Here is a 225,477-nt window from a genome sequence, read left to right as displayed (position 1 = left end):
ATATGGAGGGACAGTAAGCTCTGCAAACAGCTCTGGCCTAACTCCGGTGGCTTAGCTAACTCACGTTTCCTGGGTTGCGACTCAAGTATCGTGAGTCACGACTCACAGCCATGAGCTGTGACCCGCGAGCGACTTAACAAAGCTTCAATGTAATTTTATGCCATAATTTGAGCGTCAGAGCGCCTTTTGACATGGTGGATTCTTTTTGTCCCATAATATTATCCTATAGCTCTCGGGAGTGTGAGTTTTGTTGATAAAATTAGTGGATATGTGGCAGGGGTGGCTTTGAGCACTGACTTCTGCTCTGCAGTGCCTGACTCACAGACTTTGGTTCGCAGCTGATGAGCTGTCACTCTGTGGGGGTTCCTTCCCCGGAGCGGAATCCACAAGTGAGGCGAGCCTGGGAAGGTTCAACTCGGAGTCATAAGATTTTCTTCAGACTTACAATCCAAATCAGGGTTGGAGTTTAATTAAATTAACGGTACAGTTTAGCTCGTTTCTGATCCAGTATTCCAGTCTACTCAGTAACTTTTTTGTCATGTATTTTTTTAGTTCATGTATTTCACACAGCTGCAGCTGCACCACTGTCCCGTTTCCGTCCAAAGGTTTCTTCCACCTACAGAGATTTTTGGTTTGAAGTGTTCACAAGAGGACTAGGGGATCCTCTACTTCGGATACTGCTCCCCTATGAGGCTGTGCTGCCTCCCTGTGAATCTGTCCAACTCCCCTGAACGTTGCCTACCCCGCTGTGATTACGAGCTAACTTTGGAAATGGTGAACTATTTGTTCTTTCATATAAAGTATGGTAGAATCATCTGATAAGGTAGGACATTTCAACAGCTATATCTATCATTTTTTTTCTACTAGCAAAACTAGGAAAATTTCACGAGGTAGAACACATTGTTAGCACACCACCTCAGGGTCACAGCTCATGGCTATGAGTTGTAACCCATGAGATTTGAGTTGCGGCTCACTAGACTTGAGTCGCGACTCTCAGCCATAGGTCTGTTTACTTGCCAGAACCTGCTGGAAATATATTGGTAGAAGAATGCTTGGTCTAGAGCTTCCAGACAACAGGTCCCCCATCTCACAAGGTTCCCGATGCGTCCTCGAAGTCGGCAATGAGCTGTTGATCAGCTGTTGGTCCACTCTCCCTGTGCTCCCATCTGACTCCCGAAGCTCTGTCCACCCTGAGCTTCCTTTTCGGCTGCGTGCCTCTTACTAAGGTGCTTGTCGGTTTGAGTCCCTGTAATTTCTCCATTTAGGTAGTGGTGAGGAGTCCTGTTCAATGATGTCCAGGTGTGTGCAATCAAGTCCGTGATCCAAACAATCACAGCATACAAGAGAAAAACAAAACACAAAATGGCACTGCACCTAGAATGAACCCACACCAAAAAGAACAAAATTTGGATCAGCAACAAAATCACAACACCTCCAGCCCACCATTGTTACACATATTTAATTTACACTTGATTATATGCAAGAAAAATACAAGGAATGTGGGAAACATCACCTGCACTGTTCAGCACCCAGGTATTTATCTTTGAGTCACACTGGTTTAATTTTTGGCTAAAAATGTTCTGGATTGATCTTAGGTCTGTCTGTCTGAAAATGTTCTGGATTGATCTTAGGTCTGTCTGTCTGTCTGTCTGTCTGTCTGTCTGTCTGTCTGTCTGTCTGTCTGTCTGTCTGTCTGTCTGTCTGTCTGTCTGGTACCAATATTGCACCATTAGACTGCATTATAGACTGAATGTTACCATATTAGAAAAAAAATAACTGGATGAATGGCTAGTTCTAACTGAGTAAAGGTAGTATTGCTTTTATTCTTAAATCTGTTCAGGTAGAAGTACTTGAAGAGATTTAAAAGTGGCTGAAGCCCTCACGTCCTCAGGCAAGCTGTTCCACAGGCGAGGTCCACAGTTTCGAAAGGAGGCGTCGCCGTGGGTTTTAGTTCTGACCTTTGGGACCACTAGCAGACCTGCACCTGTGGACCTGAGGGCTCTGGGAGGGTCATAGACTAAAAGTAAATCTGATAAAAATGAGGGTCCAGTTCCATGTAAACTTTTATAAACTAATAAAAGAACCTTAAAATCGATCCTAAAGCTGACAGGGAGCCAGTGCAAAGACTTCAAAATTGGAGTAATGTGCTCCTTCTTTCTGGTTCTGGTTAAAAGGCGTGCAGCTGAGTTTTGAACAAGCTGCAGCCGGTTTACAGTATTTCTCTTAGCACCAGAAAGAAGAGCATTACAATAGTCTATCCTAGAAGTTATAAAAGCATGGATTAATATTTCAGCACTGGCTTGTGAGAGAAAGGGTCTCACTCGGGCAATATTTCTAAGATGATAAAATGCAGTCTTTGTAACTTGGTTTGCGTGTGCTTCAAAGTTAAGATCTGCATCTAAAATCACACCAAGGTTTTTTACTTTATTGCACACATTCAGATTAAAAGTTGATAAATAGGATTGGACCCTTTCTCTCTCAGCTTCAGGACCAACAATTAAAATGTCAGTTTTGTCTTGATTGAGCTTTAAGAAGTTCTCTCCCATCCATGTTTCAATATCTAAAACACAACTTAAAAGGTCATCAATGGGTCCCATGTCATCAGGAGACACAGCCACATATAACTGGGTGTCATCAGCATAACTATGAAAGTTTATGCCATGTCTCCTGATGACATCACCTAGCGGTAGCATGTAGAGGTTAAAAAGTGTGGGGCCAAGGACCGAACCTTGTGGCACACCACATGTCAGTCCGTGCCTCCCAGATGATGCATCATTTACACTGACAATAAAATCTCTTCCTGTGAGGTAGGATTCAAACCAGCTGTGAACAGTTCCAGTGATCCCAACCATGTCATGCAGTCTGTTTAGAAGAATGGAGTGGTCAACTGTGTCGAAGGCTGCACTCAGGTCCAGCAATACTAAAACAGATGTTTTCTTTTCATCAAAATTGGACCTGAGATCATTTATAACCTTGACCAGCGCCGTCTCTGTGGAGTGATGTGATCTAAAACCAGACTGAAATTTTTCTAAAATATTATTTTTATTAATAAAATCATTTAGTTGGATACAAACTAGTTTTTCTAAAATCTTACTTAAAAATGGCAGGTTTGACACTGGCAGGTAATTATCTAGATTTGAAACATCTGAACCGCTCTTCTTCAGAGTGGGTCTCACTATAGCAGTCTTTAAGGATTAGGGAAAGATCCCAGTCTGAAGAGAGCGATTGACGATGTTCAGGAGTTCCTCCTCACAAGATGAAGACACAGACTTAAAAAGAGAGGTGGGGATGGGAGCCAGAGAACAGGTTTTACTCTTAAGTTGGGAAATCACTTTACGAAGCTTTGCAGCATCAATCAAGACAAAACTCTCTAGTGTGTTCTTAAAAGGCAAACAAAATGCATCAAACTGAACTGTTAGTGGTCGTTGGGTGATATTAAATCTAATGTTATTTATCTTATCAGTGAAGTGGACTGCAAACTCTTCACATTTTAAACTGCTAAGAGTAGAATATGGGCTGGAAGAGATCGGATTGATTAGTCTGTCAATGGTGGAAAAAATAATCTTTGGATTAGAAAAATTTTCAGCTATTAATTTTGAATATTATTCCTGCTTTGCATGTTTAATAAATTTGTTGTATTGGGTTAGTTTTTCCTTAAAGATTTGGTAATGAATTGTTAGTTTTGTTTTGCACCAATTTTGTTCAGCAACCCTACAGATTTTCTTAAGTCTCTTGGTTTCCTCTGTTCTCCAAGGAGGGGGTGCTTTGGCTTTGACCGTTTTTATTTTTAAGGGAGCGACTTTGTCCATTATTGATATGAGCTTGTTATTGAAGTTTTGGACAGATATATCAACAGACAAACTTAGAGTGTTTGGTTGGCTGTGTTCCAGATGTGAGGTGAAGTTTGCAGCCACTTCAGGGTGTAGACAACGCCTTCTAACAGTTCTCTTTGGAAGTCTTTGGGTGACAGAGCCTTTGATAGTAAAAAACACACACGAGTGGTCTGAAATACCAACATCCACAACAGAGGTCACATTGGCCATCAGGCCACGAGTGATTAAAAGATCCAGTGTGTGACCCCTGTTGTGGGTGGGAACACTGACATGCTGAGTAAAATACATTGTTGCTAAAGTGTTTAAAAACTCTTGGACATATGGGTCCGATGGGTTGTCCACATGCAGGTTAAAATCACCCAAAATAATTATTCTACTAAAATCTAAGTGTATAATTGAAAGCAGCTCTGCAAAGTCAGAATTAAAAGATGAGTTACACTTTGGGGGTCTATACACTATCAAACACAACACAGTGGGATTATTAAAAACAATGGCCTGGTATTCAAAAGATGTCTATTCATGAAACAATTTGTCTGTAAAACTAATAAAAGCAGACAGGATAGCAGCAGTTCCCCCACCCCTACCCTGTTTTCTGTCTTTGCTTGTGAAGTAAAAAAGGGGTGGAGTCGCTTCAGACAGTAAACCAGTAGAACCACAATTCCAAGTCTCTGTTAAAAACAGGCCATTTAGGTTATGATCTAAAATTAAGTCGTGGATAAGAAATGATTTGTTTGATAGTGAGCGTACATTTAAAAGTGCCAGATTCAATTGAAGCAGATTATTGTTTTCAGGTTCATGAAGGGTATTCAAATTCTGGATATGGATTGCTTTTAGGTTTTTATAATTCCGCTTAGAAGTTTTTAATTGAGTTGAAGATCTGTTTGTTATTATAGTTTGTATGGGAAGCGTGGCAGGTGTTTTTGGGGGTTTGGATAATAACCCATGAAGGGGGCCTGGGGGAAGAACAGAGATTTGGTGTGATCCGGGTTCAGGTTCTGGAGAAGTTAAGGAAGCTGGCAGTCAATCCTCTTTAAAACAATGAACAGTATGTTGAATGTTAGCTGTTAAAATACTGCTACCAAGTAGACTAGGGTGAAGTCCATCTGGTCTGTAAAAAGAGGGGCGATTCCAGAAAAGGTTAAAATTGTCCATAAAACCAAACCTGTGCGTATGGTAGGTGGACAGCAGCCACGTGTGGAGGGAGAGGATCCTGCTAAAACGTGTAGATCCTCTAGTAAGTGTGGGAATAGGTCCGAAAATAAAAACATATTTCCCAGTATTGGATAAAAGAGTAAAAAGTTCCCTAAATTCCCTTTTTGTGATTTCGGATTGTTGAAGTGTTGTGTCAATGGTTCCAATGTGAACTATAATCCGAATGACACTGGTTGGGAGGGAAAGCAGAACCTCAGGAAGCTCTTGAAGAAGATCCTTCACCTTGGCCCCAGGGAAGCATCTGGTAATGGCATTGATGTACCTTATATTCCTGATTGTAGAGTCACCAACAATCAGGGTGGTTGGGGGGAATAGTGGTTGGGGCTGAGAGGAACGAGCCTCAGCCGGAGCAGTCACTCCCTCCTGGTCCTTTGCTTTTGCTCATGGGGCTGGGGGCACAGTTCCGGGCTGGACCAATGGTGGCTGGTCCCGGAGGCCAACAGACCGCCTGGCCACCGCATCCTGAAGGAGCTTGATCCTCCGGTGGGCAGGGGCAGTGTCACCACTTGATGTCTGGGATGTTTTTGTGGATTGTTCCCTCATCCTGGCACTGGAAGAGATGGATGGAGCAGCTATCTTTGCCCCCCCATTATCATTGCTCCCTGCACCATTAGGGGGGGCCGACGTCAGTACCAACGTAGTGGGAGATGGATCATGTTGCACACCAGACCCCCCAGGAGTATAGATGGCCGCCTCGTCTTCCGCCAGCACATCAAACTGGTTGGACAGTGCAAGATGGGGAGGCGATGTCTGCCTTATCTGGGCTCTCCTTGTGCCTCTGACAACCACTTCAGTCCAGGATGGATGATTCCTTGGTGTGGAGCAGGAAAAAGGCCGAGCACATTCTGCAGAGTCCATAGGAAGAGTGTCCTGGGCAGCCGACAATTCAAGGATCACTCTCAACTGTTTGGAAGCTACTCCAAAAGCGCTTTCAAGGAGTGTTTCCTTTACTTTTAGCTCTGCTGTTAGTTTATGTATTTGTTCCTTTAGCTTTGCAATAGTTTGGTTTGTTTGGTCACAGGTGCAATTTAAGCTAGCCATCTCACCATTCACAGAAAGCTTTTCCAGCACGGTTGCTCCGCTGTGTTAAGGAAGCCCCGCCGGGCTTCAGTCAACGTCGCGTCAGCCTCTGGTGAACGCCGCTCCGGCCTCTAGTAAACACCACGTCGGCCTCTGGTTAACGCCGCGCCGGGCTCCGGTGAACGCCGCGCCGGGCTCCGGTGAACGCCACGCCGGGTTTCAGTCAACGCCGTGTCGGCCTTTGGTTAACGCCGCGCCGGGCTCCGGTGAACGCCACGCCGGGTTTCAGTCAACGCCGTGTCGGCCTTTGGTTAACGCCACGCAGAAGAATCACGCGCATTAACCGTGCACGCGCATTAACCCAGGGTTACCAAGTCGGGCGTAATTACGCTAACTCATATCCGGTTTTTGGAACTGACATACCCAGAGTAAGCAAGCTCAGGCGGATTTCAGCCAGAGTTCAGGGTTAAAGTCAGGGTAGTTTAAACATGCATTCTGGAATACCCCTCAGATCACGCTAGGTAGTTTGTCCAAGTGGGGTTACCGTAGTGTGACGTTATCCTCAGTTGAAAGGACCCCGAATGGTTTTCATGAGAAAAAACACCCCACCGAACCGACCCTAAAACCACCCAAATTATGCCTACTCGCCCTAAGCCATTTTACCCGCAAATTTAGAACCAAAACCGCCCAATCTGGCAACACTGTGGATGTATTGAGTTGCATACTCCCACCTAGTGTTGAAGGCTGTGCATTGCGCCATCACGTTCACTGAAGCGACTTCGTTCGATGTAGTTAGGTTTTTAAAGCAAAATAAAATATATTTAATAATACAATGGCTCATTTAAAATCTGTGTGCAGGTTTTTTATAATTTCATGATCTTTTATATATTTATGAGAGATTTATTGGTTTATTGTGTGATTGCACAAGGTCATATATGTTTTTTTAATTATAAACTATTTGGGACTCCATAGTAAAAAATTCCGTCTTTCCCTACCTCATGCTGAAAGGCTGCTTTATGCCAGTCTCTTCAAGGCTCAGTTTTCCAAATTTCATTCTCGCAAAGATCTGAGCAAAGGGTTTCAATTAGAGCTGTGACGGTGTGGGATTTTTGATCACCGCGGTGACGAACCAGCAGGGGGCGCGGTGTCACTGTTAACCGCAGCCCCCCCCAACACAAAATCCCCTGACGGCCGTGTCGCAATTGAATATAATTACAACGCAGTATTCTTTATTAACAAATTACAGTAACAACTAACTATCTAACTATAATGAACTAACCATATAGGTGTTGTAGAACGACAATGTGCATGTGTGTCAGCGCACTGCGTGTGTGAGGAAGGAGCGCACAAGTGTGTTGGGGTGCGTGTTGATTCTTCTGCTGCGGACCGCTCTCGAGCTGCACGCGAGGCTCCACCTGTGCTCTCTGGTACTGATATCTTCTCTGAACATTATTTATTGCCCAGTAAAACACAGACTGCAGACACTTTGTCACCTTTCCAGTAGCCATGAAGCCTGACACCCATGAAGAACACGGGGCAGGAGGCCCCGCCTTTATTTATACAGATACGTAACTTTGCGCTGCACAAAATAGTTCCCAAACAAAACATGTAGTGACATTCATCGAAATCTAACAGTGCGCGCTCATGTTTGGTGTTACGGAGTGAAAGAGAACAGTAATACCTCCCCCCCAACACGAAATCGTCCGGCGGGCGGCCGTGTCGCACACTCAAGAACACACGCAGCTTGTAATGGAAATGAATACAATGGAAATGAATAATTAGAACGCCGTAACTTTGTCATATTTTCTAGCGAGACGGACACTTCTGTTGTAGAATCAATGAGGATGTGTGCTTCTGAAACTGCGCACGTGTGTGTGTGAGTAGATGGGGCGTGCCCCGTTCAGCGCAGAGGAAGTGACAGCCGCGCACAGCCCAAGAGGTAAGAGGCGAGGTGCAGGGAGTGAAGGAGAACAAGTCTGAACACAGGATTAGCAGAAAAAGTAATTTATCAGCAAAGATGAATGTGTTTATGTTTTATCATAGTTCCAATCACGCACCATACGCAAAAAAAAAAACTTTAAAAAAAAAAAAGTACGTGAAGTGGTGATGCAGTTATCGTCACACCCCTAGTTTCAGTGCAACTTGAACTATGAAATACAGAACCTTTCCAAAAAATTAGAACATAATGGGAAAGTGTATTTATTTTAATAATTCCTTTAAAACATATTCAACTTTCATAAAATATAGATTCTGTGTCCATTGTTTAATTAATTTCAAGCATTTATTTGTTTATTTTTACATAAGTTGGATTTATAACAGGAATTTTAAAAAAATAAATACTGTAGAGAAATCTGCTCGAATTTTGCAGGACATGAATGTTTTAATTTAATTTTACCAACTAATCATCTGCTAAACTCAAACCATCTGCATGTGTTCCCAAGATGTCATTGAATTGGTTCAGTTTGGTTAAATTGTCTCAGTTCGGGTCAATACGGGGAAAAGTTCAGACTCGACAACCAGTCAGAAGACTGTCATTGATCCCTTCCATAGTCTGGGTAAGCCACAAAAGTTAACTTAGATTGTTACTAGCTGAGGAGACTAGCTGTTCACAGAGCACTGTGTCCAAGCAGATCAACAGAAAGTCTAACGGAAGGAGAAGATGCACCAGCATAAAAGATGACCGTAAGCTAAAGCGGGTTATCAAAAGAACAAGATTCAAGAACTGGCAGACATCCAGAAAGACTGGAATGAGGTGGACGAACAGTTTCAAGAACCACCACATTCAAATGCATTCAGGAGATGCAGATTCCTCAGGTCAAGCCACTTCTAAGCCAGGACTAAGGAAGGAAACGTCTCAACTGGACACAGGAGAAGAAGGACTGTACCGTTGACAAGTGGTCCAACGTCCTGTTTTCTGATTAAAGGAAAGTGTGCCTTTAATTTGGAAATCAAGGTCCAAGGGTTTGGAGGAAGACTGGTCAGGAGCAGAAGCAGCCTTAGGTCCAGTGTGAGATCTCCACGGTCAGTCATGATTTGGGCAGCAGTGTCAAGCGATGTTGGTAAACTCTGCTCTGTTGTCTTCGGTGCGGAGGACTTTGGCCTTTTCCCAGTCATGTCGGTAGGTTTTACACAAAACAAACCCAGTGTCTGATAAAAAAATAATTTAAGTGCTTAAGACTGGGAAAAGGCCAAAGTCCTCCGCACCGAAGACAACAGACACCGCAGATGGATCATGGAGGCGGTGGAGATCAGAAAACGAGCCCACACTTCCATGAACCGGGATGAGGGGGCTTTCCTGCTCTCTCACACCTGGAGCAACATCCCCCAGAGAAAGACGGACATCAAGGGGCGGAGTCACTTGTCAAAGTTTGACAGGTGACTCCGCCTCAGTCACAAATCAGCTGTTTTTAAAGACGTCACACGCCACCATCTGATGACGACCCTGACGAAGGTGGAAGGCATTCCGCCGAAACATGTCGGTAGGTTTTACACAAAACAAACCCAGTGTCTGATAAAAAAATAATTTAAGTGCTTAATGATCATTATCTCTGTCTTAATTTTTTTTTTTTTGCAAAACCTGCAAAGGAAATGGTGATATTTTCTGAAATCCTGTTTTTGTAGGTTTTATGACCTGGAACCACAATTTATATAAAAAGAAACAGAAACTTGAAATCAATTAAACAGTGGGCCCTGAATCCATATTCTATGAAATTGTATTTTTTAATTGAATTTTGGAAATGTAAACACTTTTCCATGATATTCTCTCTCTCTCTTTTTTTTTGAAAGGGTCTGTAAATGACACATGACATCACAGCTTCTTTTTGCCATTGGTTGGGACTCCTGGTGCTCTCTTCCGTCCTGTCTCTGTGAGACTGATGTGGGGTTGTCTTAGGTTGTCCATACTTACACGTGTGTGGATATTTGAGTGTGTAGATGTGTGTGGTTGTGCACAAAAATGCAGTCCTTCAGTAAATAGTTATTCATCACATTGATAGCATTAATCCTTAAGGAACTCTTGTAAAAAAAATCAAATCAAGAAGAAAAACGTATGAAATATTAAACATATAAAGCTTAATTTCAAATACAAAAGAGGTTTATGCAAATATATACAAAGTTTGCTTAAGATTTAGACAACAACCCCCTTTTTTATAAATCTGTCCAAAACAAGAGACTTCCGTCTGTTTGGTCATCTACTAAAAATAAAAAACGCATTTTTGTAGTTTTAAAAGGTTTTCGGGAAAATAAATTTTGTAGTTTATATTGTCCTTTACTAAAGAGAAAATAACCTCACATATAATTCTAGTTGTCTGTATACTTTCGTCCAGTTGAATTCGGTGGCCACTAGATGGCGCTAAAGCACAGGATATTGAACATGAGAACGGAGCGACAGTCATCTGTAGAAGGCGCTACTTCGCAGCTTCTTTCCTCAATCACATTTCTCCCTACTAAAAGGTAAAGCATTTTTTCTAGGTTTCTAATGCATCATACAGTACCAAAAATGTAGTATTAGAAGCTGTTTTTACAAGCAGCAACATACAATAGTGTACTGTAACATTATTACATGTTTAACGGTATTAAGTCCCACTGTCACTGGCATATCTATCTTAAACTTTTCATACAATGGTATTTGTCTTCCTGCACAGTTGTGATAATGTTTGGTCCCTCCCATTAATTATCCTTCACTTGTTAGAGCCAGTTTCTGCTGCTGTCTATGGTTAACGTGTTTAAAAAAAAGTTCTGTTTTCTCTTGGTTGAATCCTCCTGCTTTCCAAGTACTAAAGGAAAAGGTCGGATCACCAGTAAAAGTTGGTTCTTTCTATTTTGATTGTCTAAAAAATAAAATTGGTACAATAGTTTCAGCTACAACAAAGAACCCCAAGCTTCCTTAAGTTTCCCTAATATTTATTTCCCCAATATAACTAATTTTACAAATCCCAAAGATGTTTTTGACCATCAGTTTGTCTTCTTCTATTAATAACTTGGAATATTTGTCTTGTGTGTAGAACGATACAAAGGACTGACAGATATGTTTGTATGCAAAATTTTTAATCATTCTTTGAATGGAAAAAAAAGTTAAATTGTTTTTGAGATGGTTACAAACATTGTCTTAGTTAATTGAAATAAACTATGCATTTCCAGAAAAATGCTAAGTGATCCCAAACCTTTGAGCTGGAGTACAATCTAAGTTTAATTGCAAATATATAAACAACTTTTCTTCTTTAACTCTACCATGGGTAAAATCTTAGAAGGAAATAATAAATTCCTTGAATGCTTAAATTATTTAGATAAAAGGTACAGTTACCAGATCTTACACAATTTTATAAGTAGCAATATAAAGTGTCCCCACTTGGGTTTGTGTAAATATAGATTTTTTTTTTTGCATGATCATCATACTGTATCAACTTTTAGGTAATACAGTATTTTTTACTTGGAATTTGGAATATGAAATTATACTGAATAGAAAAGTCTCCTTGCACAGGGTTTGTGAGGCATAAATGGAAAATTTGTCAGTGTAGATTGCTGGTAGTGGAAAAATGTAAAATATCTTCTTTATTAAATATTCCACTCACAGAACAATTTCATGCAAAGAAAAAATGTATAAAAAACGTTGTTTTTTTGGGTGTCTGATACAAAAATGCTTCTGAGTTATTACCCATGGCCGAAGATTAAATACCTATGGTCTGCCTGTTCGTTGAACCAACTGCACCCAGCAGTAATCAAAGGATCTGATGCTGCTTAGGAAGAATTTTCAAAGGCTCACTGAAGTAGTTTGACCAAGACCTCAAACACAACCATAAGAAAAAAACCTTTTTTAACATTTAAACAGCTTCATTCTGGTAATTGCATTGGGAAAAAGTTATCAGCACGAAGAAATGTCAGATCTTTTTGTAAATGCTGTACAAAGTTTTGATTAAGAACTAAAGTGTTGTTGTGTTATGTAGAAAGAAAGTGACTAACACTCTTAGCTGCTAAGCAGTGGAAGATGTATAAAATACACGGGTCATGTGACCCATTGATGAAGTCAGAGTGAAAAAATCAGAGGGACAGGAACACAGAGGTGGAGCATTTGCAGGAGAGACAGAGGGAGGGAAAAAACACTGCTGACGATTCAGATGAGGAGAATTCTGATGTAATCCTCCAGCCACTCCCTCCAGTTCTGCTGCTTACACGACTGATTCTGGAAGCAAAAGCTGCAGCATGTTTCTCTTGAGCAAAGGAAAAAAAAAAGAAAAGAAAAGAAAAACGTTTGCCCTCTTTACTGCATAGACATTGCATTATATGAAAGTATAAAATGCTGTAAAGATGAAACAAACAAAAGTAATAATAAATTGCAGTCACATTAAGGATGGTATGACTCACTTTCTCTATTTGCTTTCACTTTTAGATATATTTGGTTTCACTTTTAGAAAATATCTTAAAAAAGCCCCACATGAAAATGTTTAAAATGCTTTGATTTGATAATTTGAGTTTGATTAGATTAATCGGTTTTGAATGAAAACACAGTAACATAACCCTATACAATGTTTGCTATTTTATGTAATGTAAAGGAAACTAAAATGATGTTTTGAATGCTTTGTAGTTTTGAAAGAATAAACAATACTTACATTTGAAACTGAATTAAGAACTGTATCTTTCTTTAAGTGTCTCATTTACAAGTTCACTAAAAAAGGTACAAAATATGTTGACAAAATGTCATTCATATTTTCTTGTTTTCTTAAATCTGGATATTTTATAGTGATACAGTCTAAATTCTAATAAAACCGAAAAAAATAAACAGAAATGCAACTAAAAATTATGAGTGTGATTTAAAGTATGTTGATTTATTAAAAGTTCAAAACCATTTAGAAAAGAGGACACTTAACAAAATTAAGTTTGCAATGACAATGGCTCAGCAGTTATAAACAATTTAAGTTGTGTAGTTTTTAGTTTAATGATCTGTTAACCAAGTTTTCATTCCTAGTAGTTGTACAGTATTACTTTGAAGAATCAACAGAACAATTGTTTCTATTGGGACAAACTCTTAAAAAATATCTTCCTTAACAAAGCATTTCGGAATGGTTTCAGTAATTATGGAAGCACTGAAAGTCGTATTTTGGAATAACAGAACAATAAGATAAATTAGTTGGGCATTAAAAGGGGATCCTATAATCTAATCCATGTTATTTTCCATTCAGCCCTACATAAAGGAAGTCTGTCGTCTAGAATGCTGATCTAGGATCAGCTTCCTGCGTTTTCTGTTAGCAATGCGTCTTCATCGGGTGTGCGCTTGCGCACAGCTCGCTTTGGGAGAGGTCGAGCGCAAACGTCAGCAAAGGACGACGAACATCTCTACTCCTTTTTTTTCCTCTCTTTTTTTTTTAAATAAAAAAAGATTCGTCAGTGTAGAGGAATTATTGCGATCACAGCAGAATATCAGTCGAGGAAGTCTGGATAACTAACTAAATCAATAACGTAAAAAAGGTTTGTCACGTGTTCAAGTCTGACCAATCGGAAGAAGCCAACTCCAACGGAAAATATTGTCTTTGTTCGGATATTTTGCCAACTTTATTGTAATATTTGGGCCCATCTATTTACTTTTCAGGGATATTGTGGATATGGGTGTGCTTATTTTGTTAAGAAAGGATCACCTCTGGAAACGTTTATTGTGGTCTTTGTTCGCTGCCACGTGTTCAAGTTTTAAGAAGCCAGCCTGATTTCATCACACGTCTCCCCTCCCCCATCCACCGCAGGGAGCTGAGGAAGAAGGCGGACATGTTGGAGGAAACGTGTTTGTTAAAAAGTATCGAGGTGGAAGACAAGATGATTTTTGGAAGAAAGGTTTCGCGTTGTTTGGGGATTTTACACAGAGATACCTAAAACTAGTTTGAATGTTTTATGTTTACCTACAATCTTGCGACTTTAATTTTAGGTTTATTTAAATTCAGCTTTTGTTAACATGATCAACGTTCTACATTATTGGCTTTGTTTGATTACATATAGTCCTCCATGTTGTTTTTCTTTATTTCTCAGTGACATTGTGGGGAATATGTAACCTTGGTGTGGGGGATGGGCGTGTTGGTTAGGTAACTGTTTTGTTTAGTATGATTTTAGTGAAGCCCGTTTACATAGATTGATGTGAGCTTTTCTTTTAATTCACTACTAGTAATTTGGTCTAAAGTCTAAACGTAATCCGCCTGTATTTAATAGTTACTGTTTTGGGGGATGTCCTCTATTTCCCCTTTACTGTTTTAATATATATTATTAAGTGTATATTACTCACCTTCTTGTTTCAGTTTTGGGGATTTTTGTTCGAATGTAAAGAAAGAAAAGGCAAGGTTAGTGTGTATAAACTGCTGTGTCATTCAGTCGGTGTAGCTTAGCTAGCGACATGACCCTCCCAATCCACGTAGTCGTCTGCCTGATGTAACACTTCGTTTTGAAATTCAACAAGTTGTTCTTTTCCTTCACGTTTACGGATGGTCGTATCGGTCATCGGTTTTATTTTATTTTCTGAGGTTAGTCTGGCCTTTACGTGCCTTGTTTTTCTGATTTAAATATTTTATTGCTTTGTTCCGTTTCTGATGTTGGCAAATGTTCTTAGCATATTGTTATTTAAACGTTTTTTTGTTTTAAATCCACTGACTATTTGTATCTATCGTACAAATAAGTCATCGATGTTTAAGCGCCCAAGATGGCGACTGCACACGTTTTCTAAAAGACAGCGGATGTGCTGTAAGCGCAGTTGGTAAGGGGGAGGCTCTTGCCGGGGGGTACTTGTGACCGGCTAAACGAACCAATAGGATTCCCTGTTTGTCAGAGCCAAAGCCCGCGTTATTTCTATGGTGGCCAACCCAGGGATCGGCTTTTACTGAGTTGACGTAATGATGATAAAAATCTTTCGTGCTCCATGTGTTTGTCGGTTAATCATGTCACGGTTTTAACCAGTTGGCATCACAGACGACGTTTAAGTCAAGTTTACCTATCGTCTTCCTGAGCTAATTTCTAAGCTTGTAGGTCGTCCTGGAAGGTTTCTCTTCGAGCTTCCTCTGTCTAGTGGGCGTGGTGATTTTGATGGACTTTGTTTCTCGTCAAATAAAACCGAGGAAGGCGGGGACTTAAAGTGCCAGTCCAGCCAATGAAACAGGCTGATGGGCTATAAAAGAACGGGTGTTGTCGCACAGTCGCCATTTCAACGAAGTAGTGTTCTCTGTGTTGTCTTGGCGGGAGCGGAAAAAACTGGCGACCGGAGACGGATCCTGGTTTTGACTGACAAAACAGAATCCGGATTCATCCTGATGGATATGGCTGTCAACCCGCCTTTTGACAGGTACCTACCGGTAACATTGACTTACCTTTCCATCAGTCGGGAAATTACAATAAAATATCTGGTATTTCTAAATTTTTGTGAAGACCGACTTTTGTGACGCACGTATGCACCTGGGAGCAAACAGCGAACCATGGATGTACACCACCCAAATGTACCGGAGATTAAACCTTGGTTATAAAAATAAAATTGGGTGTTTTAAGTCTAACTCGAACCGAGAATGTTGATTTGTACACTGGCGCCATCTTTGGAGCCTCTGCCGTTCTCTCCCGCTGCTTAGAAGCTAACAGTGTTAGCATAGCCTTAAGCAAACACACCTCAAGTTGCCTTGTCATTATTTAGTGTTATTATTATTTAGGGTTTTTTATCACTGGTTTTTAAGAATTGACCCGTTTCATTGTTTTGGTGACTGGGGATCTCTCTGTTGGGTCTGTTGTTCGTACGGCAGAGCCCACATCAGCCGTTGCTTGTACCTGCCGGTTTGTTGTGGTAGCCATGTGGCAGTCAGTTCCCGTCATTATTTTTATTTATACAACTCGTTTCTGTAGTTAAAATATTATAGTGGCTGTTTGGTTTAACTTAAATTAATGTTAACAATGGTGAGTATGGTAAATAATAAACACCCCCCCCCCACCCCTAATAAATGTTTACACCCCGTTGCCTAGTTACGAGACTCATCCCTATTTTTTTACATTATCATTGGCCTATTCTTGTTTTTATAGTTAATGCATTTATTCTCTAAACATTTATACACCTGACATTTTATTTTCATATAGATTTGTTGATTTATGTAACAAAGTATGATTAAATAAAGTACACTAACTGTCAAATGAGTTTCTAAAAGTTGTATCATTTAAGTTGCTTTATACAGATTTTCTTTATTTTTTTGTTTTACAGTTGAAATGTAATTTTTGTTTTTTTTACTTTAACTATTTTTGGAAAATAAATGTCGTCCCTATATTTATTTACAAGTGTATGTTTATACTAAAAGCATCATTGCTTTCCTTCTGCAGCCTTTCATATATAACCATACATTGAAACTTTTTTAGATTAAAGAGAAGGTATTGTGACCCACTAGTAAAAAAAATACAATGTTTTCAGTATCTGATGACACACATTTAATATAAACATTTATCATGATAAGATGTCAATATTGGCCTGTTGGTATAAAATAAATATTTTGCCCGATAGCCCTTTAGATCAGATACCTAGATAAAATATTTAAAGAACCAGTAAAAAAGCACTTTAGCAATATTCCAGTCCCAGTTTTTCTGTACTAGTTCTGTAATGAAGTTAAGACCGCCCGCCCCGCACTCGTGGGCTTTTCTCTCCATACCTTAAGGCGTGTGGGCGGAGCATTAGTTGGTTTAACAAGAGCGGGGCGGAGTGTTGCTGCAGGGCTGCTGACGCTAAAAGACAGGAAGAACTGTCTTGCACGCTGTGAAGGGGATTTCTTGAGCAAAATGAAAGTGGGCGCATGCACAGTTCGAAATGTCATGCTTTTATTTTACATTTGTGTTTATATTGTAATTTCAGTCTTTATACTAAAAAATAGAAATGGTTTTCTTGAACTGGTGAAAATTGAAGGAAATGATTGGAGAAAACATCCTCGTGCCGTTCATGACTGTCAAGAGTTGTGAATTGGATGTTTCTTCTCCACAGCTCTCACACTGGGTATGAGATTGGACATACAGGAGTCATGATGGATCAGAGTGCAGCAGGAAAGCGCATTCGTAAACCCTCGCTGCTCTACGAGGATTTTGAAAGTCCTGGGATGCCCGCCATCAGTCAGATGGCCCCCTCAGGACCCCCACAGCCTCCAGTGAGGGACCCTAGCAGGCATGGAAGGATGACCAACCAGCTTCAGTTTCTACAGAAAGTGGTGCTTAAGTCTTTGTGGAGGCACCACTTTGCCTGGCCTTTTCATGAACCTGTAGACGCCGCCAAGCTCAACCTACCTGTAAGTGAATGTCAGGAATATAAACAGCTTTGTTTTTCTTGTCGGTCCTGTCAGATATTGGTTTGGTTTATATAATCTGAACTTGAGTATTAAAGTTCAGTTTGTGCATAAATGTCTTTAGCTAAACCTGTCTGCTTTCTCTTCAGGACTATCACAAAATTATCAAAACTCCCATGGACATGGGCACCATAAGGAAAAGATTAGAAAACAACTACTACCGCAGTGCCAGTGAGTGCATGCAGGACTTTAACGCCATGTTTACCAACTGTTATATTTATAACAAGGTACGTGAGGCTTCATGAGTATCTACACCTCTGGTAACATTATTAGTTACCGATCATTATTTTAACAAATGTCTTCCTGCAGCCAACAGATGACATTGTCCTGATGGCTCAGTCTCTGGAAAAGGCATTTTTGCAGAAAGTGGCTCAGATGCCTCAGGAGGAGATAGAACTGCCCCCACCTGTTCCACGGAGCAAGCAATCTAAAAGTCTTAAAAAGGGAAGGAACAATTCAAGTAAGCATAGCAGCGACAGAACTTTACATAACATTTAGTAGAGATTCGTTTTATTGAAGTTATGTTTTTTTTTACCACAGTCTCAGGAGGAGTGACAACAGCCCATCAGGTCCCAGCCGTGTCCCAGTCGGTGTACTCTCCTCCCACTCCAGAAACACCAGACTCCATCCTTTCCACACCCCCACAGACAATTCTGACCAAGTGCAGCAGCATCACCCTTCAACCGGAGCAGACTATCCCTGCCATCACAGGCCCACCTCCTACACAGCCTACAGCTAAGGTACACTGTCATTGCTCTTAAGTGTCTTCAGATATAATACTTTGGAATTTGACTAACACGACTCCTGTTTACCTCAATGACAGAAGAAGGGCGTGAAGCGGAAAGCAGACACCACAACCCCAACCACTATGGCAATGCCAATTATGAGCACTCTGGGGGTCACTGGCATCGGCCTGGGGATGGTTGGGGGTCATGACTCCCCGCTCACCCTCACCTCCCTGGGAATGGACCACAGCTCCAGTCTTGGAATGAATCAGGCCATCAGCATTAGCCAGGGGATGGGGATGGGCATGGGCGGCGGAACAATGATGCTCGGCGCCAAAGCAACATCTGGGAGTCGGAGAGGAGTGAGCGGACGGCCCATCAAACCTCCAAAAAAAGACCTGCCCGATTCGATTCTGCCCACTCCTGTGCGGCGCAGCAAGCTGAGTCCGCAGCTGCGCTACTGCAGCGGCGTTCTGAAGGAGCTGCTGTCCAAGAAGCACGCTGCGTACGCCTGGCCGTTTTACAAGCCCGTGGATGCCGTGTCACTTGGTCTTCACGACTACCACGAAATCATAAAGTTTCCCATGGACCTCAGTACCATCAAGGTACTGACCACATGCAGTGGCAGTACTGCAAAGAGCTTAGACAGCACTAATGCAATGAGACGGTTAGTCACTGTCTGAACGGGATCTGCTTTTGTTTTGTCAGAGGAAAATGGACGGCAGAGAGTACAGAGAAGCCCAGCAGTTCTCTGCAGATGTGAGGCTGATGTTTTCAAACTGTTACAAATACAACCCCCCCGATCATGATGTTGTGGCCATGGCCAGAAAACTCCAGGTACAGTCCTCGCTGTTATTATATAGTTGTTATTAAGACCACATCTGGGTTTTTGTTTTGTGTTATTGAACTGACATTTTCTTTTCTTTCTCAAAGGACGTGTTTGAATTCTGCTTTGCTAAAATGCCAGATGAGGCCCCAGCACCACCGAGCTCCACGTCTTCTTCCTCCTCGTCTTCCTCGTCCTCTGAGAGTGAGCTCAGCAGTGACGGTGAGGAGAGTGAGAGCAGCCCGAGCTCTGACTCTGAAGAGGAGAGGGCAAACCGACTGGCAGAGCTGCAGGAACAGGTTTGTACTCTGGTTTTTCTTGCAAACACATCCTCTGTGAAAAATGCTCCTAAGGCTTTTGATGTGTAGATGCTGTGTGCTAATGTCTTTTGTCTTTCTGGGTTTCTCCAGCTGAAAGCCGTTCATGAGCAGCTTACTGCTCTCTCTCAGGGTCCCATTGTTAAACCCAAGAAAAAGAAAGAGAAAAAAGACAAGAAAAAGAAGAAAAGAGTGGAAAAGGAAAGACATCGGAGAATAGAAGACGATCTGACTCCCATCAGACCACCCAAAGCCCCCAAAATGACAAAGACGTCAAAGACTAAGAGGATGGATTGTCCTGTCATACCGATGAAGAAGACTCAGAGCAAGAAAAACAGCAAAAGCAAGTAAGTACTGACCCCTGCTGGATGGAAAAGGAACTGCATGTCTGACGAATCTTACAATCATTTTGTATTTTTTTACCAGATCCAAAAAGGCAGCAATCACCTTCAATATGCCCCATCATGATCCTTTGGTGGGTCATTTCGACTCTGACGAAGAGGAAGACACGGCGCCCATGTCGTATGATGAGAAACGCCAGCTCAGCCTGGACATCAACAAGCTGCCTGGAGAGAAGCTGGGCCGTGTGGTTTACATCATTCAGTCGCGTGAGCCATCGCTGCGGGACACCAACCCGGAGGAGATCGAGATCGATTTTGAGACTCTGAAGCCGTCGACTCTGCGGGAGCTGGAGAGATACGTCATGACGTGTCTGAGGAAGAAACCCAGGAAGCCGTACGGTAAGAAGCTCTTCAACACCTGAGGTTCAGTGACCAGCCGTGGCTTTGCTGACCTATCTCCTCTTATGACTTGTGTGTTTTGGCAGTGAGTACAAAGAACAGTGCTGGAAAATCCCGGGAAGAGCTGGCTCTGGAAAAGCAGATGGAGCTGGAGAGGAGGCTGATGGATGTCAGCGGTCAGCTGAACTCTGGAAAGAAGCCTGCGAAAAACAAACGTAGGTTCATGAACGTGGAGATATGTGCAGATATGAGAAGCTCCACGGAAACATTTGATGGTCCCAAAACACAGTTTTCACAGATTTGTTTCAATTTTTCTTTGTTCCAGCTGATAAACCGGCTTCAGACGTTCACACCCAGCCGTCACGCCTAAGTGCTAGCAGCTCATCCTCAGACTCCTCATCATCGTCGTCTTCATCCTCATCCTCAGACACAAGCGAGTCAGACTCTGGCTGAGGGGGGGATGCCCCGGATTGTCACTAAAGGGTCATGTGACCTGAGGTATCCCTCCCCCCTGCAAGCAGCCTGAACTGTTGCACAACTTCTGAGGGCGGAGCTGCTGCAGATGTGGTCTGCAGAACCAGCTCAGCTAGTGATGTCAACCTGAGAAAGGACAGATGGGATGTCCCCTGCGCTCGCTCATGCCGTCCAGGACAGAGCAGAGGGTGGAGGCCAGAGGAGGACAACGATTGAACCAACATGGGTGGAGCGAGGGATGCTCCATCTCCTGCAGATAAAGATCGATGCATAAGTCGGAGGGATGTGGTGCTAATACCAGAATCTGTCATTTCTGGATGTTTTTTTCCCTTCTTACCATGCTCTCTGTCTTTATGCTGTAACAGAAAAGATGTACAGTGATATAATATGTATTTTTCTTTTATAAAGAAGTGTTTTACGGAGCTAATTTATTCCCTGCTATTTTGGGAACGATTGAACTTGCAGTTTGTGTGTTTAGTTTTTGTTCTCCAGTAAAGAGGAAACGTGTTGGGATGAACGCTGGAGTGTGGAGTCAGGCACCACAGGCCTGTCCCTGTGACGTTCCTCACAGTTTTGAAGCAGAAGCTCCTTCTGCACACAGAAGCACCTTGTTCCAGTAGATGACAGAATGCATGCAATACAGTAGAGCAGACAGACATGTCCTCTCACCTTATCTCTGTCCTTCATGTTGGTCTGGACTCAGACATTGTACAGAAATGTTTCATAGCTGCAGTTTCTGTGTTAAACTTTCTGTTTCCATGTCGGCTGTCTTTTTTTTTTTTTTTTTTTTTCACTCGATACACCTTTTCTGTAAACATTTTTTTAAGTCTGTGACCAATCTGCTAATAAATTGTGAGGACGTGTCCTGTTCACTCACCTGTGCTCTGAGAATCATCTTGCTTTCCTTTGATTTCTTCTGAGGTTTTGTTAGGACTTTTTGTTTCCATGGTTTTCTGTTCCAGCATGAAGCCATCTTAGTTTTTGTTTTAAAACTTTGTGTAAAAAGATTTTGAGGCCTTGAGATCTGTGGCAGCTGATTGTTTGCTCTATAGTGACTGCAGCGCTGAACTGTTCCGTCTCCACTAAATCTTGTTAGTGGAAACGTGAAAGTCTTGAGCTTTGACTTTCAGTCAAATAGCCTCATGCAGACGATATGCACTGTTCATGTGATACTACTGAACTGGTTATATTAGGTGTTTTTATTTTAAACAACTGTGCTTGACTTTGTCTCTGCGAATTAATTTATTTAGGATGTTAAAGAAGACATTTCTTTTTGGATTTGAAGTAATAAAAACTTCACAGAAAAACCAAGATTGAGCATGCGTAAATACTCTTAAGAATATTTTACATTTTTTCCCCCATCACTTTAATTTTAAAATTTTGATTTTCTTTTTAAACCTTCCACAGTTTGTCACTTCTCTGTCCCGCTGTACTTATAATCTGAAGATATGTACACTAAGGGGATGTAGAAAAAACAAAAAAAAGTTGCATCTTTTGATGAGTGGTAAGCTGAAAACCAAATGTCATCAGAATCAGAATCACTTTATTTGCCAAGTACAGCGCATGTACAGGGAATTTGACTTCGGTTACTTGTGCTCTCGTGCAAACTAGCAAGGTAGAAGGATAAATAATAAAGGGATAAATAATATAAAAGAAGGTAAGTGTAAGGTAGCTGTATGAATAAATAAACATAACTGAATAAGGAAATAGATTGAAATAACAAGACAAAAAGATAAAAAATAAAAAATGAAAAATGCAGCAGCAGTAATTCCAGTTGGACAGTTTATGTGATTGTACAGTGTCCTTGAGTAGTCTGGAGTCAGGTGTTCATAAGAGTGACAGCTCGGGGGAAGAAGCTGTCTTTGTGGCGAGTGGTTTTGGTTCGCAGTGTCCTAAAGCGTCGCCCTGACGGGAGGAGGCTAAAAAGGCAGTGTCCAGGATGGGAGGGGTCTTTTACGATCCTGCCAGCCCGCTTCCTGGCACGGGATCGGTACAGGTCCTGAATGGGGAGAAGGCTGGTACCAATAATCCTCTCAGCAGATCTGATGATTCTCTGAAGTCTGTTTCTGTCGTGTCTGGTAGCTGAACCAAACCAGACCGTGATGGATGTGGTCAGGACAGACTGGATTATTGCAGTGTAGAAAATGGTCAGCAGCCCCTGAGGCAGGTTGAACTTCTTGAGTTGTCGCAGGAAGTACAACCTCTGCTGAGCCTTTTTCCGGAGTGAGTCAATGTGAGCGGTCCACTTAAGGTCCCGTGAGATGGTGGACCCCAGGAACCTGTGTGAGTCTGTTGAAGGGACAGTGCTGTTGAGAATTGTGAGTGGGGGGGGAGTGGAGGGGTTCCTCCTGAAGTCCACTGTCATCTCCACTGTTTTGAGTGGGTTCAGCTCCAGGTGGTTCTGGCTGCTCCAGAGGACTAGCCGCTCCACTTCTCCTCTATATGCAGTCTCATCACCGTCCCGGATGAGCCCAATGACTGTGGTGTCGTCTGCAAACTTAAAGAGTTTCACAGAGGGGGCTCCTGATCTGCAGTCATTGGTGTAGAGGGAGAAGAGCAGAGGGGAGAGAACACACCCCTGGGGGGCGCCAGTGTTCAGGATCCGGGTGCTGGATGTGAAGCGACCCAGTTTTACCTGCTGCCTCCTGTCGGTGAGGAAACTGATGATCCACTGACAGGTGGGGAGAGGCACGGCGAGCTGGGACAACTTCTGGTGGAGGAGCTCTGGGACGATGGTATTAAATGCAGAGCTATAGTCCACGAATAGGACCCGTGCGTAGGTGTCTGCAGAGTCCAGGTGGTGCAGGATGTAGTGGAGAGCCATGTTGACTGCGTCGTCCCCTGACCTGTTTGCTCTGTAGGCAAACTGCAGGGGGTCTAGCAGAGGCTCTGTGATGACCTTCAGGTGGTTCAGCACCAGTCGTTCGAAGGATTTCATGACTACCGAGGTCAGGGCGACTGGTCTGTAGTCATTTAGTCCTGTGACTGGGGACTTCTTGGGGACTGGAATGATGGTGGAGAGTTTGAGGCATGCAGGTACCACACACATCTCCAGGGAGCTGTTGAAGATCCTGGTGAAGATGGGAGCTAGCTGGTCAGCACAGACTTTCAGGCAGGAGGGAGAGACTCCATCGGGTCCTGGAGCCTTCCTGATCTTCTGCTTCTGGAACTGTTGACGCACATCTCGTTCACAGATCGTCAGTGCGGATGAGGGGGCAGGTGTGGGGGAGGTTGGGATTGCGGGTAGATCCTGTGTGATGGAGATGGTGGCTGAGGGGGAAGGTGATGTTCTTTCAAACCTTGAGTAGAAGTCGTTAAGCTCCTCAGCCAGGTGGTAACTGTCTGAGGGGCGGGGGGATGGTCTCCGGTAGTTGGTGATGGTCTGCAGGCCTTTCCAAACTGCAGAGGAGTCGTTGGCAGAAAACTGGTCCGTCAGCTTTGCAGTGAAGGACCTCTTTGCAGCCTTGATCTCCTTTGTTAGCTTGTTTCTAGCCTGTTTATACCGGTCCCGATCTCCACTCCTGTAGGCCTCTTCTTTGTCCTGACGTAGTTGCCTCAGTTTAGCAGTGAACCATGGTTTGTTGTTGTTGAATGTGCAGAAGGTTTTAGTCTCCACACACATGTCCTCACAGAAACTGATGTAGGATGTGACAGTGTCAGTGAGTTCATCCAGGTCTGAGGCAGCAGCCTCGAAGACGCTCCAATCAGTGCAGTCAAAGCAGGCTTGCAGTTGCAACTTTGACTCATCTGACCATCTCTTCCCAGTCTTCACTATGGGCTTAGCTGATTTCAGCTTTTGCCTATAGGTTGGGATAAGATAGACTAGGCAGTGGTCGGAGAGTCCCAGGGCAGCGCGGGAAACAGAGTGATATGCGTCCGTTATTGTTGTGTAGCAGTGGTCCAAAATGTTCAAGCCTCTGGTGGGGCAAGTCACGTGCTGTTTGTATTTGGGTATTTCAGCCTTGAGGTTTGCTCTGTTGAAATCCCCGAGTGTAATCACCAGAGAGTCGGGGTGGTTTCTTTCAACCTCTGTGATCTGGTCAGCGAGTTGCTGTAACGCCTCCGTTACGCACGCCTGTGGTGGAATGTAAACACCGACCAGCACGAACGAGGAAAACTCCCGCGGAGAATAGAATGGTCTACAGTTTATGAAAAAAGACTCCAATTGCGGGCTGCATGTCTTCTTTAGCACAGTGACATCTGTGCACCAACCTTCGTTTATATAGAAGCACGTTCCGCCTCCCTTTGATTTCCCCGACAGCGCGGTGTTGCGGTCCGCGCGGTGCAGCTGGAAGCCCGGCAGGTGAAGTGCGCTGTCCGGGATCTGTTCACTGAGCCAGGTTTCAGTAAAGCACAGGGCGGAGGAGCAGCGAAAATCCGAGTTTTTGTTTAGGAGAAGCAGCAGTTCATCCACTTTGTTGGCCAGAGAGCGGACGTTTCCTAGGTGTATGGCTGGTAGAGCGGTGCGTAAGCCACGCTGCCTCCGCTTGACTAGCGCGCCTGCCCGCTTACCGCGTTGACGCCGTTTCCTAATTCCACACAGGGCTGCTGCGCCTCCGATCAGGATCTCCAAAAAACTATCCGTATGAGTGAAAACAGGATTAAAAAGTCCGGCACTGGACTCCCGGATGTGCAAAAGCTCTTCTCTGCTGAATGTAACCGTATTGAATTGAACCACATTGACCTTTATGAAATGTAAAAAACTGCATATGGTTTGTTTATGATCATATTGAATTTTAAATGTTCAATAAAGAAATGACACAAGCCCACATCAAAAATGAAAAATCTAAATAAAATTAGGATTACCTAATGAGTGGACAACTTTAAAATGATCTGGTCACAGAGTTGCTTATATTTAAAATTTCGTGTTTACTTCTACAAAGACGAACAAATGCACAAACACAGTCAGGCCTTTACTGAATTATTCATTGATTTATATAGACATACAAATATTTTACTAAGTGTTAAACAGGAATTCTATGTACGGTACATTTTATTTTATCAACTTTTTTATCACACGATTCGGAGGCAAACCTAACTTGCGCCCTCTTGTGGTCTGATAGGAGAACACAGAGTTTTGTTTTCCTCGCTGATTGAAAGGCCGTCACTTTACATGCATATGCAGTCTTTGCCCTCTTGTGATCAAATTCTAATCTATAATGCTGAATCAATTCTTTGAGGAGGTTTCAGTACATTGCTTGCGTTCATGCTCCTAATTAATTGACAAATAAACCAAAAATTATTCCCCGATTAAAGATTTACACTGTTATCTTGCTTACAGTTTTTCTTAGTCGCTTTAGTACAATTCTCAGATCAGAATGAAATTCCCAAAACTATTTGTTCAATCTTCACATCATGATGTCACTTTTGTACATCATGTAAGCAGTTTCTCACTTCTTTGAACAAGTTGCAATTGCTTTGGTACATCAATGCAAATGATTATGTACAATTCTCCGCTCTTTTCTACATTATCAATTGTTTATGACATGTTGATAACAATGTATTATATAGTTCACTGTGCAATAGTCTTACTCCTCAAAACACCTAGTCACTAGTTCATCGTATAAGTCATTAACTGCAAAATGGTTGACCAAGTTGTCAAAATGTGACAAACATATTTCGCTGCATTGCAAGAGAGGATATTTGCTGTGATGTGGATGAGAATTTGTGGCCTAACATACAGGAAGGACAAGAGGTGTAGGAAGACCTCACCAATTCCTACTGCACTGCCTGTACTGTTGTACAGAATATTGTCCTATCTTTATTTTTTCCGTTTGTGTTACTGTTTGCAGTGGTTTTTTTCTATGTTGGTATGACATGGTCTGTCAAAAAATTACAATAGGAACAATAAAAGTGTAAATGTGAATCTTGTCCAGTCTCTTGCAATCAAACAAAAAAGGTGTAACTTACATTTTACAATAATTGTCATCAAAACTTTAGCCATAGTTTACATCAGAACCTCCCTCTAAAGTACACAGTTATATTGACATGACTAAGTAATTTGACTGTCTTGTTCGTAGACAATGACACAAGGACTTGACATTCTGATGGCACTGACATGTTCAATGACATAAAGACTTAGTTTTGAGAGATGAACTAAAGATTTTGAGCAAGTTACAGGCTTTTGCAAGAAATCCATAGTGTTTTGCTGTTTGTACAAATTGTGTTGAGAAATGCACACACGTATTTGCAAACTTCAATTCTGATCTGAGAATTGTACTAAAGCGACTGAGAAAAACTGTAAATCCTGGTCCAACCCCATCAGGCTCGGAATTTTGCCCTCTAGCGGAGAATTTCAATACTACAAAATCAACTAAAACAAATCGTATATAGCTTCCCTCCTGATCGTTTCAAGGTTGATACTAGCTAGTTTGTATTTAACCATGAATAAAATCATGTTTGGTTCCAAATCAGATAACTTAAACCTATTTTTTAACACAGAAAGGGGTCACTTTAGAAAAGATGTTATAAATTTCATTAACAAATCCATCTTCCCCAGGATTTTTATCGTCCTATCGTTGATTTGCTATAATTATCAACTTTCTCCATGTTAAGGATGCTGAGTCTTGTTTACTACCCTCTTTCTAAGCGGTCGCTCAATGTGTCCATCTTGAACGTGACGCCCTCTACTGGACAAACTGAGAAGCACAACAACAAAGGCAACCAATATGGCGGCTTCCACCCGGCTCATTTCAAGGTTGACACTGGTCACTGGTTAGTTTGCATTTAACTTTTCGTATTGTCTCGCATATAGACAAACGTGTACGATTCATTCCATTCCACAGTGTTTCTTTTTAAATGTGCTATTGTTATCGTCCTCAATGTGTAACTGACTCTGTAACGATGCAACGTGAACTCTGGACTCCTGGTTTATTAAGCATTTACAATTTCGAATTCTTTACTAAATGAAGACTAGATGTTTTGGATGAATGATTTTTTTTTAGCATTTTAGCCCCAAGCTGATTTGTGACTGTTATAAAAGTTCAATCAACAGACTGAGTTTACTCAGTTTTACCAAAAGTACTGTTTTCGTCCTCTTCGGTAACCCGCAGCTTCAGCGATCGCGCATAAATAACATTCCAAGACGATCTATGTACGATAGGACAAAATGTTTTGTAGTTATAATGACTCGACACGTAAGTTCAGGAGTGGGTGTAAGAAAAAGGAAAAGTTTTAAATCAAACAGCGCCGATGGGAGAGGACAGCTTAACAGATTGATAATATTATTATTATTAATAATAATAAATATAATGCTCATAAAACAAATACATTGACTAAGACAAAGAATGATCTTGCCAACAGCCATGTTATTGTTACAAAAATGTCCTTTTGATTGGGTACTTGAAGGTGTCGGCTGACATGTCTGCAGTAAAATAAACCTTTTATTTTTTCTGTTCTTTGCAGAGACTTTGTCTCGTAAATTTGAGTCAGAAGCTGTAGTGTTTTGGTGGACTGTTGCCAGGTTGCCGCCCTAAATGTTCTGTCCTTATTCTCCCAGGAGGAGGCAGTGGAATTGGACGGGCGGTGTGCCAGCGTTTGGCCTCTGAGGGCGCCTCCGTTGTGGTTGCAGACATCAACCAAGAGTCAGCAGATGAGACGTTTAGCAGTCTCCCGGACAACCTCAGAGGTCAGGTCCACATGGCGACTGTGGTGGACGTGTCGTTAAAAGACAGCGTGAAGAAGCTGGTGACCAACATACAGGTGTGAGAAACAGCTGGACTTCTGCTCATCTTCTTGTCCTCTCATCCTCTAACCTGCTGGTGTTTCTGTCCAGACCCGTTACTTCCAGCCTCCCTCAGTATGTGTGAACACAGCAGGCATCACTCAGGACGAATTCCTGCTCAACATGGAGGAGGAACAGTTTGACAGAGTCATTCAGGTCAACCTGAAGGTAGCAGCTTCCTGCTCAGAGCAGCTTTAGATGAACTGTAAATCTCAGAGAAAACCCAGTCTCTTTTTCATTGAAAGGTTTCTGCCTTTCTCTACTTTAAACATTGGGACATAATAACTTATTTACATTTTTGTTATTCCTCTCAGGGTTCATTCTTGGTCACTCAGGCTGTCGCTCAGGCTCTGGTTGCATGTGGAGCTTCCAAAGGATCTATCATTACAGTTGGAAGCATTGTGGGAAAAGTAGGAGCATCAGTTTCCCATAGGGATTATTAAATTATATCTAAAGAGAAGAAGCCTTTTGTTCACTCGGTTCCTCATGTCCTGAATCTGTTGCTTGTGTGAAGGTGGGGAACCTCGGACAGGCAAACTATGCCGCCTCCAAAGCTGGAGTTGAGGGTTTGACGCGCACGGCTGCCAAGGAGCTCAGCAGGTGACATGACAGTGGTAACGGTGCAGCAATTGTCTGAATTGAGATCATTTTTGAAATAGATATTTCCACATTTTCTTTCTTGTCCAGATTTGGGATTCGGTGTAACTGTGTGTTGCCAGGATTCATAACCACCCCGATGACAGATAAAGTGCCAGAGAAAGTTATCAGCAAGGTGCAGCTCACACACACTCTCACAGATATGAACTCTAACCTGAAGTTGTGATGTGCAGCTCTGTTAAGAATTATAAGCAGAAAAAAAGAAGAAAAAATAAAATAAAATGCACATATATTCTCAGATTTGACTCTAAAACTAGAGATGGGCTGATACCGATAACCAACATTCCCCCTGCAACTGTGGCCGATATTAGCTGTTACCAATATTTAAGTGTCGACAGTAACAAAGTGAAGATTTCCTTTTTGTGTCTTCATTAGAAATGCACAACTTTTCTTTTTCTGAACAATCCCATTGTACTTGACCTTTTTAAACATACAGCAAAGGATCTCATAGAAACAAGTATCACTTTAAAACTTTCATATAAATATATCTGAAAGCATTCAGACCATTTATCTACTATTGGAGATGATCGTAAAACGAAAGCTTCCCATTGCCAGTGATGTATTAGGAACAAAATGTATCCCTATAAAAATAAAATTTACCTGAAAACAATCAATTACTGGCTATGAATGTAAACCATAAGCTTCTAATTGCCAGGGATCTATAGGAACAATTATACCGTTCAAAAATAAAGTTTATTTGAAAACAGAACAATATAAGTAGATGTCTTTAATGTCGGACCGATAACCTAAAATTATGCAAATATTGGCCGATACCAATTCTGGCACAGATATATCGCCCATCCCTTTCTGAAATCATGATGCCATTAAAGCTAAAGACAGTTTTTCTCCGTTGTGTGATGGCCAAATAGACATAGACTCAGAGGATGTTACAAAGTCCAGTTTTCAATGACGTGAGCCTCTTGCTGATCACTTTTTAATGTTTGTTTTTATCCTGCGATGAAGAGTTCTGATCCTGCTGTGTCCACATTCTTTTCTAAAGAATGTAAACATTGGAAAAAAAAGCCCAAAAAGACATTCTGCCCTCTGCCTACAATAAGAGTAAATCTGTATTTTAAAGAATGTTTTTGATGTGTTTTATTGTGTTTATCATAGCTATGGGTAGGGCTGCACAATATGAGGAAAACTTGCGATATGCGATATTAGAGAGTAATATTACGATAAGGATATAATTTGCGGTATATAAAAAAATAGAAAAATGCCAAAAACATCCTTCCCATTTCATTGCAACAGTTTAAAATTACACTCCAAATGACCCTCATTGACATAGGAGACAAACATCTAACATAATATGCCTCCATCTGATTGGTAAACAATGGGAAGGCGTCCATCTGATTGGTCAAAGCATAAAGGGATTTATTTGATTCGTTAAAAGCGTCAAGCTGCCATAAGATTGTTTTAACACATTTTGGGTTTACGATTTATTGCGATATTCGCAGTCTTTTGCGATATGCATATTGCAGAGCTGGATTTTGCGATAACGATAAATTTGAGGTATATTGTGTAGGCCTAGCTATGGGTGTATTTTGCATTTTAAAATCCTTTTAAAAATTTGTAAATGGAAAGACAAGGTGGACATTATGGCATATGAAAGACAGATGTGTACATCTGTCAGTTTCTGGGTCATGGGTGTACACTAACTGTTATTATTGCATTGCAGCAATTGATGGTACACAAAACCCCAGAACAACTGGACACACCCTTCAGTTTCACAGTGAATCAACATTTTCTCAAAGAAACACGAGGAAAGATGCCACAGATCATAATATTTAAGAGATGATCTACAGAAGTGAACCTCAGCTTCTTTAACACGTTAAGCCTTTGAGTGTTGAGGTGGATGATTACAATGAATCAACACTGTAATTCTATGATTTAGATCTCTGCAGAGAGAAGATGGGCTGCTGTTAGAATGAAAAGTGTCTCTCCTCTTTCTGAGTTCTTGTATGAGGATGTTCTCATCCCACTTGTTTATCTGGTGTGTTGCAGATAACAACCTTGGTGCCTCTGGGAAGAATGGGAGAGCCTGCAGGTCAAATCAGACATTTTTAAATTTCTGACTACATTTCCTATTTCTCCGCACACTTTCTACACTTGATCTAAACATTGAGAAATGTTTCGTTCTTGGTTTTGTGTGCATTGAAATAAAAGTTGATTCATAAGCTGATCTGTGTCCATCTGTCCTGCAGAGGTTGCTGATGCCTGTGCCTTCCTAGCTTCTGACGACTCTCGCTACATCACAGGGACCAGCATTGAAGTAACAGGTGCCGTCTTGGAACAAAAAAATCCTTTTCACTAAAACTGTTGGGTATTTTTAAAGCGTACCTTCCATCTAAAGCTGAGTTTTTAAATGGTGTCTTTTTCAGGTGGACTTTTTATGGGCTGAACCAGCTGTCTGCCACACAAGTGAACACAGCAGGAGGCCGGCTTTGCTGCTTGGAATATCCATTCATTCCTTTCCCAAAGCGACTTCCTCCCTTCCGGGGGTCACAGGGCTGCTGGATCCAATCTCAGCCACTCTTGGGGATCACCCTGGATGGTTCCCCAGTCCTTCACACGACTGCTTTGGATATGATTACATATATTGACCAGATGACTCCAAATTTTGATCATGATTAAATGAAGTCACTTTCTGTACTCAACAAATGTTTTAAAATAAATGTAAATAATAAAACAATTTCCTATTAAAATTTGTATTTATTTAATCATGTAATGTAACTGTTGGCACATTCTTTGTGTACTTCAGTTTGGACAGCAGGAACCTAAATCTTTTCTTTTAACTATCACATTTTCAGAAACTTACTTATTGCTGTTATTTGAAGTTTAAAATATAATACATTTTATCAACACACATTATTTGTCAAAGGGTAAATACAAATTTTTAAACATTAACTTTTTGAAAAAAGCACACAGAAGCCTTTTCTGTTTACATAGTTCTTATTTATATCTTTTTTCTTTTAAAACTATACTTTTGCTTTATTACATTACCTAAAATATGTATTGTTTAGTGATCTATCCTACAAAATTATTTGTCTTTTGTCATGAATCAAAGTGAAGACAGTGAAAGTTTTTCTGAAGTATGCTCCTTCCCTGTATTATGAGTTTTTTATGTGTATTTCTTTTTCTTTACTATATGCTAATAATAATTCGTTACGGGTTTCTCAATCTAGCTCTTCCAATTACAGTGAAATTCTGAAATCGATTCTACATCTTTGTCGCCCCCTTGCGGCAAAACCTAAGAGCAACATCATACAATTTTCTGGTGTGGAGTATTCCAAGCAATGAGTCATGGAGTGATATTTCTGCCACCTTAATGAGTTATTTCGCTAGAGGAGACACGCCCGCTTGAGAAGCCTGGCCGGCGGTGGCGTAGCGCGACGCCATCTTGGTGAGGTCGACGGCCCCCACATGACAATGCTTTCTATTGCTTTTAGTGGCATCTAATAGCTTTTATATACTACATATTTTTACATTTATATATATTTATACAAATATATAAATATATCATAGATTATATATATATATATAACATATATAAATACATCATTTGTTGTTGTTAAATAAGAGAAACAGTCAGCGTTAGAAGTTTTAAACCTCTTTGACATGTAATTTAAATTATTTAGAAAAACCCAACAACAACAACAATAATAATAATAAATCCATAAGAACCATAAATAATAACAATAAATAAATAATAAGTCAATAAAAATAAATATAGTATTATTATTATTATTAACAACAACAATAATAATAATAATAGATGTATACTGATTATATATATACTGATAATAGATTTATACTGATTCATGTGAGTGATCAATTTGGTGTAACTGACATCAAGGGTCATTTCAAGCGAACAGTTTGGCCAGTCTTATCAAAATCTGTTTCCACAAAATGTTTTCAACATAGATGGCCAGACTGTATTGCTAGTTGGTACCAAGTGATCCATCTGGGTTAGCTCTTTTGATAGCTAAGGCCCACTTTTTCCTTAAGTCTGAATCCATTGGAAACCTGCAAGAAAGGTTCAGTCACTGAGTCAGAAATGTATAAATCTATATTACCATATTAGCCTAGTATGCTGTATATAGGTTTAACAAAATAAAGTTTACATTTATGTCGGCAGCAAATTATATGCACATCATGCAGCATGTTGATAATAGCCCTGCAGCATCATGCATGTCAACATGTGTTCTATTAATGAAGCCCCTGTAGCATTACAAGAGTCGCATACAAACCCTTTTTTTTTGGGAAGGGGGACACCACCTTACAGAAAGAAGGAAAAACCTTTTCAGTAATTTCTTGTAAATCAACAGATAAGTGCCTTGTGGTCATTTGCAGTAACTGCAGGTAGTGCATTTACAAAAAAGGTTTAGAAAGAAAAACACCAGTCAAGTTGCTCTTTTTAAAAAGATTATATATTACAGAAACACGAATTTCTTTAAAAATTACTTACAGACATTATAAAATATCGCATCTTTTTTCAGCACCATATTATTTTAATGTTGAAACATTGTCAACACACTGAAAGCAAATAGTTGAGGTCATTTTCTTCTGTAATCATCTTTTTTTTTTTTTAATTTGGTAATTCCTCCCTGTTTTCCTGCTATAAAATATACAAAAAGAAAAAAGCAAACAAACAAAAAAATAAGCCCAAAGCAGAACCCGAGTAAGAAATCCACCCCTCTAATTTTATTATTTACTTTGTTTCCTCCCTCTCACAACTCTCTTCTTAACCGCTGTGCTCCCAGACAGAAACAGAAGGCCACACGATAATAATGTTTAGTCTCAAACTGTTAAATGGTGAGAAAAACAGCAGCAAAGACACAAAAGTGTGACAGAACTGGAGAGCCACCATTTAATCATTGGAAGCAAAATGTAACAGTACAGTACAGTTGATGAAAACACTATAGAGGGTTATTACAATAAGACACGGCCACAGATTTTCTTTGGTGGTATGGAAGGAGTTTGGACGGGGAGTGAACACAAACATCACAACTCAGGATGGCTGTAAGTTCAGAACATATGCTTCACTCGCTTCAGTTAAGCCGCGGCAAATAAATAGAACTGAAAAACACCACATTTGACTGAGATATTCAACGTTCTTTGTTACTTTAATCTCAGAGAACCCTGTTTGTTTTAAATAAATACAATAGAATAACACTAGTTCTGTACAAATGGAATGTAATGCACATTTCCCTCGTAAAAAGGCTTTGAGAAATTGTATAGAGACTACAGGAAATGGAGGGCTTCTGAATAATTAGCACCATGCCACACAGTTTCACTTAAGAACATTTGTTTATTGTGACTGCAAAAAAACAGAGATTTGAAATATCCAAAAAGTGACTCAGCAAATACTGCAGTGGTGAGAGGAGGCCGCCCAGGTTTCCTGATCAGGGATTGAGCAACCATAGGTGCTTCTGGAAGGCACGCATGGCCATCACTGATCAGTCACTCACCTGTTTATTTTTCCTGATTTCAATCGAATCCGTTTGTTCAGAAAACGAGCAGTTCTGATATTTCTGCTGCTTTCAGGGTTGAGCGAGGAATCTGGATTTCAAAAAGCACCATCAGAATAAACATCTGTCATCAGTTTGAGTCGTGAGTCACATTTTTAGACATTTTTCAAAGGGATCTAAGGTGGCGAAGATACAAGAATGGAAGCATAGCTTTCTTAAGTTTAAAAGAAGCAGAGAAGACCACTCAAGTCCGCACAAACCTCCTGGTCTTATATGGTCACTGTTGTGTTTTCTGAGGGAAAACTGCTGGTGATTTTTCTTTGGTTCTGGGGATTAAAAAAGTCTGTAAACTGAACATCACTCTGTGAGCAGCATGACGGCTAATCTTCTGAGTATTCCGTACTTTAGCCTGACTTCAGATTTGGTTTGAAACTTTTGATGTCTAAAGGAAGGAACAGCTGGAATGACTCATCATCAGGTAGAAGAACGTCAGTCATGCTGCCTGCAGTGTGAACGTAGAAACAAAAGCTGACTGTGACCCTTTTTGTGAGGATGGAGAGGGGGAGGTAGAGCAGAAAGGATGAGTGGGAATGAAAAGAGTGTCAGCGGGGAGAAGAGAGGAGTGAAAGGGGGGGGGCTGGAGTCAGGGGTGTCAGGCCTCAGGCTGCCGGCTTGCTCTTCATCTCAGGTCGGCTTCTTGTTGTTGCCTCCCTCCAGGTTTTTTCCTCACAGTCACGCTCCCCGTTGATGTTTCCTCCTCTTCACAAGTTTTTCTTACTTTTCTCCTCTTTTCTTTTTGGTCGTCCTTTACTTGCTGGGGGATGTCGCTTTCCCCAGCTGTGCACGAGAGCGAGTGTGTTTGTCTCACAACAGCTTCTGCGTACACAAGTGTGTGTCTGTGTGGGTATGTGGCTTTTATATCATTTACAAGTTAATTTACAAATTACTGGGCATGTAGGTTTATCATAGTAGTGTCTCTCTAAGTGCATGCGTGTGTGTGCGTGTGAGTGTTTGCATGTGTTGTTCTCTGTGTGCTTGTGTTTATCCTTGGAAACAGACAGGTCCCACTTCAAAGCCAAACTGCTGGTTGCTCTCCCCAAAGTCTGACACCTGGATGTCCAACAGAGGAAGATGCTCCACCTGCGGTGTGTTGATCTCCAGGATTGTCCTGTCAAAGCCCTTACGGTACTGGAAAAAGAGACACACATCAACGTAAGACGTCGGAGCTTTGAACGAGATCGCAGCCTTAAATACAATATAAAATTAGTTTTTGGGTGCAAATACATTCATCTGGCAGACTCGGTTCAATTGGACAGAACCAATGACAAAAAAATGTGTATTTTAGTTTTGTTTGGTTTGCTTTATGTAGAATGTACTAAAGATTAAAACAGTCGCAACAGATGATATAACAGTACTTTGTGGAAGCAACCATTCAGGCTTCCACGCCGTGCGTTAATTTCTGATAATGCACACTTTGTTACCCTTACTTATATTCCTATGTGTAGTTTCTTCTTCTTAAAATCTGTTTTCTTCAATAGCATCAACCTGCCAGGGGACTGCAGATGGAAATTGGCCTGTGGCTAAAATCTGTCATATTTTTACATTTGATTTAAAATGTACAGTTATATGCAATGTCCCTTTCTTAATAAATAAATTGATGAAATATACTGACAAACGTCTTCATTGCCTCTTTAAAATCACAAAACTTTTTGGGGATTCTTGATTTTTACAGTTTTGCTGTGGGCTCAATTATTTTCTTACATTTTGGTTTTCCGGAAGACCAAAGTTTGCTTGTTTGGTCCATTGTATTTAAGGCTGCGATCTCGTAGTTTAGCTGAGCTAAATTATGCTGCACAAACAAAGCAGACAATCCAAGACAAAAACTGGTGTCTGGGATGGTGTCCGAAAGTGTCTTCATTTGTTTGAAATGAATGAGTGACATGACTGAGTGATTTCTAGTTAAACTGTAAAGCAGGTGGACGTGTGGAAACTCACAGAGCAGCCATCCTTCAAAGCTTTGATATAAGGGTTGGTCTCATAGCTCAGCTCTTCATCGTTGGCGCCGCGGAAGTGCAGTGCTCTCTTGTGGTTGTTTTTGGCGCTGCGGTCAGCCCAGGCCACAGAGCGGTGGCAGTGGTAGGTGAGGTTCTGTCGGGCCTGGACGCTGAGGAGGCGGAGGAAACCCAGCTGGACCACGCCTACGGGCTCACCACTGGCATCGACGTAAGAAAACTGAAAGGAGGAAGAAAAAGAAAAGAAGGAGTCATTTTACAGGATGAAGGAAACAATGAAACTGCCTGGATTGTCAGTTCACACAGATCCTGACTTACTTTACTTCCTGTGACAAACTGGCTGTACCACGAGCCTGGGGTCTCAGTGTCCCAGGAGCTCATCTTCACCTGTTATTGCAATCACATACAATAAAAAATTATGCATCTGTTATGTTCAGTTTTTTCCTTCAGCAAGTAGACACAGTTTGATAAACTATGGATTAATTTGCTTTAAATTCACATGAATATTTGTTTCAGTTTTGGTGTTAAGAAAACACGAAAACAAATAGAAAGAATTGGAAATACTGCTTCAAAAATATTTTTAGTTACTTACTTAGATACCTGCTTACATTTTTTTAATGTTTTTCTTATGATTTTTTTTATCCCCCCCCCAAAAAAAAACAATCTTGCCCACACTGCAGTTTGTAGCAGACCTCTCTTTACAGGTAGCTTTGTCACAGGTGTGTTTTCATCAAACTGTGGATGAGACTCATTGGCATTGGAAACTAAAACCACAAAACTGTTCTCATGTTTTTCCTTTTTGATACTCAGAGCAAAGATGTGAAATGGTTAGCATAGGTTGTTATTTTATGAGTCTCCTGCTATCAGTAAAGAGAAAAGTAGTGCAAATTACATAATCAAAAGAACTGCACTTAGGTATTACTCTATTTACAGTGTTTTTGTTCTTGTTTCATTCATTTCATTAGGTCAAGGCTCCTCAGCAGGGCTTTATGATAAAACATGTAAGTGCAGATGGCTGAGAGCCAAACCAGAATCCAGTCTGAAATTCACATTTACATTAAGACCTTGTGATGCGTGTGCAGAATCAGCAAAGCTGTGGGCCAAATGCAGTGACGTACAGTATGTCCATTTATGCCGACGTTTAAGTGATTTAATTCAGTTCTGTTGGTACACAAATATTTTTTCCACATCCCAACCCATTCTGCCATAACACTTTAATCTACAAATTAACGCAAAAATCTCTGAGCTTCAGCATTAGTCTAATAAAGTATTCCATAAGAAGTGAAACACGATGAAGTGAACAGGAAGATACGTTCACTTCCTCCCTTGAACAACATTTCACAGGATTTCTGTGTCACTGACCGAGTCGATGCCCTTGCTGGGATGGAGGCATGTCTCTCCTTTTGTGAAATTACAGAAGACCTTAAAGGAGTCTCTGGAGCAGCCCTGGTTTGGATCAATCCAGTACTCTCCTGCAGACAGTAAAGGAACAGAAGAACATGCAAAAACCTGTCGTTTGTTCCTCTTTCACTATTTTACAGTATTTTCCAATGGGAATGTTCAGTCAATGCATTTATAAGATAAAGTCAGAGGTGTGTTCTGTACCGTCTTTGAGGTCTGGTTGGCTGAGGTGCAGGTCCTGGCAGGTGCGGGCTGGGCTGTCCTGAGTGCCCAGAGGGAAACGGATGCTCTCCAACTCTTGTCGAAGCGAGTCGAGGGAGCCGAAGATCTCCTCCATGCCTTCATTACCAATCGTGAACTCTGTGCCAGCAGCATCAGATGCAGGCATGTCAGGGTCAAACTCAGTCAGCACCTGGCTGGCATCGATGGAGCGTTTGGATTTGGGACTCCTCAGGATTGGCAGTGGCTGAATGACCTCGCCTGGTGGGCCCTGAAATGCAGCAGAGTATCGATGAATGAGTAGAGAAGGTTTGAAAGAAGTAATAGCTTGAAGCTCTTTGCAGAGATAAGGGAAGTACTCACTGGAGGTCCAGGAGGTCCCTGAACACCCTTCTCTCCCTTTGGACCTGCTCCTCCCTGGAAACCAGAAAAAACGTAGACATAAAATGATATAAAAACATGTTTATTTTGAAACCCAAAAGAGTTAAAATATTTTGAGGGCCACGGTTTTACTCACAGTGGCCCCCTTTGCTCCTTTGACACCTGGAGTACCCTGGAAAAGAAGACATTTAATGTTAAGAAGGTGATCAAATTGAGAGACACAAAAGAAAAGAGGAAAAAATGAATCCTCACAGGAAGACCAGGTGGTCCACTTGGGCCCAGAGGTCCAGTTCCTCCTGGCATTCCCTGTTATCAAAGACATAGAATGCTTAGCTTTGACTCGTGTTGAAATGGGTCAAAATGTGGGAGCCTGTTCAGGGATGAAAAAGTCAAACTTACAGGCTCTCCCTTGGCTCCAGTAGATCCCTGGGGTCCAGGCAGACCTCTGTCTCCCTTCTCCCCCTGCTCTCCTGGGGCTCCAACCAGACCAATAAGACCCTGGTGTCCCTTCTCTCCTTTGGCACCAGGATCTCCACGCAGACCAGGCAAGCCAGCAGGCCCCTGCAGATTGAGAAAAGATAATGACAGAGAAGAGATGGTGGAGAAGACAAGAAGATGCAAGTTAAAGAAAAAAAGACTGAGTATTACAGGAGGAAGACTGCTAACAGCAAAATTGACTTTCTCAAAAGAAGGAAAATAAACTAAAAGAGGTGATATTGTCCTACCACAGGTCCAGGTGGTCCTTTCTGCCCAGCAGCTCCTGGAGATCCTTGTTCACCCTAAAACACAGAAAAGATTAGCAGGAGGCCTCAAACATGCAAAAAAACAAAATGCTGCTTATTGTTAATGGACACAAAACTTTAGGATATTAAACTTACCACTGATCCTGGGAGTCCTCTGAGACCTTCTGTTCCAGGTTTTCCTGGTTGACCCTGAGGACCAACAGGACCGGTCTTTCCTGGAGGCCCAACTGCACCTGGATCACCCTGCAAATGCAATACAATTTTTATCATCATTTTATATAAATAGTGTAAGAAGTTACATAAAAAACAAAAATAAATTAAAGGTCAACTAGCTTCTTTCTTACAATCTCTTTCCACTGGATACAGATATATTTTAAAATATTTATGTTTATTCGTGTTTCAGAGGTTGTTGGGGAAAATGAGAAGCATAATTTTTAGAGTTCATCCTCTTTAGTGACGAGGAGCCAGTTTGGTTTAATCAAATTCAATTAAAAAAGCTGTCAAACATTGAAAACAGAAAATAAGAAATGGAATCAGATTCTGCCTGTCAGTAAACAAGACAATTTTGACAAGACAACAAACAAGACAATTCCATATTTCTTCAAGAACAAAATTAAAATGATCAGCAGTCGTGAAGAATCCAAAAATAGTGTTAAAAAAAACTGAACACTCACTTTAGTTCCTTTCTCTCCTTGACGCCCCTCTGGTCCTCTTGTTCCAGCAGGTCCCTGGAAATGAAACACATGATGTAACAAATGCAAATCAAAGAATTTGACAGGATTATGGGTAATTATAGCCAACATTCAAACAGTTTCTTTGCATTTTAGAGGCATTGTCTAAAATTTGTCTGATCGGTGTATGATGGAGAAATCCATCGTAGCTGTTGGCATCAAAGTATTTCTAAGATGCAGCATCAAATGTTCAGATTACCCTCTTTCCTAGGGGGCCAGGTGGTCCATTTTCACCAGGAGGTCCTGGGGAGCCCTGTTACAACCACAGAGGGATGCAGTGAGGAGACTGAAATGCAATTAGATCCTAAAAGCTGAAAATTTGCATTTTATGACTTACGGCTTCCCCTTGTTCACCATCCTCTCCTCTTTCTCCTTTGGCGCCATCCTGACCCTAAAAAAGTCAAGACAGCCTCATTTGTCATTTTCTTAATATTATTCTCTTAGGCAAAATGTCTTCCTGGACATAAACAGGTGGTTTGATGATATTTTTTAAGAGACCGGTACTTACTCTGGGTCCAACCTCACCAGTTGGACCAGGATCTCCGGGGAAACCAACAGGACCCTGTTTTAGACACAAGAAAATCTCTTAATTAATCTGGGAGTTTTCCACATACATATGAGACCCACAGTGTTTTATGGTGGGCCTCATACCGGGTTTCCTTTGGGTCCATCGTCTCCAGGGCGTCCTCGTCCTCCAGCAGGTCCAGGGGTTCCAGGTTGTCCGGCCTCTCCCTTCTCTCCACGTTCTCCACGAGGACCCTGTCAACAGAACCATGCAGCTCTTTCCTGTGTAATGGATACCAGTGCAACATCCTTATTATCAAAGACTTTGGATGAAGCAGTCAAGGACTCACCTTCTTTCCAGGCTCTCCTACTACTCCAGGTGGACCAGACTCACCAGGCTCTCCCTGCAGGGCAAACAGTTGATCATTCATTCATAATTGTTTAAAAACCGTCAAACTTAAAAATAAAGTTTCTAATCCTGCACCTTCTCTCCAATAGGTCCAGGATTACCCAAACCACCAGGAGGACCTTGAGGGCCCTGGAAACAAAAACATACAAAAACTCAAACATGTAATTGTGTTGCTAAACATTTAATTACCGGATAATTACATTTATAAATGTTTTCATGCCAAATTACAACTTAGTAAAACATTTTGTTGAATCTTCAGTAACAATGATGGGTGGATGTTTCATGAACCTTTTCTGCTCTTGGACCAGTTTTAATTCAAACCATTTAACGTAGTTTGAAAATGAAGAGTAAAAGTTCTGAAATACTTTTCATTAGTTCAAAAACTCACATCAGCTCCATTAGGTCCAGCTGGGCCACGTGGTCCTGGAGGGCCTGGAGGACCCTGAAATTTCAAAAGGTTTGTTTTTTTAATTTTGGATGATTTTTAGCAGAAATCATAGTAATCATGTTTTTTTCCAAACTCACAAGAGGTCCAACATCTCCAGTCTCTCCCTTCTCGCCCGAGGGTCCTGGGAGTCCCTGCAGGTTAGACGGGGAGAGGTTATACTAAAGACCGTGTCCACCATCCTCCTTCTCAACAATAACATAGAAGTCTGAAGTATTTGAAGAAATCTGGTTTTGAAACAGTTTTTGATTCACCTGAAGTCCAATGGGTCCTGGAGCACCTGGGAATCCTCTAGAGCCTTCATCACCTTTAGCTCCAAACGGCCCCTGCTGGCCCCTTGGTCCAAGCTCTCCATCAGCCCCCTAAACCCCATGAATTCATTGAAGAATGAAAAAAGTGATGCCATAAGTTCAAATGGACATAAATAAAAAAATAAAAACAACATTTTGTAGCTATGATATTACTCACTGCAGGACCAGGTTGGCCAACAGGACCTCCAGGTCCAGGTGGTCCAGGAGGACCCTGATAACAAAAAGCAAAAACAGAGACCATAACCAACAGCTTCTGGGAAATACCAACACATAAAGATAAATAGAGTAAAGAATATATTTATCTTTAAAGCCTTACATTTGCGTCAATGACATAACATTTTAAACTAGTTTCTGATCAACACTCACATGTTCCCCTTTTCCTCCTTTGGCTCCTTTCTGACCATGCTCTCCAACCTCACCCTGCAGCAAAAAAAAAAAAATCATTTTCTTTTACAGTCACAGCCATACAATGAAGCTACTTTTCATAGGAGTATCTATGTCTAATGAATGTCACTGAGGTGTTGGCACTTTGATTTAGTTACTGGCCTTGTCTCCATCTTCTCCAGGTACCCCAGGTGGTCCAGCAGGGCCAGGTAGACCCACTGGCCCTTGTAGTCCGTCCCGACCCGCTGGGCCAATAGGGCCTTTTTCTCCCTTGGGCAAAAAAGAAAAAAAAATGCATTCATTATTTTATTTTTTTCAACCTAAATATGCATAATGATTGATATAGATGTCATTAATAACTCACTGGAACTCCCTTCTCTCCAGCTGGTCCAGGTGGCCCCTGAGGGCCAGGTCTTCCAGGAGCACCAACTGGTCCACCAGGTCCAGCTTGTCCCCTCTCACCAGGAGAGCCCTGGAGAAATAAATAAGTCAGTTGCAGCAGAAGTTTACCTTTGTAAAATGTAGTAAACTGATGCATGAAAAATGAAAAAGAAGCAATCAAGCAAAAACACAAAAACATGTGCAGACAGTTAAAATCTTAATGACTAGAAAGGCCAGCTGGATTTGACCATTTAAGCAACAAAGGTAGTTATATTGTGAGATGGTTTTAAACATACAGCAGGTCCAGGAGGTCCAGCAGGGCCTTCACTTCCTTTTAGTCCTCCTCCACCCTGAAGGAAAACAACAGAACAAATGAAGACACATTCATCTAACATTGACCAAAAGGTTTTTAATTCAAAAACATGAAAAAGAAAATGTAAAAACTAATAAAGTAACTGAACTTTAAGCTAATTTTTTATCTGTGACAGAAATTATTAAATTATTATCAAACATTAAGATTTTTACATGAAAATAGAAATAAAAATTTGTCACTAGTTTAGTTGCATTTCCACACCTTCACCTAATTCCTCTGTAACAGACAATGCTATAAACACATACATCAGTGTTCCTATTTCTTATGAACTCTCCTGCAACTGTAGTGCACTTTATCTTTATCTTTATCACTCGATTTTCATGTGAGGTCATTTTATAAAGCAGTGTTTATCAATTTTTAATAGCTTGGTAAAGAAAACTATAATTTTCATTTTACTTACAGGGGTCCCAGGCAGTCCTCTCTCTCCGGGAAAGCCTCTCAATCCTGGGGGACCATCTTTTCCAGGTCCTCCTGGGGGTCCAGGATCCCCCTTGGTGCCTTCTTTTCCTGAGGGACCAGACAGTCCCTGCTCCCCTGGTGGACCTGGAGGTCCTGGATGGCCACGCTCACCCATTGGGCCTGTCTCTCCCGATGGTCCCTGAAGGGATGGAATGTGGAAGCAGAAGAGATCAGAGAAAAACAAAAGTGAAAGCAACAAAGCATTTGTGATGGTGGTGAAAAGAAAGCAAAAAAGAGAGCAAGACAAGTTTTAGTGCTATGTAACTGGGTTTAAAAAGAAAAGTAGAAGAATGAAATAACTTACTTGAGGTCCAACAACCCCAGGAGGTCCAGGTGGCCCCATTTTACCTTGGAAGCCCTGTGAGAGCAAAGTTGAATAATCAACAAAATCTTCACTAAGCTGTTAGGATCAAACATCATGATTCTCTAAAAGCAATTCTCCGAATCAGCACAATGTCTACATGTCACTTCAGTCTGAAGAGGAGGTTAAAAAAAGCCAATCACGTGTGTTAATGCAAACTGGAATTTAGTTCAAAATATTCCTCAAATTTTATCAGTAAGAATAATATCAGTAGTAGTATTTTTTTATTCCAATAAGTATTAGGAATTACAATTTGTTACTTAACATCTGCAACATTTGATAAATAGCAGCCCAGTCGGATCAATAAAGAAAGGAAAGAACAAATAAAGACAATAAAAATCCAACATGAATAAATGATTAGGTATACACCAATCCACTCACACATGTGACCTTAAATAAAATGAATAACCATGCACCGGGCTGATCGCATAGCAAGTGAGTTGCAAAAACTAAGGAGTGTCTGCTGTACAAAGTTAAAAGGGTTATTTTAGTCCAGAAATTTGACTTTCTTTTTCAAAATATAAAAATAGTCCAGTGAGTTCAGCAGTGTTGGTTTTCACGGTCAACTCCAGAAGCCAGACTTCAAAATTCAAAATCTAATTATCTAAATAGAATATTATTACCAGTTCCCTCACTGGGATCATTTTAAAAGTCTAACTTACAACTTCTCCTCTTTGCCCAGGATGTCCAGGAAGTCCGTCCTTTCCTGGAGGTCCCTGTAATGTTATTTTGAATCAAAGCAACAAAACATTAATGAAACCATATATAAAGAAGGGGAAACATTCACATACAAACGTCAATCCTTCAAAGTGATTCACTGCCTACATGTTATCCACAACCCAACATTAAAACGACTAGAAAAAAGTTGGAACTTTCTCAAGCAATGGACTTTTCCCCACAAATGTTTCCTATTTCTGATCATTTTTGCAGCTATGATGATAATGAATGAATAGCAACATCATTTATTTTGGAGACTTCAAAACATGACTGAAAAAGCTTTTGTAACTTAATCTTCTGGCAGATAATTTTGCACTTTGACTTAAAGCGAATGATCTTACTTGGCAGAAGTATTGGAATTTTAACCAAAGTAGTTTTTTACTTTGTCTACTTCAGCCTTTTTTCACATTTAAGAGAACTAGACAATACAGCATTTTCTTACAGGAGGTCCTTTTGGTCCTGGGAAACCATTGGCTCCTTGAGGCCCAGGCAATCCCTGATGAGACAACAAATAAGTGTCAACAATAGACAGACATACATGCAGTCATCTATCAGACAAGCCGCAAAATGAAAAGAAAGTTACTGTGATGGTTAAATCACAAAGAAGAAATGTTTACCCTTTCTCCGGGAGGACCAGGGGGGCCATCACTGCCAGACGTTCCCTAAAAGGAAACAAGATAACATGGTTAACAGCACTTCACATCAAAAAACTAATGAATGCAAAGAAGAGAATGACATAACAGGAACATCACAAGCAATGGCAAAAAAAAAATCACTAACCTTTAAGAAAATGATAAGAAATTGAGTGCAGTGAGAATACCTTGGCTCCTGCTTTTCCAGTGGCTCCCCTTGGTCCTCTTTGTCCTCTGGGTCCCTGATAGTGGTTAAAACTGCATTTTAGTGTTTTCACATATGCTTCTTTATAAATGCATCTTTTAAATGGTTTAAACATTTCATTTTATGTTTGACGCTACTAACAATAATATGTAGTTTTATGGTAACAAAAATAATGTGCATAACAACATTAAGTGTTATTCGTTAGGATTCTTTTTCTATGCATTATACTGTATTGTGTTCATGTATTATAAGTCATATTAACATCTGAACAGGTAAACAAATCTGTTGATCAATTACTGGATAACTGCTTAAAGAATCAGTACATACTTTAAAAACAGCACATCTTTGTTTACCTTTATGACATCAAACTTTCATTTTTGCATATTCTTTTCTTTCAAAAGCTCTGAAACAGGCAAAAGAGAAAAAATACCGTTGGCCCTCTTTGTCCTCTTGGTCCTTGTTTTCCAGAAACACCCTGACGCAAAAAAAGAAAAAAGACAAATGAATATGAAAACATTCAACTCTATCTCCTTCATCAATTTTGTTGCTCAATTAGCTCTCATTGCTTATAGTGAGATATAAATTGGAAACTGTAAGACAAAATCACTCCGCGAATTGGTTTCTCACCCTTGTTCCCTTCTCGCCGTTTGAACCCGGGAAACCAGGGAAACCCAGTGACCCCTAAAAAAGGATTAAAATATCATTACCAATTTTACTTACAATCAAAATGGAAAACAAATATAAACAAGATTCTTTTCATAGTGAGTAAGTTTGTGTCCTTGACAACTGTGTCTCTATTTTGTACCTTTGGTCCTTGTCTTCCAGGATATCCAGGAAGTCCAGGAACACCAAGTTTACCCTGGAAAAACATGATGAAAAAGTCACTAATCCCAAATGCTATCAGTGTGTTGACTTCTTGGTCAAGTGGAAAACAAGAAACTGCAACAAAACTAAACAAAAACAGCAACCTTTTTTAACATAAAATAGCTACTAAGTTTGACGTGATAAAATGGGAAATCTAATCGCATAATTTAAAAAAAAAAAGAAAAACCTATGCTCATAATGCTTTGGTGTCATATTTAATTATGTCATCTGATTGAATTTTTATTCTTAAGATTGTACCAGAGCTACATTTATAATTAAACTAAAATACATGTGTTTGGTGAAAATTCTGTGTTAAAGCAAGGGTCTCTTACTTCTAAAAAAGATCTACAAAAACAGCGTTGCTAATTTAATGACCAAGCAAAAACGTGTTTTTTTAAACTCTGAATCTCTGCAGTCCAGGTGCAAATGATTTCCCTCAAACTATTGTTTAAGTGCTACAAAGTTCACGTTTTTTACAAGTTCTTGTATTTAAAACTTTTTGGTAAAAATTCTGTTTAGGCACAAAGACAACTTTACGCATTACCTAAAAGGCATTTTCCAAAGTCTGTTTTAGACATAAAAGCCTTTGCTATATGCTTCCTCCAAAATATTTGTGGCATTTGCCCCTTGGTTGAACATCACAGATGGCTGTGCTTTGGTCAGTTTCTGGAGTGAATCATCTGTTTTCAGGGATGATGCATCATTTCTCTTTATATATTCACCATAATTCAAACAAAAAAGGACATTTAAATGGATACTTTGAATAATACATCTCGCAGGTGGGAGATATGTTATGATGTGGCACAATCTTTCCTGGCAGCAACTCCCATCCCAGTCACAGTAAAAGGACAATTGAAAAGTAAGTACGGAAAAATCGTCACCCCACCCAGGAAATGTATCACCTTTTTGGGAATTTCATTGCAGCATAGTTTTGCTGTGATATTTTGGTGAAAGAATCTACAGTAACCCTACTATGTTGTCATATCTTTCAATTATTGAAAATGGTTAAATTGATTGATTTCTAATGATATTACTTCACTTGCTCAAACAACTGAAAAATTGATTCATGATTTTTCCTAATGTAACATAATTTTGCACATATTTTAACTTTTGATACTTGATCAATTTTTGCTATGAAGATTTTCGCAACAGTGTTATATGTCTATTTTACTGATATAGTATTATTTTTTCAATCATATACATGACCTTTACAAGTAACATAATCTGCATATATTTTGATAACTGATCTGCATTTGCTATGTTGATTTCTAAAATAGTCATTTTTTCCTTAATAATTTAAGTAATTCATCTTTGTCATGTGCTTTATTGATACTTCAGGATTCTTAATTCTGTCTGATAAAAGCTAGGAACCGGATAATGATAAATCATGTAATAAAATGGTTACGGTATAACAGGGGTAGGATTATATAAATGAACTTCCTTCCACTCTCTTTCAAGCAATATTTATTAATATGTCTAATTATCCTAAGTTTGATTCGTCAATGTATGAATGTATAACTGATGATGGTATTGTTTTTGTGTACTATTATTATTTGAGTGCTTGAAATAAACAATTTCAAATCAAATCAAAAATGTCATGTTGCTTTCAGTTTTAAGCCATACCTTTTCTCCAACAGTTCCAATTGGTCCAATCTCACCGGGCGGTCCGACACGGCCCTTGGGCCCTTCAGGACCATCTTCCCCTCTTGGTCCTGGTAAGCCAGCCTCACCCTGCAAGTGAGAGAGACAATAGAGACACAATTAGAATAAAAATATTAAATGAAGATGCTGATTTAGATGGAGCAAGGATTTTGAAGAGTAATATAAAAAAATCATGTGTTATTGGTCGATCAACAGTTAGTAGTAAAAACAAATAGTTAATCCATAATTTTACCCTTTCTCCTTTGACACCAAAATCTCCTTTAATTCCTGGGAAACCATCTTCTCCCTAAAAAGCAAAAACATTTTTAAGATTCAAAAGTTATAAATGTGAATAACTGGGAAGATGTTGAAAGCATTAAAGTGTAATAAGATGTTGACCTTCTCTCCCTTGTGGCCTTTTAGCCCCCGGATTCCTTGAGCTCCCTGTAACCAAAAAGATACTTTTAATAAAGATTGAAAAAAAAGTTTTTCATTTAAAAAATATGTTTAGGCATGCAACATCAAATTTTCCAAATAGGAAAATCAACTTTCAAGTTGCCTAAATAACTGTGTAAACTGACCTTGATGCCTCGAGGGCCAGGATAACCAATAGCTCCCTGAGGACCATTGGGACCCTGGACAAGATCAAACATAGAGGGATAAAGTTACTGTAAAAACACAACAGAGGTGCTAATATTATTGTATAATTTTGGATCAAAAACAAAATCAACATTAAAAATAAGTTAAGCAATTAGAAAAACATGTTTTTAAATAACACTAGTAGAAGTAATAAAGTCCTCTTTGATTAATAATAATATGTTGATGAGGAAACGTTTAAAACGGACACCCACCTGGTTCCCTTTGGTACCAGGAGGCCCTTCCTTTCCTGGGTGACCCTGAGGGGAAAACAAGAGCACTTTGGAATTAGGAAAGATATGCAATGCTGGTGCACTAGATGTACATCAGCAATCATAGCAAAAATTAATAACAGAGAAACAAACATACAGGTGGGCCATCAGCTCCAGGCATTCCTGGCAAACCTGGTTTTCCAGTGGGACCCTGGAGAGAGACAAGGTTGTCAGCTTTTTTAAAGTTATTTGCCTTACAAATAATTTCTGTTGGCTAAAAATATGAGTTTGCAGTTTTATTTGCTAGTGAGTACAAAATAAGATCAGTGGGCAAACCCTGATAGTTTTTATGGTTTGAAGTTAAATAAATGCAGGCAGTCAAGGACATTTTTTCCTAGAGTTTGACAAATCAGGGCCTGACAGAATTTTGTTGTGCTTGTGACAAAGCAGTTCCATTTAACATTGGTAGCTTTTACAACACTCATAATCACTTGTTTAAGCATAAAAATACACAAGTAATATACTGTACGAATGCTGGATAAGATTATTTTAGCACCGCTGTAAACTCTGGCAGTCAACCATTGTAAACAAGAGCTATTACCAACTGAATCACTCTTATTACTATTAAATCTAAGTTTTTTTCTGCTATAACATGTCAATACATCTGTAGTAAAAGGCTGATAGTGGTGTAAGGTAGTGTAAAATAAACAAGTACAAATTACACAATGACAATCAAAGTGGAAACTCATCGTTTTACTTTTAATTGCATGCTATAAACATTTAACTTTATAATATAAATTCTGCAATTGGATATTTATTTCACTTTGTATTGTAGTTTTGTGTAACTTGACTTTATCTTTTGTGACTGAAAATAATAATAAGTTAAGTCCAGAGATTTTCTATGTTCAGTCATGCTGATGACGGCTAAAATTATTTTTAGGAAGATGTTTCTGCAATTACAATTTTAACAACCAAATCTCCTTAAGGTTCATTTGTACCTTGGAGTTAGAGAGTGCAAACTAATGAAAATATTATAAACCCGTGCGCTCCTATAAAATGTACTGTCGGGTATGGTTATGACATGTTTAAAAAACATGTTTATGGTCTTTTACTTTCTCTCCATGAGGTCCAATAGCTCCCTGAGGTCCAGGCATTCCCTGCAACACACAAAAAAGAACGTTCTGTCTACATAAAAGGAATGCACTCTTGCATTTTAACATGATCATTGTATCTTGGTAAAATAGCTAAAAATAAAATAGGTGTGAGGTTAAACATAGACCTTAAAGTCTTTGTAATTGCACATATGTGCACATTTTAACACTTTCATTTTTATTAGAGTTTCACAAGTCAAAGTACAACAGTCTTTAATTTTTAGCAGTTCCCACACAAAAGAGAAAAAAACTCCCAAAAACAAACAAACAAACAAACAAAACAAAAAAACAAATCATTGAATTTTTTGCAAAAATATACCATCGTCCAAACGATAGCATGGAGTGGTCATCATTTTTATACAATTGCTGTCTTTATTTAGACTTTTTTGCATGGTCTAAAAAAGGTTTTCAGGATTTGAAAAAGGTGTGTGCTGAGCCCTTTATAGCATATCGGAGATGTTCCAATTTAAGACAAGAGTGCATGTCAACATATGTGAGCATTTTATCGCGTCAATGTGCATGTATGTGCATTTTGGGCTTCCACGTACAAAACTCTGGCGTTCATGTAGAGCTACGCAAGTTTCTGTGACAGTTTTCAGGTTTTATGTACAAAACGTTTAAGGTTAAATTAGTCGAACTTTGACCAATCAGGAATTAGAATTTGGTAGTGACAGATGGGTGGCGTTTCCTTTCATTCACGGAAGTGCCAACCATTGGATTATTAATCATGGAGGAAAAAACAATTATATAGGGGAATTATATGACACCAAGTCTTATATATATCAGAGGAGAGCTGTGAAAGTAAAAGCCTGGAGCAAGATTTGCAAGATTTGAACTGTTTGATATTTTGCACCAAACCTTTTCCAACTGTATGTGGCAGACATGCGCTACTACAATGTAGCAACAGTGCTGTGTGAACATCATATGCTAAAAGCATGTCAAGAATGGACTAAAAGCATTCTTGACGCCCAATATGGACTATCAGCTTCCAAAAATTATTTTTACTTCAAAGCAATCAAAACCCATATTCAGCCAAAAGAATAAATCCAGCTATGTTGCCATCACAAACAATGTAAAAACATCTGCCATGTCTTGAGAAAGGACAATGGTTGGACAAAAAGAAAAATGGGGAATAGTTGTCGTGCAAAATAATGATGCAATGAAAAGAAATGTAATTATAAAAAAACAAACAAAACACAACTGTGTCTGATAATAGAAGAACCTCAGAATTCAGTTAATAATACAGACACTATGAACTTTATTGAACTAATGTAATTATAGATGTACTGAGAGTTCTGTTAAATTTGAACTGATACTGGCACAAAGCAGACATGAGCACTTTTAGCAGGTGTGTATTTTTACAGAGTTCCTTAGAATATAAATATTCTAAGGGTATATTTGGCAGTCTTACCTGAGTTCCTGGAGTTCCTTGCTGCCCAGGCGGTCCTGGCTCTCCTTGAGGACCCTGAAATACAAAGAGAAAAAATGACGCAGCCGCCACTAATGTAAAAAGCAAGTCAAAACGGAGAAGAAAATGAGAGAAAATACACTTTTTGATGTTAAGTAGTAAAAATGACAGGAATAATGATATTATGCCATTGTTACTACTACTTACCAAATTTCCCTTAGGACCATGGGGTCCATCATTTCCTCGTACACCCTAAGAAAGGAGAATAAGCAAAAGATTTACAGGTTTACACCAATTATAATACAACTCAGTTGATCGTGTGACTAAAATACTACATGTACGGTACATATCAGCTGACATGCAGTGACGTTTCTGCTGTTCTACATTCCCCTGCCTTGGTAACATCCCATATTGTCTGTATCAGGGCTCCAGACTAACTTTTTTCACTAGGAGCACAGTGGCCCCTAACTGAAAATTTTAGGGGCACAACCAGAAAATTTAGGGGCGCATACCGTAAATCAACATGCTAACCAAATCTACTAATTTCCACTGTATTACTAATAAATACTTTAATAATAGATGCAGAAATTACAATGTGCTGTTTCAAATTCAGTGTCACATTTTAATCTGCACTTTTGAAGATGCAACAAGAAGGTAAACTGACAGCACCATCGCTGTCATGATAGTACGAATAGTTAAGAAAACTGATGGAAATTTATCTTTGTGACACCAAATAGGTGCAGCCAAGATGCACAATAACCGTGTTTGAGATCACCCAGTTGAACTCAACGCTGCGCAGATCACCTGGTGTGTGACATATATTTTTGTTTTTGCTCCAACATCAACTGTCAATCATCACAAAAATATCGCGAGAAAGGGTGGGAGCAAGGGGCAAACCTACCCGAACACAGCTGAAAACTGAACTGACTGAAAGCTGCCCTATGACTACAAAACAATGCATTATGGGACATGTGTCCTGATGGTTTTTGTAGTGGAGTGATTAATTAAAATAATTTAAAATACCAATTCATTAAAAAAGGCTACATACATCACAAAACATTAAAATAATCATAAAATATATAAGAACACAAATCATACTAAGGGGGAGAAGAATATTAAAACTAAATTGAATGTTAAGGACAACTCCAATTTCCTGTCCTCCTTCAGTCTTGCTGTAGATTCGCCTTCATCTCACAGCCCCCCCCCCCCCCCCCCCCCCCCGTCTCCCCAACGATCCAGGCGAGGCGCTGGTTCATCTCAAACAAGTCTGTCGTTGCATTTTCCCCACGTATTTTCAGTGTGTCTAAAACTAATGTTGTTTTTGCTCGAGCGTGTTTAAAGTTCAAGCCCCGTTAGCTGTCACGCATGTAGGTGTGGGACATTTATTCTCCTCAGCTGACCCGACTCCCGCGGGAGCGGTGTGCTGCCGTAATTGCCGTGCATAACCGTTTGATGCGCCGCCGTAACCGTAACCAAAACCTAAACCTTCCTCCGGTTCTGTGCGGCCCAGAGAAAAGTTCAGTACGGACTGCATGTATTTAGAAAATTACGAGCGAATAAATACGTTCTAAAGGAAAGTAAGGAACTCCTTAATGTGGTCCGGGGAGGGGGCTGTCAGGTGTCCTGCTTTCAAACCCTGTCATTGTCACGCCCCCAAGAGTCATTTACCCGACTGTGATTGGTTGGTCAGCTTCGCACACGACAATGAAAAAGTGTCATTCATACAAACTGGCGGGCTGCAGTAACATTAAACCTTCATATTAAGGCGGGGACCGCAAAATATCATCTTGGGGGCCGCAAATAGCCCGCGGGCCACGAGTTTGAGACCCCTGCTGTACACTCTGGCACAGGTACACTAGCCGCAGGTCGGAAAAATGAATCAAGAGTTCACTTGCTCATAGCTCAGACATATCAGGTTGTGATATTTGTCTCCGTTTCCTTCCCACAGATGTTTTAGCGCACTCGATTATCTCTAGGCCCCTCCCCCTACACGCATTTTCGCCACTTACAGTGGCTTTCCCTATTCTTCTCACACGCAGTGGCCGCCTCACACACAGGCATCACGCGAGAGTGTACGTGCTCGCGTTTCAAATTTTGGTCTCTCAAATTTTGGTCGCAAAATGCGACCAATTGCTCGCAGTCTGGAGCCCTGTATATGCATTTAAAAAACAGTGTATAATCACATAAGGCTGCTTTTTTTGAGTGAAAACCTTCCATCAGCAAGAGCCTTAAAGATGAAACGTGGCTGGGTCTTTAAACACGACAACGATCCCAAACACACTGCACCAGTAACAAAAGAGTGGCTTCGTAAGAAGCATTTCAAGGCCCTCAAGGCCTAGCCAGTCTTCGGATCTCAACCCCACAGAAAATCTTTGGAGGGAGTTAAAAGTCTGTGTTGCCCAGCGACAGCCCCAAAACATCACTACTCTAGAGGAGATCTGCATGGAGGAATGGGCCAAAATACCAGCAACAGTTTGTGAAAACCTTGTGAAGACTTTCAGAAAACGTTTGACTGCTGTTATTGCCAACAAAAGGGTAAATAACAAAGTATTGAGTTGAATTATTTTTAATGACAAAATACTTATTTTCCACCATAATTTACAAATACATTCTTTAAAAATAAGACAGATAGATATTCTGATTTTTTTTCCTAATTTTGTCTCTCATGGTTGAGGTTTACCTATGATAAAAATTACAGGCCTGTCATCTTTTTAAGTAGGAGAACTTGCACAATTGGTGGCTGACTGAATACTTTTTTGCCCCACTGTAGATGTTACATATAGTGTTAAAAGTTGTCCCCTGTACCCTTTTTTAATGCCCAAATGCCTGCTGTAAATGTTAAAATGAACCTATGTTATGAAGTTATGAACTGGTTTGGAATAGTTTAACTCACAGGAGGTCCAGCGATTCCAGGTGGGCCTTTTGGTCCAAGCAAACCACGAGGTCCCTGAAGATGGACAAGCAGAAAACATAACCAAAACAGTTTCATTCAATATCTCCATTTCAGAAGACGTGATATTCCTCAAAGAAAACAAACAAGCATACTTTTTTTTTTAAATCACAGTTTCAGTTTATATGTCATGACAAACAAGATAAAGATGTCAAAAAAGGTTTAAGTGTGAAGTCTGTTTGATTGCCACTGAAACACTCACGGGTTCACCTGGGAGTCCTCTGGGTCCAACATCCCCATCATCTCCCTACAAACACACAATTACAAGTCAAAGATGCTTTTTAACTTAGAAAGCACATAAAAAGGACTTTTAATCTATGTACCCTCTCTCCGTCCTCTCCTTGAGATCCTGGTGGTCCCAGTGGTCCTGAATCTCCCTGACAAGATTAAAGAGAAAAATAAGGAAGAATTATACATTTCTTTACCTACTTGTAAACAAATATTCACAACAGGGATTAAAGTCAAAAATACAATTTTTGTTATTTCAACAAGGCCATTGTATAACTTACTCTGTGTCCTTTGTCCCCAGGCAAACCAGGAAGACCATCAAAGCCACGGTCACCCTGAGATGGAGACAATGCAAAAATATGAATGCATTATAGCTGTGGATGTGCATTACAAGAGGAAGTGATACATTTGCAATGTGTCACTATGAATTGGCCTGCAAGAAAAGATTAGGACCAGAGAGAAAATGTGTGATTTTCCTTACAAGAATGAAAATCTAAGATTTCTGTTTTTCTGTTTATGATCTAATAATACTGGAATGAAACAGTTGTATACAGAAATGAAATAAACCCAACCATAAAAGATTTTCAAACCTTAATAAAGTCATTGGGAAGGTGACAGAAGTGAGACTCTACTTTACCTTTGTTCCCGGCTCTCCTGGCATTCCTCTTGCACCATCAGCACCAGCACGACCCTGTCAGAAGCAGACAAGAGGATGGGATAAGAAACTTTGATTTACTTATCATGTCATCAGCCCAATAAATGTTATTTAAAAACAACTGCAAAATTATTTCTGGACTGACACAAAACATGACAACATATACCCCCTGTTTGAGCCGAAAATTTTCATCAGAATTTATGAAGTGTAAGGTGGTAAATGATATACCAAACAGTAACCAGAAACACTCACTCTTCTTCCTGATTTGCCTGGAGGACCCATCACACCCTGTGGTCCTCTTGGACCCTGATAAAGGTGAGAAGTCTATTGTGAATGTCTGTTGCCAATGTCCTTGTTTTTGACTGAAATGTTTAATTACAACATGATGTTGAGATGTGGAATGTGTCAGTTCACTGTAAAATATACTAAAACATTTCTAAAATGTTCAGGAAAATATTATGAAGTAAGGAGTCCGGTTTGGTTGAGCTAAAAACGTACCTGTGGACCAGGATCTCCACCCTCTCCTTTCAAACCTGGACTTCCTGGACTTCCCTGCAAGAGACAACATCCTCATTTTAAAAAGTGTTTTTTTATTTCCAGCAGTCTACTCCTGAAAATGTAAATACTTTTCTGGAAAAACAGGAATAAAAGTTAAATGAAGACTTCTTTGTGAGAATCATATGTCATAGATGGTAGTAACAACCCTTAAAAACTCAAACAAAGGTTTAATTATCAGTTTACATACTAGAGGTCCAGGTCGTCCAGTGAATCCCATTGGTCCAGGAGGTCCTTTCAGAGCCATCTAGAGACAGTAAAATCTGAATATCTGTTCTAAGAAGTAGAACTGTAGCTGTGTGACAAAGAGAACGTTCCTTTATAAATAATGTTATCACCTTTGTTGTTATCTTTAACTCTTTACCAGTGCAAGATTTATGTGTTTTTTTAAAATAAGGAATACAGCTGGTAATATATCAACATGTCTTTAAGGTCTATGTAAAAATATTTGTGAAAAAGATCAAACATGTAATTTATTGAAAATATTTTTTTTTTACTATATTGAGACAATTTAAGCAAGCATGAAATCTGTATAGCAATCCTATCTTGCCATTTTTACAAAACCCTAATGTCAAATCATCATTGGAAATTGTGAACACAACATTAACTCACCCTAGCCTGGGATAAGATAGCTGCTGCCTGGGCCTCCTGAGCAGAAACAACAGGACCCTTATCTCCTCCACTCTGACCAAAGCGGAACTGCAAAAACAAAAGAAAAAATACTGTGAACCTCTCTGAAAAAGAGAAGTGAAAACATTAAGGATTAACTGAAACTAGCAGCACCCAAACAAACCACTGTATGAAGAGATACTTCTGAAAATGTCCAAAGGTCATTCATTTGCAATAGATAAATAAAAAGTAGGCGTGACTTACAGGTAGCATGACTGAAGTTCCAGGAGGTCCAGGAACTCCATCTGCTCCTGGCAAACCAGCTCTTCCAGGAGGACCCTGTAGGATGGAGAGGAGGAGCGGTAAGCTGGCAGGTGTGAGGAGAGACAGGCAATGAATTGTGCCTCTTTAAAAAGCTTGGAAATCTACAGAGTTCGACCAAGAAGCAGAACTGGTGAGGGACATCACTTTAAACGTTCCCTTAATTTGCTAAAAAAAAAAAAAAAAAAAAAAAAAAAAGGAGAAAATAGACTCACTCTCTCTCCAGGGTCACCAACAGAACCAGGAGGTCCAGAGGGTCCAGGTGGTCCAGTAGGACCCTGAGAAAGAAAAGAAAACATCTTGTCATTTTTGTTGGCTGGGGACATGCTGTATGATTTCTGTTACTCACTGCAAACAAATATTACAAACCTGGCAATCAAGTAACACAGTAAAATGACAAAATTAAGTAAACTGCATTTGTCATAAAATTAAAGAAAGAAAACCTAAAAGGAAATTGTGATTAACTTACAGCAGGCCCTTCAGGCCCTGGAGGTCCATCAATCAGCATTCCCTAAAACAAAAAATCTGGTTTAAAAATAAACAATCAAAGCTGGAGGAGGGTTACTAAGTTTGAAACAAATCCAAAATAAATAAAAAAAACTGAAAAGTGTTGGTTTCATTGCTGGTTGATAGGGACAAGAAGCTTTTTTTGTATTTGCATTTAAGTGTTTCAAGGCAAAAGTCATGAAACAAAATATAGCAAACAAACAGCTTGAAAAACTGAAGATTTTTTTGTTTTGCATAACAGTAAAGAGAGTAGCTTTTAAACATTGAAATAAAGTTTACAATAGATTGCACACCTTTGACAAACCTTTCAAATGTAGATTAGGTGAAGGCAGAATGCTGGGTAATCCAAATCAAACCCCTGAATTCAGATGCAAACTATCAAAAGATTATATATTTCTAAATGTTATATTATAGTCTTGTAAAATCCATGGCGAAACAAGATTACATGTCTCTGCATATACTGTAATGCTTTAATTGAACAAGATTTATCATCACATCTCTAGCAGAGAATTTTACAAGTAGACTGCAGGTTTACTTGTAGATCAGAATTTCTTAAAAGTTAAAATTTAAAAGACCAGTTTGACTGTGGGTTTGATCTGGGGTTTCAAGTTTCTAAAAAAAATAATTAAAGTATTGCACTAAGAAATGTCTTAATCCCTTTTGATTACATAGCAGAAAAATTTGGGTTTAATTAGATAGGTAGAATTAAACAAACTCTAATGGACGTGGTAATGGAATATCGGGAGTTAGAGGACATAATTACAGACGCTGTCTTTGACATGGAAAAGAAACTGTGAACCCTCGTGACTTTTTTTTAAATTGTTATTTAAAATTGTTTCATCAACTCAACAACAATTTCAGTGCACCTGCACAGATAAAGATGCCTATAGACAAGCTGAAACTCACAGGTTCTAGAATAGCGGGCTCTCCTTTCTCTCCCTTTTGGCTTCGAACAGCAGCCTGGGGAACACAAAGAGAAAGCACAAGCCGCCAAGAACACAGAACATTCATTACAGAGGCATGTGTATACTCACAGAAAATACAGAAACAGAAAACCATATGAAAAACATTGGCTGAAATGACAACAGTTTTAGTTTGTCACAGGAGCACAAGCTTTCCTCCAAATACCATGAAGTCCTTCTCCACATTGTAGGTCCATTACTTGTAGAACTTTTGTTTCTGTATTTAGGCTTTTGGACCTAAATACATAAATAAAAGGCATTCAAGTCAATTCGACTTTTAAATGCCTTTTTATGCAGGGTATGTTATAGCTCAAGTTTCTGTTGAAGCTTAATAGAATTTGCCAGTTTCTAAGACAGTAACAGCACACTTTCTATGGTCATCAGTTACTTTTTAAACAAAGTACAAAACGAAACCAGTTTGGGACAGATTCTAGTCCTTTAAAAATATTCAGATAAATGTTTCCTGATGATTGATTGAGTTTGCCACTGTTAATTTAAAATATGCCCTAAAGAAGGATGGTAATTAAAAACATAATGGCAATCAGTGAACCTAAAGCATGGTACAGGTGAAGGGGTTCCAAAAGGTTAAAAGAAAATGGAAAAGCATATTTTCCTGGAACAGCTCTGTTGGATCCTGCTTTAATCAAATTGTACAAAAAAACTATTTCTCTGTTACTCAAAATACTCAAAAAAGCAAATTTCTTTCCCCAATTTTTCAAATATTTTTTCCAGGTTTGCTTTATGTGCTGTTGAAATCTTTTTTTTTATAATTAGTTTTCTGTTATAGCAAAAACAATTTTTCAAACCTGACTTAAGTTTTAGAAACTCACATGATTCCTGAAGGTAGAATTAAAATCCAAAATTCAAGGTATAAGATAAAATAATGTAAAAGGCTGACCCAATATTTAGCTGTAATTTGGGAAAAGTTGCTTCACAGTAACACAACTCAAAAGCACAGAGTATTTTAGACTTCAAATTTTATCCGATAGCTTGATCTAAAGTTTTTAGTTTAAAGTTTTTAGTTTAATTAGCCAATAAGAATAAAAGATATTAAGCTGGTTTATTCTGCTAAATGCATTAAGAAAAAAAGGCTTATCAAGATGGCTTTTGACAAATGGTAAATTCAAGCAGGTCATCTGAAAAGACACTGAATACAATTTCCCAAAGACTAGGATCCAGGATTGGTCAAACTGATTTGTTTTCATCTTTGTTAGTGTTTTGCCCTATTGGAGCAAAATTACTTACGCCTCCCTCATCTGTCACAGCGGACAAAGCGGGGCCCATGTAGGCATCAATGTTTCCAGTCTCTGGAAGTGGATCACTGTAGTCCTTGTAGGAATAGTCGTATTCCTTAAGGCCCACATCTCCAGTCACATACTCCTCATTGAAGACGTCTCCTCCCACAGCGCCTGCCTTGTTGGCATCTACCTCTTCCCCCAGCACCTCTGGCTCCACCTGGGGCTGTGGTAAGTTCATTAAAGCCACAATGGTGTAGAAAAAGGAGCGAGAAAGAATAAGTCAAGCCAAGAAAAATAAAAAGCTGGAAGTATGAATGGGGAAGGGGGGTTAAGTTCAAATAATTGAGCCTTACCTTCTGAGACCTAAATGTCATTTAAAAGCACAACAAAAGGCATCTGTTCAGACTGCAGAGACTGCAGAGCGCCTCATATTGCTTACTGATCCTTTCTTTTCACACCTCATGGACCTACAGAGTTTATGCTGATACTAATGGAGCTGGTTATTGAAATAATCATGCATTTTGTGGTGCAAGCACCAAATTTGGCATGGATAACTTAGGATCCCATCTTTCAGAAAAGCAAGTTAGCCATAAGAAAATCAAAGATTTTAAAATATATAAAATATATACTAGTATTCTGTAGGTACCCCACACATTTAAAGACCGCATTTTGTGCATGAACAGCCCATATTGTTGAGACTGGGGCAAATAGACATTAAATATTTTTGTTACAAAGGTGTGTATGGCTGCTATCTTTACAAATGACCGCCATTTTGGATTTTTCTTGTGGCTATCGTGCTTTTCTGAAACAGGGGATCCTAGGATACATCCATGCCAAATTTGGTGCTTTACCACAAAATGCACTATTTGTCCGATATATCAACCTAACCGGTTCCGCAATACCCTTCTGTTTGTGATTCACTGTTTAGCAGTTTTACAACAAAACATATAATAATCAGCTTCTGTATTACAGCCCAAAACTAAATTACTCTGCATTAGTCAGTAAAAAAGAAAGACCATGTATTTTTAAGACTTGAGCATAGTCTTTAAACACATCAAAACTGATTATGATAGACTTTGTGAAAACACGCCCAGTTAAAGACTCTACTTTGCAAATCAGAAACAAGGTTATTTTGCCAATGTACTTACCATTTATGCCACACAATAATTGAATGAATTCAGTGGGAGTAAAATTCAGAAAACTGAAGACTTTTGATGACTGATGAATACAGCTCTGGCTTAAAACTATCTTACCATGCTACAAATATTTCCACAGAGGAAAAATAGGAGTATCACACCTGGCTGAAAAAAACCAGGTCGACACAGTAAAAGTCTGTTTTGTCTAAATCCTGTATTCTTTTTCAAACAAAAATGCATTTGTTTCTGTAAATTAACCTGCACATCAAATACTTTCATCTGGATCTGGTAAGATTTTTGTTCTTATGTCAAGACGTTCGACAAGCCCGACAAGCATCTCAGCATGAGAACAAACATGAATCTTGCTTCTTGTTAGGAAAGCCGAGGTCCAGATAAAGGTGTTTGAGCGGGAAACTGTTGTGCATTCTCTTTTGAAGAAGAAACACAGAGATACAGTGATGTGGTTAGAAGTGTGAAAAGATGCAGAAGGCACTTTACTACAAAGTCTGGGCTCACCATCTTAGAGGTATGCTGTTTTTTTGGGTTTCATCTGTATTGGTGAAGGTCAAATGGTTATCCAGGTGATGTCTTGAAGTTGAGTCATGGCATCTGGACTTCAATTTTTTTTCTCTTGAAATTTTTCACCCCACATCCAAGTGACTTCATCATGAAGTCATTTGTCTGAGTTGCTGAAACATTTCAAGTCTAGATGCCATGGCTTAACTCAACATATTTTTTTGCCAATCCCCTTTGATCATTTGGAGAGATCAAACAGAAAATGATTTTATTCTGTTGCTATTGTCATTTTGATGACCCAATGTGTGTCACTGATTAGTGTGTAGTTTTCTTTTACCTGAACCGAAATCTCTTCTTGTCCAATCACTTCACCCTCTGGCTGTGGGATCATCCCTTCATAGAAATAATCGGTCTCTGTAGGGGTGTGGCCAGCCTCAGAATTTTCAGTGTCTACATCCTGATTGGTTGAATTGACAGGCAGAGAGCAGGAAGGAGGTAAGCAGATTTGGCTGGGAGGTTATTTTAAAACTCTGCTTGATGAGTTTAAAAGAACTGTGGTTGCCCATAGCATACGTTTTTTTAAATCTTGCAACTCAATGTCAGATTATTAAAAAAAAGAAACTTCAGAAAGTTTCAGAATAACAGTGGCTTTAAATTTTGCACCTGGCAAAATTTAGAGATATATTCTGACAACTTAACTCAAATTTCTTTCACTTTATTACAAAAAATAATAGCTTTTCTTTAAGTCCACAAGCCAAGATTTTAAAAGGATGAACATTTGCTCTCATCAAGGCAGAGATCATATACATCCTTTAAAATGGAAACATCGTTTTTTGATGCTCCAAGACATTAAGTTTTACCTCAATCCAAAGAAAGAACTCAGTCAGCAGCCTCACAGAACATAATTTAGTGAATTAATTGTGCCGCTCAACGTTCACACATCATGTGAATGAATGAATGAATGGTACTAATTTCAATGAACTAAAACTTTCCTCTCTTAAGCATGTTGGCTCCTCAGTGTAAAATAACACTGATCTTCAAAGGAAACCAATCAAGTTTGCCTCCAGTTTCTGTGAAGCTGCCTCACTCAATAATACAAAATATATTAGAAGACAAGAAGACAGATGTCAGAAAGAAAACAGGGATTCAAAAAGAGACGTAGAAATGTCACAAAGTAGTCCTGCTGTGTGGCATATGAGAGAAATGTAAACATTTGTGCTTTCTAAGCTTCAGTTTCTGTATTAAAGCAACCAATGCTCATTCATTTCACTGGTTCATTCATAGTTTCTTCAAAAAGAAACAGGCAGAGCCATGGAGTTTAGTCAAGTTCTGAGGTCCAGTTTCAGCAGCCTGAGGGAAGTAGTATCAAGTGAAGTAAAGAACATCTTAAGAAGAAAATGTATCAAGCCATGCCTGAATATGCATAGCTATATATCATATGGTGAGGTGATCATGAGGTTCATATGATATAGGAGGAGGAGAAGGCAGCCTGCTTGTTATGACCCAAATTCCATTCTGAAGACCAGCTTTCGTATCATCAAGGATTGGCATCAAAACTTGGAGATACTATTTGTAGATCCAAGATGACAGAATAAGCTAGTAAAGAGACTGGAGAGATGGGACAGAGGACATGAACCCTCGTTATGTACCTGTTGAAAACTGCCGGCGGCACTCTTCCCTGGGACTGCAGTTCCACTCAGGAAAGTCTTGCCGAACGGTGGGAAAGCTCTGTGCTGGGATTTGACATTACTGTCCGCAGTCACCTTGGATTTGCTGGGTCTGGGTGGAGTGGGTCGGGGGGTGGGTGTTGAAGCTACTTTTGTTAAAATGGGAAACTTTTTGACCACTGTTTTGTTTGGTACTTTTTTGACAGTAGAAACTTTAGGGGGAAATGTTTTAACTTTTGCCGCATGTTTGACCTCAGCTTTCCCAAAAGTTTTAACAGTTGGATTTTTTGTAACTTTTGTAGGCTGAGGCTTCAAAATTTTTGTAGGTTTTGGTGCTTTTGTAGCTTCTAATTTATTTGTTTTCAAAACTTTTTCAGTAACTGGTTTTGTAGTGGTTTCAAGTTTTGCCTGACCCCCAGCTCCTTTGTTGACATTTTTTTTTTCTAACAAAGACATATGTTTGTTGTTGCCATTGGCCTTAGCCGCATTGCTGATTTTGTTTTCAGCTTTTCCATTCGCTTTTTCCTTTGACAAAACAGCAGCTTTTCCGTTCCCATTGGCTTTCTTCTCAGATGGAAACTTTACGTCGAGTTTTTTTTCAATGACAATCTTGCCTTTACCATTGCCATTCACCTTGGATGGAGTTGTTGGTTTGGTTCCATCCTTGCCATTGCTATTTGGCTTTACTAAACTTTCCTTTCCATTGCCATTGGATTTTGCTGCACTGTTTGGTTTCTTTTGCGCTGCTTTGTTACCAATGCCATTTGTAACCGGAACACTTGTAGGTTTAGATTTAGTTGCTGATGTTGGTTTGATCTTAGACATAAAGGTATCTGCAGCAGTGGGTTTTGTTTTGGTTGACTTGGATGCTTTAGTAGGCAAAGGGGGTTTGACAACTAGTTTATATGGTCCAGTCTTCTTTGCTTTAGATGGTGTGGGTTTGGGTTTTATGAGAGGGGATTTTGTGGGGGCAGTTTTCCCATTGGGCGCCTTTTTCTGATATGGTAGTCATTGTGTGGTTGACATATTTAGTATGTAGATGTGCAAATCAACAAAGAAAAGCAGAGTTGGTAGAAAATGACAAAGACAGACAAAGGGATTGGGAGGGGGATGGACAGCACAAACAAGGGATTGACAGAAAGAAAAAAAAAGGACAAGGGTGGATGGTTTTAAGAAACAATGACATAAAGATGGCTAAGGCTCGGATGATTTACTGAGACTGTGCAGGCATTACTGGATACAGCATTGCTTTAAAAACATTTCAGCAATTACCCGAATATCAAAATGCAAAATTTGTTTCACAGATGTCATTCATAAATGTTGTGATCTTGACCAAAAAACATTTAAGCTGATCCTTTATTAGTTGCTCTGCCGTTTTCTCCAGTAATGCCATTCTCAAAATTTAAGGACAAAGCAACACTTTTCTTCTGTTAGGAACTGGAGGCTTCGGTTTAGCAGAGGCACTTGGGATGTGATTGGTCAGTTAAAGCTGGCTGCTTAATACACACACGGACTGTTGAAAATGCATTCTTTCACACACACAAATCATTGAGGAATTGAGCTGCACTGCTATGATGCACTGAACATCTTAGGACAGTGGTTCTAATCCTGGTTCTCAAGCTACTTGTTTTCTATCTCCCAATAATTTGTCGCTGCTGATTACATGGAGTAGTTCTGTTCAAATAATCAAAATCTGGGATCACTTAATTCTGATTTTTTTGTGATTGCTACAGAAGAGGGAGCTGGAAAACAAGCAGGGCAGTAGCTCTGGAGGATCAGGGTTTGAGACTACTGGTCTACCAATGAGGCAGTGAGCTGATGCTGTTTAGTTATGCAGAGAAATCAACACAGAGCTAAATTTGATGAGGAAAAGGACATTAGACAAGAAAAAAAAATATCTCAGTATTAAAATGACCACAAATATTCAACCTGTACAGCAAACATGCTGCTAAAATTACAATAAGTGAAGACTGAAGTGAAAAATATTCCTACGATGAAAGAATACAGACCACAGAGAAGGACACGCTTGTTTAGGATGTGCAATATACATAAAGATGCATGTGCAACAACAAAAACATGTATAAATATGAAAAAGTGCATTAATGTTCCCCTTTTGTTTTAAACTCAATGCAAAAGTGGGGGCATGCGCAGCATTCAACACAACACGTCAATAATTCATGCATTAGGAAAAACATGAAAGACACAAAAGATTTTAAAGTGAAAATATTTTGATGAAGTTGGAACCAGTATAAGTGAGGTTTGTTGTTGTTTACATTATCATGCAAAGAATATTAGCCAAGTGTAGCAACAGAAAGTGAAAATACTTTGTTAATGTTTGTTTTCCTTTCTCAACTCTCAATGAATCAAATCTCTAGTCTTGTATTTACAAATGAGGGGTTTACTTTTGTTTGCTTACTTTTAGTTTGGATGAGTTAGCTTAATGTGCAAAAACCAAGGAATGGGCTATTGTCAGGTAATACATTGCATTGATATGCTTTTTTGACCAGCTTTAACAACAATTTAACACATTCAATAAGTAAATCAAAATTTCCTTTTTATGGCAGTGAACTGTTACATTTTTTCTTAAAATAATGCCAAGTTGCCTTAATAGAGTTGAGCTTGCATTTAACTTTTTGGAATCTTAACTTAAGACAAAATTTTACTGTTCATGAAACATTTTGGTTAGATTTAAGGGCAGGACAAGACTGTTTTAACATGTAAAATAGTACTAAAATAAGAATAAATATTTACATTAGCTATGGAAAAAGAAAGAAAAAGCCTGCGTGTGTGTATTACAACACAGCTCTTAGCTGTGCCTGCACTTCCTCAGTGCCCCAACTTGGCCACCTCTGATCACACATTATCCACATATGTAAACATACGGCAAAGTGTAAATTACATGAGAACAAAACATCACATTGAGTACAGGTTATCTTGTGTCAGTCTGTGTGAGAGAACAGTCTCAATAATAAAGAATGTGAGATGTAAATAACATGAGGGAATAATGGAGTGATGGGAGATGAGAGGCTTACATGTTGTTAAAGGCTGTGGTTTTCATTAATTAAAGGTAAAGTTAGAACAATTATTTAATTGAAAATATGTTAAATCTTTGACATTTTTATCTCTCATTTCCCTTGTGTTCCACAAAACCAGCACATTTTCCTTCTCTGGCTCCCGCTTTACCTTATTGGGATTCTCCGGTTGGGGAGGGAGGGATGTAAAGGAGAAGGGAATGCCTGTTATAATAATAGGGGTATTCTTGGTCATCCTGCTCCTCATCAAAGTACAGAGAGCAACAGTGAGATGGAAAAATTGAAAGATAAGAAGGGCAGGAGGGTACAATGCACGACAGAAAGTAGTGGATTGCCATGGGGATAACAGATGGATGACGAATCTTCTAAAAAAGCCACAAACACCAGGATGTTGATAAACTACAAGAACTAGCAAAGAAAATACAAATAAAACGCAATGCTTTCATTCTTCATTTCATCAAATTCTATGCAACTTGCAAAATATTTTTGATATTGAAAAACATCTTCTGGCAAGAAAAATTGATGAATGGGGAAATGATTTTAGTGCGAACTTTAGCATCAACATGACAGCATTTGAGACACACAGTTTATGGCTTTTTCCAGCTCAAGGGGAATTAAAATCAGTTTAAATTAAAGATGGAAGCAGCATCAAAGATTATGTATTTGAATGCATGAAAGCAAAATAAAATGCCTTTCCTGCCGTATCCCTTAGCATTAAAATGAAAAAAAAAAGAAAAAGTAAAACCTATGATGCATTTATTGTGCAAAACCAGTCTCAGTAAGAAAAACAAGGCTAAGTCTATAAGCCATCTTTATGAAAACTCTTGCATATGGTCAGGTAAACTGGAAGACAAATTAGATTTTAGTCTAATTTGCATTTACAAAAATCAATTAAAAAACACAAGCAAGGAAAATGAAAAAGAAGAAAAAAAAAGTAATTGATGTCTGCTGTATCATCCTTTTTCCCTACCTTTCTGTGTTCCATTGCAGTAGAGCAGAAAACAGGGACAACTAATCCCCTGCTGTCACTCCAGTGTACTGTTTATAAAACTGTAGTAGGTTTGCTGAGGAGTAGTTTTTGACAGAGATATGTCAAAAAGCCTCTGCTTTTCTTTTGTTGCCTCAGGGACACACAGATGGTGAGTTTAAGTAGGAAAGTGGATGGATACAAACTGAGAAGGAGGATGAGTGAGAAACACAGAAAAGGAGAGCAGCACTTTGATGACATAGTCAGATGACCCAAACTGACTCTGAGGACTACATTTATTGCCTGATGTATTTATTGTATTATGTGGTCTTAAAACTAGTCCTCATTCTTATTCTATTCTTTGGAATTCATAGCCACGAGCGCCAGCTCACAAGATGTAACATTATTTAAAAAAAACTGAGCAAAGAAAGACACTCCAAAAAAGATGGATTTAGTCTTATTTTGTTTTGTCACAAATATTTATCTTTTAAATAATCTCTTAGCCTGAAATTACAAGATTTTAACAAAAACTAACTTTATATACCAGTGGCTTAATCTAAATGCTGTGGGCTAACTTTAATAAAGTCAGCTTTACAGGAAATACAGATGACATTTACATTTAGAATGAATAAACATATGATTAATCATAACTGAATATAAAATCATTTACACTTTAAGTGATGTGATTCAATATTTTTGGTCCAATGAGTATTTTATCTTTTTTGAATTTTACAATTACTGCAATAACAATAACAAGTATAGCAGAGTTCAAGTATTGACCACAAGTGCCAGTTTTTGTTCTCCTTAGGTGTTCAAGTTTGTGTCAACTTGTGTGTTACTTACATATGTGTTGGGGTCTTGAGCCTGGGTTTTGGGCAGAGGGGAGTCACAGTCTGGGCTGTAATGTTCACAGAAATCATACGCAGCTTGAGGATTGGAGGCAATCAACAGTTGTTGGATGTCTCCCTGTGAAGAAACATGTTTATATAAACTGATACTTTATAAAGAAAGTGCAGAATTTGTTTCGTGAAACTTCAAAGAAATAGGTTTCAAATGTAGAAAACTGTTCTTTTTCAAATTCTGACCTGGAAAACTTCAGTATCAAGCAGGCGAGTTCCAAACACTGTGATGCCGTTAGTGTCAACCTCAGCATCATTGCTGCGGGGCAGAGGACGGGTCATCTTCTTCTTACAGTCCAGCAGCAATGTCACGTTTTTCTTGGACACAGAGAGAGCGATGCGATGCCACCTACAGACAAGGAGAAGGAATTCCAGGTGGATAAATATGTGGCACAGATGCAGCTCAGAACACAATAAGCCAGCACTAAACTAATGAAAGTTAAGGGATCTATATCCTAAATATACCTAAGAATCAAGAATCTAATTTTTTTTTTAATTTAAAATTAAAACAGAACATTAGTATTGTAGAAATAAACCTCTGCCAAATCATTGTTGAGCCAATTTTTCATGAAGTTTGCTTTGATTTGAAAACCATTAGAAGAATATAATATTTTTTTATTTTGTATTCAATATCTGCTCCTTGATGCCATTGTGTAGAGAAAACGTTTTATTTGGGTTTGTTATGGTAATCAGGACCATATAGAAAAAGATTTTTAAAGCATTTTCCTTTTCATATTAGATAAAAACAACCCTTAGCTAACTTTTCTGTGACAGCATTGCTTGCTTTTTTTCCTTTTTTATGACTTTTGATATCAAGGTGATTTATTTTATATGTGAGAACACAAACACACAAACCCAACCATGTAATTTCAAACTTCTACCAGATAAAGTCTGTTGTCGCTGGTTACTGACTTGCCATCAGCCAGGTTGACCCCTCTGAAAAGTGGGTAGTCTTCAGGAGCTGGCTTGCCATTCTGATCCTCGTAGAGGAAGACGGGCGAACGTCCCAGTTCAATACCCAGCTGCTGAATGCCCTGCTCACTGTAGATGGAGAGGAGGAAGGCTTGCAGACCAGCCTGAGCTTTGACAAGAGCCATGATAGAGAAGTTCTCCGGGAAACGCCCTGTGGAGGAAAAACGGACAAAATATGAGGACAGAAAAGAAATTGGACAATCAACAGTTGGTCGTTGGCTGATGTGTAGATGTTTTATGAAAACAAAAACAAAACTGGACAAATGTCCAATTCATGAAGGGATTAGGCACAAACATCGTTTTTTTAAACTTTGTTCTGGGATTAGAGGAAAACTCTCATAAACATGCATTCATCAGAAAAAAATAAACTTGGGGTTAATGATAATAACAAATGAACAAAAAGTAGTAGTGTGAAAATACAAAAAGGAATTCAACGTTGACTAAAAAGAATTTTAGGAGGTGATTCAGAATTAACACAGAGAAACTGTGACAAGACTTATTTCTTGACTTGGAGATCATGTTTCTAAATGAAAACAGCTCAATGAAGCTGAGAAAGTAAAAGACTACCTGTATGATAAGTAATCTTAACACTAAGCTTTGGCCTGTTTTAGACTTTTTTATTGACCCCTCGATGTGAGACAAAATTGTGTAGAGGAGGTGTGGGGGTTAAGGAAAATTGCAAATTTTACAAAACAACCGCTTCATTTTATTTGAAAAATCTGCCATACGTATATAACAGCTTACCGGTAAATACATTAAAGTTCTATGACAAACTGAAATGAGACACTTTTTTCAACTATGAAACACATCAAATCTGGATTAAATGTACTTAAGTTATGATGTATAACTGTGTAACACACATGTATATTTCTTCATTACAGTATTATCTTTTCCTCTTCCATGATAAATATATATAAATATATGTATAAATATATTTAGCCTTAGAGCTCTGATCCTGTTTCAGAAGTTTTGTTTGATGATAGCATTCATAAAAAAGGCTTTTGGCTACTTTGGCAAGCAGGATTCTGTTTATGGTACTGATAACATTAATATAGAAAAAATTTTTATATAAATACTTCATCTTTTATCAGGGCTTTTTATGTTTAAATCTTAAGTCGTTACAAACAGTTTTATACAATGCATGTTGTGTCTGACAAAACACATCCAGTAAAGTTTATAAAATGTAAACTAAAAATAAAATAAATTGTGAAATATTCACTCCCCAATACACAATCAAAGTACTAGCTCTGTCTATATAGAAAGCATGACATGTTTTTGTATTCTAGAGATAGATTCTTAAAATGTTTGGAAGTCATGTTAAAAGAAGCTTAATTCCTGTTCTTCAGAAGCTTACCTGAAAAGAGCTGCTTGGTGGGGGCAGAGATCTGGGCCTTCTTGGTGATGCGATATGCATGATCAGGACTACTAGAGCGGCGAGATGTGCAGAAACCAGGGACTTTTTTCACACCCTCGGGGAGAGAGGGAACCTGTAGAGCTCTCAGCACGTCCACTGGATCTGATGAGCCAAGACAAGAATAGAACATTAACAGACTTGAAAAATTATTTGAACATGCAGCAGCTGACAGTTCACAAAATCAGTGGCTTTTTACAAAGTATTTATTTTTTAATACTTTCTGGAACAGTTATCAACTACAAGTCTTTAAAATAATTTCCGGTCCTAAATTCAGGTTTATACATTTTGAGATGGACAACACAGATTTTTTACCAGAGTTGATATCTGTTAATAGGTGATAGCAGGTGATTATGTGATCATTTCAGTTTGTTGCACCTTGGTGTAGGAACACTCCTATTCAGGAGTGTTTATTTTGTTTTATTTTATTTTATTTTTGTTTTTTTTTTAAAGTTTTCTGCATAGCCATTATTTATCCTTTCCATGCATTAAAATGAAATTTGATAAGAAGCCTGTTACAAGACCTAATTTCAGCCAAATATCCTCAGAAATGACATTTGGTTCTGCAATACATTTTAAAGAGAAAAATCTCACGCTTGACTCAGCAACAGAAATGTCTTCAAATATAACTGCTGTAAAAGAAGCTCACATGAGCACTCATGTACTTCAAAGATTCACACTAAAGGAGTTTACTGTTGTGGTAGCATCATGAATAATGTATAATTCATGCATTGGTCTAAAGGGCATTATTCGCCTCTTAAAATCTGCTGTTGAGTTCAAGTATTCTAGATTAAAGCAGATTGGATGAAAAAAAAGATCAGTTTACAACTAAGTGGTCATTTTTGCGTACGTTCATCAATCAGTTTAAATGTGTGGCTGTTGAAATAATCCTGCAGATATCTATTTACTTAACAGGGGGTTTTGTATTTGATTGATATAAAAAAAACTGCGCTAAATAAAACTTATTTTATTAGGACACTAACAGCAAAAAAACAGTCTGAATTGTACAAGCTGGCAGCCTGTAGACACCTTTAAACTGCTGTCATCTTCATACAGCTTAAAAACAGAGCATACTGTTTAATTATTGCCCATTACAATAAAAACAGAAATATTATGTATGCGGGAATAGGTTTTAACTGGACTGTTAGATGAAAGTCTTATTCACATAAATATTGGTAGCTGCAAAAAAAAAAAAAAAAAAGCATATACTGTATATATGTATCCCATTCAGAGGTATACATATGTACTGTATATATGTTATATTTTATATTTTACCCGTGCTAAAAAATTCCAGAGCTGCTCTGAGCCCTGCTGCATTCCTCAAAAGAGACTTATAAACAAGCATAACACACAATCAAACTATGTAAACACAAGGCTCACATGCACTTTTTGCAACCGGAGAAACGTAGTGAGATGTTGTTACGCTGCTGTGCATCATTGAACCAATTCTATGACAGCTTTAAAGCTTAAACTGCATGATCATGTCAGAGTTTTCAGAACTCTCTCTTCCATCAGTGTTGGAAACATGTCTGTTTGAAGTGCACATTAGGATCATCTTTAAATTAAACAGATGATTATATTCAGTCACAGCTGGGATGTTTTCCAAACTAAGCTTTCAGTGTTAGTGATGCGTTACTATAGAAACCCTGGGCCAACTGAGAAGAATATTTTACCTGAAGTGTCAATTCTATCAGTCAAAAAAGAACAACATTTATGAATAAAGTAATGTAAATAAATAAATTTAAATTCAAGTAAAATAGAGTACTGATTTTCTTCAATAGACACAGCTCTTGTTAGAAAAGCAAGCTTAAGGTTAGTCATATTTAGAGAAGTGTAAAGATGTCTTATTACTGCTTTTATCTGTCTAGACCACAGCCCATCACTGTCATGCCACAGTTTAAAGGATAAAAAAAAGATAATAGTTGGAGAGAGGGGCAGCCTCAAATGCGAGATAAGGTGATTGCGGTAACAGTTAAGGTAACACATCAAGTTCCAATAAATTAGAATAAAATGAGAAAACAGGGATACATGAAAGGACTTCTTTGTGTGATACATCATTTTAAGTAAGTATATCTTTTAGGTTTTGGTATATTCAATAAGATATTTAGATAAAACAAAATCTAGGTTCCAAGTTCTCTAAATTTGAACGTCAAGTCTGGAACCTCTAGAACTAAAAGGACATCATGTTTTCCATAAAATGAGGACTTCAGCAGACCAGCAGAGGAATGTTCCAAGCAAATTATACAGGTAAAGGAAAGGAGATCAACGAGTGAAAGAGAGACAAAAAAAAAAGAGACATTCAGGCACAGTCATGTGTGTGTCCTTGTATGTGTGTGCGTGTTTTGGGGGAGTCAGGCATTGACAGTAGACAGTATGGTTCTGTGATGGCAGGATACTGGATCAGATTGCAGCCTGAGCTCCCCCAGCACGTCCAGCACAATGTGGCACTCTGTTCCTAAGCCCAGCTCACATCTGCAGCCGGGGCCCTTCCTGCCTGTAGGACCACAATCACAACAGAAGCACACCCACAAGAAATAACACACGGCACCTACAGAGATACACACAGGCCAGGCAGGGAAAGGCGCACCTATAAACCTCGAAAGATGAGGAGCAGCGCAAACGAATGTTGACAAGGTAGAGAGAGACCAGATAAGAAAAATATAAAAAAAATATAAAAAAATAAATAGCTTTTTTCTTCTACTCACTTTTCACACCTCATTTATTTATGTTACCACAAGCACTTGCAGATGGAAGAAGTCTTTGGATACAAGTACGTCAAGTCAATTATTCTATTGTCATTAAGACAGGAAACAGCAAGTAAACGCAGTGAAACTACAGCTGTCTGCCCATGGCCACTTGCTTTGGCTGCAATTCTCTTCCTGGAGTACATTCCCTAAACCGAGCAACAAGTACAACATTAATTTTACTGTAAAAATGATTGGACATAATGGTATGCTCTTTGGTACACAATGGGACACTGTAGTTTGGAATGCCTGTTTTTTTCAACAGGTGCTCCAGACTGAAACAGTTCCCACACTGTTTGACTACAACTCTAAGCTCTGAAATCCTTTGACTGAGCAAACACCCAAACCGCCATCTCATTACAACTTGACATTAAGTACGCCTGGCACGACCACACTTTAAAATAGAGAATGAGGTGTGCTCCTGAAACTGCAAGACCCCTGTAAAAATAATTTGAAGGCTGCGGCTCGTAGTATCACCACTAGAGGGAGCTATAACAGTCTCAATGAACCTGGTGGCACACAGAAGTGTCAAAGGATCCCGTAGAGGCCTGTTGGTGTGCTGAAACGACATGAAGTTAAACACACCCAAATTTTACCTGTGTACTCACTATCTGAATAATTTTGCTCACAGAATTAAAGAACACGAATATTTTATGAGAATGAAAAGTAATGTCAGATGATTCTGTTTCAACACACCTCTGTTCAAACAAGACTACTGGACAAGCATCCCTTTATGTACATAATGTCAGAAAGGATGGATTGTGACAAAGATTTGCTCAACAAAGGAACTCAACTTGGTTTTTAAAAGTCAAAAAGGGCCTCTGAACACCATAAAAGCCTGAAATATGTTACATTTTTCATGCCATCAACAGATGGCACTTATTTCTCTGTAGAAGAGAAATCTGGACAAACATAATTAAAACAAAGTTGGGATAAAGTAACATATATATGTTACAAAAAATGTACAGTTTCTCGCTGGTCCGAGATGTGAGGAAGTTGTCTTTATAAGAAAAACTCTTGATTTGGGATTATCTGAGATGCTCAAAATCTGAAAATTTGCATGAGTATTGTGTGAGAGTATGTGTCTGTGTATGTGTGTGAGTGTGTATCCCCTTTCTTTTTCTGGCACAGCTGTGGCAAATACCAGACACACACTCTAGCTGACACGTTGACCCCTAACCTCTCACCTTTACACAACAAACACATTGTTAAACACAGAGAACAAGAAGGATGTGCTACATTGACCACACAATAACTCACCAACACAGACCAACAAATTCTAACCAATTTACTGACCGAGTGCTTTGCCTAACAGCTGAAGGCAGAAGGCTGAACTGAGATGCTGTCCAATTCAGAGGATGGCCAAAGAAAACAAACTGTTCAAAAAAATTTATGATAAACTACACATAGAAAAAACATAAAAACAAATGTATAAAACTGAAAACCATAGACTCAAATTCAGCTCAGTCGGTCCCCAGCTGTCTCTCCATCCATCCAGCAAACCACAGTCGTAGGAGGTATGAGCACCACTTTTCTTGCAGTTTATAATTTTCTGTGTGGAACTGTATGTTTATGATTTATTTAGAATGTCTTGCAGACAAAAAAATCCATCATGGTTTTTCATGCTGAACTGAGAGATTTTTCTTCAAATAGAAATGATTTTTTGGTTTTAAGCTGAGCGTTTGGTTTGTCTGGATAGCTCTAATAATCATAAAGATATTATTGGTGTCTGGAAGGTTCTCTCAGAAAGCAGACAGTGATAAAAAAAATCTGTACATTTGCAGGGGTGAGGCACCACTTTACCTGAAAACAAGATTTCACTCTGAGCAGATATTGCTGAAATTAGACAATTGAAGCCTCAAGAATAAAAACTAAAGAGGAAGAGCAGTCATAAAACCTCAATTTTATGATTATTATGCCTGTTCTCATCAGTTCTCTTCAGATGTCTATTAGTGTCAACATTAACTCTGTTGGGCTTCCCATGTGCATCTTAGTTTGGTTTGAAATGCAGTTACAAGCTCTGCTGATGATGGATCAGCTAGCAGTCTAGTCTGCCTTCAGCTGTGGAGGCTGCAGGCTCAGATTGGTGCAGATCCCTCACACCACAAGGTCTGCATTGAGCCTCATGATACCAGAGAGCCTGGCCAGAGGAGTGTCAGTGGGTCCCTGCAATGTACCATCATGTGAACCTGAGAGTTACCCGGCTCACAAATTACAAACCAGTCTTCAAGTCACTGGTGCGGCTTGTTGACTGATAAAACTACACGTTTCAGCCGAAAGTGTGCTTAGTTTGCAAATCCCAAGACCTTAAATACTCAACATGAAAGGATATTCAAGGAAAAATTCTGCCAGAAAAAAAAACTATAAAAAGAAGATATAAACTGACCCAAAAGTAGAACTAAATTACAACTATGGTCTGAGACAGGACATTTGATTTCTAGTTCTCTCTTACCATAGAGCTTTTTTAAATGAAAAATAATCTTGAGATTGCTTTCATGAAAGGCAAAAAAACCCATCTCATTATATTCACATCTGTCTGTAGATGCTCCATATGTCATAGAGCCACACTCAAACAGACTCTGCTCCAGTGCAATTCAGTAAAACCTGTCGAGATCCAAATCTCTTCTTTTAGCTCCATTTATTATTTTGATACGAGCAGGCTTTCTTTTGAAATGTGCAGCTAAAATGTTCAGATACATCAAACAACAAACCGAAGATGAGCAAACGGGTTCCCAAGTCAGACTACAGTAATTAAAGAGAACTACACAAAGAGATGACAAGAATTTATAATAATTATGATCACAGCATGGTCTTTGAGGGGCAAATACGGAGATCTGGAAACTCCCTGCATGTTAGAGATACGACATTCTGAGAATTTCTAAGGTTTAACTTTATCAAAGCAACAAATGTGAAGAGATGAGGAGGAAGAGAGGGAGGGCACAGAAGGGAGTCCAACAAGTTGGGACGTGCCGTTTGGTCGGTCTTAACCCTCAGCTTCTTTAAAATGGTTTTCCTTCAAGAGCAAAGATTAGAGAAAACTACTGACCTCTTCAGCGGAAGATGCAAAAGAAAAACATCTTGCTACAAAGTTGTGCCAAACTTAAAATCAGTTTTCATTCTTTCAAAAGTTCTGAAGACATTTTATGACTCTTTAGTGTTTTTGTTTATATTCAGTGGTTTTTAATATTTTTCAAAAAGTTACTTTTTAAATTTCAATTGCACAGGTTAGACTGTGGTCACTTACACTGAAAGAACCCCTTCCATGTCTTCCTACATTGACTTCCTAGAAGCAGCTAAATAACAGTGACTAGGAATAGCATCCTCTACAGACAGTCTGTCATTATGAGGCTGGCACGCTCGCCTGTCATACTTGTATCATCTGTGAAAGCAAAATGTCTCTGAGGAACGAGGCCACTCACACAAACCACTAAATCATCACCTATAAAACCAAGGAAAAGGGAACTTCTTCTCACTGTTCTTTTAAGTCTACATTGCTAAAGTGGTTTTGTCTGGGATGAGACATTCCTAAAAGTTTACAGTTTGAGGGATGTAATGGTTTAGAGCTGAGGCCTAAACGTGTTAAATCATATTTTAGCTTTGACTTCTGTGAGTTTTGATCTTAAAACCACAGTCTGGTGCTCATGTTTTGGTATTTTGGACTGAGGAAAAACAGGATGTGAAGCACTTTTACTGATTCTAAACCAGAGAAAATGTCAAAAATCCTGAGGAGGACCCCTGAAAAAATGAACAATTTAAAACCTAGAGCTGTTGTTCACCTTTCGGCATATCCCTTCGGGCGTCGCAACAGCAAATTAGCTTTCACTGATTTGCACAGGTGGCTTGGCAGAGATTTTTACGCCAGATGCCCTTGTTTAAAATCAGAGAAAGACTCCTGATCAGAACTTCAAATTAACTATGACAGCATTCATTTGTTATAAATCAAATGACAAATAGACTCTAACTAGAACAAACTAGAAAGGTTTTTAGTAAACTTGTATATTTTGCTTCCTGATTTGTCCACAGCTCCGTTTTACATGTTTTACTAAGAGAAAATTTGTCAAAACTGACGGACATAAATACTTCAAATTATAATCTAATTTGAGAAACATTTGTTAAGATAAACCTTTATAGATCCCCTTTTAATAATACTTTAAAAAAACAATCAAAAAAGTTCACTAAGAAGTAACAACAGGCTTTTCCACAAAACTGATGGGGACGGAGAAGGGATCAGAGTCTGAATCCCATCTTCAGCAGAACGGATAAACATCAATGCGTTTTAGAAGATCAACACAGAAGGTTCAGGTCTACCAGAACTGGGCTTTGGTCTGAACCTGGGAAACAAGACAATTGAAACTTTGAACACCCATTGGCTCATTTAAAACACTCACAAAAAATGTGAGATGGTGTAAAACTGTAGAACCAATGTCACAATTGCCAGTTTGAGTTAAATATCACCCTCAGAAAGCCGGACCTCACACTGCCATACAGTCACTGGAATGAGCTGCTCTACACCTCAAATAGAGCCTCTTTTCACCAGCACAGAGTCTGAGAAAAAGAAGGAGAGCACGGCCATGTTATGTTTAGCCAGGCTGGGACAGAGTGCCCTTTGAGCAACTCTCTGCTTTGAAATGAGGCTGACGAACATCCGTGTCAAGAAAATATTGCCCCATGATCTTGTGCTTTCAACAAAACCCAGTTTCATGGCCTTTTGGGTGTGCTGCTCTCTGAAGGATGACTCCTCCATTCCTTCTCCTTTTTTCTTCGTTGTCCCAGAGAAGAATGAATTACCATGGAAGTTTCTGACCACTCTTTCTCTAAATTGGTCTTTCATTGCCTGGGTGGGGCACCGTTACAGTTTGCAAACATCTGTTGAGTGTCAGTGTGTGCACGGGGGCACACGTGCACATGTGCACACTGGTCCAACCCACTGCAAACGTACATTTGTATGATGTTTTACTAAAACTGATATGATCAGAAGGTGATTAAGGCATTTATCTACATGCCATACAAATGCCATGTATATATGTGCACCAAACAGAGGCACATTCACGCTGGGGCCCTGGTTAGGAAAAAATATCTACATACAGACTAACAAAAACAGAACTTTAGCCTTCAAAGCACACAGACACACTAAAAGCTTTCACTCCAGACCCCTGAGTCCGAGTGCCCCACTACCATGACCTATTCATAAACGGTAAAAATATCAGCTACAGAGTACTCACAGGCGGGTGCAATTTTATTATATGTATTCAGAAATGTGGCCAAAGAATTTGCAAAAGGATGGAGGTTTAAAAGATTCCCTTAAACTACTTCCACCAGTGCACATGACTTCTAGTAGTTTTCTCAAAACCAGACCCAATCTTCCTCAATTTCTATGCTAAAACGTGTAACATGAGTCTTAACTTGCCTAAAAAGTCTGCTGTAATGAATTTAAAACCATAGATTGACTGTAAGACTTCCACTGATCTGGACTCAGGTGAATCAATGGATTCTCTGTGTTTAAAATAACTAAAAGACGACTAGTGGAGGGTCAGGGAACTGCTGCACATACAGATCATTCCAGTGTAAACTATGATGGTCCAGTGGTGATTCTGATGGGACGAGAGGGTGAACGCTTTACAAACAATGCACATCACAATGTATAATCTCAATCCAAACAATTACCAAGCAGAAATGCTGTCAGTAGAAAATCATATTCTTCAGCAATGAAAAACGTTTACAAGCTGATCTAATCAGGTCAGTTATTAGAAAAATATGGCAAAAATAAACCAAATATCTATAGAATGCCTCAAGAGGAAGAGGCAGAGATGGACGCGCTGGTGAACAGGCTGAACTGGCACAGAACCTCTCAGCGTTCACAACCCAGACAGCACAAGTTACACAAATGTCTAAACTAAGTCTGAGAAATTCATATGAACAAGCTTCTTCAAATGTGTCAAAACAAATGTTTTATCACTTTATCCAATGGATTTCTTCAGTGGTGTTATCAAACTGAGGAACATCTGCAAAGCTTCATTTCTAAACAAAAAATGATTTAAGTAAACATGGTAATAAGATCTATATAAACATCTAAAATCCATTTAAAAACACAACTATTTCCGATCATCACTCCAGTAGATATGACACCTGTCAGCGGAACACTGCGTTCACGCGCACGTGCGACTGAGAGTCGCGTGAAAGCAACGATCTATGTGACTTGAATGCGCAACAGCCAGATCAAACCACGCCACAAAATTAGTTGTGGGGTTTATGGAGCAAAAAAAATAAATAAAAGGTTTTATTTTTTTCCCTTTCTTTTTAAAATGGGCATAACAACCCTCTTCTTACTGACTATTTTTCGTTCATTTCTTTTTGTTTCTTATCCAGTTTTTGCACAGCAGTTCAGAGGGGTCGTTCTCCAGCCAGTTAAGTTCTTGGAATGAAAAGGAAAGCGCAAATAAAGCAGGTTTAGGATTTTTCTTCACAAGACCAAAACTTTTGAGCCTTAAATAAGCATCTATGCAATAATGCCAAACGATTAACACAGTTTGATTCTATGAAGCTCACGGTACATTATTGATTCTTGAAGGAAAAGCAAAGAAACAAGTCAGGTGCGCATGGGTCCGATGCTGGATCACTTTCTTTTTAAAACAAGAATAAATACATCCAGGATTGATTGGCACTCATTAAACGTGTTAAACATGTTTGTCTTTGTTCAAATGTGAAACGCAGAAAGTTACAAAGAATCACATTCTTACCTGCCAAAACTACCGTTGTTTGGAACAAAACGAGAGCCACGGTGAACAAGGCAAATGATGAGAAGTTCGTGCGCCACGGTCTTCGTTTTTTCCGGAAAGGACAATCTCTTATATCCATAGTGTTGCAGTAAATTGCCAGCCTGGACGATCTGTGAATCTGGGGAATGGTGGATATCCTCTCACAGAAATCCAGCCGACAAGGGGAGCCTGACTGAACCGTCTGTGAGGCAGCAGACAAAAAGGTACGCCTCTGGAGACGTCGTTACCTCTCTGCCGAAGACTTTCCTTGGTGCGTTGTCTATCTGTGTTAATGCATAAAACCTAAAAGGGGTACGGGGTTAATACATATATTTTATTTTTGCGTTTAACCCCTTAGTGCTGAAGCCCCATTGAGCCAGACTGGGTACAAGTACCCAAAGTGGAGAGAGCAGCAGAGAGAGACCTGGAATCTCTCCCTTCTCTCTCTTCCCCTCTCCCTTTCTTCACTTTCTCCCACGTAAAATAGGCACGTGTGTGTGGACGTGCATGTGGTCGTGCGTGTGGAGTGAGAGAGTGGATGCAAGCGGGAGAAAGGAGGGGTGTGCGTAAACTTGACGCACAGCTGGGTGCAAAAAAGACACTTTTCATGGGGACGTGGTGATGAATTTGAGACAAATAGCTGTCACAAAACAGTGACGTCCGTTTTTTAAGATATTAGTTCGTTTTGTGAGGTTTTAGCTTTTGGCGTTTTTTTGGTTCTAAATTGTAACATATTTCTAGAGAATGTTACAGCTTCTTTTTAAAATCTTTAAATCTTGTGCCTTTAAGTAAAGATAATAAACTTAGGTAATGCTTTTGGTCTACGAGAGTCTCAACAGTAGAGCTGCGCGGATGACTGAGCGCTGAGTAAACCAATCAGATGTCTGTCCGGCGCCGATCTCCACCTTAGCGCTGATTGGTCAGGGGCACGTGTTCACTGTGCGCAGCATCGCGTCAGGTGATGAGAGTGGAATGAGAGACTTTTCCTGTAATGAAGAAGTGCCTTCATCTAATTAGAGCAGGTTTTTTAGAGAAAATCTTAAAGGATTTCAATTTGCAAAACTTGTTTTCTCTGAAGTCCTGAAGCTGTTTTATGAAAATACAATAACACTGAAATGAAAAGTGTGAAGTAGATTGAAAATACAACTAACATAAAAAAAATTTGATAAAAAATAGAATTTATATCCTTAAGAGATCACACGGGAAACATATCACGGTCTTCCTCTTCTTTTCAATGATTGTCTGCCTATGGACAGAGCATCATTACTCATTATCCAGCTTCAAGTCACCTGTTAAACACTTAAAAGAACATCCCCATATCCATTTGGGTGTTATATACCCAACTGTCTGCTTTTTTAAATGTTTCTGCATTTGCATAGCAAATGTTTTGTAGATTTCTTTGAGGCATTGCAACCAGAAAGTAGTATTTAAGCATAATTATCCCCTCATGCTCAGCACCACTCACTCTTTCACACCACCTTTCATTTCTTTGCCCCCTTTAGTGTGATTCCTGATAGGGTGTGTTTAGAGTCTATGGTGGTTTTTCACATAAACCCCCTCACTGTCATTTTCTCTAGAATTTAAAGCATAAAACTGTAAAGGGATCATAACCTGTCCTCTGTTATCTACCTGAGACAGAATAGATGAAAGAATTAACTTCTAAAAAAACAGGCCAAAAAAATGTTAAATCTAGTTAAAACTCTGAGATGGTAATTTTAGGAGCTTTGATAAAAAAACAAGCAGTAGTGAGGTAAAGTTTATTTAGATAGTATACATTAGAAAACAACATAAAATAATACCATACATAGGACCATAACAGTGTTTTTATGAGGGGAGTGGAGTTGCATTCAAAAAGCATCAAGGTCATTCAAACAGGATCAATAAAATACAAAGATGCAGAGGTTAAGCCTCTGATGGCAAAACAGCAAATGAAGAAATCTACATGTAAGAATAAACGTCACAAACAGGGTAATCAAGGGTTCATTTACTAGATAGATGACAACCTATATACGGATAAATTCTACTTTTAAAATTACTTTTTATGTACAGAAAGATGCTTCCCTTTTTATACCTTTCATATTTAAATAATCAGCTACAATCATTCAGAGAATCCATGACTCTAATATTGCAACATCTAGTGTCATACTGCTGTAAAGGGAACATTTACAATCAAAACCATAAAGAATGGAATTGAGATTTCTCCCTGCGAACAATGTTTTTGTTTATTTTCTACAATCTACTGTCTTGCATCAACAAATCCTGGCATATATAGAAGATTGCTCTGAAACCGTGGCAGTAAGTTGGCTCAGTTTCCACCGCATGTCGGACACAGACAGGGATGTCCTTTTCACCGCTTGTGCTTGAAATTTTTATTGACGGTATTTTTGGAACAGCCAAGGGTGGAGTGTGGTTTAGGGACTGTGTGATTTCATCCCTATTTTTTCGGCAGATTATCTGATATTGCAGGGTTCATCAAACCACGACCTTCACTGTGCACTGGGGTGATGTGCAGTTGTTAGAGAACTCCTTCCTAAATGGAGTTTAAGCATCTAGGGGACTTTTTCATCAGTGGGGAAAAGATGAAACATGTTGCAGGCGTTGTATCAGTCAGTTCTGAATAAAAAAAAAAAAAGAGCTGAGCTGGAAAATGAAGTTCTCGATTTACTGGTAGATCTGTTCCTACTCTTTGGTTACCAGCTGAGGTCCATGACTAACAGGGACATCCTCCCAGATGCAAGCAGCTGCAATGAGTTTCCTTTACCGCGTGGCTCTGTCACCCCACCCACTCCCACTCAGAGTCGAGAAGCCAGCTGAGGAGGCTCAGGCATGTGTTCCAGATGCTTCATGGAGGCCACCCATGGGAGATCATGTCCTACCAGGCAGAAGCCCCAGGGAAGATCTGAGATAAGCTGAAAAGAGTGTGTCTCTCCGTTTCCCAAGGAACGCCTCGAGGTTCCCCTGGCAGAGCTGGAAGAAGTTTCTGTGTATTCCAGTATTCCAAACAGGAATACACAGAAGAAGATGGAAAGATGGTTCTGGATCTGTTTCTTTCAGTTTCAGAGACTTAACTTTGTTGAATAAAATTAGGCAGTTATGGCCTTTGGTGTCAGGATATCTGCCTGTTTTTTTCCGAGAGGTGTATTCCAGTAGGATAAGGATAAGGGCATTTTCTGACCCCTCATACAAAGAACAATTGTAATAAAAATAAAAAATAAAATCTGAAGAGAGAAAAACAGTCCAGCCCATGGCTGCAGATAAAACAATTCTAAGATTAAATTCGATTGATTTAAGAATTAAAGATTTATACATTTAAACCACATGTTTGTAATTACTAGTGGTTACTTCACATTTAAACATACTCTCCTATTATTTTAAAAACTCCTTTCTCTGTAGGAGCATGTGTGCCACGCCACTTAAAACAGTTCAGGAAGTTCTCCCTCGATGTGGCAGCTTTGGTTTTTTATTTTGGCTTTCTGGACACACTGAACCAAGTGTTTCTTTTTGAGGACAAGCTGCTTCCTTCTGGCCTCCTTGTACTCTGAAAGAAAATGCCACAGGCTGTAAAAAGAGACACCCCAAGAGACATCAGTGGTTTGTCTTTGTCTTTGAATCTAGGTGCATGTGTGATTTTTATTCACTTTGCCTCCAGAATTCAACTTAAGGATTGTTGTCTAACAACACTTTAACCAAATCCTTAACAGAGAGCAAATGTAATCATTAAAAATGATTAAATAAGGTTTTTCCTTACTGTGAATCTGAACAACAGAGGCTGAAAAGAGAAGATATAAATCTCTATGGGCACTCAAAGGGTGAGATCTATCGGTGATGGCAGTAGAGAGTCTGTTTAAGTCAAGAGTATGTATGTTCCCAATAAAAGGAAAATGTAGAGTGCTGCCAAATGAGATTTCACTTTAGCTTTCTATGACATATAAACAGTATGTGTTGTAAGTTTTGATTCTTTGCTCTTTGCATTTGTTCTTCCCTTAAAGCAACCATTTGCTTTATTCTGTTGTACTGCTCTTTGCAACTAATTTAGTGAGATGATTTTTGAATTTTACGTGCTAATACAGATACTTAGATTAATTGCCTTTGCAGAAATTGTTTGTTTTGTTTGATATCAACAAAATTCAGTGAAATATTTGGTCATCCACAACAGGCAGAACGATGGGTGACAGTGCAGAATAGAACCTTGAGTTTCTTAACATGTACTAAAATAGTGAGAGGTTAAAAAAAAGAAAGATGCTGAAATGACACCATATGTTTATATAAATATTTTATACTACTTATTATAGCAATATAGATATTTATGAGTTAACTGACCTCAATGTTATCACTCATGTCACTACACACTTAAATAAATAAAATAAAAAACAGCCACGATAAAAAAAGAATCTGTTGACGTATGCCCAGCAGCAGGACCACATCATCACATGAAAATTGACTCAGTGACTTTAAAAAAAAAAAGAATTTAAAAAAAGTGACAAATACGATGTAATGATGTCACATAAGGTCCAAATGGAAGGCTGCTGACATTTTGGTAACGTATTCAAAATGAGAGACACTGTCGCTCAATTGGATGCTTAAAAAGTACAAAGAAAGTAAATAAAACATATAGGAAATAGTCTACCTGACAGTTTAGTTTAAAATAAAATAATTTAGGTAGGCAAACAAAAACATATGCAGGCAAGCGTATCAGACGTCAGTTCATAATGAAAGTTTCATCCAATGTTCAAGTCCCACTTTTTCCAAATGTTTCTGATATGAAAAAACTTACAAGAGAGAATAGAGGACTTGGACTTTAGACTGGGACTTCGGCTGCATTTAGATCGCTCATGCAGAGACTTGACTTGAGACTTGAAGTTTGGGACTTGTGAACAATGTTGATTCATTTAGTCATATTTTATGGCTCCAGGACATCTGTGTTGGGTCTAAAAATAATATCTCTCTTTAGAAAGGGTTTGCATTGTGAATGCAGAAATACCAACTGTTTGTTTTGTTCCCAGAAGTTGCTTAAAAGAAGTATAATGACAATTTGTGACATTAAGATTTTCCTTTTAACTCTGAGTTTTTGGTCCTCAGACTTGAATTGGAATTATAGCTAAAGACTTGTAACTTGAATTGGTCTTCAAAAAGAACTTTTTAGTATCTCTGTGAGAAACCTTCATCGCTGATAGTTTTCCACACCATTTTGGTTCATGTCAGTCTCTACGGCATTAAGTCAAGATGAAAATCTGTGCAGCAGATCAAGATGAACCCTTTAATTATAAAAATTAAGCTTTAGGGTCAGCCTAACATGAATTAATAAAGCCTTGTAATTAGCTTGGCTGACATTGAAAGGTTAGAACCAACAGACTTCCTTAAAGATATCTTTCATCAGATGTGACCACCCATCAAACATTTCATCCTCTCAGTCAGGCATGCCTGATGCTGAACTATGAGTAAACTTAGTGGTGGGGTGCACAGCTGACGGAGCTGCCTGCAGTGTGGTAACATCTGGTTCAAAGTGAGCAGAGCCTCGCTCTGCTTCATGGATGAATGAGGCTGAGACAAGTGTGTCTGCATAGGGAGACTAAGAGATGGCCTCTGCTCTGCAGGATGGTCCCAGCAAGTAACTGTGGGCAGCGCTCTCTGTGTGCCATTTCCAAAAGCAGAACCTTGTAATTACAATAAAGCGGCCATATTATACAGCTGACTTCCTTGAAAAGTCTATATTTTACAGGGCAGGGCCACAAATGCACACACACCCTGCTAGCCACAACACACCAAAATAGATCAGAGCAGGAGCTCGCCTTGGAGGAAACAGAAAAGGGAGTGGACTGATATCCTCATCACTTTCAGTATGGTCAAAGAGCTTGTTTGTAAGTATGTAATGAATACACAATCTGCCCGGCAGGATCAAACTATGTGAAGCCTGCTGAGCCAAGTGAAAAACTTAAGTCAGAGAGCAGGGAAGTGATTCTGAAACTGGCCAAGCAACACACCCAGATAACCACATACCTTAAAAAAGTATGAGGTGAGAGTGGAAAGGACGAGGGTGACTGAGGGGGGGAGCAAGAGGTGACGACAGGGCAGAGTCAAAGAGAGGAGGTACAACAAGGGCACGAGTGAGTGCGTTTTTCAGTGTAAGCTTGGAGTTCTGCATGCCAGCTTTTTTACAACACAAACATATAAATAAAAATATATGTATATAAATATATAAAACTATATGATTCACATGTCCTTTGTCATTAACATGCACGTCCCTTTTCATTTACAGAACTCTTGTACATCTGTTTATTTTTGGCCAAACCCGTTCTTTTTTGGGAGTTTGACAGCACCTTCCTTAGTTTTAAATATAGCAGAAGGTGCACTACAAGATTTGCCCAATTTAGCATAATTACGGTTGGAAGGTAATTTGTCCAGATGGAGTATAATGGGCATACTAATAAAAGACACTTAGAGGGGGGAACTGAATATAGTGCACTGAGTCACAAAGTTAATCCCTTCTGCAAAAAAATGAGAATCAGATTTCATATGTGGTGCTGTTATTTGCCAGAAACAGAAATTCACTTCACTAAAAGTCACATTGTGCCACACAGAGGCAGCAGCACAATAGATGCTTATCTAACAACACTGAAATACATCGAGCTGAAAGCAGTGCAAATGCATGTAATGTTATCCACCTTTTTGCAAATAAATGCTGATGAATACTGCCTAAGCTCAGAAAACCAGTGTAGATCTGCATCTAAATGCCCACATTGCTGAAAGGAAACAGGGCCAGAGATGCGGCAGAGAGATAGAACTCACATGAAGAAACTGTTGCCTGGGACAGGACCTTTGGACTGTGGAAAGGTACAGGCACGAAAAATCACAGGAATGAATAGAGAGAAGGAGCAAGAGGAGGGTGGTGGGCAGAGATGGAGGTAGGGGGGTGCACAGGCATGCAGAGGGTGAGAGGCAATGAATGAGGGCCATTGACGAGGAAAGAGACCCTGGACAGGGATACAGGGAGGGAGAGCAGGAGAGAGGGAGGAGGGATCAAAAGGTATTTACACATGGAGATTCCAGAATAAAACGGAGGTGTGGAGGGACAAGGTGGACGGTAGGATGGAGGCATCACTGACTGACCCACTGACGAAGAGGCAGGGTTGAACTGGTGACTTTGATGCCGCAAAATATGTTTGTCTTCAAAGAATTCTTCATAAAGTCACCTCAAATGTTGTCATTGCAAAAGACATTGAGATTTTCCCATTTGAAATTCAATATTCATATTTAAAGACTCACTTCAATGAAAATGATGTTTTTGTTGTTTTTAACATGTTCTTATGGCTTTTTTCTCATGATGGAGGACATATATGAAAACTTTCAGCTTAAAACTATGTTTCTGAGGATTATTTTATTGAAATTACTGCGAATCAAGAGCAGATGAGCCTGTAGCAGTGACAAGCTCCCTGCTTCGCTCCTTTCCAATGCATCCACTTGCAGACAAATAGATCCATGTACGTCTTTGTTTTCTTCATCTGAGCTAGTACCTGGCTCAAAAACTGTACGGCTGGATTGCTCTGATATTGCTCGCCATTTTTGTTGCACTAGTAACGTTAGGTTGGGATTGTGAGGGGCTGTAAGCTAATGCAAGAAATTATAAACAAAAGGATGATGGGAAATGGGATCTGGCTTACTCCGCAGGTGAAATTCTGATGAACCACTGCCGTTCTGCAGAAACTATGTCCTATGATTGGAGTGGGACTTTAAGAAATAGCTTCCGCTTTTACTTCTTCTTCCCAGGATGAACCATTTTATATACTGTTTATGTTCAATATATCTATTTTAGATTTCCCTTGAAGACTGAGCAACAGCTGAGAAAAGTGATGATTTCTAGGAGTGTAACTACAGAAGCTACAATTTTATCGTACTTTCTCAACCATAAGATCAACACGTGACCAAAGCTTTGTCCTTTTTTTATTTTAATTGCTAAACTCCCAACATGTGATACAACCTCAACAACCACTGAGACCACTTTAGTGTTTTGGTATAACCTAGACAAGGATTTCTGAAATGATGTATGTCACTGATTATTCTTTCAAATTGAGTCACCAAATTAGCAGGCCGCCTGACAACCAGTCCAGCCTGGGACCTTAAGCTTTTATGTAAAACCTGAAGAACAAATAGTGCATAGTCTCTTTAGGTCTTGAACAAAATCTAAACATTTTTAAAGAAAAAAAAAAAGGAATAATAAAGCTTTGACCTGCTTTAATAGCACAGGCATGCGTCTAAAAGTTTTTTTAAGCATGAGCAGGCAAATGTAAATGTAACCCTTATAACATAAACCGGAAACAGACTAACCAAATGAAAGTATGTCTATGTGCTGCTGCTCTTCCTGCCCACAAAACAAACAAATAAAGAAGATCTATGAACAGCTTCATTCAGGCAGAGAGAACTGTCAGTTTATCTGATAACTTCTGTACAACTGTAGATGATAATATTTAAAAACAGGTTATGAACCAAAATGTTTGTTGGACCAAGATAATTCTGGTTTATTATCATTGGACCAGTACACAAAGAGAAAGGTGAGCTTTATAAAGCACACCTGACAACCTGATAAGTCTCTGTCTTCACAGGTATACTTCCCAAATTAGACTAGATAGTAAACAGGATTAGATTTTGTGTTTCCATTTTTAAGAAGAGCTTTTCTAATAGATATTATTTTAGATAATATTTCTCAGGGTGCCTTTTTAAGGAAAATAATGTTTATTTATCTTGACATGGCTTATGACCTAAGTTTAAGTTCAAACCTTAACATCAAACTAAATAGAAATTCGAATGCAGAAAGGGTTTAGTTAGAAACTTACCGGTACTCATCTCTGAAAAAGTACATTAATCAGAGATAATTATTTAATATCAGCAATTAACATCATTATTCATAGTACTAAAACTTGCAATAGTGCAAATGTACAGTTTCTGTTAATGAATTCAGTGTCTCTATAACCCTTGTGCTATCTTAGATGACCCCACCCTTACATTGACGTGTTCTCCCTTCCATGACAAAAGGTGGATAAAGGTGGAAAGATTACATGTAATCCATGGACACCAGTGAAGATCACAAATCATTGAAGAAAAAAGGTTCAGTGCACTGTCTAGTGGGGTCTAGATGACCCAACTCCCAATGTTAAATTGCCTAGGATAGCACAAGGGGTAAGTAATACAAATTACAAATGTTCATCAATCTGCCACATGAAAAAGTTGCTTTATCAAGACTGTCTTCTTCAGAGTTGCATTGAGCAGCAGGAACCTTTTGGAAATCACACACTGTGAGGTTCAACACTGAATGCTATTAGAAGCTTTAACTTTTTACTTTATTTCTGATAATAGACCCTTTACCAACATTCTCTTTGACTTATTAAAATACAGTTAAAATGACACAATGTACAGTGTTTAACTGAGTGTAGCAGTGCAAATCTAGATTATACAAAAAAGTGGTTTATGAACAAGTAAAAGGTCAACCATATAACCAACAGGCTTTGGTTTATAACAACCTAGATTGGGTATAAAGGAATGAAACAGTGAACCTGTGAGTCATTTTTACTTATTTGCTAACTGTTGAATCACATCAGGGTCTCCCAGATCTGTGTGAAGAGCAGATCATCCCAACATCTATCTTCCCTTAGATAGCCCTTAGAACTGACTTGACTGTATTCTTAATTAAAAACCAAAATACACAACTGAATGCTCCTATTCCGACGTGTATGTTAATTCTATTCTCTGTATGTCTCACAATGTACTGTCTAAAAAATAGTAAAAAATAAATAAATAAATACATGTTATAACCTATCAGCAAATATGCATCAAATGCAATGGGTCAGAGGATTTTGTTTATGGAAATATAAACCTGCATCGGTGCAATAATGTTCCGTCAAATTACACATAATAGCCAAATACGCTGTGGTACAGTAACTTTCTCAAGACTCTACTCAGACAAGGAACTAATTTAAAAAAAGCGATTATTGGAAGTTAGAAATGAGATTATGTTGAGCATTTTTATCTCTAAGACTGTAAGAGAAGAAGCACAAGGAATGTGAAGCATCACAACTATTTGGTTTTGTTAAATGAGGGGATGATGGGCATTGAAGCCTGACTGTAACCCGCAAACACACCTGACCCTTGCAGAGCTCTGCGGGGTAGAAAGAAAGATAATGGGTTGTTTCCACAACAGGTGCTGAGTTATTAGATTATGAGGGAATTCTAACAATTTCACCGCAAAACCAGCAATTTCTTGACTTGATCTATTTTAAACAAATCTTGTTTTAAAATGTCAATTTAGTGTTTTGTGTCTTGTACAAATGAGTTCATAACAGGACTATTTTAAAATAAATTAATTACTACTAACAGACTTACAACAACAAAAAATTCTAACGAGATGTAATTTACTTCTTTTTGATAGGTTTGCAGGTTAAAATCCTACATTTGATGGCACTAAATTTACTATCAAATATAACAAGTGTCAGTATATTTATGACATTTTACAAGCTGATGCACGTGTTAACAATTTTTATATTTGCATAGAGATGAAACATAGAATAACGATAAAACAGAATTTAAAAAAAAGTTTACTTTATTTATCCCGCATTGGGGAAATTATTCTCCACATTTGACCCATCCCCTGGGGGAACGGTGAGCTGCAGACGAGCCGCGCTCAAGAGACAACAGCTGGCTGGGGAGAGTGGGGATTGAACTGCCAACCCTTCAGTTACTGGACTACCTGCTCAACCTCCTGAGCCACTTGCACAAAAGATATTATTTCACAAACCACATAATGGCACAATACACAAAAGAACATTGATCACGTGAAACATGAAAAATGTAGTGTGCTAGGTTATAGCAAATTTAGCTGATTTCTGCCAGATGTAATCTGTATCATTACACAAAGGTTAAGTTTTAAACCCTTACACATGAAAAAGAAGGTCATAAAAATGCACACGAAATTTTGACATAAAAATGAAAGTCTTGAAGACAAGAATTCATGAGTCAGTGTGTAGTTATATGAAGTCAAGTGCTGCAGAAGTTGCATGTTTATAGAGGAGTCAGAAAAAAAAACACTCATCAGGTAAACTGTACAGGTCTGTGTTTGGGTAGAAAGGAATGAAACAGTGAACCTGTGAGTCATTTTTACTTATTTGCTAACTGTTGAATCACATCAGGGTCTCCCAGATCTGTGTGAAGAGCAGAGCATGCCAACATCCATCTTCCCTTTGATAGCCCTTAGAACTGACTTAACTACAATCTTATTTAAAAACCAAATACACAACTGAATGCTCCTATTCCGACGTGTACGTTAATTCTATTCTATGTATGTCTCACTATGTACTGTTAAAGAAGAAGATCATGCAAAATGCACAAGAAATTTGGACATAAATATGAAAGTCTTGAAGACAAGAATTCATGAGAATTCTGAGTCAGTGTGTAGTTATAGGAAGTCAAGTGCTGCAGAAGTTGCATGTTTAGAGAGGAGTCAGAAAAAAACAGTTTCTGGGGAACTCATCAGGTAAACTGTACTCAGAACGGTTCCTTTTCCGTTGATTGAATTATCATTTCTGAAATCTATCGACTCCAGAAGATTATGTGGCAATTAAAAGTTCTTTCATTTGATATGAGAATTTCATTTTTGGCCACAAATAGCTTATCACTAAACGGTGTGATTGTAATTCACCAATGTAATTTACAAAGGTGGTTCTTGTATTGTTGAAGTCACACTTTGTTTAAAGTCCCACTCCGATCATCTTTTGATCAAATGTAAAAGCGTTTTCAGTGGTCTTTTAATTATGATTGCGCAATTTTTAGGCAAAAAACAAAACAAAAAAAAACGAATGTAGATTTCTAGGAAAGTTTCAGAGTGGCAGTAGCTCATCAGAAATTTGTCTCTGAGTTGTGGGCAGGACTGTTGGTTCACGCTGAGCCTGTCCTGACTTCCCATCATCCCTCTGTTTACATACTCTCCCGCTAGCTTACAGCCCCTCACGGCGCCAACCTTAAATTAACGGTGCATCAAAAATGGCGAGCAATATTGGAGCTATCCAGCTCTACAGCTTTGCCAGCTTGGACGAGGAATATGAAGAGGTACATGGATCTATTTGTCTGCAAGTGGTTGCATCAGAATGGAGCAGAGGAGGGAACTTGTGGACCAGTTATTTGAGCACCTACATCCCTACTACAAGCTTTTACCAATGGTATTTTTTGCCTGCTCTAGATTCACCACAATTTGAATAAAGAATTAAGTAGCTTTAATCCTAAGTTTCTTTATATATGCCCTCCATCATGAGAAAAATGTTACAAGAACATGTTGAAACACCAAAAAGTCCATTTTCATTGGAGTGGGTCATTAGACAGTGAACCCAATAGCTGAAAGCTGAGTTCCACACCCATAGAGCGTGCTGACATTGGGACACCTCAGTTGGCCGAGGTCAGTGAGGAATGCATCAGGGGAGAAGGAGGGAATGTACCACAGGGGTGTTGAGAAAGGGGGTGGGGTGGCAGCATAGGAAACGCAGAAAGGGGAAACAGAAGAGTCTTGTGTGAGGCAGGAAACTGCTGAGACCAGGACCCTCTCACTGGGTACAGTAGAGGAGAGGAAAGAACCCTGGGATTTGAGAAAGATGGCGATTGAGGAAAATGTGATGGGAACAGGAGACGTCGATCATGTAGGGACTGGGGCAGCTTCAAGGGTGTCAGGATCAAGCTTAGATGTTGTATTTTTACCTTTAAGTGTGATACATGATGGAACTTTAAAGTAAACCCAATATTGTGAGCCCAATGTCATTGGGGTTAGTTTACCAGGTTAGGTCAAACGTGTTACTAAAGTCTGGGTAAGCTAACAGTCAAATTTCTTTAGTTTTGTATTTTTGTGTTTGTATAAGATCTTAGGACAAAATACTCTCGAAAAATGTTTAATATATATAATATATATAATAATGAATATATATATATATATATATATATATATATATATATATATATATATTCATTCATCGTCTTTACCGTTTATTACCTTTCGAGGTCACGGGGTTGCCGGAGCCTATCCCAGCCACTTGGGCGAAGGCAATGGATGCCCTGGACTGGTCGCCAGTCTGTCGCAGGGTAGAATATCTTCAATCACACGTCCATTCACTCTCACACTCACACCTATGGACAATTTAGAGTTGCCAATCAACCTATGAAGCATGTTTTTGGACGGTGGGAGGAAGCTGGAGATCCCGGAGAAAACCCACGCATACATGGGGAGAACATGCAAACTCCACACAGAAAGGTCCCCCATTGATGTTGTGTTTTTCATGTCCCCCAGCCGGGACTTAAACCGGGGGCCTTCTTGCTGTGAGGCAAGAGCACTAACCACTGCGCCACCGTGCAGCCCACGGTATGCTGTACATATATACATAGTATGCTGTACATATATACAGCATACTATCTTATTCTATTGGATATGTTCTACAATCTTATAAAGCATACGAAGAACTCTGCCCTTTGCTTTTCAAAGATCATTTCACGTAATGTGCCAATAAAACACCTCAGTCAGATTGAGTCCCAACACCCTCAAACCCGTTTTCATAGAAGAGATTTGCTTGTGAGTTTAGGTTCACCATGTACATACCCGTTTTTAAACCAAAATTTTCACTAAAAGACATGTCCATGTAGTTAACATCAAAATTAGTGTTCAGCTTTTTCTCCAATTAGAGTCAGAAGCTTTAGCCTTTAACATTCTCCTGCTGGTCATTTATGTAAGAATTACACACTCTGAGCTTGAGATAAGCATGGTGGCATGTCTACTGCCTGGGAGAATATCAATTTTCTTGGAATATTTTTCTCTGGACAATTTTTAAATTCACGGTACAACAACAAAATTGGAACCTTAATTTAATGGAAGTGAATTTATAACTTAAAACTTTCAGAGTTTCTGCTTAGATTTAAATAATTAGAAGAACAACTTTGCTTTAGTTTTAAAACAAAAAATTACAAAAATAATTGCTTGATTTTTTCTCTCCATAGATCTAAATAAGAAAGCTGAAATCAAACGAGATGAAAGAAACCCTTAAAAGAGTAAAAAATGAAGAACAAGGATGACAAAAGAATTCGGAAACTTAAAATGACACGGCTGTGTCGAGAACAAAGACCCAAGAAATCAAAAGAAGAAAAACGGATGAAGATTTTCAAAAGAAGCTGAAAAAAGATGTGCAGTTTGTGTGCACAGGCACTACAACTGGCTAATGAGATCAAGGAAAAGCAACAACAAAAACAACTGGAACTTCTTATGATCATGAGCTCCCTCCAGTCATCAGAGCTTTGTATCTCCATGATCAACTCACTTTCTTTCCGGCCCGTTATAGAACAAACACAACGTGCACATGCTGAGACGGTAGCATGAGGAACTGTGAAGTTGTAAAATAAATTAAAAAAAACGCCTTCCTTCTTCTGTCTTGAACTCTCATCATCACCCTTTCCTTTTTTTTGTTTACTAATTCCTTGAAACCCCCCACCCCCACACCACCACCACCTTCCTCCTCTAACAAATGACCACACGTAAACTCACTGCTTACACAGCCTTCAGTCTATACTGAACGATCAATGATATTGATCATTTAGGATAAAAAAATGCCAACTTTTCATGATTCACAGCCTTTTTTAACTACACACAGCAGAAAAGAAATTATGTAAATGTCCAATGAGTTAAGAAAAAATTACATAATAACTGTAAAAATACATTAATTTATACTGCAACATCTTTAAATCTGTAGAAGGACAGAAAATACTGATTTGGCCCACTGGAAGGCCGCATGTGGGATTCAAAGCAGGAGCTATTTGATGTAAAGCATTGGCTATGTATTGTTCATCCAATCAGGATTCTCTAGTCTGATGCAGTGAGTCTGAAAAGCTGCCAGGCATTAAGACATTTTAAGAGATCTTTTTAGGTGTGTTTCTGTTTAGCTTTTGACAGGTTTGGTGTTTAGAACAAGTTCAGTCGGTCATGAGTGAACACTCAAGTCTTTCAGATGTTCAGTTCACTCTTTCATTTTAACATATTCAGTCTGTGAGTTTCTCTCGATTACAAAGACGCTCTCCTGGTTTATAAATATATTTAAATTCACCCACATTTAGCACTGCTCACACACAGCTCCCAGTCACTTAAGTGTACCCTGGCTCGATTTGGTTTGCACATAGACAAAACCCCACCATGTGATTACAGCTGACAGAACATGAGGACAGTGGCTGACCAGTGGCTTTGCTTGTTGTTTATTCTCACAGTTGGGTTGCTCGCTGTTGGGTACTTGCAAATTAGCATTCAGTTAATAAATATTTTTTAATTGACTTTCCTCTAAGTTTTTTAAAGCATCTCAGTCAGGCTTCCTTCTATTTATTTTAAGATGTTAGGGATTAACAGGAGAAGATGGATGGATGAATAGATGGACATCTAGCATGAGTTGCCCCACCGATGTATTCATTCCTAAACGTATCCATCCTCTTTTCTTCCATAAGAGAACCTCAACATTTTCATCTCTGCTACCTCCAGCTCCGCCTCCTGCCTCTTTCTCAAGAGTCACAGTCTCTAAACCAACAACATGGCTGCCCTCACCACCGTCTTCTTCACCTGTCCTTTCGTTCTTGCTGACACAATCTCTCCATTTCTCTGGACTGTTGACTCTAAAGTCCTCCACCTTCTTCACCTCTGCTCCATGTAACCTCACCATTCCACTTGAGTTCCTCTCATTTACACACAGATGCTCTGTCTTGCTGTGCCGACCTTCACTCCTCTTCATTTGTCTTTTTCCTCTCCAAAACCTTCCCCTCTCTAGATGATCCTACACTTGCTCCCTGCTCTCGCTACACATCACAACGTCATCTGCAAACATCATGGCCCACAGATAGGTCCTCACCACTGTCTTACAGCTCTCAAACATGTCCTGAACAACTCCAACATTCTTCTCTACCACTTGAGACTTCCTCATACAAACCACAGCTCATCTCTCTGTGTCCTGCCAGAGACTTTGTCTAGATCTACAGACATGATACAGCTCTGTCTGACCTTCTGTGCTCCTCTCCACCAGCCTCTTTAAAGTAAACATTGCTACTGCTGCACTCTCCTGTGGTATGAAACCATACTGTTGCTTACAAATGCTGACCTCAGTCTAGCTTCCACTCCTCTTTCCCATAACTTCATTGTATGACTCATCAGCTTAATTCCCCTGTGGTTTCCACAACTCTGCACGTCTCTCTTCTTTCTCAAAACGGTTACTTCTCCTCCATTCCTCAGGCATCCTCTTACTCTCCAAGATCTTGTTAAACAGCCCAGTCAGAAACTCTACTGCCACCTCTTCTAAACTCTTCCATACCTCCACAGATATGCCAGCAGGACCAACTCCTTTTCCACTCTGTATCCTCTTCAATGCCTTCCTCACTTCTTCCTTCCCCATCTTTGCTATTTTCTGCTCCACAGTAACCATCTATTTTACTTTGTGCTTTAACATTTTCCTCTTTCATCAGCTCTTCACAGCTCTCTTTTTATCTTTCCATCACACTTTTGGAACACTAATGCATACGCTTAGACCTGAATTATAATGACAACAGTTGTATCACATTTTACAGTTTTTGATCAGTTCCAGTCAAATTCATTAGCGTTTCTAAATATAAAAAATGGTAAAAGATTATGCTAAAAGAAATAAAAAAATAGACATTGATTCATTATATGGACAAAAAGTAACTTTTAAGCTGTCAGCAGGAAGTAGATTGCCTTGTTTAGAGAATAAATACTCTCAATTCTGTTGTGTTTTACAGGTGTGCACGCTTTGGAGCAAAGTGGAGGGCACTATGCCACACAGAACCCAATAAATGAGGGCAAGGGGCTTAAGATATGGTCCGTTTATTCAGAGGACAGCAATAACATTCACCTGGTGAGAACATTTCTGAGGCAAAAATTAGGAGGACTATGAGCCTTGGTATAAAGGTGTCTTTCTGCAGGTCTCAGCCTCACATACCACAGGGATTGGGAGGGGAGGGAAGGATCAATGGAGCCAGGCAAAAACCAACAGCATTAGAGGTCCTACAGTAGTGAAGGAGTATAGTGAATTACATTTACTCACATTAATGTAGCAATGGTTTCATTTTTTAATATTGAGAAAATCATGAGCATGATAAAGGTAAAAGCTATAATAAAGCGCTGTAATGTTCCAATGACAACAGCTCCACATATTTGGAAGTTTACGGTCTGCAGGACTGAAGGTGACCTCTATGGATGAGGCTAAAGGAGAAAAACTCATGACAAATTGAAGAGAATAGTATGAATGGTAACCAAAAAAAAAAAAGGAAAAAAAAAACCCTCAAAAGACATTAAAAGTGAACTCTGAGATCAAAGCACATCAGTGTCGCTTTTTGAGCCTAACTGGATTTCATGGGAAACAACCAAGTGGGACCCCACTGTTGAAAGAAAATCATGAAAAAGCAAGACTGAAATTTGACACTATGCATATCAATAAGTCAGAAAACTTCAAAAGGTTGTGCAACAAAATATTAAGTTATGGATGCTATTGTTTATATCCATGTTATGATTAAAAAAATGGTTCTGTTGAAAAATTCTAAGGCTAAGTACGTTTTCCATTTATTAAGATTCCATATATCTTTGTTATTTTTTGTCAGTTTTATGTTATTTTTGTGTTTTTTTAATTAACAGATGAGAATCAACAATAAAAGTTAAGTTGAAACCAGAGATGTGATACTTTTGTATGTCACTTGAGCACTTCTTAACCACCAATACTTTAGAGTATACCTGATGATTATATCAACAATCTAACATTATTTTTCCTTAAGCATTGAGCAATTAGTGGTATTTCTAATTCTGCTGGTGAAAACATAGAAGGTGCAAATGAACATTTATTGCTACAAAAGCAACTTTAAGATAAAAGTGAACACCCAGAACTGAAATAATTTTAATTTAGGATTTTGTGGCACTGTACTCAATCACAGAAACTTACATGATTGTCTAATACTATTTTAAATTCAAATCCTAAAACCGTTTAATAAAAATCTAAGCTACTAGCATCCTGAACCAGAAAGGGTCCTCCCAACATTTGATGCAAACTTTATTGACTGTGCCTGGTGGTCCTAAACAGACAGCTCATTGTACGTGCGCCCTCTGCTGGCATAGACTGGTACTGCGAAATCAGCAAAATTGTGATCGCCTCATTCATTTTCATTTCTGCTAAACTAGATGACTTTGTTAGAATATTTGAGTAATTTTTTCCTACTTTTTAGAAAAAATAAAATTTAATATATGTTTTTATGAAAACCGAGAGGCTAACTGAAAGACTTTTATTCACAATAAATTAAAAAGGCTGTGAAAGTTTTACAGTTAAAAATACGTCAGAGTAAACTTGTCAAGTAAAAGAGAACATGGTTGCAGAAAAACTATGAATAGAATGAAACTGCCTCCGATGGAAGCAAAATAAATTTAACATTAGTCTGTTCCCACATTTAAATAAAAATAAAAAGCCTCATCTTATTAGCCAAATCATGTAAAACAGTCAAAATACACCGCAGATTCCCGATCTAGCAATGGTAAGTAGAAGGTGGAGCAAAGGCAGGATGTGCATGACGGAACATGGTCAGTGCTCCCTCTAGAGGGTGAAAGATGTAAATGCAGTGCCAGTGGTCATCTGGGGCCCTGGGGTCCTGCTGGACTGAGGACTTCCTTTCTCAGGACACAGTGGGAAGCTGAGCTGGGACCTTTAAACAGACAATTCAGTTCAAATAACTGAACCACTTTTTTCACAGAAGTCTAAGAGATATTAAGTTTTTAGGATTTCTCTATTCCCTAAGCAATACTCCTCTGTGGTTTCACACTTTCCAATTGCAGAAGAACTTCTTATGAGCATTTTTATAGTGAAATAAATATCTTTGAGGTGATTCAAATGTGATGCCATGAAATAAATACACTTCACAAATACAGTATTAAAACTTTTACTCAGACATGATACAACAGAAACAAGATTCAGAATTAATGACTGAAAATAATTATTCATATTTTTCTTCTTTCAATCCCCAAAGCACACAATAGTCAATCCACTCCACGTTTACAATGGAGTAGAATACAAACAGGACAAAGGACAGACACAAGAGAAAGGAGACTATTAAACAAAAGAGTGACAGATTTCTTTCTGATTTTACAGTTCTTGCATTTAATACTTTATAAAGAAGAAGTGAACAGCAAGTTGGAAAAGCAGAAGACAGGAAACGAGAAAGAAACAGTGGGTGAAGGATTTTAAGTAAACAATAGGAAGATCCTAGATCTACTGGGAAATAAATGTTTGTTTTTCCTTTCAGTCAACCACTCAACACCTTCTCCATGTTCTCTAAGCCTCCTCACTTCTCCTTTTTCCTTTAAAGCCATCACTCCCCTCCTTCTTCAGGAGAGCAACAAATTAAGCCAACTCCTCAGAAAATGTTCTTCTACCACAACTGGATAATACCAAGGTGTGCCCCCTTTTTTGCCAAAAATAGTAAAGACCATTTATTTTTTTTATCATATGTCACAGCAACAAAAATAGGTCAACAACCAGGCTAAAAAAATCTCCAACCAAAACCAGCTGAAGAGCAGGTTCAGAACTAGGAGAGCCCAGTCAATCTATTCTTGTTTTAATCATATGTATGTTCTCATGGTATGAGACCCGATAAAAAGCATCAATTCATGGCTCTAGCACCTGGGGAGGAGGACCCACACTCTGGACTACTGCACCCAGTAACCAGGCCACCCCTCGCCACAAAACGTGCCGTTCCAATCTGGTTGGGGCTCCTGTTCAGAATGGCACAGGCTGAGGCGCAGCACATCAGAGTGCCACACAAATGTCACAACATACATCAGAGGCAACCACAGCCCAGTGGGCCTGCATTTAAGATGGCTGCATTCAGCTTGGCAGTGATTTCTAAACAAAAACAGTGAGGGAGGAGGTTTCTGGACTGCATAGCACACAATAATCCTCACCTCACCGATTACATCAGGCTGCGCCTTGGCTCCAGGGGACGTGGAAGAACGCCGCCCTCTTGTCTAATCTACACACGATGATCAAGTAAGTCTTCAGTCATAAATTGTGATTCGTTAAAAAAAAAAGAAGAACATAATCAATTGTCTTTATCTTCAAAATGCAAGAAATTCCAAAATGTAACAAAGAAGCTGACAACAATACTGTTACACAGTCAAAAGGTCACAGCATGTGTCTGCCTTGAGTGCACACCGCTGTAATAACAAATCTGGGCAGTGCAGTTGATTCAACGGTTTTCCGTAGCGGCCGCTGATCGCTGCAGCTCTCCCGTCAAGTAAAGTTAGCAAAGAAGGGACACGCGGCACTGAATCCCCTCTCTGCATCTTGCCAACACTCACTCGAAGTAAAAGTTTCACATCCTCAAACAATCCAAGATTCAACGGTTTGCTTTTAATATCCCAATACTAAAACAAAGCCCAATCATTTTGAGCCCACACGAGTCACTGAATAAGCCAAGCAGTCAAAAGAGAGCAGAACAACGAGAGGAAAGAGGCAAGGCTGTGCTGACGTAGCAACAGGTCGTCCTCTTCCGAATACCCTCCAGTTATTCTACACAGCCAATTTATCCATTTACAACTGGCAAGTCACAGCCAAAGTTACAGTTTCTGCCACTTATAAAGGCATAGCTGCAGACAGATTCCTCATCTGTCTAAAAAAATCGAAAAACCCAGCCACCAGCCTTTGTTAAATGAGTACGCCTGCTCAGCTACAAGAGGCTCAACTACAAAACCTGCAGTAACTGAATAGCTTTTTCCACTGAAAAGTAATCGAAGCTCAAAAAGTAAAACGTAAAGAACTAAGAGAACTTACAACCATCACGATTATAATGGATGGGAACGGTAATTGATTTCACTGCCCATTAAAATCACATCACAGACTACACTCAATCTAAAAAAATGGCAGAAAGCGCATATTTCAGGAAAAAAAGACTAAATATGATTCAAAAGCTGCATATTGAAAACGGTACGTGATAACAGAGATGATTATCTCCTCATCCAGCTTTGTGTGAGCAGTTTATAGATGTAGTAGTCACTCCAAACTCTTAGCGACTCCAACACTTCCTGCCCCCACGTATAAAAAGGGTGCAGGAGGCCCAAACATTTAACAGAGAAAACCGTGAAACTGAAAACCTACAAAGAAAGTTAACCCCCTGTTGTTAAAGTAAAATATGTCCAACACAAGAGGCCTTCAGCTCTCATCTGTTTGCTCGGCTGTTGGACAGGACAAGTTAAAAAAATTAAAAGAAGAAAGAAAGCTTCTGAGACATCAACCAACTGAGCACTTCCTAAAGTCACCTCTGAGCCACAGCAGAGGATAAAGCTCATTTTGGGCAGCAGTCACATACCTTATTTCTTCTTCTATCAGCTTAACCGTTTCATGATGGCCAAACAATAATGTAAATCATTGAAAAAGCTTATAGGCCATAACATTTTACTCATTCAAGTCATCTGATTCACTCACTAGTACACAGACTGAACTTCAGCCAATAAAAGATCACTGGTGCTGCTAATTTGTGAGCAGGTCACCAACTCACTTTTTTTTTAACATTTCAAAAACAACATTAGTCAGTCATGTTGCATAAGGGGCTGAATTCTCCCTCCAAGTGTCTTGGGGGATGACAATTGAGAAGCAAAATAAGAACAAAAGTTTACATCAACTTTCTCTCACATTAAAAAAAGATGAACGCCTGTTTTACAGGTCTGTTGTCAGCCTCTGCATCCACATCACATGAGAGAGGCCAAAGGTTCTCACTGAGAAGAATTTGAACTATTAGATTGGCAGGTTTCTTACTGCTCATTCTGAACGCCACAAACTTTTCCAAGATCCTACAATTCATGAACGTCTTACTAAAATAGAAAAACACTGCCGTTTCTGGAAGAACAAAGTCTAATCAGCCACAGTCAAAATGCAACTTGATAGTCATTTCCTGTGGTTGGCAGTCCATGACAAAGGGATTTGGGGTCACAAAGATCGACACTTTTGAAATATAGAATTCATTTCTAATTTGACTACAAACTTGCATATAGAGTGCATTGATGTAAATGTGCAAGTCTTAAACTAAAAGACACATCAATGACGTAGCACCTGGTAGAGGTCTGCTCCAGAACACGATACTGCAAAGTGTGAGATCACTCTAATTTTTTACTAGATGATTGGCGTTGCTAATGTACTACAATTTTGTAATACTTACTACAACAAATCTGTCTGTACCCCAGTATTGCATAACTTTGAACATATATTGAATTCGTGGTTTGCCATTTTTTGATTTGGTAGCTGCATTTGACTTTTGACTGCAATACTCCGGTTTAGTTACTCGGTAAACTTCGGTCACAGTAAATGTCAAGTGCCACTTTCAACAAAGTCAGGTCAATCAAGACAAGTGGAAACGACGGCAGGAGTCGGTGCAAAGCAGCGATGAGGTGTGGTTTTGCCCTGGGCTCAACTACAGTTTCATGGTAATTTTACTACGTGGAAAACAAGTTTAATGTTGAGAAAAAAAAAATCTTGAAGCCATCACTTTCTTTAGTTTGGCAGGCCCTTGTTTGGATTTCCCCCTCCTTTGTGGTTTTTCTTTTTGGTATTATTTCAATCTCCTACAATGGTGTCAAGCAGTGACCCAACACACAACCACTAACATTTAAATTGTGGCAGGTAGTATGTGTAGGATTTCCAAAATACTGTTCGTTATGGCATTACAACAAGACAACATTCAACACCCCAAATCACAGAGATGACTGCACAAACATACACTGACCACCAGGAGAAATTATTGTTTCAGTTTTCCTAAACTATATCAGTCTAATTTCACTTTCCAGTTTTATCCAAGTTGTCAGTTCCATTTAAGTATTGATAGGACAGATTAAAGGGCTACTTCTTAAATTCCTCATGCATACGACTTTCATGAACATTAAAAAAAGCTGCTTACGTTAAAAAATGTCAAAAACACAGTATGTCCTACTATAAAAACATGACTCATTTTTCATAAGCATCAGTATATTTCCTTTGAAGAATTTCCTTTTTTCTACAGTACACCTCTAATTCTTATTCAGTTCAAAAAGTATTGTATTTGTTTTAACGTCCTAACATTAAATACATTTTCAATGATTGCTTGCTAGGAAATTCAACAGACTTATAGCCACACAGTCCCAATACAAGATGTCTGGTTGTGTGTTCACAAACCCCAGATGGACAAAAAAATCCTCCAATCACAATAGATGCAAAACTTGTGTTTGATGCTAAAACAAAGCACCTGAACTGTTGGAAACCACAACATTCAACCTGGTGGTTAGTATTGTTGAGCAGTAAAACAACAAACTGATGATGAAATAGGAAAACCCTACACAGTTTACCCATTACATTCTTTTAGAAAACTGAGAAAAGATGGTCATTTCTAAAAAAAAAAAAATGGGGGCGTTTACACAGTTACGACTCACAAAAGTGCATTTATGACAAACAGAAAAAGAAACATTTTAGGGGGAAAAAATAGATAAAATAAGAGAATAAAAACAAGTTTTTCATTTAGCTTCATCGGTTGCTGAGCCACAACCTGATAAAAAAATGCCAAACACCTGCCAAAGTAAAGAAAAAGGGTCAAATCTAAACTTAAGGAAACAAAATTCAAGTCAATATTCTTATCTCACAAAGCCCACTGTGCGCATCAGGGTGGGAGGGACTATGTTTTTCTGTTTAACAAAGTGCTCCCAGGCCCTTTCCTGGATTTCAATGCCTTAGAAAAAGCTCTCATTTCATGAGTACAGTACTTTAAAAATAGAAACTTAAAGAAGTTTCTGCATTAAAAAAATCAAAATAAAAAAAATAAAAATGTCCAGATTTGATTAGTTCACTGGGTGTTTGCATGTCCTTTGCACAACAATTATTAAAGTGAATTTCTTTGATGGTGGTCAGCAGATCTAGATGTGATGTACCTGATTTGAAGCTTAACCCACACAGATACCCAACTAGCTAGTGATGAATACAATACGAGGTGCAGGTAGATGTCACCGAAACAAACTAAAGTAATAGTAAAAGAAAATCCCAGTCAAGTAGATGCACAAATCGACTGTGAGCTAAAGATGTGATAAATGAAGCCTAACCTAAGATTAAGACATTTACTGTCTAATTTGAGACAAAAAACAACAACAACCATATTCCTTAATTATGGTCATTGTGGTGGGTGTGAGAAAGGGAAACGATGGTGAAGATGCATGCGTGTGTATTTGTAATATTATATTAATTCCAAGCCATCTTATCTGGATATTAATTACATTGTACGTCACAATATGTATGGAATTTCAAGAATCCTTGTGTGTGTAATATGTATGGATGACAAGACAAAACACAATGTTGATAAGAATTGTGTGCGTCTTTTTGTGTGTGTGCTGGTGAATTAACCCAGCAGGTGCTGCAGTTAAGCAAGGCCCAACAAAACGAGCCAAAGCCCAAACACAGGAAGCCATCATGAGAATCTTGCTGTGCATCGGCTCCTGACTGGACTAATCGGGGCTCCTCTTAAGTTAGCTGGTGAGGGGCTTCGAGCATTTCCATCAGGAAGGTGTCAATGGGCGTGTCACCAATCAGTTTAAAAAAGAACAAATGCTCCAGACACTTTAGCCCAATGGAGCGCAGGGCCGGGAGGCGCAGCAGGAGCTTTGCAAACCTGAAGAGGAAAAGAGGAGTTAATAGAAAAGAGGTAAGAGTAGTTAGCAAAGACGTACGGTTTAATTGAAATGTTTTATTTTTTAAAAGTGTGTTTCAAGAATAACTGAACAAAGAGGATCTGCTTTTTTTATAAATTAATCTTTCGGAGTGACAAATAAACAGCTTACCTGCCCTGTTGATCAGGGTATTTGTGTTTGCAGTAAGTCTCAAGAGACGCATACACCCTTTCTCTCAGAAGCTCCACCTCACTCGAGTTGGACAAACCCTTAGCATCTTCAAAAAAAAAAGAAAAGTGATTTTATTTAAAATATCACTAAATAAATGTGGAAACATTGAACTTATTTCAGCGTTTATGTGGTTTTCAGGCATTTGTGACAGGTATTTGTCCCCTAATGTTGCTGTACTGTGCTTGGTTATGGTCCTTATACGTGTACCTGGATTGAAGAGGATGATTGCACGAAGGCAGCCCAGCTCTGTCTTGTCCATTTGCATGTCTCTCATTTTGCTTACAAGCTCTGTCAAAACCCTGGAGAGGAAAAAGATGAGGTGTGCAGAGGATGGTCCCATTCCCAGGCAGGAGGAAAATGCCAGATTACACACACATAAAAGGTGGGGACAAACACAAGTTGGGGGAAAAAAAGGAAAAACAAAGAGACAAGAAGGAGCAGAATTAGGAAAATTGATAATTATAAATCATTACTAACATTTACTTAAAACAAATAATTTTAATGGTTTTAAACTGGTAACTTGCTGCATTAAAATTCTGCAAGAAGAAAAAACTGTTAAACTGCAGAACAAACTGTGCTTTTGCTCCATTTGACCCTATAATATATTTATAAATAATTGCTTTTGCAAACGAGCAAAAGAATATTTAAATGGCTGCTAAATGCTGTAATCAACCATGGCTGAGGGTAAATACATAGGTTTAAGATTTCACAGGGCTTTGCACAGCAGAAGATAAAAACATTTCAGAACTCTAAGGTAAATGCTGCCTTTGGGATTTTGTGTACATTTGTGATTGCTCTTTACCTTCTTTTGCACTTGAACCCAGCAGGGAGAAGGAAAAACGCTTAAACAAGTTAAAAACTTTGCTTTTAAGCTGATATATCTGGTACCAGTTGACTGACACAATCAGAATTCAGACCATAGTTTTGTTGACAGACGTTTCTTTTAGTTTTAATTAACACAATTTTGCGTTTCACAATTAACTCATGTCAAAGAAAACTCCTTACTTACAATCTTACCTTTTTTTTAAATCTTTAGTTCAAAAGATAATAAAGCACACAATTTACTATAATTAGGTACAACAATTGTGACTAACAATCAGCTAGCATACATACTTTATTGACATTTGAATCGGATCTTTCATTTGGCCCTTGTTAAGACAACGGTTTTAACTACGTGGCTCATTGTCATTAGAGTTACTATTAGCATAGCAACCACAAACAGTTATAAAACTTAATTTATTACCTCTCTACACAATTAGCCAATGCAGCAATCTCTAGATCGAAATTAATCACCAAACATTAAGAATTTTTGTCATAAAAATTTTCAGAAATGTTACAGTGCTTTATTACTACAACTGACATAAATAAGTTTGTTCACAGTTTCAACAAAAGTAAACAGTCTACATGTGAAATGGATCTTCATTTGTTAATGAGCAGTCATGCAACCCCAAAATTTCCCCCCTCAAAAAAAAAGAAAAAAAAAGTACAAGGCAAAAACAACAAACTTTAGTGCATATTAGTTTCATTTATTGTTATGGGTAAGTCATCCCGTTATCATGCTTTTTGAGAAGTTTCAGAATAAACCAGGTGTCTGAAGCGGTTAGTGTCTTAATGTCAGAATGTGAGTTGTGAAAACTAAAAGAAATACAATCCAGAAGGAGATGAGGATTTGCACAATCATTCATGAACAGCAAAAGGCATCCAGGTTTCTTTTTTAAATATTTATTTGACCAAGAATAACTGTAAAAAGACAGAAATAAGAAAGGATGAGGTGATGACATGCAGCAAACAATCACAACCTGCTCCAACCTGCAAACATTATAAAAAGAACGACCTCCTATCCCTCCTAAATAAAACGAATATGCTTTTTCTAACAGTCCAGACAAACGTGGGGGTCAACTTAATTAAAGGTAATATTGTACGTCTTGTGTAAAAACTTTATTTTGAACAAAATACCCCACAAAACCTTCAAAAGAGTGATATGTTAAGCTGAGAAGCATTTCAGTAAAAAATGTCATCTACTATCACACGTCCACGTTCTCCTGCCCCTTATGGTTTAGAACGCTCATAGTTAGATTTCTGAAAAATGAATCCTTATTGATCACCTACAGTTTTGGAGGTATTTTATATCATTAAATTAAAGCCTCAAATATAGAAATACTAATAAAAAAGTAAAGACAGAACATCTGGAGTTCACTATAATGACAATGTCAAAAACGTTATTATTTTGCTCAAACACTTTACTCAAAGAGGAGGGGTTTAAGGAAAGTGTTTGTGTAGAGGCGTAATTACCTTTCAAATATGGCCCCAACCTCAGCATTGTGCGCCCTGTGTGTTCAATCACAGCGTGTTATTACAATATCATTATACAGTTACATTTAAGTTGCAATATTCTGTCTTTGCTGAGAGTTTGTTAACTGGACATAAATTTCCATTTTCGTGTGACTTCCAGACATATTTCAGTCATTTCCACTTTCATATGCCTTGGAAAATAGTTTTTATTATTCATTATGTTGTCTCTGCCAAATATTGTTCCTGATATAATAGTGTTTCATGTTTTTTTTTCTCAAATTCATTGAATCATTTGGAAAAGATATTATATAAAGCTAAATGTGTAACAGTTTAAAAACTAAGGGGCAGACAAAGAGCTATAAAATGGAAAAAAATACTATTTTAATGAGTGTTTCGTAATGAAGCCGCAAAATAATGAATGAATTCCAAATAATTAAAATAAATGCATGAAAAAACAGGCTATGCAAAGTAAAAAAAAAAAAAGCAGAGACAGAGGTCTGCTGCTAGAGAAGAGCAGTGCAGTAAAGAAAACAGAGAAAAATGTAGTTTGATTACATACTCCAGCATTGTAAGGAAAAAAAAAGGCCTTTTTAGAAAATCTAAATGATGTACGATAGCAAAATAACAAAAAAGACATTCAAAAATAAGTTTAGCGTTTTTTTATTATGCAAAGGCCACAGATATTCGCAGGTTGTGTTGTGATGAATTATAAGAATGTAACAAAAAATACAACAACAACAAAATGGCAACCACATAAAAACAAGCAGCCCTAAACTCTCATCTTTTTCCTCTATCGTCCAAAAAGCTGGACTTTCACCAAAGGTTCAGAAATGATCGAGGCAATTTAAGCTATCAGCCCATTTTGTTCATTTGAACATTTTCAGGAGGATGGTGTGTTGTTTTTTGTTTTTTTTTTGCTTGTCCAACTTCTTTACATGACTTCCTGACAGCTGTTGAAAGTCCTTTACTCAACAGATGAATCTACGTTAGGTTAACAGCAAATGAATACATACAAATATTTTTACATTTTACATAAACGTTCTGAATTCTCTGAATTTACTTCGTTATATGATTTGGGAAAAATAGTGCAGATGTTCAATAAAATGTTGTAAAGCTCGCAAAACTACTTGGTTTATAACATGTACCTTCAGTAATAACAAAGGACAGACGCAAAACAGTTTGTGCCGGACACAAAATCCACTCTGCTAAGTCTTTGTCTCGTGCAAATGAAAGTGTAAGTTACTCTCTATTTTTTTCAACAGGTGTATAGCACCTGATCATGAATCATAACTTTTGTCTTGTATGGGGGAGGTGATATGGATTAATTTAGAAATTGCAGAAAGTTGAATGTAGGTTTTTAACAACAAAAAGGTTAGTGAATATAAATGTTAATATTTAATATAAAGAAGAGCATTGGTATTATATTTTCTCTGAGCAGATTTGGGTGAATTATATAATTCTTGTTTTAATGGAAGCACTTTTTTTATGTATTATGAACTCTGGGTATCCTGGGTATTCACAGTTCTTTCCCTCATTTAAAAATTTATTTTCTCACAAGCCACACACATTCCCTCACCAAAAGTTACTGACAAAACATCTCTTCAAAGACTAATAGAACATTTTTAACCCTTGTGCTATCTTAGATGACCCCACCCTTGCATTGACGTGTTCTCCCTACCATGACAAAGGTGGATAAAGGTGGAAAGATTTCATGTTATCCATGGACACCAGTGAAGATCACAAATCATTGAGGAAAAAAGGTTCAGAGCACTGTCTAGTGGGTCTAGATGACCCAACTCCCAATGTTAAAGTGCCTAGGATAGCACAAGGGTTACATAAAGTGCTGTATTATGAAACAGGTTCATTTTTACACACAGGGTTTATACAAGGCGTCATTTAATGGATGAGAGGTAATATTTTTTTCTTAACAAAAAGTTCAAAGCTCTCCAACAAAACTTGAATAAAGAGCAGAAATGGCAAACAGCAAATAATGCAACTCTCTAATAAGTCTTGGAAACTACTTTTGATTGGTTAAAAATAATAATAATAATAATATTGATCATACAATTTAAAATAAATTTAGAGCAATCTTTATGTTTCAGCAGCATCTATTCTGTCCTTGAACTCAACTAATTCCATCAGGCAAATCGCTTATGCTGACACGGACTTTCCTGGCTACTAGTAAGCAGGTAACAGGTAATGCTGAGCAACAAAGAAATATGAAAGTTAAAAACTAAAACCTCACTAAAAGTTATGCAGTTCCTCGAGAAGACACTTTTTAAATAAAAACAAACAACTTACTGGAGTTTTCTAATCTTATTCTGATTACTGCAATAGCCACTGAACTTGTAGGGATCAAATCTCTTTTTTGGGAAGCAGTTTCTTTTATATCATAACAGGATGCAATGTGAAATGGTGCAAAATTATAAATTTAAAAAAGTAAAAGCCAAAAATATATTACTGGCTTTTAATGCCATGCAAAAAAAAAAAGATTGAAAAAGATGTAGATGAAAATGTATTTTGTACTCCGTTGTCGTATTTGTCCATAATATGAAATTTGATTTCCACAAAGTACCAAGTTGTCATTTTCATATATGGACAGGTGTGGAAATATTTGGAAAGAAGTATTTTGAATGACTGAAGCTACTGGAATTAGCAGCAGATATTTTCTTAAAGTTCTTAAATATAAAGTTAACAGGACGAAGACAAGACACGGATGGACATATGGATGCCCAATGTTGTCTTTCTACAATAGGGGAAGTTTTGTCAAATTAAAATAATAATAACAACAATGCATATTGGTTGAATTTGTATTATTTTTTATAGATTACACATTACTACACAATTCTTGCAAATTTAAGTGAAAAATTTATCATATGTTTTTATTAAGTTTTGCTAGAACACATATTTCATGTTCTTCACAGTAAAATACTAAAGAGATTAAACTCAGAGTCAGAAGCTCAAGGACGAGCCTTTTGCTGGTCCTCAGAGTCCAGACTAAACACAACAAGGTGAATGAAGCAGAAATTTAGTTTTATGTAATTGAAATGTAAAACAGCCTTTCTGAAGGTTTTAGACAAGCTTTTCCTTTGACAATGTTCAAGTCCAACTTAAAAGCGTTTCTTTATAGCTCAGGGTAGGACAACTGAGTCATCTGCACTTTTCTGTTCTTGACTTCAAGTATTATTTATAAATTAATTTATAATTGTAATTTGTTTTTCTGGTGTTTGAGCAGTTTTTTTCCTTTACAGTATTCTGAATGTCATCAAATATAAATTATGCTTTTAAAATAAACCTTCCTTTCCTTTGCCACATCCATTATTTCTGTATCTGAGGCCTCTTCAAACTTCCTTGCTCTACATATGGGACAGGCGAATGGGTTCTGTACTAAATTTTTGTCTCTAAATTTTACCAATGTCCGTTGACAAGATTTCTTAGTTACTATCTGTCTGTCCATGCTTCATATGTACAACTCCCTCAAAACGTATTTGAAAGATCCTTTAAACTGTTAACATTCAAACTGAAATAAAAATCATTAATATCTCAATTAAAATTAATTTAGAGGTAAAGGAGGGACCGACACAATACTTTTCAGAAGTTCTCATCTGTGAAAAATACAGCAGTAAAGTACATTTTGTAGTTTCTCACTAGTTTTTATTCAGTCACAACAAACTGACACTTACCGTAATTTCCGGACTATAAGCCGCAACTTTTTTCCTGCGCTTACTGTCCTGCGGCTTATTCAGTGACGCGGCTAATTTATGGATTTAATTGGCAGCCGCCATGTACGTACTTTCAGACTCAGTGTATGGTTTGAATTCTTTATCCAACTCCAAGCAACAAGTCATTTGTTTTTCAACTCACTAAACAGCCAAACAGCATGGACCTCACTTCAGGTCTTAGACACTTCAGTCATGGTTCAACAAAATGAAACACGCATGCCCGGCCGCATCCCAGAATCCTTTGGTGCCATCAGACCCAACATGCACGTGATCGCCGCTACAATATGATGAAGCTTTCAAGTTAAAAGCAATCGTTAAAAGCAGCGTGAAAAAATCCACCATCATCAACGGGTTTGGAAAAGCCGGTCAGCTGCGTGACGGAGAGAACAGCGCATGGAGTGAATTTACCTCTGGCAGTCTGATGGCTCCCACACGTAACAACGCATCCGCCCCTCATCCACAAAACGTACAGTATTAAGTCCGATTGCTCTGCACAGACACGATTTGCTCCTCCCTGGAGCCGCCCTGGCCAGAGGTGTCCGAGAAGATAGGAAGGGGAGCGCGCGGGGCGAGCGCGGAGCGCAGAGGCGTCCGCTGAGCAACAGTGTTTGTTGTGGAAGGAAACTTCTGACGCACGCGCCGCGCTTTTCAGTCGCCGCTGCATTATTTTACTGGTGTGTTTTTTTAACCAGCCCTGTTACTCCCATAACGCTGCCGCGTCACAAGCGGAAGGAGAGCTTTTCCCGTTCACCCCTCCATGCACTGCTGATACTTGCTCATTCTTAAACACGTACAACAGTGTGGCGAGCCGGGCGTTGGCCCCGCCTTTAGCCCCTAAGACTCATGGGAAATGGGAGATCGCGGATGTAAATTTCCTCATCACAACTGAGGGATGTAATGTTGATTATATGGTTACTGTTTGTAATATTATGTATGATACCTAGATTGTCAATAAGTAAAAAAAAAAACTAAAAAATAAATAAATAAATAATATAAACCATAACTGAGGAACTTGTGAACAGAATAGAGCTGCATGCTGTTTGGCAGATGTGGGTATAGTCACATGTATGAGCCTGAGGCAAGGCTGACTCCTCCCACAGTGTGCTAATGCATCACACTTACTTTGGGAGTCAGGACGTGATTTGTCAGGTTTACCATGTTGCCTAATACATGCGGCTTATACTCCGGTGTGCCTTGTGTATGTTTAAAAGCAGTTAAACACGTGAAAATGGGTGGGTGCGGCTTGTAATCGGGTGCGCTTTGTGGTCCGGAATTTACGGTAAATCTCTCCTCAGAAGAAATCCTGACTGCAGACCATGGCATGATTGGAAAGTGTTTGGATCATCGTCATGCAAAGGACACACAACAAATTGCCCGTTTCGGTTGTATTAAGTAGATGTGTAGAGAAAACCTAAAGCACACACAGCCTGATAGTCATCACGGAAGTGTCTTTTTTTGTGTTTCTTAAGTGCCACATGGGTTTCAGTGGATGTCGTCATGTAAGCGCTCAAAAAAATAAAATAAAAAAGCATCCCCCTATATGGTTGGTGTGTGAATTGGCATCAGAAGAGCAGGGACTGAATGAAGGTACATCTCAGTTGTGCCTTCATTGAGCAAAAGCTGTGTAAAAGCAACTTAAAGGACATTAGTAATGAACACCCAACCGGCCATTATGATAGTTTGAAATGCAACATAGGGTGCTAAGCCTCCTATAGTGATGTACATCAATGAGAATGAATCAACAGCCCCCCCCAGCACTACAGAAGCCAAGTATGTCCACTCAGTCAAACCAAAGTAGAACACAGCAGTTGCAAGCCAACCAAAGATGAGGAAAATAAGTGATACATTTTAAATCCAATTTAACATAAACAAGATGGGTTCAAATTAAGTGACTAAAACTCAAAGACAGAGACTTTTTCCTGGAAATTATTATATTATTCTGACTGTGTAAGATTATTTTATTTCAGTAAGAAATCTTAATGTTTTGAAGCAAGCCATTTATGTAATATATATATATATATACAGTACAGACCAAAAGTTTGGACACACCTTCCCATTCATTTGAATGAGAAGGTGTGTCCAAACTTTTTGTCTGTAGTGTATCAAAATGCAACAAGAAAAAACTAAATATGAAAACAAAATCAAGCTAAACAGTGCTAAAATACGTGTTACAATGTGTGTGTATCTGTATATTTGGGGGCTACCTGTCAAAAATGGCTCCAACACCAGCACTATGGGCACTATTCCTATGGACATGCAAGCCAGTGGCCAATAAAATCCCGTCCTTTACAGAAATGGAGCGATGGGAGAAGGATGCAATCAGGAGTTCATTCCACCCTGTTGACAAAATTACATTGTTAGAATGGGATCATTCTTAAAGTGATCTAAAAAGCAGTGCTCTCAGAGCAATCGAAGACTTTGTGAAAGTTAAGAAGGTGCTTCTATATCGTGTTCCAGTTTAACAAATAAACAACAGTTCAAAGAGTTCAGATTCAAACTTTTCAAATAGAACAAAATTTTCTGCATCTCATACCGTTTAGGAAATGAAAATAAATGAACTTTGTACTTTTTTTTTTTGAGTAAGTGACTGTTTGGAAAGGAGCAACATCCGGGCTAAGGGTGTATTCAGGCTGGACACATTTGGTTCACTTGGAGTGAACAGAGTTTGTTTCCCAAGATAAAATGACACATTTTCAGTCTGAATACACCCCAGTAGACTCTGGTCTGGAACCAGAAACCACTCTTGAATCCATCTTTCAAGGTGGTCTTGGTTCATTTCCAAATGGACTGAGCTTCGGTTCGCTCTTAGATTCCTGTAGCCGGTGGTTACGTGACGTAAAAAGAGTAGAAATGCAGCTACAGATGAGTCGCGGACAAATGTAAAACAACCATTGTAGTTATATCAAGGTGGGGGGGAGAAAAAAAAAAATAAATAAATAAATAAAGAGTCCAACAGTTTACTTGTTAGAACGTTTATTTTAACATCGCTGACAACGCATCATCCTAAAAGCTATTAAGTGACATTTATGCCAATACATTGAAAACAAAAGTTTCTAAGTAGCAAATGAAAATATTAAATATTTGCTTTAAAAAATATTTTTGCATTTGCAACACAAATCTTTTCACATGCATTGTCTCATCTCGCTTTCTCCCCATTTTTGATTTTGTGTTCATAAGTTTCAGTTTAGCGTGAAATATGTGCAGTCAAACAGGGTTTCCCCACAATCTATATGTAATAAACAGTTATCAGTGTAGCTTCCTAGCGGTCTTCTTGTCAGTAACCGTGTTGCAGAATGCCTCCACCATACCAAAGCAGCAAGGCTTTGGTATTATCAGGCGTTCAAATCGGTGAGTGAAATATAAAGTTTAAATGAAATTTCCAGACAAGGACTGCAAAGGGCAGAACTTCCTGCCATCAGTTGTTTTGCCCCGCCCTCGTAATTCCTGACCAATGGGTAAAGAGATGATTAGTTGCATGGTTTTGTTTACAAGCTTTGGTCCGGACCAGGAAAGGCTGCTTGATGGCAATCTGAATACAGACCAAATGCAAGGTTCAGGACTCTGGCCGCTAACCCTAACCCAAATTAAGCAGACTGGGTCTGAACCACACGTTTTTTCCAGTCTGAAGCAAAGGTGCCAGACTTCCCTAGCCACCTTCTCCAGCTGTTCCAGCTGAGCTTTTCACCCAGTCTCTTGGGAATTGTCCAGCCACCCTACGGAGGCAGCTCATTTCAGCCGCTTGTATTAGAGACCTCAATCTTTCAGTCATGATCCAGAGCTCATGACCATAGATGAGTATTCGAAAGAAGATTGATTGGTAATTTGAGAGCTTTGTTTTCTGGCTCAGCTCTCTCTTCACCACAACGGACCTGCTTCAATGGCGGACGCTGCACTAGTCTGCCTGTCACGCTCACACTCCGACTGTAAGTGTCTATACCATGCTATTCTTAATCTTTATATACCGTACTAAACAATATCCCTGTATATGATAATATTTTATCTTTGGCACACAAAAGAATGAATTTTTTAATAAAATAGGAGTTTTTTTCGCAGTTTAATTTTCTTCCCAGAATTAAAACGACTCGATCTTTAAAGGACCGGCTTCTGCTCCTTATGGGCGCCACCCATTTCATGACGTGAACCAAGAGTCTGACTCGGCAGTGTGTCTGTGTCTCGCCCACGAAAAAAAAAACATCTGAAAATTTGCAAGGGAAAGCATTTGCCAAAGACTGACTCTGCTGGGAAAGTGGGTGTGAATGTTAGCCTGGGGGCGGAGCTAGCAGCACAGACTCTTCCTGGAAGGGACTGTTCTCACTGGCCTATGTCAGCTCGTTACAACCCACTTGTTTTTGTGGGTTTGGAGTGGCTGGTGCTCAGAGGTTTTTAGAGGAATACTCTGAAATTTGTGATGCATCAAAATATTGCTTTGAGGTTTCTTTTTGTGAGGAATTAACATTATGATCAATTACAACCAAAAAAGTTGATTTTGCATGGTATAGGCCTTTTTAAACAAAACTGAACAGCAAATTTATGTTCATTTACTAATTAAAAAAACTCAGAGAGACTTGCCTGCACGCAGTAAAATAACTTGATCATCCAGAGGCAGCTCAGAGAAGTGGGGGATTCTCTTGGCCCACTCCACCAGGGTGAAGAGCTGCTTGTCTGCAGCTTGGCAAATATTGGTGACAGGATCGTTGGGCTGAAAGTCATTGGATGCAATAATATCGGTTAACAAAAATTACTTCAATACGTAAGTAAAACTAGAAGCCTGTTTTGATTAGTTGATTAAATAAAGCTTTACATACTGAATCTTTAAAAAATGGTTACAATGTACAGACTGTATAATGAAAGAAATACATATTGTTAAAACCAAGCAACTCACAGAACTGCCACCTGAACCTCCATCTGAATGAAGCTCTGTCTTTTGCTCTACAGCCATTTCCGCTTCCAAAATCTTCTCTACTGGCATTTCCTCGTTCACTGCACTGGTGGACTCAACCTCGCCCTCACGCTCCTTATTTCTTTGCCTTTCCTCTTGGACAGCTGCAGAGGAGAAAATTAAAGAGGGAAGGAAGGATTACAGGAAAGATAATAAAGGACACAAAAGAGATGGATAGAAGAATAGAGTAGAGATGAACAAATAAGCAACAAGGGGAGAAGGAATAGGAGATGAATGGATCACAAAAGTGTTGGATAATAAAGTAAAAAGTAGGCAGATACAGTTGGGAGACAAAAGCATGGATGAGGAAAGAAATAAAATAAAAAGGGCAGATGGAAATATAGAAACAAATGGAAAAATAATGAGTGATGAACAATGACAAAGAAATTTAAGAGAAAGTTCAGAAAAGGGTAAAGTTTGAAATATATAAAGAAGCAGAAACTTGTAAGAGAAATTCATCAGAACAAATGTCAATTTTAATATTAAGTCCAGCTCAGGTTTAAAAAAACAGTGTTATACTGTTTTCATTCATCCTTCGTTTACGTCATAGAAAAAGGCAATTAATGCCTTTAACTGACAAAATTACATGGAATGAACATTCTGCCAACAAAAACAAAAGGGTATGTTTTTAGGCTTTATATTAACACTAACCTGTAATAATGCAGTTTTACCTTATTTCTCAAACTAAACAAAATAAAACTTTTTGCCCTCCGCAAAAAGCTCAAATCTTTGCATTTGCTCTTCGCGTAAAAAAGCTATACTGTGCTAAATTTGCAGCATGTGCAAATACTGATCCTGACAGTAACATCTCTTAGATGATTAGCTTGGTGCTACAGTCTGCCAAACATAAGTCTGACTTTTTTGGCACAACACTCCCCTAGGTTTGCAGAAGCAATTTCCAACTCTCCTAGAAGATTTTTTTCTTTGGCTTGAAATCTGAACAAGCTAACCAAGCTTACAACTTCTGACATACAGAGTGTGTGTGAAGTGTGAGGAAGGCACTGTGAACAGATGGCTAGCTAGAAAAGGTACACAACAAGATGGTACAAATATGTAGTTCAGGGTTTATGTTATGCATTTAGCTTATTTATAGAATTAACATTATCATTGTGTATTTATGGTACATGGCAGGGACATTTGTGCACTTTGAGTAACTTGTATCTGGTGGTATCTACTAGCTTGTGGTAGTAAGCATGATCCTACTGGACAGTCCTCAAAATAAAATAAATAGTATGTGTTCATGTGCAGTCTGTGTTTTATTAATAATAGTGTAAATGCTTCTTTTTTTAATTAAAAACCATGTGAAAATACTTATAGCTCAATCTAATGAAATTTGAAGAAATGGACAAACATTTCAAATGCTTATTTTTAGTGAAAGAAAATATTTTCCTATTTATGGCTCATACAGACAGATTCACACATCCCTGCCTCCCTCTTCTTACATCTGTCGTTCATCTTGGCCACTACAGGAGGGAAGGGAGAGAGAGAACGAAAGGAAACAAAAAAAGGAAGAGAAGGGGCAAGGAATTAGTGTTTACAAAACTTACCCACTAATGTCTTGCTCTCTACCACTTCAATTCTCTTTTCATTTTGTACACTTTGTAGGCCAAATTTATACCTATCACTTTCAAGTCAGACTCAAAGTACCAATATTACTGTATCATCAACCTCTAACTATTTTGGCATTTAGACAAGAATGAATTTAGTATTTTCTTTAAACATGTCTAGACCTATGCAAAACTGGCAATAAATGAATGTAAATGTATATGAAGCTGTGTTATTTTAGAGAGCCCAAGCTCTGTTTAAAATGCAAGTAAAATAAGCTGTTTAATCTAGATGACAGATTAACGTGTCCTTTACGTACAAACGTTTATGCAAATGCTTAATCATTTCTAGGAAATATTGTATATTTCCTTTCCCTCTCATGTTTGACTGTTAGTTAAAAATATAGAGATTTTCTCCAAAAAAAAAAAAAAATTTAAAAGAATACCACAAAATCTTAACATAATATGAAAACTGTTGTCTGGGTTATCTTCTAATTTGTGCTCATTCTTCTTGTACTACACAAAACAGTTCTATACTGTAAAGTGTGTGTACATTAACAGTGACTAACTAACTTGAATGTTAAATTTAAAAAGTAATTTTTAGGACACAGCATAATTTAAAGCAATGGCTGGATTAAAAATGTAACATAAAGCATGGTGATTAAAGATAGAAAGCAGCTGCCTTTGATCATTTGCAATGGCTTTGATTAAAATAATAATCAGAAAAACAATGTTCATAAGTTACTTTAACCTCTTAGGACCCGGCATTCACATGCGTGGACATTACATTTTGGGTTGATTCTGCTTAACTAGAGCCCTGTGACTACATGTTTAGAGGGCTGGCTCAAATATTAGCTCAGGTCTTAAGAGGTCAATACACCAGTTTAAAGTTAAATCAGAATCTTTATCAGCTAATGTGAGAATTATCAGCAGCCTGGCTTGTTCTCAGAAGAACAACTCCTAAGATCAGATACATGGGTGGAAAACGGCTTCAGTCTTGATTAGGCCTGCACAATAAATGGCAAATTTATTCTTATTGCAATATCAAGCTGTGCAATGTGCGTATCACAAAAGATGGAGATGATTGCAATAAATGGTTCCCTCAAATGTGCTAAAACAATCTTGTGACGTATTTACCGAATCAAATAAATCCATTTATGCATTTGACCAATCAGATGGACGCTTTCCAGTTGTTGATTTAACCCTTTCATGTTAGATGTTGGCCTCCTATGTAGACAAAGGTCATCTGGAGTAGGGCTGCACGGTATGAGGAAAACTCGCGATATGCGATATTGGTGATTAATATTGCGATAACGATATAATTCGCGGTATATAAACAAATAGCAAAACAACCAAAAACATAATTTCCGTGTGCACTGCAACAGTTTAAAAATTATACTCCAAATGACCCTTGTCGACGTAGGAGGCAAACATCAAACATAAAAGGGCTCATATGATTGATCAACAACGTAAACGGGTCCTTTCGATTGGTTAAATGCATAAAGGGATTTATTTCATTTGTTCAATATTTTCAAGCTGCCATGAAATGTTTTAGCACATTTAAGGTAACCACTTATTGTGATTTTTGCCGTCTTTTGCGGTATGCATATTGCACAGTTTAATGTCGCGATAACGATAAATTTGCGGTATATTGTGCAGGCCTAATCTGGAGTGTCATTTTTAAACTGTTGCAGGGAAATGGAAATTATGTTTTTGGTTGTTTTTGCCATTTGTTCATGTACCCCAAGTTATATCGGCATCGCAATATTGATCACTAATATTGCATATAGTGAGTTTTCCTCAATTTGTGCAGTCCTAGTCCAGATTGACAGTGTTGAAATGCTTTCAAATTATATGACAGCTCTGAATAGATTTTTTATTTTTATTTCTTCTTATGTATTTGCTTTGTAAACAATACATAAGCGTAATAAAGATTGTAAGACATTTGACAATCTCATAAATTCCTACAAGACAATGAGTTTAAAAGGTAAATACTGAGAATTAAACTTGAGGACTTCTAAATTTATGTCATTTAACTCTGAAGACGATGGGAAATTCTTCAACTATTAAACTATTTCAAAAATGTCACACACAAAAAAAATAAAGCCGTATAGAATAATAAATGTGCAAAACTACCCTTTCTGGGGATTTTTCATCACTAAAACATATCCAATTTTATTTTAAATGGAGATAAAAACATATTTAATCAATTATAAGCTAAATAAAATTTGAAACTAAGAAAAATAATTATCTAAAGATATGACAGCAATTTATTTGACACAAATACTGAGGGTACAACAAAGATCTTGGCTAATATACAGTTGCTGCTGAAAAAAAGAAGAAAAAAACTAAACAATAAGTAAATAATTCTTATTTAACAGAAATGACATTTCTTCTAATTCCTCTTTGCAAAGTAACTGACTAATGAGCTCGAATATTTTTAGAGCAAACTAGTGTGTGGTTTAAAGACCTTGTAAACTTGCTAAAACTGTTATTCTGGAATAAAATTACAAAGCAATAGAATTTGTCAACCAAATTTGGCCAATTCTTTGTGTAAAAAATGCCATTTGTTCATATGTGATAAAAAATATTCATATTGATCAATCTTTCTAGCATCCAGACACATAAGGACTTGTTTTTGAGCCATCTCACCTTCTCTCTTCATGCCCATGGCTAAGCACTTCTGGTAGCGGCAGTATTGGCAGCGGTTCCTCTGTCGCTTATCCACTGTACAATCTTTGTTGTCCCGGCAGGTGTAGGTCAGGTCTTTTCTTACAGTTCGTTTGAAGAATCCTTTGCATCCCTCACAACTGTAAACACCATAGTGTTTACCTGAAAAAATAGAAAAAAGGGAAACAGAAACATCCAAAGGTATTTTTAAAAAGAAGGCAGACATTCTGAAGCAAACAGTTTTGGTGGAGATGTCTACACACCTGAGGATCTATCTCCACAGATGGAACACAGCCGTTTCTGGGAGAGCATTGGCCCTGGGCTGTGAGATGACAGCTGCTTTAGGCCCAGTGGAGGTTTTACATCATCTGAGCTGCTTACTGTGTGAAGCCCTGACATGGAAACAGTTGAGTTGATCTGAAAGCAAAAAAATAAATAAGAACATGTTTGCAGAAACTTTATTAAGTTTGTTAATAAAGACAAAAACTATTTTTACCCAATATGACATTTTTCTTTGTGTTGTCTTAAAGCATTTATCAAAGGAAACAGAAGGTAATCATCCAAATGTCATGTGATGTGAAATGATTTGATCCAAATTGTTATAATAAGGAAAATTTGTCATGTTGTATTTTACAGATCAATGTGATCACCGGATTGAAAAATTCTGTTATCATTCTGACTGAAAACATAGAAAGTATATCTTTTTTTATGTACAACAGAAACATTTCTTTTAGGACTTCCATTTATTACTTATTTCTTAGGAAATTTTTTCACAGGAGATGCAACTTGCATGGTAGAGTCTGTTGTTGATTTTTTTATTCCATTAAGTCCTATTTGCATAATTGTTTTAAGCTGTTGCCTCTTTTTATGTTAAGATTATGTAAATGTTTGTAATTATCTTAACAACTGCAAAAATAAAAATATATAGTTTTTCTCACACTAAAACCTACATACATGCTGTCAATTTTAGCTCCAGCTATATTTGAAAGGAAAGCATCCAGTGGCTTTCTTTACCTGCGGGCTGCTAATTGGGCCATAACCAACTGAAGGGGTGCCAGGAAGGCAGGGCGAGCCTAATGATGAGCTAATAACTGAAAAGGGGGAGCCGATACTGCTGACTGGACTGTTGACACCGCTGGTGCTGATAGGTGGAAGGGAGGTCATGGAAGCTGCTGCTGATGAACCAAGTGGAGGTGACCGTTGGCCAGAGGGAGGGGAAGACACAGACGAACTGTCCGGGCTGCGAGAATCTGACAAAACACAACCAAGAGAACAATATCCAAGTGGCATTATACAACTGTTGTGGGTAAAAAATCTGAGCATACCCTCATTCTTGTAAACTAGTGAAACAGCATGTCCACAAATGTAGCAACACATATTGACGACCAGATTAAATACATTTGCTTTCAGAGGGTTAAGTGTAATGTTTACGTTTGGAATAATTGTCATGTTGATGCTGTGTTGGAATAGAAAAATGCTTAATAATAAACTGTTAAAAGTCTATTTAATAAAATATTAAAAAATACTTAAAGGATTTTTCGTTTTCATTTTTGTAGGCTTTGTCATATCTAGGATGAAGTTTACATTTGCACTGTGGGCAAATAAACCATCTTTTTTTGCACTTTTTGCTATAAAAATTTCAATCAAGCAATACTTTGTGTAAAAGCAAACACGCTACAAGACATAAATAAAAGGAACTATGGAACTAGAGCTGGCCTTGTTTGTTACTGAACATGTTTTTTTGGTTTTTTTTATCTAGGCTTTGAAGAGTGAAGTCCACAATTTTGTTAGAGACCAGTTGCATCGACAAACAGAAACTATCACCACTTTAAATTTATGGGGGGGGGGACAAAAAATTTCCAGCTAAAAATCTGGGATTTTAGTCCTGTAGTACCAACTTCAAAGCTCATTCTACTTTTATAGGATAACAGAGGTAGCAAAAATATAACATGTTACATAACAACATGGTTGTCACACAAAAAAAGGCTGGCCGACCAGAATATCTTATAACAAAATTAGAAATTCTAATTTAAAATTATAACAATCAAATGGATAACTTTGACTGTTGCAAAATATGTTTCTGCATAAATAACAGGTTTGTAATTCAGCATATTCTATCGTTTTAAACCTATTACTTGTAATATACTAAAAATTAAATTTGTAAACAAAAAAATGCATACTTTAAATAAAAGTTACAGTGCCCTTTAGACAATTATAGTTAAGACAAAAAAGAAAATTATGGGCCGATTTTTCCTTACCTCTGCTGTCTCCCATGATGGTGGTTGGGACACAGGGGCTTGTCTTAAGCGCTGAGCTGAAGATCTTCCGTCTTTTCCAGCCCGCTATCAAACTCGAGACCGCGGACTGAGGCCCGGGCCGGAGATGGTTAGGGAAACCAAAGACGGCTCTGAAATTCCACCACAAGTATATTTAAATAAATAATGTACAGAAAGTAACCATGTGATCAAAACAATACCAAAAGATTAGGTAGAGCTTCAGTCATTATCGGACTGCGAGAACTGATTTCTTTAATCCGAAATCTGCGTGCATTTTTTATGTTTTTTTTGTGTAACGTTATAGTTGAATTTTGCAGAGGAGACAGTTAATGCTAATGCCGAATCTGTCTTGGCCCTGAGAGGGACATTATGTTTTACACTAAAAACATAAACAAACAACAATATTAATACATCAGCAAAGGAAACATACTTAAAATGTATCCAATGAACATGACCTGACAGATGGCAACAAACCTGACAACCACTGACTGACAGTCAGCTAATGCTAGCAACAACAGCACAAAACTAGCCATGCTAATGTTACAAGTATGGGGAAAAAGTCATCCAAGGTTTGAGAAAACTAATGAGCTGTTTGCAAACTAAATTATGATAAGAAGTTTCAATTTAGCATTTAAAAGTAGAAAAACTTAGCGTCACATTTAAGGAAGAGACTTGTGTTGACTAACGAGCTAAGCGCTGTGACTACTAGCATTTAGCCACCTTTTGCAGCTAGCAGCAAACTGGACAACTCGAAAGGGTTGGAGACCAACAGAGCAAACAAGTTCTACCCATATCGCAGCATTCAACTATTAACACATAACGAAGGACTACATAATCATGCAAGCAAAAATATTTTTGGCACAAAAAAGCGAATACTGACGTTTTGGCGACGCACCTCCTTCGCACGAAAAGATGTAGCGACTAGGCCCGTGTGAGTGTGAGTGTGTATGCCTCCCCCCTCTTTGCCTCGTAGTCAACCCTCCCTCTCTCCCCATGCGACGATGAAAACATGATGATGGTGGAGGTTTTGGCTAAACGCGTTCTTACCGTTAAATTCAAGCCCCCAAATCCCTGCAGTGCAGTGCAGCATGGCCCTTATAGCCTGGTGGTGGGTTGCGTGGCCATGCTGTGCCTCACATGTCTGCGGGTGAGGGAGACACAGGTCAGGAGGTCAAAGCTACTTCAGTTCACTATGAATATGAATTTCTAAGAAAGATTTGGCATACATTTGGCATTTTGCATGCTATTGACTTACAAGGCATCAATAACATGTTTACTGGAACAACACACACGGCTTTCATTGGAGCTTTTTCGATTCTTTGTCATGGAAGTACAAAACAAAAAAATGACTCCATGGCCACAGATTACGTTTCACTATTACATTGTGTGTAAAAGTCTGTTACCTACAAAAAATACTTGCCAAATTTTAAGTTTTGTACTGACATCCATAGTTGTATATTATTATGCGGATATTACATTAACAAAGGAATGTGGACTGTTACAGCAAGGGTGGTTAAATTAAATTAATTACTTGTAATTGGTTTTTAGATAATGAAATGAATAGGGGGAGATCCACCCAAGGCTTTAAAATGTCATGATTCCCATCTGTATGCAAACTGTAGGTAATTAAGCAGATTTATTTCTCAAATATTCTTTGAATAAAATTAGGTTGCGAATTCATTAATAGAAGCTGCTAAGAATATGTAGAGTTACAGTAAATTTACCCAACTAGGGGTGCACCTTGAAGTAGTGGTTTCTCTCCCCTCACAGCAAAAAAGGCCCTGGTTTGAATCCTGGCTGGGACCTGTTGGTGTGGAGCTTGCATGCCTTTCTCATGTATGCATGGGTTTTTCTCTGGGCACCTCAACTTCCTCCCATAGTAAAAAAAAATATGCTTCATAGGTTAATTGACGGTTTTAAGTTGTCCCTGGGCGTATGTGTAGTTGTGTGGCCTTGCAACAGACTGACAGTCTGTCATGGGTTCACCCTGGCTTCACCCAACAGTAGCTAAAACAGGCTCTGGCAGTCCCATAACCCCAAAAGAGATTAATTGGGTTTGGAAAATGGATGAATGGAGTTTACCTAAATATTTTTCCCCGGAGTGTTTTGTTTCATACATGTTCTGCTGACATCAACATATTATTATTTCATGTAACAGTATTTAACCATCAGTTGTCTAAATAATTATAATATTCCTTTTATTAGTCAGATTATTTTACCTTTATTAAATTATTCAGTTTTCAGTAATAGATCTTCCAGATGTTGCTCTAAAATCTACAACCTTCTTGTCAACTTGACAGGGTTTTTTTTTCTTCTTGTCATCCTTTGGTTGAAAGTTTTTTATTTCCTGTGTTTATCACGCCTCTAGGGGTGTAAAATGGCATTACAACTAGCTTTTTTTTTGATTAAGTTTGTGAACCTACCAGCTAATATAAATAAAAACACTTAAATTCAAAGAAGTTTCTTTCATGTATTTTATACAAACCAAAAAAGCTGATGAAAGTAATTGGTCTGCTTTTTCTCCCAGTTTTACATCAAACTGACTGATAAAAATAGAAATACCTGTCTTACAAACAAACATGATATTGGGAAGACAAAAATCTGTAACATTTAAAATTTAATCTACATCCGTGGTAGTGCATGCTTGTTTTCTGTGTTTCTAAAATTTCCTTAAAATAGCTAGCCAGTGTACAGTAAAAGTACAGTTTTTTGCTCATCTAAGTCGGCTCTACTGTATTATACGTTCATTTTTAATTGTCACATGAAAACAAATTATTAACATTCACAAAAACACCAAATAAAAAAAAACCCTGCTGTTTTTTTAGTCAGAAAATATAAAAATCTGTTTGGGAATCCTTGTAGTATGATGTTGAAACACAAGATCTAAAATTACTCAAAGTGTTTAACTCAAATTTGATAAAAATGATCTACTGTTGATTGCACTAATCCACAGATTTGAATTTTTTTTAGTTGAAGGCTTTGCTTTTTGACGACTTCACGAAGTAATCTGTTTCCTGTGAATTTTGACCTCATAACTCACCTAAATTCCTTCACATCCTAAACAATGAACACAACAAGACACCAAAATAGATGTGAACGAATTTTTTTATTACTTATTGTAATACTTTTCAAAACATGACAAGAACAGCTCAAATCCATTGGGCAACGGCAAAATTCTTACAATCAGACATAAGACTGAAATAACATAGTAGGAATATATTTTTACCTTCACTTGTTCATATGATGCACCTTTTTTTTTTTTGACTGTGAGCCATTGATTTAAAAACATGCTTTTATAAAGTTGTGTAATGTCAAACAGAACCACAACACCAACAATACATCAGAGTACCCAGTTGACTACATTTTACACACAATTAAAAACATAACCTAACCATTTAAGTCTTTTGAAGTTGGATCCTTTATTATTCAATAAAGGATCCAACTTCTTATAACCCGATGGTTTTGCGTTGGAAACGTGCTGCTGACTGATCAATAAGAATAATGGGGCTGTCCAAAATTTTTAACACAAGCTGGATGTGCATGTGTGTGACCGTGTGAGAGTGTGTGAGCGCTGCATGGAGGATTAGCCTTAGTGTGTGTCCACTAGTGATTAGCCTGGTCAGTGGGCCTGTTGTGCATTCACTCAGGACATTAGCATATTAATGCAGCCTCCCTCTTGATCTCCCTGCCGTCCTCTCCCTCTCCCGCTCTGTGCCCCTCTCATTCTTTCTCTTTCTCTATACATATTTTCCACATTGAGTTATTGCTTCCTGCAGCCTCGATCTATAAATTTGACCAATTTCAGCCAATCTTGCTGTGAAGAACAAAAAGAATAAGCACAAAACTTCAAGCTGCCTGGTCCATCCTTTTTCTGTTTAGCTTTACTGTTTGCTTACCTTCTTTTTTAGTGAGTACTCAATCTCTCTTTTCTCTACATCATTCGTATCTTTAACTTGCCTTCATTTAAGCTTTTTCTTCTCCAAGTCTGCCCAATAGACCTTTTTCAAACACAGGAAAGAATATACTGAAGCATGTTGACAGAGTGATGCAAGCACACACAGAGTCCCACCCTTCATTCATAGTCCTTTCCAATCTCTGATCCTCATTTTTTCATTTTGCTACATTCACACCTACCACTGCAAATTTAGAAAACCGTCACTGTAGAGTGGACTGAACACATTGAACTTTTCAGACATTTCAGCACTATAAACAGAATAACCTATCCAAATGTTCGACACCTACAGAACCTTTTTACACTATTTTACCTTGAGAAACTTTAAAAACAGTATAAATCATAGAAGAAACTATTTTTCACTGCTAGAGCTAGCAAAAAACTATTATGTCACGTGTTAGAAAGAATTATGTTGGACTCATATTGCCTGTTTGGGAACTTTAAACATATAATGTTTACTTACAGTTATCACATGGAGTACTTATTTAAAAAAAATAATCTAACTTCTGGAAGTGTGAAGGGAAATCCTTTGATGCCTCACATTAGCATAAACACACTTTGTCCCTCATTCAAGATCACTCTTCCTCCCTCTGTTTGCCTTTCTGTGCATGTCTCTGGTCCACTCACAGAGTCACTGAGTTTGATCCCATCCACGATGGTCTGTCCCTCGCTGGTTTTCAGAGGTCAGGGGCGTGATGTCCATCCACAACTCCTGGTTTCACATTACTAGACACAAGAATTGCGTTTGGACAATCAACTCCGGACCTCTAACTCTTCAGCCTATGACCATTAGGTACATCACCTGCTTGTGTGGGCAGGTGGGAGAAAGGTACTCAAGTTTTGAGCCTCCCAAGTCAGAGCAGATTCCTTCTGGGGCTGATGTGAACAGAAGGAGGAACTCATACTAGTGAAAAAAATAAGGGAGCAAGAAAACTCTTAGTCAACTCAGTCATAGCTGTTTTTTGTTCGGGTGACACAGTGATAGAAGAAGGGGTCACCACCCGGGGGCAGGCCCGTCCTAAAGGAGGCAGCACTGTGACCATGCACAAAAGAAGAAGTGGGTCCTTCAACAGTCACACGGATCAAAGAGGACAAAAGGCTGAGATGATAACTCAGCACAGCAGTGGAGCGCATTATCATCACACACATGAGCAACAGTGGTAGTAAATTTCACAGAGTTAGAAACAGGAGGGTGGAGTTAAGGGGGAGCTTAAAAATGAAAAAGTAAAGCTGTGGCTCTGATCTAATTTGCTGAACGCAACATTTTCTCTTCATTTGATTCGCTCCTTGAGGCATTCTCGCTTTCCGTGGGACCATGTTTTTATCCAAACGATGTGGTCTTTGCTGAGGCCTGGTCTATTCAATGGAACCCCATGTGCTGTGTGCCCACCATTGAGGTGCAGAGTAGCACAGTCACAAAAGACGGCAGAGTCTTCAGCTAACTAGAAAATCCACCACTTTGTTTGAAAAAGTGAGACTTCAAAACCCGCTAATGGTTTTCTCTTGCAGTAAATAGATAGCTTCTGTAAAGAAATAGTCAGCAAACACAAAACTTAAGACATTGTGCTCTTTCGGATGTTAGATAAAATTAGACCTTAATATAGATAAAAGTATTTGTTCAAGTTTAGTCAAACAATAATTGCTTTTCAATAGGATAGATTCTAGTCTGTGGCTTCTGTGTCAGACTGTACTTCACTTTTTCAGACAAAAACACCAAATAAGTAACATTCATGTCCATTGCAGGTTGTGCAGGAATAAGAAGAGCTGGAATCAAAGAGCCTAAACTTCTCTTCTTTGCACTTGTCTACAGCTAGTTATTCCACACAGGACTGCTAGACTTTTCACATTTACATGAATAAAGAAAGATCTTATTCTTAAAAAGAAAATTAAAAAAGACATGAAGGCAACAGTGCAACAGTTTGAAGTACTGAAACCTTTTGGAGCCTAAAATCTGGACAATTAATTACTGCAAAAGCACAAGATAAAGTCCCTCTAAAGCACGTAGCATTCATCCTTACATGTGCGACAGGCATCCCCGCCTCTCATCCATCCTCCTTCCGTTCTGGGTCGAATTTTAGCTGCATTGCTGTCGACGTCTGACCGCACTTGTCCTACTTCTCCATCTTTCACCCTCTGTGCCTTTGCTTCCTCTGATCCTGCATCCTTGTGCCTCTCCTTCTTCAACCCTTTCTGTCGTGTTCACCCTCCGCCTTTACACTTCCTTCGCCCTCTCAATTTCCCCGCCCTTCCTCTCTCTCTCTCCCTCTCATTCCTTGTCTCTCTTGCACTCTCCCTATCCTCATTTCATGCAATGCTGGGGTTACCTAAGAGACTGGGCCTCAATGGAGAAAATCTCCTTTGGTACAATGAACTGGGCATAGGGGAGGGGAGAAATAAGGGGGGCAGGGTAGAAAGAAGGGGTGTTGGACTCAGAGAGGGAGGTGGAGTAAAAGTGGAGGGAAAGATGGTGGGATGCAGATGCAAGCAGGGATGGAAGGGGGTGCACAAAAAATTGAATAAGTGGCTCCATTTGTTTGATTTCGCTTCAGTGGTCAGTCTTTTGACCCCCCTTCCCCTAAAAAAAAAAAAAAAAAAACTAATCTCCACACCCCACCTGCCGAGTAGCAAATAAAGTTATTAAACTTCAATAAAAAAATGTTTTAAGTACAACAAAGTTTTATTTTCACTTAGGTTTTTTTTGGTCACATAAAATGTGTGACATTTTGATTCAACACAGAAACCTATGGAGTCAGAGGTTGGTATCTTGTTTGTTTTCCCTCATGGGTGTCTTAGAATTTCAAAAAAAGAATTAAAACTTTTTTTCACAAACACTATTTAGAAAGCAGAACCCCAATCTGTTCAGAACAAGCAATTTAGCTACTCTTCTTTTCCCTGTCTCTGCTTGAGCGATGCTCCCACTGAAAAAAGGCCACATGACACACACAACCTTGTGCAGACGTTAGTTACTGATTAGCACAAAACTGTTGCACTTCATTTTCTTGCTGCACCTTATTGAACTTCTCTTCCATTATATTAAGTGTTGTTTGTCTCCTAGTTGGCAAACAAGTCCCCCGCTGCTCAGCTCAGTGTCTTTACAAGTCGCCCCAAGCCCCTCTACTCATCTGAGGATGTAAGAAGACAATAGAGCTAATAAAAGGAACAGAGAGATAATTACAGCATGGAGAAAAAGTTAGGTTGGATCCTGGAGTGCAGCAGCATAAGAGGATATTGGGGTTACATTGGGGTGTATTTTAATGCGCTTTTCTTTGAATTTATTCTTATGAACTTGTATGTCCTGCACAAATCCCAGGATGAATCTGGGACTTGTGTTAATGACTCTATCAGGCCTTGATACCCAGGGGCCCCTGCTGAGGGAATGGATCCGAGAGGATTGGGGTGTTAGAAAGTGGCACAGGAGGTGTCAGAGTTGGGTTTTAAGGAGTTCTGTGTGTCCGTTTGTGTGTACAAGTATGTGTATGAGACTGGAGAAAGGGTGGTGATGGTGGTGATGGTGGTGGGGGGGTGTGTGAGGGCAGATTGTCCATGGTTCTCTCTCCTTGGCTGAATGAAGTTATATCCAGGCCCCTGTCCATCTGTTACCGTGGCAGCCGTGGTGACCAAGGTGTTGCCATGGCGAGGTGGACACAAAAAGGCGTGGCGTGGGAACAGGTCCAGGGGTCAGGAGTGAGGGTCAGAGGGTCAAGGGTCACAGCCAGCTGGACAGCACACAAGAGGAGGCCAGGGTGAGAAAAAAAGGAAAGTTTGATTTTCTTTCTCTCCTTTTTCCTTTCTTTTCTGTTTTTTTTTTCTGCTCTGGAGGGAGACGCTCGAAGAGTGGACACCACTGGACATTAACATTGAACTGTGAGGGTGAGATGAAAAGAGAGGGGGGTCGCAGAAAATGAAGAAAGTAAGAAGGGCCATGGGATTCACAGAGCGGGACCCCACAGCGACTGGGGTTTTGGAAGCCCTCTTTGCCTTATACCTTACTGATGGGTAATCATGCATAGCATTTGACAGGCAATTGACTTCGGTCAATGTACGCAAATGTGACTATTGAGAGGATGTGGATGGCTATATGTGTCTGTGTGGTCATGGCGTGCACTTTACCCAGACAAGTGATACCCAGAGAAAACAAAAGACCATTTTACAACTTATTATTCTGGTCATTTAGGTTAAAAAAATCTGGAGGGAATTTTGAATCCGAATTTGAATCTAAATGTGCAAAAAGCCAGAAGCTATTTTTCGATGTTCATTTAATGTTAGTCAACTGTTGTAAAATTTTTTACAAACAAAATTACTAACAAAATTGTTTTATAGGATTTTTTTTGTACCAGTACAAGTTTAAAAAAATCTAATAGTACTAATGTAAAAATAAAAAATGAACGTCATTTGTCTTTGATATATGCTCAATCAGAAAAAAAACCTAGATTTAAAAAAAAAAAATTCCTTGGTACAATGTGTCTTTAAAAAAACAAATAATTATTATCATCCACTGTTTCAATTTATTAACAGTTTTTGTCTTGCAGATATCCAGGGCAGTTGACTATAGTTCTCTGGACTTTAAACAACAAATAAGTGCAGCTGTGGTCACAAAAACATCAAGCTGCTTGCTCACAGATTTAACAAACTTGTTTGTTACTTCCATTCTAATCTCTTGAGACTTTTTCTTTCCTGGTCTCCTCCTCTTTTGGTGCACATTTAGTGTGTTACCCACCACAACAGCATAGTGACTAATAGTTAACTTCTAAATTGGCAGACTGTCTGATTACAAGAGTGAAGACACTTGTTACTAAGAGCACACCATCAGTTCCCTGTGATCAATTTATTTTTAAGCTTTTTAAGAGGCACCTCTTTCAATATTTTGTATTTTAAGTATTTATGTTATACATTTATTCTCAAGCATTGTCTGGTTTTTAATGTTTTAGACATATTTGTGTCTACACATATGTGTACACTTATTTATTAATATTGCTGTCATCTTTAAATTGTTCCTGTGATCAATGTGGGTTTTTCCGTTATTAACAAAAGGGGGAAAAGGTTTTGATTAGTTTAGGTGTTTATGCATCACAGGGCAGTGATTTAAGACCCAAACTGCACAATCCCCAGTCCAAAAACACAATTACATTTATGTGTCTTCTTCCCCTCCCGTTTTTTTTAAATATGAAATGCTGTATAATATCTTTTTCCCCCAAAAAAGAAAAATGTATCTAATCAAAGAAAATGCTTTTTCCCCCCACAAACCTGGCTGACAGGTTTGTTGAAACGAGAGAGAATGTAAACATGCAGGGCAGGGAGGTCTAATACCAGGATTAGGGAATGCTGATCTACATATCAATGAAGGGTGAATACATAATAATGAGGCAAAAATCCTTTAAGAGTGCAGCTTTGCATGAAACTGGCAATTATTCCAGTGAGAAATTGCATTTGTTCACATAATTTAGGAGGTTTGATCTCAACTAGGGTTTTATTTTCCCCTGAGGCATCACTCTGATGAACTCTTGACCAGTAAGGAACAGAAGCATGAGAACCATCACACCTGAACTACTTTTGTATTTTTATTTATCTTTATCTTTTCTTCATCTTTTTTTCTTCTTCTCTTTTTGTCTCTACCTTTTTACACCATTCTATACCTTGCTTGGTTTGCACAAGAGCCCAAGACACCGAAGCTAATTTCCTTGGATATGCACTGTACTGATTTAGATTCAGATTCAGATTCCTCTAATGGTTATCTCATTTGGCAGATATGAAAGCCCTTCTGAACACTGGTGAACTGGTTAACTAAATGAATTCTGGTCAGCTTGAAAATAAGCATCTGACTTCCTTTTATATACACTTGTACTGTTTAAACTCACACACGGGCATTACCAGCAGCATAGAAAAATCGAAACCCAGTGGAAATACTAATAAGTGTGAAAAAACAAGTCTGAAGACATAACATCGATAAATATGATGAAGAGGAGCAGGTATTTATATATACATGTTAGTCAGGGGAGTGGAGGGCTACATTTTGCTTTCATGATTCTTGTTCCTTATTGATCATTGCTTGTTTTCTTCAAGTGTCCACAGATGAGCAGCTGTTGGAACTGCGATGATTTGTAAATGGTTGAGTCTTGAGTTCACTCCAAAGAATGCTGTGTGTGAAAACAAACCAAAGCAGGTGAATATGTGAAACATACTGCATCCAAGGCTGTTCCAGTGTGAAAGCAACAAAACATTTCTAGAAAGGAAACAGAGTCTTCAGCTATCAGACTTCTCATTTGTGGAACAGACTTCTTACTTCTGTTAATAAAATACCTGTATTCATGCTGCCAGTGACCTAAAATGCCCAAGGGAGCTTCAGGATGTGCTGGACATCTTTCCTCACTTTCTAACTGAATTATTTTCCTCTGCCTGCACTGTAAATTGCATTTAGACATTTTGTTGTTCTCATGTGTAATTCAAGCTCAACTGACTAAGCTCTTGGACATGTTGTTCCTGTAAATTAAAAATTTGAGTCAAATATGACTCAACTAAACAAAATTTCTTAATATGAGATTTTACGTTCAGTTGATTTAACATTTTAAGTACAATCTTCTTTTGGCCCTTTCAATTTGCAACCATTAGATGGTGCTAAGCGGGAAAATGATCTCTTCTTCTTATTCAGAAGAAGAAGAAGAGGAACCCGCATGAAGCCTTCATGAACTTCAGACTCCTTGGGCTGCATGGTGGGGCAGTAGCTAGCACCTTTACCCTCCAGTAAGAAGGGCCTGGCTCCTGCCCTACGTGGGACCCCTCTGTGTGGAGCTTGAAGGTTCATTTAACCAGTTTTTCCTCCCATTCTCCAAAAACATGCTTCATAAGTGAATGAAGTACTTTAGTAACTGAAGCCCTTTGACATATTCTGTTGGTTACTCATATGGATCAATATTGAGGCCTATATAAGAAAATTCAGTTTATTGATATCTATTTGGATCAAACTGTAAAGGAAACAATACATTTGTCCTTTCTTGGTTTGCTGTTTTTCTCACATTTTGTTTGAGACCCTGAGATACGTTGAGAACTGAAACCCTAAACATAAACTTAACTGACGTTTGGAAAATTCGTTTTTACCTTGCAATGGTGCATTTTTATCAAATAACAGAGTCCATTACTTTGTTGGTGCATTGCTGCATTTTGACATTACATTTTATTTTGTTGGTGCAAAAAATAATCTTCCAAAATGGAACATGAATTAGATCATGTAACATGTATTAGATCTTAAATTAGTACAGGACAGTTTTTATTTTTTTTGTTTTTGTTGCACACTACACTCTGTGATCCTATGAAACTGTTACATTTCCTAAAATGGATTTGGTTTTCCTTACAGGAAAAATTCCTTCAACACTCACAAAAGTGTCATATATTTGCAGCTTCTTGTTGACGTTACTTTTCAAAAACTTGAATTACAACACTTTAAATCTATTTACAAGAATCTGAGACACAAGAACTTATGCAACAATAACATTTCTCTAACAATGTTAAAATAATTCATTTAGGCAGTTGTAGGATGCATTTATTAAATAAATATTTGCTCAAATTAGGGTGTGGACCTGTAGATGGTGTCACACAAAAATCACAATCTGGGAGAAAGAAAGCCTATAAAGCAAATAACCATTATAGATTTTACTATTAAGCACAAGCATGTCACCATGAGCCGCCACAATTCTGAGAATTAAAAGATTGAGAATGAGGGAAAAAACAAAAAGTAGTAATGAACGCAGCAGCAGTGAATAGGTGCAATTGAAACCTGCCCCATGGCAAGACGAAGGGATGGCAAAATGCTGAGCTGCATCAGTGGATAACACATTATGACAACATGGATAAGAAGGGTCTTACAATGCAATTACACCCATGAGAACACACACATGAACAGAGTAAATACGGTCAGATTTTTATAGGGATGAAGGGAGCGTAAGATCCATACCCCTTTACAGCCCATATTATAATAGGATTAGGAGCAGCCTCAGGAGGACGTAGCAGGACAAGTCCAATGCTCCGTTTGACACCTTTTGTCCATGAGCCCTGAGACGCAGTTCACGGCAATAGGATGAGGGACAAAAGCTTTTGAACATTTTGTTGTAGCTACAAATATATCCCGATGGGGGAACGTTGAGCCTCAGGATCCACTGCACATAAAAGGAGACAGTTAATTTGACAGCTCAATCAGATTTGTCAGAAAGATCAGAGCAGTTATTGCAAACGATAAACATTTAGACAGCAGGTATTCAGCAGTTAAAATGACAGTGCTTTAGTCTTTCTGACAAGCTGTTTCATATTTATGCTCCAAGAATTAAGCACAACTTTTCAAACACTTCACAATCAGAAACTAGCATACCAACTTGCTTTTTAAAACTTTCACTGTATTCTTCAACATGAATTTCACTTTAAGTGTGATTGTCTGTATGAACTGTGAATGTCTGTGAAACTCTTTTAGTTTTTTATTCACGTTTATTATATCTTTTGCAAAATAAAAATTGGAGACTCACAGTCTCACAATCCTCCAAGAATGGACACACAAAACTGCTTGCCATCACAGATTCTTAGAAAGGAGGACACTCAGCAGTAGCTCAGTAATTTAGAAATAGAGATGCTAACTTGGTATAGTTTGAGCGACACATCATTTAAGGGACAAAAGTAGTTCAGAGTAGTTTAGAAACTGCTGATCTAAACAGAGATCTTTCCAGAGTTTCAGACAATGATCCAAACAAGGTAGAATATGACGAGTGTAATTTTTGTGGATGAAAACTGTCATACCTGAATTAACTATAACTGAGGTGTGCAGAACATTATTTCTGGCTCTGCAACATTTCAATCCTCGAAGCTGCAGCTACGTAAGACATCACCAGGTGTCACTTCTGTCCACTAAAAACAGGAAACTGAGTCCACAGCTCAAATAGACTCACAAGAAACAGAAGACTGAAGAACATGCCTTGTGTGATGAGTCCTAATGTCAGCAGCAATATTCAAATGTTAGAGTAGGATTTTTATGGCTTCAATAACCTCAGTGGTGGTGTAATGATTTGGGGTTAATGTTTTTTTTTTGGAAAACCGCAATAGCACTGACATTTTAGCCATCTTCTGATGGGGTCACAAGGAGAATTTAATCTTACAGGACCGTAATTTCCAAAACATGACATTAACATGAGTTAACTCCAGAGGCTGCCAGAGGAGTCACCAGTCAACTGAAGAACCTTCCACATGTGGTGGAATTGAAAATTCACCTGTCAGGTCTACAATGGCAGTCATGAAGTTGCCTAAATGAGTCTTTACTTTGTTGAATCTATGCCACATAAAATAGGGCAACTATAAGAGGCAGGAGGAAGTCAAACCTCTGAATAGAAAAAGGAACCCATAAAATCGGTCAGGGAGTAAATATCCTGTCCTTTTTCCATGCATTGGTGTGTTCTAAACACACAATTCTCAAATCAAATCAAACCTTATTTTTATTGAGACAAAAACTTTTTTTTGGATAAATCCTTAGAAATTTTCTTAGTCTCTTAGTTTGTGTGCCGACACATCTTTCTGTATCATTATTTGACAAGAAAATTTGATTCATTTCTTTTATTGATTTCCTAATGCTTTTAATTTTTTTGTCTGTTGGACTCATTTTGAACTAAGTTCCCCACTGCTCCACTTTAGATATAAACAAGCAGGAATAATCAGTTTTAATGTTGGTTTCTCTTATTTTGATAATTAGGTCATGCTGTTGCATCCGAAGCAAGGATCTCATCTCAGTCTGAGCGATTATTGGCATTCTCAGTGATCGTTTCACAACCCATGCCATGGAGATGTGACACAGAGATTCTCTGTCCTCTCGTCTGCCAGAGTACTCTGGGACAGCAACCAAAAGTAGTTTTACGACCCAGAGCTGCTGACACTCATTTCCTGCCAAGATTAAGAAAGACAAGGTTAAAAGTCCTGCAGTAGCAGTCACTGATGGAAAAGCAAGAAGACACACGTGCACACTCTGCCCGTGTTTTAAGATGTAGAGTTGGGTGCATTTACACGACCAAACTGAATATTTGTTATTTGACTTTAATGATTTTAAATTGAACCTTGAAAATGCAAATGATTTTTGGAGGAGACAAGTGTGAATGTATTGATCACAAAGGAAGCAACCAACTCTGAGAGGCATTTTCAAAAAGACACTGCTGACTTTTCATCATGAACAAAACATATCATAACATATTAAAACAAGTCACATATAGGTAAGAAAGCTATTTTATATCCATATCTAACCTGAGTGCACTGTAAAACAAGGGAGAAATAAGGAGTGTGACAGAACAGGTGATCCAACAAGGATCAACTGTAAACCAGACTCTTACACACACTGCAGATCTTTAACAGGAATTAAGAGGATAATAACAATTTTAAACCTAGTGTGAGTCAAAAACCAAGGAAACACGAAAAACTAATAAAAAACAAAGTAAACAAAAAATGATGTGTAATGTTTCTGCTGCCAGGTAAACTTTTTCAATAAATGGAAACGCTAAAAGTGACATTTTAAATTCGTTTTCAGTTAAAAAAGCGACTTTTATTTAAATGTTAGCATCAAGTACAAAAATACAAAAACCTGAAAAGTCTATGTTCCAGAAAATGATTGTATTGCTTAAGACTAAATAAAAAATATATTTTTTAGCACTAATGGTCCACATGTATAATTCAATAACTAATTGGTGTGTCCATTCATTTCTGCTGTTATGTTGTGTGGCATGGATGTGATGAGTGTGTAGCTTTTCTGAGGAAGTGTGTTCAGGATATTTTATTGGTGTTCTGTTTTGTTAGGTTTGATGTTCTGTATCTTCTTCTTTACTGTATTACAAAGATAAATGAGCTCTAAATCAGAAATTGGTATTTAAGGAAATGTGGGAGGATGCCAAGTCCTGTAGAAAAAATGAAATCAATGACAGATCAGAGATCTATAAAGTGCACTGAAATCCACAATAGACAGCTGCACTGAAATAGGGCCTAACAAAACACAATGGACCAACACCAACAATAATTACAATTTTGTATCATCTTGTAAGAAGAAATTAAAACCACAGTGCAGAAAGAGGGTATTTTTTGTAATGTCCAGATGTGAGGTTTCTGCTTCAAGAGAAGTTTGAAATGTGAAGCCAGAAGTTCAAGTAGGAGATAACATTTAATTCTATTTTTACATTAGTTTGAAAAACATTTGACAAGTTACTTTATCTCTCTCTTTTTTTTTTTTTAGGTTTTCCAGTTTTTTCTTTAAATTACATCACTGTTTCTTCTGTCACAAGAACTTGACACACAGTCACCCGTGACAGAAATCTTCCTTTGTGTAGTTAGTTAATTTGAGTCAATGAAGATTTTTTAAGTAAGAAGACACCATTGTGGTTGCTGGGAGATTTACGATATACCTGCAACACCCTGACTCTGTTGAGCAGGTTACATAAGACTTCCTGCAGCTGTGGCAAAGTCTCCTCCTGCAGTGTGCAATTTTATGAATCTTTTTTCGAGCATCAATGCCATTTGGATCAAAAACCATTTACTTGCTTTAATTATTTTGATTGAATAAACAGCACATGTTGTGCTTAAGGGTTTATGTAGTTGCTCTCAAAAACACTAAATGAGATCCTAGGGAATCAATGTGAGCAACAAAAAAGGAGGGAAATGGTCTGAGTGGCAGAAATGCCTGAATGAAAGGGTCTTACAATGAAAACGTTCCAGAGAAAGGAAAATCTTCATTTTCAAGGCAGGTCATTAAAATACGTCCTACAAAATGGTTGGAGTAAAAAAGCAGTTTGTGTGAAAAAAGAGCGGTGCATGTGATTACTGGATAAGGCCTGGACAGGGGCCAGGCCAACCAGACGGACGCACAGAAAGGGAGGTTTACCTTGAACTCCACTTGTCTCGTCTCTGGGGCGGGGTCAGGTATTGTAGCGAGGTCTGACAGGGTCATGAAGGGACTGGAGGGGGAGACAAGGGGAGGTGTGGAAGGAGCAGGGACAGGGGCTGCCCTCGAGGTCATGGGGTGCTTACCCTGCTGGGGGCCAGAGGGGGGAGGAGGGGTAGATATTGGCAGATTTTTGTGGGGTGCAGATGCTCAATATGCAGATGTCTAATCGAATTGTGAGGCCATGAATTGGTTCCCCCTCCTGATTTGCATCAGGACAATCCCTCGCCGTGACTTAGGGGTCAACGGAGTTCCCCTGGACAAAATGAGCAGCCGGCTGCAGACGCCCCTGAGAACGTGTGAACTTGAAGTAGACTTTACTCATTGACAAAGATATTGATTGATTCAAATGTCTGTCTGTCTGGGAGTGCGTCTGACATCTGTCTTTTTCTGTTAGGATATTGTTTCTCAAAGGATTTAAGGGATAACACTGATTGCTGTTCAATATCTGCTAAAATGCAGCTACTGGCCTTCATCCTTGAGAGCAATTTCTCCACAGTTAAAAACCAAATGGCTATAAATTTCTGAAATCATTGATTTCAGTTGTAATTTAAGCCCTTCTAGTATTTTTTACTGAGTGTGCTCAAAATATATAGTTGAAAAAAGAGGCTTCATCTGATTAGTTTTGTCATTTCTAACTAGTTTAGCCTGTTTTTTCTCCTCTTTGTCTGAGTCGTTTCATCAAGCAGCCACATCAGGAGGGCGTCCCTGCCGGCTGCTCACAGACAGCCACTACACAGACAAGCTTTTGGTAATAAAATAAAATTTTAGGTATCTCTCTTCTCAAGTCACAAATCTGTAGCTCATATTTATTCTGTTTGACCAGCTACAGAGAAAAAAAAAACATGGACAATGACTGAAAAGTTTCATTAGACACATTCATTGTAAGGTTATAAAGAAAGGAAAAATTTACCAGTTACGTAAAAATTGTGCTCATTACTAACTGTTTAATGAGGGACAGTTTCAACATTCAAACAGGCGCCGGTTTAGCACGTGCTGGTTTGCGGCGCCTTCCGTCCATGAAACCAGGGTTCGACTCTGGGCTGCTCCCTGCTCCCTCTCTACTTCTGTGCCGGTCCCAAGCCCGGTTGCTTTGAGAAGGTTGCATCAGGAAGGGCATCCAGCATAATACATTGCCAAGCTTACCATGCGACTCGTTCACTGTGGCGACCCCTGATGGGAAAAAAGCCAAAAGAGGAACAAACAATTTCAACATTCAAACTAAAGTTGAGGTTAAAGTATTGCATATTTTTACTGCCACCAAAATGCTCATTCTCTCAAGTGTTAAGAATGGGAATGTTAAATGCAAAATTTTAAAACCTTCATGTGAGAAAAGTCGAGAGTAGATTTGAAGGTTACATGTATGGAAAACTTTGTTTTCTCCGTGCAAACTGATTATCAAACAGGGTTCTGGCTGCTCAGGCTTTGACCCGTTTGTCTCTTCTTCCCCAACTTTTGTTTTCCTCATCTTTTCTCTGATTAAGTGACACGATCCCACATGAATCCAAGAAATGTAAGAACACTAAAAATAGCTTCAGAATGGAACTTAATACAATTTACTGTCTTTTAGCCAACTATATTCAAACCAGCCACATTTTTTTATCATCCAATTTGTGAGACAAAGAAGAAACAACTGTTCTATTTTAGGAATAAAATACATACTACACTAACAGACAGATTATGCTTGTGATAGCAATGATAATTGTAAATTTTTTTATTCTTGCATCTGTAATCTTTCATATTACAGCATCTTGTGCATCTGCCTAAACAGCTGTCCCTTAAAGTAAGTTCCTTATAATTAGTATTAGAAATGCATTAATGCTTCATATAACATGATTTTATCCAGTCTGGCTACTATAAAGAGGAACGCTAAACACTAACATATATGTTAGTGTACAACACGGTTTTGTTTTAATTAACTAATGTGGTAATTTGACAAATTATCAGAAGACCGACAAAGAATTTCAGAAAAGCTCTGCTCTGGTTATTTCTGTCTTATCAGAGCTACTCTATATCTGAATTGCAACGCTCTCTAGTGGTAGAACAATTCAATCCTTTTTGGGGTGGAATCATAAATTTTTAGATGTGCAGTTCGTAAAGTTCTGATGTTGAAGACAAAAAAATAAATAAATGTACATAATCTTTTTTTTTCTCATTCAGCTGTGTTTTTGCCCAAAAACATTGTGAACTTTCATCAAAAAACTAAAGAAATGTGCAATTTGTGCAAAATTCAATTGTCCACCTCTATAGAGCAGAAAGAGGGCAGAAGAGTAGCTGTTGTGCTGCTTTGTGTTCTGGTGTGTACCATACTGAACACGGACAACAGACAGTAAAAGTAAAAAAAAGTAATAAATACAAAAATAGAGAAATGTACAATACAAAAATATAAAATACAAAAATAAAAAAAAATGAACAGAAGGAGCAGGGGAGTCTTTACATTTCCTTATTGATTCAACATAAAACCTTCTTTAAACGTTCAGACACAAATCTGCAGATGCTTTATGGATCAGTTTACTTGCATTGCACAAAACTCTGTTATTTCTTATAAAAAAAATTATGTTTTTACTGCTGTAGGTGTTTTTGGGACAGAAAAGCTTTATGACTGTATACAATTTTCAGCATTTTGGGTATTTCAGTATACATTCAACTCAAATTTTTTTTTTTTAATTTCTTGTTTATTTAACTATGAGGCAAGTATCTCCTTGGAAAATTTCAATCTAAATAAATATATCGTACCGCTTATTTGGTTTGAACCACAATTATAAACATTGATTAAGTTTGAGAGAGAGATCCGTGCATCTCTTGGACAACCTGTCAAACCCTTCTGAATCATTGAGTATTGCCTCTGTCACTCAGTCATGTGACTTTTGATGTTGACTTGCTGTCACAGCAACACAGTTTGATTTGAGTCTTTTACTTTGAAGACTCTTAAAATGAAACAATAAATATTTTGGTAAAAAATTGTGTTAGTAGAACACAACTTGTTCGTTTAATTTTAATCAGTTTGACTGCAGGTTTTCCAGGAAGACAAAAAATGTTCATACCACTGGCAAATTTTACCAAAAGTCATTAAACCAGCAACTTTCTTCTGGACTGGAAATAACACAGTTGTTTACCATGAGGCCATATGAGTGAAAAAATCCTCCTCACTCAAATTTGTCCTCTGTAGAGGGCATTTCTAAACCTGAATAACTCCCAACCACTGCATCCTATTAATTTAAATTATTTTGGTATCTATAGAGGACATTTGGAGCTTTTCAATAATAGCAAATGAGAACTAATGGAACTTTTGGGAATTGTAGTTTTTGGTGGATTTAAAAAAATCAATGGACTTTTTTTCGTCTGGTAGTCAGGAGGATATTATATATTCTCAGCTTTTATTTACATTTGTCAGGGTTTTAAATAATTTTGAGCTGTAAACTACATCCTTAATTATCTGCTTTGAAGCCTTGTTTGATTCTTTTCCACTTCAACCTGATTTACATTAATGCCCCACCTCTGAGCATGCTTACATGTTCTTCTGCTGAACTCCTGATCATCTTGAAAACATAATCACAGCTGCCTGCTGCTCCTCCTCTTGGCTCACACTCAGTTTTTCAAAGCAAACTTGATGAACAAGAAAATATTTAGAGCTTAACATTTACTGAAACAAAATCTGCTGCATTAATGCTTGACTGAAGGGAGTGGTTTCTATCAAGTCCTTTTCTTTTTAAAGAATCATAATTTAGTTTTGCATTTTATTCTGCTACTCTTCAAGTAACATTATTGTATAAAAGTTAAACTGTAGTTTTTTTCATGCATTTGGTTTTACATAAAGACTGTCAACATGTTTTTCATGTTTTCAACTAAAAAATACTTCTGTGTACATTTTGCTATTAAAGGCTGTGTATTATCATAAGGTTCAGCTCAGGAATATTTTTGTATGAAGTATTCATTTTTTATTAATTGTATTAACCCTTGTGCTATCCTAGGCACTTTACCATTGGGATTTGGGTCATCTAGACCCACTAGACAGTGCTGTGAACCTTTTTTCTTCAATGATTTGTGATCTTCACTGGTGTCCATGGATTACATAAAATCTTTCCACCTTTGTCATGGTAGGGAGAACATGTCAATGTAAGGGTGGGGTCATCTAAGATAGCACAAGGGTTAAATGAAAACAAATAAAATGAAGTGCATTTAAATCATTCAAAAAGCTTTGACATTGCTGCATATTTCCTTTGAGCAGATGTTGATGATTTTGCAATAAGTTTTAGTATTTTTATGTATCACAAAGGTCTATGAATATATATTTTTCTTTGACTTCTCTATAAGCTACTGAGGTTAAACATGGTGTCCTTTGGTATGCATCTTTAGTGACATCTTGTGGTACCTGGAAAACATTTCAGCTGAATCCCTCAATGAGAACATTTGAAAAGTGAAACTGTTAACAATAAAAACAAACATAGAAATTATTTTCAACAGCAACTTCCTTAAAAGAAGTCATCTAGACTGACATGGAACCATTTGACTGAACCTAAAACACAGCTCTATAACCATGTCAAAGGTTTTTGTTGACCTCTGTCATTTGCTGACTGATTTCGTTGTTGCGCTCCTCTTATTGCTTGCAAGAAAATTTGTTGAGGGACTGTTTTAAAAAAAAAAAAAAAATTTGCATTAGAACATTTTTCACAAAAGTAAAAAATACAATATAAAAAAAAAGTGTTTATCTAGGACTGGCTTTAAGTTTAAATGCAACATTTCTTTTTTAAAATTTCCTTTCCTTTGTGTTTTCCTCAAGGTTTTATCTGGTTTATCACTGTGATTCTTTTTTAATAGAAAACTTGCAGAATCACCATTGTTATCTGATAATGGCTGATGTTTTGCAAAGTTAACTTTGACCGGTACTAATTAATTACTATTCTCTTTCTTTGGACATGTTCATAACTTTTACAAAGGAAATATAAAGAAATTATGACAGACAACAACCTAGAACACATTTATGGGAAGATGAGTAAAGACAAACCTGAAACAACAAACAACTGAGGTGATGATAAAAAAAAGAAAAAGAAAAAAAAAGCAGCAGGTTTAATTGAAATATTAAAGCCAAACATAATGTATAGACTTTGGAGGCATTTTTTCAAGTTAAACACAAAACCAAACTAACTTCTGTTGTAAATCCGCCAATAAAAGTTTTTCATTCTGTATAATGTACCCACAGGACGTATCTCTAAAACCACAGAACAATTAAAATAAACAAAGGTCAAGGGTGTCTTTGGGTCAATTTTAACTATCCTGGAAACATGAATTTATATATATTTATAATGTAAAATTCAACAAAGAGAAATGGAGAGCTTTGAGTGAAACTCACAGAAAGTAGTTGGGGATTTGGTGCTTTTCCTAAAGGACACCTTTAAAAGAGGGTAAGCCAATTTGCATGAACAGTATGCGTAATTCTTTAGCCACAACCTGCTTCTCTTGCCTCTCTAGTCCATGTCTGGCCTTTAGATATACCGGTACTTAAAGTAGTATAATTAAAAAGTGAAATCCGAACGCACAAGTCTCAAAAATATCCTATATGTTGGTAGATATAGAAGATGTTCAAGAACATTTTCTGATGCCATTTTATACTGTGACAATTTACCAGTGTGTGGAATTAAATCATGTTTTGTCACATCCCAATTATAATAAATCTCGTTGTAAATGGTGGTGGAGGTGTAGATTTAAAAACATGACACATGTTTACTTTTCACATTTCTTCATTTCAGCACCAACCCTGATGAGCTTCAGATTGTTTTTTTTTTCATGTTGAAGTATGTCTCTGTCATGCTTCAGCTGTGCACGCAATGATATCTTCATCAAATCAGACAATGTTTGTTTTGCTTCTAACCAGAGACGGAAGTCAGATTTTAATTTTTCCAAAAAGGTGCAAACAAAAACGAAATACACCCTATGTCCTACAGTGAACCTTTTCCAAGGGACTTTCCAGAAGGTAAAAAGATGAAGATCAGACACCAGGAAAATGCATTTCTTTTTTAATGTAACAACACAATCTTTTAAATTTACTTCATTTCTTGATCTATTATGGAGTCTCTCTGGGCTTTCACTTACTTGAAGTTACAAAAGCAATATCAAAAAGGACAACATTTTCCATGTTGTTGTTAACTTTTGAAATACTGTACAGTTTTTTGTCCAAAAATGAAACTTAAAAAACTGCACTTTGTATTCTCCAGTGTCACATTACACAGCTGCCATGTTGTGAGACACTGCTGTAACTGTTTGTTAAACTTAAACATAAAAAGGTTCATGTAAAAGAGAGTTGCATGGTCATATTTACAAAAATCATGGTTTAAAAGAAGGTCTACCTTTTTCTCACATCCCATTGTGATGTTGGAGTCCTAAACTGTCAATGTCCTGTTTGCACATGCTGGGTGCACATTTCCAAACAAGTCACTGTTTTGCATTTTCATTTGCAGAACAGACTTCCAGGTGAGCAGCAGTGCAGAACAGTCTGTCATGCATCAATTCTCTTTAGCACACTTTTGCTCTCTGATAATGTAAAGACAAATGCAAAATAAAAAATACCTCATAAAACTGCTCTCAAACTATCTGTACAACTATTAGTTCCTTAGCATCTTTGTACTTGAACACACCACACCAATTAAAACAGCCTCCATCAATGGTGTCTTCTTTGGTTGTTACCCATGAGATTCACTTTGGCTTAACGAGATTTATTGATGATGATGTTCCTTGAATTTGGAATTCATCTCTAGAGAATATTCTGAATTCTTTGGTTTTCACTGAAATTATCTTTGGATTGATACTGATTGTATGAACTAAATAGAAATTAGATAGTGACAAGGGGGTGGACTTCAGGGGGTTATGATTTTTTTTATACAGAAAATCCTTTAGAAATTTAGTGTTTAATGCTGAAATATGGATCTCTTGTGACATGAAAAGACATGCAGAACATCGGTAAATAGGGTTTTTGATCTTATTTGCAGGAATAACTGTTTTCTATGGAGATTATGGAATCACAAACAACCTTTGTCAAGACATGACAGCGACATAAGAAAATTGTTTTGATATGTGGAGCCTAAAGCAGTGCAGGGAATCCAAATCAGTAAGAAATTGTTATGGGAAAAACCACAGCGAAGAAGACGGAAGATTTGCTTGCTCGGGCCTTAGAACGGACAAAATCTCAGCTCACCTTAGTGGTTTTAGTGGCTGGGATCTGGGCCGTGGCCACTTCCAAGTTTTCCCTCATTCTTTCTTTTGAGCTGTATATAATTGTATTGTAACTGGAAATTGCTGACTGCAGTTCTCAGAGTAGAAATAGGCTCTGATTAACATCACTTTGTAACAACAACCTCTTTGGGAGAAATTTTGTTTCTCCCTTCAGTTCAAAAAGGAGACAGTGGCTTTCATAAAAAGGAATACATTGTTTTGTCACCATCATAAATAACATGAATTTATTTATTTCCCTTGTTATTTTCTATGTTGTTGTGTAAAGTCTTCTATTGTTCACATTGAAGCAGAGATCATGTTTTATAATTAAAGAATAGTTGTTCACTTTAATAATTACATTATCTAATCTCTTGGTGTTTAAAAATGAGAAGGCACTAAAACTGCAGATCCTCTTTGCTGATATTATCTAAAGAAAAAGTTTGATTTCACATTCCTTTAAACCTGTCATCTCTCACGCAAAGGCTAAGAACGAGCTCAACCTGCTCAGAGGGATAGTTTGTACCAGATCACCTCACTCAGAAGCTGTTTAACTTGCGTTCATTGTTTCTTCTTTAGCGTAAAACATGAATTTCTTTGCGCTGCTTTTCCTCTGTAACTCTGTAACTGTGCAGGTAAGATGATTGCACTGCTGTTGTGTTACAATTTTCAGCTTCTATTTAACTATTGATTTTTTTTTCTTTGACTCCTGCAATAAATTTTTAACCGGCATGGTTTTCTAACAGACAAAACAATGTCACAAACAGGTTTATTTAATGCAAATGACAGCTCTGAAAACAAAACAAAAAATTTTAAAACCTGAATTTATAAATGAATGAAGTGTATGCTATTAAAATGTGATTTTTGTTTGAACTATTACATCCAGAAGTCTAAAAAGCAGTTTAACTTAATGAGTTGTACAAAAGTGAAATTCATAGTTAGAACTCTGTTTATTTTAAGGTTTATGGATGAAAAAGTTGGTGTAAAAATAACATGATTGTCCATAAATGGGGCACAGCACGCCTGAGTTGCAAAGCCAAATTAATGATGTGTCAGCAAATGTAAAGCAACTTTCCATGAGTTTGTGGTGGCCAGTGTTGCATGTCTGATGTTTGTTGTTCTGTAAGAGAATGAGAAACTACAATTGAGGATGGCTTTCATTCAGGAAGAAACCACATTTACACATTTTCAATAAGTCTAAAAAAACAAAAATTTCCTTTCTCACAGCCCCGTGACCCCGAAAGGGAAAAATGAATAGAAAATGAATGAATGAATGCTTTCTCACATATTTTCTTGCAGAAATTAAAGTAAAGAGTGTTTAGACATTCACATTTTATTTTATTTTTCACAGCAAAACATTCCCTGGAGTATTTTTGCACTGCTGCCTCTGGAGTCAAAGAATTTCCAGAGTTTGTTGGGGTGGCAACAGTAGATAAAGATTTTGTTGGTAGCTGCAGCATGATCATCCACAGAACAGAGCCTAAAAGTACTGTGATAAAAAAGTTTATTGACGAAAACTCAAAGCAAATTTGGTGGTATTATACAACGTGTAAGGAAAAGGAAAGATTCTACGCCAGCATCATTGATGGAATAAAGAAACACCTAAACCAGAACACAGTTAAATATGTATTTAGTTTGTTTGATCAAATGTCTTTAATGGAGTTGCTCTAATATTCTGTGCCAGCAACTCTATAATAGGAGCTTTGTATGATTATCAAACTTCAGACAAGTTGTGCTCACACCATTGAGATCATATGCATCAGTCTTCTCTAACCCTGAAAGGGAAGATCCTCCAGGTCTTTTGATGTATTGAAGAATCTCTGCAAATACTCTCTTCTTTTCATTTCAGTGAAACAAGCATCCCAGGATGCATCCCCGTCACTCCAAATCTTCAAATCTGCCTCCTTTTTTTCTCGCTTAGAGCCACTGTCTCTAAACCAGCTACATGGCTGCTCTCACCACAGCCTTCTACACTTTTCCTTTCATTCTTGCTGACGCTCTTTTGTCACACATACACCTGAAACCTTCTTCCATCCGTTCCAACCTGCTCACACATGCCTCTTCCCCTCTTTCCCACAGTTTCTGTTGTTTTGGCCCTAAATCAAATTAAGTTTAAAAAAGTCCAGTTACTGAGATTTATTGCATATGAAAGTATAAACTGAACTGTATATTACTGTTTCTTTTCATTTATATGTATCCTAGTATCAAAGTCCTCCACCTTCTTAACTTCTGCTTTTTGTAACTTTACTGGTCCTTTCCACAGCAAACCTCCCCCTATTCCCTGCTCTAACTAAAGACAACAATGTGCAACCTTTCATACAAGTCTTCCTACATCATTTGTTTGGCCTTGGCCACCTCTTCCTTCACCTTTTGGTGCATCTCCCTGTATTTCTGCTTTATTCTGTCCTCTCAGTGTCCCACTTTGTCTTCGCAAATATTGTACATTCCACCACTAAATCTCCTTATCTACTTTCCTCATTCCAGATCACTCACCTTACTCCCCGTCTCCCCGATCACTTTATGCTTTTGTCACATGCAACTCACCTGTGGGAGTTTTTGGGTTGTCGGGCCTGTGGAGGGTCATGGACAGGTGCAGCCACATCTAGCACAGATGTGTCTTGCAGTGCCCTTGTGGCTTGTGCAGCCACCTTAAGGGACATAATGGAAATGGAATAGATGATTGTCATAAATGATAAGTGTATTGTTAAGAATATGTAAGGATATTGTAAGTTACATGCACTTATGACGTACGGATGAGGTTGTTTTACGGTGCCCCAATGACACACTATTGTCATTAATACTGAATCCCCAAATGCTGCATGAGCAAGGTGTACAGGTGATATAAAAGAGCGCATAAGGATGCCCAAACTACACTCTGATTGTCCAATTTCTCACTTCTAACAGTCAGGCTGCAAGTATGGAGTGTGCAACACTCTTACCCTTACATAAGCATTTTCTACAACCTGTTGTCTGCTGCATGCGGGTAAAAGAAAATCTGCATGAACACTTTTACTCTACGTACTCTTGAGTGGTCTACGATCTTGATATTCCGTGCTGAGCGTCTGGAACCCGTACAGATTTGTCCAGTTGTGACTAGTTGCAGGTTACCAGTTCTTTCTCAAATTTCTCAAAACGTTTTTCAACTTTTTTCTAAAAACCACATCATTCGTCTTTTTAAGCTTCCACCACGTGGTCCTCTGCTATGCCTGTGTTCCCTTCCTCTTCCTCACCACTAGGGTCCTCCTAAACATCACCATGTTTTACAATCAGGTATGCCGAGGTTAGAAGAAAAAAAATGAGTTAAAATTACAAAGAAGTAAAATTATCTTCACATATGCGTCTCTTTCCTCATGTGTTTCGGGTGTCACATAGGCATAATTTTATTATTTTTAGTTTGTGAGACAGACTGGCAACCTGTCCAGGGTGTCACATGCCTTCGCCCGGAAGTGGCCAGGATGGGCTCCGGCAGCCCCGTGACCCTGAAAGGGAATAAACAGATTAGAAAATGAATGAATGAATGAAAATGAACAGTTTGTTTAGGAGGTACATCACATCATGGAGTAGACATTCCATTTTGTTGTTACATCAGAATGATATTCTGTTCCAGCGCACCTTCTAAGGACCACAATTCTATGACATTTCTGTCTTTCAGGTAAACATGTCTTTCAGCAGCATTCTGGCTGTGAATGGGATGATGAAACTGGAGAAACTAAAAGCTTTAATCGGTACGCCTATGATGGTGAAGATTTCCTCAAACTTGACTTGCTGAAACACGAATGGACTGCTTTAACAGAAAAAGCTTATGCCACCAAACTGACTTGGGAAAATAATAAAGTTAGTTTGAAACACTCTGAATACTTCTACTCTATCCAGTGTCCAGATTGGCTTAAGAAATATGTGACATTTGGAAGAGAATATCTACAGAGAGCAGGTAAACTTAGAAGCTTTCACTGCCAAATAGTATTTTTTTAAGTACAATAGAGACATGCAACTTTCCAATTAAAATATATCTCAATGAAGGTTTCCTTTTTTCTGTAGTTCTTCCATTAGTATCTCTACTCCAGAGGTCTAACTCCTCTTTAGTCAGCTGCCATGCTACTGGCTTTTTTCCTGACATAGCCGACCTGTTCTGGATGAAGGATGGAGAAGAATTTCATGGAGATGTAGAAAAAGGAGAGATCCTCCCCAACAACGATGAAACCTTCCAGATGAGCATTTATCTGAACACTTCCTCATTACCGCTGACAGATTGGCAGAAATTCAGCTGTGTGTTTCAGTTATTTAGCAGTCAGAAAAACATCACCGTCAGTCTGGACAAAACAAAGATCAGGACTAATGATGCCACACATGTAATGTGTTCTGGTAACACAGGTCTGTTTAATTTAGATAAAATTACTGCCTTAATGAATGAAGACTGTCAACAAAAAGTTATTTGTTTTGTAATTCACAAATGTTTCTATTTAGCTCTAATTGAAGCATGGTCCAAAAAATAATCATATCTTAAAAATACAGGTAAAAAAATCTCAGGTAAATGACTCAATGTCCCATTTTGATTTCAGATTCCTTTACAAAAAGACACTGGGGTGCTGGAACAGCTCTCTTTATTCTGGTGGCAATGGCTGTAAGTGGATCTAATATGTTTAAACGTTTACTTAATTTACAGTACTGTTTATGTTCCTCAGACAAGGAAAACAAAGACGTAAATGGATCTATTTGTCCACAAGTGGATGTATCAGAATGTAATTAAGCAGTAAGACTTTACCTCACCCATCGCTGTTTATACGTCACAAATGAGACATTTTTCAAATGACATTTTTTCATCTGCTCCTGATTCACTGTGATTTGACTAAAGAATACTAAGAAACGCAGTTTTAAGATTTACTTATTTTATGTACTGTATGTCCTCTATCATGAGAAAAATTCTACAAGAACATGTTAAAAATAGCATACAAAATTTTCTTTGGAGTGTGTCTTTTAATGCTCTGAAGACTTCCATTAATAATAAAGATTTAAAGTACTTAGGTTGCTTAAATCTGTCAATCAAACAATTTGTTTCTATTATTAACCTTTTTGATATTTCAGCTGTTTCCCACTTGAAGTTGTAAACTTCTTAAAGCTGCATGAGGAGTGGTTTTCCAGGTTTGCTGTGATTGTTGTAAACATCATTACTCTGCACCTTTTATGATTCAGAATTATTGATGTACACTAAACATCTTTCTTTAAATGTTAAAATTCTCCCTCAAATTAGTTTTTAGTTAAATCTAGACTGATTGTGAAGCCAAATGCTGTTTTAGTGTGTCACGTTCAGCTCGTAGTCTCGGAGGCCATCCTCATGGTAGAAGCACAGGCGGAGTCTCAGGACTTGATTTTTTACTCAAACTTTATTTTCCAATTTCTTCTGTTGGCATTTCACAGTCATGGCCCAGCTCTAACCACCAACCAACAACAAAACCCAATGGTTACAACTCCCACCTTTATAGGATTTCACCTTTGGGAGCTACCATCCACCCAGGTTCCCACAGAAAATCTATTTACACAAAATATTAAAATATGTACATTCAAAGTTCCCCTAACCCCTATAAAAATAGATAATTTCCCCATGCAAAAATAGAATACACAGACTGTTCCTAAAACATTTCAATAATTCACTCCAATACTAAAATTACTAATCTAAATCTCCCCTGTTAACTATACAATGATTTTGGTTCCCTCCCTGGAACCAATATAAGGTCCTTGTACCCTTAGGGACCTCTTTTGCTGGCGGACCATTTCTGACACAGAAAACAGAGGTAAGTCATCACAATCAGACAAGGCATAGACAAGGCAGCAGGTGTAAAACAAATATTTAAATCTATGTGTTTTCACAGGTGCTCCTGACCTAGAAGAACATTGCTGCCGCTGCTTAACTTTAACTGCACCAAAACAATAAACTCTGTCAATGAACCTTTTCTGTCTGTTTCTTTAATGTGACAGCTGCTCGTTGTCACATTTCCTCACCCCCTCTCCCAAGTTTACAGTACATCAATTCTCATGAACACGGGACAAACAGTCTGCCACACAGTTGGTCTTTCCTGCTCGATATTGCACTGTGAAATCATAGGCTTGAAGAGACAGGTACCATGCAGTGAGACGTGTATTGGAGTCTTTCATTCTCCTCAGCCATTGCAGGGCACGATGATCTGTCTCTAGGCAGAAGTGGCGCCCCAGCAGATAGTACCTCAGAGAGTCAATCGCCCACTTCATGGCCAAACACTCCTTCTCCACTGTAGAGTATCGGGTCTCTCGGTCGAGGAGTTTCCTGCTTAGGAACAGCACTGGATGCCTCTCCCCTTCAGCTTCTTGCACCAAGACTGCTCCAAGTCCAACAGCAGATGCATCTGTTTGCAGGATGAAGGGTCGAGTGAAGTCAGGGCTGTATAGAACAGACTCACTTGTGATGGCCCCCTTTAGATCCCGAAACGCTGCATCACAGTCCTCAGTCCAAACAACCTTGTTAGGTGCAGAAGCCCTGGTGAGATCAGTAAGAACAGCTGCTCGATCTGCAAAATGGGGAATAAATTTACTGTACCACCCAACCAGCCCTACAAAGGCCCGCACTTTCTTCTTGGTTGTGGGTATCTGATATTCCTGAATGGCTTCCACTTTGCCAACACGTGGTTTCACCAGACCCTGACCCACAACATGGCCCAGATACTCGACCTGTTGTTGGGCCACGACACATTTGCCTGGGTTGATCGTCAGTCCCGCTGCTTTTATTAGATGGAGAACATGGCGCAGATGAGACATGTGGTCCCGCCAGGAGTGGCTGAAAATTATAACATCATCCAGATATGCCGCTGCAAACTGGGGAAAATCTCTCAGAATCTCATCCATGAGCCTCTGAAATGTCGCTGGTGCCCCCTGGAGACCAAATGGCATCACCTTGAATTGAAACTTGCCATAAGGTGTTGTAAATGCTGTCAGCTCCTTGGTCTCTTGTGCAAGTGCCACTTGCCAGTAGCCTTTACTCAAGTCGAGCGTAGTGATGAATTTTGATTTTCCAACCCTCTCCAACAGTTCATCTATTCGTGGCATCGGGTATGACTGGATCTTTGATACTGCATTTAGATATCTGAAATCAATGCAAAATCTCAGTGATCCATCCTTCTTTGGGACCAACACAACAGGACTGCACCACTCACTGGTTGATGGCTCAATGACGCCCAGCTTCAACATCAGTTCAATCTCCTTCTCGAGCTTTACAACCAAACGTTCTGGAATTCTGTAGTACCTTCGACGGGGAACTGCATCTTCCTTCAGGTGAACCTTGTGCTGAACCAGTGTGGTGAATCCTGGTGTCTCCTTGAAAAGTTCTGCATCTAATAATCGCCCCACCTCCCTCTGCCGATCCGGTTGGAGATGTGACACATCGACAGGGCTGGATGCCATTTCTTCATGTGGAAACAACTTCTCCCTCTCCTCCTCATCATCATCAGCCACCCGGATAAAGAGTGTCTGGTTGCACTCCTGCTTGTTTGATGCTGGTAGCTGAAACTCCTTCAACAGATTTACATGGAAGCGCTGATGTTTTTTTAATTTTTCAGGCATGTAAAGTTCATAGGTGACCTCACCCAAACGTTTGGTGATGCTGTAAGGACCCTGCCATCTGGCCAACAGCTTATTGTCACTGGTGGGGAGGAGCAACAGCACCTGCTGACCAACCTGGAAAATTCTATCTCTGGCTTTCTTGTCATACCACGTCTTCTGTTGTGCTTGTGCTGACCTCATGTGTTCTTGTGCCAACGTACTCATCCTTTCAAGCCTCTCTCTCATCTTCAGGACGTAGGACACCACATTGTCTTTATCCGTCACTGGCTTCTCCCAGTAATCTTTGAGGAGATCAAGTGGTCCTCTGACCTGGCGACCATAAAGAAGTTCAAAAGGTGAAAAACCTGTTGATGCTTGTGGCACTTCCCGGTATGCAAACAAAAGATAAGGCAGCCATTGGTCCCAGTCCGCGCCTGTCTCCGACACAAACTTGCGTAGCATGGTTTTCAGGGTTTGATTGAATCTTTCGACCAGTCCATCTGTCTGGGGGTGGTATGGGGTGGTCTTAATGCCCTTAACTCCTAGCAGACTATACACTTGTTTTAACAGTTTGGAAAGGAAGTTGGTGCCACAGTCTGTCAGAATCTCTTTTGGTATGCCCACTCTGGAGAACAGTTGAATAAGGCAGTTTGCTATTTGTCTTGCTTTAACTGATCTCAGGGGAAAAGCTTCCGGGTAACGTGTGGCATAATCACAAATAACCAAAATGTATTTATGACCTGATGAACTTTTCTCAAGTGGCCCCACTATGTCCATGCCTATTCTGTCAAAGGGGGTCTCAATAAGTGGTAAAGGCTGGAGTGGAGCCCGGGCAACTCCCTGTGGTGCTGTTAACTGACATATTTCACATGAAGCACAGAACTCCTTTAACTGGGTATACATAGCAGGCCAAACAAACCTATTAGCTATTCTGTTGAGTGACTTCTGGAAAGCTAAGTGACCAGCCCATGGGATGGAATGACCAATCCCCATAACTTTCTTTGAAAAACATTGCGGCAGTGCTAAGGCTTCAACTGTTCCATGACGTTGGTAAAGGATGCCATTTTTAATCAGATAAATCTTATCTGTCAGACACTCTACTCTACCGGTCTTCTGCCCTTCTATTTCTGAGACTTTGTCAAACCATACTTTAAGTCTGGGGTCAGCTCTTTGGAGAGCAGCTATATCAGCTGGAACTTGGAAATCCAAAACGTGGCTGGGTTGTTTCTCATCATCACACTGTGTTTCAACTGTAGCCAAGAACTTTTCTCTTCTTCTCTGAGCTCTAGATTTTCGCACTTTCACAGGAGATATTTCTAACTCGGTGTTGTGAAAAGGAAGCTCCTCAAGTAGATTTCTAGCTGCATTTGCTCTTGTTGTTACTATATTGCAAAGAGAAACTGCATGCTGATGATCTGATCCAACTGGCTTCCTCTGAGCCTGAACAGATGTCTCACAAACACCTCCATCCATCTTTGCATGCGCTTGTTGTATTAAATCAAAAAGCAAAGGTACATCTCTACCCAATATAACAGAAAAAGGCAGCTCTGGCACAAGGACTACTGGCATGAGATAAGTTTGACCATCTATAGTTAGATAAACTTCAGCAGTACGATACGCTTTCTCATCACCATGAACACAACCGATGGTAGCAGTAGCTTCATTCCATAAATCTCTTGGAACCAGACTCTCCAGAACAACCGATTTAAAGCAACCAGAGTCTAGCAAAGCCTCTTTTCTCTGACCATTAATCAATACAGGTACTGTCACAACTTCTTTCTGGACCTGAACCGGCTGAGAGGGTCTAGGCACTGTACATAGCAGGGAAGGTGGATTTTGTCTAGTGGCAGGACAAGTATACTGGGTGTGGCCTATTTCATTACATTGATAACAGCGGACATTCTGCTTAGAACTAGAAAATGAACGTCTGCTCTCCTTGGCTTTAGCTGAAAATTGCCTGGGGCTATTATGCATTCTACTATGTGTTTGACCACCCCTTTCACCCGCATAAGACTTACTCCGCCCAGAGAAGTAGCTGTCACGGCCAAAGTTAGGTCTTCCTCTCCCGCTTCTAGCTGATAGAAAAACTTCTGCTAGACGTGAAGCCTCTTCTGCAGACTGTGGATCTCTTTCACGAATCCAAATTTCCATTTCTGGGTTCATCATCCGAAGAAACTGCTCCAGGATTAACTTCTCAGAAATCTCTTTCACAGTGCAGGCTTCCGGTTTCACCCATTTGTTGAAAAGTTCCCTCAGGCGCACATAGAGTTCACGTGGGGTCTCTCCAGGATTGATGTCCAAAGCACGAAATCTTTTCCTGTATGTCTCTGCCGTGATCTCATATTTGGCCAGAATTACTTCTTTGACCTTCTCGTAGTCTTCAGAGTCATCAAAATCCATAAGCACATATGCACTTCGTGCTTTACCTGTGAGCAATGGGATGAGCTGAATAGCCCATTCCTCTTTAGGCCAGCGGCAAACAGTAGCTATCCTTTCGAATGTCATGAGATAGTGTTCGATGTCATCTTCAGGCGAAAGTGGTAAGATCTTGGGTTGTTTTTGCAGTATTGGTCCCCGTTGTGTGGGTGGGACAGGTCCACAGCTGGTTGGCATAGCAAGCTGCACGTCATCAGCCCCTTCTCCAACATCATCATCATCATCATCCTCCTGCTCCGCTCTGGTCTCAAAATCATCTTTTAATTCTTTTACTTGTGTTTGGAGCATCTGAAATTGATGCTGGAGGTTTTTCCATCTTTGGTCTTGGCGTGCAGACTCCTTTTCCACCAGTTTATCTCTGGATGCCTGAGATTGGACGAGAGTCTTCACCAGAGTAGTCAACTCCTCCAATTTATCTGGTTCATCTGGAGCAGCTGCTCCTTCCTGGTGAGATGAGGTGGCTTTATCATCATCCAAAGGAAGATCAGGGGTCTCAGTCTTTTTTCCTCTTGTCATTTTCTGCACTGTGCATTTAATTGTTTGCTTCTGACACCACTTGTCACGTTCAGCTCGTAGTCTCGGAGGCCATCCTCATGGTAGAAGCACAGGCGGAGTCTCAGGACTTGATTTTTTACTCAAACTTTATTTTCCAATTTCTTCTGTTGGCATTTCACAGTCATGGCCCAGCTCTAACCACCAACCAACAACAAAACCCAATGGTTACAACTCCCACCTTTATAGGATTTCACCTTTGGGAGCTACCATCCACCCAGGTTCCCACAGAAAATCTATTTACACAAAATATTAAAATATGTACATTCAAAGTTCCCCTAACCCCTATAAAAATAGATAATTTCCCCATGCAAAAATAGAATACACAGACTGTTCCTAAAACATTTCAATAATTCACTCCAATACTAAAATTACTAATCTAAATCTCCCCTGTTAACTATACAATGATTTTGGTTCCCTCCCTGGAACCAATATAAGGTCCTTGTACCCTTAGGGACCTCTTTTGCTGGCGGACCATTTCTGACACAGAAAACAGAGGTAAGTCATCACAATCAGACAAGGCATAGACAAGGCAGCAGGTGTAAAACAAATATTTAAATCTATGTGTTTTCACAGGTGCTCCTGACCTAGAAGAACATTGCTGCCGCTGCTTAACTTTAACTGCACCAAAACAATAAACTCTGTCAATGAACCTTTTCTGTCTGTTTCTTTAATGTGACAGCTGCTCGTTGTCACATAGTGTGCATCCAAAACTTTAGACCCTTAAAGTGTCATAACTCATAACTGGGAGAAACAAATAGTTTATTGTTCCTCAGAATAAAAACGGGACAGGCTACGCAGCACAGCCCCTTCCTGACAGGAGGAGGGCAGCAATGAGGAGTTTTACAAGACTGAGAAGTTGAGAGAAACCGACCAGCTATCCAAAGAAGACTGATGGCTGCTGCTCACTCTGTATTAGTGCAATATACAATGAAATCCAGAGCTTTAAATGTGCTGACTCAGATCTGATGCAGGAGATGAGTCTCTTGCTGGGAAATCATTGAGCCTGAGAGCAAATCCTCCTCCTGAGACATCAGAACCACTCAGCCCTCTTCACTCAAACATCCTAGTCTATAACAAAACTGAAATAGACAGTCTTACAAATCCAGAAACAGTTATCAACAGGCGCTAATGAAGGCCTCCAAATCTATCAACGAGGTCCCAAACAGGCATGCAACCACAAGGCTGGAAACTTGCAAACGAATCTCTGGCAGAGGGTGAAGGAGCACAGAATGAGAGTATATGCAGATGAGCAGGAAAGCAGCAGAATCTTGATAACTTCCTGTTTTCATTGTAGCAGCTCAGAGATTTTGTAAAATCCAAAATATTATATTGTATGCTAAAGCTTTTCATGTTTCCTTGTAAACTTTAATGAAATGTGAACAAATTTCAGATGTTATATTGTTAAATATGTCACTGTTCATCATTTAGATCTGGATTTTTGTCACTAAAAGAAGGAAAGAAGATCTCCGTGTGGATGAAGAGTCAATGATCCAAGAATAGCACCTCCAGAGTTTTTTTTTTACCGCAGTCTGGACTGAAATCATCTTCTCAGATTTCCTGGAAAAGATACTATAATGAATGTTCATTATCAACACTTAAGTATGTGCATAGAACAAAAAAGCTGCATTGTATCCCATAGTTTTAGTACATTTTGCTGTAAGGGTATGAGCCCTGCATCTATTGTTCTTGTATAATATTTATATCTTTGGTTAACCTGCATTCAATCATTTACACATATGGCCTAAGTTATGAGGTAAAGGTGTAAATGGAAGTGTCACAGATTTTATGTATTTTTTAGAAATAGTCTCAGAAGTGTATATTTAGTTTATTGATGTTTTATCCCTTAGTTTTCTCCTGCATTTCCTGTTTTTCTTTTAATGCATTTGTTTCCGTTGCTTCCTTGGGTGCGTTAAATCCACCAGTGCATAGTTGTCTTATTAATTATGTGACTACCCTTGATGTCATACCTGCTTTTTGTTTTTATTATCAAACCTTTATTTATACAGGATGATCTTGTGACAATATTCTTGTCACAAGAACAAGCAGACGACTGGATCAAAATGCAGTAGGTTTATTAGCTCAACTAAAAGTCCACAAAGCTAAATCAGGGTCAGGCAGGCAGTAGTCAATAACAGGCATGAGATTATCAGAGGAGAGATGGAGTAGTCAAGATCCAGGCAAGAATCAGGGCTGGCAAAACAGGGTCAGGAGACAAAAGATCAGGTCCAAATATAACACTAAGTACAGAGGTCAGAGGGACAGAAACAATACTTCACACTGAGCTTCACTCAGTGCTGTGCTTAAGTATACCGTGGTTGATGAATGAATGAGAGTCAGGCGTGCAGCATTCAGAAAGTGTGCGCTGGGGTTGCTGGGAGCTGTAGTCTGACTAATGACCAGAGGGAGAGACATAGTTCTGACTTCTGTATGTATAAAAACGGTTACAATTCAGTAAAGAAGAGTCAAATATGACATTTGAACACCATTCGATTAACTAAATGTTACAAGCTATGACGTTTGCGTATTTTTGTATTGTATATATTTGTTAGATAAAAATATGTTTCTCTTGTGGAGCTGTAGTCTTTGTAAGTCAAATTCTTAAATTGTGTATTTTGCACTAAATATTCTTTACTTTTTCCTTGTGTTTATTTTTCATTGTATCCGTGATACAATAAAAGAAAATAATGTAAAATGTAATACAATTATGCTGTTGAATCATGTTTTACGTCACTTATCAAAAAAAATTATTGAAATTTAAATCTGTTTACAACTACTTCTATTGGAAACTTTATATGACAAAATAGCACAAAAATGTTTTTCTATCTGTCAGGGTTTCTCCCTTTTCCCCGACAGCAGAATTACTTTTGCTCTCACTTTTCCAGCTCATTCCATTCATCAGGACCAGCTTGTCTTTGTATTAATGTCTTTTGCATTTATAACATTCTGCTCCAGTTTCTGAATTTTCTTTTTACATTATTTTTTTTACGTGAGTATTATTATTCTAAAATAACGATTAGATAAATATTATCTTGAGAAAAATATTATTTAATAACTATATACTTTAATCCTTAATAGAAAATGTTTTAATAAAAGTTAGAATACATGCGTATTAAAATGTTTTCAGAATATAATGTAAAAATTGAAGTGACATTTACATGCTTTATTTATTTATGTTGTAAAAAAATAAAGTAACTGCGTATTGGGTGGCAGTGGCTCAGGCGGTTGAGCAGGTAATCCAAGGGTCAGTGGTTCGATCCCCGCTCCCCCCAGCCAACTGTTGTTTTGTCCTTGGGCTAGACACTTCACCCTCCTTGCCTCTAGAGTGTCTCCACTGCTGTGTGAATCAGTACGAATGTCCCGGTGATGGTCAGAGGGGCCGTGGGCGCGAACCTGCAGCCACGCCTCTGTCAGTCTGCCCCAGGGCAGCTGTAGCTACGTCAGTAGTTACCATCAGTACCTAGTACCTGAAGTTTTGCCAGAGGTTTCAGAGGCTTCTGTCAGTCTAGTTTCTACATGTTCCACCGACCGCTAAAATGTCAAACTCCGTGGCTTTTTCCAAACTGGTGGATGACGAAGGCAATCGGGACACGTTAAGACACAGAGCTGATGTGCAGCACAGCGGTGAGTTCAGTCCAGATGTTCTGTTGCGTCCTCACGCGGAACACTAGGTTCAATCTCTGTCATCTAAATAAAAACATACACTTTAGTGCCCCTTCTGTGCCCCTTCTGTTGTAATATTTTAGACCTACAGTTCTGCTAAACATTACAAGTGTTCTACAAAGTTGTTAAATTTAATAGTTTATTTTTATAACATTGTTTTTGTAACACATTTTGTTTATTTTTGTTTTAATTTTGGTTATTTTTTTAAAATCTATTTTTAATCCAATCGATTGACTATTGCTTGCTATTCTTTTTTTTTTAATTACAAAAAACATCAATTATGTAATGAGAAAAGGTCATATCTGAAAGATTTTGTGTTTATTTGTTAGTGTATTCAACATTTATGATTATCCATTATTTTCTTTTGAGCAGCAAAGGCTGAATCAGCTAAAATGTGTTGCATCATATTATCAAATAGTGTATGAAAAGTCAATGTGAGCACTAACTGTTAAAATAACGATCAATTATTTCTATTTAATCTGAAAACATTACCTTTCTCACAGATATATACTTTGTCTGACCTTGAAAGATAACAGCATTTGCATCAGAGAAAACAATCTTCATAGTTTACTTAACAATATGGAGCATGATAAAGGACGGTTAGAAGAAAACTGAGAAAAAAGACAAAGCTTAGTTACAGTCTTTCTGTAACCTCCATTATTTCTTTGTTTTCGATCATATTTAGTTTAGTCTCTAGAGTTGTGTAATATGTACAACTTCAATTAGGTTTAAGCACCAGAAACAAACAAGTTTAGAGCGAAAAAAGAACTAATTTTTCCTGTCACAAAACACCTTGTGATTTTTAATATTTTATTTGAGTTAGAATGAGAATTTGAAATTGTCACAAAGGGTTAAAAATGCTTTCTCACAGAAGGTCTAATACTATGTTAGAATCCTAATGTAATTTTCTTTCTGATTTAAGTGCTAATTACCGGTAAGTCATTTTTTTCTTACATTCTGGTATTTTTTTGCCTTTGTGGGACATTTTTTCTTTTTATAAAAACAGTTTTTTTTACATAACAGAGTTTTTTCTCCAGATCTGGCAGTGTTTCCGGTCAGAGTGACTTCCCTGGTCCAAAGTCCTTACAGATTGGCCACCATCTGCCTGGCTTCACTTTGTGCCATTCTGCTCATCTCCATCATAGCTGTCAGTGCTCACTGTGAGTACCTCTGTTTTTTTCCCCTTCTGGTTTGAACATAAGAGCATGCTTTAATAACGACGAGTCCATGCTGACCTGCTGTAAGCATATTTCCCTGCTCCCAGCAGAGCTGTAGTGGAGTTCCTCTTGGAGCACTAAAGAGTCCAAAGCTGACAGTAAAGGAGGAACAGTGGCAGAGTCAGACAAAAACTTTTTAGCCTTCTGGAATTAAAAGAAGCAGAAGTTGCATTTAAGTGCAAAGTCGGATCCCTCTTTTTCTTCTATGGTTTAAGTCTAGTAATTCATCAGTTTTCTTGTCTCTGTCATAGAGATACCTTTTTTAATTTATTTTGACATGACATGTATCAACACAATCAAACATGAGCTTATTTTATCCGTATCTCAAAGTAAATATTTGGCATCTTCATTGATAAAGTGTGATCTGTGGAAAATGCAAACAGGATACAAGATTAAGTATGTTAATGTTGTAACACCAATCTAATGAAGTCGATCTTTTATAATTTTTGACGACCCGTTCCTTTAGATTAACCCAAGGGCGTGGTTTTATCATGGCAATAACAAATAAGACTATATTATCAAAAATAGTTTTTGGCTATTTTCCCAAAGTCTACATTTGCTTTTTCTTCTGGATCAACTGTTTTGTTTTTGAATTTTTTAGTATTACTATTGGTGTCAACTTAATTGCTAAAAAAGAGCATTTTGGTTGAGTTGATGTGACTTGTAATGACATAGTTGAGTTAAAAAGTTAAAAAGCAGCTTTATGACAAAACCAGATTCATATAAATTTGTATTTAGGTCCAAGAAAACTAAACTACATCCACTGTTGCATTTTTTTGCTTTTTGGAATGAAATGTTGCAGACCTTACACCAAAAAAAATCACTTTTTTAAGCATCACTATGGTCTTAAGACACAGCGGTCCTTCCAACCAGCACAGCAGACGCTGTTTTACAGAGGGTGTGCTGAGACAACCAGAAGGAAGTCTCTACCCATCAGTTGGTGGCACCAATAAATTACAGTAAAAACTTAAAACAGTCCCCCAGATTTCTCCAGTTTTTCTCCAATAATCCATTTTTTGTGGACAGGATTATCTAATGGGTCGCTGATTTATCTCTTTTTTTGTATTTCCACAGATAAGAACAGATCTCAGAGGGGTGATGAGGGAACCACATTGATGCAGACAGATGTCTCTGCTCTAACAGCCTTAATCAGCAAACTGCAGCAGGAGAATAAACAGCTGCAGGAAGAGAAAAGGGCTCTGCTGGCCAAACTGGATCTCAAATTAACCACCAAAGGTATACTAATCTGTAAACCAATGTGCTTATTTTTTTTACATTTATAATAAATGTACCCACCTGTAAGATTTGTTTTCACTTTTATTTTACAGTTGTTTCAGCTGAATTATCATGAGCAAAAAACATGTGTTTTGCCTCACTTTATCTTTTCTTAATCAGCTCCTCCTGTGGTTAGCCTGATGCCAAGCATGACTGGGGTGCCAGTCGAATGTCCCACAAACTGGCATCTCTTCAACAGCAGCTGTTACTTCATCTCCACACAGATGAAACCTTGGAGAGACAGTCAGACATATTGTCAGAGGCAAGGAGCACACCTTGCCATCATCCACACCGCTGAGGAGCAGGTACATCACTGATTTGCATTCAGGTAGATTTAATATGTTTAAATGCGATTGACATAGAGGAGGGTGTTTTATTGGGTACGATCCACTACTGTCTTCTCTGGAATCTTCAAGGAAAGTGTTTCTTTGGAACACTTTACACTAACTGTGGAATATGTAGCTCAAGCCAGTGTTAATTCCAAGCCTATATCTGTGGTGTTTAAAGAAGAAAGAACTGAATTTACAAGCTTATTACAGTCACTTGTACTGAATGAACTTTAATGCTTTTTAAATGTGGAAATTGTGTCACATGAAAAAAACAATCATTGTAGAATCTTAAAGCTCTTACAAACTGAGAACATCTGCAGCATGCTAACCCCTGGGGTCAGTTGGTTTTAGTTGGTCTGTGTTCTATCTATTCATTTCACTTAGTTTCTTTATGAAACACCAGCTCACAAACAAGGTTTGTTACTACATTTTGATTTTTTTTTTCATTTATGATGCATTTTTGTATAGAAAAGAATGATGAGGTGGCAGATTCTACATTTAAGAAAATATTAGTAAGTTTTGTTGAAAAGAGAAACTTCCAACCTGTTGAAACTTGATCTTTGTCCTTTGTTTGACTCATAACATTCTACAGATATAGGGAAGCAAGTTTATCTTTATGACACATTAAATACAGACGCAATTTGATTCATTTTGACAATTTATCTGTTATTATTTATATATATAATTTAATTATCTGCTTTGACATCTAACTTCAAACACACATTAGGTTTGCAGGACTTAGATTTGTTCAGGACATCATGTTCATGATGGGAGCTTGGTGGTCATTTTTGAAGCAAAAACAGGAAAAAGGATGAAGCAGAAGATAATTTTTTGTAAAGTAAAATGGCAGACAAAGCATTTTAATGTGACACATTGACTTGCTAAAAGAAGATAAGCGTTTGAGTAGGAAACTTCAAACCAAAGGAAATTAAAAGAGGATCTTTTAGATGAAGTTTTTGTCTCTGCCATTTTTTGCCTATTGATAATAAAGCTGAATTTTTTATTTGATTTAATATAATTTGTCTGGGCAAATCTTTAAGTGGTCTGTAAAAAGGACACTGCCCCTCTACCGGTGCTCCTCAAAGTCCTGCTGTCTGCCTTTTTTTCTTCTCTGCCGATTCTGATCTTCATCTTTCACTTGAATGTTTTTATTATTGTTGTTTTTTTTGTTTTTTTTTTACAATTTTGTGTTTTCTAAGAAAGTGTGCATTTGTCAAAGACAAAAAAATGTTAGCACACTCTTGATTATTAAGGTGAAATGAATTTACCCATAAAAAGCTTTGGATGCTGGAAATGTTTTCACAGGCACTTGATCTATTTAAAGCCCCCTTTCTAATTCAGAAACCAGTTTTTCTTTGTTTTGACTCAAGGGGGGATACTGATAGTGACTTCATCCATATTTTTGGATCTGACAAGTCAAATTGTCATCAAAGGAGAAACACACATCAGCCAATATTGTGTCCATCTTTAAAACTACCTCACTGACAGAAGTTTCTGATCAATGAAATGAATAAATGTGTTTAATACAATTTATTGTTTCCTTTATCTATCTGCTTTCTGCCAGACTTTCCTGTGGGATCTTCTTCCCAGAGCCCACTGGAATGCCTACTGGTTCGGAATCTCAGACAGACAGAAGGAAGACGAGTGGAAGTGGGTCGATGGAACATCTGTAGAGAAAAGGTTATTTCAGTTCATTCCACATTTAACTACCACCAACACATAAATATCATAATTTTGTTACATAACAATAAACGGTTGAACTGTCGAGCTTCCTTTAATCACGACGACACGTCTGGTGCCATTTCACTGGGCCGACTTCAGTCAGACTGTGATGTAAAAAAATGAGCCAACGCAAACTAAACACTAACAGACTTTCACCTTTGTTTTGGCTAAACTTTGCATACTGCAGATTTAGAAAGAGGTTCGATCTGTTGACCTGATTTACCTGATTTTTTTCTGTTTATGTTAGAGCCAACATGCCCAAATGCACAATAATTAAAGACACTTTGTTTTTAAAAGCAATGCTTTGACCGTTTTCTGCCAATTTCTGACTTTTTTTCAGGAAACAAAAATTTGAACCTTTACTCTTCTGTTACTTAGATTCCCATGGCATTTTAAAGACACTGTAAGGCACAAGTCACAACTGTTTATTACCTTACCCAAACACAGTAAAGACAAAAAAAATAGATCCAAGTTATAACTAGATGTTGGGGAACATCTGAGATCTTTAGGAAGCTGCTTCCATCAATGTGCAGCATTGCTGCCAAAAACCTTTGCACACAGTTGGGTTCTGATGCAAAGTTTTATTGGTGGACTGCTTTCTTCAGATCTCTGAGCCCTGAAGAGCTTGTGTACCATAAATAAACAGCAGTATTTGAGTTTAAAAAATAGACTTCAAAGTAGGGATTGAGCGTTCCCTCTTGTTTTCTAATATGAGTTTATAATGTCATGTAGGATTCTTGTTAAATAATGGAGATTTTTGGTTATACACTTTTGCTAAAATTAAACACACTATGGTAAAATCATTGACATAATAAAGATAAAAGAGGCAGCGGCAAGCCAGGAGTGAGAATGTGAATTGAAGAAACTAATGTCATGAGTGTGGCAAGAAAACATTTTTTTTAGGGTTAAACTGCAGTTAATTACACAAATATAGCCACATATTAACTTTTTAATCAAGCCAAAATGGAAATTATTGGCTCAATGTATGTGTATTTTTTCAATTAAAATGAAGTCATTTAAATTTGTTTGTTGCAGGGTTACTTACATTTAAAAAGATATTCCAGATGCTGTCTTGGTGCTGTTGTAACAAACAAAAGACGTACACATGCTGCATTTGAGGGAGTTTCATGTGATGAAGTTTAACAGGACAACCAAAGAGTTGAATGCCATGTAGACACCACAGTCTGGCTTTGATAACTACATTAACTCTGCTTAGAAACACTCTATCCAGTTCTTCTTTGCTCCCTTTATTTTTTAGAGTTTAATAAATATTGGAGCACAGTCTCCTTGCAGATTTGCCTTTTTTGGGGGGGGGTTTCTTTGTAGATTTGAGAACCACATGTTCTCAAGTAACCAGTGGTCTCAAATTTTATTGAAATGTGAGGGTCCCACATATATTTTTTATTGTTTTTGTTGAATAAGTAATCCTTTTTCTTTGAAAAATAGTAAAAAGTGAATTCTCCACAGACTGCTTGTGGTAGTTTTTTGTATACTGACTCTAAGGAGCCCCACATTGTTGAAGAACAGATTGTTTTCTCAGAATTTACAGTCTGACCTTTATCCTCTTTGTCTTTTTGCTGTTTTGCATTTTTAAGTTACTCTTTTTTTCCACTTCTGCTTCATGCAATGCTTTTAAACATTTTTTAATTTTTTCTCCAGTATGTTTTCCATCCTTTCCTGCTGAGTCAACAGCTTTTTTCAGAAAAGTCAGGCGGCTTGTCTTCCTTATTTTCACAATAGTAGTAAATGACTAAGATGTTAACATTCCTATTTTCTGACCTTTATTTCCCCCTTCATATTTTGGAGAACATAAGTAACTTTTTGTGTTTGGATCACGTTGTTGCGACCCTGTATGGCCTTCGGAGATTCGGATAGTTCAGGACACCAAAAATGTAATGTGCAGTTGGGAAAGGAAAATTCACACAAGAAGTCTGCATTACATTACCAACCTTTTGCAAAAAGGAAGAGTTGAAAAACACAACCAAGGCAGGCTCTGTCATTCTCTCTCTCTACAAAGCAGAAAGGCTATTTTTTATTGTCCAGCAAGGCAACATGTAAACTCGCAAAATACGTCATTGGACTCTGTGTTTTTGCATCAGTCAAGGATGCAAGTTTAGTCTACATTCCGCAGGTTTCTCTGTTCTATAAACACTCGAGCACAAAAAAGAAAACAGAGACCAGGAGTCACAGACAGGCCTGCTGCTTACATCGGCACATCTTATCAGGAAGCGAGCATATTTCACAATGCAATAGTAATGCATATTTATGGAATCAAGGATGGATAATCAAAACAGCATAAAAATCTAATGCAATCCCTGTTCACCTCCACAACGGAAAAGCATCCAAATAATTTAGCTTTTCTAATATTAAGTTCTTTTGATTTTTGCCTAACATTAAAACATTGACAAAGTTAACTTTTGTTGTTTTTTTAAGTCAAGTCCACATAACCTCTAGGCATCCAATTACACACTAATAATATAAATCCAACTTAAACAAAAGTTTTACCAATGTATGATTTAGCAAATGCACTACAAAAAGATAAAGCGACAGACGGGTTTCGAAGATGAATGAACTACTAAAAATACTATTTAAATTTATTTTTTATGTATTACTTTTCTCTACAGTAAACCAAAGTTCATAAATCTGGACAGCTATAACGATTATTCTGATTTGTTTTTTCTGTCTGTAGTTTCTGGGAAGAGGGGGAGCCTAACAACCACATCAACGAGGACTGCGGTTACATCGTGAAAACTCAGGTGCTGGAGCGCGTGGCGATTCGGAGCTGGTATGATGCTCCCTGTGAGATGTCCATAAAGTTCATCTGTGAGAAAGAAATGAAAACACAGTGAGCTTTGTCCAACCATCTGCCAAAAACAACAAGTTCTAGGATTTATTATGGTTTTACATTCCCAATCTCAGAGTTGTCCCACAATGGTTTTTACTGTGACTTTAATGTTAGTAACCTTTCTTTATCTGAGCCGTAGATTTGCAGTAGATTTACAGTTTAGAAGCAGTAACTTTTGGTGTTCTGTTCAACCATCAGGAGTGAACTCCATAACAGCAAAAAGCCTTTATCCTTCATGAATCATTACTCATGCCTGAGATAAAGACATCTTTGGGGGAAAGTTTAAAAATGAAATTCAGAAAACCAAGAACACGTTTTTTAAAAACTACATAGAAACTATTCAGAGGGAGTTACTGTTAACAGGAAAGTCAGTCCCTTAAGGCCACAGCTGCCATTTTTTCAAAACTGAAACAAGTTTAAATCTTCTGCTGCACAATAATAGGTTTTGAAACAAAGACTTTAATTGAAAAAATGTGCATTCCATTCATTTCCCATTGCATGAATAACATTGGAAAATCAAAGAGGAAAAAAAAGAAGTTATCTACTGTGATGTGAGAGACTATTAGGATAATTTTGCTAAGTAAATTTTATTTTAAAGACTAATTGGTCCCTGTGTTATAAGACAAAAAGTGTGTGATGACATGAATCCTTATAATAAAAGGTTTATTAAAAACCTTTTAATGCTTTTTTGGATGTGTGAATGCACAGTTCTGCATTTACCAACATTGTGAAGACCTTTTTTGAAGTTTTGTGGTGAAAACTTATCATAAAACTGCCACAGAAAAGAATTCATTAGTTGTGTTTTGCTGAAATTTGCAACCAATCAACAGAGAACTGCAATACGTAAGAAAATTTTATTCAGCCGTCCATTTTTTTTTTCTGTTGCCATCTGTTTGTATTCACTTACTGCATGTATATGTTCATGTCTGAGTTGCACCATCCCAGCTGCCTGTTTCTGCTGGGATGCACTGGAAGCTCTGTTATGATTCAGGCATGTTTTGGATTACAAACTATTTTACTTACATTTACATTGAATCATTTTAGATCTGTTGCAGACTACCGGTACTTTTTTGTTAATAAAAAAATGATCTATGAAGCTTTACCTTCATGTTCGTAAAGTTTTGCCTCAGTTTTTGGAAATATTTTTACATTTTTACTTTAACAAAATCAGGGCAAAAAAAGTAGTTTTCTTTTACTTTTTATTGATTTTATGATTAATTGTACATTTATAAATACGATTTTTTAATGAATTTTAGCTCACATAAATGTAAAAATATGTTTCAAGCAAATTCATCGTAAAAACTGATCTGCTTTAATATCACAAGACTAATGTCCCAGTTTTCTTCTTTAATAAAGATTTTTAAGAGTCAAATTTTGTAATGTGTTGTCTTGAAAAGGAGAGACTAAATATATTTAAGGTGGTCATTTTATTTTAAACTGATTCATCATAACTATTTAGTTATTATAATTATTATTATTGTTATTCTTGCATTGTGACATATTGTCCAAAATATTACATGACAGCCTTTTTTTAGACAACTAAAAATAGACGTCTTTCTCTTAGAGGACTATTATGATGTACATATTTAGTTTTATATAATAATAATTACATATCATTTGTTATTATCAAATATACATTTTTTCAAGGGCATTATTTCATGTATGAATATCATTTAAAACATTTGGACTTGCAAACATTCCAAAAAAAAGAAAGAAATATATCAGTGACTTTATTTACTATGGCCCAATTTGGTTTTATTTGGCACTGACTATATCGTCCAGTAGGTGTCGCTGCAAACATGGATGACCTGCACAAAGTCAAATTGTGATGACCAAATGTAATGAAAAATCATTGTAACCTACTTCACTCTGAAAAAAGACATATTTATTTAAAAATATACTGTCTTAGTCTCAATATCTTCTTATAAAGCAAGTTTATTCAATTTTATATGTAGAGTGTAAATGGCTTTCCCATTAGCCATTTATAAATTTTACAAGTGTTTTTAAAAGAGTTATGTACCTGTAAATCTTGTAATCATGTTACCCTTTTTTTCTGGGAATATAATGTTTAACACACAGAAGTTTAAACAGAACTGTTACTCCTGTTCTTCAGCAACTGAATTGCAGTTTCTGATTATTAAGGAAAATCCTTTCTCAGATGTTTCTTTTTTGTTATTTTCTTTAAGTTTCTTGTTCATCATAAAAAGTAGATTTTAACAAAAGTTTCCCCAATATAACCTTAAAAAAAAACCTACATTCAGCCTTCTCAGTCATCTAGAATCACTTTTCTCAAAGGTGACCAAAATGTTAGAAGATGCCAAAGAGGAGATGGTTTCAATTCAGGGTTTTACTGCTGAGCTTGTTATTACAGAGAGATACCAGGAAGTCATCTAGGCCTCTTCTGTCACACTTTATTAGCCTGGATTATTGGCGGAGACTTAAAGAGAGACACGGCAAGAGGGTTGAAGGAGACTGCTGGCTCTCTGCTCTGTCTGTGCAACACAAACCTATCAACATGTGAAGCTCTGAACCATCGACAGCATCTTTTTTCTAACAGTTTGGTTTAGAATAAATGTACTTACTGCATTTGTTTCATAATGTACAGACAGTAGTATTGTTTGATTTGGATGAATAAAAGTTGATTAGCTTGTTGCCTGTAATTTGAGTGTCTAGAGAACACTTTTTGTTCTCCAAAGAGAGAACAAAATGATTCAATTTGTCTGCACTTGCAATAGTCAGTGAAACTCTTTTCCACTTTCTCTAAGAAGAAATGTGATCTAATTATCATTTGTTTGATCCGTTCGGAGTTCCCCATCATCCACTTTTCCTGGAAGAAAGAAATCCTCTCTGACACACGAGTTCAGATTATAAGGGGGGAATAAAACAGGACCATTCCTCACGCAATGTTGGCACAGCATTTAGATTGATTTCACTTCTTACCTGATTTCATCTCTCTTTTCTTTGCATTTTTACATTTTATTCACAAATCCTGCCCCCTGTTGGCCCAAAGTCTCTAGTGGTTTATCTTTGATTTCCAAACTGAGCCATAACCTTCTGGAGAAATGGAATGCCTAAAACAGAACAAAGATCAGAAAATCTGGAGTTTATTCCTGTTTCTCATCAAGGCCTTGTCTCACTTTGAAACTGTTTGATTCTTGATCCAGCGTTGCTGCCTGCCTTTCCCGTTTGTCAGGTGTGACGCACGTTTAACCAGACCTGCTCTAATTCCCTAATCAGATTGCCTGTCCCCGGATATCCAATTAAACCATGATTAACCGGGTTCAGCTCATTAGCTCTGCCAAACCAATCCCACCCGGCCAACTTGTGCTCCAGACCATCCATCCTATCAACCCATCCCTGGCAAGAACCCTCCAGTACAGGGCAAGGACATTAATGCCTGCAGTGATGTGATGCTTGAAAGTTACTGAAGCATGTCTTTATTACACTTTTGATTAAAATTTGTTTTATTCTATTCTTTTTTTCTGCAATATCTTGTTTGCTTGAAAGACTTACAGTTTTCAAGATAAACGATCAACTTTGCTTTCCAATCTTTTGCTGTGAATTTTGCTTGACAGATAAAAGTTTAGCTCTCAGTAAGATTCTCATTTACCTTTTCCTTTTATCCTCTTCTTTCACTTCTGCTCCTGCTCATGTCCTCTGACCCCATAACCTCGTTTTCTCCTTCCAATCACTTTACGTGGTTCTTCTTGCCTTACTCCTTGGCCCTCTTTTTTTTCCTCTGTCTTCCCTCTTTGTTTCCATCTTTGAGCTTTATCCCTTCATCCCTTATCTCCTTCATCCCCTCCAATCCTCATCTGTTGGACTTTTTTTTGCAAGTAAAGCTACACCAGCAGTCTACCAGGGGAGAGCATCAGAGGAGCCAGTGAGCAGCCTGTGTAACTTGGGATTGTGGGATCTAAAGGAGCTCCAAGGCCAGGAGAGAGACGGAGCTTTCTGGGACCAGGAACTACAGCAGTGCGGGGAAGGAGAAGGATCTGTGCTGAGAGTGGAAGAAGTGAGTACTTTATGCTTCCCCTGCAGGAGCTTCTTTTGCTTATAAAAAAAAAAAAACAGACACAAACTGAAGAGGTATCCATCATTTTACAAGACATTTAGACTATTTTCCTTCAAAATATAAGAAAATGGTCTTTGGTTTAACGGTACAACCTTGCAATAGTGAATGAACCAGTAATTATTGCTTTAATTCTGCACCTCTTCATTTGATTTTTCGATTTTCCAAGTGCAGACTTCCATGCAAATTTTATCCCAAATCCTAAAAAAAATTCTTGAAATCTTCTTTTCATCAAAGCCATGTTTTGCTTTGTGAAATTCAGTGATTTTTTTTAGATCTTTCGAAGGTGATATCTGGATTTTGAGCAAAAGAGGATTTTAGCCACAGGTGGCAGCCATAATCTCTCACACAAGGCCTAACCTCAAGCAGCATGTGCTTTTGTGGTTTCAACTGCATCTTTTATTTGCAACAAAATCCTTTTCTTTTTTTATTTTATTTCTGAGAGTAACAGACCTTTAAAAACAGCAATGGGTGAGTTTTATGGTGACATTCTTATCTAACTTGGACCTTAGCTGTAAAAGCAGGACAGCAAAAGTGAAGCCATCCAGATCAGCTGCCCTACCTCTTTCCCTGATCCTGAGGTAGAGGCTAGTTAATAATCGGATGACAGGAGATTGGACCCTTAAAGCTCTTCTTAAGATCTCCTGCTACGACCTAAAGTTTTGCAGCAAACTATCCTCTAACTCTTCAGCATTGAAACTACTGGTTGTCGTCTCCTCCGGGCCCTAATTCATTCAAGTTAGATTTTCATCAGGTCTATCTATTCTGAACCTTCACTGTTCGACAAATGTTTGTGCAAAACAAGCATGTGTATGAAAGCTGCAGAAACTCAACATTTTGTTAATTTGCATTATGTAGTAAAGCAGAAGTCATACTTTTATCAATCTTTGTAGTAATGGAATAATTAGAGACAATGCATTAAAGATATTTTATTGATTCCATCCTGGGAAATGTGGTTGTTACTGCAATAGTGTACAAGCTCAGTTAACACAAAATATATAACATTACGATAACAATGATCATGTTTATTTGCATAATGTCTGTTTGGCATTTTGCTCAAATGAAAAGCAGTTTTAGTTTAGCAAAATAATTGGAAAATGTGGACATAAAGTGCTGATAAATTGCTTATACGTCAGTATCCTATTACAGAGTATTAGGCACATACATTTCAGTGCTGCATGCAGGGCTGTTGGGAAACTTCAGACAGCCGCCGGGACTGCCGTTAAAACTCACAATATTAAATCTGGAAATTTGTATTTGGAGCATATTTCACTGGAATTTAGCAAAGAAACAGCTGCTTCATAAACTCCAAACTCTAGAACCAAACATTTGACAAAATAACAAGTGAATAATGAAAATTATCCTATTAATGTTGTACATTAACATTTTGCAGCAGATAGAATTGGAAAGAGGGACTAGACTGTTGTAATCCATGCGTATGTGTAGGCCTTTGTGTGTAAACCTCTCACTGTGTGTCTTAGGGTTGTGTCTTTTTTCACTTTTAATCCCAACTGATTATCGTGACCCCCTTTATAAGAAGAAGAAAGCATTTTGAGATTACAGGTTGCTAGTTGCAGCTAATCTACAAACTTTAGGATGCAACTGCACTTTCTCTTTGAGGTGTCACCTCACACGTCATTTGAGTCCTTTCTTTAAGTTCTGTACTTTTGATCAACCAACTTTGCAGCTTTGACTTAACAGAAAGATGTTTCACAAAAACTACAAGATCTTACTTTGATCTTTGTGCAAAAAAAAACAAAAAAAAAAAACTCAGCACTTTCCATCTCTTTCTATCTCCAGGGTTGGTTTGTCTGTCAATAACCTCCTTGACCAGCCGTTGCCATGGCAGCTGAGAAAGCTGAAATGGATGCACTGAAAAAGGAGTGTGATGCACTCCGTACGCAGATTGAGGTGAGTGGTTTGTTCATCCATCAGTACATGGGTACATTCAAGTATTATGTGTTTTTTGTAGTTAGTTTCAATTAAAATGGAACTCAGTTTTTTTTTACCAAGCTTCAAACTAATGTTAAAAAGAAACTTAAAATCAAAGCAAATGGGGACATTGTCGGTTAGTTAAATGGGAAAATCCTCATTTTGTTCTGAACTAGTTGTTTTTTCTTGTTAGCAAATAAAACCTAATTTTATTCTAACAATTAAAAGATGACCTGGCTTGATGGTTCTTTAATTTTTTTACTTTTATTGCATTTCTCCTGATAAATAAGAAAACAGAACAACATAACTCTACTCTGTGTGATGCTTTTGACTTCCAGGCTGCTCGTAAAGCAGCAAATGATGGGAGCATGTCAGCGGCTGCAGGTGGAGTGGCTTCAGTGGGTCGGGTCCAACTCAAACTCAGGAAGAACCTGAAGGGTCACCTGGCAAAGATCTATGCCATGCACTGGTCAGCAGATTCCAGGTGAGGAAATGGAAAAGCACAGAAATTCTGCACTAACATTTATGAAGCATTGTCACCCCTCAAAATAGAAAACAAGCTTTTTATTCTTAACAAGACTTTTTTTTAACTAAACCAAACGGGTAACATTTCACTTTACAGTTATCTCACAGCAGTTTTTTTAAAAGATTTTAAAGCATGTTTTAGTTTGTTTGTTTTTTTTTTTGTATAAAAGCAAATAAAAATAAAGTGTTAAAGGCTTTCTCCAAATACATGCATAATGTCACCCTGCTCTGTTTCAAAGGTCAATGGTCAGTGCATCACAGGATGGCAAGCTTCTGGTCTGGGATACTTTCACCGGGAATAAGGTCAGTTCTCCATCTATGAGGTGTTTCCAACATATGCATCTGGGGTTCCAAACTGTGCAAGTTGGAATTGGTTCATTTCAAGTAATCCATTCAGAGAAGCTTAAAGAAAAAAAATACATGTATCCATACAAAAATACATAAAACTTAGGATAATTAGTCATGTAATGATTGGATAGTAAAAAAGTAAAACAAGATACAGAAATACACAAATGTATTTCCATTTACTTAAAAATTATCATTTTTTTCTGCAGATGCTGTCAAAGTTTCAGTTTTATGTAAAAGATTTAAATATTTTGCTTGTTTAGGTTAGTTTGTTTTAAAATATTTTTATGAGTTATAATGCTACTATCTGTGATACTAAGGCCTTTTTCTTTTCTCTTTATTGTCTTTTTTACATATATAATTTTAAAATGTGGTTTTTCTATGCTTTAAGAAGAAGTCTGCAAAAAGTACCTTATAGATTCATATTTGCTCAAGTTTCTTTCTTCAACCACCTTTTTTTGTTGTTGGGATTGGTCAGCTCGCATGTCAAAATACAAAAAAGATTGCTGCACGCCCAAAGAGTGTTTAAACAGAAAACAGACTCGATTGAATCATCAAACCTAGAAAAAGGAAAATCTGCTCATTTATCTTGCAGTCATTTGTGGATTGAAGAATTGCAAGGTATATTATATATAAAAACGTCAAAACCTCCCATTTTCTTTCAGAAATACCAAAGATTTTTAACATTTTGTTGTAAAAGATTTTTTCTATATCAAAAATAGTTACTCACTGAGTTTAGAACTTGAAGAACACCTCTGGCTTTAGGAAACCTTTAGAAAACTACTGAGACAGTAGTTTGAATTTAGGGTGGGCTCAAATCTTTTTCATATATGCTAGAAAACATGATCATAGATCTAAAGGTGACATTGGGAATAAATGGAATTTCTCTCCTCAGTTGGTCGCCGTTCCTCTCAAGTCTGCCTGGGTGATGAGTGTCGCCTTCGCCCCCTCAGGAAACCTGGTGGCCAGCGGTGGTCTGGATAACATCTGCACAGTCTACAACATCAAGGCTGCCAGCCCAAAGACCCTCAGGGAGCTGGATGCACACACAGGTCAGTTATGCTCTTCAGATGTCTTCCTCTACTTTTATCAATGAAAATGTAATAAATGATGATGGAAAAACGGTCTTTCTCACCTCTCTAGGTTACCTGTCCTGCTGCCGTTTCCTTAGTGACTCAGAAATTCTGACAGCCTCCGGTGACACCACCTGGTGGGTTTTTTAGTTTTTTATTTCTTTGGGTTTGATCACAGTTGTGAACTCTGGAGCTGCTGGAAAATGTTCAGTTTTTCACATTAAAATATTGCTTTGAATACCTAAATAAACTCAATAAGGATGCAGATTTACGGTTCAAAGGTCTGTTTAAAAACGGGACATTTTTCCAATATAAACTTCTTTTTTTTTTTTAAACTTAGACGTTACCTTCAAGGTTTCTTAAACAAACTAAATGTATGTTATATCAATGCAGAGATTTGCTTTTTAAATATGCAGCAGCTTTTAAATTTTTTGGGGAAAATAATAAAACTAAAATGGTTTTGTTTCGGAAATGATAGGAACCCAGAAAAAACAAAAAAACGTATTACAAAATACTGTGACACCGAAATATTAGGTAAGGAATGGGCTATCCATAAAATAATACAATTTACAACATTTCTAGGTGAAACTACTTCTGGGTTAAAACTTTAGTTTAAGAGTAATCTGTATTTTTACAGAAAAATACACTTCACTCGTTCTTTCATCATTTGTCTGCGTTATTTTTTTGCCACAAAAACACAGAGTGTAAACTAAATCACGACTAACATGTATTGAACCCCAGCTAGAAGCAGCTTTGTTTACTTGTTGACCAGTGGATTGAAAATGTATTTTTTTTCTTACACAAATGTTGACTCTCACAGAAAACAGACATTTTTTTTAAACATGTTTTGATCAGACTGATCCGTTATGCTTCTCCTGATCCTCAGCTGCCTGTGGGACCTGGAGACCGGCAAGCAGAAGATTATCTTCACCAACCACATTGGAGACTGCATGTCGCTGGCTCTTTCTCCTGACATGAACTACTTCATCTCTGGAGCCTGCGACTCTCTGGCCAAACTGTGGGACGTGAGGGAAGGAGCCTGCAAGCAGACCTTCTCTGGACACACCAGCGACATCAATGCCATTGCTGTGAGGATCCTGTGATGATGCCTCACACACAGCACACACCAGAAATACCATAACCTGGTTACATTTGGGTTTCTGGACAATTGTGGGTTTTCATTAAGACGTTAAAAAGTGTTCTTCTTTTAATATATATTTTATAACTGCCTGTAAAAGTATTTAAAATAGACTGTAAAATCAGAAGAAAAATGCAAATTATAAATATAATAATTCATTTATCTGCTTATCTTTAATGTTCATAAAAAGTAAAATCACTGACGTTCAAATTTCTCACTAAGGACTTTGTTTATTTTGCAGTTCTTCCCCAGTGGAAATGCTGTCATCACAGGCTCTGACGACTGCTCCTGCAAGATGTACGACCTGCGCGCCGACCAGGAGGTGCTGGACTACACGGACTCCAGCCTGAACGCCGGCGTCACGTCTCTGGCTCTGTCCAACTCGGGCCGCCTTATCTTCGCAGGTTATGATGACTTCAACTGCCACATTTGGGACTCCCTGAAGGGGGAGAAAGTCGGTGAGTGGTGTCTGGTGAAGTCGGCATAGAGAGGTGATGAAATCAGAAAAATCCTTTTTTTCACATCCATTTTCTATCCCTTAGTTCTTTTTTTTCCAGTTTTTTTTCTACTCTTTCTGAACCTATCTGTTGATCTCTGCTTCAAGTTTTATATTCTCTTCCTTTCTTTCTATTTATTGTTGCAGTTACCATCGTTTTTCATCTTTTCCATCCCTTACTGTGTCCATCCTTCTGTCCTCTTCCTCTCAATCATTTTTTATTTATTATTTTGGTCTAATGATTTAAAACCACACATTTTTTATTTTATCCTGAAATGTATTTTTCTTCTTCTCTTTTTTTCGATCTCAAGTTGCAATCTTCAACCTATTTATCTTTACATTTTTCCAACTTTGTTCAGTGACGCTCTGCTCTCCTCCTTCAGGCGTGCTGTCTGGCCATGACAACAGGGTGAGCTGCACCGGCGTCCCCGAAGACGGCATGGGCGTCTGCACAGGATCCTGGGACAGCTTCCTCAAACTGTGGAACTGAAGCAGGACGTGATTGAGAACACACCTGGAAGACAAGAGAAAGAGGGAGGGAGGAAGGGGTGAAGACAGGAAGGAGGAGAAAAACAAACAAAACCGGAGACAATTGTGCAACATGAACCCTTCTTCTCTTCCTGTTTTTCTCTCCTCTTTTTCCAAAACTAAGCATGCAAATCATTTGCAAATTAGCCATTTGTGTTAATGGCATCAGGTAAAACTGCACAGCTCATCCCGCTGTGCACATGCCAGCTTTAATGTCACTGAGAAAGTGTAAATGCTGAAACTTATGAGGGATAAAATGACTAAATTCTTCTTAAAATCATCAAACAAGTTTAGATTTTTAACAATTAAAGAAAAAAAACGTAAATAATAATTTAATTCATAGAATAACAGATTACTTTATTTTTGTCTTTAAGTTTTTTGACCTGTAAAAGAGCCCTGCACCTAGATAAACGGCTTACATGTACATTCATTTGTTTTTGTGATTTTACAGTTAGAATGGAGGCTTGATGCACAGTGTCTTTTATTTGGTACACATTTAGTAAAAAACATCTCCTGCTAACAAACAGCAAGTTTGTTTCATTTACTAATGAGTTTTTCAAATAAATGATGGTCCACATTTGCTGCAGCCAGGCAGAAAGACTGAAAAATACTGTAAAATAAACTGTAAACTTGATTTTATTCCTGACTCAGCTCAGTGGCAATTTGTAGTTCCTGTACACTTGTGTATCTCCTGTGTAAAAAAGGCAAAATGTTTGCTGGGAACCTTTCTAATAAATAGAGTTCTGCATTAATACCATGTCTGACTTTTTGTTGCCTTTGTGTTCACTTTCAGATTTCAGTCAGACTACTGACAAGTGGGCAAGTTGTCATTGTTTTGGCAGAAAGATTTTTATTTGTTTTTCAAAAGATATATTTCACTTGGATCGTGAGGAGAATCCAAATTTTTTGGTTTCTATTTTGAAAAAAGTGTCTATAGGACTGTTAAATGTTCAGGTTTTGCTCCATTTTTTGTTTATGGAAAAATCAAGATTTTATTTCCCAGCTTGGATTTATATGTGTAAAGAACTGTTTATCTAAACTAAAAACTAATTAAAATAATTAAGTAGTTGAAGTTATGAGCTTCAACTCTGGTGTTGCTGAAGACTGTTGTAGTGAAAACTCACTAAACTAGCAGGCACTTGTTAAAAAGTCTCACAGTCTTATTTTTAGGTTAGTTTTTATTTTTATCGCCTTAATAAATTACATACCAGAACAAAAATCCACTGAAAATATGAACAATCTCCTCTGTGTCAAATAAAAACATTGACTGGAGACATTTTTTAGGGACAAATTTAAAAATTAACAACAAAAACTGGGTATTTTGTGATTCTAAATGATTATAAATCACGATATACACATAAGATATTAATGCAAAAGAATAGAGATCAACTCTCTGCTACCAAAGAAAAAAGGAACAGCTTTTGTAATAATCTATGGACATTTTTTAACCCATAACTCAAATTGCAATTTCAATTGCAAAATGCATTTTCAAATTGCATCATCAAATTGTTCACTGAAAATTGCTTATTACTTTGAATTATGGTGAAAAAAGATAAATAACATCAGCATGTTGTCTGGTAAAACAAAATATTCTAATTTTTGTTTATTTCTTGATGCACTTATTCCTATTTGTCCTGGGATTTTTCATTCGTTACTTTTGTTTTACATCAGTTTATTTAGCGGTGCACAGTCAGATTCATGTCTATTTTTTTTAACGACACACTTTTCATTTCTTTATCAGACATTTAAACGTTTTCATTTTTTTTCGTAATAATCTGGCAATATAGAGTTGTAGGATGGGATTATCTTCTTTATTAGAGGATAATCTGAAGGAAAAAAATCTCTGTATTAGAGGAGAACCTCTCTCTATTAGAGAGGTTGTTCTAAGTTTCCACTTTGAAGGGAAATGAAGAAACATCGGACTTTCATTTTAATTTGCTGAATTTGAATGTTCAGATTCTGATTCTTAATTTGAATGCTTTTGTCAAAGGAGACATTTAGTTACTTTAGCTTTCCAAAAACAAAAAAAGGAATTCAAACAGACTCCTGCAAGTACAAACAGCCTACCAATGCATAATGTCTTTAAAAGCAATGAAACGTTTTAAAAGTAAAAAATAAACAAAGTGACAACTTCAACCAGCTGGAAAAGTGTATTTTATTAGCACAAATTCTGTCAGAAGGGGGTGCGCCATCATTTACAATATCTCTACAGCAGGGGGCGGTATGACACAGGTGTGTTTGTAAGTGCCTTTGAACTTCCACAACAGAAGATAAAGGAATCCTCCCGGAATTCGATTGTGATAATTCCCACAGCACCTGAAGTACACACCAGCCTGTCCCACACCGGTGTCTGCCGCCCCTCCTCTCCGGGTATCAGGCCTCAGCAGCCGCCATGGCGCAACGAAGGTTCTTCGTGGGAGGAAACTGGAAGATGAACGGGAACAAGGAGAGTCTGGAGGAGCTCATGTCCACCCTGAACACCGCCAGTCTGCACGAGGACACCGGTAACCGAGGCTCACGCGGCAAAAGCTGCCCTGACCAGATCCAGCATCACGTGACCAGAATTAGTTACTTAGCTGTCAGGTGTTGCAAAGGCCCTCAGGACATTTATTTAAATATTTGATCTAAAGGTGACTTTATTTTGCCAAACAAATATAAATATCTTGATTTATCAGGTAGTTTTCCTAAACGAAAAAGAAGAGGTAAAAGAGACATGCAGGGAGACGTGATGCTTAAATGAAAGATAAAATAAAATAGAAATAAATACAGATAGCCAGGCTTGTAGGCGATTGTAATATGAGTTTGAAAAAAAAGATGCACCTTAAAATGTTCTAAATTGATTAAAAGATCTGTTTTGTAAAGGTATATTCATGAGCAAGAAGTTGAAACTTGAATTTTATAATATATTATTTAATTTTATATGTACTTTTATAAAATGAAAGACAAAAATTTTTTTATTGATTCATTTTAACAGTAACCCTCTGTTTCTTTAATAAGGTAGGTGCCGAAATCTGTTATTTGAATTGTATAGAAATTGGTACCACATTTATTATGTATTTGAATTGGCTAAGGATAAATTGTTCACAAATTTGTTATAATTACTGGTCTCAGAATGTTTTATTGAGAATAAATTAACATCTTCAAGTCTTCGTTTTTTGTTGGGTTCAAACAATAGTTCTAAAGAAAGAAAAAAACAGGAATGCTGTTATGACACAAAGTTTACTTTAGTCAGACCAAGAATAACATGTAACTACAAGACATATATCACAGGTCATTACCATTGTCCGTTTGAAAATAATAAAATAAAAAAACCAATATAGATTTAATTATCTGAATCATGATGTAATAAAATTAGCTCAGCTTTGTTGGAAATATCTATTTTCCTTTAATGTCAAACAGAATATGAGATTACTCCATGAAAAGGGAGCTACATAATTCAATTTATTTATTCATCTCCAGTTAAATGTGATTAAACGAAGACTTCTAGTCTTTTTGCTCCGTCAGACTGCTTTGGCTTTTCCATGGGGGGGGGGGGGGGGGGGGGGGGAATGACACTTAAATTAAAGGATGCTGCCATTCAGCTGGCATCACTCGTGCAGTCTACAGTTTAAGTTGAAGTGCGCCGATAGCCGGTCTGTCTGTGTTTGGCCTGCAGAAGTGGTGTGTGCTGCTCCCTCCATCTACCTGGACTTTGCTCGGTCCGGTCTGGATTCCAGGATCAGTGTTGCAGCCCAGAACTGCTACAAGGTGGCCAAGGGGGCGTTTACAGGAGAAATCAGGTACTGTAGTCCACTGAAATGTACAACATCTCTAAATATTAAATCAAGCCAAATTTAAAAAAACCTGTTGTTGTTTTTCTCATTGGACTATTGGGCTTGTTTGTTTTCATCCTATTTCACAAATGTGACACACTTTAATAGTTAACTTGCCAACAATTTGATGCAAACGTCGAGAGCGAGCTGGAACTAACTACAAATGATCTGATTACACCAAAAATTAGTCAAGATTATCTGTTGGTCACTTAAATAGGCTGTTGTATAAAAAATAGAATTTACTCAAACCCATACCCATAGATTATACCATTTGAGTCGTCTCTTTATTATTTTTAGAGCTTTGTTAACTTGTTGCTGATGTAAAGATAAGAACCTTCCTCTGACATGAGAGTAGCCGATGATTTTAAACTGCCCCTGACTTGATCCTCGCAGCCCGGCTATGATAAAAGACTGCGGGGCAGACTGGGTGATCCTCGGACACTCGGAGCGGCGTCACGTGTTTGGGGAAAACGACGAGCTGATTGGGCAAAAGGTCAGGATTTCTGCTGTCTTGTTCTATAGTTAAGGATGATTGCTCCAGCCCAGTTCTGAAGATTTCAAAGTAATACAAGGCAACTTTTCCATAAAGTTACCGTAGACTTTAATAGATGCTACATGACCCTGACGTTCTTCTTAAGGTGGCTCACGCTCTTGAAAGCGATCTGGGTGTCATCGCTTGCATTGGGGAGAAGTTGGAGGAGCGAGAGGCGGGAACAACGGAGGAAGTCATTTTTGCTCAAACACAAGTCATTGCAGGTACAAAAAAGCCTAAATGGATTCATGTTAACATTCCCACCTTAGTTCAACTTATAACAGATTTTTTTTTCTTTTAACAAAGTCCTGTTTTCTTTTTCAGCCATTCTCACACTGCTGTGTTTACATCACTGCCCTGCCTTTCAATCCAAACTCTCGGGTTGCATCATGTTTTTATTCCCATCATTCACAGTAGTTTACAGTAACTTATGTTTGCAAGGTTTCCAGGTTTCAGCCCTTATCAGCATCCCTCTACCGCAGTGCTTGGCTATATTTATGAAGAGCTTGAACAAATTCTGATATAATATTTGCATGCTGCTGGAAACAAAGGCAAAATCAACTCCAGTTTGGCCTCTTCTTAGCTTTAATTCTGTGTAGTTTCTGGACGGAAAAGGTACTCTCTTGGCATAGATGGGGACTCAAACATGCAATTTACATTCAAGTCTGATCAACAGAAATTTAAGTTTGTTAAACAATAGCTTTTTATGCTAACATGGTTAGTTTTTTGGCACACTGTATGTGCAAATTACTGCCCTCTACTGGTACTTTGCACATTTTAAGTTACCCGGAGACCTAAACAGTGTTGCATTCATTTCTAATGGAAATGTTATAGAAAATCTGAGGCTCTAATTGAAAAAAAAATCTGACTATTAAGCTTTTCTGTTTGCTAACAGTCAAACAAAAATGCACTTTTTTCATTGCCTTTTCAGTCCAGTCACTGGTTAACTTTTAGGGAAATAAAAAAAAAAGCTTTTTTCAGTTCTGTAACCTTTTCTGATCAGTTCCTTGTATTTTGTTGCAGGATAACAGACACAGGTCCTAACTTTCCCATATATTCTTAATATTTCCTTGTTCTGTCCTTACAATTATTGCTCAAACATCTGCACCCTACTTTTCTGAGTCTGAATCTGCGTTTCTTTATTCATAATTTGACTGATGATCTCTCCCGGCAGCATCTGAGCCTCATGCATCTTCCTTCTGGACTCAGAAGTAGGTTGCATGCTGATTTAAAATGTAAATAGGCCAGGGGGCGCCTCTGTTGAAGACATTTTAGGCAGCACTGCCGTTTTCTTCCCTTTTAAAAGCAGAATCGGCCGCTGTTCCACAAAAACTGTGTTGGAGAACCTACAGCCTCACACAGCTGTGAGGATGGCTAGTCTAAAAATATTTTCTGTCTGCTTACACTCATTTTTGTTTTTCTGAGGATGATGATCACAAAGTGAAACACATTTTTATATATAACCTAGAGATGATGTGTTTCAGAGAATGTGATGGACTGGGAGAAAGTGGTTCTGGCGTATGAGCCTGTGTGGGCCATTGGCACCGGCAAGACAGCCACACCTGAGCAGGTGAAGGAGCTCTGACCTTTTATGTGTGTTTTAGGTCTGAAAGGCAAGTTGACATATGTCAGACGTGCAGACAAACTGTTCATCCTTTAAAAACTGCAGTTAAAACGACAAGAAGCTCCTGAAAAACACTAGAGGCATGGTTTCAGATCATAGAAGATAACTAGAAAGAGGAAAGGAGATTTCAGATGAGACTTAATGAACACAAAATAAGTGTCAACTAAAAAACAAGAATCACAAAAATACAGTTTACAGAACTTCATTAAAGCCGGTTAAAAGAATATAGGCACATGTATAATCTTACAGGCAAAAATTAAAGCAAATGCCCATTTTTGTGAGAATTGATTCAGGAGGGTGTTTGCTTAAAAAAAGCTGCTTTTTTTTCTTCATTTGTTTTGGGGTTCTGCAGGCTCAGGAGGTCCATGAGAAATTGAGGGCGTGGTTCCGAGCAAACATCTCAGAAGAAGTGTCTGACTCCCTGCGCATCATTTACGGAGGTCTGTGCAGGAGTTAAACAGCTGAGTCTGTTCCGAAATAACAGCTTGTTGTAGGTTCATTAAGGCTTTTTCATCTTTTATAACGGGGTGTTTTAAATATTTAATTGTAGGGAATTTCTACCAGGAGAACCATCTTTGTTTTCTAAAAGCAGTCAGTATGTTCCACGATTTTACTGTTATCTTTAATTTGTTCCTAAGGAACACTCATTTTCACACTTTTGCCAAATAATTTAAAGGAAATTGACCTAAAATGGGTAGATTTCAGCAGATTCTATCTGGTAGATGAACTACACTGACTGATGGAACTCTGGTGTCTTCCCAGGGTCAGTCACAGCAGCAAACTGCAGGGAGCTGGCATCCCAGACTGATGTGGATGGCTTCCTGGTGGGCGGAGCCTCCCTGAAGCCAGAGTTTATTGACATCATCAACGCACGTGCATAATACTGTCCATCAATGCCAAACGCTCTGCAGACTTTCAGCTGTCTCTTGGTGTCCCCATGCATGGGCTAAAAATCTGGGCTCAATAGCTAAATAGAAGTAAATATGAGTTTTTCTTTCAAGCAGGTGGAATTTTTGCTGTCCTGTTTGGTTTAAATTATTTTGCATAGAAAACCAAACCATTTCTAGTCCACATTTAGAATAACAATTATAAGAAAATGTGGTTGGTGTCTGTGTAAGTCACACAAATCACAGCTCTTAGGTCACTTTTAGATTTTCTTTATTGTATCACCTTTGAATTTGTTGATGATTTTTCCCTTCAGTAAACATGTGTGTTTGCATGCAGAGCAATAACTAAACTGTAGCATCTGCTTCTCTCACTGTGTTGAATGTCACTGGTAAAGTTAAAGTTGACCTGAGTAAACCTCACAGACAGAAACGGAGCTTTGATCTGAAGCGCAGATCTAATGAGTCTGAGCTTTAGTAGATGTTGTAGGATCACCTGATGGAAGGTTCAACGCAACACTCATGAGGAAAGTCCTGGGGGGGGTTAAGGAACACATGGACTCGGGTTTAAGTCATTTCTACTTCAAGACAGGCAGGTCTTCAAGCATGGAGGACAAATAATCAGGATCACATTGAGACGAGGAGAAAACAGGGGGAGTGAAACTGAGAAACAGACGACGAGAAGAAAAAGGAGACTGGGAGTGAGTGAGTGAAGTTGATCAGAGTGCAGGTGTGTGTGTGTGTTCCTGTTAAGCTGTGTGTTGTGTTGTGTTGTGTGTGCTCGGTCCCTGAATCTGCACTGTTTTTTGTTTGGTGTTTTCTCCTCCAGTTGCATGCTTCTCTTTATTCTACAGCTTATCTGCTCATTTCTGTTTTTACAACAAAATGTTTCGTTTGGCAGGTTTAACTGTACATGAACTAATTCTACAGTAACAGTGCACGTCTGGCTTATAGATACATTATATGTATTGTCAGGTGTTTCATCTGCCTACTCTATAAATGTGGGTGCATATAGAATCACCTCCGTCCCTTCAGTCCAGTGCATAATTGATTCGTTAATGTGGCTTGGCTCTTTTTTTCCTGAATTTGTAAGGTCTTTCTTTGTACATGGCTCATTTCTCGGTTGTTGTTTACATCAGTTTGTGTGTGCGCTTGTGTGCATGCGTGCATGAGGCATCCGTCTGTCAGTTTCACAGAGCACTGGGGTTCCTGAAGTTATGTCCAGCAAAGCGAGCCTGGTCACCCAGCTCCTCTTCAATCCTGCAGAGGAGGAAAAGAAGAGGATCAACACTGATGATCAAATTAACTTTAAATCCATTTATTCTTTTTTTCAAAAAGGAAAATAAACTGGTGAAGAAAAAGTTTGTTGGTAAAGTTACTGCCCAGTTTTACAAATCTCTTAATGAAGCATTTTTACTTAAAAATATAAATTCTTTGCTTTGCTTTGTGTTAGATCCTAACAGTTTCTGGCTTCAGGTGACATTATTAAAAGTCTTCATGGTTTTTGAAAACACCTAATGAAGCGATATAATTTTATAATTTAGGTAAAAAACCATCAAGGCAAACTTAGAAAAAAAAAATGGTTTGTTGCGAGTTTGCAAGATCTCAGAAACAGAAATTTGGACTTTAATTTTATTAAATAGAGAAGGAGGGTCTAAGGGCAGAGATTACCAATCGGCTATTGCGTTTCATAACTGATTTTATGTTTTGTACAAATAGTAACGCCTGTTGTTTTTTAATGTTTAAACTTAAAATTTGCTAAAAAGTTTTGGTGATAATTTTGAAGTTTTTGTCAAACATGAGACTTTGTGCTTTTTTTTTGTTTTTAACTGAGTCATTTTTTTCCATGTTGTTGTGGTTCTCCCATGAGCCCCTGGAGGAGTCCTTGTTGTTTTCTTGTTGTTATTTTGGTTGGTCTGTCACTCCTGCAGGTTCTTCCCTGTGGTTTGTTTGTAACCCTTACGTACAAAAGCTAGTAATCATCTTTTATATGAGCTCTGACATGGAGTTGTATTGTGGCATTAAAGTGTTTGTAGATATGCTTTTTGTTGTTGCTTTCTTGCTTTCTTTAATTTAATAGATTTGAAGTATCATTTTTGCTAACAGGTGACCTTAAGTGGTTCAACAACTTCAAGCAAGACAAGCTTTCTTCTTCTGTTTGTTCTATTACATAAAAGTTACACAAACTTCAAAGAAATTTAAGAGGGCTTGAATTGATCTGATTCCATGTCTACTTTTAAATAATAAAGCCTCTATTTTTGTGATTGATGGTCTCAATTACTGTTTTCCTCAGTGTTTTTCCCCACACGGCTCTGAGTGCAGTCTTCATGCAGTAAGGAGAGAGAAGGGTGCGGTGAGCTGATCAAATAAACCTAAAGCTTCTTATGGAGAAGGTACAATGAGAGGCAGTAAAAGGGAGGGGAATGCTGAAAAATAAAGCTGTGCGCTCATAATCCTGGCAAACAGTATCATCACACAACAAAAATCAAGTTTTCCTGATTTGCATCAGTTTAGAATTTCAAAATGCTCATGTTAAACAACATAACATTGATGTAAAGGTGTTCAAACCCTCTGTAACGGGTTCACATACTCTTTAATGGTTTGATCAATAAGCCTCACTTGTTAAAGCCCTTCTAAGTCTCTCCACTGTGCTGTGCTCCTGATTGGTCCAATGGGATTACACCACCGGGCCGGCCCCTCCACCTCCTCCCTGCAGCTGACTGGCTAAGACGCATGGTGTGAGAGCATTTCTGCTGTCGCCTCAGGTATTTCTCAGGCTCCTAACACTAGGACTGCCATTGATCTTAAAGACTCCTGTTTCTTAAAAAAATAAAAGTTAAAAGAATTAAACAAAATTCTAAAAGTTTGAAAAATGTTCTTAGTGTTCTTTCCATTTTGACACAAAAAAAAACAACCATTAAATTAAATGTTGATGGCTCCTTTGGTCGGGTGTACAGAAATCCTGCAGTGCTGCTGTTGTAACGCTCACCTCATGAGCTGGTTATACTTGGCCAGCCGCTCAGATCTGCAGGGGGCGCCGGTCTTAATCTGTGACACAGTTAAACAGAATACAAGTGAATAAAAAAAAACTGTATGAAACTTGGAATTATAAACAAAGTTCTTAAAGTCATTTTCTATTGAAATTTACACGAAATTGTATTTAATCATTTTTATTCCGGAATTAAATAGTTTTATATACTTTAAAAATTGTAAACTATATTTAAATTAACTAAGGAGCATAGACTTAGAAAGGTTCAGCAGATTGCAAATACATCGTCCTGCTTTTAGTAATAAAAACACTTTTTTTTAAACAGAGCATGAATGATTTTAATTGCAAAAATGTTTAACAGTTATGTCTGTCATTACTTAAATACTATAAAACCTCTTTAAAAAAATGAAAATGTGTAGATCTTACTGAGCGGCACTACATCGAGACACAACTTTGCAAGAAATTTAAGAATATTTGAGCCAATTTTCAGTCCAAACCCTCAAAGAATTTATTTTGCAGGAGAAAATACAGATTGAGCCCAAATTTAGGTGAGCTTTTTTTACGTTCACACAGCATTCATTACATATTTAAATTCTTGTCTTCAGGCAGTATTAGCTTTCGCCAAGACTTATCAAAGTTTACTTATATTTCCTAGACTTTGTTTAAACTAAATGGAGATCAGCTTAATGCGGTTTAAGGCCACCAAAGCGACACCACGCATGCCAATATTCCAGTCTTATCCAAAACTGATTTGTTTCCTGAATGATTTTTCTTATTGTATACCTGTCCAGTACACAGTCCCACGACCAGGTCAGCGATGAAGGTGTCCTCTGTCTCCCCTGAGCGATGGCTGACCATCACCCCCCAACCATTTGCCTGAGCCAGCTTACATCTAAGAAAACACAAAATATCTTAATATATATATATATATATATACTAGATGTATACTAGTATATATACTATATACTAGACAAGTTAGGATTGTTCATAGTATGCCACTAAAAAGTTAAAGTCAATACAAGTTTACACAGAAATGAATAAGCTTCTGTTTATTTTATATAAATTAACTTGACTAAAAATATTTCAGTTGATTTTACCATAGTTTGTCTAAATCAGTTGTTGTAAAATTCAGCACATGACTTTTGTCTAAAAAGACAAAAAATAATAATTCAATAAGTGTTTACCCCTAGTTTTAAATTAACTAAAAAAGAAAAGAAAGAAAAGAAAACTTAACCAAACTAAACCATAGAATAGAATAGAATAGAATAGAATAGAATAGAATAGAATAGAATAGAATAGAATAGAATATCTTTATTTCTATAGCACTTTTCTCAGAGCAAGTCACAAAGTGCTTAACAAAGAGCAGAAAATCATATCAACAAAGTAAGTAGTAAAACAAAACACAGTAAAACGTGGTAAAACTAGGACTAAATCAACTAAAAGCTCTCCTAAATAAAAACGTCTTGACCTGAGATTTAAAACACTCAACGGAATCGATCTGACGCAACGACAATGGGAGGGAGTTCCGAAGACGAGGAGCAACAGCTTCAAATGACAGATCTCCTCTAATCTTATAGCGGGTTTTTTGGAACGCTTAAAAGATTCTGGTTGGAAGACCTCAATGATCGGGGCTAAGAGTATGGGGTTAAAAGGTCAGATAAGTACGTCGGAGCTTGACCATGCAAGGCTTTAAAAACTAAAAGTAGAATTTTAAAATCAATTCGAAAATTGACAGGTAACCAATGTAAAGCAGACAAGAGAGGAGTGATGTGTGTCCGTTTACTTGTTCCTGTTAAAAGCCTCGCTGCAGAGTTTTGGACAAGCTGAAGACGGTTTAGGGAACGTTTGTTAAAACAGGTAAAAAGAGAGTTGCAGTAAGCTAAACGAGAGGAAATAAAAGCATGGATAATTGTTTCCAGGTCTGATCGAGACAAGATACTTTTTAATTTTGCCACATTCCTCAGATGATAAAACAGTTTTACACTATCTGTTTTGAGTGACCTTCCAGGGACATAGACCTGTCAAACAACACCCCAAGATTTCTGAGGCTTGACTGGACAGAAGAGCTCAGACACCCAAGGTGTTGACTGATGGACGGGATTTTATGTTCAGGGGCAAAAATAAGTGTCTCGGTTTTCTGAGTATTTAGGACTAAATGATTACTGTTCAGCCATGTTTTAATGCTCGTTAAGCAATTCAGCAAATTTTAGTCCCATAAAAGCCTTATTTCTACTATATTTTATTTTTTTAATCCACTTTGCAAATGGTGCTGCAGTCAAAGAGAGACAAGACTTTCACATTAGCACTAGAGGTGGAGCTTATGTGAGCAAAATGCAAATAAACAAAAGTTAGGTTTGAAAATGTAGAACCGTTCACTCCAATAAAACACTTTACTAAGGAGTAACTCCCGAAGCTACTAATCTAACTTCATTAAAGTTGTTCACATATTTTCAGGTTAATAAAAGTCGCTCTGCATAATGAAGTCTATAAATCACCCTCCAGCTTGAGGACAACTGACAGAGATAGGAAGAGATAGGCAGCATCAATGGATGGAAAGCTGGCAAACTGCTTTGCTGTTGTAGTCACCTCAGACCGGAAGGAATCAGCTCAGGCGCCACAGATTCCTGCTGTAATCAGTCAAATATGATCAGATCAGCATTAGATGACCTGATAGGAGCGGCGACTTTCTGTCTGCTAAGGAAACACGACTGAGTCAACTGAATACCGTTTTCTGTCCTTTCAGTTGCTCAATCTCAACTATCTGACATTATTTGTACTTTTCTAAATCTAAAGTACCAAAGCGTAATCTATGGTTCTTTCTTTTGCGAAAGAAAACATGAACTCAAAGCTGTCTGAGTCTGGAAATGATCTTTCCCTGCTGCAGTCATAAACTTCTTCATTAGACAAGTGCATTAAAGAGGTTGTTACTCATCTGTGGCCTCTGATCATCCGACATGTTAACAACCTGAAAATTAAGACGTGCACAGATTCTTCAAGGTTCCTGCAATTACTCGTCAACTGAGCAATTAAACACCTCTGATTAATGATGCAGGCAGATTATAAAAGGATGGATGCAGTAAATCCCCAGTTCTGCTGTGAGCTTTTTATCTCTCAGCCTGTTTCCTCTCCAGCCTATAACTATTCTTCTCCATCATGACTGCAAGGTTGCAGACAAACTGCTTTACAACAGTAAATACTCATGCCAGAAACAAAACATTCATAAATTAATCATCGTGGAAAAAACAATCTACTCCAAATGCTTCTGCTATATATGAGCTAATGATGAAGAAGTGATGGGAACTTTAAGTGGACATACGCCTGAATGGCCTCCGTCACCGTTCCGATTTGGTTGACTTTTAGCAGCAGGCAGTTGCAGGCTCGCTCCTCGGCAGCTCTTTCTATCCTCTTGGGGTTGGTCACTGTCAGGTCGTCTCCAACAACCTGGATCCCCACCTGTGCTGTGAGGCGGGACCAAGCCTCCCAGTCGTCCTGGTCGAAGGGATCCTCGATGGACACCACTGAGATGAAGAAAGCAAAGGTCACACTTTTTGAGGAGTCTCCTCATGTTATGGAAAAGAAGTTACCTCATTTTTATCAGACATGTATTCTGCTTAGATAAACCTAATTGTTCTTGATTAAAAAATGAATCATAAGACATCTCATTTTAACACGTTTATGAAAAAAATCATTGGTTTTAAAAATAACTTAATTCAATTTTATTTATATGGCCCAATATCACAACACAGTTGTCTCAAAGGGCTTCACACCAATAATTGCATGCTTTCTGTTTAATAGAAAATACATTTTACAATGGCTGCAATATGTCAAAAAATGTTTAAACAGCAGCTGATTTGTCCCTATAGTCTAAAGATTATAAGGATCTATTTTCACATTAAAAATAGTGTTTTCACAAAGCCCTTGTAAATTCTACTAAAGTCTACTAACAAAATCCAGCTAAATGAATATAAAATAAAACTCTGTGACCAGTGGAAAGTTCTTCAAACAAGCTGACTCCACACACAACAAGATTTCATATCATGGAGAGAATGGCAGGACCCACTTCACACAGTTAAAGTCGCAGTTTAGGATTAAGTTATAGATTCTGACCAAAAAGACACAAAGAATTGTCTGACATTTGACAAAATGTGTTTAAATTCTTTAAATCTGTGATTCTGAGGACCGAATTACATACAGTGTGGCTACTTCAGCACTTTGGGTTTCTGGATTTTACACTTTGGTGCTGCTTTTGTTTTCATTAAATGTTATTATCTTTAAAACTGTGCCAACAGTTTGACAAGAACTATTTTTGACCACCAGCAGAAAAAGAAAAAAGAAGACATACAATCAGTCCAATCAGTGCGATCCATTTAATTGAAAGGGAACACTAATGCCACTTTCTGTTATTTATGTCTGAATGTGTGTTTTTGTGCCTCTCTTCGTGTTGAGGAATTATGGCATTGTTTTTTAAGGTGTCTATGCAATGTTAATGTTTTCATAAGCTACTGTCTGTGTCTTAAATGAAATTACCCCTCTAAGATAAAGTTTAACTGAATTGAATTGTACTAAATTAAATTAAATTAAATTGAATTGAATTAAATAGAATAGAATAGAATAGAATAGAATAGAATAGAATAGAATAGAATAGAATAGAATAGAATAGAATAGAATAGAATAGAATAGGATAGAATAGAATAGAATAGAATTGAATAGAATTGAATTGAAGAAAGTTGCACCTGTGTAGTTGTTGACGAAGCTCTGGTAGATGTCTGCCAGCTCTTCTGCAGTGATGTGTCTCTGTGGATCAGGTGGGGATTTAAAGTCCAGGTCGTATTTGCCGTCACGGTAAAACTCTGAGGCCGCCACATCCATCCCCACCACCACTTTGTCCGTGAAACCTGCCTTCTCTATGGCTGTCTGCAGCAGATCCAGAGCTGGTCCGAGATGAGCAGAGGACAGAAGACAAGAAAAGGAAATTATATTTTTAAAGAAGCCAGCAGACAATTTTTAACTGTAAGGTGTTAATCTGAAATTTATAATTCCCTTTTTGGTGATTCCTCCTTGTGCAAACCAGAAATAGTCAAGAATAAAAAGCTCCTGCTTTCTTTGCTGTGAGATTAACAGGGATGATTGACGTTTGGAATAGCTTATAGGCTAACAAAGCCAAAAAAATCATCATTTATTTCTCACCTTCACTGTTTTCCAGAATGTTGGGGGCAAATCCCCCCTCATCTCCCACGTTGGTGGCATCCTGCCCGTATTTGTCCTGAATGACCCCCTTCAGTGTGTGGTACAGCTCAGATCCTATCCTCAGGGCCTCCCTGAGTAGAAAAAAAATGACAAAACTATTAAATCATGTACATTGTTTCTTTAACTGGTAAAATAACCCACTAAATAAGTTTTTCCTACTTAAAAGATTCAGCCCCAACAGGCAGAACCATGAACTCCTGCATTGCCAGTTTGTTTCCAGCATGAGATCCTCCGTTAATCACATTAAACGCCTGAAGACAGAAGAATATGAGATAAAACATCATCAAACTGTCATTTACACATGAATACGCTCATACTGACAAAACAGTTCTAAGTCTTCAGAGACCCTAAAGGAAGACATATTTTCCAAACACATCCCATAACGATGTGATGATTTTGAGTCTTACAGGAACCGGCAGCACCAGCTCTGTGTTTCCTGCCAGGTCAGCTATGTGGCGGTACAGAGGGATGTCCTTCTCCGCTGCGCCGGCCTTACAGATGGCCAGAGACACTCCCAGGATGGCGTTGGCTCCAAATTTAGCTGTATAACAAGCAGCAGGACCAAAAAATTAGAACGACTGGTTTCAAAGGATCTGTCCCATTAAAATCCAGGCTTCTTTCACACTAATTTTATTTTCAGTGTAATTTAAAAAGAAAAGTAAACTAAACATCAAACAAAAGCAGAATAAAATGTACTTTTTTTTTTACACAAGAGGAAAAAGGAAGTGTAAATTAAAGGTATTTGTGTATGCAGCTGGGTTCTGGGATTGCGTTTTTTTTTTGTGGTTAGCAATAGAATTTGTTCAGGAGGACAATTGCAGTCTGGAAGCTGAATCCTAGGTGCTGCTGAGGATGTGACAGGAAGAAGCTCCGTCAGACTTCAGCTTGTCAGTTTACATTTTTTTATGATCAGTTCAAATCTCTAGAGAGGTTGCATGGATTTTACCTTGAGCTACAATCCTTCCAAGAAGATGAAAAATAAATATTTGCAAATATAAACAATGAACTGTGAACCCAAAATTAAGAGCCACTGAAAACTTTCTTCTTGTGGTTTTCATTTTTTCCTTGGCGAGTTTTTTCAATGTACTTTTTTGTCCAACGTGGTTAGATGAAGAGTGCAATAAGTTATATTTCAAGTGATGTTCAGACAAAAATGTTGTGTGGAAATATTCATTCATAGTATTTCCATGAAATCAAAACAGAAAAAGGTCTCGCTCTTGGCCAAAATATGTCAACCATTCACACATGAAATATCTGGTTTATCATAAACCAAATGCAGGTTGTGGAACAGGAAATTTAATCTAAAAATTGCTTTCCTTTATTTAAAAGGAAATAGGCAAATAACCTATTAAACGCCTAAATCTTTCATTTATTCTAGCTTGTAAAAATGACATCACTTTCACGGCTGTTTACTCCCTGCCTGAAATAATTAGTTGATGTATTTACAGAGTTGCATTAATCAGCAGCTCATTTGTTTGTCAAAGCTGTAAGATCACGTTGGTTGTGAAATAATCTCTGTAATCTGTCATGTTCTCATCTGCTTTTATGCTCTCCAAAGCAGTCAGTGACAAATAAGCCCTTGCTAAAAAAAAACAAAAAACTTTTTTTTGTTCTTATCTGAGTGAGCAGCTCGACTGCAGAGATTTGCAGCCAGCTGGTAAACTGATGACGCAGCATTAGTCCTTATTGTAATGTGTCGACTCACATTTGTGTTCTGTGCCGTCCATCTCAATCATCATGTTGTCCAGCTGCTCCTGCTCCACCACGCTGATGCCCTGCAGAAACATGCAAATTACCTCCTTATGCTAAAGTAAACTGGCCTTTGATTCATTTAAAAAAATGCAGATGGATGCAGACGTGCAGTACCACAAATCTACAGGAAAATGTATGCTTGAAAAAAAAGTCAACCAAAACAAGGCACAGGAAGACACTTTCTCAAAAGAAGAAAAACAAGCTCGTCACAAAAAACAAAGATGCTGTGGGTTTTTCACAATAAAGACATGTGATTATTGAAAGTAGTGTGAGTATAAACAATAAGTTTTTTTTTTCCTTTTTAAAGCCCTACTTTGAAATGAAATTTTTTCACAATTATCAATTATTACGGTAAGCCTTTTCTGGTTGAATAAAAAACATTTGTTTTTGTGATTGTCATTTGTTTCAGTTATACGCTTACAAAGAAAACATGTGGGGCTCTGGCATGCTTTTCTTTTAATGATTGGATGAAATATTTAAAAACTTCAAAGTAGGAAATACTCTTTGTTTATATTGGTAGTGGGAGATCCATAGGGGACTAATACTTAAACTCTTTCAAGGGGTTTACCAGATATCACAGTCCGACTGTAATGTGGGATAAGACCCAGCAGAAATGGCTCACTGTGACATGCTGCGAACTTCTTCTTTGACCTCATATCATGCTTAACATTTCTTTCTATTGTATGTTAGAATCTTAACATACAATTCAATCACTTTTCCTTTTATTCATACTTTCCTCACCATCTTTCTTATCAATCCTCTAAAAGTGACAATAATTAACATTTTGACCAGGCAAAAATGTGTGTAATGACATGTTTGCACAAATCAAATTCATCAGTATGAGATTAATTCATTTGTTTAATGATCATGCATGGATTTAAAAATGAAAAAATGTCTATACATTTTTTGTGACTTACAGATTCTATGAGGGCTGGAGCCAAAGTGTCATTAACGTGACCAACTGCCTTCAAAACCCCTAAAATAGACAAAAAGTCAGAAAGTCAGGTTAAAACGAGCACCACTACAGTCAAACTCTGCTTTCATATACCAACAATAAAACCTGATGAGGGGATATAATAATATTTTGGGCCTTTTTGGCTGTATTTGTTAAACTGTATAAAAAAAAAAAGGATTTTGGTTTAACGAAAACAATGTACAAAATAGAGTAACAAGTTTTTCTTTATTGAGTAAAAATTTACTTCTCCACCGTGAAAGAGTTAAACAGTTTCACAGCAAAAGCACATATTAAATGACTTTAAAAAGCAAAAGATTGAATAATATTAGCAGTTGAAGCTTTCATGAGCCACCTATTAAAATCGAGCTGATGGGGAAATATGAGGTTTGCTGAAACAACCCTGTCCAATAGTAGCTTTTACATTAACTGTATTTTTCTCTTCACAAAGTTCTAATATACTGTGACATTTCAAGTTATCTCAAATAAATTTAATTGCACACCAAATAACAGGTTTTTGATTGGAAAAATAGTCATATAAAGAAGTGTTTTTTTTCTATGCAGAAAAACAGTCTGTTTCTATTTAAGAGGCTCAAAATTAAAACAATCTCTGTCTGGTTTTTACAAAGAAATAGTTAAAAGATGTTGAAGAGCTCCCTAGGACATGTTCAACTACCACATTTCTTCTTCTCAAGAAGGTTCTGAGTGCTGTGAAACAACCTTGGTGTGAATTTGAGCTTTGGAAAAACAATAAAAAAACTGGGTTTCCTAAGTGTCATATAAAATTAGCCCTACACTGACAAGGATATAAACTTTGTTCTTAAATGTGATTAGTGCTTTGTTGTTGCACCTGTAAATCATAAATGCTAAGATGTTTTTTTTGTCATCGTACCTTTGCCTCTGTAGCGGCTTTTGTCTCCATCTCGAAGTTCCAAAGCCTCATAGATCCCTGTAGATGCTCCACTGGGCACAGCAGCCCTAAATAAACCTAAAAGATGTAAATGAAATGATAAATGCAATGAAAATATTCAAATCAAGATGCAACTTCACTAGAAAATATTTTTTGCCATGCGCATCATCCTACTATTCCTCAGGCTTTTAAAACAGCTATTTTCAGTCAGTGTTCTCTATTTCTAATTGATGGTTTGATTGATTCTGCATGCTGTCCTAAGACAATTTACTTTTATTTTGAAATGGCCGATGTTTAATTTTACACAACACATTTGGTTGCAGTTAAACTTTTTTTTATCTTTCTTTAAGCATTCTGACATCATGGATATCAGTAAATGCCCCAGATAGTGGCAATCATGCAGCTTTTTCCCCCCCTTCAGTGAAGGTCACCTTTTTCTGTGCGAAGATCCACTTCCACTGTGGGGTTTCCCCGAGAGTCCAGGATCTCCCTGGCAACAATGCTGATGATCGACATCCTGAGAGATCAAAAAGGAAAGTAAAATCAAATTCCCCAAAAACTATTCACTAAGTGCATTTATTGCAAACCTGGAAGACGAACTCGTGAAGAAGCATACCCAAAATTGTCAGGTTTCACTTTTAACAAGGGCAAAAGGAGGATACATTTTTAAAAACATCCAGGGAATTACAGTAAAAATATTAGTATTTTTACTTGAAAATGACTGATCAAAAGAAAGCTATATTTGACATAACACATAAAGTGAGATGGGCAAGAATCCTTTCAAATATTACTTTAGCTATTTAAAATGCTCAGTGTCAATATTAAATGTTGTTTAAATATGTTACACACGCTGCCCTGTTTTTCATTTTCTTTTTCTTTTTTTAAATTGTGACTAAAAACAATGCAGCAAGATAACAAATACTGCATCACTTCTAACACTTTATATTCTAATCTATCATGAACACTTCTTGTTTCCAAAATGATTTTCCTCCTTGTTTCTATAAATCTCTTGGTCATCAATCTGAAAAAACAGGGGCACAGAAGTAAAGCAGTCAACCTCATATTGCAGGTGTGATTCCTGCTATTCGGGTCCATTTATTTTGAAGTGTAATTGGACACTGATCCCCATAGTGCTTAATCAAGTTAGCATCTTGAATGGTAACTCTGCCAGCAGCAGTGTCTGAACGTGTGAATGAAAGGAGATTTCTAATGCTGAGGCCTTAGGTGGAACCAGAGGAAATAAACCTATTAAGTGCCCCCCCCCCCCCCCCCCCCCCCCAAATTCTGTTCACATTTCAGCTCCTCTGGATTCTGTCCTTTTTGGGGAAGTTAAGAGTTGATGTAGAAGTCATTATGCTACTCATCCAAACAGCTGCTTTTCTCCTTTGAAGAGCAGCAAAGCATCTTTTAGTTCAGCCGTTGAGATTCAGTTGCCCCGAAGCACAGAATCTGTAGCAACACTACCAGCTTGACGCAGAACCTTCACAGACAATTTTCCAAGCACTTTGGCACCATAAACTAATTCAGGAGTATGAAAAGTCACCAACTATTTTGTGAAAGTTTGTTTGAAAAAAAAAAGTCAATTAAAGCAGGATTTATCAGCTGAATTAAGAATATTGATACCAGCTTTGTTAGAGTTGAATCCATCTCAGTCAACTAATAATCTCCTCCATATCCTGGGATACTGACGGACAAATTAAGTGACATAAATAAACAAGATCAAATAAGAAATTATTGCTTCCCGACAAAACAACAGCAAAGTGAAAAGAAAAGTTGTTCATGTAAAATCCTGCCTTCTTTTTATGCTGGGAGTATGTAAGCCTTGAGGAATATGGGAAGTTTCCACTGAAGCTGTTTACTTTTGCTTCTCCTAATTTCCCTGAAGAGACATCGTGGAAACTCCTGCGGCACTAATGCAGGAAGAAGGCGCCTCTGGGTGCTAACACTATTAGTTTTTAAAAAATATGACAGAATAGCAACAATATGCCCTGAGAACATTGTGTTAAATTTAAGACAGTCCAAAAAATTCAAAGCGTTCACCATCCCAACAGCATCGTGCGTATGCATCCTCATGAATTAGAAGGGATCTCTCACATCTGGCTAATGTCACGAATAGCCGTTATCATTATGTGAGCATTTAGAAAACAAGTTACAATGTATTATTGTTTTAAATAAATTTGTAGCTGGAAGCTTCAGCTGGAATCCACTTAAATTCATTTTGAAGTCAGTTCAAGTTACATTCAGACAGCAAGTCCCAACCAGGCGACCAGTTCATTCAACATAATACAATGAGATTTTTCTTTGCTTTAAATATTTATTATATATTTAACATGTAAAATAGCTTCTGATCTAACCAAGTTTCTATTTAATCTGCTGCTCATCCTGATGTCAAGAGACAACCAATGTGAAGCTAGGTCAGCTTTCCAGGAAACCACTATATTATGTCATAAGTCAGACCCCATTCATTTCAGTGTAACATATTCTAACTGTTCAGCAAATATAAACATATAGTCTGCATGGTCCACCCACTTCAACAATGTTCCAATAATGGCAGTTCGGCGGGATGAAGTAAAGTTTGGAGCACTCTTGGGTAACCTACAAGCCAATAAAAAAAAACAACATGTACACAATTGAGCTCCAATCAAATCAAAATAACTAATTATAGAAACAAATCAATAAAAATCCTAAAACTTTTTGATACCATGTCGTGAACATCTTTGTTTTGGTCGTTTGCTGTACAGCAGTAACTTCCTGGTGGAATGGGCAGCGGGGACATGGATTGGGAGTTTTGGATGTTAAATTGGTAAAGTGGTGATTTGCCCTTATAATGATAAAAATACAGAATTTTTCTGATCAGAGTGTATTTAGATGGGAATTACCAAAATTCTATGGAAACTAAAGGGCTTTACATAAAAACAATCCAAATAAACAATCAAGTAATCAAGTAAAATTAGGTAGCTGCTGTCTGCATAAACCATAAAGACACATATATGTCTCATTTTAGCTACTTAAATGGACTCTTATACAATATATGTTTTACTAAGACACAACATTTTAGATTAAACTAGCTACCAGACAAATCTCATCTCAAAATTAACTTAGAAAGTTAATTTAGAAAATAGCTTCAACATAATCATTTCCTGATTTACCGGTAGTATAAGTTCACATAACAACTGCTACATTTCTACAACTGTTTCCTGCTTTCTTTTAAAAACATTTTTATCTCATTGAAAGTTCTGTTAATTGTTTATTAAATAGTTCATGAGACACTAAAATTGTGTTTGTGTGATTAAAGTTCTAATTAGGTTTATGTAAGCATGAATTATTTCTCTGTTCTCCACATTAACATCAACTTTTTTCTTTGAAATAAACTTCCCCTGAGTGTAAAACATTTTTAGATCAAAATAAAACTTTTATGTACATGTGGAGCAACTACTAAATATACAGTACATGATTGTTATTCTTTGGATTATTTAGAATGCCTTTGACTGAATTATACTTTGATTTTGAAACCCAGACAAAAAAAAGAACAAACAGAGAGATTGAGGCGTCACAGAGGACCTCCTGTCTTTTCTCTCTCTGTTTTTTTTGCCTTAAATCTTCTTTTTACTTTACATTTAATTTTCATATAAACCTTGTATAAGCAACATGAAATAAGCTGCTCTTCATGTGACAGACAGAACTGCCTCGATTAAAAAGGAATTCATTCTCTTTGAAGTGTCTCATTTCCACAGCACCATGATATTATTAACTTGCATGAATTGAAAGCTCTATCCTACATGTAACTTAGATTAAAGTCCACCTCCTCAATTTCCTCTTTTACTTTCCATTGATATTCAAAGCATACAGCATTGTAACTGCAGCAGTGTACAGAGAAGGGGCTTTTATGATGTTCAGGTCTCCCTTCAATATGAATACTTTATGGTGAGGGTTTTCAAATGGTCAGCAAGTAGGCCCCATCCAGCCTGGGAGTAACTTCTCTCTTCTCTATACATCACTAATAAACATTTTCTGGCACTTTTTAAGCCCTTTCCCTTTAACACGTTCTATAAAAAAAGAAAAGTCAATTATGTTTTACCAACAAATGAGAACATTTTGTCCAAAAAAAAAATCAACCACATTTGCTGGTGAAAAGCTCAGCTTTAGAGATCTGTGAGCTAAATTTGGCTGCTGGAGCTTGCAGAAAGCAGCTGCTGTAGTTGTTTTTTAAAAAGCACAGACATGAGAATGAAGCATCAAAGAAAAGGGTTCACGCTGTTCTTTGGTGCATCAGAAAAATTAAGGTAACATCTACAAATAAGGCATTAATAAACAACATTTTTAAAAGATCAACATATGTGGCTCTTTTGGCCTTGTAGCCAGTGCCCCACTTGTAGTTTCCCAACATGAAAGAGAAATGAAATTACTAAAGAAGCTAACACACCAACTTAGTTTGATTCAGTTGAAAAAGGACCAAAGTGTTTGCAGTGTTAGTCCAAACCAAGTGAGAAGGTGTAAACTTCTACTTGCAAACTCTGGTCTCGACCAAACATGTAGACCAAGCTCTGCCACTTCCAAACAAGCTCAGGACGCTTCTGTTTGCTTATGATGTGAATATGAACGGCTTTAGGTCTTGCTCCAGTCCAAACCTCATTAACCCTATGGAACAGACAAGCTGCTGAAGTTGGGATTAAATAGAAGTGTATCTTATATTATTTTATTCTGTTTCACAGCACTACCATATGTTAAAAAAAGAAAAAAGAAAAAGAAAATAAAGATTAAAAATGCGTGATCATAAATGGAAGATGGTTAAAATGATTGATTTCTAATGATATTACTTCACTTGCTCCAAAAATTGACTCATGATTTTTCCTATTGAAACATAATTTGCACATATTTTTAACTTTTGATACTTGATCAATTTTTAATCGGAAGATTTTTGAAACAGTGTTATGTCTATTTTACTGATATGGTATTAATTTTTAATCATGTACATGATTTTTCTAATGAATATAATCTGCATATATTTTAGATAACTGATCTGTATTTGCTTTGTTGATTTCTAAAATAGTCATATATTTTTCTTACATAATAATTAAGTAATTCATCTTCATCATGTGCTTTATTGATACTTCAGGATTCTTAATTCTGTCTAATAAAAGTTATGAACCGGATAATAATAAATAATGTAATAAAATGGTTACGGTATAACAGGGGTAGGATTATGTAAATTCGCTTCCTTCTACTCCCTTTTCAAGCTGATTGTTTTGTTTTTGTGTATTATTCTTACTTGATTGCGTGAAATGAACCATTTCAAATCAAAAATTTAAAAAATGTCGTGAGTCATGAAAACAAAAAGTGTGCAGTGCTATTTTCCATGTTTAGCAGAAAGATGGAGGAGTTGGGGTTTGAGCTCCTTAACTGTAGTGCATAATCAGGAGAAAAAAATACACAAAAAGGTATAGCATCCATTAAGCAATGGAGGAAGTTCTGATGAAGAAAAAGACAAATGCTCATGATGTGTTTAAGCAGGCAATAAGTGCAGCACCTAAAACCACCGTGATTCTCTTTTGAAACTTGCTTAACCTGCATCCTAAGGAGTTCTGGCCAATGGGTGCAATGGTTGTTACAGACGCTCTGTTTACTTGGAAAAAAATGGAATAAGAATACAATCCCAAAAAAACTAAAAGAAATAAAGTCAATTCTTAAACCAGAATAAACAAACAAACCAACAAATGTATCTGTTGTAAACACAGATACATTTTATCAATAGGAGCAGACTGAGTCTAAACTCAAAGCTAAATACATTGTATGAGCCATAAAAACAGCAGATGGTTTTAGAAAAGCCTCCATGAGGGTCTTCACTTGGATTTCACAAGAAATTAAATTCACAAATACAACAATCTTTCTCTATCTTTTAGAGAAGTCAGAATTGACTCAAGTCACCACCAAAGATCTGAAAATCAGGTTTAGAAAATTACCAAAGCTGAAGTCTCATCTCTACTCCACAAAATCTATTTTTGCCGTTTTCATCTGTTATTTCTTTTGTGTTCATTCTGACAAAGCCTGAATGCAAATGCAATGCTGAAAATATCAAGCCATACATATTTATTCATGTCCCCATAGGAACATAAATCCCACCAATGATGTGATGCAGAAGAAGTGCATTATTGTCCTCTGGCTGCTTTGCTCAGCAGTGCTTTGTCATGGAGGACAAGAATCTTTTATGGAAATGCAGGAATATTTCCACCTTTTTTTTTTTTTTTATCCTGAATGATGTCACCCAAAGGCCGCTCCTGTGTGGAGAAGCAACAACACAAACAAAGGTCAAAGCGGTCTTCAGAATGTGTATGAAGTTTTTATACAAGGTGCTGGCATCAGAGAGGGACAATTGCTGACTCAGCAGTGAGGGGATTTGACTTGCGGGTGGTTTTCTCCGCTGGTGCATACAAATTTTATCTGTGTTTGTATTTTCTACACTGGGACTCACTTTAAGCTCCCCCCTGCAGAACTGCAGAGGTGGAGCATAAACAGAAACAACACGATTTTAATTTCAAAATTGTTTCTGCTTCTGTGTCTGAAATGACAGTTTATCTGCCAAAGCATGAAAAACTCTAAAGCTCAGGGATTCATCAGCACGCACTGAGGATAAAGAAGCTCTCCAGCTTTCTGCAGAATCATCACAAGGCTTTTCTTCTTCGTCATCTGTCAGCACCTCAGAGGCATTATCTCAGCTCTCCTGAACGACTGTCTTCTCTCCCTCGCTGGCTCCATCTGTGTCTCAGGGCCGGTGCTGTTTGGCCACGTTGCTTTGCATTACGTAAGCTGAACAGCAGGATCAGCAGCAGGGATGGGGAGGGAGGACACCCATGAACGCATCATGCCACACCTATCTGTAACTGCAGTGCACAGCAGAATGCACACCACAACTGGAAAAGAAATGATAAAAGTGGAAGAGACGGGAATACGACATGGAAATCTAGAGGAAAGTTTTTACTCAATATTGTGATACAAATTACACAATAAAATTCCAGAATGAAATCTTATTTTAGGAAACATTATTTGGAAGAGAAAGTCATCCGTTCTTTTGTAATTTATTTACGACCAAAAGATTACAGTACTGTGCACAGAAGAGGCCTGAGGAGGTGGACATACATGGTATAAACTGCTGTTAAATTATTGTGCAGCATCACAAAAAGATGTGACAAAACCAGGTGACCAGAAAACCAAAGTCCCAGTATTCGTCAATTAATGATCATTCATAAAAATGTAAGATTTGGTAAAAAGATTAACTTCTCATACATGTGCATAGCCCTGTGTTTACTGCTGAGAACCATAAAGTGCTCTTTTAAGTTCAGTCTCACCACCAAACATCAGTTTGAAAACTAAGTGTTTTCACAGCCTGTAGTGAGAGTTCATGATTGTGTGAAGCGAACACGTTTGTTTGCAAAAAGGTTGACTTTTTCCTTCAGGAAATTAAAGTCTAACAGGCTTACAAAAACTTTTCTGGAGTTTATGAAAACCAGAGAACTATTATTCACAAACAGAGAGGAGTTGGAACAACAGAGAAGCTTCAGGAAAAATCGACCATTACAAAATAATCTAAGACGACACTGAGGACTCATCCAAGAAGTCTAAGAAAAGAAGACTTGCTCACATTTAACTAAAATATTTGAAACATTTCCAAGACTTTTAAACAAATCAGCAGACTGAAGAGGTAGAAAAATAACTTTCTGGAAGATGTGCACCTTGTTGCATCGGTCATGAACTAAAGCAACATTTCAGAAAATGAAACATCAGACTAACAATCAAACATGGTGGTGGTAGTATGATAATGTGTGGCTGTTTTGCAGCTGCAGGACTAAGATGGATGAAACCATGAATTCTGTTCTCTCGAAGGAAATTCTGACTGGATCAACATTAACAAAGTTAAGATTTTGGTGTGACGTTGATTGAGTTCGAAAGGGACTTAATGCAAAACAATATGTCAGTGAGAATCACACTACCACGTTCAATTTGATCTCACTTTTTTAAAGAAAAGATTGACTCCATCTTTCTAATAGGCTATAGTGAACTTTTGTGTCATAGCAAACCACACAACAAGCTGTTTTATTCCATGTTCCATATCTCGTATTTCAACTGTTAAATCTAGTACATTTTGTCTTATTTGTATTTTGGCAAAATGCTTTGATCTCTTTCCTCACCTTGACTTTTTTTCCCTGCCTACTTTTAAATCTTGTCTTTTAACATATATCAAAGGTTTGTACACCATAATGCACCTCTCTGTCTGACTATATTTTATTATGTATGTTCATATGAAGATTTCGCGATCCAGTCATCTTTTAAATTATTGTAAAAATCTATTTTTAAATCGTGTAAAATTTCGTTTTTAGCCAAAAAAAATCAAATAAAATCAAATACCTGTGTCGCTTTTTAGAAAATTTTAGGACAGTTTCTGCAGAGTGCCAGTTGTTCACCAGCTGTCCAGTTTTGAGCCATGTGCCAGCTCAGACGAGGAAACCAAAGACATCCATGGATCTCTTTGTCTGCAACTGCATGCATCAGAATGGAGCAGAGCAGGGAGCTTACGGCCCACCAGTCCCACTCACTGTACGTGACTGCTACAAGCTTCTTCCAACTGCCTTTCTTCATCTACTCCTGATTCACAAGAGTCTGAAAAAGAAATACTTAGAAAGGCACATTTCATTTCATTTTCCTTTATATGTCCTCAACCATGAGAAAAAAAAAACACATTAAAAACACCAAAAACACGATTTCATTGGAGTGGGTTTTTAAACATCAAAATTAAATATTGAGATTTTAGTGGTGTTTTCACAAGGTACAGCAAATTGGACAGGGAACGTTAAAATTTTTGCTCCTTCAATAACTTTTGGTTTTATTGCACGCTTGAGGGAACCAAACCCACTCAAAATCTTACAACAGCTTCTCATTTGTGGGCAGTATTTTCCCTGAAAAACACTGACGGAGACCTATAACTATCACATATCTACATGTGCCTTTAGCCCCTTACTTCACCACATTAGACACACAGATTAAAATGTTTAGTGGTTGAATGTTCCAAATGTTGTCAAATTAACATTATCTGGTATCATGCAGTGATGTATCAGAAGGGAACTGCCTCAACACGAGTTCCACCTGTTGCAGGACAATTGACACTTCATGATTACTTTACAGCCTTTACAAAAGGCACGAATCCATTAAAGAAGTAGAATGAAACCATAATGAAGTGTTCCTGTTAGCATGACAGTAACAGAAAAAGTGACCATTTCTTTAAACTTTTAAATGCATGAATTCACAATATTTGCAGGAAAAAGATGGATGCAAGCAGAAATGAATGATGGTACTTGGCTTTGGCTAAATGAAGAGCGATAGAGAGAATGGCCGAGAGGAAGGAGAGAGGGAGGGAGTGATGAAGGACAAAGCAGAGAGCGAATGGATGAAGCAGAGATGAAGTGATGAAGATAAATAATTAAATGACCAACTGGAGAAGAGAGGAGGAAGGCAGGAAACAGAAGGCATGGAAAGCACACAGAATGCGGAGCAGTCTCTCATATGTGTGGAGCCAGTTTTGTGTGCACATAAAACACGTAGCCTCAGCTTAAAAGCATCGCACAGCAAGCCAAAGATGGAGATCAAACATGAACACAATTGACTTGGCACTGAGGATTTTTGATCACACTCAGGATCACACACTCTGTCTGATGTATAAACAAAAATACAACAAAAAATTCACATTTTTTATTTTGAAAGACCACAACGTCACAGGAAGCAGGGCTCAAAAAGGGATGTCTTTGTGTGTAGTGTTGGTACGAACAGAAAAAGCAACAACATTTTCAGGCCAATCTCACGCCCTGGAGGGCTGACGGTTCTTTTTAATTTCTTAACCCTACCTGCTACAATCAAGTTAGTTTCACAAATAGGAAACTGCAATAATAAGATAAAATAAAAACACACAGGACATTGGTCCTTGATGACTGCAGTTTGACACTGTGTTCTGAAAAGGAGTCATCTGGTGGCCAAATTAAGTTACAGCATACTTTCAAAAGCTCAGCGAAATCTCCAACTCAGTTTCACTCGCATGTCAGCTGTAAAGGTTGACTGTCACATAAATGTTTTTTGTCATGAGCCATAAATATGATGATTATGCAGAAAAAAACACTTAAATAATTTAAAAATAAACTATGGAATATAAAGGACATGATTTTATTATATTTGAAGAGCATTATTTAAATACTGGACCAAACATTTTGATCACAAAGTAACAGTCGCTAAACAGATTCTGCACAATAAATCATTAACAAAACAAATCAAATGATCAATAGATTATGTGACATTTAGAATAGTTCCTTGCAGCTCTAGAATACAGGAATTTGCAGTTGCATATTAATTGATAGATGCCAAATCCTGCAAGCCCATTTCATCACCTCTCCACCACCATGCCTTAACTGATTAATTCTTTGAGGTAGAACTGTTTACTACCACTTTGTTTATTTTAGTTGATTCTCTTCTGAGCAAATGCGAGATATGAGATAAATGACGAGATAAAGGCTTCATGAGTCACATTAACAAGATCCCACTAACCAGACCATTGAGTCAAAACATATTTCATATCAATACAATTTTAGCCTCACATTCCACATAACCAGACATTTTACACACGTCTCACAAAAGAGACCATTGTAACACACATTGCTGCAAAGATGCACTCATCTCTGTCAGCTCAGCCACATACACACCCCACACGGACACTTAAAAGTGATAGACAGTTCATCTGCAGTGGAAGCACACACATGCAGCTCTCATGTCTCTTTTCACCTTCATAAATGCCTTTGACAGCCATTTTCCAACATGCATGAGGCTTCATGATGCAGAGACAGCAACATCTACAGCATCTCTCAGCCACACACTCAGACTGCATCCTCCTGCACCCTGTCTGCATCGAGCAGGAACCAACCATAGAGAGAAAAAACAAAACAAGAGAAATTCAGGAGAGATGAAAATAAGAGGAGAGGATTTCCTGTCTTACCTGCCGCCTGTGTGTGTGTGTGTGTATGTGTGTTCTGCCTTCACAGCGACCAGGAAAATACTGGAGAAGCGGAGCAGAGGGGAGAAAAACAAGAGGGGAGGAGGAGTAGTGAGATGTGTGACAGAGGGGGGGGGGAGGGGAGATGACTCAGAGGGGAGATGGAGAGAGGAAAAGGAGGGTAATTAAAAGAGAGAAGATGGACAATGGGTTTGGAGGAAAAAAATAAGGATGGAGCTCAGGAGCGCCGATGCGGAGGTGATGGCAAAGGAAGGGAGGACCGGCTCGAGCTCCCGGAGCCTCCCTGCCTTTCTCCAGTGCTGCAGTGGGGTTCAGCACATCGACATGCAGTTACATAATCCAACCTTCACACTCGCATGTGATGAAGCTCTGTATCTGTGCACCTCTGTCTGTCAACACACAATTTGACGTCTGTTCACTGTTTCATGATTAACAAAGTAAAGTTTGAGAAAAGGTTAATGCGAAGGCGTCCATCCTTCACTTCCCAATGTACATCCGATCAGGGCATAATCTATTAACTTCATGTGCTGTTGAGCAAGGCATTTCAAGACATCTTGGTAAACCTCAATGTGTTCACACATGATAAAAATAATTTGACCAAAACTGACCGTCAAAGATGCAAAATGGTTGTTTTAAAGAAATGTGGTCTCTTTCATTTTTCTTGTCAGTCCAATGATTGCTGGAGTGTTTCCAGTTTGAATAAAGTCTAATAAAGACCAAACTCCAATGAAAATCCTGTCTTTAACATGTTCTTGTGGAATTTTTCTCATGATGGGAAACACACATTTAATCTTAAAATTGCACTTCTGAGTATTTCTTTATTCAAATTGTTGCTCAGGGGTTGGATGTAAAAATGCAGCTGCAATAAGCTTGTAACCGTGGCGTAGAAGCTACTACGGCAAGCCACACCGTCCCTGCTCTGCTCTATTCTGATGCATACAGTTAAAGATCAAATAGATCCATTAACGTCTTCGTTTTCCTCGTCCGAGCTGACATCTGGCTCAAAACTATACAGCTGGATGGCTCTAATGTTGTTTGCCATTTCTGTTTTTTTTATTTTTTTTATTTTGCTTGAAACACCATAATCATAATCAAAAGACCACTGGGAACACTTTTACAACAGATCAAAGTATAATCAAACTTTAAATGAAATAAATGGCACTTTAACTGTTATCACAATTTAAATGACTGGACTTTTTTTCAAAGCTCTTTTTGAGTTTCTTGTTGCTTTGCAACAGTTGCAACACAAATCTGACAGACACTGAGCTTTAACGCTTGATTTATTATTTCAATACACAGTTACATATTCAAAGGGAATTTTTTTTATTTTTCTGCTCACACATTTTTTGTTTATAGCATTTTCATGGTTCGTTTGGTTTATATTTTTAATTTACGAATATTTACCAAAACAAATTTAAAACAAATAAAATAAAAATATACTATAAAAATATTGAAGTGCTTTTCTGTAAAATTGGTCATTTTTTGCATATCTAAATGGAATCAATAACATTTCTTTATATTTATATTTAAGATAATAAGAAAGAGTAAAATGATGCAGAATAACAGCATCTACTTTAGATTACATTTACATTTATGACAGAAGCTTGAACATTTGTTTATTCCAACTTTACTGCTCACAGACAGGAGACAGTCAGTAGCTTGGTCATGATTTTCACAAAATACAATAAAAAAACAACAAATATTAGTACATTTCTCTTCATTGTCACACATATTCTAATATCTTTCCTCATCTTTCCTGTTGGCAGGTTGTCAAAATCTCAGTGTTGCTTAAACCTTTGTTTGTATAATGATTGTTGACTTACAGGCTTTGGAAAATACATTTAAAATACAAATACATTTGTTTGCCAATTACAGTTTTTGGTTTTGTTGTTTTAGCAACGTTCACCTGTAATTTTGGACACAGTGGAAAAAAATGCCCAGTTGCTATGGTAACCTGGATTTACCGAAATGCACCGGTGGAGCTGCTTTCATGCTGTATAGAGACAATGCAAGAGTTGTTAAAATCTGAATAAACCAACAAATTATGAGCTATATGGAGGAATAATCACAAGAAAAAGGACATTTTAGCAGTCTGTGAGTAAGTGGTCAGTTTGGTTCCTTTGCTTGCTGCAGAATACTGTTGAGCTGTGTCCTTGCCGCTTTAAAAACAGAGTGGGGAAGTTGCTAATACTGACTGGAGGGTGACACTGATACATGTTGACAGGTCAAAAGGGGTGAGGCCAGTATTTTTTCCCTTTACATGGCTGTGTGGTGCTTGTGTGTGCACAGGTGTGTGACATCCTCTCCTGTGATCTTATTTCTTTCTTGTGTGTGTTTGTGTGCACGGGCATGTGCAGAAGCCCACCTGAGTGCATATAGTCTGAATGTGCTTATCTATGGGCACACATGCGTGTCAGTGTGTGAGCGTGCAAGATAATCTATAATTAAATTCTCAAGTTTAATGGGATTATCTTTGAGAGACAAGCTGCAAAACGTCCTTGACATCCATCCCGCTGGTTATCCACAGCTGAGTGACTGATAGACACACATGTGGAGGGAGTGGGGTGGAAGTGGAGTGAAAAGAAGAGATCAGGAAGATGCTACAAAGAAATAAAAAGAAGAGTATAGACCAGTTAGAAGAGTAACATTAAAAAAAAAGTACTGGTATGTGAAGCTGGAAATAAAAGGGAGACCCAGAGGGAGAGGAAGGGAGAAAAATGCATTGTAATTATCTCTTCTACTGCTGTGTTACGCTGAAGGTCGGCTGGCCTTTTCCATTTGGCCAGTTTCCCCTCCACCTACAACAGACTGTCAGCCAGGCCAGCCAAAATAAACTCATGCATCAGCAGGGCTGCTTCGCGTCGCATTTTTTGTCAGCTGCAAGTACGAAAGTTATCACATAAAACATCTAATCATTCTTTAAATTTACTACACAAATACATCATTTGGCATTATTTAGATTTAAATAACAAAATATGTGTTGTGAGCCTAGCTTTCGTGTCTTTGAAATATAATTTCCTTATTGGAAAAGTATTTGGAGTGTGAACAATTGCAAATTACAATGATTTATTCACAGCAAAGTTAACAACCTGTCACATAAATTTTTAATTAGTAAATTATTTAAATACAACTAATAATAATAATTTGAATGCTATCATTCTCAAAATTATTGCAGTCATTGACCATTGTTCATTCTTCAGAATCTGCTCTTTGTTTCCCTCTAGCGGACAGTCAGGTAAAGGCATTTCTGTGGGTCAAGTGTTGAGTCATTCCCAAACTGTGGCATGAATTAATTGTGAGTTAATTGTTCAACCCTTTTAATAATAATTTAAACCACTTGTGACAAAATAGGTGAACTTTTTGAGGATTAGAAGTATTTTATTGACCTTTTGAACTACTTCGCATCAGACAACCAAACTAAATCGGTCACAAATTGGCTGATGGTTTTTACTTAATTCAGTGATTTAACAGGATTATGCCTATTTTTCTTAGTTTCACAAAGACACACCACCACGAACACAACGCACGAATAAAATGTCAGACACGTGTAAAGCACAAAACATCTCGTGGAACTTGAACAGAACACACGTTATTGTTCAGACTTCCGCTGGAACGGAAGTAAGTAGGAATGTACGTGAAGCCCTTGAACGCAGCACTTCACCAGCACTCAGGCTGAGAGCGAACGAGGTAAGAGCTGTCATTGAATGTGATTTATCGACGATAAGTAAAAGAAATTGATTCACAAACCTCAAATTATTTTTGAAAAGATGTTCCTGCTTTAAAAGGAAAGATTGTTAATTTGCTGCCGACCTTTTCTGTTAACCGGCAGCTGTCAAAACAAACGACTTCCTTTAGCTAACTAAACTAGCGGAGCGGTGAAGCCAAAAGTTAGAAGTTGCCGGTGAAGTTTAGGTTAACTAATCTGAACAAATTAACAACTCGGTCCCGTGTTACACGTTTATAATTAGTTCTTAGTTACATTTTTAGGCTGTTAAATGTATATATAAGTTGACTAAACAGGTGTTTTTCAGAGGGTGGGGGTCTGGCGGATGTGACTAATGTTAGCCCCGAGCTCGCTGATATTAGCAAGTTTCCTGAACTTTCAGTTGGATTTAGCTGTCAGACTATAGATGCTAAAAGTGTTTTAAACTTAAAACCATATTCTTAAGAGGATGTTTAGTTTTCCCCTTGAGACCCAACCGATAATAAGACCGAAACGTTTGTTGGTTGTTCCCCCGCCGCCATGCGGAAGTGTCTCAAAACAGAAACACTTGGAAGAAAGTTGGTGAAAAACCTAAATATATAACTTTCAAAATGATCTTTTTTTAACGGCGTTACTAAAGACTTCTGCACTCCTCGTTTCTAATTTAGTTTAGGATTATTTATTTATTTGTTTTTGTTGTGGTTTTGCCTGACCAGTATAGGGCTATTTCCTTTTTTTCTTTTTCTTTAATTCTTATATGAGTCAAAAGGCAAAACTGCAGAGCTTCGCTTCAAAGCCACTTTATAAAGGAAAAGAATATTAAAGTAATTTAAAACAAGTTTAAATGAAAAATAATTAGCACAGACAAAGTCTTCACTTTCTTACACGATTGCCATTAAAATCACGCAAAAACAGATTCATAAATACAATTGACATCCCAGACTGTTGTTTTTACATGTATTTAAATGATTTAACTCTTCTATTTGTTTATTTTTATGAAATCCAAATGAAATGAAAATCATTGTTCCTATTGGCATGATTGTGTATTATTTGTTAATAGACCATATGACTATGAACTGGTAGTTTTCAGTTTGTCTGGGACTTTTTCCTTCAATAACATTTCTTTTAAGCACCATTTAGTCATAACCTTTGTGCCTCTGCAGGCTCTAAATAAATGTCAACATGTTGCCTCTAAACAAAACAAAACTAACGTAAACATTGCAAGAACATATGAAATAAAATAAAAATAAAAACATTTTTTGAGGGAAAAGAAATTAGCTTGGAAATGTTGACTTTTGTTTTTTGAAACAACTGAAATCATGTCAGAATTGAAATATATACTTGTATTTGTTGCTTTTCTTCTTTCAAAGTGTTTTGTAAATCTCAATTATAGATGTAAAGTCAGTTTTTGTGGCAAAATTGAATTCAAAAGACGTGTTTTTTTATTGGCATGTTTAATTGCTTCACTTTGTCACATAATTACAGTTTCCAGTTTGTCTTTTAACTATTTTCAGGTAATTAGCTGTGTTTTGCTAACACGGCTTACATCCACTGACTTATATTACTTATCCTCTGGAGTTTCTCTGTTGTGTTCTTCATTAGCATGAATTTGATAAATGCTGAGTGTCCAGAGCCCAAAGATTTAGTCTTAAAATTGTAACAAAATGTCACTTTTCCTAAATAAAATAAAAAGTAAAAAAGTTTTTGACATTTCAACTTTTAAAGGTCTTTTAATGTTTTGGTTTTTTGTATGTTTTGACAAATACATTGAGTATAGAAACTCTAGAAGCGTAGGAAATTACTATTTTTAAAGTAAGATGAAACCTGTTTCATCTTTTGAATCTCTTACTGCCAGTGATTGTAAAACAGGCTCAACTTGATGCGTCAGATAACAGTGTGATTAAACTGGGAACGAAAGGGAAATGTTTGCACTAAGCATCCAGAGTTATTCCTACATACGCGTCTGTCCTGGCTGGTGTCGCCGACCCGTCGCACCAGGACCACCTTGTCCCTGACTCAGAGTTCAGCTGAATGCTTCTGCAGCCAAACAGCTCCAACAAAAAGCCAGTGAAGAGGTGGCAGAGCAGACTGTCTACCATTGTCCCTCTCAGCCGCCGGGTTTGTGAACTGCATACCGTTCGAGTGGTCACAGGTTTATTTCTCTATTATGAAGTAAACAGCGCTTTACAGCGTGGTCACTGTTGCCATCAACTTTTCTCGCAGTCGGCTCGCTGGTTTAGTCACGGCATTCCAGTTAGCCTGCCACCTGATGCATGCAGGCTGAAAGGCCTCAGTGTTTACACGCTGCTGAGGCACGCCGAACAATGAGAAGGGTTTTCATCCTCAATCTTTCAATTATTTCTCTGTTAGTCAGCTTTGTGTTTAAATCATTAGATCCTACAGCTTCTATAGTGAAAGTTGGGCTAAAATGACACATTATGAACAGGAATCTGCAGTTAAAATGAACTAAAGCATCATTTAAGATCTTTTTTTCGCATTTGAATCCATCTTTATTCACATCAAGTGTCATAGATTCACAAAATGCATTTTGTTATTTTGGTTTTCTCCAGCAGAAAGCTGCTTTGCTGTTTAATGTGTGCATTTACAATTTTAAGAAACTCTACCCCAGCTTTTGTTGAGTTTAAATGTCAAAGTGGGACACAAAACTCTGTTCAAGCAAAACAAGGGAAAAGGAATGTGAACAACTTAATCATGAACTTGTGGTTTAAATCAAATCAGGAAGTTAGCTGTGTTTTTTTTTTTTTTTTAATTGAAGCAAATATTCAACAAACAATCACGGCATGTCTGTCAATGACAACAATATCAATGCTGAGATAAAGGTAGACAAAAAACAAATATGAAAACAAATATAACTTTAAAAAAATAATCAATAAAGGAAGTTAGCTGTGTTGCACAGCCATAAATGAAATGAGTCAGAACCTCTGTCGAGGCTATTTGTTAAATTAGAGTTTTTAGTTTCAAAAAGCAGCTTTAGATTTCTGCCGTCTAACAGATTTGTAGTTATGGTCATGTTTCTTTGCCAAGTATCATTTTGCTTTTAAAAAATTAGAATTTTAATGATAAAGTCTTTGGATGTGCTCTTTTAGATGCAAATTTAATGTAGTTTTCCAGATGCTGTGAGTCTGAAAACTGTTTATTGCTGCTCTGAGAAGAATTGTATTTTTTTCCATCTTGACACTTCTAAAGACTACAATTCCTCTTTCATACGAGTTCCTTTCTTACATCTTGAATTTGCTGCATCCTCCCCCCCAGATGCAGACCATAAAGTGTGTGGTGGTGGGAGACGGTGCAGTGGGGAAGACCTGCCTGCTCATCTCATATACGACTAACAAGTTTCCCTCTGAATACGTGCCCACGGTGAGTAACCTGGAGCGTAAATCCTCACACATGCGGCGCCTTCTGATGCAACGCCAAAGAGACTCTCAGCGAACACACGGTGGCAGGGTTTGTTGGTGTCACACAGGAAGTGACACTGCATTGAACGGACATCACACAAATGAACTGAAATGCAGCTGATTCTTAAGGAGACAAAAGCAGAATGCTCGTCCTCATCTAGTAGAGAAACTCAATTCTTTTTGTCTTACTGTTGCAGAATTTTTTATTTTTGTCTGACAAATGGAATCGTAAAGATTTAATTTATTTTGAGATGTTTCACCCACTAGCTTTGAATCTTTTGCAGAAGGTCTTGAGCTTGTCATGATTGTTTATGTTGAAGTCAAACGATGGTGTAAGTGAAATCCTTTTCTCCCAAAGCCATGACCTCATGAAAGGGGGGCGTGGTCACTCCAATAAACCTGACAAGTTTATCCGGCAGGCCACGCCCATCACAAGCAGCTGATAATGAAGCGTCATGATGAGCACAAAAACATCTGAGGAAGATTGTAGGTTAGCAGTAAAACATCTTTATCATTTGTCGGAAAAATGCGTATGTTAGTATGTTTAGCGTTTGTTTATCAAGTTCTTTTCTTCTTCCACTAAAATTTGATATTTTTACTACATGAAAGTTCTGAACAAGGACGCAGCATCATCCTACCGTCTCGAAAAGCTGAAGACAAACATCTAAGATGCAAACGGGAGAACATTACACCACCAAGCTCACAGATAAAAGCCAATCCAACAGAAAAATCATGAACAAATCAAGAAAAGCTCTCGTGAAGGAAAGGATAAGGACAACTGTGAACTAAAACCACCTAAAATAAAAAAAGACAAATTCACCACACAAGAAGAGACATAACGGATAAATGCACAAACATTTGACCAGGAATTTGAAATGACAAAAAATAAAAATGTGGAAGAAAAACAGGAGTTCCGTTGGAAAACAGTCTGTTGGAAACAACGGAGCTGTGGGCTGCTGTTAACAGTCTGACTTTTAATAAAGATTTTGGGTATTTCAACAAAGCAATGATTGTTCATTTGGTTTTGTTTTTTTGACAATTTGTAATTCTTAAACAATTTATAGTATGGCTAATTAGATGTTGAGTTCTGAGGTCAGCTTGCAAGTTACTAAACTATAAATCTTGGTGTTTGGTTGAATGATTTACCGGTAAATTCTGTCTTTACGCTCCTACATGTAAACAATTACAGAGTTCCTGTTATATATATGCTGAGCAGCAGCAGCAGCAGCAGTTTGGTGTGTTAGGGACCCCTCAGGTTCTCCAGCTTAAGAACAAACTTAAGCTCCACTTTTCACGCAAAGCCCCACATTTTGGCTGCTGGATCTCTGAGTCTCACCATCTCTTTCATATTTTTTCCTTACAATTTAATCTATTTTTTTCAGTTTTCTGAGTTTGCATCAGTGAGAAGTGGTCATTTTTGTTTATCAAATATATTTTTTGTTTGTCTTTATAGTTGTGAAGATCTTGTGAATTGTGAGACATTTGAATGTGCTGCCATTGTTTGTTGGGTAAAAGTTTGACCAACTTGATTTAAGGCCACATTTTGAGGCTGGTTGGCTGCATGTAGGACATGGCGCATGGGAAACCAGGGTTCCTTTTCCAGGGTTGGGTATGAGCTGAATCCAGTGTGGGTCCTTGAGCAAGACCCTTCGCGCTACTGCCTAACTATGTAGCCACAAGGGGGCCCAAGTCTGGGTCCCCTGTGCCGGTCCCTCAGCCCAGATAAAATACAGGGTCGTGTCAGGAAGGACATCCAGCATAAGAATCTCTGCCAAACCGCCTGTGAAAGCTCACCCTCAGTGAAAGCTGATTGGCTGTGGCGACCCCTGAAGGGACATGCCGAAAGTTTAACAACAACTTGAGGCCATATTATCTCAAAGTTTTGTTTCTTGCATCAATGTGTTTAGTTTAATACTTCAATTCCAAATTCCTCCTTAAAATATAGAATTTGCTTATCTGTTCTTGCGATCCAAAAGTGCCAAAGCTGTTGGTCAGTCAGCAGCTGTTCTGAGTGTTTTTCTGGTTTATTGTCCTATTGTTTGTGTCAAACACACAACATCCCCTTCCTGTCTTCATTATCCTCTGAAGATAATCACAGCTTTCAAGTTGCAACTTAGAAACAACTTAGAGACAAATAAAAGTTCATTTGCATTTTATAAATGTGTAGTCCACAATTTACTGCTTTCAGAGAGAATCTGCTGTAACTGCAGATCATTAATCCCTCCGACTGTATGCAAATGTGTTTTTGTCTTAGCCTCTGCAGCTTTTCTGCATCTGGTTGTGCTGTTTCCTGTTAGTCAGCAGACTATTGACACAATTAGGAGAGAGGAAGTTTCCTCTAGAAAATATTTCTTAATCTCTGCAGGGGTTCCTTTATTTATTTTTATAAATTTCAGGCAGTTGAATATTACTGAATATAAAAATATAAAAACAAATATGAATAGAAGAGATAATGATGGATAGACTCTGATTCAGGTGGTATTTTTGCTTGTGTTTTAAGTCCTAAGTCAGAAGTTAAATTAGTTACATTTCAGACATTTAGATCAATCTGTTTTATTTTGGACAAAAATAAAACCTTTTTAGTCAGAAGACAAGTAAAAAATGGGTATGTGGTGAAAAGCATTGACCTGAGGGTTTCTTTTGTTTTTTTTTGTTTTTTTTAGAAAGCTTAAAAAAGTGTTGGTGTTGAGACGGTTCTTGGTTTTATTTCCAGTTTTCAGTGACTGCAGGATCGCCTTAGGTCTTTGTTTGTCAACAGTTTCATTTTTTTTTTTTTGAGTGAAAATGTTCGTTTAGTGAACTTCAATTTTACAGCAGTTTGTCATGCATAGAAATAAGTTTAACAGTGTTTGATACTTGTGAGTCATTCCAGCTGTACTGTTGTGACTTAAAGACCAGCACTTCCTGTTTGAGGTTTCAAAACAAAACTTCCAGGTCATCTTTTGCACGAGTGTCTCTAAGACGGGGCAGGTGATAGACTTCCTAGTTTTTATCAGAGTTCAGCTCCTCCTTCATGTTTCTTTGTTTTTCAACCGCACTTTTTACTGGAAACTCTTTCAAAGTTGCTTCCCAATATTTTTCTAATGTAGAGTAAAAGTTTGAAATGTTTGACCACTTTATCAAAGAACAACTATTGAAAAGCGTCCATTTTTTTCACCCCTTAATTTCATAGCAGCAGCGTCAGCACCATCTTTGCAGAGAAGAGTTTTTGTTTACTAAGTGTAAAATCATCAGATTTATTACTGTTCTATATGTAAATGTGCAAAAAGGTCTACAGATTAAAAACTTACTGGTCTGGGAATATTGAAACGAAAAAATCAGAGCATTGCAAAAACAGAAGTTTTTGTTTATGTATACTTTCATTAATAGGTTTGACACAAATCTATGTTCTATCATAAAAAGAACATGGATATCTGTGGTTTGCTGAGGTTTTATCAAATGCAAAATGAAAAAGTTCAGCTGCTGTGAGCCTCAGAAATTCTGTCCTCCTGCCAAACATGTCGTCTGGTGTTTTCAGATGTTCTCTCAGAGCTGCATCAGATCTTCCAGATCAGTCATTTGATCGTACAGAGATGACCAGGTGTGGCCATGTGAGCGCAGGAGGTGGGCGTGTCAAAGCCGTGGTTGGAATTTGTGCTCATGTAGACGGATTTAGTTTGGTTTACCTGGAATGTTGAGACCTTCCTGTTCTTTATTGCACTTAGAAGCCTGGAGGCATGGAAATGATGAAACCGGAGGGGAGGGGGAACTGAGGCACTGAACTTTTATCAGACTAGTGGGGGTCCAAACAGAGCAAATACTCTTTTTTTTTTTTTTTTTTAATTATTATTATATATTATTATTCCCACATTTTCCCGTTTATACCTGAGAGCAGCTCAATGCAACCACAGATCAATGTCTAGCCGCTGTTTGGGTTCAGAACCTTTCCCAACCCTGTCGATCCTGATTTTCGTGAACCACAAAGCCACCGTAGTTGAGAACACTCAACCTGACCATGAGTCAGCGATGTCAAATCTAAAGACTTGGTTTCGACCCGCATGAGGGTGGAGCATTGTGAGGGTGAGGGTTACTCCTTTGTTGGTTGTGTATTTTTTTTTCTGTTTCTGTCAATGATGTGAATCACAGCACACAAAGTGAGCCCTGGAGGCGTACCCTGATAGCAGACTTGTTGACGCTGCTTTATGAAAAAATGAACCCTATAATTAAAGCACATTTTTGGCATGAAGAATAACAAATGGCGTGCACAGAAGTTTGAGGTTGACTCATCTATTTCACTTTAGCTCATACATTGGCATTTGATTCCTACTCAAATTTTGGACAAGTTAACTTGTCACATTTGTGGTCGTGTTTGTTTTTGTGTAAAGGTGTAACATACATCTCTTTGTTTTTGGAAACCATAATTTAAAAGCCGTTTCACCCCCCCAACCCTCTTCTGTCTTCCTCAGGTTTTTGACAACTATGCGGTGACAGTGATGATCGGCGGGGAACCGTACACTTTAGGCCTTTTTGACACTGCAGGTACACATACATCTTCATACATACATTCATGTACATTCATATATCCTAAAACGAACAAACTAAGAGACAAAAAAATGTAGATGAATTTGCTTATTTTTACTCAGAATGTTTTTGTGTCGCCCCCTGCAGGTCAGGAGGACTATGACAGACTGCGGCCGCTTAGCTACCCTCAGACAGACGTCTTCCTTGTTTGTTTCTCCGTTGTATCTCCTTCTTCCTTTGAGAACGTCAGAGAAAAGGTTTGATATGCAGCGTTGCTTTTCATTACATTTGCCCAAAATATAAATTAATGAAGGAAAGAAATGCCTGAAACCAAATTTTTTAAAAAGGTTAAAAAAAATAATTTAAAAACAAAAAATTACAACTTTTCAAACCAAATTTTTTTAAACTATTTACTTTCATTAGCAGTTTCCTCCTGTCACTTGTCAGCCGTCCAACATTTTTATCATAGACGGAGAGTAATAATTTTTCTAACTGTAGAAATGCTAGTTATTCCAGCCGCTCTGTTCTGGGCAAAGATCAGGACTTCCTGTTTGAGGCAGATTTCAAAACAAAAGTACCAGGTCAGTTTGGCTATAAACTCAGCTACAGGATCAAGTCTGTCTAATTTAATTTTTTACCGGTATTTTGTTTCTCAAACAAATCTGATGTCTCAAGTCAAAGGTTGCTCTGCTTGTGTTTTTTTGTTTTGTTTCATGTTTTGTTTTTTGTGAAATCTGCACACAAACACACACACACATGTGGTATCCCTAGATGGCAGTATGAGTTCTGTTGCTGATGACATTTTGTGTTCACATTTTTATTCATTTTTGACACACATAGTCTGTTAAAGTATTCACTCTCCTGAAAATATTAAAGATAACAGAAAAAACTTTTAAAAATGGGATGAATCAATGTAACATTAAATCACCAGTAAAATGTATCCTTAGCGTACATTTCTTTGAGTAAACGTAATCACAAGTGAGCCAGCTCTGACCTGCAGGTTGTTTTTCTCAGTGGGTGCCAGAAATCTCCCACCACTGTCCACGGACGCCCTTCCTGCTGGTGGGGACTCAGGTGGATCTGAGAGACGACAGCAACACTTTGGAGAAGCTGGCAAAGAACAAGCAGCGAGCTCTGGCCTGTGAGAGCGGAGAGAAACTGGCTCGGGAGCTCAAAGCCGTCAAATACGTGGAGTGCTCAGCCCTCACTCAGGTACGGCAGGAAGTCACAGCTTTAGTGCTTTGTGCTGTTTAACGCGTGTGTCCGGATAAAAACACACATACGGTTTGTGAGATAACAGCAGGTGTTTATCCCGGTATTCATTACAGTCAGGATAAACAGGAAACCTGTTTCAGCTTTTCTTTTTAAAATGATGCCAAATTCTTTTTATTGAGCAAATATTGGTTCCAGAGGTCATTGAATTTTCAAAACTTGTGCATGCATGATTACCAAAAATAAGACTAAGGTTGAAAGAACACAGTAAGCAAGAGTAATGGAATAATAAACAAACACATTTAGTCAAAATGAAAGATGGCCGTCTTGTAAACGTTTCATCTCAGACAACTTGTCAGTAAGTCCTGAAATCTTTGCAGAAACTCAGTTCAGCTCAAACTGATGTGATGGAGAGGAGATTTTCTGGTGGGAATGTCAAAACAAATAGGAGATTAGGCTTAATGAGACCCCCGCCCTAAACTTTTCCTTTTTGTTTGTGCTCTTTATGTTCATCTCTCCTTACATGTCTCATTTCTTCTGGTTCCCAGAGAGGTCTGAAGAACGTCTTTGATGAGGCCATCCTCGCAGCTCTGGAGCCTCCAGACACCAAGCCCAAAAAGCGCTGCGTCCTCCTATAGACGCCACGAGAAGAAGAGGAAGTGAACATGGAAGACATGAATGTTCACATGAAGAGAGGGATCTGGAGGGGGAGGGTGGGTGAGGACGACGTGTTAAAGCTGTGCCTTTAACCTCAGTGGCTTAACTTGAGGGTGACGTTGGAATGAGCAGTGGCTTCATTTTTACTGATAGATGCATGTCGCCCCAATCCGACTAACGCATTTAAACACTCCTCTCTGAGCAGGAAACAGAGTCTTAATAATGGCAGGAAGCAGGCTGGGCGATGGAAAGAGTTAACCGCAGATGCCTTTAAGACCCGAACAATAGCAGGATTTACATTTACAGTTGAAGCTGGAAATCATCTCCAGAAATAATTGATCCCTTTTGTGATATAAATCACTTTCTTTTTTCCAGAATTTTCCACCTGGTTTTTCTGTGAGGAAATTCCCCCTAAAAAAACGATTCCTCCTCTTCAGACTCAAATTCTCCGCACAACAGTGGCTTATAGATGAAATCTTAACATGGATTATGTGTTGATGATGATAAAAACTGTAGGCTGATGTTGGAAAATAAAGTGATGATGGTAGAAAAACAATATGGCATTGATTATTTTTGTTAGTATTATTGAAGACAAATCAAGTCTCTGAGTGTTTATGACTTAAGAATTCAGAGTAATAGTCTGACCACTCACGGCTGAATATTTAAAAACTGCAAATTGATGGTCAGATTTGACCTAAAGTGCTGCAGAACAGAATTTGAATGTTTTCTCTCAGTTGTTAACCCTGAGGCTGCACTGTTTAACCGCACACAGAATCGATGAAGCACCTCAGCGTCCAAGCATCACTCCCAAGTATTTCTTCAGGAATAAAAAAGGTTTTCTGTTCTGCTGTTTAAAAAAAAAAGCCTTAAATAAAACTGCCTCCTGAAGCTGATCGACTCTAATTCTGAATCCTCTCAGCAAACTGCCCAAACTTTGTTTTTATTAAATGTGTCATTTAAGGACTTTTCACCTTTTGTGAAGATGTGGCCAAACAGTTAACGGTTTGACACAAACTACTACTTCTTTTAGTTTTTTTTTTTAACTTTCTCTCTGCTCTCATTGCGGGCTACTGCTGTCAGCGCCTTCTGAAGCCTTTTAGGAAACACCACCTAGTTTAAAACACGTTGTTGGTTTCTGAAGATTATATAAATGCTAGGAAACCTAAAAAGGTTAAATGAATCGGCATGAATTGCCTTTAAAAGGTTCAATTTTGAAAACGAGAATCCTTGTCCTCTAGTGAAAACTGAAGGAATTTTTAGTTTTCATTCTCCACCTTTACTGACTATTTGCCTCTAAATGTCCTGAGCTTCCATTTTGACCTGCTGTTGCCATTTTTTTCTTTCAATGTATAGATGAATATAGGTATTATTTAGCATGTATAGAGTTTTCCTTTTGGTTGTTTCTTTGGGGAAATTATTCTTGCAGAAGTGTTGAAATGTAAAAGTTTTTATCTCCTTTATATTTTGCTTTCTCAACAGTTTAGTGCCAAAAGGGGAAGTTTTACCAGTTTGGTTTAAAAACTAAGAGATCTTGATAAGCTCTTTTTGGCAGACTTTAAAAATATATTTTTAAAAGACAATGTTGGAAATGGTGGGTGTCTGGAAATAATAAAAAGAAATGCAGTTCAACATCTTTTTAGCTTGACTTGATTGTATTTTGTTGGCATGAGTTATTGCTCTTTTGCAGTAAACTGGCCTGTTTTGAGGGTTAACATTTATGGATAAAATGCAGAAAATGTTTAGTTTTTGAAAAACACAAAACCACATTTTTAGCACTCGTTATCCAAAAAAATGTGGAGAGTAGCAGCCTTAAATTTATCCCTTGTGCTATCCTAGGCACTTTAACATTGGGAGTTGGGTCATCTAGACCCGCTAGACAGTGCCCTGAACCTTTTTTCTTCAATGATTTGTGATCTTCACTGGTGTCCATGGATTACATGAAATCTTTCCACCTTTATCCACCTTTGTCATGGTAGGAATAACACATCAAAGTAAGGGTGGAGTCATCTAAGCTAGCACAAGGGTTACACATGCAAAATAATTTATGTATTTGTTTGTTGGTGAATGTTTTGGCTTGAATATTCATCAGAAGGGTTCAAATTCCCCAGTGATGTTTCAGGTTTTACAGTTGATGTTGTGCTCTACAGTGAACACTAGGGGGAGCAGTTTCATCAGTTTAGATGCTGTTTGTAAACAAACTGTCCTCATTTTGATTGGCAGTCTAAAATGGATCCCTTTTCCTGAAACAACATGAAGGCCCAAAAAAGCTCTTCATCTTAAACCTCTTCTTCCTTTGTCTTCCTCATCTCCTTTCAACACCTTTTTAGCTGTGCTGTTTGCTTTGAAAAAAATTTGTTATTTAATAACTTTAAGGGGCAGTGAAACATAAAGCTGTTGTATTTTAAATTCATTAATAATAAGCTAAGCTAGAATATTTAATTCTAACATCCCGAAAAATCCGATTTGACCGTTTAGGTGAAAGTCTAGATTTTAGGCCTAAAACTAAACCGTTTTACACGATCTTACCTTGTATTACTGGAAGAAAAAAAGACAACTATTTAGTTTAACATGAGCTTTAAGGCGCTACTGTCTTTTAAATGTGTTTTTTAAGACGTTTGGATCAGATTTTCTTTTGAGTATTGAGTGGTTTTGTTGCTTCTTTCAGTTTTACTGCTTTTGAAAACTGGAATTAATACAGCTGCTTCCGTATCCAGACATTTTTTAATTTAATTGTTATTGACACCCTTATGAGAGTGAATTTTAAAAGCAAATACAAACTTGGAACTGAAGGTTTTCACTTAGGATGCAGAGCAAACCTTTAGCCTTTAAGGACATTTAAAAGGCTGAAACCATGGCTTCCACTTTATAGAAATAACCCACTGTTCTGGATTGCTAGGTTGGTCGTTCTAACGGAAAGTTTCTTTTTAAGTTTTACACGACTTGAAGCTTTTGCCAGCTATTTTTTATGAGACTAAAGGAAAACCAAAAGTACAAACTAAGATCTTCTGAGGAAGCTGAATGTAATGATGGCAGAACGTCTGAAGTATCTGGTAAAACAAAGGATTTAAAACACAAAGAAAAGCAGAAAAGAGATGAGAATATCTCAGAAAATGTGCAAATTCTTTGCATTGACTCATGAACTCCTGATCAATGTGTGATATAAGCCCCTAACTTGAATATTTATACAGTGTTATTCGGCTATAAGCTTTCCAATGGGGTCTCTTGACAACATTGTGTTCTAAGAGAAACACAGTTTTTAAGGAAAATGGACAAGCAGCTGGTTACTGACAAAAAGCTGGACTGCGGTGGCAAAAGACCGGATATTTCCAACAGTTGACCTACACTTTATACATTGCCTTCATACTACTACATAATGAGAACAAAAGAAAACTATCTGGAAGAGATGCCACAACCTTCAAGATTCAAAAAAGGTGTTTCAAACAAGTTTAGTGGACTAATGGATAGTTTTAAAAAAGGCCACCATGAGAGACTAATGGAAACAAGTCTCATATTGATAAAGATTATCTTTATAGTCCTCGAAATGTAAAAAGATGCACTATAACCCATCTTGCCTAATTTGATTCTTAGCCAGAAAAGTTAGCAAACTCATAAGTTCACGGAGGGAGGAGCTTAAAGGAAGAATGGGTTCAAACAGGTAAACTGATCATCAGGCCAAATAAAACGGTACTTTTGTTTCAGGGTTCAAACAGATTACACAATCAGTATGATTGACTGATATTTGTCAATTTTGTCAGAATGTAGCCCGTAAAGACAGAGCGTGTATATAATAACCTATTGATCTGCCTCCAACAGTGAACTGAAGTTGTGTTAATCTTTGCGTAGCAAAGTTGTTGTTTTGTGAAATAACATTGCTTACTTTCAGTTTCACTTGGACTCACTGGAGAATCTTGACCAGTTCCTGAAAACTTTGTTGTGTTTCTAAAAGTACCTTTCCCGCCTCTGACTGTTGGCTTGCCTACTGAGTATTATTGGATGTCCATCTGACCTCGTTATGTATGCGCTGCCATGGGCGACCAGCTTGAAGAAGGGAGGAGGGTGAGGGATGGGAAAAACAGAGTTGCATTATGGGACAGAAACCTGACCTCTCCCTTTTTTTTTTTTCCTTCTACACTCAGAGGACGCCTACGTCCGCACATACATACACGTGCACACACACATGCACAGACAATCAGTGGGTCCGGCTTGCTTAGTGTGCATTTGAGCAACACATCTGCATTCTGTAAAGAGAGAACGTTCAGATGCACACACTGACCGCCATTGTTGACCAGAAATACAGTGTTGTGTGTGTGTGTATAACCATTTGTGTGCAGCTATGTTGCTCGACTGTCTTCCTTTGTAGAAATTTGCCCTAAAAGTTTTAGCTTTTGTCCGTTTTTGTCTTTTTCACTAATTTTGTCTGTGTTAGAGTCTGCAGAACAATCCGGTTCCATGAAGCTTAATGATTCATCATTTTTTTTTATGTAGTAAGAATTTTTAAACAAAGGTCTTAGGTTATAATGTTATACAAAGGTTATGCCTGAATGCACTCAACTGTATTTGTTTGTCTTAGTGTACATTGTTTATCTCAGTTTGTGTTCTTTGTTAAAGTCTTTTTTCTGCCCTTTTGTAATGGTACAGATGTTGTCTTAAGTACTGGTTAGTTTTCAGTTTTTGTGTAATAGGTTTTCCACCAATACTGCTCTAAACTACTGTTTAGAGCTTTTTGTGCTTCAGAACATTTTCTTGCATTTGACTCTTGCATTTTCGCTCTAAACACGGAGAACTTGCATTTTCTGGGAACTTTTGTTAAGAGGTTATCCTTGTTTTGTTTTTTTAAATCTTTAGTTGAAGTTGTTGTCCACATATACTGAATCTGAATCCTATCCTGAAGAAGTAAGTCCGCAACTTTCGTTGTGTAACTCTAGTTCTGAGGAGATTGTGTGTAAATCTCTCGTTAAATCTTATTGGTTTTCTTTTCTCCATTTTTTTTGGCAATGCTAGTCATTATTTATATAGTGTGTTCTTTTGTGGGTCCGTGTGTGCACGTGAACATGCAAACTACTGTGTGTGTGGATGTATGCTCGTTAACCTATAATTTTGTGTAGATGTGTGTGTTTGTATACAGTACAGGGAAATGCATCGAGAGTCTACATCTGACATAACTGGTTACCATGCATACAGTGAGACTATTATGGGGTGTTCTTTGTTTTGTCACATTGTGCCCTGGTATGGAACAGGAGGGGGGAGGGGATCAGGGTGTGTGCATGTGTGAGCGTGCATGCAAATGTGTGTGTGTAAAAGAGGGGGTTTCATACAAGTCTAAGAAGATATGTGTGTGTTTTGATGTGTGTACTTGTGTGTGTGTATGTGGGCATATTGCAGGGAAAGAGTGCGCACGAGCATTGGATTGGGTGGGGGATGGGTGTGCATGTTTGCACAGACGTGCAAGCATATAATGTGTGCATGATGAAGTGAGGTAGTGCTTGTGTTTTTGAGAAGGTACAAGAAAATGGCGACTCGTGCGTGCGCGCGTGCAAGCCTTCAAGATTCACTGTTTACTGAAGTTTTGCTATGCGGATCATGTTTAATGATCATACCTGTGGCTCCTTGACTGTATGTTTTTGTTATTTTGACTCATTTACTTTGTGACAAAACAAAACTTAAGTAGATAACGAGCAAGAAAAACTGTCTATGCCTAAATGTTTAAAGCCAACCAGAGGAAAATACAACCCTGCAGAACAGGCAGCAAGTTTCCATATTCATGTGACAGGAATAATATATTTTTAATATGTAAATACAATATATTTCTGTCAGTATATAAAATCGTGCAAGTTTGTAATGTTTTTTTTTTTTTGCATATATAGTTTCAAACTTTTTAGTTTCTAAAAAAATGAAAAGCTATAACTGAACAAATTAATGTGTAATAAAACTGAAAGCATTTTTACTTGATATAGTGGCAAAGCAGTTCCACATCATGGTACTACCACCACCATGTTTGATTGTTGAACAGATGCTTTTCTGACATCTAAA

General features: G+C 38.0%; 10 protein-coding genes across 23 annotated transcripts; 7 read left to right on the top strand and 3 right to left on the bottom strand.

Moving 5' to 3' along the window:
* Window positions 1–13,368: 13,368 nt before the first annotated feature.
* On the top strand, window positions 13,369–21,362 carry LOC101165986 (bromodomain-containing protein 2). 4 transcript variants are annotated; one of them, XM_020707172.2, is made up of 12 exons: window positions 13,369–13,526; window positions 17,032–17,329; window positions 17,476–17,613; window positions 17,696–17,846; window positions 17,927–18,126; window positions 18,210–18,716; window positions 18,820–18,948; window positions 19,045–19,236; window positions 19,348–19,601; window positions 19,681–19,994; window positions 20,081–20,209; window positions 20,320–21,362. In XM_020707172.2, exons 2-12 carry the CDS (start codon window positions 17,069–17,071, stop codon window positions 20,445–20,447), a joined length of 2,403 nt encoding a protein of 800 aa, XP_020562831.1. In that variant the 5' UTR covers window positions 13,369–13,526; window positions 17,032–17,068; the 3' UTR covers window positions 20,448–21,362. The 4 variants fall into 4 exon arrangements, with proteins under 4 accessions (XP_020562831.1, XP_023815694.1, XP_020562830.1 ...); XM_023959926.1 differs by lacking the exon at window positions 13,369–13,526 and adding an exon at window positions 13,542–14,380; XM_020707171.2 differs by lacking the exon at window positions 13,369–13,526 and adding an exon at window positions 13,542–14,560.
* Window positions 21,363–27,071: 5,709 nt separating this feature from the next.
* hsd17b8 (hydroxysteroid 17-beta dehydrogenase 8) lies at window positions 27,072–31,553 on the top strand. Its single transcript, XM_004074057.4, has 9 exons — window positions 27,072–27,182; window positions 27,967–28,169; window positions 28,243–28,359; window positions 28,506–28,601; window positions 28,706–28,791; window positions 28,879–28,963; window positions 30,853–30,895; window positions 31,053–31,127; window positions 31,230–31,553. The coding sequence occupies exons 1-9, from the start codon at window positions 27,137–27,139 to the stop codon at window positions 31,247–31,249; spliced, it is 771 nt and encodes a 256-aa protein (XP_004074105.1). The 5' UTR covers window positions 27,072–27,136; the 3' UTR covers window positions 31,250–31,553.
* A 1,707-nt stretch (window positions 31,554–33,260) lies between these two features.
* Window positions 33,261–79,476, bottom strand: LOC101154880 (collagen alpha-1(XI) chain). Of its 6 annotated transcripts, XM_023959920.1 has the most exons (65): window positions 79,006–79,476; window positions 69,468–69,629; window positions 68,054–68,264; window positions 67,328–67,490; window positions 67,086–67,208; window positions 62,226–63,239; window positions 60,914–61,033; window positions 58,932–59,147; window positions 57,631–57,684; window positions 56,687–56,728; window positions 56,433–56,495; window positions 56,161–56,235; window positions 55,900–55,986; window positions 55,478–55,534; window positions 55,231–55,284; window positions 54,985–55,038; window positions 54,715–54,768; window positions 54,359–54,412; window positions 54,173–54,226; window positions 54,052–54,096; window positions 53,793–53,846; window positions 51,107–51,151; window positions 50,903–50,956; window positions 49,453–49,497; window positions 48,498–48,551; window positions 48,344–48,388; window positions 48,074–48,127; window positions 47,892–47,936; window positions 47,746–47,799; window positions 47,475–47,582; window positions 45,793–45,846; window positions 45,615–45,668; window positions 45,418–45,462; window positions 44,971–45,024; window positions 44,768–44,812; window positions 44,593–44,646; window positions 44,096–44,149; window positions 43,377–43,430; window positions 43,014–43,211; window positions 42,537–42,590; window positions 42,224–42,331; window positions 42,022–42,129; window positions 41,842–41,895; window positions 41,633–41,686; window positions 41,419–41,526; window positions 41,245–41,298; window positions 41,108–41,161; window positions 40,795–40,848; window positions 40,661–40,714; window positions 40,458–40,565; window positions 40,315–40,368; window positions 40,144–40,197; window positions 40,006–40,059; window positions 39,750–39,803; window positions 39,211–39,318; window positions 39,058–39,111; window positions 38,732–38,893; window positions 38,585–38,638; window positions 38,469–38,504; window positions 38,315–38,368; window positions 37,937–38,222; window positions 37,694–37,803; window positions 36,650–36,718; window positions 36,315–36,551; window positions 33,261–35,507 (listed from the first exon to the last, which is right to left on the bottom strand). In XM_023959920.1, the coding sequence occupies exons 1-65, from the start codon at window positions 79,121–79,123 to the stop codon at window positions 35,361–35,363; spliced, it is 6,333 nt and encodes a 2,110-aa protein (XP_023815688.1). In that variant the 5' UTR covers window positions 79,124–79,476; the 3' UTR covers window positions 33,261–35,360. The 6 variants fall into 6 exon arrangements, with proteins under 6 accessions (XP_023815688.1, XP_023815689.1, XP_023815691.1 ...); XM_023959921.1 differs by lacking the exon at window positions 60,914–61,033; XM_023959923.1 differs by lacking the exon at window positions 62,226–63,239.
* Window positions 79,477–97,979: 18,503 nt separating this feature from the next.
* On the bottom strand, window positions 97,980–127,530 carry LOC100125505 (retinoic acid receptor RXR-beta-A). Of its 5 annotated transcripts, XM_011480990.3 has the most exons (14): window positions 127,374–127,530; window positions 122,451–122,544; window positions 121,386–121,534; window positions 120,142–120,377; window positions 119,391–119,544; window positions 119,110–119,289; window positions 116,356–116,376; window positions 114,857–115,017; window positions 114,544–114,673; window positions 112,179–112,311; window positions 106,253–106,288; window positions 104,168–104,259; window positions 103,901–104,006; window positions 97,980–103,731 (listed from the first exon to the last, which is right to left on the bottom strand). In XM_011480990.3, exons 3-14 carry the CDS (start codon window positions 121,399–121,401, stop codon window positions 103,584–103,586), a joined length of 1,413 nt encoding a protein of 470 aa, XP_011479292.1. In that variant the 5' UTR covers window positions 121,402–121,534; window positions 122,451–122,544; window positions 127,374–127,530; the 3' UTR covers window positions 97,980–103,583. The 5 variants fall into 5 exon arrangements, with proteins under 5 accessions (XP_011479292.1, XP_011479293.1, XP_020562828.1 ...); XM_011480991.3 differs by lacking the exons at window positions 122,451–122,544; window positions 127,374–127,530 and adding an exon at window positions 122,284–122,386; XM_020707169.2 differs by lacking the exons at window positions 106,253–106,288; window positions 122,451–122,544; window positions 127,374–127,530 and adding an exon at window positions 122,284–122,386.
* On the top strand, window positions 121,952–149,042 carry LOC101175332. Its single transcript, XM_023960220.1, has 9 exons — window positions 121,952–121,972; window positions 122,377–122,565; window positions 128,411–128,485; window positions 128,825–128,877; window positions 128,978–129,098; window positions 132,002–132,093; window positions 147,679–147,769; window positions 148,148–148,430; window positions 148,538–149,042. The coding sequence occupies exons 1-9, from the start codon at window positions 121,952–121,954 to the stop codon at window positions 148,990–148,992; spliced, it is 1,380 nt and encodes a 459-aa protein (XP_023815988.1). The 3' UTR covers window positions 148,993–149,042.
* A 9,421-nt stretch (window positions 149,043–158,463) lies between these two features.
* Window positions 158,464–167,471, top strand: LOC101175092 (hepatic lectin). Its single transcript, XM_004074264.4, has 6 exons — window positions 158,464–158,677; window positions 159,754–159,876; window positions 161,008–161,169; window positions 161,329–161,513; window positions 163,102–163,217; window positions 165,949–167,471. Exons 1-6 carry the CDS (start codon window positions 158,590–158,592, stop codon window positions 166,106–166,108), a joined length of 834 nt encoding a protein of 277 aa, XP_004074312.1. The 5' UTR covers window positions 158,464–158,589; the 3' UTR covers window positions 166,109–167,471.
* A 2,535-nt stretch (window positions 167,472–170,006) lies between these two features.
* Window positions 170,007–176,965, top strand: ol-gb (guaninenucleotide-binding protein beta subunit). The gene is given in 9 exon segments (NM_001104851.1): window positions 170,007–170,119; window positions 171,977–172,087; window positions 172,447–172,592; window positions 172,873–172,936; window positions 173,874–174,030; window positions 174,122–174,188; window positions 174,938–175,139; window positions 175,431–175,647; window positions 176,069–176,965. Coding segments are annotated over 8 exon segments (1,029 nt in total). The 5' UTR covers window positions 170,007–170,119; window positions 171,977–172,018; the 3' UTR covers window positions 176,176–176,965.
* Window positions 176,966–178,484: 1,519 nt separating this feature from the next.
* On the top strand, window positions 178,485–183,423 carry LOC101165489 (triosephosphate isomerase). Its single transcript, XM_004074056.4, has 7 exons — window positions 178,485–178,717; window positions 179,869–179,992; window positions 180,419–180,518; window positions 180,664–180,781; window positions 182,042–182,127; window positions 182,534–182,621; window positions 182,944–183,423. Exons 1-7 carry the CDS (start codon window positions 178,606–178,608, stop codon window positions 183,060–183,062), a joined length of 747 nt encoding a protein of 248 aa, XP_004074104.1. The 5' UTR covers window positions 178,485–178,605; the 3' UTR covers window positions 183,063–183,423.
* A 723-nt stretch (window positions 183,424–184,146) lies between these two features.
* LOC101165077 (gamma-enolase) lies at window positions 184,147–206,252 on the bottom strand. 2 transcript variants are annotated; one of them, XM_004074054.4, is made up of 13 exons: window positions 205,942–206,252; window positions 195,347–195,432; window positions 194,898–194,993; window positions 193,971–194,029; window positions 193,007–193,076; window positions 191,709–191,842; window positions 191,461–191,552; window positions 191,242–191,372; window positions 190,788–190,985; window positions 189,371–189,572; window positions 186,838–186,946; window positions 186,055–186,113; window positions 184,147–184,325 (listed from the first exon to the last, which is right to left on the bottom strand). In XM_004074054.4, the coding sequence occupies exons 2-13, from the start codon at window positions 195,429–195,431 to the stop codon at window positions 184,256–184,258; spliced, it is 1,305 nt and encodes a 434-aa protein (XP_004074102.1). In that variant the 5' UTR covers window position 195,432; window positions 205,942–206,252; the 3' UTR covers window positions 184,147–184,255. The 2 variants fall into 2 exon arrangements, with proteins under 2 accessions (XP_004074102.1, XP_020562823.1); XM_020707164.2 differs by lacking the exon at window positions 205,942–206,252 and adding an exon at window positions 205,731–205,848.
* Window positions 206,253–209,478: 3,226 nt separating this feature from the next.
* Window positions 209,479–221,076, top strand: LOC101164658 (cell division control protein 42 homolog). Its single transcript, XM_004074052.4, has 6 exons — window positions 209,479–209,646; window positions 212,936–213,040; window positions 217,524–217,596; window positions 217,726–217,835; window positions 218,593–218,790; window positions 219,339–221,076. Exons 1-6 carry the CDS (start codon window positions 209,494–209,496, stop codon window positions 219,426–219,428), a joined length of 729 nt encoding a protein of 242 aa, XP_004074100.2. The 5' UTR covers window positions 209,479–209,493; the 3' UTR covers window positions 219,429–221,076.
* Window positions 221,077–225,477: the final 4,401 nt, after the last annotated feature.

This window comes from Oryzias latipes, chromosome 11 (assembly GCF_002234675.1).
Source record: "Oryzias latipes chromosome 11, ASM223467v1".
Taxonomy (NCBI): Eukaryota; Metazoa; Chordata; class Actinopteri; order Beloniformes; family Adrianichthyidae; genus Oryzias; species Oryzias latipes.
Note: the sequence above shows the minus strand (reverse complement) of the source record. Positions and strands in the feature narration are given on the sequence as shown.

Bases quoted from the DNA above. Each gene is read 5' to 3' on its own strand.
- LOC101165986 (XM_004074058.4), top strand. From the start codon at position 15,194: ATGGGCTATAAAAGAACGGGTGTTGTCGCACAGTCGCCATTTCAACGA. The intron at 17,614-17,695 runs GTACGTGAGGCT...GTCTTCCTGCAG, and splicing joins ACTGTTATATTTATAACAAG to CCAACAGATGACATTGTCCT. The intron at 18,127-18,209 runs GTACACTGTCAT...CCTCAATGACAG, and splicing joins CTACACAGCCTACAGCTAAG to AAGAAGGGCGTGAAGCGGAA.
- hsd17b8 (XM_004074057.4), top strand. From the start codon at position 27,137: ATGGCGGCTTCCACCCGGCTCATTTCAAGGTTGACACTGGTCACTG. The intron at 28,170-28,242 runs GTGTGAGAAACA...GTTTCTGTCCAG, and splicing joins AGCTGGTGACCAACATACAG to ACCCGTTACTTCCAGCCTCC. The intron at 28,360-28,505 runs GTAGCAGCTTCC...TATTCCTCTCAG, and splicing joins TCATTCAGGTCAACCTGAAG to GGTTCATTCTTGGTCACTCA.
- LOC101154880 (XM_023959920.1), bottom strand. From the start codon at position 79,123: ATGGATATAAGAGATTGTCCTTTCCGGAAAAAACGAAGACCGTGGCGC. The intron at 68,265-69,467 runs GTAAGCTTCTGA...TTTCCTCCACAG, and splicing joins CACCAAGCAGCTCTTTTCAG to GGCGTTTCCCGGAGAACTTC. The intron at 49,498-50,902 runs GTAAGACTGCCA...TGTGTGTTGCAG, and splicing joins AAGGAACTCCAGGAACTCAG to GGAATGCCTGGACCTCAGGG.
- LOC100125505 (XM_011480990.3), bottom strand. The intron at 115,018-116,355 runs GTAAGAAGAGGG...TCTCCTCTGCAG, and splicing joins GGCCAAGATGAACGACAGAT to CTGTCCAAGAGGAAAGGCAA. The intron at 114,674-114,856 runs GTGAGTTGCTTG...AATGACTTTCAG, and splicing joins GAGGTTCAGGTGGCAGTTCT to CCCAACGATCCTGTCACCAA.
- LOC101175332 (XM_023960220.1), top strand. From the start codon at position 121,952: ATGGGGAAAAAGTCATCCAAG. The intron at 121,973-122,376 runs GTTTGAGAAAAC...TTTGCCTCGTAG, and splicing joins TGGGGAAAAAGTCATCCAAG to TCAACCCTCCCTCTCTCCCC. The intron at 147,770-148,147 runs GTATGCCGAGGT...CATTTCTGTCTT, and splicing joins TCACCATGTTTTACAATCAG to TCAGGTAAACATGTCTTTCA.
- LOC101175092 (XM_004074264.4), top strand. From the start codon at position 158,590: ATGTCAAACTCCGTGGCTTTTTCCAAACTGGTGGATGACGAAGGCAAT. The intron at 159,877-161,007 runs GTGAGTACCTCT...GTATTTCCACAG, and splicing joins CATAGCTGTCAGTGCTCACT to ATAAGAACAGATCTCAGAGG. The intron at 161,514-163,101 runs GTACATCACTGA...GCTTTCTGCCAG, and splicing joins TCCACACCGCTGAGGAGCAG to ACTTTCCTGTGGGATCTTCT.
- LOC101165489 (XM_004074056.4), top strand. From the start codon at position 178,606: ATGGCGCAACGAAGGTTCTTCGTGGGAGGAAACTGGAAGATGAACGGG. The intron at 179,993-180,418 runs GTACTGTAGTCC...TGATCCTCGCAG, and splicing joins GCGTTTACAGGAGAAATCAG to CCCGGCTATGATAAAAGACT. The intron at 180,782-182,041 runs GTACAAAAAAGC...GATGTGTTTCAG, and splicing joins TCAAACACAAGTCATTGCAG to AGAATGTGATGGACTGGGAG.
- LOC101165077 (XM_004074054.4), bottom strand. From the start codon at position 195,431: ATGTCGATCATCAGCATTGTTGCCAGGGAGATCCTGGACTCTCGGGGA. The intron at 194,994-195,346 runs GTGACCTTCACT...TACATCTTTTAG, and splicing joins GGATCTTCGCACAGAAAAAG to GTTTATTTAGGGCTGCTGTG. The intron at 189,573-190,787 runs GTGCAACTTTCT...TCTTCATCTCAG, and splicing joins CTTCGTCAACAACTACACAG to TGGTGTCCATCGAGGATCCC.
- LOC101164658 (XM_004074052.4), top strand. From the start codon at position 209,494: ATGTCAGACACGTGTAAAGCACAAAACATCTCGTGGAACTTGAACAGA. The intron at 209,647-212,935 runs GTAAGAGCTGTC...CCTCCCCCCCAG, and splicing joins TCAGGCTGAGAGCGAACGAG to ATGCAGACCATAAAGTGTGT. The intron at 213,041-217,523 runs GTGAGTAACCTG...TGTCTTCCTCAG, and splicing joins CCTCTGAATACGTGCCCACG to GTTTTTGACAACTATGCGGT.